This window comes from Plecotus auritus (assembly GCF_963455305.1).
Source record: "Plecotus auritus genome assembly, chromosome: 2".
NCBI classification, from domain to species: domain Eukaryota; kingdom Metazoa; phylum Chordata; class Mammalia; order Chiroptera; family Vespertilionidae; genus Plecotus; species Plecotus auritus.
The window spans coordinates 116,444,049-116,732,406 of record NC_137771.1 but is presented as its reverse complement, the minus strand read 5'-3'; positions in this window follow the sequence as shown (position 1 = coordinate 116,732,406).

The window sequence follows — 288,358 nt, the reverse complement described above, 5'->3', positions numbered from 1 at the left end:
AATGATATAATTTAAATCAGCAATAATCATGCTTGGTTGTGTTATGCAACATAAAAATTAGAATTTTTAATTTAGTTGAGCTGAAAATTTTAATTATAAGCTATTAACTCTGAGAAAAATATTTCTAATATTACACAGATTAAAGAGAATAATAATTAGTTAATTGTCTTGTTAACAATTGAAACAATTAGCCTCTTACACTACTCATGTCTTAAATTTTGACAAACATATACATAGATGTTATAATGTGTATCTGATTTATATTTGAAAGTGAAATTGGATCTAAGATTTTCTCTCCAAATTCAGAAAATAAAATTAAAATATCTGTATAAATGGCAAAAATAATACCAGTGGTTTAAGAAGCCAATTCAATAAGAAAATAATATATTAGGTAAAAATTCAGGTTATTTTTTCAGGTCATTATCACATACAATAAAAATTTGAGTTCCTCTGACTGACATACAGTAATGCTTAACCAAGAATGTCAATTATTGTAATCTTCCATGAATATTTTCAAAATTTTAAGTGTAAAATGGAAATTGCAATTGTCTTATATTTTTACTTTTATAAAATAATCTTTGGAAATGCTTTTGACAACCAAGTACTGTGTTTGTACTTTTAGTATTATATCAACATTGCTTCATGGAGCAGGTCCTGTATTTGTAGGTTTTATTATGATAGAACAGAGTAGCTTACAGAGAGGGAATGGGTAAATAAATCACTGCTTCCTAATAAATGCAAACACCTTCAGAAAATTTACACTGGCAATGAAACTTGTTTTGAACTACATTTTTATTTCAAAATAAAAATTGCTCAGTGAATAGTGCGTCAGCCTACAGACTGAAGGGTTCTGGGTTCGATTCAGGTCAAGGCACATGCCCAGTTGCAGTCTAGATCCTGAGTAGGGGGCATGCAGGAGGCATCCAATCAATGATTCTCTCTCTCTCTTCCCTCCTCTCTGAAAAAAAAAATATATATATATATGTGTGTGTGTATATATATATATATATATATATATATATATACACACACACATACATACTAGAGGCCCGATGCATGAAAATTCATGCAAGAGTAGGCCTTCCTTCCCCCAGCTGCTGGCACTGGCTTCCCTCTGGCACCTGGGACCCAGGCTGCTTCCCTCCTCCGGCTGCCCGCAGGCACCTGGGTAGAACCTGGGCTGGCTTCCCTCCAGCCCCAGTTTCATCAGGAAAAACATCCAGAATGACGTCCAGAAGACATCCAGTCTAATTAGCATATTACCCTTTTATTATTATAGATATGTGTGTGTGTGTATATATATATATATATATATATATATATATATATATATATATATATATGTAACTTACTGAGATTCACATTTTTTAAAGTAACTGGGGAATATAAAAGCAAAAACAAAAAAAAAAGGGGAAGTGTGAAGTCATAAATTGTAATAGACCCTAAATGTAAAATCATTCTTAACCTAGAATACTTAGTTTTACTTTACAATGGTAACATAAAATGTATATTTTAAACACATTTGTAATAATTTACAAAACATTTTAAACACATAATTATTGTTTGTCACTAAAGAAACAGTATGCACACACAATGTTAGGTGACTACTTATGTGTCTAAGCAAGAAATGGTGACTTTTCCAAAATTTCAAAGACAGAAACAATTAATGACCTATTGATGTTATAAAAGACATTTGTTTCAGGAATGTAATACAAATTTCATTAATGAAGCATTGTTGATTAATTTATTATTTAGTCCATTACTCTAAATTTTAAAATAAATAAACTATTTTAAATTCAGCATTTGGTAAGTTTTAGAAAACACTTATTTTCTTTTTTAAATATATTTTTATTGATTTTAGAGAGGAAAGGAGAGGAAGAGAGAGATAGAAGCATCAATGATGCTAGAGAATCATTGATTGACTGCCTCCTGCACGCCCCCTACTGGGGATTGAGCCGGCAACCCCGGGCATGTGCCCTTGACTGGAATCGAACCCGGGACCCTTTGGTTCACAGGCTGACGCTCCATCCACTGAGCCAAACTAGATAGGGCAAAAACACTTATTTTCTATTAAATATGGGGAAAATGTAAAATAATACATATTACTGAAAAAAAATCACCATAGCAATACTCAGAAAAATTAAATTTTTAATCAGAAAAATTTAAAAAGTTCTAATTTTAATCTACTATCTTTTCTAAAGAAATGCCATTGTATCTATCTCTTTTGATTTAATTTTAATGGAAAAGTAACATTTATAATCGTAACTTTAAATCTTATGGTAAATGTTCAAAGAATATCTACTGATAATTATTATCTAAGTGAACTCAAAAATAATCATATCTGTTTAAGATATGTTTTGTCCTCCCCACACCCCTTACTTATGTAATAAACTGAATTTGTCATATTACTTATAATGCCTGATTTTCAGGAATAGTGATTCACACAATAATAATTTCTCTTTGTATGTAATCTTAATGTAACAAAGCATCCTTAAATATGGAAAGTTAACATCACAACTCTTTCTCTCATGTGCTATATATTAAAATGCCATATTATTGGTTAGTCACTATAAATGCACAAGCTACTATAATGATACAACTGGAAGCTTGGTCTTTGAAGAGTCTATCATTAATGACATTAAAAAGTTAAAAACTAATGTTTAGAATTGAATGGCTTCAGAATATTATTCATGGGTTAATTTTCATTGTGATTTCAGAGCTAAAGTTTAATGCACAACTCCATTGTTTTTGAAATTCAGTGAACCCTGTAGTTACTATTTCTGTCCTCAAAAAGAAACCATGCATTTCATTTTAAAGTATACACAGATATAAGGTTACCAAATATAACAAAATTACATTATTTAAAATTATGATTCATGAAAATTCTATTATAATAATTTTTTAAAATAAAGTATTAGGATCTGAAAGTGATAATCTATACTTTCTTCTCTTTGGGGATATTGTGTAACTTTAAAAAACACTACTGGGTGTAATTGTGAGAAAAAGCATGTAATTAGAAGTTTTGATGAACTAAATCTGAATTCAATTTTTTTCATTCTATATCCTGAGTAAAAGTGATTAACTAGTCTCAATTTCCTGAACTAAAACAAAATAAGGATTGTATTAATTACTTAAAAGAAGTGTGTGAAGATTAAATGAGGAAACATTAAAGAGCTAGCACAATTGTGTCTGCCATAGATTTGGAGCTCAACATCACATTTTCTGTTCACATTCCTTATAAATACAAAATTACATCTATTTTTAAACTTTGCTCTCATCACATAATTACAAATTTGAAGGAAATTTTTACTTAAGTCAGTGGTTCTAAACTTGGTTGGTTAGAATGCTCTGGGCCTCTCAAAGTTGGACACTTGCGTAATCAAGATTTTTATCAGAACAATTTCCATTATTCAGTTTTATTCACAAATTATTAACTAATGAAAAATACATTTGGAATTCATTTAGTTATAGTTAATCAATTAACTATAGACATGAATACATTTGCATCAATAGATTGAAAGTGACATGAGAATAGGGCTTAAGAAATACATAAAAATGTATTTCTATGGTAAATTAAAAACTTATAGAATATGATCAGTGTCAGATTGGTTGTCCCATCACTTGTATGTGTTCCACCTGCAATGCTGGTATTACTCTAACCAATTACAATGATCTTCAAGGTATCTTTGTAAATACAAGGCAGAATTGAAAAAGAGACTTGTGGAAGAGAGAAGTAAATAGAGAAGAAAACACTAGGTATGAGCCAGAAAAGAAATCAAGGAATGAAGAGTAGGCAATGAACTATGGCATTAAAGAGATATAAACCAAGGGATAAGGGATAATCAACATCATCGATAGAGTCTAAAGAGAAATGAGACTGAAGATAGAAAATTGATTTTGACTAGTATATCATTGGTAACCAACATGAATAAAATTTTTGTACTGTTTTTTTTTATAAGAGATTCCACCAAAATTGCTCTGTCTGAGATCCACATGGATGTCCAATGTTCCAAAATAAAATGGACACATTTTTTTTTATAAAAACTCTCAGTAAAGTAGGAATAGAGGGATCATACCTCAACATAATGAAGGCCATATGTGACAAACCTACAACCAACATAATACTCAATGGGCAAAAACTAAAAGTGTTTCCCTTAAGAACAGGAACCAGACAAAGATGTCTGCTTTCACCACTCTTATTCAATATAATACTGGAAGTCTTAGCCACAGCAATCAGACAAGAAGAAGAGATCAAAGGCATCCAAATTGGAATGGAGGAAGTAAAATTGTCATTATTCACAGATCACATAATATTGTACATAGAAAACCCTAACGACTCCACCAGGAAACTATTAGACTTAATAAATTAATTCAACAAGGTAGCAGGATACAAAATCAACATCCACAAATCAATGACATTTTTATACACCAACAATGAACTCTTAGAAAGAGAAACTAAAAAAAAAACAATGCTATTTACCATTGCAATAAAAAAAAATAAGATACCTAGGAATAAACTTAACCAAGGAGATACTAGTAAAAGACCATACTTGGAAAACTATAGGACATTGGAAAAAGTAATAGAGAAAGAAATAAAGAAATGAAAGTGTATAGATACCATGTTCATGGATTGAAAAAATTAACATCATTAAAATGTCTATATTACCCAAGGCAATCTACAGATTCAGCATAAACCCTATTAAAATACCAATGGCATACTTCAGAGAGTTAGAATAAATACTTCAAAAATTTATATGGAACCATAAAAGACCCTGAATAGCTGCAGCAATTTTGAGAAAGAAGAATGAATTGGGAGGGATAACAATACAGGGTATCAAACTATACTACAAAGCCATTAATAACCAAAATAGCCTGGTACTGGCACAAAAACAGGCATATAGACCAATGGATCAGAACAGAGGCCCAGGAAATTGACCCACACCATTGCAGTCAATTAATAGTTGACAAAGGAGGCAAGAACATACAATGGAGTAATGACAGTCTCTTCAACAAATGGTGCTGGGAAAACTGGACAGACACTTGCAAAAAGATGAAATTAGACCACCAAATTATACCGTACACAAGAATAAACTCAAGGAGAATTAAAAACTTAAATATAGGACATAAAAACATAAAAATCTTACAAGAAAACATAGGCAGTAAAATCTCAGACATCTTATGCAGCAATAGCTTACAGATACATGTCCTAGATGAAAGGAAACTAAGAAGAAAATAAACAAATGGGACTACATCAAAATAAAAAGCTCATGCATAGCAAAAGAAACTACCATCAAATTGAAAAAGAAACCCACTGAATGGGAGAACATATTTGCCAATAATACATCTTATAAGGGTTAATATCCAAAATATATAAAGTACTCATACAACTCAACAAAAAGAAGGCAAACAATCCAATTTTTAAAAAATGGGCAGAAGACCTGAATAGACATTTCTCCAAAGAAGACATAAAAATGTCCAAGAGATATATGAAAAATGCTCAACCTCACTAATCATCAGAGAAATGCAAATTAAAAGCACTATGAGATGTCACCTCACACCTGTTAGAATGGCTACCATTAACAAATCAGCAAATGACAAGTGCTGGTGAGGATGTGGAGAAAAGGGAACACTAGTCCACTGTTGGTCAGAATACAGATTGGTGCAGCCATTATGGAAAACAGTATGGCGTTTCCTCAAAAAAATTAAAATTGGAACTTTTGTTTGACCCAGCAATCCCACTCCTGGGAATATATCCTAAAGCCCCCCAAACACCAATCCAAAATAATATATGCACCCCTATGTTCATAGCAATGTTGTTTATAACTAGAGGCCTGATGTATGAAGATTCATGCAAGAAAGGGCCTTTCTTCCCCTGGCTGCTGGCACCGCCTTCACTCTGGCCGGAGCTACTTTTCTGCTCCAGCCCGAAGCCGCCTTCCCACATTGCCCAGAGGCCCAGAGCAGCTGGGGTGGTGCGGAACGCCCCCGGCCACTCAGCGCCTGTGTATGCAAATTAACCCGCCATCTTTGTTTGGTTAATTTGCATACTCACTCCTGATTGGCTGGTGGGCATCGCGGAGGTATGGTCAATTGGAATGTTACTCTTTTATTAGGTAGATAGCTAAGATTTAGAAACAGCTCAAGTGCCCATCAGTAGATGAATGGATAAAAAAGCTGTGGGATATTTACGCTATAGAATACTATGCAGCTATGAGAAAGAGGGATCTCTCACCCTTTGGGAGAACATGGATTGACCTGGAAAATATACTAAGTGAAATAAGCCAAACTGAGAAAGTCAAATATCACATGACCTCACTTATTTGTAGGATCCAATGAACAGAATGAATTGACCAACAAAATAAGACCCAAAGTGGGAAGATATGGAACAGAATGACATACCTAGATATGGGGTTGGAGGATGAAAAGAGATAAACCAAAGAATTTATATACTTACATACATAACCCATGGACACGGCAAGGGTAGTGAAGACCTGGGGGGAGGGGAGGGAGGAAGAAAGGGGGGGGAGGAAGAAAGAGGGAGGAATGGGAGTTATCTGGTTATCTGTAATACTAACAACAATAAAAATATATTGAAAAATGAAATAGAAATTTTTAAATTTTGTTTTGACTATAAGCCAGATTGGCACTGTTGTTAATATTTTCTATAGAAAAATATCTTCCCTTGGCTTAATTTGCAATAACATTTTCATTTTCTAATCTCTGGCTATACATAAGTCTGTTGCAGACAGCTTCCTGAATTGACCATACACTGTGTGATTATTCTATGCTTGGTCTTAAGCCCTATTTTCATGTCACTTTCAATCTATTGATGCAAATGTATTCATGTCTATAGTTAATTGATTAACTATAACTAAATGAATTCCAAATGTTTATTTCTATCCCAGAATTTACTTTTGGCTTCAAGCCTATAAATCCAGCTACTTACTCGACAGCTCCACCACCTTCATGTATCCACACTACTTTTAATTCATGGTGTCTTCTAGAATCTTTCCTCAAAAAAAAAACAAAAACAAAAACAAACAAACAAACAAACAAACATAAATTTCCAATTTCAGGGACAGATACAAAGTATTGGAATTGAGTTTTATATGCATATCTATACTAACAATAGGATAATATGCAAATTGGTCAGATACACCATCTGTCCAGTTCCTTAAGCCAGAAACTGAAGAATCATACCATACCCAATCCATCACTAAATCCTGGCAATTTTAGTTTCCAAATGTGTCTCCAACCATCCACTCTCCCTACCTCTAAATTTATTCTGTGTACTATGGGAAATTTGTTGGAGATCCAAAACTTGTCACATAATATCTTCTACTTTCAGCACCTAGTCATCCCTATCTTAAAGGTTTTAATTATTCTTAATATAATAACTGAAATATTTAATACAGTATACAAACTCAGAATAATCATTTTCTCCTCTACCTGTCTATAACCCCTACAGAGATTAGGGCAATAGCTATTCAGGGTCATGAGTCAACTGAAAGTTACTTCAAGATAGAGAATGAGTCTTAAATATAGGGAGACAAGGCCTAGTAGAGAGAAACAGATTAAAGTTATCTTTAAAAAACAGTTAATATTGGAAGAAATAAGATCTCAGAAGTAGGAGTGAATAGGTACAGCTTACCTGTCGAAAAAAGACACAACTTCCTAATACAATAAAGGTAAAAGAGTTAAATTTAAACATGAATACAGCCTTCATAATATTCAATTAACATATATCAGTTGTGACTGATTATAGTTTATGTGGCCATAAGACATTAAAATTCATTATTAGACAAGAGGAAAGTAAGTCTTTGTTTTATTTTTTAAAATATTGGGCTTCAATTTAAAATATTGTATCATGTTTTGAAAATATATTTAAATACAATGAATTATTTTGTATTTTCTATATTGTAAAATATCTGTTTTCTTAATTTGCATTTTCAATGTCATAAAATTAACATGTGTGATTTGGTATAAAACATATTTATTTTTAGTTTCCCAGAAAATTTTCTGTAAGTTTTGAAAATAATACAGTGCTACTGGACAATTTTTAGTTGACTATACCAAAAAGCAAGTCTACCCTAAAATGATGAAAATTTCACTGTTGAAGATTCAGAAGAAGTTGCTGAGGCTCGAAGGCAATTGCCAGTCTTTTAGCAAATGTACATGCCTGTGAGAATATAAGTATATCTCCATATCACTTTATCACCCTAAAGTGTCACTGTGTAAACTATTTCCTGGGAGGAAGCCAAGCACTTTTAGAAGTTGAATAAGTCCTTTAAGCAACTAAAATCTATTCATTTTACTGAAAGACTGAATAGTGTATTATCAGGAAGAATCTTATTCAGTAAGTATGAAATAATTTGTTCTCTGTATAATTTTACCTAATATATGACAGTAACGTATTGGAATTGAGTTTTATATGCATATCTATACTAACAATAGAATAATATGCAAATTGGTCAGGACCCCGTCACAGTAAGGATCGATCAGCAGGCTGTGTGTGCAGCAGGCATGGGTGGGAGTGGACTTGCATTGTAGGGGATGGGGGTGGGGCTGCGGCAGAGAGGCCTCTCCACCATGGCCCTGGCCCGGGGTCCGCAGGCATGCAGAGAGGCCCCTCCGCCACAGACCTGGCCCAGTGGGCAGGGACTTGCAGTGTTGGGGATGAGGGCAGGGGAGGCAGGACCCGGCAGAGGGCGGACTGTATTCCCCACATGGTGGCGGTGGCTGTAAGTGGCGCCAAGCGGACCCTGTGGGCCAAGCTGAAGCAAGACCTGTGGGCCATCAGAACCAAGGAGTGGCTGCGCCAGTCCTGCCTTCTGGCCCAGAAGGTGCGCGATCACAGGGACAGCCACAGTGGGGGCCAGATTGACGTCCTCCTGGCTGCACTGCATGGGTTTGTGGATCTGTGCAGGCGCAGGCCTCCAGTGCACGCATCCTCCCCCACCCCTTGCGTGCAAACGTCCCCCACTGCGCTGTCACCCTCATGCGCACGCAACAGTCCCAGACCACGGTGTGTGCACATTCCCCCTGCCCCTCCGTCACACTTCTGTCCTTTGGAGCATGTCTGAGTGCTCGGGATGGGTGGCTGTGAGATGACAGTGAGGGCAGAGTGGTGACGCCCTGTTCCTGTGGAGGCCAGTGTGGTGACAAGATTGCCTCCTTGGGGCTAATGCAGGTGCTGAGGCAGGAGCAGGTGCGGACAAACAAACCTGGTGGGTGTGGAGCGGCCCTTGCTTAGGTGCCTTTGGTCAGTGTTCAAGATTGGGAACCCAGAGGAGGCAAATGAAATGGCAGGAGAGTCGGGGTGACTGAAGAGGAGGATTTTGCACTCGGGGTGCTGACACCCTGACTGAGCCTTGGTCCCTTGGGGCCTAGCCACTCCTGCTGGGCAGCGGGCGACAGGATGTGCTTTTCCGAATTAATGAGAGAAAACATTGATTCTCCCGCTGCCAATGAAGGTGGAAAACGGAGCAGGGACACATGTGGGGAGTGAGCAAGGTTTCCTGTCTGGGGGTTCCACACCTCCCATTGGTTCCTTTCATCACTGACTAGAGACATACAGGGTTTTCCCCCAAAATGTATACACATTTTGAATACTTACTAATTCCAATGGGTTTAAGTATGAAAATAAAGAAACAACAATGGAGCTGTCATCTATTAAAAGTGTGGACACAAACTGGTAGTCAGACATCCCCCGAGGGGTCCCGGATTGGAGAGAGTGCAGGCCGCCTGAGGGACCACCCCCCCACACCCCATGCATGAATTTCATGCACTGGGCCTCTAATTTGAACATAAAACCCCCCATAAAACTATTTGTAAGGAGAATAATTTTGAGAAGGTGTATGTTTATTTTAATAATAATTCCAGCCATTAGAAAAAGTTAAGAATAATCTTTTGAAATAAACTTCAAAGTAAGACCACTGGTTACATATGAAATCCTCTGGACATTATCATCATAAATTCATTTGTGCAGATAAAATGTGATTTTTCTAGATTCTTTATGAACCTTTTTGTTTTCCTATTGAAAATGGAAAACTTACAGTGGTTTGGGAAAAATAAATCATTTACAGGTGTCCACTATCCTATCTAATAAAAGAGTACTATGCAAATTAACCATCACTCTGCTACACCCAAAAGCCACGGCAGCCACGCCCACCAGCCAATAAGGAGCGAATATGTAAATAAACCCAACCAAGATGGCTACAGCCACAGAGAGCAGGAGGGAGGCTTGGGTTTCCCCAGCGATGGAGGAAGCCAAGCTTTCCGCCTGCCCTTGCAGGCCTAGGCCTCCACTCAAGGCTACAAAGTTTCAATGATAGAAGATACATAAACCCAAACAGAAATGGTGGCAGCCACGGAGCTGGAAAGAGCAGGAGGCTAGGGTTGCCCCCGGCGATGGAGGAAGCCAAGCTTTCTGTACACCCTGGCCGGCCCAGGCCTCGCTTAAGGCTACAAAGTTTCAATTATAGAAGATACATAAATCCAAAAAAAATGGCTGCTGCCATGGAGCAAGCAGAAGGCTTGGCTCTGCTCCAGGCTACGAAGTTTCAATTGTAGAAGATAAATAAACGCCAGATACCAGGGCCTGCGCTTGGGTCACCAGGGGGTGTGGCCGGCCTGCAAACCACCACAGGCCCCTCGCCCAGGCCGCCCCATGCCCCAAGGGAACCCCCACCCTGATCCGGGACACCCTTCAGGGCAAACCAGCTGGCCCCCACCCGTGCACCAGACCTCTATCCTATCTAATGAAAGAGTAATATGCAGATTGACCATCACTCCAACACACAAGATGGCTGCCCCCATGTGGTCAAAGATCCTGCCCCCATGTGGACACAAGATGGCCACCACAAGATGGCCAGCAGGGGAGGGCAGTTGGGAAGGACCAGGCCTGCAAGGGAGGGCAGTTGGGAGAGACCAGGCCTGCAGGGGAGGGCAGTTAGGGGCAACCATGCTTGCAGGGGAGGGCAGTTAGGGGTGACCCAGGCCTGCAGGGGAGGGAAGTTAGGGTCAAACAGGCTGGCAGGGGAACAGTTAGGCGTCGATCAGGCTGGCAGGAGAGTGGTTAGGGGGTGATCAGGCTGGCAGACTGAAGCGGTTAGGGGCAATCAGGCAGGCAGGCAGGTGAGCAGTTGGGAGCCAGCAGTCCTGGATTGTGAGAGGGATGTCCGACTGCCAGTTTTGGTGGGGTTGGGCCTAAATGGGTAGTTGTACATCTCTCGAGGGGTCCCAGCTTGGAGAGGGCGCAGGCTGGGCTGAGGGACACCCCCCCATGCATGAATTTTGTGCACGGGCTTCTAGTTTACCATAAGAGAAGGTTACTTTAAATAGAAGTTACATAAATGTTTTTAGGTTTAGCAGCCTTATTTGAATAAAGTTATAAATGTTAAGCAGGATAGCATTATGAGCACAGGCATTTATCAAATGTATACTTTGAGAAGACAAGGGGCATGACCAAAGTTTAAATATGTATATCATTTTTTTGAATAGCAGAAACAAAACAGAAGTGAACTGCTGGCAGCAAAAGTCCTCGAATGGATTTGGTTTATAGAAACAAGAAAAGTGGGCTTCCAGAGACGTAATTGAAGAAGTTAGACTTGTATTATGAAAACCAACCACCTGGGATACTCTCTGTTCAAGGGAACCTCTTATAAATATGTGGTCCAGGAAAACCCAGCTATTTTAACAATGGACTTTTAAAACAGCACCAGCAAATCTTGGATACAAAATTACCATAATTATAAAAGAAAAGAAAATGAGTTGCATAACTTTCTAACAGATGACAGTACTCATCAGCAAAATATTGCAACTATGCTTATAAAAATACGAGCAATAAATTAACCAATTTTGAAAAATAAGCAGTTACATTTTCTAAGGAAGAATGCAAAATAGAAATACATAAATTCAGGGAGGAAATAGAAACACAAAATAAAATAAAATAAAATAAAATAAAATAAAATAAAATAAAATAAAATAAAATAATAAAATAAAATAATAAAATAAAATAAAATAAAATAAAATAAAATAAAATAAAATAAAATAAAATAAAATAAATAAAATAAAATAAATAAAATAAAATAATAAAATAAGGTCTTCCAGAATTCCCAAAAGAAGATAAAAATACTAAAGAAAAAATTAAAAATAGGTAAAAACAAGCCCAGCTAGTGAGGTTCAGTGGTTGAGTGACGATCCATGAACCAAGAAGTCCCCAGTTCGATTCCTGGTCAGGGCACATGCCCAGATTGTGGGCTCAATCCAAAGTAGGAGACGTGCAGGAGGCAGCCATTCAATGTGTCCTATCAATGTTTCTATCTCTCTATCTTTCACTCTTCCTCTCTCTCTCTCAAATCAATAGGAACATATTTTAAAAATAGGAAAAAAACAAAACAGTATTATGTATAATATAGTAAGATAATGGAGAAATATTTAAGGTAACAATAATTAAATAGGAATTCAATAAGAGCTAAGAAGTCTTAGAAAAAAATTATGTTTATAGAGGAGAGGCAAAATAAATTAATATATACATAAATGAAGGTTGAAAATAATCCAGAAAATTGGAACAGAAGAAACATTTAAATACATAATTTAAGAAAACTTTCCTGAAATAAAAGATTTGAGTTAGTATACTGAAATGCCATAACCAATCATGTAAGCATCTGTCAATAGCTTCTCTACAAATAAATGTTTATTTGAGTATAAAAATAAAGAAACCTAGAATATAAATTAAAGCCCACAAAAAATAATTCACCATAAATCCACCAGATATGTTAATAATTATCTATATTTGTTCAATCTCTTTTAATTTTTTGGTACTTAACAAAGAATACAATGTGTAACATAATTTAATATTATATATGATTAAATAAAATTTACAATAAAAATATATTTTAAGAAAAAGGATTATATGTTAATAATTATACTTTAGAAGTTTAAGCTGGAAAACACTTTCATGACCATGATAGAAAAAATTAAACAAAATTCTTGTTTAATGAAGAATTGAGTAAAATGAAGAATTCATTATTTTCCCATCGTAAGTTTTTTTTATGTATCTTTTCAGGTCTTTACACAAATGAAAATGTATCACAGACAAAGTTTGGGCACTTTTTTTCATTATAATTTATTTATTTAAAGACCCACAAAGGGTCAAATATCAGCAATACAGATCTTCTCTATTCTTTCAGATGGCCACATTGTATCACATTGAAAGGTGGTACTACAATTTATTTGTGTATACTGTTAGCTTACTTTTGACCTATAAGCTTTTCTGACAATATTGTGGCAGATATTCTTTCATATAAATTTTAACATATGTGCTGGTATTTTTGCAAGATAAATACCTACAAATAAAATTGTAGGGTAAAATTATAGATATATTTTATTTTTTACAGCTTTTACCATATAGATCTCCAAATATGTTACTGTTTTCTGTATCCTGGAAAATTAAATGAAGCCATTTTTGCATTTCATTTTTTCACCCTAACCAGATTTGTACGCTACCGTTTTTTGTTGTTGTTTTTTAAATTTCCTACCAATATGATAGATGAAAGAGTGGCACTTGATTGTTATTTTTACTAGAGTTTTAGAATCATAAGGTTGGGAATCCTTACTGACAACTTTCATGTCTTTATCGGAATTTGACTGAACAGTTCTCATTTTACTGTTAGGTGTTGATTGTTTTTGTATGTTGATGTTGCACATTTCCACTTCTGCAGGCAATATTTTTTTAAATTTTAATGTAGTGAAAATGACTGTGACTTAATTAGAAAGACTTTCTTCCTCTATAATTTTATTTTTGCATAATTTCCCTTGAATGTAAACTCTTTACTAAAAATAGTGTATAATATGCCACTGTATCAATGCATCATAACTTTTTTAGGTTGTCCCTTAAATCACTAGTTATTTCATTTGGTTCTTTATTTTAAAAAAATTCTAGGAAGTGTTAGTGAGAATATCCATATATTTTACATACACTATTTTAGCCATATCGGTTTTTTTATGGTAGATAATTGTGTGCTATAATAACAGAGTCAAACACAATTTTATGTTTAATGCTTTATATCTGTAATCTATCAGATGGCCCTACATGAACATTTTAATAATGTACATACCCACGAGAATGTATGAGAGGTGTCATTTCTTAGCACCATTACCAATACTGAGTATTGTTAGTTTTAAATATATTTTCAAAATGTAATGTTTTATGTGCAAACTTATCTCAGAACACACATTAATTATATTATTTATTCCCAGTTTTTTGTATCTTTTATTCTAGACTTCTTTCCAGTACTTTTTACTGAAAACTCAGGTGTTTTCTGTTCCACTCAGACAAAAGATTAACCCCAATAAAGAGATACCATGAGGGCAAAAAGTAGAAAAAATTCACAAAAGGAAATTCATGTTGCTACTTTTTCATGTAAAGGGATCATTCTTTTCTTGCCACATATTTATATACTTCTTTTCTCACACCAAGTAGATTTTTGTATTGAGATAAAAATATCATCTCAATTACATTATATCTGCTCCCACAGACCATTTAAACTTCTATTGTATTCTGTTCTCACTTGTCTGGGGAAAAGATGGACTATGTCTGTGAGGCTGAATGAGACTCAGACTTCTTATCATTTCCTTGTGGGGTGGTGGAGGAGGGCAATTCGTTTTTTCTTCACTGAACCCCTTCCTTCCATGTACTGTGGAGTTTCAGGCAGACAGACTGGAGATTTGTGAGTCCTCCAAAGACTGCAGTTGTAAAACCACTTTTGCAAGATCAGACCTTTGCTAATTACACTACTAACATCTATTAACTTTTTCATTCATCGCCAATTTTCATTCATTTCTTAAGGCTAATACGAATTGCAACTTTAAAAAAATAATAATGCTAAATAGGCCAAAGACAAGCAATCCGGGAACCCAAATGGTCTATTCCCCTCCTGATACACATCTCACATTAGACATATTCACAGAGGAGGGGAAAAATTCCCCCCAAAGAGCTGGCTCTGCAAATTATTATTTTTATAAATTATATTTGTTCTAGGGATATTGAATATACTGTGTATGTGTGTTTTTAACTTAAAATGAGAGTTTGGGGATAATTGACTTGGTAAGCAGTCTCAATGGAGAATTTAAAGTGAGGGAAAACATGGTGAAGAGGAAATAATAAGGGGAGTAAAGTACTAGATCTTGAAAAGTAACCTGGGACAAACCAAAGTGATTTTTATTAAACATGGTCTTTGTTAAATTTGCTCTGGGTACAGCCGGCAGAGATTCCAAAAATATTTGGCTATTTAAGAAAATAATTGCTTCCCTTAAATAATTCCCCTGCCTGATGTGTTATTTATTTTCTAGTTACAATTATCATATCAAAATGCTAGCTAAAATAAAATAAATGTATCCTAATTTGATACAAAGAAGAATGAACTTTTATTTCCTTATTTATTAGTTTGGTAAGAATTTATTGACATGTCTATTTCCTGGTTAGGAAAATCAGAACCCTAGCCTAACTGACTACACTAATTTCTGGGATTTCTGGCCCCAAGTGTTTCCATTATTCAAAATTGCACTTGTGCTTCTACTTTGTAGAATTTGTTTGTAATCATTGTCAGAGCCTTATTAGCAGGATTCTATTTAATTACAGAACTAGAGGCCCAGTGCACAAAATTTGTGCATGGGTGCAGTCCCTACGCCTGGCTGGTGATCAAAGCATGAGTGTTAGCATGGAAGGGCAGGTCCCAACTGACCTCTGGGCCCTTGGCAGTACCTGGGCTCCAAGGCCCCTGTGTGGCCCCCTCCACCTGAGTCTCGGGGCCCAAGTCCCCACATGGAGGTGCGGTGAGTGCAGCCAGACGCCATGGGCCGAAGCGCAGTGTGGGCCTCTGGGCCATGCAGCAGTGCCACACAGAAACTGGGCAGGCAGCATGCTCTCTCCTGGCTGGCCTCACAGACCAGCTCCTGCGCAAACCCATAGGGAGCCCGACCAGCCCCTGCAGTCCCAGAGGCTGCAGCCTGACTCACCCAGAAGAGGCCACATCGGTTCTGGGTGGGATCCTCATTGGTACCCAGCACCTAATCTTGGGGGTTTCCCTGGCACATGAGCCCTGGTGTCCTGGGGGAGGATAGCAGGGGGAGTGATAGTGAGCTCGGTGGACACCTCACATTCTCACCGCACCTCTATCCCCATTGCACCTGCCCCCAGGTAGCCAAAGAGAGGTCGCAGCCCCCAACCCAGGCACTGCGGGAGGTTGGTCGCCATCCCTGGTGGTCAGCGCACATCATAGCAAGTGGTCGAACTCCCGGTCTCCCAGTAGAACACATAATCAAATGACTGCCTGAGGGGACAATTTGCGTATTAGGCTTTTATTACATAGGACTAGAGGCCTGGTGCACAAAATTCGTGCACGGGGGGGTGTCCCTCAGCCCAGCCTGCACCTCTCCAATCTGGGACCCCTTGAGGGATGTCCAACTGCCTGTTTAGGCTTGATCCCTGGTGGGATAGGGCCTAAACGGGCAGTCGGACATCCCTCTCACAATCCAGGACTGCTGGCTCCCAACTGCTTGCCTGCCTGCCTTCCTGATTGCCCCTAACCGCTTCTGCCTTCCAGCCTGATCACCCCCTAACCACTCCCCTGCCAGCCTGATGAACGCCTAACTGCTCCCCTGCCGGCATGATTGCCCCCAACTGCCCTCTCCTACCAGCCTGATTACCCCTAACTGCCCTCCTCTGCTGGTCTGGTCACCTCTAACTTCTGTCTCCTGCTGGCCTGGTTGCCCCTAACTGTCATCCCTTGAAGGCCTGGTCACCCCCAACTGCTCTCTCTTGCCAGCCTCGTCACTCCTAACTGCCCTCCCCTGCCGACATAGTAGCCCCCAACTGCCCTCCCCTGCTGGCCTGGTCACCCTCAACTGCCCTCCCCTCCTGGCCTGGTCACCCCCAACTGCCCTCCCCTGCAGGCCTGGTCCCCCCCAACTGCCCTCCCCTGCAGGCCTGGTCCCCCCCAACTGCCCTCCCCTGCAAGCCTGGTCCTCTCCAACTGCCCTCACCTGCAGGCCCAGTCCCCCCCAACTGCCCTCCTCTGCCAGCCCGGTCACCCCTAATTGCCCTCCCCTGCTGGCCTGATCACCCACATCTGCCCCCTCCTGCTGGCCATCTCGTGGCGGCCATCTTGTGTCCACATGGGGGCAGCCATCTTGTGAGTTGAAGTGATGGTCAATTTGCATATTACTCTTTTATTAGATAGGATGGGCTAAGGCTGAAGGGAGTAAATAGAATGGTCTAGGAGTTAATAAACTCTCCTTCATATGCAGGTAAATATCAATTTGGTTGAGATGATAAACATGCTTACTGTCCTTAAAGCAATATGAAGTACATAGGCAATGTTATATGTGTGCCAGCTATACAGGTGTGGCATCCATTTATGGGACATTGTCACTTCTGATTCACCAACTGCATTCAGATGTTGACCTTAAGATTTGGGAGCTGAGATAATGTACATAAACAGAAGTGATTTATCCTCTCCTACAATGACCTTAACACTCAGGACTTGTCTCACAGAGTTTTTTCTCATTCAACAATCACTTTCAGATTTTACAGAGCTGGGGAAGAGCCTGCTATGGGATCACTCTAATGACCACTCAAAAGCTCAGTACCTCCATGTGGCAGTTTTTGAAGAGTCTTCTGCCCCATATTTTTACTTTCCTCTTATTAGAAAAAAAAAAAAAAAAAGTGCTTTAACAAAGAGGAGAGAAAAATAGAAATAAAATGTACTTTTATTGTAAATACAAGCCTTACAAGAATTGCAAACACAATTAAGTCACTGCTTTTATTACACAACTAGAGATTGTTCCCAAACTCCTGGTTGAGGGAACAATTTGAATACTAGGCTTTTATTATGGATAAAATAGAGTTCATGAGCAGTGACCAAGAGGATTCCTCGTGGGACATGGGAATGAATTTGTGGGATGGGAGTTGACTCCTCTGTCTCAAAAGGAATCCTTATACCTGCTGCTCAGGGTGCAAGTTGGTATCTCATTTTGGAGAACAGTTAGGTCATATCTGATATTGCAAAGATGCACATATCTTCATCCCCAACATGCCAGACAGGGCTGTGTGGGGAAGTGCCAGTGATGGTCAGTAGGCAGAAGAGAGAAGAAAAAGAAGAGTATGGCCCAGAGCCTTTATTGGGGGAGAGATAGTAGAGAAGAGGGTAGGAACCTTGAGTAAGTTTAGGATTGATAATTGGCGGGGGGGGGGCCATCTGGGCTATAATGGTGGGCCCTAGTTGTCCAGCACCCAACCCTGGGGTGATTTAGAGTAGGGGCAATATTGACTTGGTGTGTGTGAGTTTGATAAAGGAGATGGTTGAGGATGTGGCCTCTGGATTGCTGGTTTGAATATCAAACATGCACTCACAGGGGAGTCATTTGCTATATCTGGGAATTAGCTCATCCTGGAAGAGGCTGACTTTCTAGAATCAAAGCCCCAAATGCCAGAGTATTAAGAATACAAAAAATAAAGTAAATACAGTGGTATATACAAATGATTAATTATTACTCAGCCTTAAAAAGTAAGGAAATTCTGGCATAGACTACAAAATGGATAAACCTTGGAGACATTATGCTAGGTAAAATAAAAGACACAAAAGAACAAATACTGCATGATTCCATTTATATGAAGTCTTAGAGCAGTCAAATCCAAGATACAGGAATTAGGATGGTGGGTGCCAGGGGCTGGGGAAGGGAATACTGGGTAGCTATTGTTTAATGGGGATAGAGTTTCTGTTAAGAATAATGAGAATGTTCTGGCGATGGATGGTGGTGATGATTACACAATAATGTGAATGTATCTAATTCCATTAAATGGTTAAAATGGTAAATGTAATGTTATGCATATTATACCAAAATTAAAAAAAAAAACATTAAACGTTAAAAGTAAAATGAAAATAAAATAGAGGTCATGATTAAGCTTACTCAAATATACTGCTCATCAAAATATAGCATTTGAAATAAGACTATATGCAGCAAAGCCAGTAAAGGCAAACACTTTTTCAGTGCCCCAACACTAGGATTATGGAGTGTGAGAGTAAAGTAAGGGAAAACAGAGCTTCGAATAACAAATATGTCAGTTACAACATAAGTGTTCTTTAGCAACCAATCAATTTCTAGTCAAGCCTGTCCTTGCTACCTTTTACCACTATTCCTCATTATGGTTGTAGTAACTTCAGGTTGCTATCCTACCTGACTTTTGTATTTTCTTAAGTGTTACTGCCTTTATTTTTTAATGTCTGTATCTTGAGAAAAAACATGTAGTGCTTCCAGAGTAGTGAGCCCTCCCTAGGAAGAGGACAGAAAATTGAACTTCTTCTCTGAGATTCAAGGAAGAGGCTCTTACTCATCCCAGCTGAGTCAGCATCCCTCAGGTGACATACCATGTACACACTAAGTAGATGTGAGGATTGTGGTAAAGGGAACTATATTTGTAGCAAAATATATATAACCTTAATCTTCAATTAGAGATTAAAAAAAATTACAAGTTGGAACTGACCAAACAAACAAACGTCCATAAGGTGCTGGACACAGTTTCACTACTGAACTCATTCCAACATTCAAGAATCAGAAGGTTTTATTTTTTTAAATAAACATAAAAAATTAAGTGAAATAATAACAAGTGTGAAGGCATTACCATTAAAGGGCAAAATGCCCCACTATTACAGCTGTTATTATGTAACTAGAGGCCCAATGCACAAAATTCATGCAAGGACCTTGGCCCCAGCTACCATGGCCAGGACCCTCTGCCTCGATCCCCACCCACTGCGGCTTTGTCCAGAAGGAAGGACGTCCAGTCTAATTAGCCTACTATGCTTTTATTATTATAGGTGTTTTCTAAAAGTTCTATTTAATAAAATTATTTATTAAAAACAAAGAACATATACAAATCTTAAGAATGAAGAGTAAGACTTTTTATTGACAACAATTTAATTCTTGCCCAGAAAAACAAAGTTGACCTCCTGAAAAATTATTGTTCAGTAAAATGGTCAGGAACTAAAGAAATAATCTGAATTCACCAATGTATTAACATTGTTTCAACATCTAGTTGAGCTTTGTAAAAAAAAAAAAAAAATACAAGGGTGATTCAATTATGGGAAATTTATATTATTCAAAATTTTAATGTATTTACCATCTTGAATAGACAGAAAAACATTTCATATAAACATTTGAATTAGATTATTTTTATAGACTTTGTTTTTAGAGAAGTTTTACATTCACAGAATGAACTTAAAATGAAAGTACGGAATTTTCATATACCCCTGCCCACACAAATTGATAGCCTCCCCTGCTATCATCATCCCCATCAGAGTAGTACATTTATTACAATTGATGAATCTACATTATCATCCAGAGTTCATGTTAGGTTCAGTCCTTGTGCTGTAAATTCCATAGGTTTGGGCAAATATATAATGGCATGTGTCCACCACTCTGGCATCAAACAGGATAGTTTCAACTGCCCTAAAAATTATATGTGCTATCCATCCCTCTCGGTCTCCTAACCCATGGAAATATTTAACACCTGATATTTGTACTTTCTTCATAGTTTTACCACTTCCAGAATGTTATACAGTTGGAACCAACAGTACACAGTTTTTCAGATTGTCTTCTTTCATTTATTAATCTGCAGTTAAGTTTCCTCCAGAGAGAGAAATGTCAGCAAGATGGTAGAATAGATGGTCTCTCACTCATATGCCCCTTCAACAAGAATAATTTGTCAGCCATTTACAGAAAAAAAGTGCCTTTGTGGGAGCTTTGGGATCCAGGTAGAAAACTGACACTCAGTATAGTCCAAGTCCAAGGCGGGCCTTTTTGAGAAGGCAGGCCTGTGCCCAAGTGGCTGAGTTGGTGACTATGGTCACAGTTACAAACCAGGAAATAGCTCTATCCCCTGCTGGACTCAGTTGCAACCCCATTTGGTCTTGGTCCTGCAACTACCACCAGAGGCCCCTAGCCCCAGGAAGAGTCATGCCTAATCATGCCTTGGGCAATAGACACACAGTTTTTGGCCCAGGTTATGGACCATGAAGTTATTTTGTGACACATCACCAGCCCCACTCAGTTGTGATCTGAAAGCACGTGAAGGCAACCCCGCCAAACTCAGTCTAACTTTAGGTTCTGAGATGGTCCTGAAATTGGACTCCAATACCTCCAGCCACAGATCATGAACAGTTCTGCCTGCCAACGTTGGCTTTCTCAATCGGGAGGGAGACAAAAGCTCCTGACTGCTCTGAACTCCAGTTCCAGGAGAGACTCTGGGGACCCACTCATTCGGGGAGAAACTGGACTGTCTGGCAGCAGGCAAAACTCGAGGGCGGCTTTCTCTCAGAGGTGCTTGCAGTGATTACCATGGAACACTGAGACCCAGGGGCCTCATAGGGCAGGGCTGACAGAAAGCCATTGCCATTTGCTCCACCCTGAGACTCCGCCCCATCCAAGCTGAGCGCAGAGGCTTTTGCATATGAATGACCTGGTCCTTTGAATTCTAAACTTACCTAACAAACTGCAGCTGAGTCAGTGAGACGCAGAACATCCAAAAGAAGGCCCAAGGCCCCACAGCAGCTTGCATTGCTTCACAGCTGGGCCTCATCTGGGCACCTCCAAAACCCAAAAAAAAGAGGAATCTGCAGATCTCTCCGTAGCTTCTGCTGGGTGGCCTCAGGCAGAGGCTAAATTAGCACCTCCTTGGAGATCCAAGAGCCAGTGTACCCAGGGGTCAGAGTGGGACCAACCAGATTACAATTCCTCAGATCCATAAGGGACACACTCAGGGGGCAGACTCAGTGAGCACCAAAGCCCCACTGAAGCAAGTCTTGTCTCATAAGGGTGTCTCCAGCACAGAAATTCTCCCAGCATAGACACAGCTGATCCTCACAGCCAATTGGCCTGGAGGTCAATTCCTCCCAGTGATACCAACAACAATCAAGGCGTAACTACAACAAGACTGTGCACACAGCCCACAAAAGGGTGCACCAAGAGTGTCCACCTCAGGTAACTGGGGAGGCTGAGCCACTGGGCCCTATAGGACACCTAGCACACAAAGACACTCTAGCAACTCAGGGAAGCAGCCAAAATGCGGAAACAAAGAAACAGGTCACAAATGAAAGAAATGGAGGAAAGCAAATGACTAGATATAGAGTTCAAAACAATGGTTATAAGGTTTTTCAAGAATTTTCTAGAAAAGGCCGATAAATTTAGGGAAACCCTTGAGGATATGAAAAAAGACCAACTAGAAATAAAGCATACACTGAGTGAGATAAAAAATAATATACAGAGATCCAACAGCAGACAATAGGATTGCAAGAATCAAGTCAAAGATACGAAATACAAAGAAGCAAAAAACACCCAACCGGAAAAACAAAAAGAAAATAAAATCCAAAAATATGAAGATAGTGTAAGGAGCCTCTGGGACAACTTCAAGCGTACCAACATCATTATTATGGGGGTGTCAGAAGAAGAGAGAGAGCAAGATACTGAAAACCTATTTGAAGAAATAATGACAGAAAACTTCCCCCACCTGGTAAAAGAAATAGACTTACAAGTCCAGGAAGTGCACAAAACCCCAAACAAAAGGAATCCAAAGAGGACCACACCAAGAAACATCATAATTAAAATGACAAGAGCAAAAGACAAAGAGAGAATCTTAAAAGCAGCAAGAGAAAAACAGTTAGTTACCTACAAGGGAGCACCCATACGATTGTCAGCTGATTTCTCAACAGAAACTATGCAGGCCAGAAGGGAGTGGCAAGAAATATTCAAAGTGATGAATAGCAAGAACCTACAACCAAGATTACTCTACCCAGCAAAGCTATCATTCAGAATTGAAGGTCAGATAAAGAGCTTCACAGATAAGAAAAAGCTAAAGGAGTTCATCACTGCCAAACCAGTATTATATGAAATGCTGAAGGGTATTTTTTAAGAAGAGGAAGAAGAAGAAAAAGGTAAAGATAACAATTATGAACAACAAATACACATCTAACAACAAATATCTATCAACAAGTGAATCTAAAAATTAAGTGAATGAAAAATCTGATGAACAGAATAAACTGGTGAATATAATAGAATCAGGGGCATAGAAAGGGAGTGGACTGACAATTCTTGGGGGGAAAGAGGTTTGAGGCATGTGGGAAGAAACTGGACAAAAATCATACACCTATGGATGAGGACAGTGGGGGCAGGGGTAAGGGCAGAGGATGGGGTGGGAACTGGGTGGAGGGGAGCTAGGGGGCGAAAAAGAGGAACAATTGTAATAATCTGAACAATAAAGATTTATTTTAAAAAAGGACTAGAAAAAAGAAACAGAACACTCATACTCTCAGATTAAATAATTTTTTACATAAAAAAATCCAAAATAATCCTATATAAAAAGAGGTAATATGCAAATTGACCATTACTCCAACACACAAGATGGCCACTCGCATGTGGTCAAAGATGTCTGCCCCCATGTGTACACAAGATGGCCACCATAAGATGGCCAGTAGGGGAAGGCAGGTGTGGGCAATCAGGCCAGCAGGGGAGGGCAGTTGGGGGTGACCAGGCCTGCAGGGAAGGGCAGATAGGGGTGACCAGACCAGCAAGAGAGGGCAGTTCGGGGTGACCGGGCCGGCACAGGAGGACAGTTGGGGGTGACCAGGCCTGCAAGGGAGGCCAGTTAGGGGCAATTGGGCTGGCAGGGGAGCAGTTAGTTGTTGATCAGGCTGGCAGGGGAGTGGTTAGTGAGTGATCAGGCTGGCAGGCAGAAGCGGTTAGGGGCAATCAGGCAGGCAGGCAGGCGAGTGGTTGGGAGCCAGCAGAACTGGATTGTAAGAGGGATGTTCCAGATTGGAGAGGGTTCAGGCTGGGCTGAGGGACAACCCCCCAATGTATGAGTTTTGTGCACCGGGCCTCTAGTATACATATAATGATTTAAATTAATAAGACAACTTAGCAATATTAAGGGAAAAAAGAACAGTGCAAAAAATAAATTTCTTTTTAAAAGCAATAAAAATACAATAGTTTTAAAAAATAGCATTTGTTTAAATATATCAAATAGTTAACACATTTAATAAATATGTAAAAAAATGCAGAGCATTGTGAAACATTAAATGAAATTAAAGACAGCCAAAACAAATGAAGAGATATACCCCATTCATGAATCAAAAGACTCAATATTGCACAGATATCAATTTTTCCTAAATCTATATATAAAACCTAAGTGACCTGAACCTTGGAATGACCAAAATTACCAGAACAACCAGTGGCTATGATGTGCACTGCTGCCCTGATCTCGCCGCCCGCCCCCCCGCCCCCTGATTGGACGCAGGGCTGGCCGACCCGGCCCCCAATCGGCCCCCTCACCCCAATTGGGGATGGGGCTAGCCGGCCAACCTCCCACATCTCCTCCCGCCCCCGGCTGGTCTGATCAGCCCCCATTGAGGCAGGCTGTCTGGACCCCACCTGTGCATGAATTCATGCACTGGGCCTCTAGACTATATAATAAAAGCTTAAGCGACCATTACAGTGGAACAACCAGAATGGCCAGTTGCTATGATGCACACTGACCCCCAGGGGGCAGACGCTCAATGCAGGAGTGACACCCTGGTGGTCAGTGCGATCCCACAGGAGAAGCACTGCCCAGCCAGAAGCTGGGCTCATGGCTGGCAAGCATAGCTGCCACAGCAGGAGCCTCTCTCAAGTCCACGGCAGCACTACTGACCATTGGCAGCAGGCACAGAGGGCCGGGATGAGCGCAAGTGGCCTGGTGCCCGGCCCTGATTGGGGCTCCTACCTGGCTGCCTGCCACTTGGTGCACTGCTACATCCTTTGGGTGATGTCTGACTGCCAGTTTAGGCAGTCGGACATCCCCGGAGGAATGACCGATTGCCAGCCTAGGCTTGATCCTGCGGGGATCAGGACTAAGCCAGCAGGCGGACATCCCCCAAAGGGTCCCAGACTGTGAGAGGGATGTCCAATGGCTAGCTTAGTCCTGGTCCCAGTGCCATTCTCTGTAAAAGGCAGTTAGTCTGAACTACTCAATGACTTAGGGAAGTGCAGGGAAATCAGGGTGAGCCTGCCTCTGTGCTTGACTCACCCACTCGATGGTGTTCACAGGACAGACCATGGTGGCGCACCCTGTGCATGTGCAGCAGCTGCTGAAGCTCAAGCAACAGGCTATGAAACAGCAGAAGGCCATCCAGCCACAAGCCAGCAGTCAGACATTTCCCAAGGGGTCCTAGACTACGAGAGGGCACAGGCCAGGCTCAGGGACCCACGCCCCAGTGCACTAATTTCATGCAACAGGCCTCTAGTCCTTGCTAATAAAGAGGGAATATGCCACTTCACCGTCACACCGTCACAAAGATGGCAACACCCACAGCAGAGGTGGGGATTCTGTAACACAAGATGGCTGCACCCACGGTGGAATCCGAGTTCCTGTAACGAGCCTTAAGGAGAAATCAGCAGGGACCTGAGGCTGCATGGTGCTGGGCCAGGGCAGGGAACCTGAGCCTGTGCCCCACACCTGGTGGGGCTTGGCAGGGGATCTCAGGCTGCTCCCCACACCCCAGGCCGGGGGACCTTAGGCCATGCCCTCCACCCATGCCGGGGGACCTGAGGCTGCTCCCCCCACCCAGCGGGGCTTGATGAGGGTGGGGCCGGCCAGGTCTGGATCTTGCCCAATGGGGGTGGGGCTGGCTGGTTCTGGGTCTCACGTGATTTTGAGGTGCCATGGGTGGGTGGGGACTTGACTCTGGGTCCTGCAGTGTGCCCCAGACTCTGACAGGAGGAATATTTTCATATACATTTTACTAATTTTCTTTCATCTCTGACACTTCTATTATAGAGAAAGGGCAAATAGCAATCTTAAAATATTTTCTCTAATTAATCCCCTTTTAATGTGCACGAATTTCATGCACTGGGTCACTAGTATATATATAAAATCACTGTATCTCACAAAGTTCCAAAAGGACTTTTTTTTCATGCAAGTTAACAAACTAATTATAAATTTGTATACATGGAGACAAGAACAGCCAAGATACACTTGAAGAAGATTGAATATCTTGTTCTACAATATATCAAGTCTTATTATAAAAGCATGTTATATTATTAGTACAATAATGGCACAAGAATGGACAAAATCAATATATGAACACTTAATTTATGACTAATGTAGTGTTGTTAAGCAATGGAAAAGGTGAGCCTTTTTAATATATTATGTGGGGATGATTTTGGCCCAATGTAGTTAGTTAGTTAGTGCATACTTTTTCACTGTTAGTTAGTTATTGCATACTTTCTCATTTTGGAAAACAAATTATAGGAAGTTTTTATCTATATAAAAATAATGTAAAATTTGACCACTATCTCACACCATACACAGACTATTCTGGGAAGATAGTAGAGCTAACTGCAAAATGGGGGAAAAACAAAAGAATTTTTAAAAAAATAGTAGTAACCCATCATGAGCCCAGAGCAAGCCTATTTAAATAGGATACAATAAGAGCAAACTATAAAGGTAAACACTAAGTGAACTACATTAAAATAAAAAACTTCTGCTGATCACATAACTCAGAATGAAAAAAACTAGCCACAAAGTATGATTGTCATTTGAAAGATGTTTAGAAACATGTGTTGGGGAAACAGAAAAACATGAGAGAGCAAAATGAGGATGCCAAAATAATTTTGTCTGTCACACCCATGGCTATAGTAAACAGATAAACATAGAACTTCATATTAAAGACTTTTTTATCACAGTTCCTTTTAACCAGTACATTATGTCCAGCTTTCAACAAAAAAATGAAAATGCATGCTAAGAACAAAGATAGTTTGAAGAAACAGACAAGCATCAGAACTAGACTCCAAGATGACTGAGATGTTGGAATTATCAGATTGAAAATATAAAATAACTATGATTAAAATGCTAAGGGCTATTATGGGAAAAGTGTGCATCATTTATTCCATATAATAGCCTATTATAGGCTACAATCCATTATATAGAAGACCATATAGAAAATGTAAACAGAGAGATGAAAACTTTTAGAAAAAATAACAAGGAAATGCCCCAAATCAGAAACACTGTAACAGAAATGCAGAATGCTTTTGATGAGTCCATCAATAGACTAGACACAGGCAAGGTAAGAATCAGTGAGCTTGAAGAAATGTCAATAGAAATTTCTAAGATCAAACTATTAAGAGAAAAAAGAAGGAAAGACAAAACAGACTATCCAAACACTGTAGGACAATTACAGAAGATGTAACATATACCCAATATAAATACCAAAAGGAGAAGAAAAAAAAAATGAGAGAAAGAGAGAGAGAGAGAGAGAGAGAGAGAGAGAGAGAGAGAGAGAGAGAAAGAGAGGAAAAGGAAGGAAGGAAGGAAGGAAGGAAGGAAGGAAGGAAGGAAGGAAGGAAGGAAGGAAATAATATGTTTGAAATAATAATGGCTGAGAATTTTTTAAAATTAATGATGGACATCAAGCTACTTATCAAAAAACTGATAGAACACCAAGCAGAATAAATGCTAAAAGCAAACAACTATACCAGGCATATTTTATTCAAACTGAACAAAAAGACAAAGAAAATTTGGAAAGAATCAGATGAAAACATCATCTTACTTGTAGAGAAGCAATTTTAAGATTTACATCAGATTATCCTTCAGAAACAATGCAAAGAAAAGAATGAAAGCAAAACTTAGTGTTCAAAACAAACAAACAAACAAAAAAAACACAAAACACTAACGTAGAATTTTGTATCCAGTAAAATTATCTTTCAAAATTAATGAAGAAATACACTTTCTTAGGCAAACAGAAATTGAGAAAATTTGCTGCCAGTAAAAGTAACTTGACAGAATGTTAAAGTTCTTCAGAGGAAAAAATAATAATAAAGGTTAAAAAATTGGATTTCCATAGAGAAAAAAGAGCATCAGTGAAAGAATAAATGAAGATAAATAAAATCTTGTTATTATTACTCTTAATTGGTCAATAGATAATAATTTTTCCAAAGTAAAAATACCAATAAAGTATTCAGCTTATGAATAAGTGAAATAATGGCAGCAATAAGGAATGAGACTGAATACTGTGCTATTGGGTCATTTTAGTACCCATGAAGCAGTATCCTGTTATTGGAAGAGGAACTTGGATTAATTGTAAATGTAATGTGAACTCTAGGGCAATCACTAAAAAAGTTTTTTAAGTATATTTTATATACTGTAGTATCAAGAGACATAATTGATACAATAGGAGAGGAGAGAAATAAAACAAACTTCAGTGTTTAAAAATTTGAAATCATACATTCTCTAACCACAATGGGATTAAACTAAAAATCATTAACAGAAAGATAACAGTGGGAAAAAATCACTAAGCACTTGGGAACTAAACAAAACAATTCTAAATAATTCATGGATTGAAGTAAAGCTTTCAAGGCAAATATAAAAAATACATTAAAGTGAATGAAAATAAAAATTTGTGGGATACAGCTAAAGCAGTCCTGAGAAGAAAATTAAAGCATTCGATGCATACATTGATAAAAGAGGAAAGAACTCATATCAATAAGCTAAACTTCCATCACAATAACCTAGAAAAAAATCAAAAGAGAAAAAAAATAATAAAGATAAAATAAAAACAATTAAAACAGGAAAAGAGATAATATCAATAAAACAAAAAGCTGTTTTTTTGTTGTTGTTTTTTTAATCAATAAGATGACAAACTTCTGGCAAGACTGACAGAAAAAAAAGGAAGATACAGATTACTAACATTAGGAATGAAACAAGGGCTAACTGTTCAGATTCTGCAGATTACAACAAGATAATGAAGGAATACAACAAATAAATTTGATACTCCAGACTAAATGAAACACTTTCTCACAAAAATATAGGCTTTCACAGTTGACCCAATATGGAATAATATGACTAGCCCTATGATTTCTCAGAAAATTGAACTCATAATTTTAAATTCCCCCAAAAATAAATTTCCTGGCCCAGATTCTATCAAATGTTGAAGAAGAACTATTGTACACAATCTCTTCCAGAAAATACAAGAGAAGGAAATTACTCTCAATTAATTTTTTTAATCCTTCCCCAAGGAGTGAGGATATTTTTTCCCATTAATTTTAAGAGAGAGTGGAAGGGAGGGGAGAGGGGAAGAGAAAGAGGAGAGGGAGTGACAGAGAGAAAAATATCTACCCTGTTTCCCCGAAAATAAGACAGTGTCTTATATTAATTTTTGCTCCCAAAGACGCGCTAGGTCTTATTTTCAGGGGATGTCTTATTTTTCCATGAAGAAGAATACGGTACACATTTATTGTTAAATGAAAATAAAGGAAATTTATTACCTGTATACGGTACGGTAGTACAGTAGTTGTCAACACAAACCAGACAAACTGTGAATCCTACAGTATCAAGAATTTACTCATTTATTCAATGACAATCATGTCATCATCTTCTGGAACATCATCATAACAATCCAATTCCTGAATTTCCTGGTGAATTTCTTGTGACTCCATTTCTTTCAAAATCAGTGGACCAAATCTCTCATGTTTAGCAATAGCACTGTCTTTAAATGAGTACTTCTTGTCAAGGTAGCCTGCTTGCAGTGCATTTGCAATGCAACTGTCAGTGACTTTCTCCCATGAATTCTTCACCCAAGTCAAAACTTCTTGCAGTTTAGGTTTCACAAAGTTTCCACGCTGATTTATCTCTATTCTGTTTTCAATGTAGTCATTAATTTCCATGCGCAAATTGTCTTTGAATGGCTTGTTTATTGCAATATCAAGAGTCTGGAGATAGGCCGTCATTCCTGCCGGAATCATTATCTGATCTATTTTTCTTTCGTGAAGAAATGTCTTCATGTCTTTAGTGCGGTGAGTGCTGGCTGCATCCCAGACTAGCAGACCTCTTTGGCTCCCTCGCATAACAAGCGGCAGCATTAAATCGACCCACTTCCTTATAACTGCTTGTGTGGCCCAGGCTTTTTCAGTTTCAAGAATAAAAACACCCAAAACACGTTCAATCTTTTCCTTCTTGCCCTTAGAAATGATTAAAGGTGGGATTTTAGTGCCATCCAGACGAATTGCCAAAATACAGGAAACACGTGCACTTTCGTAAGCAGTGGAGGGAATGTACACTAAGGAGGCACCCCGCTGTTCAATTGTTGTTTGAGATGATTGGCCCATAAACACTGCAGTTTCATCCATAGCAATCATGTTGGAAAGATTGTATTTAGAGAAGTCAGCATCATCAATAAAGGACTTGAATGCAAGTGCTCACTTAATAACTTGAGAATCTTCCAACCTAAACAATGTTGGTAGATCTTCTTAAAGACAGTTCACTTCGCTGAAGGAAATTATCCAGCCAGTGTTGTGATGCTTTGAAGTCTTCGGGGCCTATGTCAAACTGTGGTGCCATTGCAAGGGCAAATTCTTGATCTGAGCCCTATTCACAACCAAAGCCTTTGCTCTCCTGTCAACAACCCATTCACAGATCAGGTCTTCCAGCTCGGAAAATAATGGTTGCTGACCTGATCCACACTTGCGCTTTTTAGCATTTCCCTTGTCCACTTGTTCAATGAGGTTACCATACTCTGCTCGTCATTTTCAGACCAATCGGATACTCAACATCTTCTCTTTGCAGAAAGCAGTAAGATTTTGACCTCAAGAGTCTTCCACGATTCCTTTCTTTTACTCCACGGAGTAGCTTTTTCTTTTTGCGCTCATTTCTAGGGGTAAAAAAAAGAAATTGGGGTATCAAGGTGGGGGGAGGGGGATCACTCAAAATGACACAGGGGGGATCAGAGGTGGGAATCAAAATGGCACAGGAGAATCATAGGGGGGATTACCATTTTAGTAACCCCTTTTGATCCTCCTATGTCATTTTGATTGTCCCCTCTGATCCTCCTGTGTCATTTTGATTGTCCCCTCTGATCCTCCTGTGTCATTTTGATTGCCCCCTCTGATCCTCCTGTGTCATTTTAAGTGATCCCCTCCCCCACCCCTGTGCCACTGAACACCTTCACCAGACATCCCCCCTACCCTTTTATCAAACATTTACCCCCTGGGGCCTGCCTGGGGACTGTCACTGGGCTTGCTGGGGCCTGGATCTGGGTTGGAGCAGGGTCTGCCACTGACTGAGAACCTTCAGTCATCATGAAGGCGGCCGCGAGCATTAGGTAGTGTCACCAGAGACAGACCAGCACTCACCACCTTCGCCGCGTCCCGTCCGCTCTAATCCTCCTGTTCTTCTACACGCATCTGCGAAAGTCTCCTCCTCTCTCCCACCCCGCACTCACCACTCACTCCGATCTCCGCTCCACCTCCACACAGCAGTGACGTCAGGACTCCACGTAACATCACTGGTTGCTAGACGCCAGTTGGGGCGACCCTAGCAACCAGTTTACGGTAAATTAATTTTCATTCTGAGACAGAGCCTGGGGGCCTTATTTTCAGGGGATGCCTTATATTTCACTCAGAAGGAAACCTGTAGGTAGGTCTTATTTTCGGAGGATGTTTTATTTTCTGGGAAACACGGTATGTGAGAGACATAGATTAGTTTCCTCTCACACATGCCCCAACCAGTGCCAGGGATTGAACCTACAACCCAGGTATCTGCCATTGACCAGATACTCATAACCCTCCTGTGTGGAGGCTGACTCTCTACCCATTGTGCCATGCCTGGCCAGGGCTTCCCAATTAATTTTATGAAACTAATGCTGCTCTGATACCAAACCAGTATCAAAAAAACAAAAATTAAAAATCCTAAGGTGTAGTATTCTTGATTAATATAGGCATAATAGTCTTATAAAATAGAATTTAGCAATATTTATAAAGAATTATGCACCATTACCAAGTGGGATTTATTATAGGTATGCAATGCTGGTTCAACATTAAAACAAACAAACAATCACCGAAATTCACCATATTAAAATGCTGAAAATATTCACATGATAATATCAACTGATACATTAAAAAGTACTTGATAAAATTCAAAACCCAATCATGATAAAAACTCTAAGAAAAATAAGAATAAAGAAAACTTCTTTAATATGATAAAGAACATCTCCCACACACACACACACACAAACATAAGAGAACACCAAAACCAAACAAAATAAACCTCTACAGCTAACATTTTATCTAAAGGTGAAAGCCTAAATTTTTCTCCATTATGATTGGGAATTAGGCAAAAATCTACACTTTCACCACTCTTACTCAACACTAGAGGCCCAGCACATGAAATCATGTGCAATTAGGGTCCCTAGGCCTAGCCTGCGATCAGGGCCATGTCCAACGCCCCGTGACACCCCGCCTCACCCCGCAATGCTCACTGCCACCACCCTGTGATTCTTGCCACCCCATGAAGCTCTGTGATGCTCATCTCCGCTGCCCCACAATGTTCTGCGAAGCTCCCCACCCCACGACACTCTGTGAAATTCTCTGCAGCTGCTCCACAACGCTCCACAACACTCCCTGCTGCTGCCCTGCAACACTCCTCAATGCTCCCCACCCCGCAACTGCTCTGTGACGCTCACTGCCGCTGCCCCGTGATGCTCCTGGACACTCCCCAAAGCATGATGCTCTGCAATGCTTGCTGCCCGGCAATGCTCGCCACCACTCGCTGCTGGACGCTCACTGCTGCTCACCACTTGCCGCCAGCTGCCAATCAACATTTCCCAGTCCAGCTCCACCATAATCCCCCCACCCTCCCATTCACCATGCTATGATCGGAGCCTGCGGGGGGGGGGGGGGGGCTGGGAGGGAGGGACCGAGAGGTGGTCAATCCACCTCATGGCGACTGGTCGAGCAGTTGTTCTGGTCGTTATGCTTATGGTCCTGGCATTTTGTTATATAGAACTAGTGGCCTGGTGCACAAAATTCGTGCATGGGGTGGGGGGTGTCTCTCAGCCCTGCCTGCATCCTCTCCAATCTGAGACCCCTGTGGGATCGGGCCTAAACTGGCAGTCGGACAACCCCTCACAATCCGGGACTGCTGGCTCATAACCGCTCACCTGCCTGCCTGCTTGATCACCCCTAACCACTCTGCCTGCTGGCCTAATCACCCCCAACTGCCTTCCCCTCCTGGCCTGATCACCCCTAACTGCCTCTGTCTTGGCTCTGCCACCATGGCTTTGTCCATCTGGAAGGTCTCATGGTCTAATTAGCATATTACCCTTTTATTAATATAGATAGGAAATGACATACTGCCTATTACTCTATGAGAATACATACTTCATGTGATAGGAAGCCATCTAATACATTACATTGTATATGTTGTAAGTAGTAGGAAATACTGTATTCATAGCAATAATATACATCCTGTGACTTCCCTTCCTGATTTGGGAATGGTTCCCCAGTTCTTTGAACGTTTCCTGGCCCCTAATGTATTTTTTTTTTGTCATTCAGTGTAACTTTATTTACTGTTTATTGCACATGAATTGAGGTCTTTAATTTCTAACCACCAAAGATTCAAAAGACTATTTTTTCCATGAAGTTTAACATTAACATCAGTGAATTCATGTGTTTTTATTGTAAACATCTGAATTATTCACATTGTCATAGATCCAGAACTCATAAGCATGGACCATGCACAGGCTGGCAGCAAGCCAGGAAGCCACTCTGCAAGCAAACAGATACTCTGCATAAGGAGAAAAGTCATAGCACAACATTTATTTTTTTTTATTTTTTTTCTTTTGATTTTCTTTTATTTTATTTTATTTTATTTTTTTACATTATTTTAATGGTTTGAAGTATTAAAAATAGTAGTACATATGTCTCTTTTTTTCCCCCATTGACCTCCCCCTACCCTCCCCTTCCCCACAGTACATGCCTTTACCTGCCCCCCCCCCCCAGTGTCTTTTATCCATTGGTTATGCTTATATGCATGCGTACAAGTCCTTCGGTTGATCTCTTACAGCCCCCCTCCCCCCCAAAACCTCCTCTGCCTTCCCACTGTAGTTTGACAGTCTGTTCAATGCTTCTTTGCTTCTGTATCTATTTTTCCCCCTTTTCTTTCCTTTAAAAAATCTTGCCTCTGCAGACTAGAAATAGACATATAATAACAAAAAATGTTTGAGTCCCAATTTCAATGTCCAACAGTTCTGATTCCCCGTTTCAATGTCAAACAGTTCCTTATGTGTACATGTCAGCAATGATATCTGGATGGTGGGCACATGGTGGCAATGCAGGTCCAACCCTCTCTGGTTTGGTCCTAGGCAAGTGCTGCGTCGCACAGCTTCTGACTGCTAGCGTGGCAAGGCGTCGTCAGCGTCTCCCATCTCTGGACTGTTTCTCCTCTTGTCTTCATGGTTGGAGCAGACCTGTCAATTCCTCTCTGTTGCAGGAATCCACCTGGTCTTGGAGTTGTTTTCTGAAAATATACAAACATATTCTCGACCAAAAGTTAATAAAGGAATCTTTTCTATATAATTGATTTGGGATCCTTTTTATTTTTGCCCAAACGATTTTCCTTTGCCTTATTTAGACATCATGTGCGTTTTGCTGTTAGCATTACAAATAGAAATTCATTTTGTAAAGTAAAAATTTTCTGGATGTAATTTACTTATAGGATATTTTTCCTTACATGATATTACCCTACTATCCCCCCTTTTTTGATTAATGGAGGCTTTTGTAAATTTTTATAATGCAGTCTTGATAACTTTAAATTTTAACTTTTTGCACAAAAATATGGCTGCTTTAGTTTCATTGCATGTTCAGGAATTTTACCATGAGATGAACTACCAATAGAAATTTTAGTTAACACTTTAGGAACAGCTTTTTGTCCAGTACAATTAAATTTTCTTGAATATTCACTTATTTGAATTAGCCTATTTAAATTAATCTGAAAACTTGATTATTATTTTACTGTCAAATTTAATACTCTACCAACAATCTTAGTTTACCCTGTAAATATTAGTGGAAAGGATTATTTGCATTCTTGAGTAGGCCCTGAGCATTCCCCATAGCACAACATTTAATGTCTAACGTGAGTCACCTCAGAATGTTACATATATTGACTTCTTAATTCATATAGTATTGGGAACTCCACTGCTTGGTTGGTGACAGGGTTGACCTGGTTTCAGGAGGATTATTCCTAAAATAATTAAGGAAAGAGGAGGGGGCTCAATCTTTTCTTGGTTGCTTGATCCTCCCCAGCACCTTCATCTTTCTTCTCATCCTCAGCTTCTTGGGCATCTTCTCCTTCACCTTCACCTCCTTCTTCTTCCTCCTTTGCATCCTCAAATTCTTCCTTGGCTCCTTCTTCCTCTTCCTCTCCTTCCTCTTCCTCAGCTACTTCCTTCTCCTCCTCTTCAGCTTCTCCTTCAGAGGGGGGGTTCATCCTTAGCTTCCTCGGCTTTTGCAGCCTCAATGGTCTCCTCCACCTCAATCTGCTCCTCCTGGATGTGGCTGGTGTATTAAGAAGGGAAGGAGTGAGCGGACATCAAGTAGGAGCTGGTCTGTAAAGCACTGTAGGCAGATCGACCAAAGACCTGGGAACTCTGGGAGTAGCCACTGGCTATGCTTACAACACTGGTGAAACTGAGCCGGGTCTCCTCACCTTCAAAGAGTTTCCTGTAAGCTGCAATGTCAATGTCCAAAGCCACATTGAGGAGGTCCTGGTATTCTTTTAAATATCATGCCATTTCACTCTTTGTAGTTCTCAACTCTTTTTCTAATTTGTTGATTGTGTCCTGAATAGCACTAACATCGGAGTTCTGCTTATCCTCCAGCTCTTGCAGCTGCTTTCCCAGAGCTTAGTTCATGCCCCCGCATGCTTTTATCTCCAGGGTCTTGGCCTTGAGCAGGCGGCGGCTTTCAGACACCTCCTCCTTGACAGCGCGCACCCTGTAGGTGTTCTTGGCATTGCTCTCGGTCAGCATGGTGAAGCAGCTCTTGTACCATTCTTCTGCATTCTGCATGTTCTTGGCAACCAGCTTCTCATACTGGGCGCGGATGTCCTTGAGCATGGCAGAGAGGTCGGACTTGGAGAACATGTCCATCTCCACGGAGATCTGAGTGTACTGGATCTGCGCCTGCAGCTCGGCGATCTCCTTTTCATGCACCTTCTTCAGAAAGGCGATTTAGTCCATCAGGCTGTCGATGCGCTTTTCAAGCTCAGCGCCAGTGAGAGCCGACTCATCTGCACCTTTGTGCGCCTCCATCACCCAGCCCTCTGCATCATCATGGTTCAGCACCTCTTCCTGGTAGCATGCCTGCAAGTTGCTCCCAGTCCCTTCCAAGCCCTGGTGCCTGCTAACTGCCCACTGCCCTCTCCTCGCCAGGGACAGGGCGCGGTGGGCTGGGGCACAGGCATCCCATTTTCATTAAAATGTCCAACCCCAGCCTGCTCCACCGGTGTCCACAGGTGGCCCGGGGGCAGACAGTGATCCTAGAGACCCTGGCCACCCCTGCCTACCCAGGTCCCCGATGGTGATCTGGACCCGGCGGGCGGTGTCAGGTGCTGCCCACCAGGCCTGCCCATTTACCAATGGTGACCTGGACCCCGCAGCGGCATCAAGCACTGCCCGCCAGGCCTGTCAGACCCCGATGGCTGCCTGGACCCCGAGGGCGGCGTCAGGCGCTGCTAGCCTGGCCTGCCTGGTCCCCAATGGTGGCCTGGACCCAGCAGCTCAGGCACAGCCTGCCAGGCCTGCCCGACCCCGATGGTGGCCTGGACCCCACAGGTGGCATCAGGTGCAGCCCGCCCCTCCTAAATATGCAAATTTACCCTCCATCTTTGTTGGCTTAATTTGCATATCACTCCTGATTGGCTGTGGGCATAGCAGAGGTATGGTCAATTAGCATTTTTCTCTTTTATTAGTGTAGATAGTACTAGAAGTTCCAGCCAGCATAATAGTTCAAGGGAAGGAAATAACAAATATATAGATTAAAAAGTAAGAAATAAAATTATCCCAATTTGTAGAGGACATGATTATCTCTGTAGAAATTTCCAAAGAGTCTACAAAATCTCTTAAACCTATTGAGTTCAGAAAGTTCCCAGGACAAAAGTTATACATGGAAAAATCACATGCATTTCTATACATTATCAATGAACACATGGAGGTTAAAATTAGAAATGCAAAACAATATACAACTCAAAAATAAACACTTAGGTATTAATCTATCAAAGCATGTACTGAATTTTTATGCTAAAAATGACACAGTGCTAATGAATATTTTTTAATCTAAATGTATCTAAATAAATGGAGAGCTATTATGTTTTTATACATATATAGTCACATTGGAAAACTCAAAATAGAAAACATGTAATTCTCACAAAACAGTTAAAAGATTTAACACAATTCCTGGAATAGAGAATCATGCAAGATGGAACTTCTGAGTAGATATGGGGCCCAAATCTCCTTTTCCAAAAGCAAAAATAGATATTATTTTCATTATTACTAACTTCTTTTCTTTGCCTTTTTTACTATTGTGTCCTCAGTGCCTTGAACATTGTCTGAGCTATAACAGGTTCCTGTTATGGATTCAGTTGTATCCCAGAAAAGATACATTAAAATTCTAATAACATGTGCTTGTGAACCTGATTTATTTGGAAATAATATATTGCCAAATGTAATTAAATTAAGATGAGGTTTTTCTTTTTGGGTGAGTCCTGATCCACTATAATGGTGGCCTTGGAAGAAAAGAAGCAGTCATGTGAGGAGAATTCCATGTTAAACAGAGGAAGAAACTAGAGTGCTGTCATCCATGCCAAGGAATGACAAGGACTGATGATTACTACCAGAAGCTGGGGTGAGGCAAGAAAGGATTCTACCCAGTCTCAGCAGGAACATGGCCCTGTTGACATCTTAGTTTCAGGCTTCTAGCCACCAGAACTCTGAGAGAGTAAATTTCTGTTTTGGTAAGCCTCCCAGTTTGTAGCCCCAGGAAACTAATACATACCCATCAAATAGTCCTTTAATAAAATATAGGATAAATTATGTGTTCATGTTAAGGCCCTTATTTTAAAACTAGAGGCCCAGTGCACAAAATTCATGTGGGGAGGGGTCACCTCAGCCCAGCCTGCCCCCTCTCACAGACTGGGAGCTCTCAGGGGATGTCCTACTGACGGCTTAGGCCCCCTCCTGGTGGAGAGTAGGCCTAAGTCTCAGTCTGGCCTCCCTCTGTGGGAGGTGACTGAGCTGATCAGGGGAAGGCGCCAACCCCATCACCCCGCTGCTGCTGCCACTGTTGCAGCCACCAAGGTGTTTTCATTAACACATACTCCAGTACCTTCACCACGAAAAAATGACAACTTTCTTTAGGCATTTTCAAGATGTGTCTTTCATAGGATATGAGATTTCTTTCTTTCTCTCTTTTTTTTTTTAATCCTCATCTGAGGATATGTTTCCATTGATTTTTAGAGAGCTTGGAAGAGAGAGGGAAAGACAGAGAGAAACATCAATGTGAGAGGGATTCTTAGATTGGTTGCCTCCTGCATGAGCCCTGACCTGGGCCCTGGCCGGGGAGGAACCTGCAACCTAGGTACATTCCTTTGATCAGAATCAAACCCGGACCGTGCGGTTGGCAGGCCGAGGCATTATCCACTGAGCCAAACTGGCTAGGGCAGGATATGACATTTCTTAGCCCCTCCAGCAGTGGACCTTAGTTTTTTCCTTCAGGAGCATGGTGGAAAAACCCTAAATCACCTTCTTGGATTCTTATTACCCAAGTTATCAAGAACACTGTGAGTGGCAGCTTACAGGGAGCTTAGCCAGTGAGCGGTCAGAAAAGGTGTTTCCTCTGCAGCTCATGCACAGAGAACTGCCTGCATTATGTCCGCTGGGATGGGGGCATGCCCCGAGCCCTGCAGAGCCCAGTGGCTCACAGGTACTGTCTGCTGGGCTTCTGTTCGCTGGTCCGGGGGCATGCCCCAGAAGGAGGGGCTTGGAGCTTGTGTCAACAGGGGGCATGGCCCTCAGCCCCCTGAAGATGGCCCTCAGCCCCTTACCCAGGCTGGCCTTGCCCCCATGGAGTAAGAGTCCCCATTGTGGGGCTTGGCCAGCCTGAAAATGGCCCTCAGCCCCTCACCCAGGCTGGCCAGGCACCCCAGTGGGACCCCCCACCCTAAAGGGGGTGTGGCCAGCCTGAAAACAGCCCTCAGCCCCTTACCCAGGCTGGCCATGCACCCATGGAGTAAGAGTTCCTGCTGGGGGGTGTGGCCAGCTTGAAAATAGCCCTCAGCCCCTCACCTAGGCTGGCCATGCCCCCTACTGGGAACCCTCACCCCATGGGGGCGTGGCCAGACTGCAAACCACCACAGGCCCCTAGCCCAGGCTACCCCATGCCCCAAGGGAACCCCCACCCTGATCCGGGACACCCTTCAGGGCAAACCAGCCAGCCCCCACCCGTACACCAGGCCTCTATCTATACTAATAAAAGGGTAATATGCTAATTAGACTGGGAGACCTTCCAGGAGACCTTCCGAATGTTCTTCTGGACAAAGCCATGGTTGTGGGGACAAGGAAGAGGCAGTTAGAGGCCAAGAGGGGAGGGCAGTTGTGGGTGATCAGGCCAGGATGGGATAGCAGTTGTGGGTGATCAGGCTGTTGGGGGGCCATTAGGGGTGATCACGCTGGTAAGGGGGGGGGGCAGTTAGGGGTGAGCAGACCAGCAGGAGGACCAGTTGGGGGCCAGCAGGCCATCAGTGGGGGGCAATGGGGGGTGATAAGGCTGGCAAGGGGGCATTTGGGGGCAAGCAGGCCAGCGGTGGGGGGCAGTTGTGGGGAAGCAAGCTGGCAGGCAGAGTGGTTAGGGGCAATCAGGCAGAAAGGCAGGTGAGTGGTTAGGATCCAGTAGTCCCAGATTGCAAGAGGGATGTCCGACTGCCAGTTTAGGCCCGATCCCTGTAAACCGTCAGTAGGACATCCTTCGAGGGGTCCCGGATTGGAGAGGGTGCAGGCCGGGCTGAGGGACCCCGCCCCTCGTGCAGGAATTTTGTGCCTCTAGTAAATAATAATCATAGTTCTATTATTAACTTACTGAGGAATCTCCATACTGTTTTCCAGAGTGGTTGCACCAATTTACACTCCACCAAGAGTGCACAGGGTTCCCATTTCTTCACATCCTCACCAACACTTTTTATCTCTTTCGTATTTTATAATTGCCATTCTAACAGGTATGAAGTGACATCTCATTATGATTTTTATTTACATTTCCCTGATGATTAGTGAAGTTGAACACCTTATTATGTACCTGTTGGTCATTTGTATGTCTCTGGTGATATGTCTATTCTATTTCTCTGCCCACTTTTTAATCAGATTCTTGGGGGATATTGTTGTTTTATTGGAATTTCTTTCTTACTATTGATTTGTGTGACTTCATCATATATGTTGGATATTAACCACATATGATTTGCAAATATTTTCTCTCATTCTGTAGGTTGCTTTTTCATTTGATGATTGTTTCTGTTGCTGAACAGAAACTGTTTTTATATATTTTATTGATTTTTTACAGGGAGGAAGGGAGAGGGATAGAGAGTTAGAAACATCAATGATAGAGAACCATCAATCAGCTGCCTCCTGCACACTCCCTACTGGGTATGTGCCTGCAACCAAGGTACATGCCCTTGACCAGAATCAAACCTGCGACTCTTGAGTCCGCAGGCCGACACTCTATCCCAGGGGTGGGCAAACTTTTTGACTCGAGGGCCACAATGGGTTCTTAAACTGGACCAGAGGGCCGGAACAAAAGCATGGATGGAGTGTTTGTGTGAACTAATATAAATTCAAAGTAAACATCATTACATAAAAGGGTACGGTCTTTTTTTTTTTTATTTCAATAGTTTTATTCATTTCAAACATTTTAACAAGAAGAATGTAAACACTAATTACTATAATTTGAAACTTCAAAAAATGGAGGAATCATAGCACAATAACATACCTTATATTGAAGATGGCAAAGGCAAAATAAAATTGCCTAACAAAGGAAAGGTACAAAAGCCTTTCAAATTAAACTTAAATATAATAAAATAATTTAAAACTAAAACAAATAGAAAAGAACAAAATGTGTAAACAGTAAATTAAACATTTTCTTTAGTGCAACTTCCAAATTATGCCCGGGACGTAGATGTAGATGGCAATGTAGACTGGGTTAAAAGGTTTTTGGTCTTTAAAACATCAACTTCAGTGGGAACAGTGTTGTTGGTCTCCTTTTTAGCTAATGCTCTGATACTGTGCTCTCCAGGGGCATGTCTCCCAACATCAACACAATAACGTGTCTCCGCATTCCCAGGGTGATGTCGGGGGACGCATCCGCTGGCATTACAAGGAGCCTCTGGAAGATTGAGAGGTTGTTCCTTCTACTGAATGGGCGGATATAAATCCGCCCACTCAGAAGAAGGAGCTGCGGCTGTGTTTCCCGACGTTGCCATGTTAACACTGCTGCTGGTGAAGGAGCGGAGGGGAGAGCAAGAGAACCCTCAGCTCTTTCGGCTCCACGGGCAGGATAGAACAGCCGAACGGACCGGATCGGGCCCACGGGCCGTAGTTTGCCCACGGCTGCTCTATCCACTGAGCCAAACCGGTTAGGGCTGTACAAAAACTTTTTAGTCTGATGCAGACACATTAATTTTTGCTTTTGTTTTTTGTGTTTTCGGTGCCAGATTTAAACAAACAAACAAACAAACAAACAAAAACAACTGTGGTCATGATCAATGTAAAGAAGCTTTTTCTCTATATTTCAATTGCAGGTCTTATGTTTTGATTTGCATCTCTCAGATGATTAGTGACTTTGAGCATGTTTTCCTATGTCTCTTGGCATTCTTTATGTCCTCTTTCAAAAAGTGTCTATTTAGGTTCATTGCCCATTTTTTGATTGGGTTGTTTATCTTCCTTTTATTAAGTTGTATGAGTTCCCTGTAAATTTTGGAGATTAAACCCTTATCAGAAATAACATTGGCAAATATGCTCTCCCATGAAGTGGGCTTTCTTTTTGTTTTGTTGATGGTTTATTTCACTGTGCAAAAGCTTTTTATTTTTATGTAGTCCCATTTGTTTATTTTTTCCTTACTTTCCATTGCCCTAAAACAGTGGTCGGCAAATGGTGGCTCGCGAGCCACATGCAGCTCCGCGGTTTGCCGCTCTATTGACTAATGAGTTTGCCGACCACTGTCCTAGGAGATGTTTGGGTAAAGATACTGCTACGAAAAATGTCTGCTATTTTGCTGCCTATGGCTTCTTCTAGGATTTTTATGGTTTCCCATAATACATTTAAGTCCTTTATCCATTTTGAGTTTATTTTTGTGTATGATGTAAAAAAAGTTTCATTTTTTTGTATGTATCTATCCAATTTTCCCAACACCATGTATTGAACAGACTATCTTGACTCCATTGTATGCTCTTGCCTCCTTTGTCAAAAATTAATTGACCATAATAGCTTGGGTTGAACTCTGAGTGCTCTGTTCTGTTCCATTGCTCTATATGTCTGTTCTTATGCCAGTACCAAGCAGTTCTGAGAACAGTGGCTTTGTAGTACAGCTTTATATCTGGTATTGTGATCCTTCCAAATTTCTTCTTCTTTCTCAAGATTGCTGCAGCTATTCAGGGTCTTTTTTTATTCCAAATGAATTTTTAGAGAGCTTGCTCTATGTCTTTGAAGTATTCCATTGTAATTTTAATGGGGAATAAATTGAATCTATAGATTGCTTTGGGGAGTATGGACATTTTAATACTGTTGAGTCTACCAATCCATGAACACAGCATATTCTGCCATTTGTTTATGTCTTCCTCTGTCTCTGTTTCAGTAATTTTCTGAGTACAGATCCTTTACCTCCTTGGTAAAATGTATTCCTAGGTATCTTAATTTTTTTGTTGCATTGTAAATGGGATTGTTGTTATGGTTTCCCTTTCCATGAGTTCATTATTGGTGTATAAAAAAGCCACGATTTCTGGGTGTTAATTTTATATCCTGCTACATGGTCAAATTAATTTATTAGTTCTAGTGGTTTTTTCTTATGGCAACTTTAGGATTTTCGACGTACAATATAATGTCATCTGTGAATAATGACAGTTTCACTTCTTATTTTCCAATGTGGATGCCTTTTATTTCTTCTTCTTGTCTGATTGCTATGGTTAGCACTTCCAGTATTATGTCAAACAGGAGTGGTGAAAGTGGGCATCCCTGTATTGTGTTCTTAGGAGAAATAGATTTAGTTTTTGCCCATTGACTATGATGATGGCTGTAGGTTTGTAATACAAGGCTTTCATTATATTGAAGTATGATCCCTCTATTCCCACTTTGCTGAGAGTTTTTTATCAGTAAAGGGTGTTGGATTTTGTCAAATGCCTTTTCTGAATCAATTGATATGATTATGTGATTTTTGCCTCACAATTTATTTATGTGATGTATCACGTTTATTGATTTACAGATTTTGTACCAGCCGTGAATCCCTGGAATAAATGCCACTTTGTCATGGTGTATGATCTTTCTAATGTAATGCTGGATCTGATTAGCTAGAATTTTATTGAGGCCTACAGGCCCGGGGCACAAAATTCGTGCATGTGGGTGTGTGTCCCTCAGCCCAGCCTTCACTCTCTCCAATCTGGGACCCCTCAAGGGATGTCCGACTGCCCATTTAGGTCTGATCCCAGTAGGATCGGGCCTAAACGGGCAGTCAGACATCCATCTCACAAACCAGTACTGCGGGCACCCAACTCCTCGCCTGCCTGCCTTCCTGATTGCCCTTAACTGCTTCTGCCTGCCAGCCTGATCACCCCCTAACCACTCCCCTGCCAGCCTGATTGATGCCTAACTGCTCCCCTGCCAGCCTGTTTGCCCCTAACTGCCCTCCCCTGCAGGCCTGGTCCCCCCCAAGGACTCTCCCTTGCAGGCCTGGGTCCCCCCCCAACTGCCCTTCCCTGCAGGCCCGGTCGCCCTCAACTTCCCTCCTCTGCCGGCCTGGTCACCCCTAACGGCCTTCCCCTGCAGGCTCAATCACCCCCAACTGCCCTCCCTTGCAGGCCTGGTCCCTCCCAACTGCCTTCCCCTGCTGGCCATCTTGTGGTGGCCATCTTGTGTCCACATGGAGGTAGCCATCTTGTGTGTTGGAGTGATGGTCAATTTGCATATTACTCTTTTATTAGATAGGATAGAGGCCTGGTGCACAGGTGGGGGCCAGCTGGTTTGCCCTGAAGGGTGACCCTGATCAGGGTGGGGGTTCCCTTGGGGTGTGGGGCGGCCTGGGTGAGGGGCCTGTGGTGGTGGTTTGCAGGCCGACCACACACCCCAGCTACCCAAGTGGAGGCCCTGGTATCTGGGATTTATTTATCTTCTATAATTGAAACTTTGTAGCCTTCAGCAGAGCCAAGACTCCTGCTTGCTCTATGGCAGCATCCATTTTTGTTGGGATTTATTTATCTTCTATAATTGAGGCTTTGAGCCTTGAGTGGAGGCCTAGGCTGGCCAGGGTGTGCAGAAAGCTTGGCTTCCTCCATTGCCGGGGGCAACTCAAGTCTCCTGCTCTCTCCAGCTCCATGGCTGCCGTCATTTTTGGCGGGATTTATTTATCTTCTGTAATTGAAACTTTGTAGCCTTGAGTGGAGGCCTAGGCTGGCCAGGGTGTGCGGGAATCTTGGCTTCCTCCATTACCAGGGAAACCCAAGCCTCCTGCTTGCTCCATGGCCGCAGCCATCTTTGTTGGGTTAATTTGCATACTCGCTCCTGATTGGCTGGTGGGTGTGGCTTAGGGTGTAGCGGAGGTACGGTCAATTTGTATATTACTCTTTTATTAGATAAGATTTTAGCATAAATGTTCATCAGGAATATTGGCCTGTAATTCCCTTTCTTTTTAGTGTCTTTATTTGGTTGTGGAATTAGGGTAATGCTGGCTTCATAGAAAGAGCTTGGAAGTGTGCCTTCCTCTTGAATTTTTTGTAATAGTCTGAGAAGGATAGGTTTTAGTTTATATTTGAATGTTTGGTAAAACTCTCCTATGAAGCCTTCTGGTCACGGGCTTATGTTTGCTGGAAGCTTTTTGATGATTGTTTCAATTTCTTCCTTAGTTATCATCCTGTTGAGACTTTTTTATTCTTCTTGGTTAAGTTTTGTAAGGTTATATTTTTCTAGTATTATGTCCCTTTCCTCTAGTTTGTTTAGTTTGTTGGAGTAGAGTTGTCATAGAATTTTTTAATAACCTTTTATATTTCTATGGGGTCTGTTGTTATTTCACCTCATTCATTTCTGATTTTGTTTATTTTGGTCCTCTCTTTGCTTCTTGGTGAGCCTGGCTAGAGGTTCGTCTATCTTGTTTAGCCATTCAAAGAAACAGCTCTTGGTTTCATTGATCTTTCATATTGTATTTTTTGGTCTCTATTTCATTTATTTCTGTTTTGATCTTCATTATCTCCTTTCTTCTACTCACTCTGGGCTTTTCTTGTTGCTCTCTTCTAATCCTTCAAGTTGTAGAGTTAGATAATTTATTTACAGGTTTTCTTGTTTTTTTTTGTTTTTGATTTTTTTTTTTTTTTTTTTTAGGTAGGCCTGCAATGCTATGAATTTCCATCTCAGAACTGCTTTCACTGTGTTCCATAGGTTTTGTATTGTTGTGTTTTCATTGTAAGTTGTTTCCAAGATTTTTTTTAATCCTCACCGGAGGATATATATATATTTTTCACATTGATTTTTAGAGAGAGGGAAAGACAGAGAGAAACAACGATGTGAAAGAAAAACATCAATTGGTTGCCTCCTGCAAGAGCCCTGACCAAGGCCTGGGCCAGGGAGGAACCTGGAACCTAGGTATGTGCCCTTAGCCAAAATCGAGCCAAGGATCCTACAGTCTGCAGACCGATACTCTATCCACATAGCCAAATCAGCTAGGGCTCCAGGATGTTTTTAATTTCTTCTTTGATCTCTTGGGTAACATGATCATTGTTTAATAGCATGCTATTCATCATCCAAGTGTTTGAATTTTTTTATTGTTTTTTTGTATTTGAGTTCAAATATTATGCCATTGTGGTCTGAGATGATGCTTGATATTATTTCAATCTTCTTGAATTTGGAGAGACAATATGTGATCTATCTTTGAAAATTTCCCATGTGCACCAGAGAAGAATGTACGTATATTCTATAGCTTTGGGGTGAAATGTTCTGAAGATGTCAAGTCCATCCGATCTAGTAAGTCATTTAGGATTGCTGTTTCTTTGCTGATTTTTTGTCTAGAGGATTTATCCAGTGATGTAGAGGGGTATTAAAGTCCCATACTATGATTGTATTGCTGTTGATCTCTCTCTTGATATCTTCCAGCAGTTTTTTTTAATGTATTTGGGTGCTCCTTCATTGGGTGCATATATGTTTACCAGAGTTATATCCTCTTGTTTTATCAATCACTTTACTATTATGAAGTGGCCTTCCATATTTCTTGTTATGGCCTTCATATTGAGGTCTGTTTTCTGAGATATAAGTATTGCTACCCCAGCTTTTTTTTTTTTTCCTTTCTATTTGCCTGAAAGATATTTTCCATCCTTTCAATTTCACTATCTGTGAGTCTCTAGTTCTGAGGTGGGTCTCTTGTAGACAGAATATATATGGGTCATGTTTCCTTATCCATTCAGCCACTCTATGTCTTTTGATCAAAGCATTTATGCCATTTGCGTTTAATGTTATTATTGATAGGTATTTTTTGTAGCTATTTTTATTGTTTGTGTCTGTGTTCCTTCTTCCCTTTCTACTTCTTCTTTTTATAACAGTCCCTTTAGCATTTCTTGCATTGATAGCTTGGTAGTGATAAACTCCCTTAGCCTTTTTTTTTTTTTTTTGTCTGTGAAACTCCTTATTTCCCCATCAATTTTGAATGATAGCCTTGCTGAAGAGAGTATTCTTAGATTCAGTCCCTTGCTTTGCATAACTTTATATACTTCCTTCCATTCCTTTCTGTTCTGATGTGTTTCTGTTGAGAAATCATTTGATAACCTAATGGGAGATCCCTTGTAGGTAATGTTTTGTCTCTTTCTTGCAGCCTTTAACATTCTCTCTTTGTTGTTAACGTTTGCCACTGTAATTATGATGTGAATTGGTCTGAGTCTTTTGGGTTCATTTTGATTGGGGTTCTCTATGGTTGTGTGATTTTTTTCTTCCCCAAATCAGGGAAGTTTTCTGACATTATTTTTTCAAATAGGTTTTCTAACTGTTGCTCCTCTTCATGTCATTCTGGCCCCCCTATTATACATATGTTGTTTCATTTCACATTGTCCCAAAGCTCCTTCAGGCTCTCCTCCTGTCTTTTGAATTTTTTCTCCAATTTCAGTTCAGATTGGGTGTGTTTTGCTTCCCTGTCTTCTAATTCACGAATTCAGTTCTCTGCTTCTCCTCATCTACTGTTGAAAGCTTCCATATTTTTTGTATTATAGCTATACTAGAGTCCAGGTGCATGAAATTCGTGCACTCGGGGGGGTGGTTCCTCAGCCTGGCCTGTGCCCTCTCACAGTCCAGGATCCCTCGGGGGATGTTCAACTGATGGCTGAGACCTGCAGGGAGTGGACCTACGCTGTCAGTCGGACATCCTTAGCACTGCAGCAGAGGCAGGAGAGCCTTCCACCATGGCTGCTGTGCTCACCAGCCATGAGCCTGGTTTGGGGCTTCTGGCTGTGCAGCACTCCCCCGTGGGAGCACACTGACTACCAGGAGGCAGCTCCTATGTTGAGTCTCTGCCCACTGGTTGTCAGTACACATCATATGACTGGTCATTCCACCATTTGGTTGATTTGCATATTAACCTTTTATTATATTGGATTATTCTTTATTTCCTCCTGATTCTGACATAGGTTTTTGATTTTCTTATCCATCCAATTTATGAATGTTTGACATTTAGTCTGAATTCTTTTTCTTACCTATTGCATGCCTCTATTTCATTTAGTTCCTTTTCTGGCAATTTCTCCTTTTCTTTCCTTTGGGGGTTGTTCTTCTGTCTCCCCATTTTTGCTCTCACCTAAGGATCTAGGTGTCGAGTCACACAGGTGCTGTGGCTGCAGCAGTGGGCTTGATGGAGTGTTGCATGGTTATGTTTGGTGGCTGCTCCTTAGATGGTCCTGGGCAGCATCTGCTCCTCAGGCTGTCACGGGTAGTGGCTGCTCCTCAGGTGGTTGTGATATAGCCACTCCTCACTTGGTCACAGGGTGGCGGCTTCTCATGGGGAGGCTGGTCCTCATGTGGTTATGTGGAGGCTGCTCCTTGGGGGGGTCACATGGCTACTGCTCATCTCAGTCACAGTAAATGGCTGCTTCTAGGTAATCACAGGCGGCAGCTGCTTTTTGGGCAGTCACAGGCAGCGGCTGCACCTCAGGTGGTCATGGGTGGCAGCTGCTCATGTGGTTGCTGGAGCGATCACAGAGTCCAGGGCTGCTAGGTAAGGCTCAACTGTTCATACATGTGGTCATAGAGCCCTGGGCTGCTCTGGAGTCATTTTCTATCAATATCACTCCTCAGGTCACAAAATTTGCAACTCTTCTAGCATTTCTTTGTGAGATCTGATTTATGTTTCATGCTCAACAAATGCCTTTGAGGCAACCTCATATTTGCAGAGTTTTTCAAATGTTAGCATAAATATAATTGATAGCATAAAAACAAGCAATTGTAAATAGCTCAAAATTTTAAAGAAGAAACAAATAAATCTATTAAAAGTGGGTATAACTGGAAGACTTTCAGGTTTAAACCAACCTTTTATGTATCTAAAGATTAGAAGCTGTCAGATGTGTTATTATGCAAAACTAATACATCCTATATGAGTAAAACTTAAAACATATGTGGAAAGTATTGTGATTATAGTACCAAAGGTAATGAATGAAAACAAATGAGCATAAATAAAGGATTAATTTTAAGTGGAATGCTCTAAAACTTAGTGAATTTCTCCAAAACACATGAGTAAATTTTAACTACATTATCTTCTAACTAGAATTAATTTACTTTTGAATTAGTGAAACTTTGCTTGTCTACCATGTTATTAATTTGTCATTCATTTTGAGAAGGAGTAACTGGTTAAATAAGTATGGTGATATTTCACAGTATGTAATAATGTTCTTGAAATATCTAACAATGGCCTAAAATGTAAAACACACATTATAAAAGGAGTTATTTGTTTAAAGGACTTTGAGTGGTTACTTTTAAAGCCATCTAATGCTTAAAGACTGATGTGGAATTTATAAACACTGCATTTTAAATCCCCTATTTCTCCACTTCCAAAAGTTTATTTTTGTTTGTTTGTGTGTGTGTGTGTGTGTGTGTGTGTGTGTTTTAAATTAGTGAGAGATCATTAAACTTTTCTAGAAAATTAACATTACATTTTGGATGGTATTCCACGTGTACTCAAAATATACTTTCGGAATGTATACTATTTTCCAATTTCTAGTATAACTAAGACCAAAAATAATTTTCTTACCCACACAATAATTTTGACTTAATCTTATTCAGGGGAAATAGATTTTAAATGTAAGCCTATGAGAGACTTATACTTACCTTTTTAAACTCCTGGAGTCTTTTGTTGGCTAAAATATTTCTAAGTAAGGCAAATTATTACAACTTTTTCAAAAATTTTACCACTAATATGTAAGGAAAGAGAAGAATGCCCAAAGATTTTTACTAAACATGACCTTTGAAAGATAAATCATGGGTTGGGCTGTAGATGGAGCCACCTGGTCAACACATGGATGATGAGAAGACAGAGATACTGGGAGCAAAGAGATACTGGGTACTTTACAGTGAGAGCTAATGGGAAAAAAAACGTAAGTCTATATGGATAGAGAGAACATAATGGGGAGAGGGACCTTAGATACCTGAGTACTGCAAATAGATACTCTCTCTGCTTGTGTAATCACCCTCAGAGATCTCATCTAACACTGATAGTCAGCAAAGAGACACTATCACCTGTGGTTGTTGCAAATTTCCTTTATACCACCTGTAGGAAAAATGTACTAACCAATAAGCTTCATTTTATTTTTTTAATGTTTTTCTGGTCTCCGTGACTTTTTAAAATATATTTTTATTGATTTCAGAGAGGAAGGGAGAGGGAGAGAGAAACATCAATGATGAGAGAGAATCATTGATTGGCTGCCTCCTGCACCGCCCCCACTGGGGATTGAGCCCACAACCCGGGTATGTGCTCTTGACTGGAATCGAACCCTGGACCCTTCAGCCCACAGGTCGATACTCTTGTTTTATTTTTAAAAAGGATTTCCTGCCCTAGCCAGTTTGGCTCAGTGGATAGAGTATTTGCCTGTGGACCTAAGGGTCCTGGGTTTGATTCCAGTCGAGGGCATATGCCCAGGTTGCAGGCTAAATCCCCAGTAGGGGGCATGCAGAAGACAACTGATCAATGATTCTCTCTCATCATTGATGTTTCTATCTCTTCCTCCCCCTTTCTCTTTGAAATCAATAAAAAAATATATTTAAAAAAAATAAATAATAGAAAATATTCCTCTTTTTAATTTTTATTTACTGATGTGTGAGAAAGAGAAAGAAAAAGAAATATCTATTTCTTTTTCCACCACTTATTTATGGATTAATTGGTTGATTCTTATATGTACCCTGACTGGGAATTGAACCAGCAACCTTGGGGTAGAGGGATGATGCTCTAACTAACTGTGGGCCAAGGCCAACAATAAGCTTTCTTTAGTAATTTTTAGCATTTTAAAATATCTTATTTTATTTGAAGAAATCTGAGATTCCACATTAAGAATTAAATAGTAAAAAGTTTGAGATCTGAACTTTCTTATTCAGTCTTATTAAGTAGCCCACCACCATAAACACAGTCTCAGGTGTATACAATATCTTCCTCTTTAGTAAAATCTCTAACCCAATCTCTGGCTTAAATATGTAACCAGGGAGATTTTGCCTACAGACTATGGGAACTCCCTCATATCAAAGACGAATGTCATGCTAAGTTGTTTTTTTTTTTTTTTTTTTTTTTTCCTCAAATGGGATGGAGAGCAAACAACGATAGATCAAGCTGTTCTTTGTGAATCTAATTCAATGCCCCCTTGTGTGGTGAGAAAATAGGGGTGTTTGTGTCTAATGGAGGTTATAATAGTAACTGTGTCAAATATAGAACTAGCATAAACTGTTGGATGGATTTTTATATGGGGAACAAAATGGTGCTAAATATTGCTTTTAAAATTTGCAAAATAACAAACTACTACAAAACAAAACCAACAAACAAAATCTCCTGCAAACATAATTAAATTACTATAATAATATTAAATATGCTTATTTTTCATGTAATTGAATTTCTTCATAAGAACTATTGAGATAAATATATCTATCCTATGCCTACACAGAAATACAAAAAAGTCAGCATGATTTGGAGGCTCCTTAAGGCAGAAAATGCAAAATAATTATTTTGTCTCCCTCCTTATAAGTTGTGGTTCTTACCACACTTACAGAGTGTTGAACTTGAGTAATAGGGCCATTAGCGCTCTTTTCCAGGAGCCAGTTCCTGTGGTCTCACTGGGTCCAGCTGGGGATGACTCACAGAGGAAGTGGTAGAGATTAGGGTATATGGGGGGAAATCAGAACAGCACAGAAATAAAGCAAATCAACCAACCATTACCTTTTGTGCCTAACAGAACAATGGCTTAACAACTGTGGTTCAGAATGATCCTTCTTATTCCACTCATTTGTGCTATTCCTGTTAGAAGGACCACCAGGAAACCTGTGAATCACTATGGAACACACACCGGAATCCATGGCACATCTCAATTAATATTCCCTCCTGACTCAACTGGAACAATGAGGAACATCAAGCAGTTTAATCTCCGGTAATAATTCCTTTTGTCAGGTTGAGAGGTTTTCCCCTTGAATTGGGTTTTTTTAAGATCGGATTTTCAAAATTAGTTATTCTATGTATTGCAAAGCAGAGAGCCCACGTTTTATGAACACATGCATATATCTAGGTAGTACATAATAAAGTCTGTGTGTTGGAACATTGCTGCTATCTGTAATTTTTACTTGCTCTGAAATAAAATCAGTCTTTTATTAGCAAACAGTTGTAACTAAACCACACAGTTGTTAAAACTTTTCTTTCAATTTTCCCTATAGGGTTGGAAATGTAAATGGGTCCTTTATATCACCCAGTAGAATTAAATTTATCAAAATTTTTAGAAATTATTAAAAAGAATCATTGCAGATCCTTAGCTTAGTTACTGATAATTGAAATGTTTGATGGGTTAAAAAACTGCATGTTCTCAAGTGTTTATGAATATATACAGTATAATACATATGAATAAATTTATTTGGTAAAGAGAAATATTATTTTTTCATAATTTTATTTAACTACAATGAGCTACAAACTTTGACTGGTATACAGAGCGACTTAATTTGTTATTGACTGGTTATAAACAAATAAACATAATATTAAAATCAGTATATCCTGAATAGCAGTAGATTATTTATAATTTTGATAATATTCATAATATTATTTAAGAGATGAGTGTTCTTTCTTTGACCCATATTCTCTGAAAAATTATCTTAAAATTGTACAAATATTAGAAGCTATAGTTTTAGTGTCTGATGAAAGTAATGGCTATTTCCTGATAACATTATATGCTTAGATTGCTTTAAATAAACTTTTAAAATTAAATACCAAGACTTTTAATGCCTATTCTCTGTCTCTGGACTTCTGTTAGCTCAGTGCAAAGCATAGCCCTAATGTCTACATGAATTGGTTTATCCAGGATGCTATTCACCAAAATTCTTAAAGCAGTATTTATAAAAGCTTGTTCAGCCATTCTAATACTCTAAATTTACCAAGTGCTCACAACCTCAGTCTGATCTGGATCCCCAGGGAACTCACCAAGCTTAATTAGTTGCTTCCTCATGCCTCCTCTGAACTGCCAGTATCTCATTTGGGGGAGAGATAAAATTAAACTGGGTAGCATGTCAGTTGTCCATCAATTATAGCCGTCAAGTAATAGGTTCTCTAAGAAAGAAGTTGAGAGTGGGGAGAAGGTGATTGGCCTGACTGGGTAATATGGAGAAAATGCTGTGCTAATAATAGTGTTTATTCAACAAATATTTATTGGGCATCTACCATGGGCAAGGCATTGTTCCAGCCACTTAGAGTTTTATAAAGAAAATAGAGGCCCGTTGCACGAAGAGATTCGTGCAATAGGCCTTCCTTCCCTTGGCTTCCAGCACCGGTTTTCCTCCCAGGCCTTCGCTCCAGCCAGAGTCTCCCATCTTTGTCTTTGCTGCAGACTCCAGCCAGTTCATCTTCGCTGCTTTGTTGCAGACTCCAGCTGGAGTCTGCCATCTTTGTCTTCGCTGCAGTCTCCGGCCAGAGTCTGCTGTCTTCACTGCAGACTCCAGAGTCTGCAGTCTTGTCTTCACTGTGGCACTCCGCTCCTGTAGATCCCTTTGCCCCCCACCCTCCCTCTCATAGCAGGCGTCCTGGCCCACCTAGCCACTCCGCGCCTGGAGCAGCTGGGCGGCCGCCATCTTTGGCCTTCTAATTTGCATACTCACTCTGATTGGCTGTGGGCGTAGCGGAGGTATGGTCAATTTACATGTTTGTCTATTATTAGGTAAGACTAGAGGCCCAGTGCATGAAATTTGTGCATGGAGGGAGGGAGGGTCCCTCAGCCCGGCCTGCACCCTCTCCAATCTGGGACCCCTCCAGGAATGTCTGACTGCTGGTTTAGGCCCAATCCAGAGGTCTCTGGATTGGGCCTAAACCAGCTGTCAGTCATCCCTCTCACAATCCGGGACTGCTGGCTCCTAACTTCTCACTTGCCTGCCTGCCTGACCGCCTCTAACCCCTCTGCCTGCCTGCCTGACCACCCCTAACTGCCTCTGCCTGCCTACCTGATCACCTCTAACCCCTCTACCTGCCTGATCACCCCTAACCCTTCTGCCTACCTGCCTAATGCTCCTAACTGCTCTCTCCTGCCAGTCTCGCTCTCCCCTGCTGGCCTGATCAGCCCAACCACTCTGCCTCAGCCCCCACCAGCATGATTTTGTCCAGAAGGATGTCCGGAAGGACATCCGGAAGACATCCAGTCTATCCAGTCTAATTAGCATATTATCCTTTTATTAGTATAGATGAGGGCTGTATAAAATAAAAAGAAATTTTGTTTTCTAACATCTAATGGACATTAATCAACAATATGACACTTTTTAACCTGCAAAGATGCCAGTTGCATAGTTTAAGTATATTCTTGTTCATGCATATATTTTATAGTGATAAAGGCATTTTATAGCTATAAATAATTTTATTATAATTTGTACAGAAAAAATAAGTGTTTACTTCCTACAACAGGATAAATATCAAATATTTTTCTAACACATAATTTTCTTTATTATATTGACCTCTACATCATGTTTTTTTATTCCTTTTTATTGGATTTATTGGGTGACACTGGTTAGTAAAATTATATAGGTTTCAGATGCACAATTCCACAACACATCATCTGTACATTGTATTGTGTGTTCACCACCCCAAGTCAAGTTTCCTTCCATTACCATTTATCCTCCACCTCCTCTCAATCTCCTCTCCTCTCCCCCTGGCAATCACCACAGTGTTGTTTACCAGTATGTCCCTGAGTTTTTTTCTATATTTTTCCCTTTTTGCTCAATCACTCCACTCCCTGCCCCCACCCAGTACCCCAACCCTACCCAAGAGCCACTCAACCTGCTTTCTATCTATGAGTCTCTCTATTTTGCTTGTCAGTTCATTTTGTTCATTAGATTCCACATATGAGTGAAATCATATGGTATTTATCTTCCTCTGACTGGTGTTTTAGGTTAACATAATGCTTTCCAGGTCCATCCCTGCTGTTGCTGTGGCCAGCATATCATATGTTTATTTTAAATAATTTTGTAGCAATTTTACTGCATATTTTCTATTTTGAATCTACTACAATGACTGAATCCTGTATAATAAAGAGGCACTATGCAAATTGACCATCACTCCAACACACAAGATGGCTGCTCCCATGTGGTCAAAGATGGCCACACCCATGTGAACACAAGATGGCCTGCAGGGGAGGGCAGTTGGGAGGAACCCAGGCCTGCAGGGGAGGGCAGTTGGGGGTGACCAGGCCTGTAGGGTAGGGCAGTTGGGGGGAACCAGGCCTGCAGGGGAGCTGTTAGGCATTGATCAGGCTGGCAGGGGAGTGGTTAGGGGGTGATTAGGCTGGCAGGCAGAAGTAGTTAGGGGCAATCAGGCAGGCAGGCAGGCTAGTGGTTGGGAGCCAGCAGTCCTTGATTGTTGGAGGGATGTCCGACTGCCCGTTTGCTGGGATTGGGCCTAAACGGGCAGTCAGACATCCCTTGATCCCTCTAGGGGTCCCATATTGGAGAGGGTGCAGGCTGGGCTGAGGGACACACACTGCCCCTCCCCCCAGCACAAATTTCTTGCACTGGGCCTCTAGTATTTAATAAAGGTATATTGAATGAAAGTACATTTCTATGCAAGTTTATATGTGATTTCAGGAGTTTATCATTACTCACATATACACTTAAACACACTTTACAAGTCTCAGTATATTGCATGAGCAAAAGAACCACTGTTTATAACAGTGAACTCTAAACCTTTTTGATCAAGAATTTCTTGGCTTGATTTAGCCAAATACTTGCTAAAATGATTATTTAGCTTTAATATTGATACTTATCTAATTAAGCTAATGTATTTTATTGTTGTATATGTATATTCACTATGGGAATGAATACTATACTCAAGGTTAGAATAACATTTGTCTAGAATAAAGAAATTTCAAAATATCTACTGTATTTTGTTTGTTAATGTCTTACATATGTCATCCAAACAATACTTGATAGAAGCAATGCATTGTCATTATTCACCACTTGAATTGTTTGAATTTAAAATTATTTAAAATTCAGCTATGTAGGTCTAGTAGGGTGTTTTTTAGTGATTTGAGTAAGAGAGGAAGGGATATGGAGAGGGAGAGGAAGAGGGGGGGGGAGAGAGAGAGAGAGAAAGAGAGAGAGAGAGAGAAACATTGATAGGCTGCCTCCTGCATGCACCTGATCAGGAATCAAGTCCACAATCTGGGCATGTGCCCTGACCAAGAATCAAACCCACAATCTTTCAATGCACAAGATAATGCTCAACCAACTGAGCCAAACCAGTCAGGGCAAAACTCTAGTTTTAGGTTCAGTTTATTTTGATATCTGCTTAATGATTGTCAATAAGTGTCTGGAATAAAAGTGCATTATTGGCCCCCTTTATTAAATGAGGATGCTAATTTTTCAATTCCATCTTCAATTATGGAAATATTTTAATTGAACTTTACTTGCATTTGCATGATGAATATGTTCAGCTGAATTTTCTTTGCAGGAATATTATAAAATCTCCTGTCAATTTTGAAGACGAGTTTAATTAAAACTAAAAACATAATCCACAAATCTACTTAAACATGCACTGAACAGAGATATAACAAAAGCAAACAGATGCCTTGATGATTTCTTCATTGGTACTTCCATGCTGTGAACTCCTCTTTTGTGTGAGGACACAGGTATAACACATGGCCTACAAATGAGCTCTTGACACAGGACAGCATGAGGACAAGGATGACAATTACATATTAAATATTAGCAAAGTTTAATGTATTTCTTATTTGTAGATGAAATGTAAATATAATTTAAAGTTTTTCTATTTTGTTTATATTCCTAAAGGGATTATCTAGCTTTCCTAGGTGTATGTACCCCCCTCCAAAGGCCATGGTGAAACTGGCAAAATTTACCAAGTAAATAAATGTTAAATTATCTCTCTATATACACTGAGTGGCCAGATTATTATGATCTCTGAATGCATAATAATCTGGCCACTCAGTGTATATCCTATATAATAAAAGGCTAATATGCAAATTCTCCCCTTGACCAGTAGTTCGACCAGCAGGCAGGCCAGCCAACCCCCCATGTCCCCTCTCTCTGGCCAGGCTGGCTGGATCCCACTCATGCATGAAGTCATGCACAGGGCCTCTAATATATATATATATATATATATATATATATATATATATATATATATATAGTGGCCAGATTATTATGCTTTCAAAGATCATAATAATCTGGTCACTCAGTGTATATATGTAATAATTTTTGTCAAAACACTAATTTTCTTCATTTTAGTGAAGTTGGAAAAATCAGTTAAATCTAAAATGTGTCCATTTACTAAGTAAATCCATCTATCATGGCATAAGGCATATTTATAAACTGTTACCTCTTAAATTGTACTTTTCATAATTTGTGAAAATACAGTTTTAATTGCTCAAACTAGGGTAAATTGAAGTGCTCCTTAATAAAATGATAATTCTTAAATCTGAGGCATTTCAGTACATTTTGTTTAGAAAGAAATATTACATTTGTTTCTAATTGTATCACATTACCTGGCATATATATTACTACTATAATCATTAATATTATTCTTAATTTAAAAATAGTGAAGTTCATATAATATAATAGCTTTCCAAATCTTTTAGCTAAAAGTTAAATATTTTACTCCCAACCTATTTATCTGCACATTCTTTACAAAAAAAACAAACACAAAAAACCAAAAACTTCTATACATTAAATATTTAATTCCTTTAAGTTATCTTCAATAGTTACTGTGCTCACTGATGGCAATTTCTAATTAATTTTAAATGACATTTAATAGCCATTGTCCCAACAAGTACAAAAGAGTGGCCTCTGTAAACTCTTAAATTAAATTCACACTGTAGTCAAAACTCATGTGATGTTTGCATTTCCTACTTTGCAGACGAGATGGTATCAAAAGGAAGAATAGGCTAAAGATGTGTTGGACAACTCTATAAGTACAGTCTCAAGACTCTTGTCATCTTAGCTGTATAAATTACTTCAACAGGACTCAAGGGAATTTAAGGAGGCAAAATGACATGACAAACAATTATATTCTAACACTCTGTTTATAAGAATGCCCTTTCAGTTTATTGTTCCTCCAGACTGACACATAACTGTAATCCCACTGATTAATCAAGGGACTTATGGTTAGATCACACACAGCTTGTAGGCAAAGAGAAAGTATAAATAAAGAGCTGACATTCAGGAAATGTAGAGAGATTCAAGGATAAATTCAGCTGGGATGAGCTTAATTTATCAATGTCAATAACAATGGTTAACACATCACAAGAATACATGCATATTAATTGAAAATAATTCAGATTAAATCACTGCTGTTTGACATTTTGAGATGGGCACTTTATCTTTTCAAGAAAAAGAACACTATAAAATCTTTAATCTGAAAACATCTTAATTGCATGTTATCACCTCCTAATTGCTTCTATATTATATTAAACATTTTACTAATTACTAGCCTGATCACGGTGTGAATGGCTTGAGGCAAGAGTATACATCCAGCTGAAGACTACAGGGCACAGGAGGGCCAGGAGAAAGTTCAGCACTTGGTGGATTCCTGGACTTGTACCTTCTTCAGGGGTATCCACCTTTAACTCAGACCTCTGTTGAGATAAAGAAGCAATTGTGAAGATCAAAGATGTTTATTCATCCTTCAAATTCTAATGTTATTCTGGGGAAAAGGTTTGTCCTTTCTTATATTCTAGCTATGATTTTAGATGGTGGTATGTGAGTTTATGATTTTATGATAAATATAGGCTTAGAAATGGACAATATTACATCTACTTTTTAACCTTGATCTTTGGGACTTGGTCAGGATACGATGCTGCTAAATATCAATTCATTATATGGAATCTTTGGCCAATATGTGAGATAACATATATATATATGTTAGAATTTAGAATTCTTCCTTAAAGTAATGAATAATTTAGAATGGGTAAAATGTGTATAAATGGATAGCTAATGCTTTGCTGAGGAAAAAAAAAAAAAAAAAACACCCCAAAAAAACTAACCAAAAGAGTGACTACATTTTTTGTATCAGTGAAAATATATATAAGCAAAAAGATGATAAGCCTTGTTTAAAAAAGAAAGGAAATACGTTAAAGGAACTAAACAGTGTTTTTTGACAATATGCTTCTAAAAAGTTTTCTCCTTCGACTTTTTTCTTCTATGCTTTCCTTCTATTCTTAAATAATAGTATCTAATATTTCTAAAGATTTAAGGAATTGATATGATATTATAATATTTTCAGGAGGAGAATTTGTCAGGAACATAAAATGCTCAAAATGTTCCAAACTCTTTAATACATCCATTCCACTTCTAAGCGTTTTTCCTGTGAAATGCATAGTGGAGGAATATGTTTTGGAAAGTTTTATGTAATTATTTTTATCACAGCATTATTAATTAGATGAGTTTTGGAAAATGATGCAGTGAAAAATTATAAATATTGTGATAGTCCTTTGGAGTATTGTTTTGTTTTTTTTTAATTCTTTATTGTTGAAAGTATTACATATGTCTCATTTTCCCCCATTGACCTCTCTCAGCCCTCTACCATCCCACAGCACAGGCCCTCACCTCCCTACTGTCTGTCCATTGGTTATGATTATATGCATGCATACAAGTCCTTTGGTTGATCTCTTACCCCACCACCTCCCACCAGCCTCTGCTGTCCCTCTGAAGTTTGACAGTCTGTTCAATGTTTCCATGTCTCTGGATCTACTTTTGTTCATCAGTTTATGTTGTTCATTATATTCTACAAATGAGTAAGAACATGTGCTACTTATCTTTCTCCAACTGGCTTATTTTGCTTAGCATAATGCTCTCCAGGTTCATCCATGCTATTGGAAATGGTAAAAATTCTGAAAGTATTCCATTGTATAGATGTACCAGAGTTTTTTAATTCACTCATCTGCCGATGTGCACTTAGGCTGTTTCCAAATCTTAGCTATTATAAACTGTGCTGCTGTGAACATAGGGATGCATATGTCCTTTCTGATTGGTGTTTGTGGTTCCTTGGGATATATTCCTAGAAGTGGGATTACTGGGTGAAATGGGAGTTCCATTTTTAAATTTTTGAGGAATCTTCATACTGTTTTCCACAGTGGCTGCACCAGTCTGCATTCCCACCAGCAGTGCAAAAGGGTTCCTTTTTCTCCACATCCTCTCCAGCACTTTTCGATAGTTGATTTGTTGATGATAGCCATTCTGACAGGTATGAGATGGTACCTCATTGTCATTTTGATTTGCATCTTTCCAAAGATTAGTGACTTTGAGTATGTTTTTATATGACTCTTAGCCTTCTGTATGTCCTCTTTTGAAAAGTGTCTATTTCAGTCCTTTGTCCATTTTTTTGATTAGATTGTTCATCTTTCTTTTCTTGTAGACAGCAGATATATGGGTCTTGTTTTTTTATCCAATCCATTACCCTATGTCTTTTGATTGGGGCATTTAATCCATTTACATTTAAAGTTATTGATAGGTACTTATTTGTTGCCATTTTTATTCTTTACCCCTGTATTCCTTCTTCGCTTCCTATTTCTTTCTTTTTTTTTTTTTTTTTTTTTTTTTTTTTTTTTTTTTTTTTTTACAGCAGACCCTTTAGCATTTCTTGCATTGCTGGTTTGGTGGTAATAAATTCCCTTGGTCCTTTTTTGTCTGTGAAGCTCCTGATTTCACCTTCAATTTTGATTGATAGCCTTGCTGGGTACAGTATTCTTAGATTCAGACCCTTCCTTTGCATGACTTTGTATATTTCATTCCATTCCCTTCTGGCCTGATGAGTTTCTGTTGAGAAATCAGTTGCTAGTCTGATGGGGTTCCTTTGTATGTAACTTTCTCTCTCTCTCTTGCTGCTTTTAAGATACTTACTTTGTCGTTGGTATTTGCCAATTTAATTATGATGTGCCTTGGCGTCGGTCTTTTGGGGTTCATTTTGCTTGGGACTCTGTGAGCTTCTTGGATTTGTGTGGGTTTTTTCTTCCATATATCAGGGAAATTTTCTGTCATTATTTCTTCAAAGAGGTTTTCTATTCCTTGCTCAGCTTCCTTTCCTTCTGGAACCCCTATTATGCAGATGTTGTTTGGTTTTGTGTTGTTCCAAAGTTCCCTTATGCTCTCCTCCTGCCTTTTAATTTTTTTTTCTAGAAGTTGCTCTACTTGGGTATTTTTTCCCATCTTGTCTTCTAGCTCACTGATGCGGTCCTCTGCTTCTTCTAGTCTACTCTTGATGCTTTCTATTGAGTTCTTTACAGCAGCGATGTCATTTTTCATTTCTTCTTGGTTCTTCTTCATTTCCTCTTGGTTCTTGCTCATATTGTCGAATTTGTCTTCCATTCTTTTCAGCCACCTTATGACCATTTCTCTGAATTCTTTCTCTGGAAGGTTGCTTGCCTCCATTTCGTTTACTTCCTTTTCTGGTGATGTCTGCTTTTCTTTCATATGCGGGCTTTGTCTTTGTCTCCCCATGGTCTCTCTTCTCTGGATGTCTGGTTATGTAGTTCTCTCTCTCCTGCGTTGATTTAAAGGCACAAAATACAGCACTACCAGGTACAACACACAAGGCACTGAACAGAAGTGTATTCACAATATTAATAACCTCCAATACAGGTGACCACCAGAGAAAGGCAAATTAGGGGATAGGAGAGAAAGAAGAAGAGGAAAAGAAAGAAAGGGAAAATAAAAAGGAGTGTCAAAATGAAATTGGAAAAAGGAAAAAAAAAGTAAGAGAGACAAGAAAGAGACTAAGAGAGAAAGGGGAACAAACTATATATATGGGGATAAAACTCCAATAGAACAACCACTAATCCCAGCAAATGCCAGCAACAAATACCTGGGGATTAATACAAACTACAACACCAACTAATATTGAGTGAGGCAAGGGAAAACAGAAGCACAAAACAAACAAAAAAATAAACAAACAAAAGAAGAATAAGCAAAACAATCTCACAAAAAAGCATAAAAATTCGATATAATCAACATTCAAGCAAACAACAACAAAAGGACAGAGAGAAAAACAATTTTTTGGATAGTTAAGACAGCAAAGAGAGAGGTGTGTAAGGACTTGGAGCAGGGAATTGGAGATTAGATATGTAAGTAGGGTGAAATTTTAACAGGGGGTAAACAGAAAGAATAGGGGAAATCTAAAGCAGGAAAGGGGTAAGATAAACAGGACACAGAAAAGGGGAAGGTTAAGAAGAGTGTGATGGCGTAAAGGTAGAGTTGAGATAAAGTAAAACGATGCTAAAGGAAAGATGAAAATAGAATGTAAAACACTAATCCCAAAGTAAAATGAAGAGAAAATAAAATGACACTTAAAAAAAAAGATAAAGTAGCAGTAGTAATAATACGGATTGAAAATAAAAATGTAATAATTAAAAAAGTAAAATCAAGTGAGGGAAAAAGAAAAAAAATAGTTTCTTGAGTAAAAGATGCAAAAAATGAAAATAAAAAAATAAAAAATAAAAATAAAATGTGGAGTAGTGAAGGTCATTCACTTTCTCTGTTGTTCTGTTTGGCACGCCTATTTCTCAGTCCGGACAGTATTGCAGTTCCCTGTGTTCCACTGCTCTTCAGTATTGTAAGCCAGTCCTGATTTTAAGCAGGCATTGTGTCTTAAATTCTCGTATTCCTTTATTTTTGATTACACAAGAGTCAATCTGTGATTCAGCCCCTGGGTGGCAGTGTTTCTGGAATGACTTCTGGGTCTATATATGGCCTCTCTAGGCAGTGTTAGAGCCTTCTTTCCCTGTGGCACTCACTACCGGTTTGTGGGAGTGGGCTGCCTCAGAGCTGGCTCTCCAATGGTCACTCACCGCTCCGATCCCCAGGTTCCAGAAAAACAACTTTCCCCTGTAGTCTCCCAGGGTGTCCCCAACTGGGTGATCCTATGTATTGGGCTTAGTAATCAGACGCAAGAATTTCAAGAGGAAAAAGCCCAAGTGTGCAAACTCGGGGGCTGCGCGTAAGTCTAACCAGCCAGCACACCTTGAAATTCTTAGGCTGTCCCTGCACGTCAGATCAAAATGGATTGCTTTTTAGAGATCCCTTCTGTTAGCAGCTCTGAGGACCCCCTTCCACATTCACGGATCAAGCCAGCCCCAACAGCCACCGATTTTTCTAGGCTCAGACTTCCCTGGTCCTCCAGCTCCCACAAAATGAGAGTTCCTCTCTCCCGCCAGGACCAGAGACCTCACCTTATCCCAGGCGAAATCTGACCTTTCCGTGGTGGAGTGTAGAGCTCCTCTGAACCCGTGTGTTTGCGCCAATTGGGGAGCGTTGTTCTGGGGCTCGCAGCTGTTCCGTGGGTGCCGCAGTTGTGGACTCTCAGGCTTCCGATAAGCTCCACTTTCCGGTTCCAGATGGCGCAGACTCCGTGTCCAAGCCCGCAGCTCCGGGAAGGGACCCAGCCGCAGTGGGAGCTGCCAGGTCAGGGGAACCCCGTCTAGCAGTCTCCCACCTTCTTCTGGAGTTCAGCTGTCCCCCAACTTGCCAACAAACACTCCTAGTGTGACCCTCAGCTGTTCTTTCTTTCTACTCCAGGACAAGGCTCGGAACACGTCTGTCTATTCCGCCGCCATTTTTCCTCGCTTGTTCATCTTTATTTTGTTAAGTTGTATGAGTTCCCTTATTGGCTGTCACATTGGCAAATATGTTCTCCCATGCAGTGGGCTCTCTTATTATATTGTTAATGGTTTCTTTTGCTGTGCAGAAGGTTTTTATTTTGATGTAATCCCATTTGTTTATTTTCTCCCTAGTTCCCATTGTCCTAGGAGATATATCAGTAACTGCCTATGGATTCTTCTAAGATTTTTATGGTTTTCCCTCTTATGTTTAAGTCTTATTCATTTTGAGTTTATTTTTTGTGTATTGGAATATTTTTCAATATTCCAGTTTTCCTCTCTTCAGAAACATGATAGGACTCCATCTCTCACTCCCGCTTCATATGTGGTATGGTCATATGACTTTAAGGACAACTGTATGGATTGAATTGTATCTCCTCAAAATTCCTATGTTTCAGCTCTAACTCCTGATGTGACTTTATTTGGTACTAGTGGCCCAGTGCATGAATTCATGCACATTTAAAGGAAATTAATTAGAAGAAATATTTTAATATCACTATTTGCCCTTTCTCTATAATAGAAGTGTCAACCAAATTCACAATAAACAATGACAGATCTAAACGCACGTGTGATTGGCACCAGTGAGAGGTTTATATGTATTGTGCATGCATGATTCAACTTAGCCTTTTATAGATATAGAATAAACTTGCTTAATTACACCTTATTTCTGATTAGGTAAACATTTTATAGCCCAGTGAAGCAGCCCAATTTCTCTTTCAGGTAATTGTCAGCAACACAGAGTAAATATCAACACGAAGCATGTTATTATTGTAGATCATGCAGGCAGAACAAAGGGTAAAATATTTAACAGCAGCAGTGTTTGACTATATTCTGTGGTGAGAAAACCTGAAGTCATTTTCAAGATCCACCATTTCTTACTTCTATTCAGTTGGGTCAAGTTTCTAAGCTTTCTAAATCTCCATTTTCTGGCTAATGAAAAGAAAATAGGATTCCACTGAGTTTCCTATCTACCTACTCCAGGACTTCTGTGAGGATCAAATGAGATGAGGCATGGGAAAACATTTGACACATTTGGTTAAAGTGCAAAATGTTTCCACCTGGCTATAAAGCAAGTCATGTTCCTGGGCTGAAGATACTCCAAGGAGGCTAGTTGCTAGGGAGAGGAAGCCGGGTATTGCTATGTGAAATCATTAACAGGTGAGCACAGCTGCCGTTTCCAGGCTGGGCTGGGCTGGGCTGGGCTGTGGGCCGCATTTTGCACCATGGGGTCTCGGCAGCGTCAGCTGCTATTTGGTGGGCTGTTGCTCTGGAGTGGTGGTGGGGCCTGTGTCCCACTTTGGGGAAGCCAAATTTTGCTTTGTGGGTGCCAGGTGTGCAGTGCTATTTCTCTGTAAATGACCAGTGCACATCAAGGCAGCTCTTGCATTGAGCATCTGCCCCCTGGTGGTCAGTGCACGTCATAGCGACCCATTGGACAGTCGGACACTTAGCATATTAGTCTTTTATATATATAGAATAGGGCATCTAGCAGGGTAATTTAAGGTGAAGTAAGTCATTAGGGTGCAACTCTGATAGGATGGGTGTCCATATAAGAAGACAAGGGAACCAGATTCCCCCTACCCTCTGTGCTCCAGGATAGAAAAGACCATGCCTCTGAGGACAAGGTGAGAAGGTGACCCTCTACAAGCCAGAAGGAGAGGCCTCAGAAGAAATAAACTCTGCCAAATCTTTGATATCAAAATTTTAACCTTAATTTATGAAGAAATAAATTTCTGTTACTTAAACCACCCAACTGTGGCATTTTTTTTATGGCAGCCCAAGAAGCCTAATACAGCAACTCACAATAGGCAATATTGCAAGAAAGAGGAAAATAAACATCTTGTTTGTTTGTTTGTTTTATGCCCCTGAGATTGGGAGATTATTTTGGTACCTTGACAAAACCTAGGCTAACCTGATTAATGTATAGCTGTTTTTCACATATCTGTATTTGATTATATGCTTTACAGAATACTTGCTGTGTAATAAGAAAAAAAAATCTATATATATAAAAGCCAAGCAACCAGAACAACAGAAAAACCAGAACCACTGGAATGACCACTTGCTATCATGTGCACTGTGGCCCCAATCGGCCCCCCAACCTCCAGCGGCCCCTCCCTTGGCTTGCCCTGCCCCTGCTCGCCACCCCCCACATCAATTGGAGGCGGGGCCAGCTGGCCAATGTCCCATGGTCCCCCCTTGCTCTTCCATTGATTGGCCCCCCATCATGGGTGGGGCCAGTAGCCAACCTCCCTCATCTCTTTCCCTCCACTAGCCTGGACCCAATTGGCCCCAATCAAGGTGGGCCGGCCGGACCCCAATGGTGCATGAATTTGTGCATTGGGCCTCTGGTATTTCATAATATAGAAAAGAAAAAATTGTATTATCATTAAAAAGTTATTAAGAATAACCTAAATTGTTACTCTAATGTGGTATCCTATATAACAAAAGCATAATATGCAAATTGACAGAAAGCAGAATGACCAGTTGGGGGGGTGGGGCCAGTGAGCAGGTGGCACCAGGCCAGCCGAGGCATGAGCCAGCGGGCAGAGGAAGGGGACGGCAATGGTGGGGAGGTGGCAGTGACCAGTGGTGGAGCAGTGGCAATGGGTGGAAGGGCCCATCCCATTGCCTCCCGCAGTGGGGTGATGGGGGTGGCGCTGCTCCCTGATTACTTGCCTGATCACCTCCTGCAGAGGGAGGCCAGACTGTGGCTTAGGCCCACTCTTCACGGAGAGCAGGCATAAGCCATCAGTAGTACATCACCTGAGGGCTCCTGGACTGTGAGAGGGCACAGGCCGGGCTATGGGGATGCCCCTGAGTGCACGAATTTTCATGCACTGGGCCTCTAGTAATAGAATAAATGGCCTAATGATCAGCAAATTCTTTAGTTAAATTAAACAATCCTTATTTTCTCCTCTACAGTGCTTTGCTTCTCCTCTTGTGCATGTGTATGTGTGTGTGTGTGCATCATAAGTTCTACTTTTCATGTAAACTTTTTCTGTGACTTCATGTTTTTGCTTCTATTACTAAAATAATTGACACTAAAATTCCCTTCATTAATACTTTGTAAAGCAATTTTTCTGATTTCTGTTTTATTTTTAAAATTTGGTTACACTCTCTGCATCTAGCCTATTCCTATTCACTTTCACATTGCCAATGATCGTGGGGTATTTTGTCTTTGTTTTTTAACTTTCCAGAGAACAAAAGATTACTTTCAACAAAGAAAGAGAAAATAATACAGGGAGGAAATTAATCTCCCCTCTTTGCACTGAATGATATTTGCCTGACAGTTTCCAGGTACTTTATTATTTTTTCTCTTTAGTAGCAACTTAATGTTGTTTCAAAAGTTAAGCATTAGACACTTCTGCTTGCTTTTAATTGTCTAAAATATTTCTTCATTTTAAGTGGAAGAATAGCTAACCTAAGGTTTTGATGATCTTTTCTCCATTTGAAAGCAATTTTTATCTTTATCTGTGTCTGTATGTGTTCATGTTACCCTCTGGCCAAAGGTAAATTTTCCTGTAATTTTTATCACATGTGATTTTTCCTATGTTTTATTTAAAAAAAGCTATATTAATGACATGATTGGGTGGTTATGAGCATTAAGTAAACAGAGCCTAGTCCATAAGGACTTTAATATATACTAGCTGTCTTTTGTTTCCATTTCTCCTATAAAATTATAGGAAATTACTTAAAAAATGACTTCCTTCATAAAATAAATTTTATCATTTATTTAAGTCATGACTATATTATTTCTTTTATATCACCATTCTAATGTTTCTTTATAGTCATTCATGATTGCTGCCTTTTTTACTTTCTTTTCTTTTATCTTTCTCATTTTTTACAGCATATTCTCTGAGAGTCTGTGAAATACTGTGCTGCTTAAAATTTGATTTTGGATATTTGACAAGCCAAATAATTATTCATAAATATTTTGAATTCTTATTTCCTATAGTGTATTTTTTTCAGATACATATAAACTTAGATAGATCAAGGTCTTTAATATATTTAATGCAAAGAAATTATTGGATGAGACTTGGACTGAACTTTTAAGCCTGCTGACTGTCTCACTTCAGAATGTGGAACTTTGCAGAAGGTTCTTTTTAACAAGTTTATTTCCTACTAGAAGCCTGGTGCATGAAATTCATGCATGGGGGGTGTGTCCCTTAGCTCAGCCTGCACCCTCTCCAATATGGGACCCCTTGAGGGATGTACCACAGGGATTGGGCCTAAATGGGTAGTCGGACAACCCTCTCACAATCCAGGACTGCTGACTCCCAACCGCTCACCTGCCTGCCTGCCTGATTGCCACTAACCACTTCTGCCTGCCAGCCTGATCACCCCCTAACCAATCACCTGCCAGCCTGATCAATGCCTAACTGCTCCCCTGCTGGTCCGATTTCACTTAACTGCCTTTCACTGCCGGCCTGGTCACCCCTACCTGCCCTCCCCTGCAGGCCTGGTTGCCCCCAACTGTCCTCCTCTACTGGCCCAGTCACCCCTAACTGCCCTACCCTGCAGGCCTGGTCTCCTGCAGGCCTGGTCCCCTCTCCTGCAGGCCTGGTCCCCCCCAACTGCCCTCTCCTGCAGGCCTGATCACCCCCAACTGCCCTCCCTTGCAGGCCTGGTACCTCCCAACTGCCCTCTCCTGCTGGCCTGATCACCCACAACTGCCCTCCCCTGCTGGCCATCTTGTGGTGGCCATCTTTGACCACATGGGGGTGGTCATCTTGTGTGTTGGAATGATGGTCAATTTGCATATTGCCTCTTTATTATATAGGACTAGAGGACCAGTGCACAAAATTCGTGCACTGATCCTCAACACAGCCTGCACCCTCTCCAATCTGGGACCCCTCGAGGGATGTCCGACTGCCTGTTTAGGCCCGATCCTAAATGGGCAGTCGGACATCCCTCTCACAATCCAGGACTGCTGGCTCCCAACTGCTTGCATGCCTGCCTTCCTGATTGCCCCTAACCGCTTCTGCCTGCCAGCCTGATCACCCCCTAACCACTTCCCTGCCAGCCTGATTGATGCCTAACTGCTCCTCTGCCAGCCTGTTTTCTCCTAACTGCTCTCCCCTGCAGGCCTGGTCCCCCCCAACTGCTCTCCCCTGCAGGCCTGGTCGCCCCCAACTTCCCTCCTCTGCCGGCTTGGTCACCCCTAACTGCCCTCCCCAGCAGGCCCAGTCCCTTCCAACTGCTCTCCCTTGCTGGCCATCTTGTGGTGGCCATCTTGTGTCCACATGGGGCAGCCATCTTGTGTGTTGGAGTGATGGTCAATCTGCATATTACTCTTTAATTAGATAGGATAGAGGCCTGGTGCATGGGTGGGGGCCAGCTGGTTTGCCCTGAAGGGTGTCCCGGATCAGGGTGGGGGTTCCCTTGGGGTCGGGGGTGGCCTGGGCGAGGGGCCTGTGGTGGTTTGCAGGCCGGCCACACCCCCTGGCAACCCAAGTGGAGGCCCTGGTATCTGGGGTTTATTTATCTTCTACAAATGAAACTTTGTAGCCTGGAGTGGAGCCAAGCCTTCTGCTTGCTCCATGGTGGCAGCCGTTTTTTTGGGGGATTTATGTATCTTCTGTCATTGAAACTTTGTAGCCTTGAGTGGAGGCCTAGGCCAGCAAGGGCAGGCGGAAAGCTTGGATTCCTCCATTGCCGGGGAAACCCAAGCCTCCCTCCTTCTCTCTGTGGCCATAGCCATCTTGGTTGGGTTTATTTGCATATTCGCTCCTGATTGGCTTGTGGGCGTGGCTTGTGGGCGTAGCGGAGTGGTGGTTAATTTGCATATTACTCTTTTATTAGATAGGATTATTAAACAGTATTCATTAATCTATTCATTTAAAGTAATCAACTTCCAGATTAACATAACATAATTATTTTAATGATAAAACCTTTGCTTCCTAGGCAAATACAGGAAAAAAACTTTTTTTTTACTTACTTTCAGCAATAGGCTTATTTTTCTAATGGAAAATATACTCGCATTCTTAAGTAGCATAACAGACATAGTGAATTCCTTGCTGAGAAACAATTCCCTTGAACTTGTAAATCCAAAGTGGGCTCCAATGACTTACTAAGCAGTTACTTTCATTTTCTTCCTCTTAGTTTTGGAGTGTTCCATCGCGTTTCATTGCATTCCTGGTTTCTCCTCACATGGGGCATTACTTTGCCAGGGACTCAGTGGCAGACCCTGAACGATGGATGAATGATTACACTGATACACATTTCTGTGAAAGAGAAGGCTAAGGGGCTGTTTTACTTTAGGAGCAAAAAGCCCTGTTCGCCTCCCTCCTTAGGCTTGTATTGTCACAATAGCTTGAACTAAAAGTAACTACCGTATTTCCCCGAAAATAAGACAGTGTCTTATATTAATTTTTGCCCCCAAAGACACGCTAGGTCTTATTTTCAGGGGATGTCTTATTTTTCCATAAAGAAGAATACAGTACACATTTATTGTTAAATGAAAATAAAGGAAATTTATTACCTGTATACGGTACGGTAGTACAGTAGTTGTCAACACAAACCAGACAAACTGTGAATCCTACAGTATCAAGAATTTACTCATTTATTCAATGACAATCATGTCATCATCTTCTGGAACATCATCATAACAATCCAATTCCTGAATTTCCTGGTGAATTTCTTGTGACTCCATTTCTTTCAGAATCAGTGGACCAAATCTCTCATGTTTAGCAATAGCACTGTCTTTAAATGAGTACTTCTTGTCAAGGTAGCCTGCTTGCAGTGCATTTGCAATGCAACTGTCAGTGACTTTCTCCCATGAATTCTTCACCCAAGTCACAACTTCTTGCAGTTTAGGTTTCACAAAGTTTCCACACTGATTTCTCTCCATTCTATTTTCAATGTAGTCATTAATTTTCATGTGCAAATTGTCTTTGAATGGCTTGTTTATTGCAATATCAAGAGTCTGGAGATAGGCTGTAATTCCTGTGGGAATCATTATCTGATCTATTTTTCTTTCGTGAAGTAATGTCTTCATGTCTTTAGCGCGGTGAGTGCTGGCTGCATCCCAGACTAGCAGACCTCTTTGGCTCCCTCGCATAACAAGCGGCAGCATTAAATCGACCCACTTCCTTATAACTGCTTGTATGGCCCAGGCTTTTTCAGTTTCAAGAATAAAAACACCCAAAACACGTTCAATCTTTTCCTTCTTGCCCTTAGAAATGATTGAAGGTGGGATTTTAGTGCCATCCAGACGAATTGCCAAAATACAGGAAACACGTGCACTTTCGTAAGCAGTGGAGGGAATGTACGCTAAGGAGGCACCCCGCTGTTCAATTGTTGTTTGAGATGATTGGCCCATAAACACTGCAGTTTCATCCATAGCAATCATGTTGGAAAGATTGTATTTAGAGAAGTCAGCATCATCAATAAAGGACTTGAATGCAAGTGCTCACTTAATAACTTGAGTATCTTCCAACCTAAACAATGTTGTAGATCTTCTTAAAGACAGTTCACTTCGCTGAAGGAAATTATCCAGCCAGTGTTGTGATGCTTTGAAGTCTTCGGGGCCTATGTCAAACTGTGGTGCCATTGCAAGGGCAAATTCTTGAATCTGAGCCCTATTCACAACCAAAGCCTTTGCTCTCCTGTCAACAACCCATTCACAGATCAGGTCTTCCAGCTCGGAAAATAATGGTTGCCGACCTGATCCACACTTACGCTTTTTAGCATTTCCCTTGTCCACTTGTTCAATGAGGTTACCATACTCTGCTCACCATTTTTGGACCAATCGGATACTCAACATCTTCTCTTTGCAGAAAGCAGTAAGATTTTGGCCCCAAGAGTCTTCCACGATTCCTTTCTTGTACTCCATGGAGTAGCTTTTTCTTTTTGCGCTCATTTCTAGGGGTAAAAAAAAAAAAGGAATTGGGGTATCAAGGTGGGAGGAGGGGGATCACTCAACATGACACAGGGGGGGATTACCATTTTAGTAACCCCTTTTGATCCTCCTGTGTCATTTTGATTGCCCCCTCTGATCCTCCTGTGTCATTTTAAGCGATCCCCCTCCCCCCACCCCTGTGCCACTGAACACCTTCACCAGACATCCCCCCTACCCCTTTATCAGACATTTACCCCCTGGGGCCTGCCTGGGGACTGTCACTGGGCTTGCTGGGGCCTGGATCTGGGCTGGAGCAGGGTCTGCCACTGACTGAGAACCTTCAGTCATCATGAAGGCGGCCGCGAGCATCAGGTAGTGTCACCAGAGACAGACCAGTACTCACCACCTTCGCCGCATCCCGTCAGCTCTAATCCTCCTGTTCTTCTACACGCATCTGCGAAAGTCTCCTCCTCTCTCCCACCCCGCGCTCACCACTCACTCCGATCTCCGCTCCACCTCCACACAGCAGTGACGTCAGGACTCTGCGTAACATCACTGGTTGCTAGATGCCAGTCGGGGCGGCCCTTGCGAGCAGTTTATGGTAAATTAATTTGCATTCTGAGACAGAGCCTGGGGGCCTTATTTTCAGGGGATGCCTTATATTTCACTCAGAAGAAAACCTGTAAGTAGGTCTTATTTTCAGAGGATGTCTTATTTTCAGGGAAACACGGTATTAGATACTATCAGCAGCATAAGCATCCTTGAGAAAGCTCAATGTATATCTCTTGACAATGTAGTTATCACTATCCTTTAGGAAAAATGATATAAGATACTAGTACTGTTTTCTGCTATCTTTCTCCAAGTGCATCCCCATATTTTAAAAACATGAATAAAAATTAAACATTAATTATTACAATACTAGGTATAAATAATAAGTGAAATAAGATAAAATATTCTAAATCTTCTATGAAACTTAGAGAATCATTAAACCAAGTATACAATAATAGCAGACACAGTGGAACATTCTACAATCAATAGGAGATGAAGAGACAAGTCAAGAAAGAAGTAAAGGGGGAAGAAAACAATAGGAAGCATGTGCTAGAAAGAATAAAGGCATCTCTTGATAAGCTGCTGCAATTCTTGAAAGCCTTAAAATACTCCAATAGTTCACAAGTGCATGCACATAGTCAACATCTGAGGATAATTCTTAACAGATTTTTATAGATTTCATAAAATCACATTCAACATATAATTAGGGAGATAATAAAAATTGCATTGTGTTGAGTATCTGTCAAAGAAAATGTCCTAAAATGGTTCATAATAGAACAATCAATTCTAAATAAAGTTAATGTTTTGTATTTGTACACCTATTATTCAGATTTGGATAGTTTGCACTTCAGATATTGTTCCATTTGGATGAAGTCTACTAAGGTACATTGTTGGTTTTCATTCCCTAGAGTAAAAGATCTTGAACAAAATAACTCCACATATGCAAATAATCTAATTGCTGTTATAGAGGAGAGAAGCACTGCCACTGTTGACAGTCTAGCTTTATTTCTTTTCAGTTGTCTGGATGTGTCATCAATTTGGACACAATCTGAGAGAAAAATGAATTCAACATTACATGCAAGGTAGAATTAATGGTTGAAATAATCAGGTAATATTCCCTGAGTGTTATGATGGAAATATAACAGGCATCAGACTTTTTATAAGTGCTTTCACAAAATTATAAGTTTATAATATAGGTTGTCTACTTTTATAGTGGAAAAACATGAATACTTAAGGAGGGTATGTAAATTAGCCATGGTAACACAGAAAAAGTTAGTATTTGGGAAACTGGTAGTATTCCAAAGTTCTAAACTTGCCAACCATATCATCCCTGACATGCATTTTATAGCCACTGCTGGATTATTTCCAGTGATAGGAAATTACTATGGCAAGCATGTCAAACTCGTGGCCCGCAAGCCACATGAGGCCCATGACAAATATTTTTGCAGGCCAGCCAATATAACAGTGTGTAAGAAATGTTTTAATAAAAATTTCATAACTTAATTTTTACAATATCCTGTTATACATAATTATTAATAATTAACTATAATGTTCGCTAATGACTGATTATTATAATTGTGTTGCATTCATTGCCCTTAAGCGCCTTATGTTCAGGCGCACCATTTCTCTCCACTAATACTAGCAGTGAATATTTTAGCAGCTGATTGCCATGTCATTAGTCTTAGACTGACTTGTTTGGTATGTGCAACAGGAAATATTTCTCTTTCAGAGAACAAGAAAAATAGGGTTTTTTTTTGCGTTACACTTATTAATTTGTGCAGTTATTCAGTGTCTCGTAAGTTAATGTTCAAGAGAAAATATTAATTTTTATTAAAATGTTCTATTATTTTATGTTAATACTTATTCATTTATTTCAGCCCTTTGTATTCAGCATATCTCTATCGAAATAAACCTACGTTTCTATTAAAATTGAAACTTTTGTTTTTTTGCGGACCGCATAAACTTAAACCTTGCTTATTTGGCCAGCGTTAGCCTTTGAGTTGGACATGCTTGTACTATGGCAGTGGTCAGCAAACTGTGGCTCGCGAACTACATGCAGCTCTTTGGCCCCTTGAGTGTGGCTCTTCCACAAAATACCACGGCCTGGGCGAGTCTATTTTGAAGAAGTGGCGTTAGAAGAAGTTTAAGTTTAAAAAATTTGTCTCTCAAAAAAAATTTCAATCATTGTACTGTTGATATTTGGCTCTGTTGACTAATGAGTTTGCCGACCACTGTATGGCATAAGACACCAGGTATGAGGTCAATAATGAGTTTTAGTTTTGTTTGTTTATTTTCATATTAATTGTATATTTTTTCTGTTATTTTCACCCAGGTCTTTTACCAGACCTGTGGAGTCACTAATCTTTCACAAAATGAGCTTTACATACGTAAAAGGATGATACCAACTTCACAAAACATGTTTTGTTTTATTTTCCAGGATAATCATCTTTAAGTTTTTTTCAATGATTCTCCTGTTGAAAAATTCCAAGCCTACTAAAATTATATTTAATCCTACTTTTAATATGTTCCAGTCTATAAAAATCTGCCATAAGTGTGCTGTCCAAACATGAGCACATGAGTACAACCTTCAGACAGTCTGATCTACTGCAGAACTAGGAGAAGCTCTTGCTTCCCTCAATATGGATTTCCCATATTAATTAATGAAGCCAAAGACTACTACAGCCTTGTTGATAGACATATGACAATGATGATTCTTTTGAATATATTTGTCATCAAAAGTTTATGTATTTATACTTAATAGATTTACTCCAATGGCAATATTTTGAATCTCAAGATAAATTCTTACATTTAGCTTCAAACTTAACATGATTTTTGAGTCTGTTGAGAGTTCTTACACTTTGATTCTGCCACCCAACATATTAGTGATTGTGTCTGACATTGTGCCATCAATAAATATCTTCTAAATTCAGACAGATTTTTGATAAAAATATTGATATGAGTTTAACAGTAATAAAAGGAGCTAAAGTGGTAATTATTCTTATTGGTAACACTTATTAAGTGACTTTTATGTTACAAGCACTATGCTTAAGTAGTGTATATTTTATTATTTCATTTGCTCCTCAAAACATACCTACTATTTTTTCCTTTTTAAAAATATTGAGGTGAAATTCACATAACATAAAGGTAACTATTTTCAAGTGAACAATTCAGTGGCAATTTAATGCACTCACAATGTTGTGCAACCACCACTTCTCTCAAGTTTAAAAACATCTTCATTGCCTCAGGAGAACACCTGTACTCTGAAATTATTTCCCCAGTTCTCTCCCTCTATCCCCTTGCCATTATTATTTTTTTTAATATATTTTATTGATTTTTTTACAGAGAGGAAGGGAGAGGGATAGAGAGCTAGAAACATCGATGAGAGAGAAACATCGATCAGCTGCCTCCTGCACACCCCCCACTGGGGATGTGCCTGCAACCAATGTACATGCCCTTGACCGGAATCGAACCCGGGACCTTTCAGTCCGCAGGCCGACGCTCTATCCACTGAGCCAAACCGGTTTTGGCCCCTTGCCATTATTAACATACTTTCTGTCTCTCTAAATTTTCCTATTCTGGATATTTTATATATTTTACTTACCCTAATGTTTTTGAATTCATCTAAGTTGTAGCATGTAACAATACATCATTTCTTTTTATGGCTAGATAGTATTCCATCACAGGTGTTTTTTTTTGTTTGTTTGTTTGTTTTTTAATATATTCATCCATTGATGAACATTTGGGTTGATGGACATTTTTCTCTATTCTAAATAATGCTGTTATAAACATTGCTATACACGTCTCTTTGTGGCATATGTTTTCAATTCTCTGGAATATATTCATAGGCATAGACTTGCTGGATCATATGGTAACTTTATGTTTAATTCTTTGAGGAAGTGGTAAACTATTGTCTCAGGAATGTATGAGGGTTCCCACCAACACTTATTTTCTGGTGTTTTTTTTTTTTTTTTCTTTGTTGTTGTTTTTTATGTGTGTGTGTGTTTGTTTTCCTTTTATGGTTACAGCCATCCTAGTGAGTGTGAAGTGGTTTCTTAGTGTGGTTTTGGTTTGCTGTTTATTAATGACCAATGAAGTTGAACATCTTTTCATGTGCTTTTTGGAGACATCTTTGAAGAACTGTTAGTCTAGTCTATTGCCCATTTTTTGTTGAGTTGCTTTTTGTTGTTGTGTTGTAAGTGTTCCTTATCAAATGTAGGGTTTGCAAATATTTTCTACCATTACATATGTTGTCTTTTATCTTCTTGATAATGTCCTCTGATGTGCAAAAGTTTTTAATTTTTATGGAGTTTAATTTGCCTAATTTTTTTTAGTAACTTGTACTTTTGGTTTCAAATCTAAAAATCTATATCTATTGTCAAATCTGAGGTCATAAAGATTTACTCCAATGTTTTATTCTAATTTATAGTTGTAGGTCGTATCAGGAAAGAAGTGAATTTCTAGTCTTCCAGATCAAAGACATTTCTATTACCTTTAATTGGTATTACTAATTTTTATTTCTGGCCTTATGCAATCTAAAACATTTCTAATTAATAATTTATTCTGCTGTCCTCTTTTTGTCCATAGATTATTTTAATGGTAATCCATAAATTCCATTAACAAAGCTGATTTAATGGTATTTAAATCTGCAATTTAATTTAGGACTAGTGTTTTTTTTAATTTATCTTTTTATTTAAAAACACATACATTTATTTATTAACATTTAATGTGATTTAACAATAATATATAGTAATCTCCCTTTATCTGCAGTTTCACTTTCTGCCATTTTAGTTATTCAAGGTTAACCATGGTCAGAAAATATTAAATTCCAGAAACAATACATAAATTTTAAACTGCATGCCATTTTGAGTCATATGGTGAAAACTCTCACCATCCCGCTACATTCTGCCTACGAAGTGAATCAGTCCTTGGTCCAGCACATGGATCCTGCATACGCCAACGGCCTGTTGGTCACTTTGTAGCCAACTTGGTTATCAAACTGACTGTGGAGTCTTCATCTCTCTCCATCTCCTCATGAAGGCATTGTATCAGCTCACATCATGATGAGAAGAAGGGTGAATACAGTACAAAAAGATATTTTGAGAGAGAGACCACACTCACATCACTTTTATTGCAGTATAGTGTTATAATTTTTCTATCTTATTATTAGTTACTAGTATCCCGGTGTATGGATTCATGCACATTGAAAGGAAACTAATTAGAAGAAATATTTTAATATTGCTATCCATCCTTTCTCTATAATAGAAGTGCCAACCAAATTCTTGATCGACAATGACAGATGGAAACACGCGCGTGCGATTGGTGCCAGTGAGAGCTTTATATATATAGATAAACTTGCTTAATTAGACCTGCTTTCTGAGTTAGCTAAACTTTTTCTAGCCCAATGAAGCACCCCAACTTCTCTTTCAAATAATTGTCAGCAATATAGCACTAAATATCAACACATAGCAGATTATTAGTATAGATTACGCAGGGAGAACACAGGGTGAAATATTTAACTGCAGCAGTGTTTGACTATATTCTGTGCAGTGAGAAAACCTGAAGTCATTTCCAATGTCCACCATTTCTTATTTCTTTTCAGTCGGGTCAAGTTTCTAAACTTTCTAAATCTCCATTTTCCGACTAATGAAAAAAAAAATAAGATTTTACCGAGTCTCCTATCTACCTACTCCAGGAATTCTGTGAGGATCAAATGAGATGAGACATGTGAAAATGCTTTAGAGACATTTGGTTAAAGTGTAAAATGTTTCCACCTGGCTATAAAGCAAGTTGTGTTCCTGGGCTGAAGATACTCCAAGGAGGCTAGTTGCTAGAGAGAGGAAGCTGGGAGTTGCTATATAATGTCATTACTCGGTGCCTACAGCCACCATTTCCAGGCTGGGCTGGGCTGGGCTGTGGGCCGCATTTTGTGCCATGGAGTCTCAGCAGCGTCAGATGCGATTTGGTGTGCTGTTACTCCAAGGTGGTGGCGGGGCCTGTGTCCCACTTTGGGGAAGCCGAATGTTGCTTTGTGGGTACCAGGTCCCTGGTGCTGTTTCTCTGTAAATGGCCAGTGTATGTCATGGCAGCTCCCACATTGAAAGGCTGCCTCCTGGTGGATAGTGCACATCATAGCAACTGGTCGGACGGTCAGACACTTAGCATATTAGCCTTTTATATATATACTAGAGGCCTGGTGCATGAAATTTATGCACTGGGGGGTGGGTCCCTCAGCCTGGCCTCTGCCTTCTCACAGTCTGGGAGCCCTGCGATCGATCACCCCAAAAAGGTAGGCCCCACCCAACCAAGGGTCTATGATAAATCGCCCTCACAGAGGGAGGCCCTGCCCACTCACTGTAGCCTGCCAGTGGGTGGCCTAGGCCTCCCTCTTTGCGGTGATCGTGGATCCCCTGTATTGACTGTTCGCCCCGCTGGCCAGTGGCCTGCACTTCCCTCTGCAGGGTAATCATGGGGCCATGACCAGGCCCCCAACCAATCGCATTGCACCTGCCTTGGGTGGCCTGGCACCAGTGGGTGTCATATCATGGTCTTCTGGAAGGTTGTCCAGAAGGATGTCCAGAAGGTTGTTCGGCTGTCTGGTCTAATTAGCATATTATGTTTTTATTATTATAGATAGATTGTTAATCTCTTACTGTGCCAAATTTATCAGTTAAACTTTATCATGGGTATGTATTTAAAGGTTAGACAAATTTTCAACATTATAATATGCTTCTGAGTTATTGATTATTTTAAGATGGTTATTTTTAAGGCCCAAAAGGCTCAGGAAAAAACTGATCTTCCCTCTAACTTCCTAAAAAATTTAATATAAAAGGCCTGTTCAGGAAAAGAGTTATTATCATAGTTCATAGTTGAATCTAAATTCTGTGTGATGGACAGAGAGGAACCCAGAAAGGCCTCTTCAATCAATGTCCTCTTTGTGTACCATCCTTCCTAGATGGCCCAGCAAACATTTCTCTAATAATATTAACTATTTTCATATCCCTGTGAATTGTCTTCCTTCCCTTTGAAGAACCAGATCCTGACCTCCTTCTCCTTAGTTCAGAATAACATATATACCTCATTTTGCCTTAGCATTTTTGTCATGCTGTGTAAATTTCCCATTTGTACATATTAATTTGATTTTCTTCTGTTAATCTACCTTGTGTCATTTTAACTATTTGACCAACTATAGAAGCCACATATGTGCAGAAAAAAAAACACAAAACACACACACACACACACACAAAAAAAAACATAGAGTTCATTACTATCTGTGGTTCCAGGCATCCACTGGAGATCTTGGAACATATCTGCACTTATAAAGGGAGACTAATGTAATTCATTATATGTCATTTATGCTTTGCCTGCTTCCAAACGGATATAAAAAATCATGACATTAAAGAAGTTATCATAGAATGGTAAACTGATAAAGTGTGAGAGGGAATAGAAAAGCCAAGTAGTAAAGACAGAATCTATACTAATAAAAGCCTAGGTGGCCCTTGTGCCCTCAAGTCATCACAAGATGGCTGCCCCTATGTTGTCACAAGATGGCCACCCCCACGTTGTCACAAGATGGCTGGCAGGGGAGGGCAGTTGTGGGCAATCAGGCCGGCAGGGGACGGCAGTTGGGGAGACTAGGCCTGCAGGGGAGGGCAGTTGGGGGGTACCAGGACATCAGAGGAGGACAGCTGTGGGTTATCGGGCCAGCAGGGGAGGGCAGTTGGGGGCAATCAAGCCAGCAGGGTAGCAGTTAGGCTTCAATCACGCTGGCAGGGGAGCGGTTAGGGGCCGATCATGCTGGCAGGCAGAAGCGGTTAGGGGCAATCAGGCAGGCGAATGGTTAGCAGCCAGCAGTCCTGGATTGTGAAAGGGATGTCTGACTGCCAGTAAATTGGCAGTCGGACATCTCCCAAGGGGTCCCAGATTGGAGAGGGTGCAGGCTGGGCTGAGGGACAAACCCCCTCCCCGCCCCAGTGCACAAATTTTGTGCACTGGACCTCTAGTAGATAAATAATTATGCCAGAAAAAACTAATCTCTTGGAGACTTCAAAAAGTTTCAATTTGTGCTTCCTGATAACCAAGGGGAAATAAGAAACATAAAGAGCTCTCATTTGACAAACTCAGATCTAAAATATACATTTTGCTTTTTAAATGATTTTACTTTTATCTTTTATCTGTTTTCTTGGAATGAACCTCCAAAGAATAATTGATTATATGAACCTTAAGTATAAGCTAATAGTCATTTTATTGTTTATGTTAATACTAGAGGCCCAATGCATGAAATTTTTGCAAGAGTAGGCCTTCCTTCCCCCAGCTGCTGGCACTGGCTTCCCTCTGACACCCAGGACCCAGGCTTCCCTAGCAGCCCCAGTTTCGTCTGGAAGGATGTCCGGTCTAATTAGCATATTATGCTTTTATTATTATAGATTTAATGTAGATATTTTGTTCATGACTATTTCCTACATAGATCCTAGATGGAAGTAGTGGCATTATTTTAAAATCAAATTTTGTATATAACCCTGGAATGACAATTCTGTGTGGAGCCATGTTAATGAGATGTGGTTTGGCAGCTTTCTGATGCCACACAGTAGTAATTAGCAAGTAGACTCAAAGAATAATATTTCATAAAATTTTATACAAAAGGATAAGTGTATAAATACATTAAAGTTTTTCTATGAACAAAAGACATTTTTCTGTCTAAACATATTGTAAAAAACTTTTGTTTGATTTTTAAAACTGGGCAACACTGGAATGTTAAGACATGGAAAGTTACAAGTAATTAATACTTTAGTTATAAAAGTGCAAACTTTTATGCCCCAAGTGAGTGCATTTTTAGTGCTTTTTTAATGTATAATATTGTATACATTCTATATCTGTTAAGAATGCTTGTGGTAATAGGTGACAGATGACCCAACTTGGGAGCCTTAAAAAAATATGGGTATGTTTTATTATTCACGTCAGTTTATTCAGTCCAGTGAAAGTAAATTTGCTCTGCTAATAACCAGTTTTTCCATTAGTTCTCTCAATCTTGCCTAATAACCAAGTGTAATAGGGTCAGTCATAGTTTAAAGAAATTTACAGCCATTGTTTAAACATCTTAATTTTCTTGATTCAAGAGTAGACTATTGTCATGGAAGGATATTCGGATGGTAAATATCTGGCAATGAGGAGTCATTTTTGCAGAAACAGAATGGATATCATCCCCACGTACCTCAGTCTGATAATACTCAGGTTCAGTCATTTTTAGTGTTTCCCTCAATTTGATGACAGACATCTTATGTCAGGACATCTTAGATTTCCAGGAATTTCACATAATGTCTGGAACACTTATAACACATGCAGGTACAACATAAAGAAGGCTATGCATATGCTGTGGTTTTTTGTTTTTTATTAATATTAGAGAGGAAGAGAGAGACAGAAATATCCTATGTAATAGAGAGATAATATGCAAATTGACCATCACTCCAATACACAAGATGGCCATCCCCATGTGGTAAAAGATGGCCACCCCCATGTGGACACAAGATGGCCATCACAAGATAGCCAGCAGGGGAGGGCAATTGTGGGTGATCAGGCCAGCAAGGGAGGGCAGTTGGGAGGGACCAGGCCTGAAAGGGAGGGTAGTTGGGGGCAACCAGGCTTGCAGGGGAGGGCAGTTGGGGGCGACCAGGCTGGCAGGAGAGGGCAGTTAGGGGCGACCAGGCTGGCAAGGGAGGGCAGTTGGGGACGACCTTTTAAGAGTGACCGGGCCGGCAGGGGAGGGCAGTTAAGGGCAATTGGGCTGGCAGGGGAGCAGTTAGGCATCGATCAGGCTGGCAGGGGAGTGGTTAGGGGGTGATCAGGCTGGCAGGCAGGCCAGCGGTTGGGAGCCTGCAGTCCTGGATTGTGAGAAGGATGTCCAACTGCCCGTTTAGGCCCGATCCGGGTGGGTCCCAGATTGGAGAGGGTGCAGGCTGGGCTGAGGGACACACTCCCCCCCCCCACCCCAGCATGAATTTTGTGCACCAGGCCTCTAGTCAATGATAACAGAGAATCATCAATTGGCTGCCTCCTTGACACCCCCTACTGGGGACTGAGACACTAACCTGGGCATGTGCCCTGACTGGGAATTAAACGATGACCTCCTGGTTCATATCGACACTTAACCACAGAGCTACACTGGCTGGATATGGGTATGTTTTTGCTACAAAACAAGAAGCCACAGTTGAGTAGTTGCTGGTGCTAGTTTAGCAGTTTAAGGAAGTGATGTTTACATCATTGATGCTCTCTTGGAGGCTCTAGTTATCACATCAGCATTCCAACAAGAAGCGCAAAAGAAAAGGAATATGAGGAGGATGACAGACTTCCTAGGAATTGCACAGCTTATTTTCTCTTCAGTGTCATCTTTCAAAACTCTTACATGAAGTTTCTCCAACTGAAAGGTGGGTGGAAATGGGGATTAAGTTAACCAATCATATCTACATGCTTCCTTCTGTCTACCTTTTTAAGTTTACCTAAAATCTCACCTCCTCCATGAAAATTTCTTCAACTACATATATCCCTAATTCTTGGAGAGTCCCATGAAGTACACCACTAATATTCCCATGCCCTATTATGTTCCCTTTAATGTTTTGTTATCTCAAAATGTAAATGTGCACTGAGGGCAAAGGCTAATATGTCATCCTTCTTTCTGTCCACACAGAGCAGAGCACCATGCTAGGTACAAGCACAATGCTACTCCATATCATCTGAGAAATTCCATTCAGGCAAGCTTAAATCTAAAATTGGGAACCATTAATTTTAATTGTGTAATCCTAGCCAGAGAATTTACATCTCAACATTTGTTTTTTTTCTCTAAGGTTGTTAAAAGAAAAACAACAACCTCACAGGGAACATGAGAAATCAATATAATAAAATCTATCAAACATGATATGTTTCTAATATGCATATTTTCCTTTATGAATATATAATTACAGTTGATAATAAAAAGCACATATGCTTTCTACTTTAGATTTGCAGAACTTGCATTTGTAAAAGTAAAGGACTTAAACTTTGGAAATTAATCTTTTTAGAATTCACTCTATGAAAAAAAAATTCCTTAAGTTCAAATGAATTTCAATTTCATTTAGCATTTATTTCAAAGCTATTAAATACATATTCATTGATTATATTCATTTTAGGTAGAGATTTCAGAATCATATCACAGCAATCTTTAAAGATAATATATTTTCATATTTATAGCCTTATTTGCTAGAGTCAGAGCCCAAAGGGTCTTATCTGGAAACTGTGTTTGCCAAGAAAACATATTGTTTTACTCACAGAGTGTGCTTATTTGTGGAAAAATGATAAAGATTATGATGGGAAGAGATGCCTAAATGGCTTTTCCAAGTTTCTTCTTAATGTTTTCACTATTTTATAGCCCTACATGTTTTTGTTAGTTCGTGTTTTCCCATTAAAATGAATCTTTTGGGAAGTTGCTAGAAAATGATGAGGTTTATCCAAATATGTCTAAATATTATTGTAGGAAAGAAAACAAAGGGGTTTAAAGGGCTCTTTTTAAAGAAAACTGTGATTAGACAAGAAGAAGAAATAAAAGGCATCCAAATTGGAAAAGAAGAAGTAAAACTGTCCTTATTTTCAGATGACATGATACTGTACATAAAAAACCCTAAAGACTCCATCAAAAAACTATTAGACTTAATAAATAAATTCGGCAATGTAGTAGGATACAAAATTAACACCAAGAAGTCTATGACATTTCTATACACCAATAGTGAACTTACAGAAAGACAGATTTAAAAAGCAATCCCATTTACCATTGCTCCAAAAAAATTAAGATACCTAGGAATAAAATTAACTAAGGAGGTAGAAGACGTATATGCGGAAAACTACAGGACACTGAAAAAAGAGATAGAGGGAGACATAAACAGATGGAAGAACATACCATGTTCATGGATTGGTAGAATCAACATCATTAAAATGTACATACTACTCAAAGCAATCTATAGATTCAGTGCACTCCCCATTAAAATACCAATGGCATATTTCACAGACCTAGAAAGAACTCTCCAAAAATTAATCTGGAATAAAAAAAGACGCTGAATAACCACAGAAATCCTGAGATAAAAGAACAAAGTAGGTGGGATCTCAATACCAGATTTCAAGTTGTATTACAAAGCCACTGTTTTCAAAACAGCCTGGTACTGGCACAAGAACAGACATATAGACCAATGGAATAGAATAGAGAACCCAGATATCGACCCAAACCACTATGCTCAATTAATATTTGACAAAGGAGGTGTGAACATACAATGGAGTCAAGACAGTCTCTTCAATAAATGGTGTTGGGAAAATTGTACAGATACATGCAAAAAAATGAAACTAGACCACCAACTTACACCATACACAAAAATAAACTCAAAATTGATAAAGGACTTAAACATAAGATGGGAAACCATAAAAATCTTAGAGGAATCCACAGGCAGCAAAATCTCAGATATATGTCGAAGCCATTTCTTCAGATACCTCTCCTAGGGCAATTGAAAATATAAAAATGGGACTACATCAAAATAAAAAGTTTTTGCACAGCAAAAGAAACCATCAACAAAACAACAAGAAAGCCCACTGTATGGGAGAACATATTTGCAAATGTTATCACTGATAAAGGTTTAATCTCCAACATTTACAGGGAACTCATACAACTTAATAAAAGGAAGATAAATGATCCAATAAAATAATGGGCAATGGACCTAAATAGAAACTTTTCAAAAGAAGACAGAAGGAAGGCCAAGGGACATATGAAAACATGCTCAAAGTCACTAATCATCCGAGAGATGCAAATCAAAACGACAATGCGGTACCATCTCACACCTGTCAGAATGGCTATCATCAACAAATCAACAAATGACAAGTGCTGGTGAGGATGCCGAGAAAAAGGAACCCTCGTTTACTGCTGGTGGGAATGCAGACTGGTGCAGCCACTGTGGAGAACAGCATGGGGTTTCCTCAAAAAACTAAAAATGGAACTCCCATTTGACTCAGTAATCCCACTTCTAGGAATATATTCCAAGAAACTAGAAATACCAATCAGAAAGGATCTATGCACCCCTATGTTCATAGCAGCACAATTCACCATAGCTAAGATTTGGAAACAGCCTAAATGCCCATCATCAGATGAGTGGATTAGAAAACTGGTACATCTACACAATGGAATACTACGCTATTATAAAAAAGAAGGAATTCTTACCATTTGTAGCAGCATGGATGGATCTGGAGAGCATTATGCTAAGTAAAATAAACCAGGCAATGAAAGAAAAATACTACATAATCTCACTCATTTATGGACAATAAAGAACATTATAACCTGATGAACAAAAAGATAAATACAGAGGCAGTAAAGCATCAAACAGACTGTCAAATTACAGCGAGAAGGCTGGGGAGTGTTGGGGAGTGGGGGAAAGAGATCAACCAATGGACTTGTATGCATGCATGTAAGCACAACCAATGGACAAAAGACACTGGGGGGGGCGGAGGTGGGATGAGGGCATGTGCCAGGGGGTAGGGGAGGCTGGGAGAAGGTCAATGGGAAAAAAAAGGTGATATATGTACTACTATATGTAATATTTTAAACAATAAAAATAAATAAATAAAATGATAAAAAATAAAGAAAACTGAAAGTTCCTACATTTTAACTAAAATGTCAATAGTTTCTATTTAAACTAAATCATTAAAAATAAAATAAAATCAGTTTTAAAATGTTATATTATAGTTATTAAAATATACATGAAGGTAGATATGATTTATAATAATTGCTCATGTTTTTATTTTTCAGCCTCAAAAACTCAACAGCTAGAGAATATGGTTTTACAAATAGCGTTAGTTATCTATTGCTACAAAATAATGAAACAACAAAACAAAATTAAAATAAATAAACCAAAATACCTTAGTAGCTTATAACAATACACATTTATTTATTTTTATTATATTAGTATAGTTTTATTCATTTCAGAGAGAGGAAGGGAGAGAGGTAGAAAGAGAGAAAGAAACATCAATGAGAGAGAAACATCAATTGGCTGCTTCCTGCACACCCCTATGGGGGATTTAGCCCAAAACCCAGGCATGTGCATTGACTAGGAATCAAACCATGACCTCCCGGTTGATGGGCTGAAGCTCAACCACTGAGCCACACCAGCTGGACAGTAAATATTTATTATCTTTGTCTCTGTAGGTTAGAAATTTAGGAGCAGCTTAGTTTGGTGGTTCTAAGAGTCACTCATGAAGTTGCAGTTAGCTTGTTGCTGGACTGTAGTCATGTGAAATGTGACCAGGGCCAGAGGATCCACTTCCAAGGTGGTTCTCTCATATGCTATTAGCAGCAGTCCTCAATTACTCAGAAAGACTCCTATTCTCACCACATAGGGCTGCCGGAATGTCCTTCTCACATGGCCACTGTTTCTCCACAGAGCAAGAAATGTATGAGAAAGGATCAAAAGAGCCACAATGACTCTTTGACTTAACTAGAGGTCCAGTGCTCGATTAGTGCATTGGTGGCATCTCTCTGCCTGGCCTGCGGGGATTGGGGCAAAACTGGCTCTCTGACATCCCCCAATGGGTCCTGGATTGTGAGAGGGTGCAGGCCAGGCCAAGGGATCCCCCAGTGCATGATCAGGCTCCAGGGCGGGTCCAGCCCGTCTGTCTCGCCCAGTCCCGATCCGCTGGACCCCAGCAACAAACTAACCTACCTGTTACAGCGTCTGCCCCCTGTGGTCAATGCACATCATAGCAACTAGTTGAACAGTGGAACGGTCAGACACTTAACATATTAGGCTTTTATTATATAGGATGTTGGGAATCACTCTGTCACTTCTGCCATACTGTATGTTAGAAGTGAGGCATTACATATAACCCACACCCAAGCTCCACTTCTTAAAAAGAGGAGTATCAAAGAATTCTTGAACATATTTTAAAATCACCACAATACTTTCATCCATTTTCTACTTACTATTCCAATAATTTTGAAGGAATTCCAGACAGCACATAATTTCATCTGCAAATACTTATAAAAACTGAAATCACAATGTCATTCTCACAATTGAAAAAATATATTTTTAGTATTATTAAATATCTAATGTGTTCAAGTTTCTTTGATATCCTCATTATTTATTTATTTATTTATTTATTTATTTATTTATTTATTTATTTTTACAGTTGGTTTAGTTTGTTTGCAACAGAAGCCAAACAAGGATCAGAATCCTATTGCACTTAACAGCTTCTGTAGTGTTGTGATCCTCCTTTGATCATCCCATTTGAAATATACTTACAGCTGGACAAAACTACAAGATGGGGCTTTTCACAAGAGGTCTCTTAAATGATATACATCCGCTGCTTTGTTTCTACTTTGCTTATTGTTCTTTTCATCAGGAACACTCAAGAAGTAAGGAAGCAGAGTTTCCTAGGTTACCTTTGAACCTGGAATTTGTGTTAGTGTTTTGGTTATATTACTTATAAGCCACAGGTGTACACTACAGAATTGAGTGGAAATGGAGACAGGGATATGATGACAGTTTATTGTCCATAATCTATTTACTCCAAGGAGCACTTGTATATCTGTTACATACTAGTATTTAGGATTTGCTACTTGTAGTTTTTCATGATTTTTGAACAGAGAAGCATATATACCCAAAACATCATAAAGAGGAAAAATTCTACCAAGGGGCCTTAAAGTAGCGAAACACAGAAAATATAGCATTTTGTGTCTCAGAAATGAATGGGCCCATTTATTTCAATAGGGATTTTTATCTATGTATACTGTATTATCTTTGGGCACTGAACACTGGACTCCCATTTTAGAATGAATTACTTGTTAAAAGTAGTTATTTAAATAGCATAGGTACTTTAACCACTAAATTTTTAAATAAAATATTCAGTAAGACAAGAAGAAAAAACTCACTCTTTGTTATTCTCTGCTCTTCCTTTAATATGTGTATGTATATATATTTGTGTTCAATGTGTATGTTATTTATATATAAATATGCATGCTATGTATGTTTATATATATACATACTCAGAGAGAGAAAGAATATAGAAGTAGCTCACAAAATTTGGCCTATGCCCTATTCTTTATTACATTTCTAAATTAATTATGGTTTTAGATACCTATTTGCAACAGTATTTTTAAAAGTACCATTATAGTTAACTTTACATAAATAATATACTAAATGTAAAATGTTCAAAATTAAAAATTTATCACTTATAATATTATAGCCATGTTTGAGAAATTTAGATTTAATTATATACTGAAAATTAATATTTAAACTAATAAGTTATATAGAAAATATTTTGAAATATCTTTCAAGCATTTTTTGTAGGTGGTTGTTTGTTCAATAAATGACATAACCCCTTTTTTCTAAAATACTGAGTGATTTTTTTTCTAATATTGTATTTTTACTATATGCATTTTACATTAAACAAATACCAAATTTATAAATTGCTACATTACTCATTACTATTTGAATTTAAGAAACTTTCTGTAGCTAGTATTTGCCTGTTATCTGAGAACATAGCAAGAATATAATTACTAATAAACACAAAATATTGTTTAACTTTATTTCATAAGGCACAACCATTTATACCTAGAAATTTACACAAACAAGACTCCTACTTGCAGCAGGCATTAAACTTTGAGAGCAGTTGACTTTATCTATATCCAATTTTTAATGCTTACTGTTAAGTTTTCTTTCTTTCTTTTTTAAATTTCCAAATAACCAGAGGATGATTTCCTTAAGAATGTTCTCCCAGGTGTGCTCAGAATATTAATGAGGTTCATCTATTTCTGTCGGATAATAACAATGTTCTCAGGCTGAATGGACGCTGTGACCTGTGAAAGAACTATTCATATGCTTTAGTCTGCCCTAGCGCATTATTTAACAAGTGAACATAGAACTTTTTCACAGTTATCTTAAATGCTTCAGCTGTGTGTTTCATGTTTGCTTCTTGCATCTCCAACCACATAGCTTTTCTGCCTCGTTTGGGAAGACTTTCCTTGTTCTACTCATTTAAACGCTCCTGCCTTTATGACTATTTTACTGCCATACCTATGGGGCTTACTATATTTGCCTGTAACTGAAGAAGATTTCACAGAATTTAAATTTATTCAGACTGAATCTTCTGAGGAATGTGAAGGCATCTTAAACAATTAGCAATAATTAAAAAGCACCTATTCAGACTGGATAAAAGGTAAATAGATTTCATTTAAATATAGTAGCTAGTTGGTACAGTTTTCCCATTTGCATGGTGTTTTTTTTTTTTTTAAAAAAAAACAAAAACCAAAACCAAAAACAAACAAAAAAAAACTAACGTCTGTTAGTAACTTGGAATAACAAAAGAAAGCATTGACTTTTGTTAGTTTGTATAAGTCTTTACTCATAAATGCTATTAACAAATTGCTCTACTAAAAAATTTAAATTATCTTTAATTTATATGTTGCAACAAATAATGGATCTAATAGCATGAAAATGATGCCTCACAAACCTAGGTTTGCTTTTTAATTTTTAATCATAAATTAATGTGAAACTGAATGAAAATGTAGGGTTATTCAACTTCTGGTATTTTTGATAAATTTTATTCTGATAGTTATCTGCTTCAGTGAACTATTTGCTTTGTGTATTGTAAGGATAATACACTTACCTGTATTCTCAACATCCTCCTTAAGTTGTTTCAAGTTAGAGCTTGCCTTATGGATAGTCAGACAAGATAGATTATATTTTTATTCAAAAATATTTGCAAGCACCTGCTAGTATAAGTGAAAATGTAGTGATGCATAAATTTATTCTTCTGTCTGTACATGTATATATGAGTATACACATACACACATCAGTTTATAAAAAATACACTTAAAATTATTTTATTCAAGAAATGTATAGCTTAGTAATTTAAGCAGACACTTATATTATGTGTTTGATGGGGCACCTAATATCCAACTTTTCCACTTAATTATTTAGTAGTATAGTTTAATTCTTTAAAATTTTAAGCAAGATCATATTTCAAAAAATAAGATCAGCTAACATATTTACAAATAATAATTAAACTGAAAAAATAGGGCATTGGAATGAAACAGAGTGGAAGAAAAAGAGAAAGAGACATAAAGGGCCATTAAAAAAAAATGTGGAAGACTAAAGATACATTTTTTTAAAGGCAGTCCAAACAGCCATTCTATGGTAATCAAAAATATGTGTAATGATTTTTGGTGCCAAATAGTACCACTAAGATCAGAGCAGGGTGCTCTTTAGGTTAAGTTTACAGATTTGATCTCTTATAAGGCATACAACTTCACTAATGTGCAGCTGCCTACTCAGCCATTTTACAAATGTATCATAAATAAGAAATTAAAAATTAAGTAAAAGAAACAAATAACCCCTTCAGGTTTTGGAAAACAGTATTTTTTGCATCATGATGAATTATAAAAGAATAAACTTTAGTTTTAAAAAAATCTGGTTTAGAATTGTCTCTGCTAATTTTTTTGTCTAAAGGAACTTTACCTAAAAATATGAAACATTTTAAAGAAAATAATAATACATTCCTTGAGTAGTTGTGAGAATTAAAAAACAACCTAAGTGTAATAATATAACTAGCTCATGAAAAAAAAAAAGAAGCTAAAATTTCCATGCAATTAGTCTCATGTAGTATTGCTAGACAACAAAATCACTGTCTCTAAATAAAGAAAAATAGCACTTCAATGAACATAAAATATTTTATAACACTAAAGTCAAATATATGTTTAGACAATATTTAGAAACAGAATTCTAGGGTTCCCTCCAAATGTAAAGTCCCTATCCCTAGCCCTCATCTATGTAGGTAATATTTACTTTGTTGGCTGGGATGGAAGATGATGGTGTGCTCTTCCTTTCATCCTTCTCTGTGATCCATTGCTTTTGCTGACTCTGTCCCTTACCTGATTCACCAACGCTGCCAAGAGAATTTCTGGTCAAGTACCACTTCATCTTTTCAAAATATTTGCACCCTATACTCAGTAGTTATTTTATGTCACAGAAACCTTATTAAAATTATAAAATTAATATATTATCAACTAGCTTTTTATTTAATAGTTTAGTTTACATTTTTAACAGTTTATAAATTTTCAAAATTTGCATTAGTAGAGAAAGCACTTCCATTGAATTGTACACTGACATTCTATCATTTGTAGTTGCAAATTTTGAAAATAAATTTTGTATGTATTCCTATCCAAAAAAATCTCACTATAATATAATTTAAAAAGAATAATTTAAATATATTATTATGCCCTATTGAGACTGAAAACTTTAAAACAACTGCTAAAATTAAAATACCATTCAATAATATGACAAGATAAAGCGTCTGCCTTTGGAACTTTTTATAAACTTACTTGTGCTTAATTTTCATGGAAGTTTCCATGCTCATGATTTTTGATTAGGTAGAGATTTTCAAGCATTAGTTTACAAATAAAATACCAAATAAATAAGGTGACAAATTATTGAAATTATTAGTTAAATCATTGATTAACAAATTTACCTCATCATAGATGGGGAAAATCATGTGAAATAAAAAGGATACTTAGCTACTAGATGAGGAGAACTTGGAAGTATTTTGGCATCTAAGCACAGAGAAAGTAACTATTCAAGTATATACCATATTCTTATAAACTTGGTTAGATAATATTAGTTTGGCTTTGGGGATTTCTAGCAATAGTCATAACTAGCACTATTAATTGCCTATATAATTCCTGTGATGTTAGAGAGGCTTGCTTTCAGCTAAAATAATAGAATTTATTTTTAATCTTTAAATTTTCCTAAAGAGAACTGTCAAAGTATTAAAAAAAAAAGTATGGCTTTATTAATGAGCTTAAAATGATTTCCTTTAATCAATAGTTAACATTATTCTACATCATTAAATCTCATTCTCTTGATGTCAAGCAATGATTTAATATCTGTACTCCAAAATATACATATTTTATACTATTTTTCACATCAATTTTTTAAAAACCATTAACATCCTTATAAGATAGATATAACCTAATACAGATCACAATCCTGAAGATGAGATGACAAAAACAATAGAGCAGCTAGTTTGCTTTTGAGTTTATATCATTCTTTTAAGGTCAACAGAGAAAGCCTATTTTTTAATCATAACTTTTCCTTCTGAATTTCACAAAGACAAGCTATCCCCAAATGTAAAGAAATAATGTGGCATACAAAAAAGATGTAAGTCAAAGTGAAAATCCTGGTTTGCCATTTATTGATACAATGATCTTATAAATATTATTTAAAGTCTTTAAATCTATTTTTCATCTAAAGAGGTACCAATATTATGCATATTTCTCTGACACCAGGGAAATAAATAGACAAGTTATTTAAATTCTGTGTAGTATGAAAAGTATATTATGACTATGCAATATTAATGCAACTATAATAGTACTTGAAAAAAAAAGTTACTACATAAATGGTTGTTTAAAATGTTGTGATATTTAGCCTTGTTGATAGAGCTCCAAGGTAAAACAACTGTTGAGCAGAGACATCCAATATGTAAAAAAATGTTTGGAATTTTTTCAACCCAAAGTATTCCTCTGAGAGTACATCCATTAGGTACCATTTTTGAGATCCTCAGAACTGCTCAAGGTTCTTGCCAACCATAATTGCTTCCTCTTGCATATGACTAAAGAACCCTAAAATTTAATTTTAAAATACAATTTACTAAGGAAAAAATTTTCAAATGATCTTACTCTGTACTTAACTAAAGTGCAGACTATTGAACAGTGAAGTTTTGCCAATCTGAATGTATTCTGTGTCCCAAAGATCTGGAAACAAGGTCTGTGGACAATCAAGTAAAAACAATTAACCATTTCCACGTGAAAAGAAAAATCTTCTCATTGTTGTGGGGGAAAAATATAATAGAGAAAATTTTAAATAGTGATCATATTTTGCTTTTCTTTTACATTTTTATAAGAATGCAAAAAATATGAATGCAGAATATCTGCTTCTAAATAACATTGGAATAAGCAACTTGAGCCAATCCTCCCACTGAGAAAAACTAGAAAGGCTACATCAAACACTTTCAAACCAACTTCAATAATCATAACTAAAAAGGCAGTGAGGACTCACAAGGCCACAACATAGAGAAGATGAATCCCCTGATTGATGGCACTGTTTTGGAAGAATTGTCACTTTTGGCACTAGAGGCATCTGCTGAAAGTCTGAGAAGTGAATAATCTGAGCAAATCTTCTAACAGCCTCCAAACTAGGAGGATCAACACTAGGTTCCAGTGTTTGCCTAAAGAGAATTATTTGGTAAGCATACTCATAAGCATTCTCTAAAACAGTGCCATGAAAGGCTATTTTCTAGGAATGAAGACTCCCCCTGGCAAGGGCTAAACAAGCCTAGCTTAAAAATATAAAAACTCTGAGTACAATTATTTGGATTTCAAAAACCCTATCCACCCATCATGAACAAGAATAAATCCTATCTGAAGGCCTTAATTATTAGTATATTGTTTCATGTAAATGATTGACCATCAATCTAAATGAACTCTAAACATATTCAAAGAAAACAAATGGATGAAAATCAAGAGAAGCAAAAGTCAGTAGAACTACATTCATAGTGTGTCAAGATAATGGAGTAGAGGGATACATAACTATAATATATTGAGAGTTATATTTTTAAGAAGATAAATAAGAAAATTGAAAATGTCATTGGAAAACTGAAAGTTACAAAAAAAGGACAAAGTAGAAATTCCAGAACTAAAAATTATGGTAAATTATATTAGGAACCTGAAGGAGGGTTTATTAGTAATTTAAACATAACTAAAGAGTTTATAAACCAGAAGATAAATGTTCATTGCAGAGTTATTTAAAATAGCCAAGATTTGGAAGCAGCCTAAGTGCTCATCAGATAAAAACTGTGGTACATTTATATAGTGGAATACTTTACTCAGCTGTAAAAAAGAAGGGAACCTTACCCTTTGTGACAACATGGATGGACCTAGCCTAGACAATATTATGCTAAATTAAATAAGCCAGTCAGAGAGAGACAAGAACCATATGATTTTACTTATATGTAGAATCTAATGTGTATGGTTTAATTCATTATTTTAAACAAAAGATTATTTTACAAACTTCTGTAATCCTCGTTAATAAATTAGAGTCCTTGAATACAGTTGAACTCTATTTTACGCTAATGACCTAAACAAGCACTCTGATTTCTATTGCTATATAACAACCCACTCAAAGACCTAGTACTGTGAGTTGGCTGAACTCATTTGTGTGGTTCTTGCTTGGGGTGTAACTGTGTATACAGTCAGATATCACCTGGGAATGGAGTCATCTGAAGGCTCATTGGAGCTACATGTCTGGTCCCTCAGCTGAGAAGCCCAGAATGTTGTGAACCAAGCTTCCATCTCTAGATCATCAAGGGGCTTTTTCATGTAGCTACCATGGACTTACAGCATAGCAGGCTCAGGATAATCAATCTTCCTGCATGGTGGCTGGCTTCCCCAAGAGTGCCTCTTCTAAGACAGCAAGAAGCAAGCCACTAATTACTACAAGTCTTATGATTTGGCCTTAAAAGTAACACAAAGTTATTTCCATTGTATTCTATTGATCATACAGTGTATTCCTGAATAAAATACATCAGGTGACTACATAAAGGTATTAACACCAGGAGATATGGATCACTGAGGCTGTCTTTGAAGAGGCCCTGCCATCTTTCACAACCTCTTAAGCCAAGAAAAACAAGCAGAGACCATTTATAAGAAGTACATTGTTGCCTTTGCATCAATAGTTTCTTATCATTTTTAAGTTTTAAACCATGGATTCAACAACATCCTCTATCACATAATAAAAAGAGTACTTTCACAATAGATACTAAGTGTAGTATACAATAAAGACACTCTCTGTGGTCATCTTTACTTTATACTTGTTGTTTTTCTGGTTTAGCAAACTCAATTCTGGAAGGATTTATGGTATCTTAATTGAAAAGTCATATAAAACAAAGCATTTAAGATATATTTACTGTATATCTACTAAATGCTAAGTCTTATAAATAAAGGCTATCTTATCTTAAGAGAGCTTAGAATAACAACAGGCAGAGAATATAGTTTCAACATTTCAATTTCCCCTTGACAAATTATCATATAGTTTATCGTTTTTTTTTCAGACCTCACATTGTATCTGAAATCTTGTTTATGCTGAAAAGAAAGTGTCTTTTGGGTTCAAAAAAGAATTTAGCAAATGAAACAGAACAAGAGATAAATGTTCACTGACTCCTTCTTTCCTTCCCCTCTATGATTTCAGGTGGGATTTATTAAGAGAAGATGTATTTCTTCCTCTGGGTCATGATGAACAGTTTTTTATCTGTATCCTCCAAGGAAGCTCGTGGTGAAATAGATAAAATGTCAGAAATAATTAAGAAAAATGCAACAACCTAAAATTACACCTTTTGGTGATGCCTAGTTTTCATCTCCTTGGTCCCTTGACAGATATAAACACCAACTTTATCACATCCTTTAGATGATGATGTATTAAATCAATGTGAGTGAACTCATGGAACAGCAGATGGGGAGGAGGAAAAGGAAATGTTATTAGAAAGCAGAGGTCATGATCTAAGTGATCAATAGACACTATGCAATAGATACAGGGTCTAGAATCCTTCAGAATTGTTCTATCCAAGGCCACTTTCATCATTTTCACTAGTTTTAATTATACTTACATTTTATCAAATTTTTACCATAAAATTGCCTTTTTAGACATTTGTTTCAGTTTCTATCCTTACCTTTCAGCATTAAGTGATTAGATCACTATTGTAGTAAAATCAACACACACAATGTAAACTGGCTTTATCACAAATAAGATACCTCACAATCATGAGACCCTCCTTTGTAAAGATTCAGCATATATTTTCCTACCTCAGTTGAAATACCCTTACACTAGATATACAAATTGATTTTCATGAACTGCATCTAAGAATTATTTTTTACTGATTGGCCATCCTATCTAATAAAAGAGTAATATGCAAATTGACTGTCACTCCAACACACAAGATGGCTGCCCCCATGTGGTCAAAGATGGCTGCCCCCATGTGGACACAAGATGGCTGCCACAAGATGGCCTGCAGGGGAGGGCAGTTGGGGGGGGGGGGACCCAGGCCTGCAGGGAAGGGCAGTTGGCAGGGACCAGGCCTACAGGGGAGGGCAATTAGGGGTGACCAGGCCTACAGGGGAGGGCAGTTAGGGGCAAACAGGCTAGCAGGGGAGCAGCTAGGCATCAATCAGGCTGGCAGGGGAGTGGTTAGGGGTGATCAGGCTGACAGGCAGAAGCGGTTAGGGGCAATCAGGAAGACAGGCAGGCGAGCAGTTGGGAGCCAGCAGTCCTGGATTGTGAGAGGGATCCCAGATTGGAGAGGGTGCAGGCTGGGCTGAGGGACACCGTCCCCCCATGCACAAATTTCATGCACCAGGCCTCTAGTAATAAATAAATATGAATCATCAATTAATATTTTATTAATTATTTGAAGCACATATTTCTAAACTCTTTGAACAGGTAGATGAAATATCTCTAACTGCAATAGTTTGCATATGTAAAACTTTTAATTACTCAGTGGTGGCAGTTATATTAAAATAGATAAAAACTTTTAAATAAACCGGAGTCAAGCAAGCTGAGGAAGTTGTCCATGGTAAGCATAAATTTAACTCTTCTTTCCTAAGCCATACACTTTAGAAAGGGCAAGATTATCCTTAGACTAACTCTGTCCTTCAATGGATAACTATATTTAATTCTAAGGAATGGTATGTCATTTGTCTTCAGATATAAACTGCATTCTCCAGTTTTACTTATCTATACTAAACTAATAAAAGAGTAATATGCTAATTAGAGCAGACGTCTTCCAGACAACTTTTCAGACGTCCTTCAGGACAAAGCCTCAGTGGCTGCAAAGGGCCCAGGCTCAGGCAGCTGCAGGGGGCTGCAAAGGGCCCAGGCTCAGGCAGCTGCAGGGGGCTGCAAAGGGCCCAGGCTCAGGCCTGCAGTGGCAGCAGCAGTGGGGTAATGGGGGTGGCACCTTCCCCTGATCTACCAGGTCGCCTCCCTCAGAGGGAGGCCAGACTGTGGCTTAGGCCAGGGACCAAGGCCGAGGCAGTTAGGGGCAATCAAGCCAGCAGGGGGGCAAGTTAGAGGGGATTAGGCCAGCAGGGGAGCAAGTTAGGGGTGATCAGGCCATCAGGCAGAGGGGATAGGGGTGATCAGGCAGGCAGGCAGGTGAGCAGTTAGGAGCCAGCAGGCCCAGATTGCAAGAGGGTGCAGGCCGGGCTGAGGGAGCAAGAATTTCGTGCACCAGCCCTCTAGTATAAATAATCAAGGTCTCTATCAAATTGGCCATAGATCTCCCTTCCTGATAAAGTTGGATAAGGGAACAGTTACTGGCTTTTAGGCTTCTAAGAATGCCCACAGTGTGAAGGCCTTATCTCAGTAACTAAAAATTCCAATTAATGGAGTCTAAAATAACTATATTTTAGACATTTAAAGATGTCTTAAATATGTATTTAGTTTAAAATATTAAAAATATTTTATATCTCTTGCTTGCCAAATAAAAACTTGAATTAAAAATTTGGAAGTGAAGATATTAAACCCATAATGCAGTTTTAATTACCTCAGAGTGCATTTTCTAATTACAATTATATTTTTAGTCATGTAGCCTAGATATATATCTTTGGACACAATGATACCATTTTTAGTTTCTTATGAGAATTTTTGTGACTTATTCAGGATATTATAGAATACTAGAGGCCCGGTGCACGAAATTTGGGGGAGGGGGTGTCCCTCAGCCCAGCCTGCACCCTCTCCAATCTGGGACCCCTCGAGGGATGTCCGACTGCCCGTTTAAGCCCGATCCAGTCGGACATCCCTCTCACAATCCAGGACTGCTGGCTCCAAACTGCTCACCTGCCTGCCTTCCTGGTTGCCCCTAACCCAGCCGTGGGCAAACTACTGCCCGCGGGCCGGATATGGCCCGTTCGTCTGTTCTATCCGGCCTGCGGAGCCGAAAGAGCAGAGGGTTCTCTTGCTCTCCCCTCCACTCCTTTACTTTGAATTTATATTAGTTCACACAAACACTCCATTCATGCTTTTGTTCTGGCCCTCCGGTCCAGTTTAAGAACCCATTGTGGCCCTCGAGTCAAAAAGTTTGCCCACCCCTGACCTAACCCCTTCTGCCTGCCAGCCTGATCACCCCCTAACCACTCCCCTGACAGCCTGATTGATGCCTAACTGCTCCTCTGCCAGCCTGTTTGCCCCTAACTGCCCTCCCCTGCAGGCCTGGGTCCCCCCAACTGCCTATCCCTGCAGGCCTGGTCACCCCCAACTTCTCTCTGCTGGCTTGGTCACCCCTAACTGCCCTCCCCTACAGGCTTGATCCCCCCAACTGCCCTCCCTTGCTGACCATCTTGTGGTGGCCATCTTGTGACCACATGGGGGCAGGATCTTTGACCACATGGGGGCAGCCATCTTGTGTGTTGGAGTGATGGTTAATCTGCATATTACTCTTTTATTAGATAGCATAGAGGCCTGGTGCACGGGTGGGGGCCAGCTGGTTTGCCCTGAAGGGTGTCCCCGATCAGGGTGGGGGTTCCCTTGGGGTGTGGGGCGGCCTGGGTAAGGGGCCTGTGGTGGTTTGCAGGCTGGCCAGCCCCCTGGCGACCCAAGCGGAGGCCCTGGTATCTGGGGTTTATTTATCTTCTACAATTGAAACTTTGTAGCCTGGAGTGGAGCCAAGCCTTCTGCTTGCTCCGTGGTGACAGCTGTTTTTTTTTGGGATTTATGTATCTTCTATAATTGAAACTTTGTACCCTTAAGCGGAGACCTGGGCTGGCCAGGGTGTGCGGAAAGCTTGGCTTCCTCCATCGCCGGGGGCAACCCTAGCCTCCTGCTCTTTCCAGCTCCGTGGCTGCCACCATTTCTGTTTGGGTTTATGTATCTTCTATCATTGAAACTTTGTAGCCTTGAGTGGAGGCCTAGGCCGGCAAGGGCAGGTGGAAAGCTTGGCTTCCTCCATTGCTGGGGAAACCCAAGCCTCCCTCCTGCTCTCTTTGGCCGTAGCCATCTTGGTTGGGTTTATTTGCATATTCGCTCCTGATTAGCTTGTTGGCGTGGCTTGTGGGTGTAGTGGAGTGATGGTTAATTTGCATATTACTCTTTTATTATATAGGATATACAAAAATATATTTCTAAATTAATAATGCAAGTTTAACAGTTTACATAAAATAAAACATAGTTATTTTAGATCTTAGGAATTAGAATTTTTAGTTATTGATATAAGACCTTCATATTGTTTACACTACTTATTAACCTTTTAGAAAAGAGCATGCCAAATTTTGTCATAAAGTTTTGGCTACAAAGCAACTAACACATTTCACAAATTAAAAAATAATTGGGCTCTAAAGTAAACAAAAATAACACGTGTACTTTAAAGAATAATTTTATAATTAAATTTTTAGAGAGAGGAAGGGTGAGAGACAGAGAGAGAGAAAGAGACATCAATGTGCGAGAAGAACATCAGTTGGTTGCCTTCCTTACTGGGGTTAGAACTCTAAGAAACCTAGGTATGTGTCCTGACTAGGAATCAAACCCACCACCTTTCAGTGTAGGGATGACACTCCAACCAACTGAGCCACATTGACCAGGGATTAAATAATAATTTATTTTTTAAAAATTTATTTTTCATATACATGAGTATGTACCAAAAATGTTGATCTTTCTGTTTTATATACATAAAATTTAATAGACTGCTATTTAATTTTTTGCTTTTCTTGACACCTTACAATTGCATATATTTAAGGTATATAATGTAATAATTTAATATACATATGCATGTAAAATAATCTCCTAATTTAAGCTAATAGTATATTCATCCCTTCAAATATTTACCAGTTTTGGTGTTTTGTTTTGTTTTGTTTTGTTTTTAGTGCTGAGAACACTGAAGTCTACTTTCTTAGCAAATTTCAAGTATAAAATAAAGTATTGCTACCTATAGTAACATTGCTGTGCTTTAGATGTCCAGACCTTATTCATCTTGTGTAATTGAAACTGGATCCCTTAACCAACATCTCACAATTTACCCCTCCCAAATCCCTTGGTAACCACCATTTTTCTCTCTTCTTATGAATTTGACTATTTTAGATTCTATACATGAGTAAGATCATGCAGTATTTGCCTTTCTATAACTGGCTTATTTCACTTAGCCAAACATCCTCCACATTCATCCATATTGTCACTAATAGCTATATTTCCTTCTTTTTTAAGGCTGAATGATATTCTATTTTATATATGTATATATGCACTACATTTTCTTTTTAAGGTGAATATTATTCATATTTCCTTTATCTTCATTTGTTATTAGACATTTAGGTTATTTCCAAACCTTGGCTATTGTGAATAATGCTGCAATTAATATGGGAGTACAGATATCATTTGATATACTGATTTCATTTCCTTTGGATCTTTGCCCAGAAGTGGAATTGCTGAATCATATTTTTTAATTTTTTTGAGGAAATTCCACACTGTTTCAAATAACGTCAGTACCAATTTACATTCCCAACAAAAGAGCACAAGGATTCTCTTTTCTCCATATCCTGCCAACACTTGTTATCTCGTCTCATGATAACAGCTATTTTGACAAGTGTGAGGTAATATCTTATTGTGCTTTTAATTTGCATTTCCCTGATGGTTAGTGATGTTGAGTATCTTTTCATGTACCTGTTAGCCATTTGAATGTCTTCTTCAGAAAAATAACTATTTGATTTCTCTGCCTATTTTTAATCAGACTTTTTGCTGTTATTTTGTTATCTGACTTTCTTATGTGATTTGGACATTAACCTCTATAGGATATATGATTTGCAAAAATTATCTCCCATTCTGTAGGTTGCCTTTCATTTTTTAAAATCGCTTCTTCTTCCGTGTAGAAGATTTTAAGTTTGGTGTAGTCCTATTTGTGGATTTTTGCTTTTATTGTTATATCTAATGAGTCTTTACCAAGGCCAATGTAAAAGAAATTTTTACCTAAGTTTTAAGGTTTTAGGATTTATATTTAATTATTTAATCCACTTTGAGTTAATTTTTGTACATGATGTGAGATACGGGTCCGATTTCATTCTTCTGCATGTAGACATCCAGTTTTCCCAGCACCTTTACCCCTTTATATACTCTGGCACCCTTGTCAGAGATCAGGTGACCATAAGTGTGGGATTTATTTCTGGCTCTCTATTCTGTTTCATTGGTTTGTATGTTTTTATTCCAGTACCATACTGTTTTGATTCCTGTAGCTCTGTAACATATTTTAAAATCAGGAAATGTGATACTTTCAGTTTTATTGTTCTTGTAAAGATTGCTTTAGCTCTTTGGGGGTCTTTTGTGGTTTCATAGGAATTTTAGGATTGCTTTTGCTATTTCAGTAAATAATGATATTGGGATTTTGATAGATTGTTTTGAATCTGTAGATCATTTGGGGTAGTTTGGACATTTTAATAATATTAATTATTCTAATTCATGAACACAATGTGTCATTTTGTTCATTGCTTTTGTACCTTGTGGTTGATTTTCCCCCTCTCTTCCTCTTTTGCCATCTTCCTTTGTTATCTGTTGAATTTTTTTCTGTAGTGATTTGTTTTAGTTTTTTTTTTTTTTTTCTTTTGTGCCTCTGTTATAGTTTTTGTGTTTAGGTTATCTCAGGGCTTGTATAACATATCTCTAAGTTAATAAAAACTTAATTCCAATTGCCTACAAAGCACTACCCTTATACTTCACCCCATATATACTGCATTCTTGTAGTCATAGTTTACTTATTTTTGTATTGTGCATCCATGAAGTAATTTTTGTTTATTTTTCTTTTGGGTCAAAAGTAATTTACCCACTACCTTTCCAGTGTTCCATTAGTCTGTATATGTCTTCATATTAATCCTTCCTTATGAGATTTACATTTTCATATTCTTTTGTGTTGTTGTTTAGTACATTTTCATTTCCATTTAAAGCATTCCCCTAGCATTTCCCATAGGGCACTTCTAGTGGTGATCAGCTGCCTAAATTTCTATTTATCTAATAATATATTTATTTCTTTTTCATTTTTGAAAGATAGTTTTGGAATAACTTATTTGTCAGTGTTGTGTGTTTTTCTTCTTTTGGTATTATAAATATATCATTGCACTTTCTCTGGTCTGCAAATTTTCTACTGCTAGTAGCCTAATTTTATTATGAGTTGCTTTCCTCTTGATGCTTTCAAAGTTCTCTCTTTGTCTTTTAACAATTTAATTATAATGTGTCTTAGTGTAGATCACTTTAGTTTCAACCTATTTGGAAATTTTTACACTTCATAACTGGTAATCTAGATGCTTATTTTACTCCCCAGATTTTGAAAGTTTTTAGCATCATTTCTTCAAATAAGTTTCTTATCCCTTCTCTTTTCCTGCTCCTGGGAATCTCATAATGTATATACTGGTTCTATAAATAGTTCTCTCTTTTCCACATCCAGCGCAGCTAGAGGGCAGTTTGGTTCCTGAGTAGGGGCATCTGGGGATTGAGAAAATGTAAGAAAGAGACAGACACAAAGATAGAAGGAAAAGCTGGGGCTGGGTGGGACAGCAGTCCTCTGATGGAGAGACAGTGACCCAGATTTATTTTATAAAGCAAAATACCAGGAAGTTTTACTAAAGCCCAAGACAAAGGAGATTATGTGCATTCTTGTGGCTTCTTTGTAATCATCACTTCTGGGTGGGCCCGGATAATCGTGTTTGTTCCTGATGCTTGGCTGGATTTAGATAATGAAACCCACCCCCTGGCGCCTGAGCTGAAGGTCAGGCTGACAACACACCTGCCTCCTGCAAGGTATGTTTCCAGGGCATGGGTCTGCGAGGCACTACTGGATTCAGATGATAATCAGTTCAGGGGCCTTTCCCAGGCGCTCACTACAGGTTCACTTGTTAGTGTCCCATAAAACCTATAGGCTTTCTTCACTCTTCTATTCTTTTTCTTTTCTGGATAACTTTAAATTTTTTAATTGATTTCAAAGAGAAGAAGGGAAAGGGATAGAAACATCAATGATGAGAATCATTGGTCCACTGCACCCTGCATACCCCCTAGTGGGGACCAAGCCCAAGACCCAGACATGTGCCCTAACTGGGAATCCAACAGTGACTTCTTAGTTCCTGGATCGATGCTCAACCACTTAGCCACACTGGCTGGGCTCCTCTAGATAACTTTAAATAACTTATCTTTGAAGTCACAAATTCTTTTTTCTGCTTCCTTAAGTCTATTATCGAAGCTCCCCATTATATTTTTTATTTTATTTATTGTATTCTTTAGGTCCAGATTTTCTATCTGACCCTTTTTTATGATCAGTCTCTTTATTGAACTCCTTTTTCATTTATGCATTGCTTTCCTGTATTTTGTTGAGTTGTCTATCTGTGTTCTCTCGTACATTGCAAGCTTCCTTAAAACAATATTTTGAATTCTTTGTCAGGCAATGTTATAAATCTTAAGTTCTTTAGTTTGTTATTAGAAAGTTATTGTGTTCCTTGTGTGATGCCATGTTTTCTTTGTTGTGTGTGTGTGTGTGTGTGTGTGTGTATGTTTGTGTGTGGAGTTTTTTTGTGTTTTTTTTCAGAGCCTTCCATTGGTGTCTGTACATTTGCGGGAGAAGTCAACTCTTCCAAACTACATGGACTGACCTTGGTGGGGAAAGACTTTATTTATGGGTGGATGTGAGGGCACTGATGGATTGTTTATGGTGGTTCCAGCTCTGTGGGGGCTCAGCCGTGGTTCTGGACTTGGGGAGGCCACAGTGGCATAGTTTTTGTGGAGCTCCATCAAGCGAGGACAACATCAGCATCAGGATCAGGGGTTCTCAGTGGCCAAGAATGTGGGTCTTTGTGACAAAGGCTGCTGGGTCCTCCTGTTCTTCTTTTTCCCTGTGGAAGAAGTCACAACTGAAGAAAACTGTCTTGGCATTGGGACAGACTTATAGATTACATTTTTTAAGGTTCTAGCTAAATATACACACACACACACACACACACACACACACACACACACACACACACACACTAGAGGCCCAGTGCACAAAATTCATGCATGGGGGTGGTGTCCCTCAGCCCAGCCTGCACCCTCTCCAATCTGGGACCCCTTGAAGGATGTCCTACTGCCGGTTTACAGGGATCAGACCTAAACTGGCAGTCGGACATCCCTCTCACAATCCAGGACTGCTGGCTCCTAAACACTCACCTGCCTACCTGCCTGACTGATTGCCCCTAACCACTCTGCCTGCCCACCTGCTCGCCTCCAACTGCCCCCTGCCGCCAGCCTGCTCTCCCCCAATTGCCTCCCCTGCCGGCCTGCTCACCCCCACCTTTCCTCCCCACTGCCCTGCTTGCCCCCAACTGCCCCCCTGCTGGCCTGCTCACTCCAAACTGCCCCGCCCCCCGCTGTCCTGATCACCTCCAACTGATCCCCACTGACAGAGTGAGGATCTGATGGCTGTTTGTAGGCTGGCCAAGCCCCGCAGCAGGGACCCTCACCCCATGGAAATGTGGCCAGCCTGGGTGAGGAGCTGAGGGCTGTTTTCAGGCTGGCCATGCCCTCCAGCAATACAGGCTTCTAGCCCCTCCTTTTTTTCTTTTCTTTTTTTTTCAGCGCCTCCTTGAGTGGAGGCCAGGATGGGCTGGAAGCAGGTATCTGGGATTTGTTTATCTTCTATAATTAAAACTTTTTAGCCTTGAGTGGAGGCCAGGGCCAGCTGGAAGCAGGTATCTGGGATTTATTTATCTTCTATAATTGAAACTTTGTAGCCTTGAGCGGAGGCCAGGGCCGGCCAGGGTGGGCGGGAAGCTTGGCTTCCTCCATCTCTGGGAGCAACCCAAGCCTCCTGCTCACTCCAACTCCATGGCCGCCGCCATCTTAGTTGGGCTAATTTGCATACTTGCTCCTGATTGGCTGTGGGTGTAGCAGAGTGATGGTCAATTTGCATGTTTCTCTTTTATTAGTGTAGATTAACTTTTTTTTTTCACTTTTCCTGTTTCCACTCCTCTGATATGGGAAGTGGGGTAGGTTGGGAAGTCCAGATATCCTAAAATGCAGGTTCCAAATGAGCCATCATCTGAACATATCCTATATAATAAAAGGCTAATATGCAAATTGACCGAACGGTGGAACGACCAGTCACTATGTCGCTCACTGACCACCAAGGGGCAGATGTTCAATGCAGGAGCTGCCCCCTGGTGGTCAGTGGGATCTCACAAGGGGAGTGCCACTCAGCCAGAACCCAGGCTTATAGCTGGCGAGAGCAGCGGTGGTGGTGGGATCCTCTCCCGCCTCCACAATAGCACTAAGGATGTCTGACTGCCAAGGGGAGCGGGCCTAAGCTGTCAGTCGGACATCTTCCAAGGGCTTCCAGACTGTGAGAGGGCACTGGCCAGGCAGAGGGACACCCTTCTCCAGAGTGCATGAATTTCATGCACCAGGCCTCTAGGACTAAAAGAAAATTATTGTCTTAGAAATTAAAATAAGATTGATGCTCTCCAACCCCAACTCTTTTACTCAAATAACCTTTTAGTTTAGTAGTTTTCAAATATACTTTGATACTAAAAGTCAGATATCTTATTACCAGGGGAAATTTGTCAGCTGAATGTTTTTTTTTTTCTTATTTATGAATTATAATTTTACATGGGGTACTTGAACCATACCATAAGACCTTCATTGATCGCAACTGAAAAAGTTTAAATACACTTAAATAAAAATTTAATCTGTAAATCAAAGTATTTTCAAGAGGAAGTTTTAAATTTTCATTTTTTATAATATTCTAACATGCTTAGTAATTCTAATATTTAAATTTTTTGCAAACTTGAAGAAATGATATAAATTCTTTGTAAAAATTTCTAAAATGTTAAAAAAGTAAAAAAAGAAAACAAAAATTACCTCAAATATTAATCATTTTTATTCTGTTACACATTATTTTACTCTTTTTCTCATGCATATTTTGGAATGTTGCCATATTTTTCTTCTTTTGCCACTTATTTCTTCTCTCAGAAATCTTTTGCTTAAATCATTTATATTATCATTATAATAGTTTATAATACACATAACATATTTGAACTATTGTACTGTGTTTAATTTGTAGTATTGTACTATTTTTACTTAAACTATAGTAAAAATAATTGTGTATAATCCTTTTTTGTGTGTGCTTCTGATTTTTTCTTTAGAATACATTCATATAAGTGGAATGTTGCATTAACCAGCAAGCCATTTTCCAGTTTTCCTTACATATTTCCAAGTTATTATCTAGATTCCAGATTAATTCTAGAGTCTAGAAAGTTTTTACCAATTTATGATTCCTCCATCAAAGTAAGAAAGCTCCAATATCATCATAATCTATCCAACCCTGGATTTGCCAGTACATTAGTCTCTCAATGGAAGCACATTGAAATTCATCTCTTTTTCAGTGAGGTTGAACATATTTTTGTATGTTATTAGTTATGTTGATTTTAAGTGGATTATATTCAGCTCTTATCTACTTTTTTGTTGATGTGCTTTATTTTTATTTTATTTTTTTTCTTTTTAACACTAAAAAGTTTATTTTTTTTTTTTAATTTGGTGGAAGTCAAATTAATTTTTCCTCTTGCTAGTGTCTTTCTTCATTTTATGTTTAGGCAATCCTTCCCAAACCCAAGGAGAGGAAAACAATACTCTCAATATTTTATTCTGAGTGCTTCATAATTTTGCTACATTGAATTCATTTATGAGATTTGTTTTAATGCATGTTTAGAGGAGAAGGCCTCAATTAGGCCAATCCATTTACAGTCTTTCATTTAACTACGTACCAATTCGATGAGATTGATACCACCATTCTTAACAGAAAACTGAGAGACAGAGAGATGTTATTTTAGATGATCAAATGTCTGGTAAGTGGTGTGCTTAACTATTATAATCTACATTAGCATGGAAAATCTCAGACACTTTCCATAAGAATTTCCTAGAGTGCTGCCTAATCAGACTTAATTTCAGGATTTCTCCATCATTTAGTTCCAGTCTTTAAATCATGCTACCAAATACTTCCTTTGTCTTTGATAAATGTCATAAATTGGCCGCTCTAGTATGTACCACTTTTCACTAGACACAAGTATTACTATTTCTCCTCTGGTATAGTCTCATCTATTTTGTACTAGCATAGAAAAAAATACTTTTTTCTGGATTTCATTATAGGCTCGGTGAGCAAAAATCAGAAGATAACTTTTCATGAAACTTGACTGAAGTTTTAAAAGCAATAAAAGGGAAATTCAAAATAGTGAATGATAGTGCAAAAGTCCAGTGCTCTCACTAGAATGGCTCCTGATTCACTGGAATGGCTCCAGAGGCATCTCAGCCCTACTAATAGAATAGGAGGCACGACTTTAGCACATGAAGTGCCTTCTCACCCCCAAGACTACCCCCTCCAGTAGGGTTCCAGGCACCTTTGGGTTTCAGTCTGGTCAAAGTAACTCCTGACCCTAAAGAGAGGAAAACATTTTCTTTTTTATTCATTTAGTCACTGGTCATTGACACATTAACATCTCTTTCTTTTCATTGATGTTAGAGAAAAACATCCAAGGGTTGCCTCCGGTATGCGCCAGACCAGGAATCAAACCTGAGACCCTTTGATGCATGATACAACACTCTAACCACTGAGAAACACTCATTAACATCTTGCATCTTGATTTTCTCCCTCAGCATTGATCTTTTCATAGTATAATTTCTTTCTGGAGAAACTTCGTTCTTAAACACACCCACCAATGCTTTCTCTCTCTCTCTCTCTCTCTCTCTCTCTCTCTCTCTCTCTCTCTCACACACACACACACACACACACACACACACACACACACACACTTCCAGGCTACTCTGGTTCCGTGGCAGCAATAAAATGACCAAATACAGTAGATCAATATCCCCAAACCTAGGTTATTAAAACTTAAGTAACACATAACAATATCAACCATCTGAAACCATACGAAGTTTGATCAGATTTCTTTTCATCCTTCTCTAAGCAGCTATTTATTTAAAAGAGCTTGTGATCTATTCTTGTTATTGTAATTTGGGTAGAAAAAATATTCCAAAACTCAATGACTTAAAAAAACACACATTTATTTGGTCACAAGTTTGTCTATAGTTTATGCAAGCCTTGGTGGATCCAGCATATCTTTCCTCTGTTTGGCATCAGCAAAGATGGCTTAATTATCAGGAACTAGAATCATCTGAAGATGTTCATTCACATGTCTGGCAGCAGTTGTTGCCTGCCAGTTGGGATCTAGCTGAGGCTATCAGGCAGCACACCTACACATGATGTTTTGATGTGGCCTAATATTCCTTAAATATTTTGTTTGTATTCAAAGTGTAAGTGTCCAAAGATGCAGAATGAAGCCATATTACTTTATAACTTATCATTGAAAGTCATGTTGCATTATTTTCACCAATTTTATTAAATCAAAACCATCACCACATTCCATCTAGGTTCAAAGAGATGGGGGAAAAAAGACTATACTTCTCAAGAAGGGATGTCAAGTCTCTGGAAAATTTTGTGGGATAAGAAATATTACTGTGGCTGATTTTATAAAATGCCACCAACCACAATCATCTTTTTTGGTTATAAAAATCCACATTCACCTACATGCAAAAAAATTCTACCTCCTCTCTAAGGCCCCCAAATTCTCATCCCATTATGGGTATGGGTTCAGGTTCAGACCCTAAATTATGTTCAGTTGTATATGCGGCTTCAGAGTAGTTCTTATCAATTAAAAATCCTGTGAACTACATAGAAAACTTATCAACTCCCAACACACCCACCAAACAATGGCAGGATAAACACTCTCATTCAAAAGAGTGAAAAGAGAGGCCCAGAGTGATCAGTGGTCCACAGAACTCTGTCATCCTGGAAGGCACATGTTGGCAGTGTCTGATTTGTGACACCTTAATAAGAGTGAAGAGGATTCAAAGGGATTTTTTTTTATTATCTTATTAAATTCTTAACATATAAAATGTGTACAGTGAGTATACATTTATGAATTATTTTTGAATTATGATAGTATAAATATGTGTTTTAATTTGGAGAAGGATTAAATAGGCATTCAAAAAATAGAATTGATAATCCAAACACTAAGATTTGAGATCAAAGTGATGAATGCAACATAAGTTATGACTACAACATATTTAAAGCCTGCTAAGTCTGTAGTTTGAAAATCAATACATAAATATATGAGGAAAGCAAAAAATTATTGTGGCCATGTCTTTTTGTTATGTCTTGTTTTACTATATGCTCTCCTAACATGAATAAGAAATAAATAATATCAAAATATTTTGTGGAGTATAATGTAAGCTATTTATAACCTTTGCGGTTGTGAAGTTCTAGATAAGCTCATTCTTAGAACAATGAAAAATTCACACTAAAGTTACCAGCATTAAAAATTTACTTTAATTATTTTAAACAATTCTAAAATATAAAGTCTTCTGCATTTTTAAGTAGTCTTGCTCAGTGCTATCGTTTGTTCTATGTGACTTAATGTAAGTAGAATATTGTTATATAAAAGCAATAAGCTCAGAATCTGTTGAAACATGAAGTTCAACTTTTCCATTTATATCTATGAAATAATTTTTCTTATCCTTATTGAATTGCTAAATAAACTCAAAAAGACTAACAATCCAAATGCAGATTTCAAAAGAAAACTTACGTGTACAGCATATGTTATACTGTACGACAATTTCAACTCTGTATTTTGAAAATTAATACATGCAGATAATAAAAAAGCAAATATAATGACCAAGATTATTTTACTCTATTCCCTCCTGGAATATAGTCTAGGCAAAATAAATAATAAAAAATGAAGGGCTACTATAGTTTTTGAAATTTGCTATCACATTTCACTAATATTCATAGACTGGGTGCTGTCAGTCCGTATTGTAATATGCCGTTTCTAATATTGATTTAGAAGCTGGATAGCTAATTTCAGGGCATCATGAATTAAGCAAAAATACATCAGTTCAATAAAATTAATGAAATAAACCATCTCTGATCAGTGGCTCTAGGGGCTTTTTGATAAGTAAAAGTCCATTTGAACTTTGCCTAATTCAGGGGTCCTCAAACTACGGCCCGCGGGCCACATGCGGGCCGCCGAGGACATTTATCCGGCCCGCTGGGTGTTTTTGCCGTCGCTGCCTGTCCTGCTTAGCAGCTGACTCGTCCCGGGCCCACAGTGCGCATGTGTGGAATGTGCGCCGCACTCTCCGACTCCCCTCCTTCTCTCTGTCTCCACTCCTCCTTTCAGTCTCGGGTGTGATTAGACAAGTCACGAGCTTGCCTGTGTAGAGCCTGCTGCTGCCTGAGGACCGAGGTAAGAACAAGTTAGGATTTATTTATTTTTTTTTTTTTAAGTTAGGAGGTCTATTTTTATTTTTTTTTATTTTGCAGTTAGTAGGGCCTTTTTTTGCAGTTATGGGGGGCCTTTTTTTTTCTGAAGTTAGGAGAACTTTTTTTGCAGATAGGGGGCGCCTTTTTTTAAGTTAGAAGAGCCTTTTTTAAGTTAGGAGAGCCTTTTTTTTTAAAGTTGGTTAGTTGGTTGGGGGTGGTTTCTAGGGGGGTTGCATCACAGTGATAACGCAAATAGCGCTCAGTGCTAATGCAAATTGTCATTGCTCAGAGGTAATGCAAATGGTCAGCGCTCAGAGGTAATGCAAATAGTCAGTGCTCAGCGGTAATGATAATTGTAAGTGCTCAGTGTTAATGCAAATTGTCAGCACTCAGTATTAATGCTAATTATCAGTGGCCAGTGTTATCACAAATGGTCAGCGGTCAGTGTTAATGCAAATGGTCAGTGCTCAGTGTTATCCCATGGGGGCCCAAAACTGGTAATCTGCGTAGGGCCCCATGGGAACTTAATCCAGCTCTGCAGACAGCCGAGGAGTAGGAGACCCAATTTAATTGACAGTAAGTGCATTTATATTTTGATTGCTATTCAGTTGTGTATGATGTTGTATGTTGTGTGCTGTGTAAACCCCGGTTCACATTGTTGTGATCTCTGAGCAGTGCGAGTTCAGCCATATGCTGGCTGAACTTGCATTAGATTCGGAAGAAAAAAGGCATACGTGCCTTCTTTTTTCCTGCAGTGGAATCTGATTGCATGGGTCTTCTCACCCATGCAATCAGATTCCTGTGTGAGTTCACAGATCGCAGTGCGGTTCACACAGGGTAGTGTGAACTGGAAAGGTGGTGGAGGAACCGGCTCTGTAATCGTGCCGGTTCCCGCACTGCACCAGTGTGACCCTGAGGTAAAAGTGGAGTTCCACCAACATGGGCACTGGTGAGGCTGAAATGATGTGGACTGGCAAGGCTGCATTGATGGACACTGATCAGACTGCATTGATGGGCAGTGCAGTCTATATGTCTCTGTGTGGGCAAAGTTATTGCTGGTATATTGTTTTTGTAGCTCTGTATATATATATATTGGTATTTTACTAATAGCAATTTGGAATCCCTAGGAAACAATGATATCAAGAAAGAGAAAAATTGACTCGGAGTGTAGGATATTCAAAGAACAGTGGACTTATGATTACTTTTTCATGCAGTACAAGGAAAGAGCTGTGTGTTTGATATGCCAGAATATAGTGTCTGTGTTCAAAGAATACAATTTGCGTTGACACTATCAAACTCAACATAAAGATAAATATTATTGTTTGGTCGGAGAAGTGAGAAAAGATAAAATATTAAAACTGAAAAATACATTGACAACTCAGCAAAATACTTTTGTGAAGCAGAAGCAGCTAAATATTTCATCACTGCTAGCAAGTTTTCAAGTTGCCAAGCTAATAGCGTGCACTGGCAGACCATTCGTGGAGGGAGAATTTGTTAAAGAATGCCTTCTTTCTGTTGCCAAAGAGATGTGTCCAGAGAAGGCCGATTTATTTACTACAGTGAGTCTTTCAGGACCTACAATTACACGAAGGATTGAAGAAATGGAAGACAATTTGTATCAGCATTTGCAAAACTCCGCAAAAAAAAATTTCCTATTTTTCCTTGGCACGCGACGAAAGTAATGATGTTCGTGATTCTGCACAACTTCTAATTTTTATTCGTGGGACGAATGACTATTTTGAAGTCACAGAAGAGCTTGCTGCACTGCAAAGCATCAAAGGAACAACTACAGGAGAGGATATCTATGAAAAGTTTTGCCAAACTGTGAATGGTTTGGTGCTGGACTGGGCTAAACTAGCCAGTGTGACAACTGATGGTGCTCCTAGCATGGTGGGGTCTACGAAAGGAGTAATTGCTCGCATTAACCAAGAGATGGACAAACATAACCATTCTCATCCAATAGCCATACACTGCCTCATCCACCAACAAGCGCTGTGTAGTAAATCACTGAAGTGGGACTCTGTTATGAAAATTGTGGTATCTTGTGTTAACTTCATTAGAGCTAATGCACTAAACCACAGACAATTTCAGGAATTCCTGTCTGAGCTAAATGTTGCCTATGAAGATGTTCTGTACCACACAGAAGTCCGTTGGCTGAGTCGAGGGAGAGTTTTGAAACATTTCTATGACTTACTTCCACAGATTACAGCTTTACGGCTTTCAAAAAACAAAGAAGTACCAGAGCTCAATGATGCAGAATGGAAATGGCACCTTGCCTTTCTGACAGATGTTAACAGAGCTACTCAACAGTTTCAGTATGCAACTTCAAGGAAAGGGGAAGCTCATCTGTGATATGCAATCACATATGAAAGCATTTGAAGTAAAATTAGGCCTCCTCATCAAACAAGTGAAGAAGGAAAATTTCTGTCATCTCCCCAAAACTCAAAATCTGTTAGCGGAAAAACCATTGGTTGCATTCCCAAACAAAACATGTGTGGATTCACTGGAAAAGTTGCAAAAGGAGTTCCAATTTAGATTTAAAGAGCTTCACCTCCATGAACAGGACATAAAGCTTTTCTGTAACCCATTTTCTATTGATATTGAAAATGTGGATACAATTTACCAAATGGAATTGGCTGAACTGCAGAATTGTGACTCTCTGAAAGACGCAGTCAAGTCAAAAAGCCTTCCTAATTTCTATGCATCTCTCCCCTCTGAGACATATCCTAATCTCAGGAACTATGCACTCAAAATGGCAACCATCTTTGGCAGCACTTATGTCTGTGAACAGACTTTTTCCAGAATTAAACATCTGAAATCTCCAACCAGACCTAGACTAACTGATGTGCACTTGCATCACTTGTTACGACTAGCTGTGACAAATATGGAACTGGACATTGACCATCTCATTAGCCAAAAGCAGGTCCATAGTTCCCATTGAAATACTGGTAACTTTGTTGATTTAACTTTACTTGTTCTTCATTTTAAATATTGTATTTGTTCCCATTTTGTTTTTTTACTTCAAAATAAGATATGTGCAGTGTGCATAGGAATTTGTTCATAGTTTTTTTTTAAACTATAGTCCGGCCCTCCAACGGTCTGAGGGACAGTGAACTGGCCCCTGTTTAAAAAGTTTGAGGACCCCTGGCCTAATTGGTGTTTTGTTTTGTTTTTTTTACAAGGTCTTGCTGGATTTGCATTTTTTTTTTTACCATGTTCCAAACTGGTGTCATCACAAAGTTGCTAGGGCTAGAATTCATGGTGTATGGTTATGTGATTACATATTTTTGTAAAATATTGCTGTAGAGTTTTTAAAGCACAATTTTGTAGTGAGAGTAGTGACAGTATGAAATAAATTCACATGTATTTTCTGACACTCTGTTCCCCAATAGTAGATTTCTGGAAGGAAACTGAAGCCTGCATTTGCCGCTAAGGTATCCAAGTTCTCTTCTGAAACTGACCATTCCAATTGCACACTAGAGAGTAATGGCCAGGACCTCTCATTGCAAAGCATATTACTTAACCCTTTAGTTCCCACTGAATATCTTCTAGACTGGCTTTGTAGGAGAGCAAAGCAGCAAAACAGCCAACCTGCATGATCCTGGGAAACATTAAAAACAACAATGGATAAGAAGTAATTTATATACTGAATGTCCCTCTGTCCTATTCAGCACATTTTGTAGAGTATCTCATTTTCTAAAGCATTTTGACAGGTCACCTTTAATGAAATCAAAGCTTTTAAGGGGAAAGACTGATGATATTGCAGCCCTGATATTTTCTCTCTACCAAATGGTCATAGTGTTCAGTGCTTAACTTAGCACAGTGTTAGCTGCAAGATGCAGGAGTTCCAAAATGATTCTAAGTGTTCATTTAACATGAGGCTTCCTTTGAGAAAAGGCTACCAGTGGTGCATAATAGTGCCAAATGTGCAGTAGTTTTATAATGTGGGTTGATATCCACCAGGAACTAAATCCTGCTATTACCCTCTTTAGGGAGATTTCTAAAATTCTGCTCTTCATATTGTGAATAATAACCTGGAGTAATTAGAGGTTACTGGAAATCTCTCCACATGTGTCAAAGCTTTCTTCATGTAAGTTACAATAAAGTGTTTATTAATTGGGCTATCCCTAGAGATATAAATGGGGCACCTACTGTACCATTTCTTCTTCTCAAATAAGTTATTCTTTCATTTTATGTATTGTGGCTTTAGTTATAATATAAATGAATCTTTAAAATTATATAATCACTAGAGGCCCGGTAACAAAATTCGTGCATGGGGGTGTGTGTCCCTCAGCCCAGCCTGCACCCTCTCTAAACTGGGACCCCTCAAGGGATGTCCAACTGCCAGTTTAGGCCCGATCCTACCAGACATTCCTCTCACAATCCAGGACTGCTGGCTCCCAACTGCTCGCCTCCTGCCTTCCTGGTTGCCCCTAACCCCTTTTGCCTGCCAGACTGATCACCCCCTAACCACTCCCCTGACAGCCTGATTGATGCCTAACTGCTCCCCTGCCAGCCTGGTCACCCCTAACTGCCCTCCCCTGCAGGCCTGGTCACCCCTAACTGCCCTCCCCTGCAGGCCTGGTCCCCCCCAACTGCCCTCCGCTGCAGGCTTGATCACCCCCCAACTGCCCTCTCCTGCTGGCCATCTTTTCGTGGCCATCTTGTGTCCACATGGGGGCAGCCATCTTTGACCACATGGGGGCAGCCATCTTGTGTGTTGGAGTGATGGTCAATTTGCATATTACTCTTTTATTAGATAGGATAGAGGCTTGGTGCATGGGTGGGGGCCAGCTGGTTTGCCCTGAAGGGTGTCCCCGATTAGGGTGGGGGTTCCCTTGGGGCATGGGGCAGCCTGGGCGAGGGGCCTGTGGTGGTTTGCAGGCCGGCCACACCCCCTGGTGACCCAAGCGGAGGCCCTGGTATCTGGTATTTATTTATCTTCTATAATTGAAACTTTGTAGCCTTGAGTGGAGCCAAGACTCCTGCTTGCTCCGTGGCCACAGCCATTTTTGTTGGGATTTATGTATCTTCTATAATTGAAACTTTGTAGCCTTGAGTGGAGGCCTTGGCCAGCCAGGCTGTGCGGAAAGCTTGGCTCCCTCCATCACCAGCGGCAACTCAAGCCTCCTGCTCTCTCCAGCTCCGCAACTGCCGCCATTTTTGTTGGGATTTATTTATCTTCTATAATTGAAACTTTGTAGCCTTGAGTGGAGGCCTGGGTTGGCCAGGGTGTGCGGAAAGCTTGACTTCCTCCATCACCAGGGGAAACCCAAGCTTCCTGTTCGCTCCGTGGCCACAGCCATCTTGGTTGGGTTAATTTGCATACTCACTCCTGATTGGCTGGTGGGTGTGGCTTGTGAGTGTAGCAGAATGATGGTTAATTTGCATATTACTCTTTTATTGGATAGGATTGCCTTCTTCAATGACTAGAATGATTTTTGGGTACTGACAGAGGTCCTATTTCTATGGTGCTACAAGTAGGACCTGACTTCATGAAAATGTAGATATACAAAAGAAAACCTTTCACATGGAGATTTCAATTTATCACTGACATATTTGTGGTTGTGAGTTTGTGTGTGTGTGTGTGTGTGTGTGTGTGAGAGAGAGAGAGAGAGAGAGAGAGAGAGAGAGCTGAAGTGTTGGCATTCACCCATCTGAGGAGTGAACCCAGCAACCATTTCCAAGAGAAGCACTACATTCTGTTCAGGAAGGAAGTGAAGAGTTCCTTGTCAAACTGAGCCAACCAGGGGCCTTTAAAGGAAACAACCTAATCATCAAAATTGAAATTTGGCCAGGACACTGAAGCTGGTGCCTCCACTCTTTCAGAAAGTACAAGGACCCTGGTTTAATGTATTATCTGAAAGTTGATGTTTATGGTTAAAAGTGCCTTGCTTTCTATACACTGTTAGGCAATCCAGAGCTGAGGCTTTCATTAAAAAAAAAAAAAAAGTAATTGAATAAATAGTGGATTGGTAAAACTAGTCCTCACTGTGGTAGGTATTGTGTTATTTTTAAAAAGAGAAAAGCAAGAATTATGTCTTTTTTCTATTAGTTCACTATGACCTTTCTTACTTCAATGTCCAACAAACATTTGCATTTAAATGTTTATGATTTATCAGAAAAATTAATCCTAACTCTTATCAAAGTAAAAAATAATCATTTTATTCTATATATTTTCAGATAAATTTATCAAGGCATTAGTACATTTTAATTTCTAATATTAGCAGAGTTCCATACACCAACAGATAATTAAAATATTAATGAATGTATATGCATGTATTATGGTAAAACATTTTCAAGATGATAATTCAGAATGATCAGTATTTATAAAAATAAGCTTTATGGTTGGTGTCTAATTACAGATTGAAAAGGGTCTTCAGAATATCTAGTGGAAAAGAATTATTTGACAATATTCAGTTATAATCTAAATAAATCTCAATATTCAACATATTTTAATTGAAATTTCTGAACATAGTACAATTTCAGTATATGTTTTAAATAGACCCTAATAAGATAGATAATAAATGAATCTTTTAAAAAGGAAAAGCCTTAGGCATTTTAGTAGCCTTAATTATAACAATAAGATTTGATTTTTATTAAGTAAGGAAATATTAAAGGAAAGGTAATTTTGATGTTAGTTAGGAATGATAATGTTATTCAATTTATGAGTATAAGTTTTCAGTTTAACTTATATGTATCAACTATCCACAGTTATCCAAGTCTCTCTACTTGTGAGTAGAATTTACTTTCTCATTTATCTTTATACTAATAGAACTAATCCCAAAGTTACTCATAAATGTACGGCTCAAATGTATTTCTCTTCAGGTCAGGGTGTCAGAACACTGTTCTCAGGAGGTCAGGGTCATCCTCATTAGCATTGCTCTGTTCTAAGGCTGCAATGACACCTTTCGTCCTAAGAAGCCTGGGGTGCCTGGATGGAAAGGCAGATGGATTCAGCAAAACTTACTCCACCCATAAGTGTCCTTACTAATGGTAGGTCACCATTATATATTCTATCCATATATGAAGAACAGCATATTAATACTCTTCAGCCTCTATATTCTTTTAAGATTTACTCATGAGAAAAAAATGTCTGTGTTAAGGATAAGCCAAAAATAAGTTAGCATACTTTAGTTTAAAAAGTAATGTTCCTTTAATAACAAAAAGTATATTTAAAGCATTACAATTATAAGATAATTTCTAAAATGGGTCTAATTAAAAATTTTAACAATTTAGTGGCAGAAATTAATGTAATATAATTAATTTTTGCTCAGAATACAATTTTAAATTGAGTAGAAATTTTTACATAAGATATGTATATTATTAACCTAATAATGGACAAACATGTAAATTGACCATACCTCCGCTACACCACCAGCCAATCAGGAGTGACATGCAAATTAACCCAACAAATATGGTGGTTAATTTGCATACACAGGCACCGATTGACAGGGGTGGGACACTTGTGTCATTGCCATGGCGATAACGCAGGCATTCTGCCCCACCCCCAGTCTCTCAGGGCCTCTGGGCAGAGTGGGAAGGTGGGGCCGGAGCAGAAAAAGGTGGATCCTGGAGCAGAAAGAGGCAGCTCCCAGGCCTGAGTGGAAAGGGGCTGGGCCAGAGTGGAAAGGCAGTGCTGGCAGCAGGGAAAGGAAAGCCCATTCTAGCACAAATCTTTGTGCATCGGGCTTCTAGTCAATAATAATAAAAGAGTAATATGCTAATTAGACCAGACATCATTCTGGACGTCCTTCCTGATGAAGCCGAGGCCAAAGGGAAGCCAGCCTGGGTTCCAGGTGCCTGCTGGCAGCTGGAGGAGGGAAGCTTGGGTTGCAGGTGCCAAAGGGAAGCTGGTGCCGGCAGCCAGGGAAAGGAAAGCCTACTCTTGGACAAATTTTTGTGCATTGGGCCTCTAGTAACATATAATTATATTGCTATTTTAATTATATAATACTAGAGGCCCGGTGCACAAAATCGTGCACTGGGGGGGTGTCCCTCAACCTGGCCTGTACTCTCTCCAATATGGGACCCCTTAGGGGGATGTCTGACTGCTGGTTTAGGCAGTCGGATATCCCTCTCAGAATAAACCAGCAGTTGGATATCCCTCTCACAATCCTGGACTGCTGGCTCCTAATTGCTTGCCTGCCTGCCAACCTGATTGCCCCTAACCACTTCTCCCTGCCAGCCTGATTGCCCCCTAACTGCTCCTCTGCTGGCCTGATTGATGCCTAACTGCTCCCCTGCTGGCCTGATCAAACACAACTGCCCTTCCCTGCCAGATTGATCACCCACAACTGCACTCCCTGCCAGCCTGATGGCCCCCAGTTGTCCTCCCCTGCTGGGGTCTGGTCACACCCAACTGCCCTCCCCTTCTGGTCTGATCATCTACAGCACCCCTCCCCTGCTGTGACCCACCTCCTCCTCTGAGACTCACCTCTTCCACGCGAGGTGGTGGAGATGCCAGGTCTGGCCTCCTCCACACTGTGCAGAGCCACAGGACCCTCAGGCCTCACTGCACAGAGCGGCCACCAGGCTCCACCTCTGCTGTGCATGTGGCCATCTTGTGGCAGCCATCTTGTGACAACATCGCAACACCTAGGCTTTTATTATATAGGATCATATATTATGTCATAGCATAAAATTAATTAATTAATCATAGTATATATTATTATGTTGCATTTTAATCATAATTATATTAAATATATTATAATATTTCATTCCAAAGTAATACTACATACTAGTATTATAGCCCTGAAAGAAACAGTCTTTATGAAGAGCAAATCCAACATACAAAAGGAAACAGAACCAAAGAATAGAGTGAGAGGAGAAAAAGGGAAAAAGAAAAAGGCAGGAAGATTAGGACTGACTGCAAATGACAAAATATGATAACATGGACCCAAGTATGTCTGAAGTATGTCTGATTTACTCCTAGAATTTTAATTACATGAAATTATAAACCCCCCTCTTTTTAGTTGATTTGAGTTAAAGACTCCAAAGATTCCTTACTAATACATCTGCCATTGCTTCAATTAATAGGTAGTTAACTAGACTACAACAATAAATTATACAATACTTCAAAATTGAAAGCATATGTGTTTATATTTGCACAATGTTCTGAGATTTTAGTGTGTATGTACATCTGATAGGGGAAAAAGAAGCTCGTGTCATTTAACAAAGAGAAAATATATAGTCAATATATTTAGGGTTATAATAATGATAATTAAAACCATTTTAATGATTAATAAAACTATCTATATATATAAAAGCCTAAGTGATCATCCAACTGTTCAACTGTCCAACTGGTAGCTATGATGCACAATGACCACCAGAAGGCAGAGGGCAGATGCTCTGACCAATAGCTATGATGCGCACTGACCACCAGGGGTCAGACACTCAATGCAGGAGCTGACAAGCTGCGGTGACTTGGTAGCTGCAGTTCTCAGGTGATGCACCCGGAGGCAGAGAGGAGGGAGCCCGATTCTGGAGTGTTACTCAAGAGCCACCATCTCAGGGGATGTCGGAGAGACGGTTTCGGCCAGATACCCGCAGGCCAGGCTGAGGGACCCCACTGGTGCACAAATTTGTGCACCAGGATTCTAGCCCTATCTAATAAAGAGGGAATATGCTAATGGACCCTCACGTTATCGCAAAGATGGCTGCGCCCACAGCCAATAAGGAGGGAATATGATATTGACTGCCATGCCCTCAAAGATGGTGGCACCCACAGCCAATAAAGAGGGAATATGCTAATTGACTGCCACGCCCTCAAAGATGGTGACACCTATAGCCACAAGATGGCGGCACCCAGTCCCCTCAGTCCCCCAGCCGCCCAGGACCAGCCTGAGGCGCAGGCAAGCCTCAGATGGTGGCTGCCCAGCTGATGCCTGAGGCGCAGGCAAGCCTCAGATGGTGGCTGCCCAGCTGATGCCTGAGGCACAGGCAAGCCTCAGATGTCGGCTGCCCAGCTGCCCAAGGCCGCCCAAGTCTCAGGTAACAAGGGCTGGGGGAGGTTTTTGCTGCCAGAAGTGGCAACAGCACAGGTGTGATGGGGCTTTGCATCCCCTGATTGCCTGGTCGCTTCCCACCCCTGAGGGCTCCCAGACTGTAAGAGGGGGCAGGGCAGGCTGAGGCACCCACCCTCCAGTGCATGAATTTTCATGCACTGGGCCTCTAGCCCTATCTAATAAAAGAGTAATATGCAAATTAACCATCATTCCACTACACCCACAAGCCACGCCCACCAGCCAATCAGGAGCGAATATGCAAATAAACCCAACCAAGATGGCTACGGCCACAGAGAGCAGGAGGGAGGCTTGGGTTTCCCGGGCAATAGAGGAAGCCAAGCTTTCCACCTGCCCTTGCCGGCCTAGGTCTCCACTCAAGACTACAAAGTTTCAGTGATAGAAGATACATAAATCCAAACAGAAATGGCAGCAGCCACGGAGCTGGAAAGAGCAGGAGGCTAGGGTTGCCCCTGGTGATGGAGGAAGCCAAGCTTTCTATACACCCTGGCCGGCCCAGACCTCCGCTTAAGGGTACAAAGTTTCAATTATAGAAGATACATAAATCCAAAAAAAATGGCTGCCGCCATGGAGCAAGCAGAAGGCTTGGCTCCACTCCAGGCTACAAAGTTTCAATTGTAGAAGATAAATAAACCCCAAATACAAGGGCCTCTGCTTGGGTCGCCAGGGGGCGTGGCTGGCCTGCAAACCACCACAGGCCCCTTACCCAGGCCGCCCCATGCCCCAAGGGAACCCCCACCCTGATCCGGGACACCCTTCAGGGCAAACCAGCCGGCCCCCACCCGTGCACCCGGCCTCTATCCTATCTAATAAAAGAGTAATATGCAGATTGACCATCACTCCAACACACAAGATGGATGCCCCCATGTGGTCAAAGATCCTGCCCCCATGTGGACACAAGATGGCCACCACAAGGTGGCCAGCAAGGGAGAGCAGTTTGGAGGAACTAGGCCTGCAAGGGAGGGCAGCTGTGGGCAATCAGGCCAGCAGGGGAGGGCAGTTGGGAGGGACCAGGCCTGCAAGGGAGGGCAGTTAGGGGTGACCAGGCCTGAAGGGGAGGGCAGTTAGGGGCAAACAGGCTGGCAGGGGAGCAGTTAGGCATCAATCACGCTGGCAGGGGAGTGGTTAGGGGGTGATCAGGCTGGCAGGCAGAAGCGGTTAGGGGCAATCAGGAAGGTAGGCAGGCGAGCAGTTGGGAGCCAGCAGTCCTGGATTGTGAGAGGGATGTCCGACTGCCCGTTTAGGCCCGATCCCAGTGGGAAGTCGGACATCCCTCGAGGGGTCCCAGATTGGAGAGGGTGCAGGCTGGGTTGAGGGACACCCCCCTCCCCCATGCACAAATTTTTTGCACCGGGCCTCTAGTATAATATAAAAGACAACCTATGGAATAGGAGAAAATGATTTGTAAACTGTATACCTGATAATGGGTAGATATCTAAAATATGATATATAAATAAATCATATTACTCAATAGTAAATAATAATCATCTAATTAAACTATGGCCAAAGGACTTGACTAGACATTTTCCCCAAGAATATATACAACTGACCAACAAGTACATGAACAGATTCTCAACATCACTAATCATCAGGCAAATGCAAATCAAAATCACAATGAGATATCATCTAACACCTGTTAGAATGGCTTTTATCAGACACACAAGAGCTAACAAGTGTGGGTGAGGATGTAGAAAAAAGAAAACCCTGTACACTATTGGTAAAACTGTAAATTGGTACAGCCACTGTGGAAAACACTATAAAAGTCATTCAAACAATTATAACTAGAACAATCATGTGATCCAGAAATTGCATTTCTGAGTGTATATCCAGAGGAAATGAAATCACTATCTCAAAGGGATAATGTGAGATAATGGATGTGTTAATTAACCTGCGTGCAGTAATTATTACACTATGTATACATATATCTAATCATCATGTTGTATTGTACACTTTAAAGATATATAGTTTTCTTTCTCAATTGTACCTCAATAAAACTGGGGGAGAACTATAAGAGAGCCAGTTGATATAGTATTGTTGTTTATTAGATACAAAGAGTTTAAAAAGCATCCATTTATTTAGTAAATGTACTAAACACTTACTGTGTGACAGACAGTGTATGCAGGAAGCTGCCCATTGTCTTCACTAGCAGAGAGGTGTGGACAAGGAACCCGGAAGGCTGGTGACCCTTGAGCTCTGGCAAAGTTCAGGGTTGTACACCCACTGTTTAGTCCAGACAATGGTAGCTGAAACAACTTCCCTACCAGACGACATGTACATCCTTACTGATAAGATAGTCTGCCTGTTACTCGAAATTGCCTGCCTAAGGGCTATAAATGTATCCCAAATTGAATAAAAAGATTGCAAGGCCAGTGCCCAAGAAGAGTCCTTCCTCCTGAGCTGGGCTCCTGCCTCTTCCCCCAATATTTCCAAATTATTTCTTGTCTTGTCGCTTTCATTTGCATGCAGCCCTTCTTCCAGAGCCCGAACCCTGAACCACGCGGGACATGGGGGTCATTCACAAGTGTAGAGATTGAAGGTACAAATGTAAGTTAGAGTCCTTTGACAGCACAAGAACAGAGTGGTGGAGAATGAAAAGAGAGGGTCAAGGAACAAATAAGACGCATCTAAGAGCTGGCACTGACAGGCACCTTGGTTATGAGAGAGAGAGAGAGAGAGAGAAAGCGGGGGGGGAAGGGGTATAACTATAGTCTGTCCATTTGATACATATATTTTGAAATACATTGGTTTCCTTTCTATATAAATATCCCAGTAATGTTTTTTTCCTCCCACTTAAAAGGTAATTTAGAATCCAAATATACTTTACTTGGAGCCCTAAATAGTTTTCAAATACTGTAACATTCCAAAGTGAAGTTCTCATGAAAGCACTCTTTTTATTTCCTCCTTCTCCATGGCCGGATATGGTAAAGATCAGGAAAACCCTTGATAGATAAAGCATAGAGAAAGAGTTTTAGAGAGGTTGGCAGATGTGAAAGGTTTCTGGGGCCATTCCTGGCTGCTCCCTTGCTTGGGAGAACTGTCCCAATTCTGAAAGCCCCTGATAATTGAAGCAGAATTCCTCTACTGTTTCAGACATGGCTGGAAAAAACTCTCCAGACCATAGGTTCATTCTTCATTCCTCAGTATCAGACTATCTGAATTACAGATCTGATAGAGGATCTCTCTGCTGACATTTGTCCTATGAAAAACACTAGCCACCATTTTGGAACAGGCTCCCAGGCTCCTCCTCCCTGCTTGATGAGCCCATCCCGTCGTCTTTCTCTTTGCATTCCTCCTGCTGCTTAGGTACTAGCAAATCCTGGCAGTATATGAATGCCTTGCCTTCTGAAACTACTGAACTAGGGCCCCAGCACTCTAACTTTCAAAGCCATGGCTGAGTTTACAGAATTGTCTTTGTATGCTAAAGACACTTTCAGGAAGACTCAGTAGGATTCCTGTGAAATTCTGTACTTAGTTCTACTTAAAGGGAAGGTAACTCAAGCAAAAAACAACAGACCTTTAGAATGAGGAAAATAAATTCTAGAAATCACAGCAGAAGAAACCCTTTCCATCTGTAAACTATGCTATCTTAATACTTTTTATAAAAAAAACATAATTGAGTTGATAAAAAATTGAATTGCAAAAAAGCTATATGTGAGCTGATCCTATCTAATAAGAGTAATATGCAAATTGACCATCACTCCAACACACAAGATAGCTGCCCCCATGTGGACACAAGATTGCTGCCACAAGATGGCCAGCAGGGGAGGGCAGTTGGGAGGGACCAGGCCTGAAAGGGAGGGGAGTTGGGGGCAATCAAGCCTGCAGAGGAGGGCAGTTAGGGGTGACCAGGCCTACAGGGGAGGGAAGTTAAGGGCAAACAGGCTGGCAGGGGAGCAGTTAGGCATCAATCAGGATGGCAGGGGAGTGGTTGGGGGTGATCAGGCTGGCAGGCAGAAGTGGTTAGGGGCAATCAGGAAGGCAGGCAGGTGAGCAGTTGGGAGCCAGCAGTCCTGGATTGTGAGAGGGATGTCCGACTGCCCGTTTAGTCCCAATCCAGGTAGCGGGGGAGCAAGGCCTACAGGGGAGAGCAGTTGGGGTGGACCAGGCTTGCAGGGGGAGCAGTTAGGGGTGACCAGGTAGGATCAGGCCTAAACAGGCAGTCGGACATCCCTTGAGGGGTCCCAGATTGGAGAAGGTGCAGGCTGGGCTGAGGGACACACCCCCCATGCACGAATTTCATGCACCAGGCCTCTAGTTCTAACATAATTAGGGGAGGTTATCTTTAAGAAAAGTTATACAAAATTATAAAGATAAAACTAGAAATTAATGTATATTTATTTATGAGAAAAAATCATAACCAGTGAAAATTTTTAAAAAGCTAACCAAGCCCTAACCAGTTTGGCTCAGTGGATAGAGCATAGGCCTGTGGACTGAAAGGTCCCAGGTTTGATTCCAGTCAAGGGCATGTACCTTGGTTGTGGGCACATCCCCAGTAGGAGATGTGCAGGAGGCAGCTGATCAATGTTTCTAACTCTCTATACCTCTCCCTTCCTCTCTGTAAAAAATCAATAAAATATATTTTTTTAAAAAGCTAACCAAGAAGAAAATATATACCACAAATCGACCTATGCAAGCTTCAGTAGTGTCAAAGTAAGCCATTTCTGATTCCAGATGATTTTGCAAGATTGTTCCAAGTAACCCTCCATCCTGTTACATTCTCCTTTTATTCTAGCACTTCCGCTCAAGCACATTTTCTCTATGTTTAAATGTTCTCAGCTTAATTTTTAATAATTTACATATGACACCTATGACCCATATCCACATTGTAGTGTCACACTAATATTCTCAATCAAACACCTGCCTAACACTGTTTTTGACCTCTTTGATTCTATACCACTCAGAAACCTGGCCTTTACCATCACCAAAACATCTCTTGCTAAGAACTGCCTAAGGTCAATCATGGACTTAATATCCAAACCAATCCCTGTCTTCAACTAACTTTTTACCATTCTTCCAATATGTCAAGGTTCTCTCGTTATCTGAAGCATCTTTCTCTTGTATTTGTGGTGCCACACTTTGCTTATCTTTTTCTCTTCTCTCTGGATATTTGTTTTCATTCTCCTTTTCCATCTTATCTTCCTCTATTTGGTTATTATATGTGGGAATTCTTCAAAACTCAGTCTTTTTTAAAAGTTATCTTTATTGTTGAAAGTATTACATATGTCTCTTTTTCTATCACACACCCACCCTCTGCCCCAAGCTTTTACCACACTAATGTCTGTGTTCATAGTTTATGCATATATGCATATAAATTCTTTGGTTAATCTCTTCCCACCCACCCTCTGAGATTCGACAGTCTGTTCCATGCTTCTGTCTCCAGGTCTATTTTGTTCATCAGTTTATTTTGTCCATTAGATTCCACATATGAGTGAGATCATGTGACACTTGTCTTTCTCTGACTGACTGATTTATTTCACTTAGCAAATACTCTTCAGGTCTTAAAATCTCATTTTGTTCTAAATCTATTGTCTAAGAAATCTCTTGAAGCCCATGGTTTCAATTTACATCTGAAGAGAGAAGACACAGATTTATATAGTCAGGCCAGGCATGCCTTTTGGACACCTCCACTTGGTATTTCAAAAACCTCGAACTGCACTGTGGTCTTCCTCATCAGACCTAATTAGTGGCACCATCATCCATTCAGTTTCCTACATGAGAATTCCTAGTCAAGCATAACACCTTCCTCTCTCTCACACTCAAATCTAATCCATCAGCAAATCCTCCAATTTACCTCTTAAAACCTCTCTGGTTCATCCATGGTTCTTCATATGAACTCTATCATTCTAAACCAAGTCACCATCATCTTATACCTAAGCACTATAATAGCCTGCTAAGGATATTCCTATATCTACTCTTTCCAGCATTATAATCCAATCACCACAGAATTGTCAAAAGGATGTTTTTAAGTTACAAACCAGATCTTTCACCCTCTCCTTAAATATTTTCAGTGATTATCTGTTAAGTTTAGCATACAGACCCAGATCCTTCTGATGGCTTATAATATCCTGCACAATGTGGCTTCCTCTTGCTCTGCCATGTCTCAAATTTGTTCCCCTCAGTCTCCAGGTTCCAGCCTTACTGGACACCTTTCACTTACTGAAGCTTGCTATATTACCCATCCACACACAGACCCCACTGAGTCTCCAGTCTTTATGCTCTTGAATTCCCTTTGTTTGGAATGCTGCTTATTTCCCATATATAGTGGAATTTCAGCAAAAACAAAACAAAATAAAACACTTATTTTGGGAAGCCTCCCCTGATTTCTGCTCTCACACCCCTATCATTACCACAATGTAGAAAATTTTTTTGTTTTTTGTTTTTTGCACTGTAAAAGAATAATTTTATTTGCATAATTAGTAGTTATCATAGTACATATCTACATATTAATATGGTAATTAATATATTTAACTCATTTGAGAACAAGCACCAGGAATCAGATCTGAATGTACCTGCCATTGCACCTCTACCACCCAACAAATTCCCTAGCAAAATATTAACCTATTCAATAAATACTAGGAATCCAGCGCACGACTCGAAATCGTGCGGCACCGCCCACCCTCGAGTTGCCGGTCCAGCCCTGCCTTACTCCACGGGCCCTGCAGCATCCACAGCCACTGCTGGTCCGGCCCTGCCTTGCTCTCCAGGCCCTGCAGTGGCCACAGCCACTGCCAGTTCGGTCCTACCTCCCTCTCCCACTCCTGAAGCAGCTGCGGCTGCTGCTGATCAGCATAAGCGTGCGGAGGCCCCTGCTGCCCTGCCCTCTACGCTGCACGCGCAACCTCCTCCTGTCCAGTCGCCCGTTATGGCGTCCTGGTTAATTAGCATATTTCTCAATTTTATATATATAGATTTGTTAAATGTTGATTGAAATAGGCTCTCAACCTTTATTTTCAAAAGTAATTAGGGCTCTGAATTCTAAAAAACTAGGCAAATACCCCAATTGCTAAGAGAATTGCTCTTGGTCATAGCTTTGGTTCTCCTCCATACCAGCTTCGATTCTAAAGCTCTAGGTAATTCCACTTGGCTGATCCTAGTTTTCTTTGACTTGGAAATCTCTCTTAATACCATTTATCTTTCTATTAACCCAAAATCCTCCCAAGATACCACTTCTGTAATTATCTCCCCTTCCTCTAGCATCTGCCTTCAATATGAGGTTCCAGAAGTCTGCCCATTGACCAGCCTGGGAACTAATATCCCAGGGATTGGGATATCTCCAGGCTTCCCACCAGGCCCAAGTGACATATCAGACAGATCAAACTGGAAATGAGTATCTATTTGGTCCCTACTGGCTTGAATTATTAAAACCAGCCCTTTTTTAGACTCTATATCATGCTCTAAATGCATTTATTTAGCCTCTGTGTCCCATTATCACCAACCTGCCCTAATCCTAATGTCCTAATCCTATACTACCCACTAAGCTAGTATATTAATATACATTTATGTAAAATATATTTTAATTGAAAAAGACCCTCTGAAATAAGTATATTTTTAGAGTGAGATCTTCCAAAATCCTCCATTTCATATTTTTCATTGTTGTCTTTGTTTTTACCTGCATTGAGATTTATTGATTTTCTTGGGCTACCTAAGGTGGCTCAAATAATAAACTAATGTGCTCCAAGAGTTAATGTCAGTTCTAAAAGATTCTCCCAGAAAAAAAAAAAAAAAAAAAAAAAAAGGTATTCTCCCCAAATCAAGTTCATTGGAATTCATAATGGTCTCTGTATGGTATAGAAAATAAATCGAACACAGCATCTGCCCTAGAGTTCTTTCTTCTGCTAGTAGGGAATACTCTTTAACTATGGGAAAATAGGCAGTGAATCCTTATGCATCCAGAACTTCATGAGACCATTTTAATGACAAATATACACATACATTTAAACATCCTAGATATTCTACTTCAGGCCTCAAAAAATCTTGGAAACATTTTTTATAACTTCATAGACTTCAATGCTACTAAATCAACAAAATAACTGAAACAGGCTCTCTAAGAAAACAATCACTTTTATTTAAATAGTCATTGTAAATAGCTATCCATAGAATACATTTGTTTTAGGGTAGCTTACAAATATTTGCTTTGATTATTAATGAGTCTCTTAACTATTATAATCAGTAATAAAATAATAAGAGCATTAATTTATTTGAGTGCCTATCATGTGCAAGATATACACTCAGAGTTTGAAATGTATTCACTCATTTATCTCTTTAATAATTATTTGCATTAGGAGCAATAGTGGGCCTGCTTTACAGTTCAGAATACTGATGTGCAGTGTCCTCCTATATATTATCTTCCTAGTAAGTGGAGATTTGAAATAAAGTATTTTACCAGTAGTTCTTGACTTAGAACACATTTAGCAATGTCTGGAACCATTTTTTGTTGTTACTACTCAGGGGGTACTAAGTGTAGAGGCCAGGGCTACTACCAAACACCCTACAATGCACAGGACACCTCAACAAAAATAAATTTTTGACCCAAAATGTTATTATTGCTGAGATTGAGAACATCTGTATTAGACTACCAAGATGGCTCAGGGACATTTGCCAAAAAATTAAAACTTCAAACAATTAAGGGAACATATATGGTGGGGCAAAGATAGGTTTACAGTTGTGAGTACATGAAACAGAGTTTATTATTATGTTATTATTTATTAGTTATATTATTTTCCATATGAACAATTATAAACCTACCTTTGCCCTACTCGGTGTCATCCACTAAAGAAAAATGGAATTATTTAAACAATTATTACAGACAAACCAAATAGCTAGTACATGTGGCCTGTCACAAACAAGCTGAAGTTGATAGGGTCACCACACCTAGACCAACTCTATGATGTGGCCCATGTTGCTGAGTAGAGATAAAATCAGGGCCAAATTGGTCTTAATGTGTGTTTGATCATATCTGTCATAATTCCAGGAGACCTGATACAGAGAATTAAGGGGTTGAGTAGAAGGAGGTTTCTGGTGTTTTAGTGACAGGGATTTAAGATGAAGCGCTAAAAGCTATTTCTGGATGAAATCAGAGACCTAAACTTTAGAGATTAAGGTTTCTCCTAAACTAAAGAAGAAGACATATTTTAGAATAAGAGGATGATCTAAAGTAACTTCCACAAGTGAACCACTTTCTGTTTACTCAAAGAAGCCATAAAGTGCAAGCAGATGAATTCACAAATCCAAAATCCATGAATAATTAGAATAGACTGTAATAAGGATCTAATGGAGAGATTTTTAAGATTATGAAAATATTCTGAACCTCATATAACCTTCCCCATCCCTGATTTACTATCCAGTTACTCTTTTCTTTATCAGTTTTAACAGTGATGATTGCAAAATGATGATTACAAATTTCATTATTCCTCCTATATTTATCAATCATCATTACTATAAGAAACACATTTTTCCTCTTCCTATTGACTTAGTGATCTATTATTACCTGAGACTCACAAAATATAATTTGACATAATTACCATTATTGCCCCATTTTGGGCCTATGAGGGTAATTTAAGACTGTGAAATCACAAACAAAAAGGAGACAAATATGAAAACCATAGCATTTAGTTATCCTTGAAAGAAACACCTATTGTCAGTACAGCCTGGTTGGTGTGGCTCAGTGTTTGAGTGTTGACCTATGAACCAGGAGGTCATGGTTCAATTCCAGGTTGGGTTGCAGGCTCAATCCCCAGTATAGGGCGTGCAGGAGGCAGCTGATCAATGATTCTCTCTCATCATAGATGTTTCTATTTCTCTCCCCTTCTCCCTTTCTCTTTGAAATCAATAAAAATACATATATATTTTTTAAAAAGGTAGAGCATCTCCTTATTTGACCTCACGTGGAATTCATGCATCCACAAGAATTGTTTTTGGGATTACAAATACATTTCAGCAAGTAGGCAAGTTCAGAAATACAGAATTTGACAGCAATGAGAATCAATTGTACCAAAATCTTCACTGTCTTTGAGACAGTTTTATGCTCAGGGAAGTACTAATCAAAGGTCTTATCAAATCAGTTGATTTTTCCTATATTTGCCATAATTCTGATAATTTGCTTGAAGATATTAGACTATAGCATAGTGTTACTGCTCATAATTTTTTATTTATTTAAGCTATTTACTTGGCTGTAATTTTAATTTGAATCTAGTATCTTTTTTTTTTTGAAGAAGAAGAAGTTGAATGTTTTATTATTAAACTTTCTTATTTTCCTGCAAGGCTGCTACTTAAGTGTATAAAAATAGCACCAGCAAACTCAGTATATTGCTAAATTAAGACAGTATTGTTCATCATCTGACGTCGTAACAACAAAAACTTTTCTCTACTTCCTGTTATTTCCAATGGAAAGATCATTAAGTATTTTGACCCAAATCCAGAGGCCGATGTAAGCAAGTTACAGTATTATATAAGGCTTAAGATAACAATGTTATCCTTAAAATATATAATTTTTATAACTAGATTTTACCACAGATAATTTCAGGAATTTTGAATGTTATAACTGTAGCCTAGCCTAAAAACCATACAGTGTTATGGAAAAGATTCACATTGTGTTTTTCTGTCATCATTAGATGGTTAAAGGGTATCCAGTAGCATTGTTGTAGTTCCTTTTTTCATTGGTATTATTAAATCTTTTATCCACCACTAATTTAAGACAACTATGCTAGATAAGTTGTTTCAGACTACTTTATTTAGGTGGGTTCCATTTTCACTCCTCAATAGATTTTATGTATTTCTCAAATGCTTCTTCACTCATTAGTTCATCTAGTTCTGAACGGTTACTCAGGGTCATCTTGATCAGCCAACTGTCTTCATAACAAGATTTGTTGACAAATCCTGGATTTTCTACAAGAGCTGTATTAATTTCAGTTACTTCTGACAGAGGAGAATAGAGTTCACTAGAAGCTTTCACACTTTCCAAAGCACCAAACTCATCTTGCTTGTTCAATTTTGTCCCAATTTCAGGCAGACTACAGTAAACAACATCTCCCAATGCTTCCTGTGCAAAATTGCTGATTCTCACTATTCCAATACCATTTTCTATTGATATCCATTCATGTTTCTCTGAATTTACGCACCAACAGCAGATCGGGACTGGTGCGCAGCGTCCTGATGTCGCCTGCGCTCAGGCCCCATGGCCACAGAGGGCAGGGTGCAGGGGGCGCTCACTCGCGGTGCGCAGGCTGCAGGCCGAGGCCAGCAAAGTCCATGCGGCTCAGAGCTCCATGTTCGCTGGAGGAGTTGCAGCACAGCTCCAAGGCCACCCTGGCAGATCGAGATTGAATCTAGTATCTTAAGGCCAATGGTTCTCAAATGAAGATATATATCAGACTAACTCATAGAGTTGCATAGACATACAGATGTCTAGGCCTTTGTCCTTACTTACTGAATCTCTTTACTTCATGTTTTAGGAATATTCTTTGTATATCATGTATATAATGTCTCAGAATCATAAATATAAAAATTATAATCATCTTTTAAATAAATCAGGTATAACATTCACTGGTTTAAAATAGGCTTAATCAGTTATCCCTAGATATAGTTTGTCTAAAATCATATTTGGAATAGCTGTATTATGATATTGTGTATGTCACAAAACAACCAACATTTTGGTGATATAGATTCATATTATAAACTATCATTAATCCTTTTGTTTTCAACAACAACAAAAAAGAGTGTCACAACACCATGGAAAAGAACTATACCAGGTATTTCACACTATTGACAATTCAAAGAAAAGACTCTTGGGTAAAGTCTGGTGATGACATCACTTCAACAACTTTCAGACTGGGCCGAGTCAAGAATAAAACAGATTCTAAACAAAAAACCTATTGAAACATGACAATTTGATATACTCCACTTTTATAAACCAAAATGAAACATCCTATATAATAAAGAGGTAATATGCAAATTCACCATCAAGCCCTCACACAAGATGGCTGCTCCCATGTGATCATAAGATGGCCAACACAAGATGGCCAGCAGGGGAGGGCAGTTGTGAGTGATCAGACCAGCAGGGGAGGACAGTTAGGGGTGACTGGGCTGGTGGGGGAGAGCAGTTGAGGGTGACCAGATCTGCAGGGGAGGGCAGTTAGGGGTGTCCAGGCTGTCAGGGGAGGGCAGTTGGGCGTGACCTGGCCAACAGGGGAGGGCAGTTGGGGCAATCGGGCTGGCAGGAGAGCAGTTAGGTGTTGATCATACTGGCAGGGGAGTGGTTCGGTGGTGATCAGGCTGGCAGGCAGAAGCAATTAGGGGTTATCAGGCAGGCAGGCAGGCGAGCAGTTGGGAGCCAGCAGTCCAGGATTGTGAGAGAGATGTCCGACTACCAGTTTATGACCAATCCCTGATTGGGCCTAAACCAGCAGTCAGACATCCCCCAAGGGGTCCCAGATTGGAGAGGGTGCAGGCTGGGCTGAGGGACACACCCCCCATGCATGAATTTCATGCACTGGGCCTCTAGCTTAAAAATATTATCTGATTTCCATTGGCCACTCAGAAATTCTTAAGTCTTCTGAATTTTTATGTTAATTTGGTTATTGAGTTATTTAGTCATTTCTAACAAGATATGATTGGAAATATTGATTATGCAACCATGTCCTCACAGAGTGTTTATAGTTGGGAATAATGTTTATTTAATCAGGTAGATGACAAGACACTTTTAAGGACATTTAAAAAAAATAATATCTACAAAGTCCTCACAGAGAAACTGCCCTGGCACCTGGCTATAGAACTCCATCCTTATAAGTGGTAAGAAAGTTCACTTATTGACATGCCAAAGAACCTGAAGATATATGGGTGACTTGGAGAGGAGAACATTTCATCTAAATGTTCAGACACCTCAGGTGAAATTTGTTGTAAAGATGTTTTAGGTCTTGGTTTCCTACTTTCAAGATAGTAAATAATAGAAGCCTTTAAAATTAAAATGCATTCTGAGATTGCTCATGACAACTTCCAGAAAGAAGTAAATTTTTTGATTGTTTAATACTGTATGACTCTGGATTTTGCAAAATGATTTCAGAAAGAATACATAGTAAATTAAGATGTCTAATGCATAAATGCAAATAATCAGGCCAAATCTAATGAACCACCCTTATTTTATGATCAAGAATAATCTTTCTATGAGTTTATTAAGATGACAAAGAAAGAAGAAATAATTGAAAAAAGAGACCACTGGATATCTTTTCAATGGAACACCATAGCTTCTGGAGATTAACTGATCCCATGGGAGTGTGCAATTTATTTTGTCTTTGACTAGGGTTCTTATAGCACTACATAGATATATGTTAACTTCTAAAAAATAAATTTACAAATGGATGCAAAACACATTCAGAATGTGTTATCTCACTATAACCCTATGGCACTTTGAGTTTTCTTTGCATCAGTTTTGTTCCCTCATTAATTAAAATCTTTGACACATGTTCATTTTTTTAAGATATTTTATTGATTTTTTACAGAGAGGAAGGGAGAGGGATAGAGAGTTAGAAACATTGATGAGAGAGAAACATCAATCAGCTGCCTCCTTCACACTCCCTATTGGGTATGTGCCCGCAACCAAGGTACATGCCCTTGACTGGAATCAAACCTGGGACCCTTGAGTCCGCAAGCCGATGCTTTATCCACTGAGCCAAACTGGTTAGGGTGACACATGTTCATTTTATGTGCTATGACAATCATGATTTTATCTATCATGAAAATACCATAATTTCTGTGACATAAACTCTGGCATTCTTCAAAAGACATTAATAAGACTTCAGAAGTTAAAGATAGAAAATATTTATCAAGAGGCTCAATGGTCAATGGTCAGTGAGTATATAGTAGACAAAATGAAGGTATATTTCAAAATAAAAATGTTTATGATAGCATAGACATTTTTACTTGGTGATAAGTCTGAACTACATAGTTCTGATTTAGGAGAACAAAAAGGAAAATATAACAGTGTCTCAGAGATTATCAATGATTTTAGGGACAACATGTGCAATGGTATGGGAGCAATAAAGAGCCTGATACAGAGCTTGAGTCCATATAGTAGGAGGTTCTTTGAGACATAAGAAAATTTGAACCCAATGTCTCAACTCTCAAGGTTGCTTACTCTGTTTTATGGACACAGAGCTACCATATTTTTACATGGTACTCTTTTTGTCATTAATTATCAAAGGCCAACTATACTATGAACAGAAATTGCATATATGCATTTTTATTTAATTGTAAGTGACAAAAAATATATTTGTACCTCCAACATTTTATTCACCAGTATCAATGTATTCTAAATAATAGAGGCCCAGTGCACAAAATTTGTGCACTGGGGGGGTGTCCCTCAGCCCAGCCTGCACCCTTTCCAATATAGGACCCCATGCTGGATGTCCAAAACCAGCAGTCAGACATCCCTCTTACGATCCAGGACTGCTGGCGCCCAACTGCTCACCTGCCTGCCAGCCTGATCACCACCTAACCACTCCCTGCCAGCCTGATCAATGCCTAACTGCTCCCCTGCCAGCCAGATTGTCTCCAACTGCCCTTCCCTGCAGGCCCGGTTGTCCCCAACTGCCCTTCCCTGCTGACCCAGTCACCCCCAAAATGCCCTCCCCTGCTGGCCCAGTTGCTCCTAACTTCCCTCCATGGCCAGCCTGGTCACCCCCAACTGTCCTTCCCTGCCAGCCCAGTCACCCCCAAACTGCTCTCCCCTGCTGGCCCAGTCACCCCTAACTTCCCTCCCCAGCCGGCCTGATTGCCCCCAACTGCCCTCCCCTGACGGCCATCTTGTGGCAGCCATCTTTGACCACATGGGGGCACCAACTTTGACCACATGGGGGTGGCCATCTTGTGCAATGGCATGAGGGTCAATTTGCATATCACCTCTTTATTATATAGGATATTTGCTATTCATGAATGCATTGGTATAAATAGACAAGGTATATGTTCCATTATTTTAAAATCACATTTTTCTGACCACTTTCTTTAAAATGAAAGTCTATATTAAACATAATCACAATCTTGTACTTCCATGGGGCAGAGGATGGGAGCTAGGAGGAAGGAAGTCTTGTTTCCACAAACTATTGCAGAGAATGAAAGAGAAGGAATAAAGTTAAGAGGATCCATCAGTGAGAAGTTTTTTTTTTTTTTTTCATTGCTATAGGAGAAAACTAGCTGAAATGGAGAAAAAAGATACTTAAATATGTCAGAAAGGGAAAATGTGTATCTATGGAAATAAAATTCTAACTGAAGGAATAAATTTTCTTTTAGAGGGGATGGCCAAGAAATCTCAATTAGCAAATGTTAAATTATATGGATTTAATTATTAAGTTTGAGAAACTGCAAAAGTCATAAAATACAGAGTAAGATATACAAGTAGAGGCAAAAGTAGGTTTATGAATGCTCATGTGGAAAATAATACAATAATTAATAAATAATAATACAAGAATAAATTCTGTGTTTCATGTACTCACAACTAAAAACCTACTTTTGTCCCTCCCTGTATATTACTTATATTTCTTCAGGTCATTTGCTAAGTTTCTCAGGAGTAAAAGAATCATTGCTATCAAGACGTGCATTTTTTTCACCTTTTCCAGGACTGAAAAAAAATGCCTAAAAGTACTTCCCACACTGTTACATGTGACAAATGAGTCATAGGAATTTTAAATTAGAACCCGTTGTCTTAAATTTAGCACAATTTACATATAAGTATAAATAAGAAACTAGTCAGCTAGAATAAGAGGACACACAATTTTGATGGCTGAGATCCCATTGTAGAAAGATAGCAGAAAGTTTTCAAAATGCTGTAAGGAATTGTTTTCCAGAAATAAAGAAAGGGAGAAGTGTGGAGGCAGAAAACGTAGACCATCTTGTTTATTCAGTAATACCAAGAAAATAACTCCCTATATAATTCCAACTGGAAAAAAAATAGAGAGTAATGATAGATCTGCAGTAAAGATATTTATATGTAGTAGTATTTATCACATATAATTTTAGTAAGATTTCTGCTAATACTAATCAGCCACATCATAAACTATAAGATTAACATTTAAAAGCTTGACATAGTCCATGACCATACAAGGAGCAGCCACCCTGTGACCATGCAAGGAGTGAATGCCTTGCAAGCAGCCATCACCCCTGACTGCTCAAGGAGCAGATGCCACTCATTACTACCTAAGGAGCAACCTTTGCCCGTGACTGTGCAACATGCCACCAAGACCACTGCTGAAGCCACAGACCCCATGTGACTCAACACCTACATACTTCGGTGACAGCAAGAATAGTGAGACAGATGATCCCCCAAAGAAAAGGAAAGGAGGAATCACCGGAAAAGGAGCTAAATGAAATGGAGGCATGCAATATGTCAGAAAAAGAACTCAGAGTAAGGGTCATACAGTTCATAAACTGGATGATTGAGAAAATCAACAACCTATGTAAGAATCAGGAGGAAATAAAGAGTAATATAGATACAATAAAAATAATATGGAAGATTTTTAACAGTAGACTAGGAGAAACAAAGGACATAATTAGCGAATTAGAAGGCAGGGAAGCAGAACAAACCCAATCTGAAATGCTATTGGAAAAAAAAAATCAAAAGAAAGGAGAAGAGCCTGAGAGAGCTTTGGGACAACATGAAACAAAGCAACATACGTATAATAGGGGCACCAGAATGACAATAAGAGGAGAAAGGGTTAGAAAAACTATTTGAAGAAATAATGTCAGAAAACTTCCCTGACTTAGGGAAGAAAAAAGTCACACAAGCACAAAGAGTCCCAAACAAGATGACCCTAAGAAGAGCCAGACCAAGACACGTCATAATTACCATGGCAAATGTTAACGACAAATAGAGAAAATTAAAGGCTGCAAGAGAGAGATAGAAAGTTACCTACAAAGGATCTCCCATTGGATTATCAAATGATTTCTCAACAGAAACTCATCAGGCTAGAAAGGAATGGAAGAAAGTATACAAAGTTATGCAAAGCAAGGGACTGAATCCAAGAATACTATATCCAATGAGGCTATCATTCAAAATTGAAGGGGAAATCAGAAGCTTCACAGACAAAAAAACAAAAACAAAACAAAACAAAACAAAAAACAAACCTAAGGGAGTTTATCAGAACCAAGCCAGCAATGCAAGAAATGCTCAAAAGACTGTTATAAAAAGAATGAAAAAAAAAAAAAGGGAAGGAACACAGGCACAAAAAATAAAAATGGCTACAAACAAGTACCCATCAATAATAATGTTAAACATAAATGGTCTAAATGCTCCAATCAAAAGACATAGAGTGGCTAAATGGATAAGAAAACAACATGACCCATTTACATGCTGTCTACAAGAAACCCACCTCAGAACCAGAATCATACAGACTGAAAGTAAAGGGATGGAAAAATATCTTTCAGGCAAATGGAAATGAAAAGAAAAAAAAAAAGCTGGGGTTCCTGCTCCCATGGCTGCTTTGCTTCCCATGCCCAGCTCAGATCGGGACACAGGTGACAGACAGTGTGACATGACCCAGCTCAGATTGGGACCCAGGTAACACACAGAGAATTGGCTGACAGCAGCTGCCCTATATCTAAATCCAGCCTAGCACCAGGAATGCTCAGGGCCTACTCAAGAATGCAAATAATCCTTTCCACTAATATTTACAGGGTAAACTAAGATTGTTGGTAGAGTATTAAATTTGACAGTAAAATAATAATCAAGTTTTCAGATTATATTAAATAGGCTAATTCAAATAAGTGAATATTCAAGAAAATTTAATTGTACTGGACAAAAAGCTGTTCCTAAAGTGTTAACTAAAATTTCTATTGGTAGTTCATCTCATGGTAAAATTCCTGAACATGCAATGAAACTAAAGCAGTCATATTTTTGTGCAAAAATTAAAATTTAAAGTTATCAAGACTGCATTATAAAATTTACAAAAGCCTCCATTAATCAAAAAAAGGGGGGATAGTAGGGTAATATCATGTAAGGAAAAATATCCTATAAGTAAATTACATCTAGAAAATGTTTACTTTACAAAATTAATTTTTATTTGTAATGCTAACAGCAAGACACCCATGAAAAACACACACGGTGTCTAAATAAGACAAAGGAAAATCGTTTGGGCAAAAATAAAAAGGATCCCAAATCAATTATATAGAAAAGATTCCTTTATTAACTTTTGGTCGAGAATATGTTTGTATATTTTCAGAAAACAACTCCAAGACCATGTGGATTCCTGCAACAGAGAGGAATTGACAGGTCTGCTCCAACCACGAAGACAAGAGGAGAAACAGTCCATAGATGGGAGACACTGATGATGCCTTGCCACGCTAGCAGTCAGAGGTTGTGCATCGCAGCAGCTTGCCTAGGACCAAACCAGAGAGGGTTGGACCTGCATTGCCACCATGTGCCCACCATCCAGATATCATTGCTGACATGTACACATAAGGAACTGTTTGACATTGAAATGGGGACTCAGAACTGTTGGACATTGAAATTGGGACTCAAACATTTTTTTGTTATTATATGTTTATTTCTAGTCTGCAGAGGCAAGATTTTTTTAAGGAAAGAAAAGGGGAAAAAATAGATACAGAAGCAAAGAAGCATTGAACAGACTGTCAAACTACAGCGGGAAGGCAGAGGAGGTTTTGTGGGGCGGGCCGTAAGAGATCAACTGAAGGACTTGTACGCATGCATATAAGCATAACCAATGGATAAAAGACACTGGGGTGGGGGGCAGGTAAAGGCATGTACTGGGGGGAAGAGGAGGCTGGGGGGAGGTCAATTGGGGGAAAAAAAGAGACATATGTACTACTATTTGTAATACCTAACAATTAAGAAAATAATAAAAGAAAAAAAAGCTGGGGTAACAATACATATATCTGACAAAATATACCTCAGAGTAAAGATCATAACAAGAGATAAGGCAAGCCACTTCATAAAACTAAGGGGATCAATAAAACAAAAGGATATAACTCTGGTAAACATATATGCACCCAATGCAGGAGCACCCAAACACATAACAAACTTCTGGAAGAAATCAAGGGAGAGGTTGACAGCATACAATTATAATAGGGGACTTTAACACCCCACTGACATCACTGGATAAATCCTCTAGACAAAAAAAATCAGCAAAGAAACAGCAATCCTAAATAACTCACGAGATCAGATGGACTTAATTGAAATTTAGAAAATTTCACCCCAAAGTTACAGAATATACATGCTTCTCAAATGCACATGGGATATATTCAAAGACAGACCACATATTGGGTCACAGGCAGACTCTACAAATTCAAGAAAATTGAAATATCAAGTATCTTCGCAGACCACAAAGCATAATATTAGAACTCAACTACAATAAAAACAATCAAAAAAATTGAAACACTTGGATGATGAATAGCATGCTATTAAACAATGATTTGGTTACTAAGGAGATCAAAATCCAACACCCTTTTGTGCTAAAAACTCCCAAAAAGGTGGGAATAGAAGCATCATACCTCAACATAATAAAAGCTATATATGATAAACTCACAGCTAACATCATACTCAATGGGCAAAAACTAAAACCATTTCTCCTAGAACAGGAACTAGACAGGGATGCACACTCTCATCACTCCTTTTCGACATAGTACTGGAACTATTAGACATTGTAATTAGACAAGAAGAAGAAATAAAAGGCATCCAGATTGGAAAAGAAGAAGTAAAGCTGTCCTTATTTGCAGATGACATGATAGTGTACATAAAAAACCCAAAAGACTCCATCAAAAAACTAATAGATTTAATAAATGAATTGGGCAATGTAGCAGGATACAAAATTAACACCAAGAAATCTATGGCATTTCTATACACCAATAGTGAACTTACAGAAAGAGAGACTAAAAAAGCAATCCCATTTACCATCGCCAAAAAAATTAAGATACCTAGGAATAAAGTTAACTAAGGAGCTTAAAGTCCTGTACTCGAAAAACTGCAGGACACTGAAAAAAGAGATAGAGAAAGATGTAAACAGATGGAAGAACATACCATGTTCATGGATTGGGAGAATCAACATCTTTAAAATGTCCATACTACCCAAATCAATCTATAGATTCAATGCACTCCCCGTTAAAATACTAACGGCATATTTCACAGATCTAGAAAGAACTCTCCAAAAATTCATCTGGAATAAAAAAAAGACCACCAATAGCCACAGCAATCCTGAGAAAGAAGAACAAAGTAGGTGGGATCTCAATACCAGATTTCAAGCTGTATTACAAAGCCACTTTTCTCAAAACAGCCTGGTACTGGCATAAGAACAGACATATAGACCAATGGAATAGAATAGAGAATCCAGATATCGACCCAAAACACTATGTTAATTAATATTTGACAAGGGAGGCATGAACATACAATGGAGTTAAGACAGTCTCTTCAATAAATGGTGTTGGGAATATTGGACATATACATGCAAAAAAATGAAACGAGATCATCAACTTACACCATACACAAAAATAAACTCAAAATTGATAAAGGACTTAAACATAAGACGGGAAACCATAAAAATACTAGAGGAATCCACAGGCAGAAAAATCTCTGACATATGCCAAAGCAATTTCTTCACTGATATTGCTCCTAGGGCAATGGAAACTAAAGAGAAAATAAACAAATGGGACAACATCAAAATAAAAAGCTTTTGCACAGCAAAATAGACCATCTATAAAAGAACAAGAAACCAACTCCATGGGAGAACACATTTGTCAATGATATCAACGATAAAGTTTTAATATCCAACATTTACTGGGAATTCATGGAGCTTAACAAAAAGCTGATAAACAACCCAATCAAAAAATGGGCAACTGATCTAAACAGATACTTTTCGAAAGAAGACAGAAGGAAGGCCAAGAGTCATATGAAAACCTGATCAAAGTCACTAATCATCAGAGAGATGCAAATCAAAACAACAATGCGGTACCATCTCACACCTGTCAGAATGGCTATTATCAACAAGTCAACAAATGGCAAGTGCTGGCAAGGATGCGGAGAAAAAGGAACCCTCGGGCACTGTTGGTGGGATTGCAGACTGGTGCAGCTACTGTGGAGAACAGCATGGAGTTTCCTGAAAAAACTAAAAATGGAACTCCCATTTGACCCAGTGATCCCACTTCTAGGAATATATCCCAAGAAACTAGAAACATGAATCAGAAAGGATCTATGCACCCCTATGTTCATAGCAGCACAATTCACCATAGCTAAGATTTGGAAACAGCCTAAGTGCCCATCAGCAGATGAGTGGATTAAAAAACTGTGGTACAGCTACACAATGGAGTACTACGCTGTGGTAAAAAAGAAGGAGTTCTTATCATTTTAAACAACATGGATGGAGATGGAGAGCATTATGCTAAGTGAAATAAGCCAGGCAGAGAAAGATAAATATCACATGATCTCACTCATTTGTGGAATATAATGAAAACATAAACTGATGAACAAAAATAGATCCAGAGACAGAGAAACATCAATCAGAATGTCAAACCTCAGGGAAGGTAGGGGAGGGTGGGGGTGAGGGGGAGAGATCAACCAAAGGACTTATATGCATGAATGTAAGCCTAATCAATGGACAATAGGGGGGTGGGGCATGAATGGCAGGCGGGGGGTAATGGGGGAATAAGGACACATCTGTAATACCTTAAACAATAAAGAAATTTAAAAAACACACAACAAATAAAAGAAATCCTAGAAGAATCCATAGGCAGCAAAATATCAGACATTTGTCATAGCAATATCTTTACTGATAAGTTCCTAGGGCAATGGAAACTAAGGAGAAAATAAACAAATGGGACTACATCAAAATAAAAAGCTTCTGCACAGCAAAAGAAACCATCAACAAAACAACAAGGAATCCCACTTCATAGGAGAACATATTTGCCAATGCTATCTCCGATAAGGGTTTAATCTCCAAAATTTACAGGGAACTCATACAACTTAACAAAAGGAAGATAAACAATCCAATAAAAAAAGTGGGCAAAGGACATAAATAAATACATTTAGGAAGAGGACATACTGAATGCAAAGAGACACATGAAAACATGCTCAAAGTCACTGATCACCTGAAAGATGCTAATCCAAACAACAATTAGGTACCACCTCACACCTTTCAGAATGGCTATCATCAAGAAATCAACAAATGACAAATGCTGGTGAGAATTCAGAGAAAAAGAAACCCTCTTGTACTGTTGTTGGGAATGCAGACTGGTGTAACCACTGAAATTAAAAAATCGAACTTCCAATTGACCTAGTAATCCCACTTCCAGGAATATATCCCAAGAAAACATACACACCAATCAGAAAGGATATGTGCACCTCTATGTTCATAGCAGCCCAATTTACAATAGCTAAGATTTGGAAATAGCCTGAGTGCCCATCATCAGATGAGTGGATTAGAAAACTGTGGTACATCTACACAATGGAATACTATGCTGTTGTAAAACAGAAGGAATTCTTACCATTTGCAATATCATGGATGGAACTGGAGAGCATTATGCTAAGTGAAATAAGCCAAGTCAGTGAAAGGTAAATATCACATTATTTCCCTCATATGTGGAATATAATGGACAACATAAACTGATGAACAAAAATAGAACCAGTCATAGAGCATCAAACAGACTGTCCATCCTGTGAGTGAAGGTGAGGTGTGAGGGGGTAAGAGATCAACCAAAGGACTTGTATGCATGCATATGAGCATAACCAATGGACACAGATGTGGGGGGTAGCATGTGCTGGGGGGTGAGGGCAGCCAGGAAGAGGTCAATAGGGGAAAAAGGAGACATGTTATACTTTAACTATAAAGAACTAAAAAAAAAGGCAAAAGAACTAAAAAAATAAAATGAAAAAGCTGGACTTACTCTATATACCTCATAATTTAAATCTTCAAGTCATGGGCATCGTAGTAGTATAGGCACTTTGCTATTCAGTAGTGATAAAGTACAGAATACAACAAAGTCCTTTCCCCCAAAGATTTCAGAATTTATTGAGCTGCAAGGCTTTGGAATTTTATGGCTTTATTTTTTAACTAGCATCCCGGTGCCCTGATTTATGCACATTTAAAAGAAATAAATTAGAAGAAATATTTTAATATCGCTATTCGCCCTTTCTGTATAATAGAAGTGTTAACCAAATTCAAGATAGACAATGACAGATGGAGAAACACTCTTTCGATTGGTGCCAGGGAGAGCTTTATATGTATCATGCATGCATGATTCAACTTAGCCTTTTATAGATATAGAATAAACTTGCTTAATTAGACCTGCTTTCTGATTTAGCTAAACTTTTTGCAGCCCAGTGAAACACCTCAACTTCTTTTTCAGGTAATTGTCAGCACATAGCAGTAAATATCAACACGAAACACATTATTACTGTAGGTCACGCAGGGAGAACAAAGGGTAAAATATTTAACTGCAGCAGTGTTTGACTATATTCTGTGCAGTGAGAAAACCTGAAGTCATTTTCAAGGCCCAACATTTCTTACTTCTTTTTAGTTGGGTCAAGTTTCTAAGGTTTCTAAATCTCCATTTTCTGGCTAATGAAAATAAAATAGGATTCCACCAAGTCTCCTATCTACCTACTCCAGGACTTCTGTGAGGATCAAGTGAGATGAGGCATGGGAAAACACTTCATAGACATTTGGTTAAAGTGTGAAATGTTTCCACCTAGCCATAAAGCAAGTTGTGTTCCTGGGCTGAATAAACTGCAAGGAGGCTAGGCATCTCTAGGGAGAGGAAGCTGGGCATTGCTATGTGACGTCATTACCCAGTGCCCACAGCCACCATTTCTGTCTGGGCTGGGCTGTGGGCCGCATTTTGCACCATGGGGTCACGGCAGTGTTGACTGCGATTTGATGGAGTGTTGCTCTGGGGTGGTGTCAGGGCCTGTGTCCCACTTGGGAAAAGCTGAGTGTTATTTTGTGGGTGCCAGATCCGTGGTGCCGTTTCTCTGTGCACATCACAGCAGCTCCTGCCTTGAGCATCTGCCCCCCTGGTGGTCAGTGTGTGTCATAGCAACCAGTTGGACAAAGCATATTGGCCTTTTATATATAGAGATAGATTGAGAGATTTACAACCAGAAGTCTTGTTTTGCCAAGATCAGAACATTTGAAATAAGACTACTTTTTACTCCAATTACTATTTCATTAAAACAAGGCAAAATTCAAAGAATAAATTATAGATATTCAAACTGAATCAATATAACTTTATGAAAATGCACTACAGTTGTTTTATTTTTTTTTATTTTGCCACAGACAAGTGGAAAATTCATCAAGAACTTTATCTACTTGAGAGTCACTAAGTTTGCATATAGGAACAGTGTGCAGTATCCTGTATTCTACTCTTTCAATAGGAAGAATATGTCACATCACTGAGCAGACCAGGGAAGGGAAAGATACAGATCACACAGACACATATAAGCCTGCATATCTTCAACAGCAAGAGATAAGTTTGGATAATATCCAATTTAAAAAATTATTGATTTTAGAGAGAGAGGAAGGTAGAGGCACAGAGAGAGAGAAACATTGATGAGAGAGAAACATCTATTGGCTGCCTAATGCATGGCCCCCACTGAAGATCCACCCTTCTACCTGGACAAGTGATCTGTTTGGGAATCGATCAAGTGACCTTTTTGTTCATAGGTCCACCCTCAACCACTGAGCCACACCACCTGGGCAGGATAATATCTAATTTTAAAAGGCAACATGCTTGGAGGGGGAAAATGGCAGCTGAATAGGGCCAAACTGGTAATACAACTAAATTGGAGAATATCCACTCAGAATTAATGGATTAGATACAGCTGAGAAGACTGTTAACAATAAGGAAGGGCAGAGTACATGTGGAGACTGGAAGGAATAGGGACATGGGCTTGATAGGGGCAGCCGCCAACAGGCCAAGAAGGAAGCTGCATTGCAGCAAAGCTGTGTCCCTTGACAACAGGTGTAACATCCAACTACAAAAAGAAAAAGCCATAGGGCTGCTGGCTACCAGGGAATCTGGACCCAAGACCACAGCCACTAAAGGCTGCACTGAGAAAGGCTGCCTGAGCAGCATGGTGCTGGGTGAGAGAAACCCACAGTTTCATTGTTGTTTTGGTTTTGTTTTGTCCTTGCTTCATTCTCTAAACCCAGAACACAGGACTTTTCCATTGCAAACACTCACCCAAGGCTTTGGTGCAGGGAGAGAGGCACAGACTTGAGGTGAATGAGGAGAAGCAGGGCAGGGAGATGTGGCCAGGAGTCCTGCATTGGGGCATTCTTAAGTTTCCAAACCTACGAGGCCATTTGTTCCTGGAAGAGCTAGACACTCCCAGTGGCCTCAAGACAGATAATACAGACTGCTACATGCTGCATTTTGAGATTTACAGAGGAAAGAAAGGCAGAGGCCAAGCTTATGAGTCTGAATAGTCCCAAGAAGCCCTCAGTAAGTGGATTGGAACAGGGGCCAGTCCACCTTGCTACTCTGGGAACTAGTCTGATAAAAACTCCAAGTTGACAGTCAACCCCATACAAGGACCTCTGACCAACCAAGGCCAGAGTAATATTTTGGGCAACTAGTGGAGGAGTAGTGCTGGGTCAGGAAAAAACACCCATCTGATTCTCTGAAAGTGAAACAGCACCAACCGTACCTAAAGCCCTGTCAGAAACAGAAACTTGAGTGATTAAAACCGACAGCTGGCAGACAGGCAAAGAGGGAAGACTGGCCCTGCCTGCTTTCAGCCAAGACCTGTGGAGACAGACACAAGAAGAAACATGTGGAAAGCTTGGAGCTTCAAACAGGGTGCTAAAAAACAAAAGACAGTGCCTGACAGTAGCCAGAACCTAAGTACCTAACAAGAAGCCTGGAATTAGTAGACAGAATAGAAGAGTGGGGTCTTAAACAGGCTCTCATGGGGCATCAAAATTCGGCTGAAATGAAGAATATTCACATTTTAATTTTTTTATTTTTATTATTTTAAAATTTTTATTATGTTTTATTTTCTTATTTTTTATTGTTTACCTTTTTGCACCCTTTTCTTCCCCACTTCTTTTTTTCTCCATTTTTCTTCTTCTTTCCACTCTTTAGTTTTTCTCTTTTCTTTATTTTTTTACCCTTTTAAAAATGCATTTTCTTTATCTGCTTTATTGATGTGTTATTATTCTAGTCTCTGTTGTTCATTCATATATCTAATTTCCTCTTATATGTTCCTATTCCATTTCCCCTTCTCTTTTCTTTTTCTTCACTACTCAATTTTTTTCTCTCTTCTCTTACTCTTTTCTTTGCCTAATTTTTTAACATGTTTCACTTCCTAAATTTAGGCCTATCTGCTCTCCCCTCTATTCTCCTTTAAAAAAATATTTCTTCTCTTTTTTTCTTGTCTTCTCATTTCTTTTATTCTACCTCTATTCTAAACTGTGGTTCTTCCCTTATCCATCCAAATTCTTAACCTTATTTTCTCTATTTAAGCTCTGCATTTCCAGATTCTGCCCTCCCCTTTTTTCTGGGTGTTTTCTGTTTGTGCTTTTTGGTTTATTTGTTTGTTTTGTTGTGTTTTTGCCCTAATGTCTTTCCTTTTTCTTCCCTCTATTATTCTTGCTCTCTTTTCTTTTTCCTAACTCTCTTTTCTCTGGTGATCACTTTTATTGAGGTTATAAGTGTCTTGTGTACATTTGTGTTCTGTTCCTTCTGTGTTGTGTCTTACTGTGTTGTATTTTGTGCTGTTAAGTCAGCGCCTCCACAACAGTTGGCATGACATGGGAGGGAGCAAACCACATAATCTGACACCCTGAGATGAGACTCCAACCATGAACTCAACGGACATTTAAGACCCAAATACATCAAGTAGAAGGCCTCCTAGAATGCCAAAATGGGGAGACCTGAGAGACTGCACCATTCGGTCCCACAAAACATTTACTACATAAGACCAATTTAAAAAATCTGGTTGGCAGAGCAGTATGATCTTATACATAGAAACAATTATAAAGAAACTGGAAATGGGAAGACAAAAAAACTTCCCCTGAATGAAAAAAAGGAAGAATCACCAGAAAAGGAACTAAATGAAATGGAGGCAAGAAATTTGTTAGAGAAATAATTGAGAGTAATGGTTATAATAAGCATGATCAAATGTCTGTATCAGAAATTCACCAACATGTATAAGAATCAAGAGGAAATGAAGAATTACATAGCTGCAGTAAAGAATACAATGGAAGCTTTCAACAGTAGACTAGGCAAAGCTGAGGACTGAATCTGTGAGTTAGAAAACATGTTAGAAAAAAAACACCCAAGCAGAGCAGCAACTGGAAAAAAAATTAAAAGCTAAAGGAGAGTCTAAGGGAGCTCTGCGACTAAATGAATTGAAACAACATCTGCATAATAGATGTGCCAGAAGGAGAGGAAGCTGAGCAAGGAATAGAAAAAAAATTTGAAGAAATAATGACAAAAAATTACCTGACTTGGAGATGAAAAATGTCACAAAAGTCCAAGAATCACACAAAGTCCAAAACAAGATGAAACCAAAAAGACTGACACCAAGACACATTGTAATCTAATAGGCAAACATCAATGACAAACTAAGAATATTAAAGGCTACCAGAGAGAGATAGAAAGTTATCTATAAGGGATCTCCCATTAGACTATCAACTGACTTCTGAACAGAAACATGTCAGGGCAGAAGGGAATGGGATTAAGTATACAAGGTAATTCAAAGCATGGGACTGAATCCAAGAATACCATACACAGCAAGGCTATCATTCAAAATTGAAGTTGAAATCAGGAGCTTCACAGACACAAAAAGCTAAGGGACTTTATTACCATCAAGCCAGCAATGAAAGAAATGTTAAAGGACTGTTGTGAAAAAAAAAAAAAAAAAAAGAAATATAAAGAGAAAAAGGAATACAGTCATAAAGAATGAAAATGGCAAGAAACAAGTACCTATCAATAATAACATTAAACATAAATGGATTAAATGTTCCAATCAAAAGACATAGGATACCTGAATGGATAAGGAAACATGACCCATATAAATGCTGTGGACAAGAGATCCTTCCTAGAACAAATGACTCACACAGACTGAAAGTGTAGGGTCGGAAAAAAATGTTTCAAGCAAATGGAAATAAAAAAAATAGCTTAGGTAGCAATACTTATATCTGATAAAATAGACCTCAATGTGAAGGCCACAGCAAGAGATAAAGAAATCAACTTCATAATACTACAGGGATTGGTAAAACAAGAAGCTAAAACTTGGTAAACATATATGCACCCAATACAGGAGCATCTAAATATATAGGAAAAAAAAAACTGGAAGATATCAAGGGAGAGATTGACAGCAATACAATCATAGTAGGGGACTTCAGTACCTCACTGACATCACTCAATAAATCTAGACAAAAAATCAACAAGGAAACAACAATCTTAAATGATACCCTAGAACAGATGTAACTAACTGACATCTTCAGAACATTCCACCCCAAAGCTACAGAATACACATTCTTCTCAAGTGCACACAGCACCTTTTCAAAGATAGACCACATGTAAGGACACAAGGAATGTATCTACAAATTCAGGAAGACTGAAATCAGATCAAACCTCTGCTCAGACCACAATGGCATGAAATTAGGAATCAGCTAAAATAAAAATGCTCAAAAACAATCAAATACATGTAAGTTAAATAGCATGCTATTAAACAATGAATGGGTTACCAAAGAAGAAAAAATATCCTGGAAACAATTTAAAATGAACACATAACAATCCAAAACCCATGGGACACAGTAAAAGCAGTCCTGAGAAGGAAGTTCAGATTACTAGAGTCCTACCTAAAAAAAACAATAATAAATAAATAAATAAATAAATAAATAAATAAATAAATAAATAACTAGAAAAACTGGTATTATGTTATCTAACACAACTTACAGAACTAGAAAGAAAACAACAAGAAAAATCCAGAACAAGTAGAATGAAGGAAATAATAAATGACAGAGCAGAAATAAATTACATAGAGTTAAAAAATTATAAAAGATCAATAAGAATAAGTGCTGGTTCTTTGAAAATATAAAAATATTGATGGCCCTCTAGCCAGGCTCATCAGGAAACAAACAAACAAAAATAAGACCCAAATAAACAAAATCTGAAATGAGAGCATTTAAGTACCAACTGACCAGAGAGAACTACAAGAGATTGTAATATAATACTATGAACAACTTTATTCCAACAAATTGGAAACCTAGACAAAATGGACATATTCCTCGAAAAATACAAGCTTCCCAAACTCAATTAGGAAGAATCAAAAAACCTAAATAGGCATATAACTAATAATGAAATTGAAGCAGTAATAAAAATAAATAAATAAAAACTCCCAGGAAACAAAGCATTGGTCCAGATGGATTCACAGGGGAGTTTTATGAAATATTCAAAGAAGAATTAATACCTATACTTCTCAAACATTTCCAAAAATTTCAAGAGCAAGGAACACTTCTGAACTCTTTCTAGGAGGCCAGCATCACCCTAATTGCAAAACCAGATAAAGACACAATAAAGAAAGAGAACTAAAGGCCAATATCCCTGATGAACATAGATGCTAAAAGTCCTCAAAAAAATTTTAGCAAACCGGATCCAGCAATACATTAAAAAGATCATACATCATGACCAAATGGGATTTATTCTGTGGATGCAAGGCTGGTAAAATATTCGCAAATTAATAAATGTCATAGACCACATCAACAGATTGCAAGACAAAAATCATATGATCATGTCAATTCATGAAGTAAAAGTATTTGACAAAAATCCAACAACCTTTCCTGATAAAAATTCTCAGCAAAGTGGGGATAGTGGGAACATACCTCAACATAACAAAAGCCACATATGTCAAACCTACAGCCAACATCATACTCAATGGGCAAAACTAAAACCATTTTCCCTAAGAACAGGAACAAGACAGAGATGCCCACTTTCACCACTCCTGTTCAACATAGTACTGGAAGTGCTAGTCATAGCAATCAGACAAGAATAAATAAAAGGCATCTGAATTGGAAAAGAAGAAGTAAAGATCTCATTATTTGCAGATGACATAATACTGTGCATAAAACTCTAAAGACTCCATCAAAAAACTACTAGACTTAATAAATTAATTTGGAAACGTAGCAGGAAACAAAATTAACACCCAAAAATCAATAGAATTTTTTAACTCAGAGAAACTAAAAAGACAATCCTATTTACCATTGCAACAAAAAAATTAAGATACTCAGGAATAAACGTAACCAAGGAGATAAAAGACCTGTACTCAGAAAACTACAGGATGTTGAAAAAAGAGATAGAGGAAAACATTAACAAGTGGAAGAATATACCATGTTTATGGATTGGTAGAATCAACATCATTAAAATGTCCATACTACCCAAAGCAATCTATGGATTCAATGCAATCCCTATTAAAATACCAACGATATATTCCACAGACCTAGAACAAACACTCCAAAAATTTATAAACCAAAAATGACTCTGAATAACTGCAGCAATCATGAGAAAGAAGAAAAAAGTTGGAGGAATCACAATACTAGATATCAAGTTACACTACAAAGCCACTGTACTCAAAACAACCTGGTACTGGCACAAGAGCAGGCACATAAATCAATGGAACAGAACACAGAACACAGAAATCAACCCAAGCCATTACACTCAATGAATATTTGACAAAGGAGGCAAGAGTATACATTGGAGCAGAGACACTCTCTCCAATAAATGGTGTTGGAAAAATTGTACAGATAGAGGCAAAAAAATGAAACTAGACCACCACCTTACACCATACACAAGAATAAACTCAAAATGGGTAAAACACTTAAATGTAAGATGGGAAACCATAAAAGTCCTAGAAGAAACCAAAATCTCAGACATCTCTTGTAGCAATACGTTCACCAATACATTTCCTAGGACAATGGAAATTAAGGAGAAAATAAACAAATGGGACTACATGAAAATCAAAAGATTCTTCCTGGCAAAATAAATCATTATAAAAATAACAAGAGACCCCACTACATGGGAGAACATATTTGCCAACGATACATCTGTTAAAAAGTTAATCTCCAAAATATATAGTGAACTCATACAACTAACAAAAAGAAGATAAATCCGATTTAAACATGGGCAAAGGACCTAAATAGATACTTCTCCAAAGCAGACATACAGAAAGATAAGAGACTTGTGAAAAAATGCTGTTACTAATCATCTGAAATTTGCAAATCAAAATGACAATGAGATATCACCTCACACCTGTCAGAATGGCTATCATCAACAAATCAACCAAGGACAAGTGTTGGTGAGGTTGTGGAGAAAAGGGAACTCTAATATACTGCTGTTGGGAATGCAGACTTGTGCAACCACTGGGAAAACAGTGTGGAGTTTTCTCAAGAAATTAAAAATGGAACTCTAATTTAAACCAATCATCCCACTTCTAGGAATATATCCTAAGAAACCTGAAACACTCATCTGAAAGAATATATGCACCCCTGTGCTCATAGGAGCACAATTTGCAATACCTAAGACTTGGAAACAGCCTAAGTGTCCATCAGCAGATGAGTAGATTAAAAAACTGTGGTACATTTACACAACGGTATACTACACAGCAATAAAAAAGAAAGAACTCTTACCATTTGCAATAGCATGGATGGACCTGGAGAGTATTATGCAGAGCAAAATAAGCCAATCAGAGAAAGATAAGTATCACATGATCTCACTCATATGTGGAATCTTATAAACCAAATAAACTGATGATTCAAAATAGACCCAGAGTCATAGAAGCATGAACAGACTGTTGAAACTCAGAGGAAAGGCAGAGGAGGGTGGGTGGGAAGATATCAACCAATGAACTTCTATGAATATATGCATAACTAGTTGATGCAGAAAATGGATGGTGAGGGTCTGGGGGAGCGGAGGACGGGAGTGGGCTAGAAGACATACTTTCAACAATAAAGATTTTAAAAAAAAAACAAAAAACTTGTTTAACACCCTGCAAACAAACAAAAGAAATAAATGATGGGAAACCAACCACAAAGTCAACTCAGTATAATTAACCTGTCAACCTTCCAAATGATCACATAAAATTAATTTTAACAGATTATCAGAATACCTATTTTAAAAAGTTAATAAATTTTAAAGTTTCAATACAAAATTGTCCAAAATTTTAAAATAATAAATGACTAATGAGGGAGGACCCACCCAACAAAATTTAAAATATACTTCGAAGCTTCAGTATATTCAAATTTGTATATTTAGGATGCCTATTGGTACAAGATGAACAAATTTATTTATGTGATTGAATAAAATACCAAAATATATAAATGGAAAAAATATATTAAAAAGATGGCATTTCACATTCAGTCCTCTCCTGTTCTTTCCACCACCTTAGAATTTACAACCTTGCAGGAAATTTTTGACTAAATATAAGTATTTGCAAAACTATATGTTTTTTAGAACACAACTCATTACATTCCATAAATTCAGAATACTCTATATAACCATTCTCTGAGTTTCAGCCTATTTTATTCTTTATTTTCCTCTCAGAACCATTGCTTTTGAATATTGGCAACCAAAGTTGCTGAGGGGACACATCTATAGCTAGTGTTGGTTCCTTAATTCTCACTTCAACTAGAACCACTTAATTATTATCCATTTTATATTGAAATCTGTTTATGTGGTTTATGACATTTGCTGATTTGCAAATATTATACCAGCCTTGCATCTCCAGAATAAGTCCCACTTGGTCATGATGTATGATCTTTTTAATATATTGCTGAATCCAGTTTGCTAAAATTTTGTTGAGGATTTTAGCATCTATGTTCATCAGGAATATTGTCCTGCGTAGTTCTCTTTCTTTGTCGTGTATACAACTTAAAGCATTAGAAAGAGAACAAGAAGAAAAACCCAGAACAAGTTGAAGGAAGGAAATAATAAAGATCAGAGTGGGAATAAATGGCATAAAGACAAAAAAATAAACAAAACAAAACGAAACAATAAAACAGTATGTACCATCAATAAAACCAAGAGCTGGTTCTTCAAGAGGATAAACAAGAATGATGGACCTCTAGCCAGGCTCAACAGGAAACAAAAGAACCCAAATAAACAAAATCAGAAATAAAAGAGGTGAAGTAAAAACTGACCCTACAGAACTACAGAGGATTATAATAAAATACTATGAACTATTTTATTCCAGCAAATGGGACAACCTGGACAAAATGGACATATTCCTAGAAAAATACTACCTTCCAAAACTCAATCAGGAAGAATCAGAAAACCTGAATAGGCATATAACTACTAATGAAATTAAAGCAGTAAAACAAACAAACAAACAAAAATTCCCAGCAAACAAAAGACCTGGTCCAGATGGATTCACAGGGGAGTTTTATGAAATATTCAAAGTAGAACTAATACCTCCACTCCTCAAAGTATTCCAAAATATTCAAGAAGAAGGAACACTTTCAAACTCTTTCAATGAGTCCACCATCACCCTAATTCTATCTGATCATTTCTTTTACTCATGGTTTGAACTCTAACTTGAGTTCGAGCATTCATACATCCTCATGCATCCCATCCACTTGGAAAGATGCTGACTCCCTTTTTGTCTCTAGGGCAGGGGCATGTGGCACACAGTAATCAGCACTATTCCATCTCATGGTCCATGTTCATTACCCAATTTGAGTTGCAGATGGCTCTGCAACTCAAATTGGGTAATGAGGCTTAAGGAGAAAAAACTTCTGGACTTCTGAGAAATAAATTTTCTACTTCTATAGAGTAGTTCTCATATGCCACCTACTCTTTCTTTCTTCCTCAAATAAGGGAGAAAGTCTATAGCCCCAACATTCTTGGCAGGGCGTAGAAATCTCCAAAGGAAGCAGAATGAGAAGGAAACTGCCAAATTGAAGGCAGACAGAAAAGCAAAAGAATACATTGTGCTAAATACTTCAAGTTCATAAGCCAATTAATCTTCTTTACTTATACTTCTTAAATTTCATCCTGAGTAAGAGTAACCTGAAAGGCTTTTTAAAACACAGATTACTGGGCCCAACCTCCCAAGATTCTGATTCAGTTGTTCTCAGTTGAATCCCAAGGACTTGCATTTCTAAAATGATCTCAGGTGACGTTAATGCTGCATGCTCACTGACCAAAATTTGAGAAGCAGTTCCCAGCACTGCTGCAGCTAGAGTTCTATTTTCTCTTATTGCAATAAAAGGCATTCTAATTGATACACCATAAAAGAGTGGTTATATTATTGGTGAAAACTGCACCAGGAGTTAGGCCAGTGGAGTCAGACCAAACTTTGGTTCAACCACCTTGGGACTTGAGTTCTGACTAAGAAAGAATTCAGAACTAAGGCTCAAACTATAAGAGAGAGTTTATTTAGAAGGTCACAAAAATAGAAGAAATGGATTCAAGAAATAAGTTACAGAGGCAAAAGAAGGTCCCTTGGAACTTAGGATAAAGAGAGAATCAAGGAAAACACATAGGGAAAGGGGGGTGGGGAAAGGCATGGGCATGCTTCATAGAGGGAGCCGCACTAGGTCTTCCATCTTGAGGGTTTTTATCTGCAGGTCTCAAAGGAGAATCCCAATATAATATTCATCAGCTTTACAGGTGTATCCTTTCAGGGTCCTGATCTTTACTGATTGGTCAGTGCCAGGGCAGGTGGTCATTAATCAGTGCAGCTGATCCTGATGTCAGCCATGGAGTACCTTGCCTGGTTTTGCTGATTTTCTGGGCCTGGAGCTGAAACACAACTGAGGCCTAGATGTTATCCCTAGAGATTGTTGCTAAAAAAGTTCATTGGGAGTTTCTTGAAGCTATTATTTGTCTAAGAGGGTCTACTGCCCAACCAGGAACATGCCAGTTGAAGAAATATCACCAGAGGGTCCTAGTCACATGACCAGCGATATGAAAGGTTTTGCCCATTGCTAGGCAGAGGGGTGTTCTACCTTGGTGAACTTCTGTACCTGGCACATATTCCTTGTTCTGCTCATGTCTTTCTAACTGCCATACACAGTTTTGTTTGTTTCTTTGTTTATTTTCAGGTCATGTTTCTTGTTCATCTTTAAAATGTATTTGTTTTCTTATTTATTTATAAAATTTTATACTTTTAATCACCTAGGTCCCTTTCCTTTCATGGTTGACTCATTCTTTAAGTTAATTACAAGTTTTGTTAACCAACATAAGTTCTACAAGTATTTTGTTTTTGCCTGTGTGTAAAACATATTCATTCATGCATGCATTTTACTTTTTGGACATTTATTAGTGTTCAAATTGTTAAAATGATAATGAAGATGGCTTATATTATAATTTCTTTGGTTTTCAAAATATAAATTCTGTCACATTCAGGATTCTTATAGAAAACAACACATTCTCAATTTTTCACTGGTGAAAGTTTAAAGGGGTATATATAGAAGAGTTAACTGGCTTAAAGACATGGTTGAGATGGTGTGGGAACGATGTCAGGGTCCCCGGATAGTCAAGGCCAATGGGAACACAGAGACCTTGTTGTCAATACACCAGAATATCCAATGCGGCTCTGAGCATGAGCCTAATCGGGGTGCCCAATGCCAAGATACCATGAGCAGGTGCAAGGACACAAGGTACACTGAATCCTTCTGTAGCCAAAATGATTGATGTAACTATTGGCACGAAGACTTCTTTGTCTCTGGAGTAATATACAGGCTACTGAGAAGTCTGAGAGAGAGAGAGAGAGAAGCTGGGCAGAGGAGTGTGAGAAAGAGAGGCAGTAGACCTAGAGAAGGTAGCTCCTATGTGTGCAGGAGAGGCTAGAGAGCTCAGATGGAGCTGAGAGCTCATACTGCTATGATGTAAGGCTAATAGCTCATGGAGAGCTCAGATATAGCTACCGTGTTAACCAGCCAGTGTGCTGGGCAGTAGAGACAGGAGAAGCTGCTGAGGCAGAGAGCTTAGGTACCGTTATGATGTGAGGTGGTGAGTTTAGGGGGCAGCATGTGACTGCTCAGATAATAACTGTGGGTAGAGAGACTGATGCGGCTTTATCCAGCCAGTGTCCAGCTGCCTGGCTGTATGGACTTTGCTGTGAAAAATTGTCTTGTCTGATGGCTATGTGACCACTGGCTTCAGCAATAAAGACTCATTCTTAGATACCCACAATCTCTCACGGCTTTCCTATCTAAGATCCGGGGTCTTAGGGAGGTCCAGCCCCAAGCAGGGGGGCTTGGACCTAACACCTGTAACTAGTGAGCAGAGGATAAAGGAGGAACTTGGACTAAGTGCCCAACAGTTAGTACAAAGGGCAGGGTTCGAGGAGGAACCAGCCCTGGTGTAGTCAAGAAGAATTGAGAAGAATACATAGACTAAGAGCAATTCAGAGTAGCAGTGCTGAGCAGTACTCTGCTTTCTCTGACAGATGGGGAAGCATTAAAGAGATCAAAATAAACATTTTTCATTCACGCAGAGACTCATAAAGTTTATCACCATGAACAATGAAAAAAATCAAGAATGTACATTAGCAAATCAAGTAATGACCTCCAAAAAGAAAATGTTGGAAAAAGATAGAATAGAGAAAAATAATTTCATAAAATGCATATTTGAATCTAAACAATTGGTAATATCATCCTAATAATAACAGCCCAGGGTTGTAACTTGTAATGACCGAACACAACCAAAGGCTGACCAACCGGAAGTCAGTGCTGGGTTGCCATGGCAACCTTCACAGCCACTGCACATGTGGTGGGCTTGGCTGGTCAGCTCCCCCCAGCCCATAGGAGACTGGTGAGCTCCAGCTGGTGGAAAGCAGTGAGCCCAGGCCAAGCCACCCTATGATCACGGGGCAAAGAGCCCAGGCCGATCCGCCCCTCGATCATGGGGCGAACAGGCCAGGCCAAACCTGGCCAAGCTGCCCTGCAATCCCAGGCGAAGAAGCCGCTCCGCTGACCAACCTGCGCTAGGGACTTGTTCAGGCATGGTGCGGAGTCTGGGGCCTCTAGCCTGCAGCTACGGGAAGTCTCCCTCTCCCCAGAGTTAGGAGCACCAGCCCAGGTCTACCCAGCAGCCTGGTCCTGACTGCTGGGGTGAGTTCCTGCAGGCTGGGGTTTGATCCCCACGCATTAGTAGTAGGAGACCAGTGCCTTTGTTATTGTTGTGTGTCCCTGTTTTGATTGGACAAATGTCCAGCGGTCCTGGGCGCCAGCTTAGCAAAACCTTTTAGGAGGAGAATTCTGTCTGGGTTTCCTCAAATTCCCTCAGCCCCTACTCACCCCTCTGTAAAGGCACAGAACAAGTGAGCCCCTTAAGTAAAGATCAGAGGTCTCCAGCAACAGTGGGCCTCTCTCATCACAGTCATTTGGACTGGATGGCATTTGAGTATTTATCTAGGCACCGTGACAGAGAAACACAAGCTCAAGTCATGATCTCTGTCCTTAAAAAATTCACAATCTTATTAGAGCGAGTGGATGATAAAAGCGCAGTAATAACATCAGAATGTAAGGCAACAATACAGAGAGAAACAGAGGCAATTGCTAGGATGATTTTCCAATAATTAGTACAAAGAGTATGTGCTGTAAATTAAATTTAAAAAAATATGTGTGGAAGTAGCTGCTTCATGAGTATGGCATCGCTTCCTATTTTAAAGGAAGCTGAGTTCCATATGAACTGTTTACTATGCTATGATATCTGAGGCACAGGACAAGGGAGGCCCTAAGTGTACTATGACTTGATATTTGAGTTATTCTTTATTGTTCAACGTGATTTATTTCTGTACACCTCAGTTTTGTAATAGTTAAATTACTAGAATAATACATCATGCTATAAAATATTACTAGAAGATCAAATGATCAGGTGACATTTATTGTTATTTTCTATAAATGAACACAATCTCTGGTATGCTAAAGTGATAGGTATTATAGAAATATTCAGATAGGGAGACCTACAGGCTTGATTACAAGTGAGGCTTACTATCACAACCCAAATTTATTGCTTAAAAAAGAAGGAGGGAGCCAACTAGAAACTGAACCAAATATAAGCCCTTGAAGGGCAAATGTAAATTGGATAAGCTTTGCTACTACAAGAGCAAGAAAAAAAAATTCAGATGCAAAAATGAAAACCACATTGCATCCACTCTAAGTAGCTGTTAAAGAAAAAAAATGATATACTATGAAAATACTTAATACAGATTTTAAAGAAATTTGTTCAAAGAGGGTTTCCTAGAGTAGGTGATATTTCAGTTAATTTTTTTAAATGTGTAGAGGTTAGCTAGATAAGAAAAAGGTGTAGGGGTCCCGAATTGCAGAGGGTGCAGGCAGGGCTGAGGGACCCCCCCCCTCCATGCATGAATTTCGTGCACTGGGCCTCTAGTTTAAAAATAAATCTCATTCCACAAATGAGTGAGATCTTGTGGTATTTGTCTTTCACTGACTGGCTTATTTCACTTAACATAATGCTCTCCAGATCCATCCATGCTATTGCAAATGCTAACAATTCCTTCTTTTTTACAGCAGTGTAGTATTCCATTGTGTAGATGTACCACCGTTTTCTAATCCATTCATCTGCTGAAGGGCATTTAGGCTGTTTCCAAATCTTAGCTATGGTAAATTGTGCTGCTATGAACATAGGGGTGCATATATCTTTTCTGATTGGTGTTTCTGTTTTCTTGGGATATAGTCCTAGAAGTGGTAGTACTGGGACAAATGGCAGTTCAATTTTTAATTTTTTGAGGAAACACCATGCTGTTCTCCACAGTGGCTGCACCAGTCTGCATTCCCACCAGCAGTGCAGGAGGGTTCCTTTTTCTCCGCATCCTCTCCAGCACTTGTCCTTTATTGATTTGTTGATGATAGCCATTCTGACAGGTGTGAGATGGTACTGCATTGTCATTTTGATTTGCATCTCTCAGTTGATTAGTGACTTTGAGCATGTTTTCATGTGTCTCTTGGCCTTCCTTATGTCCTCTTTCAAAAAGTGTCTATTTAGGTCCCTTGCCCATTTTTTGATTGGGTTGTTTAACTTCTTTTTGTTAAGTTGTATGAGTTCCCGGTAAATGTTGGAGATTAAGCCCTTATGGGAGATAACATTGGCAAATATGTTCTCCCATGCAGTGGGATTTCTTCTTGTTTTGCTAATGGTTTCTTTTGCTGCACAAAAGCTTTTTATTTTGATGTAGTCCCATTTGTTTATTTTCTCTTTAGTTTCCATTGCCCTAGGAGCTGTATCTGTGAAGATATTTCTTTGGTATATGTCTGAGATTTTGCTGCCTGTGATTCCTCTAATTCTTGTTTTTTGTTTTCCCATCTTATTTTAAGTCCTTTATCCACTTTGATTTTATTTTTGTTTATGGTGTAATTTGGTAGTTAGTCATTTTTTGCATGTATATGTTTAATTTTCCCAACACCATTTATTGAAGAGACTGTCTTGACTCCATTGTATGTTCTTGCTTCCTTTGTCAAATATTTATAGAGCATAGTGGTTAGGGTCGATTTCTGCATTCTCTGTTCTATTCCATTGACCTATATGTCTGTTCTTGTGCCAGTATCAGGCAGTTTTGAGAACAGTGGCTTTGTAATACAGCTTGATATATGGTATTGAGATCCCTCCTACTTTGTTCTTTTTTCTCAGGATTGCTGCAGCTATTTGGGGACTTTTTTTTATTCCAGATGAATTCTTGGAGAGTTTGTTCTAGGTCTGTGAAATATGCCGTTGGTATTTTAATGGGGAGGGCATTGAATCTATAGATTGCTTTGGGTAGTATGGACATTTTAATGATGATGATTCTACCAATCCATGAACACGGTATGTTCTTCAACTTGTTTATGTCTTTCTCTATCACTTTTTTCAGTGTCCTGTAGTTTTCCATGTACAGGTCTTTTACTTTCTTAGTTAAGTTTATTTCTAGGTATCTTTAATATTTTTGGTGTGATGATAAATGGGATTGTTTTTTTTAAATCTCTTTTTCTGTAAGTTCACTATTGGTGTATAAAAATGCCATAGATTTCTTGACATTAATTTTGTATCCTGCTACATTGCCGAATTCTTTTATTAAGTCTAATATTTTTATGGAATCTTTAGTGTTTTCTATGTACAGTATCATGTCATCTATGAATAATGACAGTTTTATGTCTTCTTTTCCAATTTGGATGCCTTTTATTTCTTTTTCTTGTCTAATTGCGATGGCTAGCACTTCCAGAACTATGTTGAACAGGAGTGGTGAAAATGGGCATCCCTGTCTCGTTCCTGTTCTTAGGTGTAATGGTTTTAGTTTTTGCCCATTGAGTATGATGTTGGTTGTAGGTTTGTCATATATGGCTTTTATTGTGTTGATTCTTCTATTCCCATTTTGCTGAGGGTTTTTATCAAGAAAGTGTGTTGGATTTTGTCAAATGCTTTTTCTACATCAATTGATATGACTATGTGATTTTTATCTCTCAACTTGCTTATGTGACTTACCATGTTTATTGATTTGTGGATATTGTACCTTCCTTGCATCCCCAAAATAAATACTACTTGGTCATGGTGTATGATCTTTCTGATGTAATGCTGGCTCTGATTTGCTAGAATTTTGTTGAGGATTTTGGCATCTATATTCATGAGGGATATTGGGCTGTAATTCTGTTTCATTGTGTTGTCTTTATCTGGTTTTGGTGTAAGTTGGTGGTCTAGTTATTCAGAGAATGAGCTTGGAAGTGTTTCTTCCTCCTGAATTTTTTAGAATAGTTTGAGGAGGAAAGGTTGTAGTTCTTTGAATGTTTGGTAAAAGTCCCCTGTGAAGCTGTCTGGCCCTGGGCTTTTGTTTGCTGGAAGCTTTTTGATGACTGCTTTAATTTCCTCCATAGTTATCAACCTATTGAGATTTTTAGATTCTTCCTGATTGAGTTTTGGAAGGTTGTATTTTTCTAGGAATATGTCCATTTCATCTACATTGTCTAGTTTGTTGGAATAGAGTTGTTTACAGTATTTTGTAACAATCCTTTGTATTTCTGTGGGGCCTGTTGTTATTTTGACTCTTTCATTTCCGATTTTATTTTGGTCCTCTCTTTTTGCTTCTTGGTGAGTCTGGCTAGAAGTTCATTCATCTTACTTATCCTTTCAAAGAACCAGCTCTTGGTTTTATTGGTCTTTTGTATCTGTTTGTTTGTTTGTTTGTCTCTATTTCATTTGTTTCTGCTCTGATGTTTATTAACTTCTTCCTTTTTCTTACTCTGGGCTTTGCTTGTTGTTCTTTTTCTCTTTCTTTAAGTTGTAGAGTTAGATGATTTATTACCTTTTTTTCTTGTTTTTTGATGTAGGCTTGTAGAGCTCTAAACTTCCCTCGCAGGACTGCTTTCACTGTTTCCCATATATTTTGTATTGTTTTGTTTTCATTGTCATTCATTTCCAAGATGTTTGTAATTTGTCCTTTGATCTCCTTGGTAAACCAAACATTGTTTAATAGCATGCTATTCAGCTTCCAAGTGTTTGAATTTTTTGATTGTTTTATTGTATTTTATTTCTAATATTATGTCATTGTGGTCTGAGAAGATGCTTGATATGATTTCAATCTTCTTAAATTTGGAGAGACTTTGCCTGTGAGCCATTATGTGGTCTATCTTTGAAAATGTCCCATGCGCACTTGAAAAGAACTTATTTTCCCTGTCTTTCGGGTGAAATGTTCTGAAGATGTCAATTTTAAGTCCATTAGATCTAGTGAGTCACTTACAATTGCTGTTTCTGTGCTGATTTTTTGTCTAGAGAATTTATCCATTGATGTCAGTGGGGTATTAAAGTCCCCTACTATGATTGTATTGTTGTCGATCTCTGCCTTGATATCTTCCAGGAGTTTCTTTAATGTATTTGGGTGCTCCTACATTGGGTGCATATATATTTACCAGAGTTATTTCCTCTTTTATCAATCCCTTTAGTTTTATGAAGTGGCCTTCCTTATCTCTTGTTATAGCCTTCACTTTGAGGGCTATTTTGTCAGGTATATGTATTGCTACCCCAGCTTTTTTTTCATTTTCATTTGCCTGAAAGATATTTTTTTCCATCCCTTCACATTCAGTATGTGTGAGTCCCTTGTTCTTAGACGGGTCTCTTGTAGACAGTTTATATATGGGTCATGTTTTTTTATCCATTCAGCCACTCGATGTCTTTTGATTGGAGCATTTAGTCCATTTACGTTTAAAGTGACGATTCACAGGTACTTGTCTGTAGTCATTTCTATTTTTGTGCCTGTGTTCCTTCTTCTCTTTTTAGTTCTTCTTTTTACAACAGTCCCTTTAGCATTTCTTGCATTGCTGGCTTGGTAGTGATAAACTCTGTTAGCCTTATTTTTTTTATTTTTATTTTTTTGTCTATGAAGCTCCTTATTTCCCCTTCAATTATGAATGATAGCTTTGCTGGATATAGTATTCTTGGATTCAGTCCCTTGTTTTGCATCACTTTGTAAATTTCATTCCATTCCTTTCTGGCCTTATGTGTTTCTGTAGAGAAATCATTTGATAATCTATTGGAAGATTCCTTGTACATAACTTTTGTCTCTCTCTTGCAGCCTTTAAGATTCTCTCTTTGTCCTGAACTTTTGAAATCATAATTACAACGTGTCATGGTGTGGGGCTTTGTGTTCATCTTGTTTGAGAGTCTCTGTGCTTGTCTGACTTTTTTCTTCCCCACATCAGGGAAATTTTCTGACATTATTTCTTCAAATAGGTTTTCTAACCTTTGTTCTTCTTCTTGTCATTCTGGCACTCCTGTTATTCATATGTTTTGGGTTGTTTTTTTTTCATGTCCCAAAGCACCCTTAGGTCTCCTCCTGTCTTTTTTTTTTAATATATTTTTATTGATTTCAAAGAGGAAGGGAGAGGGAGAGAGACATAGAAACATCAATGATGAGAGAGGATCATTGATTGGCTGCCTCCTGCAAGCCCACAGTGGGGATCAAGCCCGCAACCGAGGCATGTGCCCTTGACCGGGAATCAAACCTGGGACCTTTCAGTCCACAGGCTGATGCTCTATCCACTGAGCCAAGCCAGCTAGGGCCTCCTCCTGTCTTTTAATTTTTTTCTCCAATTGCAGTTCAGTTTGTTTGTGTTTTGCTTCCCTGTCTTTTAATTCTCTAATTTGGTCCTCCACTTCTCCTAGTCTACTGTTGAAACTTTCCATGTTGTTTTTTAATGCAGCTATATCACTCTTTATTAATTCTTGATTCTTACATAAGTTGTTGATTTTTTTCATCCATTTGGTTTATGATGTATGACCCTTATTCTGAATTCTTTTTCTGAAATATGGCATGCCTCCATTTCACTTAGTGGCTTTTCTGGTGAGTCCTCCTTTTCTTTCCTTTGGGGGTGTTTTTGGCTCCCCTTTGTTGTTCTCACTGAAGGATCTAAGTGTTGAGTCATGCAGGGATTGCTCCTCAGGCAGCAGTGGCTCCGCATGTGGCAAATGCTCCTTGGGCAGTCGCAGCAGCAGCTGCTCCTCTGGTGGGTGGTGCTCATAGCAGTGGTGGCTCCTCTGGCTGGTGGGGGAAGGCTGCTCGTGCAGCTTCTGCTCCTTGGACAAGGGTGGGCTGCTCACAAGGATTCTGCTCCTTAGACCCAGGCGGGCTGTGCACGGCTGCTTTTCCTCTGATGTGGGCAGGTTGCTCACAGGGCTACTACTCCTCGTACAAGGGTGGGCTGCTTGTGTGGATGCTGCTCCTTGGATAGGGGCAGTTTGCTCATGGGGCTGCTGCTCCTTGGATGGTGACGGGCTGCTCACAAGGCTGCTGCTACTTGGACAGGGGCAGGTTGCTTGCAGGGCTTCTGCTCCTTCTACCCCAAGTGGGTTTTATTCTGGGGATGCAAGACTGGTACAATATCCACAAATCAATAAATATGATATATCACATAAACAAATTGAAAGACAAAAATCACATAATTACATCAATTGTTGCAGAAAAAGCATTTGACAAAATCCTACAGCCTTTCTTGATAAAAACTCTCAGCAAAGTGGGACTAAAGGAATCATGCCTCAACATACTAAAAGCCTTATATGACAATCCTACAGTCAACATCATACTCAATGAGCAAAAACTTAAACCATTTCAACTAAGAACAGGAACAAGACAGGGATGCCCACTTTCACCTCTCCTGTACCACAGTGTACTAGAAGTGCTAGCCATAGTGATCAGGCAAGGAGAAGAAATAGAAGGTATCCAAATTGGAAAAGAAGAAGTAAAACTCTCATTATTCATAGATGACATGATATTGTCCATAGAAAATCCTAAAGACTCTTTTATAAATTACAAGATTTAATAAATGAATTTGGCATGTAGAAGGATAAAAAATTAACTCCCAGAAATCTATGGCATTTTAATACACCAATAAGGAACTCACAGAAAGAAAAAACTAAAAAAAAAAAAATCCCATTTACCATTGCAACAAAAAAAATGAAGGTACATAGGAGTAAATTTAACCAAGGAGGTAAAGGACCTGTACTCAGAAAATTACAGGATGCTGAAAAAAGACATAGAGGAAGACATAAACAAATGGAAGAATATAATATTTTCATGGATTGTTAGAATCAACATCATTAAAATGTCCATACTACCCAAAGCAATCTATAGATTCAATGCAATCCCCATTAAAATACCAATGGCATATTTCAAAAACCTAGAACAAATGCTCCAAAAATTCATCTGGAATAAAAAACAAACAAACAAACAAACAAAACAAAACAACAACAAAAAACACAACAACAACAACAACAATGAATAACCACAGCAATCCTGAGAAAGAAGAAGAAAGTTGGAGGGATCACAATAACAGATATAAAGCTATATTACAAAGCCACTGTTCTCAAAACTACTTGTACTGGCACAAGAACAGACATATAGACCAATAGAACAGAACAGAGAACCCAGAAATTGACCCAAGCCGTTATGCTCAATTAATATTTGACAAAGAAGGTAAGAGCAAACAATGGAGACAAGACAATCTCTTCAATAAATGGTATTGGGGAAATTGGACAGAAACATGCAAAAAAAAATAAAACTAGACCACCAACTTACACCATACACAAAAATAAACTCAAAATGGATAAAGGGCTTAAATGTAAGATGGGAAAACATAAAAATCTTAGCAGAAGCCATAGGCAGCAAAATAGACATATGTTGTAGCATTATCTTTACTGATACAGCTCCTGGGGCAATGGAAACTAAGGAGAAAATAAACAAATGGGACTACATCAAATAAAAAGCTTCTGCACAGCAAAAGAATCCATGGCCAAAACAACAAGAAAGCCCACTGCATGGGAGAACATATTTGCCAATGCTTTCTTTGATAAGGGTTTAATCTCCAAAATTTACAACTCATACAATGTAACAAAAGATAAACAATCTAATAAAAAAATAGGCAAAGGACCTAAATAGATACTTTTTGAAAGAAGTCAAACTGATGGCAAAGAGGCACATGAAAACAGGCTCAAAGTCACTAATCGTCCGAGAGATGCAAATCAAAACAACCAGGAGGTACCATATCACACCTGTCAGAATGGCTATCATCAACAAATCAACAAATGACAAGTGCTGGCTAGGATGTGGAGAAAAAGGAATACTCATGCACTGCTGGTGGGAATGCAGACTAGTGCAGCCAGTGTGGAGAACAGTATGGAGTTTCCTCAAAAATAAACACGCAACTCCCATTCGACCCAGTGATCCCACTTCTAGAAATATTTCCCAAGAAATCAGAAAAACCAATCAGAAAGAACATATGTACCCTTATGTTCATAGCAGCATAATTTACAATAGCTAAGATTTGGAAACAGCCTAAGTGCCCATCAGCAGATGAGTGAATTAGAAAACTGTGGTACGGAATACTACGCTGCTATAAAAAAGAAGGAACTTTTACCATTTGCAACAGCATGCATGGACCTGTAGAGCATTATACTAAGGGAAATAAGCCAGTTGGAGAAATATAAATATCACATGACCTCACTCATTTGTGGAATATAATTAACAACATAAACTGATGCACAAATATAGATCCAGAGACAAAAAGACTGAATGAACTGTCAAACCTCAGAGGGAAGGCAGAGGAAGGGTGTGTGTCTGTGTCAGAGATCAACCAATGGACTTGTATGCATGCACATTAGTATAACCAATGGATATGGAGACTTGGGCAATAGGGCCTTGTTCTGAAGGGTGGGAGTGACCATGGAGGGGTCGATGGGGAAAAGGAGGCATATGTAATAGTTTAAACAATAAAAAACATAGATCAATAGTAGAAAAATGTACAGAAGTTTATTAACATGTATACTTCATGGGTACATGGGAAATACACAGAAAAAGTGAGTAATTCTTATAGGTGATTTACTTTTCAGATTAAATACCATTTTAATAAGAAAAAGAGAGATGTAAGCAATTTAGGGGAGAGTAAATGTTTTTTTAGAAAAGATGAATGGTCCTTTTGACAAACAAATGAGAGGTATGGTAGTTTGTGATAAATTTGTCTGGGTATGATATCAAGGTCTAGTGTCCTCTCTTAGGATAAAAGCAATCTTCCCTGGGTGATGAAACTCCTGGGGGTGGGGGTAGGGGATCTATGACAACAGAATTTCTTTTGGAGGATTTATCCTTAGGTAAATAAGGGGAGTTCAGAGAAAGTTTCTCCCTGCATTTACTATTTTTAAATACCTATAGTTCAAAATAATAATTACATCAAAGTGCATATTTTTGAGGGACATGTCTTGAACATTCACATTTTTGGGTAGCATGTTCTCCTACTCTTCACAACCACAAGTGACAGACAAGATCTTGCCTGTGACTGCAGTTTGCCAACCTCTGGTAAGGGATAATGTGAATCACACAGCAAGGAAATTAATCTGTAAATATGTAAGGCAATCATTGAACAAATGAGATGCATAGGATATAATTAGAAAGCAACTACTTTCACCCCAAGTTACTACTCTGTGGGCCTTATCTTTCCCGTTGCTGGGGTGAAATCTTATCTGTCCTAGCTTGAGATTTTATTCCTTCTCTCATACTCACTGGGCTCCTCCAATGTTGAAGCAGAGACCTGAGGGAAATTAAGGGACAAGAAAAGGTTTTCTTGACTGGTATCGATATAACTCTGGCCATAGAAGATGTTAAATCTTTTTCTTTCTTTTACAGATATTGTAAGGGTTCCTTTGGAGACACCCCATTGCTGCTTCCCTTGACTCAATTAAAAGCACATTCTCTTGGTAACTTCTGATTCAACCATAGAGTAGGCCTCTGGAATTTTACCACAGAGATCACCTCACCCAAACCCCATATTTTTCCTGTGATCCAGACCTGTTAATTGTATTTAAAGAGTGTGAGTTTATAAATTGTGGCGCTAAATTTTAATCATAGCCACAGTATCTTGTCTGCACCAATAAATGAAGGTTGCATAACTTACCTATAAACCTTTGGTAATATGACTGTGAGTAGCAGATGAACATATGTGCACTAATAATATCTATCATTAACACATTAGAATTAGTTAGTTTATGTATAGTAAATTATAGCAAGGGTCTGAACAGAAACCACACTCCTAAAGGAACCAATTATAGAAAATGAGTTCCTTGCAACAGATGAGAAAACTCATTTCATAGTTCACAGGTACTTTCTCTACTCCAGGGCTCAGTGGCTTCTCTGCTCTTCCAACACTTGAATAATCTGCCCAAACAAACACGAATCTCATTCTGACTGACAAGAGTCATTTTACTGGATATCATTTTACAGTGATGGCCTAGATTACTAAAGAGAAATCACCCCCGTAGACATTAAAGGGACTTTTACTACTACCCCAAAGTAGCATGCTTGTACTATGTGCATTAGTAGAAATATTTAATCTGAATTAATTGAATGACATTGCATTGCATATTTTTAAGTTTATAATCCCATAGGAAATATATGTAGTTTGTATGTGTAACATTCATTCCACTGGCTGTAATACAAGTAATAAATTTTCACATATATGACAGTCTGTGGAACGAATGTCATGGCTCAATGTCAGTCGTAAGACCACTCCCCATCAATCAAGCTTTGACATTGAGACATGCACATCATTGACTTTCTATGCTTTTATCATCCACTATATCTCTTTAATAAGAAAAGGAATTTCACACAATTTGCATCCTTTAAATTTCTCAAGAGTGTGTCTGATATTTTAGGGGACACATATCAAGTTGTCTGGGTGATTTCAATAAAGTTTCTTCTACATTAGACTTCAGGTAAATTTGAAGCATTCCTTATCCTTCCACAGAGGTGTGGGTTGTACCCAACATCCATCAACAAGTCTCTCCAGCAAAAGCCCCCACTCTATTTGTGCACCATTGGGGTCCCTCAGCCTAGCCTGTGGGATCAGGACAAAACCAGCTCTCCAACATCCCCTTAGGGGTCCCATATTGTGAGAGGGTACAGGCCAGGCCAATAGACCCCACCGGTGAAGGATCGGGCTGAGGAGGGATGCGGGAGGTTGGCCATCTGGGGATGGACTGTGGGAGGGCTCCAGGGCATGTTGGTCCCATCTCGCTCAGTCCCAATTGGCCAGCCCTCTGCAGAAAGCTAACCTACCAGAGCATCTGCCCCCTGGTGGTCAGTGCACATCATAGTGACTGGTTGACCAGTTGACTGTCTGCCCCCTTGTGGTCAGTGCATGTCATAGCAAGTGGTTGAGCAGCCTTAGCATATCATTAGCATATTACGTGCTGATTGGTTAAAAGGACCCTTAGCATATTAGGCTTTTACTAAATAGGATGTCTGGTTAAGTCTGACTCTGCAGTTTACTGGAGATGGTTGATAGGCAAGGATTTCAAAGCTCATTTCAACCTTTCCTTGACAAAACTTAATGTAACTTCATAAGCCTTGTGCAACAGAGTGCGAGAGTACATGCTACTGAGTTTTTGTGGCCACACCTGAGGTAGAAATAATTCCAATATAACATCCTATTACATAGAAATTTTTCAGTATTCATGACAATTTTATTTGAAAAGGCCATGTAATCTTTTACATGAGGAATATCTCAAGAAGGAGCCCAAATCAGAAATCACTTGAGCTATATTTCAGGCAATAAACTATGAAAATAAAGGCAAATATTTACTTAGATATTAAGAAGTCCTATCTTTGACCCTCAGGTTATTTTGAGATATCAAAGCTAAAATTAAATTATAATTAGAAATTAGCAATGAGAACACCACCTAGCTCATTATGTGAATGTGATTGAAATACCACACAGAGGATAGTACAAAGCTCTTAAATCATTTCTTAGAAAACAAATAGAACTTAAAATAAATGTAAAGATGCTCTGGGGAAGAAAGTAAAAGGCAGTTATAGTTACACCTGCACAGAGTTAGTTGTCATAGTAACAGCAGAGAAAAAAAACAGGATGTGAGATTGTATACAAAAGGAACTGAGACAGTGTATCTCAGTGATGAAGATTACAAAGAAACACTGATCTTCTTAAACATCTGATAAAATAAAATGCCAAGAGACTTATTAAATTTGCTCAATATCTTCTCATATTTTCTACTTAAAGCCAGTCACTGTTAAAAATAAAACAAAATGGCTAGAACATACAAAGGTGAACTTGCACTTATATAAAATGGAATTAAACTGGTTTTGAGGAAAGGGCAAAACAGATTGCAGTTAAATGAAATGTTGGTATCTAAAGTTAAATAATTCCATCCTAATTTACTCTGTTGTAATAAAACATTTAAGCATACACATTATGGATATAAGGTCACCCACTGTTCTGAGTCTCCCAAAAAGAAGCTCATAGCTAAGTTATAAATTAATTTAAAAGGTTTTATAAAATTGTAAATGTTTTGCTGAGCCTTTAGAAATGCTTCCATGGGAAATTACTAATAATGCAATAAAAATATTTTAACAGGCTTAAACTGGCAATTTAAACTTTTCTAACATGAAAGATGATTGTTTTTCAAAATCAGCTCAGTGTCACCTTTTTTTTTTCAGGTTGAATCCATTTAAAGAAATAAAATAATTTCTCAAAATAATAGTGTTATTTTTTTCTATTTTACTCTTAGTAGAAAATTTCAAATGAATTCAGAAAAAGTAAAGCTGATTTTTGAGTTTTTAAAAGACATTTAGGTCTATTTTAATTGTATCTTATTCACAAGTTTGAAATATCTAGTCAGACTATTCAGTTTTTGATTACTGCTTTTATGAATTTCTTCCAAATATAACATTGATTACTACAACAATGCAATGCAGAGAAGTGAGTCTTATTCTGCCAAAGAATCAAAATATAAATATATTTTAGAGAGGCAAAACCAAGATGGCGGTATAGGTGAACACCTAAACTGCTGCCTCGCACAACATTTTCAAAACTACAGGTAAAAGACAGAACGGACATCATCCAGAACTGCAGGAAAGCTGGCTGAGTGGAAATTCTACAACTAGAAGGAAAGAGAGGGGCACACGGAGACTCAGAGGAGCTGCAAAAGGCTGAGGTACAGAGATACGCGTGCAGAGAGGACGGGCTACTGAGTGCCTGGCTAGCTTTCTCTAGTGGGAGAGAGACGGAAGCTCCCAACTGCACTGAACCCCAGCTCCGACTGTACTGAACCCCAGTTCCAGGCGAGACCCTGGGGTCCCAGACTCGTACAGGAGGAGTCTGGACTGTAGGGAAAAGAGAGGAGTGCACAGAAACTCAGGGGAGAAACAAAAGGCAGAGGTCTGGAGGAGCACATGCAAGTATGCGCAGAGAGAACTGACTGCTGAGTGTGCTGCCAGCTTTCTCTAGTGGGAGGAAGGCAGAAGCTCCTGACTGTGCTGAACTCCAGTTCCGGGCAATTTGGGAATCCAGATTCATTGGGGGAGAAACTGGACTGTCTGGCAGCGGGCGAAACTCGAGGGCGGCTTTCTCTCAGAGGTGCTTGCAGCGATTACCAAGGGACACTGAGACCCAGGGGCCTCATAGGGCAGGGCTGACCAGAAGCCAAGGCTGTCTGCTCAGCCCTGAGACTCCATCCCATCTAGGCTGAGCACAGAGGCTTTTGCAATTTTGCAAGTCTTGTCTCATAAGGCTGTCTCCAGCACAGAAGTTCTCCCAGTGTAGACACAGCTGATCCTCACAGCCAATTGGCCTGGAGGTCAATTCCTCCCAGTGTTACCAACAATAATCAAGACTTAACTACAACAAGGCTGTACAGTCCACAAAGGAGTGCACCAAGAGAGTCCACCTCAGGTAACTGGGGAGGCTGAGCCACTGGGCCATAGCACACATAGGACACCTAGCACACAAAGCTACTCTACCAACACAGGGAAGCAGCGAAAATGTGGAGACAAAGAAACAGATCACAAATGAAAGAAATGGAGGAAAGCAAACAACTGAATATAAAGTTCAAAACCACGGTTATAAGGTTTTTCAAGAATTTCCTAGAAAACGCTGATAAATTTAGCGAGACTGTTGAGGATGTGAAAAAGGACCAACTAGAAATTAAACATACACTGACTGAAATAAAAAATATTATACAGAGACCTAACAGCAGACTAGAGGAACACAAGAATCAAGTCAAAGATTTGAAATACAAAGAAGCAAAAAGCAGTCAACTGGAAAAGCAAAAAGAAAAAAGAATCCAAAAATATGAAGATAGTGTAAGGAGCCTCTGGGACAACTTCAAGCGTACCAACATCAGAATTAGGGGGGTGCCAGAAGAAGAGACAGAGCAAGATACTGAAAACCTATTTGAAGAAATAATGACAGAAAACTTCCCCCACCTATTGAAAGAAATAGACTTACAAGTCCAGGAAGCGCACAGAACCCCAAACAAAAGGAATCCAAAGAGGACCACACCAAGACACATCATAATTAAAATGCCAAGAGCAAAAGACAAAGAGAGAATATTAAAAGCAGCAAGAGAAAAACAGTTAGTTACCTACAAGGGAGCACCCATACGATTGTCAGCTGATTTCTCAACAGAAACTATGCAGGCCAGATGGGAGTGGCAAGAAATATTCAAAGTGATGAATAGCAAGAACCTACAACCAAGATTACTCTACCCAGCAAAGCTATCATTCAGAATTGAAGGTCAGATAAAGAGCTTCACAGATAAGAAAAAGCTAAAGGAGTTCATCACCGCCAAACCAGTATTATATGAAATGCTGAAAGGTATTCTTTAAAAAGAGGAAGAAGAAGAAAAAGGTAACGATAAAAATTATGAGCAACAAATACATATCTATCAACAAGTGAATCTAAAAGTCAAGTGAATAAAAAATATGATGAACAGAATAAACTGGTGAATATAATAGAATCAGGGGCATAGAAAGGGAGTGGACTGACAATTCTCAGGGAGAAAGGGGTGTGGGGGGTGCGGGAAGAGACTAGACAAAGGTTGTACACCTATGAATAAGGACAGTGGGGGGGGAGGTTAGGGCAGAGGGTGGGGTGGGAACTGGGTGGAGGGTAGCTATGGGGGGAAAAAAGAGGAACAATTGTAACAATCTGAACAATAAAGATTTATAAAATATATATATATATATATTAGAAGTATACATAAATGTATAAATAATTTAACTAATTAATAATAAATGGAGTAGTTTGGATTTATTCTCTTTTTCCTGGCCCAAGTGGAAGTGTAAGGGAGGGACAAATAACTGCTACTAGGGAAAAAGAGATTGAGAAAGAGTCCCATGCAATGCATAAAGCTTGAAGTGAATTTTAATGATGTGGTGGTGTTTACCAGGTGGGCACGAAGAGTACATGCACATCTGCTCCTTCTCACTAATTCCATCCCCTCAAGTCCTTTCACTTTCTTTTTAGGGAAGATTAGGGTTATGGAAACCGAACAATTATGTATTACATGGAGTCAATTACTTTGGGCATGTCTTTTGACCTCCTAAATATAACCTTTACGTTGAGTGTAGCATCACATGAAGGAATCGTTTTCAGTAGAGTGTGTTAAATGTTGGCTCATGTAAATAGGTTCTGCTGGCATTGTATTTGTAGTAGGACAGTTGTTTACTCATTACTGTAATTGTTACTATACCACATCCATTGAAACCAGTGTTCAATTAACAATGCTTTTAACCTTGTCAACAAAGGGTAAATAACATCACACTAATAACAGTTTTAAAAGCAATTACAGAATGGGAGGGGGGTTAGAAACTAGAAAAGCCATAATAATATACTAAGAAGTTTCACAAAGCAAAAGGGGAATATTTATTTGAAAACTTAATGAAATACAGACTATTCACCCCAAAGTAGGCTCTAATAAGTTATTATGTTAAAGGTTATTCCTCTAAATTTACCTCATATTCTTTTTTATAAAGGATACTTAATTAAAAGTTTCATATAGTTAAAAGAATTTATTTAATGATTACCATAAATTCTAACAATCGATGTAGGAATACTTTTATGCTCTGTGTCTTTACTCACAATTACTCTTGCAGCTTTCCTTCTTGGACATAACTTTGTTTAATCAAGCTGGGTTTTATTTTTATATTTTTTTGCTTAAATCTGTATATTTCTGTCTCTTTTTAAAAATCATCTGACATCAAAGCATTTTACTCATATAGAACACTCTCATCAACAGCTGCTTGTTTCTCTTCAGCAACATCACCAATCCCCTGCTCCCTAGACAACCTTAGCAGGATATATTCCTTTCCCATGTTCTCCTATTCTGTTTCCTGCAGCGCCTAATGTAAAACAGATTTTTAAAGTTCATCATAGCACAGAGGTCAACATGAAAGACTCTAGGATCCTGGCATTTGGTTTTACTTCTGGTCTTTATTATTACAACAAATAGTTGAACTATTATTTTCCACATCATCTAAAGACATTGGAATGACAGCTCTTTCTTTTAAATCACAGATCAAGATTTTCAAATATTTAAGAACAGGTACCATGGGGGAAATATCACAGTAACAATAATACAAAATAATCAAAATGAACTGTAACATTCTTAATGTTTCTAAAAGCAGGGAAACCACAACTATACCATCTAGGTCGATGCTCTTCTTCTTCTTTCCTGTTTTGATCCAGAATGTGTCTTCAAACTATCTAAGGTCAATCCCTTCACCCATGTTGTGGATTCTATTCCCTGCTGCTTTATTTGGGAACTTACACTGAGTATTTTCTGCCTTTCTCTCCTATATAGTTAAGTTAGATCTTTTCCAGTTTTTGAACGCACACCACCCTCATCCATTTCAAAACATCACCAGCCTTGTCCCATATCCACAGCACCTGCAGCTTCTACTTAACTCTCCTTTCTCCTACACAGCCTAACTTCTCCAGTGGGTGACCTATTCTACTCATTCCATTGCCTCCCCTTCCTCTCCCTCCTTAATCCACTCCAGTCTGCTGATATTGGTATCATTAAAATAGCATTACTAAAGACACCACATGTAAAGGCCATTTTTAACTCTCCTCTTAGCAGGAAACTGCCTTCTTAAAATACTCCCATGCTAGGCATGAAAATCCTACATGAGGGGACAAAAATATTAATTTCATATCCTTCCTAAAGATCCTTCCTACAGATCGCTCCCTCTTACCCTCTCCCAAGTTCTTTTTCTCCTCTCCCAGTTTCTCCTCACCAATCTGAGAAATCCTAGGCTTTTCTACCATATGGTTCATTGGAATTTTAAGATGCAAAATTGGTAAAAAGAGAAGAAAAACAATAGAAAAACTGGAAAAAATAGAGAAAATATTACAGAGGAGAGGAGAGGTGTTTATATAATAAAGTATTGGGTGGGCAGATAGGAATGAGAAGAAAAAGTCACATATATTCTTTGTGAACAAAATTGTTTTATTTTTTATTTCAAGCTTTTTTGGGGGTTAGATGAAGATGCTTTTAAGAAAGATACATTGGAACAGGTGGAATCAAAATGGAAATGAAACAAAATTAGAAAAAAAATTTAATTTAATTTAATGTTTAATAATTAATTGACTATTTGGATATCTTCAATGCTACAAGCAAGGAATACCGATATTTTGAAAATATTTTTGAAACATCTCTTTTTCAACTCTCCTATTCACTGAGTGTTGCTTTATTTTGTTTTTCCATGTAGAACTTTTCTCTATATTTGGAAGTAATAGTAAAAACAGGTTTGCAGTTGTCACCTTTCCAAATAATTTTTTTTTCCATTTTGATAGAACTGTCTTGCCATCATTCAAAGAAATTTATATCTAACTATTGGACTTGGGGCCCTACCAAAAGGAAACTCAGGTTAGTTGAGGAATATTTGGAGAATTTAACTTTTTCTATACAATTGTAATCAAACCTGAAATTTTTGTCAATGATAAATCATTATGAAACTTAACATCTTGATTAAACATTTCATTAATATCTCCATCCTATTAACTTTTCCATCAATTTGTCATTTTATAAGCTTGGATTTGGACTTGTTTTGGACTTGTACCCCCCTTTCTTGGTGAGAGAAAGGAGTGTCTAAGTGAGTGGAGGAAAAGTTATGGTTTCAGCAGGCATAACTGGATTTCAGAATTGTTCCTGTAACTGGAGAGAAAATATGCTTGCAGGTATTCCAGGCCATAGCTCTCTGAAAGATTCTCCCATATGGCTTGCTTAGTTCTTATTTTCATTTTGTATTAAACAAAAGTCATTTGAGGGCTAGTTAATGCTCTGGTTTGTGTTTTCCAATACCAGATAAAAGTTAAATAGATGAACCATTTGGGGGGTAAGGATTGAGAAATCCACGGCTGCTAAAATGCTTTAAAGTTTCAAAATAGTTTTGTTTTTTTAAACCCATTTTCCATGTTCTAGCAGCTGTGGGTTTTCCCAGGGCTCCCCCTGTGGCTCAAAAGGGAGCTGCTTAATGCTTAACAGATGAGCCAATTGAGTTTTTAAATGCAAAATTAAACTTAAAGTGCACAAAGAGCACAGGGGAATCCACAGCCAAGAATAGATTGAAGTAGGAGAGTGAGCAGGAGCACTGGGCTGTGGGGAGACACTGCCTCTTCTACTGCAATCAGAAGCAACTGGGGAGAGGATACAGGCACATTCTTCTTTTAATCAACCATCAAATAGGCTATAATCAAAATCCATATTGCCAAAAGTTTTTCATAACTATTTTCTTTAGATTTATTTATATATGTCTATTTTTCTTTAAGAACATAAAACAGAGAAGAAATAGGTGGCTAGGCTCTATGGAATGCAAGGACAACTATATTTTACTAGAGGCCTGGTGCACTAAATTTGTGCATGGGAGCAGGTCCCTCAGCCCAGCCTGCACCTCTCCAATCTGGAACCCCTCAGGGGATGTCTGGCTGCCGGTTTAGGTCCGATCCCACCTAAACTGGCAGTAAGATATCCCTCTCGCAATCCAGGACTGCTGGCTCCTAACTGCTCATCTGCCTGCCTGCCTGATCACCCCTAACCACTTTGCCTGTCTGCCTGATCACCCCTAACAACCTCTGCCTGCCTGCCTGATCGTCCCTAACTGCTCTCCCCTGCCTGCCTGATTGCCCCTAACCACTCTCCCCTGCCAGACTGATCACCCCTAACCACTCTGCCTGCCTGCCTAATCACCCCTAACCACCTCTGCCTCAGCCCCCACCACCGTGGTTTTGTCTGGAAGGATGTCTGGAAGACATCTGGTCTATCTGGTCTAATTAGCATATTATCCTTTTATTAGTATAGATTCCCTCAGTGATGGTAAGAGAATCTGGTCTCTCAGCATTGCTTTATCCTCAGATCCCTGGGCACTTTACTTCCTGTGCCCTAGATATAGCAGATCACCCAGATTATCAGAACACTCTGCTTTGAATGTGAGGAGCTAGGACCAATGTTAACTTTGGTTGGGACACAATTTGCCAAGTCACCAGGTAAACTGTTCTATCATTCATCAAAGTATTTGAGCATAAGAAAACACTGGATTTTGGTGCTTAAAAGTAAAATTCAGAAATAAGTTTGTACCAACTTTGATAGTCTTCTCTGGTTCAAGAAAAATCATTCTAATGCCTTTTTAAAAGATCTCCATTTAAATTGTCTAAGAGCTTTTACTTAAGAGATTCCCACCATGATCAAGACTAAAAGTCCATCAGTGTAATTTCTGTAAGTGAAGGTGATAAAATTAACTATTGGTTCCAAATTATAGAAATATTTTAATGAGTCACCCTCATAATTTTAACAAGTTTTTCATTACAATAATTGCATCAGCCTTCCAGAATGAGCTACAGCTCCAGTGAGGCTTACCAGACAACAGAACCTTCTTGATTTCTAGCCAATGAATACTGGAAGCATGAATTCTTTAGTATTTGGGGAAGCTTTGTCCTCTGTTGTCCAGAGCGTTTCAATTGCATCCAGGAATAATTAGGTTAATCTACAAAAGTGCTTCTGAGAAATGACACACCCATTGGGAAACTTCTGTTGTTCTGATCTTGCATTTATACTCAACTTTTAAGCTAGGAAAACATTAAAAACTCTTTAATATGTCACTTTTGGAGAAATAATTTTAATAGATAGTAACCCAAATCCTATTATCATACCAGCAGAAACCTCCCATTAGGTTACAAAGAAGAGGATGCTAGAAAGCTTCACATTTATATTTAATATATCACCAAGTCCAGCAATGACTAGTGAAGTTGCAAAGTCAAATAAGCCTTAAAAGTGCACATACATGTATCTGTATGTATAGACACACACACACACACACACACACACACACACACACACACACACACACACCAACTCCTACCTTTCTAACCTTAAATTTGCCTATTGAACTACAAATTACATTCCTCAGGCATTTTTATCTCTTTCAAACTTTAAAGTAAAGTAGGTAAGCTCACTCCCTACCCCCTGCCAAAAAGAACAAAACAAACACACCAACCCTAACCCCCCGCTAAAAAAATCCCAACAAACTATAAAACATATCTTTATCATTTGGTCTCTTTCTGATGATACTTGTCAACCCTTAACAGTTTAATGAAATAACTATTTTACCTTAATCATTTAAATTTGAAGTGTTGCTTGTGATGTGGCAACTTCTAAAAAGCAGATTTAGGATGAATGTTCTTACTCTGCATTGGGAGTTGTGCCTCTTAGGCAATCAAATCCACTTAAATCTTTGACTCTATCCAGCCTTGTCAGTTGGCCTGAAGGAAAAATACTGATGAGGTTGGGCTCCTATGAAAGCAATCATATGATTAATTGCCTTAGTGTGAACCTAGCTATTGTGATTAAAACCTAGGACTTGTGTTTAGGTAGAGCAGAGTTTCCATGCTTCAAGGCACTCCTTGGCAGATCTAGTACTCCCAAGGCCTTAAGAAAATGTGCTGAGGAATCAGCATATTTCCCTGAGGAGTTGGAGTGTTTGGGGGATCATTCAATCATTAGACCATATTCAAAGAAATGGGGTTAATCTGAATAGGTAATCATTGGATCACATATTTATACATTGGCAACCTCTTTGAAAGTGTGATCATCAGAATGCAGATTTAAATAAACAAGAACATATTAAAAACTTGTTGTATTCTGTGCTTTAATTTAATGGGGATCCATACTCATGCCCAAAGCATCTTATACTTCTCATCTAATGATTATACATGCCTGCGTACCACTACTACTGGTGCACTTTGCATGGATGTAAATTAAAAAGACAATCTTCTCTACCCTAATAAAATGCTATGGCTTTATCTTTTCAGAATTCCAAGTTTAGTTATTTCTCATAGAAATTGATTAGCAACAGTTAGCCACATTACATACATATACACACATTCACACATACACATATGAATATGTGAATTTATACATAAATGTTAATGCACATAACATTTCAAAACTTTTGTTTAATATTTTTTCTCTTTTGTAAAATTACATAGAATCAAAATCATTCCTTTTTCCTTGTCCAATGAAATGTTGGCTTCAGAATTCCCTTTTTATAAAAAAAAAAATCTATATCATCAAGCAAGTAGAATACTATCCTTTTTTTTTTTAATTACCCAACATTTTAGGGGCTTTCACAAGTAGAGGCTAGCATGCATGGATGAATTAAAAAGTAGTTACCCATGTTCCAGAAATTCAAACCCAACACCATTTTGAATAGATTTTTAAAATATTCATGAGAGTCACACAAAGGTAAGTGATGATAACTACAAATTACTTGTATCTTATTTATCTTAGAATATATCCCATAATCTGTTACTACATTATGGGAAATAAAATCATTCTTTCAATGGTAAAATCAATGGAATTTTGTTAATTTATTCCTCATAAAAACTGACCCCTGTGTATATAAGGCATTTTAGAAACCCTACTTGCTTAGAAATAGAGGCAGTTATTAAGATTTACCTTTTAAAAATATTAACAAAAACGGGGTATGTTATGGTATAGTCCTCATTATTTTTCATTGTTCTCCGAACAGTTGCCTTCATTTTCAGGGTGGATCTGTGAATGCTCATAGCAGATGCATCACATGCAGAAGCTGGGAGCAAGCAAGCCATGGTTACTATATAGAGTGTGTGCAGGAAAAAAAAAATGTTTCACAAAGCATGTTGCATTGAGTGCTTGCTTTATATCCAAAATGGAATCGTTCTCTTAGACCAGTTTGACTGAATATTTCCTACCACTGTAAAAATGTGCTCATAAAATTGAATGAGAAGTAATAGAAAAACAACCTCTATTCCCCAATGCAAAAATCAAATATGCAAATATGAAAATGAGGAGACTGTTTCTTCCCCTTTTACAACTGATTAAATTGTCACTGCTGGAGATTACATGGGGTTTTTATTCCCTTTACAGCCAGAAAAATATATTGTCACAGACGAGACCCACCACCTGGGTACACTATGCTTCCAGTTGCCTGTAGAGGTCTTGTCCAAAACTTTGCAGCTACCCCTTTAAAAAAAAGAAAAGTTTTATATGTGATCATTCATGACAGACTATGTGATCTCTAAAGTCCTTTCTAACTTGGACATTCCAGTAAGACAAAAACTCTTTCTCTCATTACCAGATATCAGCCTGCAGTTTACTTTCTCCATAACAAAACCTTCACTAGCACACATCCCCTTGTGATATTGATCCCAAAACATTATTCATTTTGCATGAGAATTTCGTTTTTAAAAAGTATCAGAGACTCTTCTCTTTCTGTGTTTGGGTTTTATTTCCTTACAGATTGATGAATTTATTTACTGGTTTATCAGTTTATCATTGAATCTAACCCTCCCCCACTTTTGCCCAAATGTCCCTCCCAGATGGAAATATTTGATTCTTGCAAAAACTGGATATAGAAACAGAAGGATTACCTTTGCTTCTCTCATGTCTTGCCCCGATTCTGAAATGGGTATCACAGTCTGCCTGGATGTGATAGAAGTAACTGCTCAGTGATGATGTCGTCTGCCTGTGTCATTCTCCACGGTGGCCTGAGCAGAAAGCTGCCTCCAGCTGCAAGCCAGGAGCCTCAGTGTTAAGGACACACACATCTACTTTGTTAAAGAGATCTTTTCTCTTCTCTGGTGCACAGAGATGTAGCCACAAGGACAGGAAAATTTAACAGCTAAAAAGGTGGCAGGATGATGTTTCTTAATTGAAGCATTCAGAAAAGAAATAACAGCAGCAAGAAATAGTGAGCAGATGCTTCATTGCAAGGACAAGTGAACAGGAACAACTCTATTTGCCTTTAGATTTGTAGTAGATATACACATTACTTTTCTTTAGGAGGGGAGGGATTGATTCACAAAGAATTTCTGGTAGCTTGAAGTATGACTTAAAATATTTCCGTTGTTATTGTTTTATCCACTCAAAAAAATGAAACTTTATGGATATTTTTAACTAGATAAGATCTCTACTCTTATCTATGTCATAACTGTAATTTGAAAAATATCTTCTCAGATTACATGAATGAGTAAATAATCAAGTTTTTCATTTCTAGCATGTAGGTGGGTAATCTTACAATGAAATAAAGTGATTTCCCCATGTCAAAACCCCCAAAGTCCCTATGGATTTTAAAACACAGACACATATATCATGCTTACATATAATATTCTATTTTAAGTTGAGAATTTTAAAAATCATTGATTTTTAACATCATGCATGCCCTTTTCCTATAGTAAATCTGCTCAATTCAGATGTCTTTTTACTGTCAAAATTAAAAGCAGTGTTGTGCCTGTTCTGTGTATTAAACCTGTGTATGCTTGAACCCTTTATTTTCTGTTTATCTTTTTTTCTGTCCTTCCCATGTATCTTTGTTTTTCTTTTGTTTTCTTTTCAAGACTTTCCAGGGCTTTTGTTTTATCATATTGTCTTCTTTCTATTGTTAAACTGCTTTTAACAAAAATGTCATATTTAATCTAATTTTCATGTTTTTGTTTAATTTTCCTATAGTTTAATATTGGTTCCCTCCCCTCTTTTCTCTCTCTCTCTCTCTCTCTCTCTCTCTCTCTCTCTCTCTCTCTCTCTCTCTCTCTCTCTCTCAGAATGGGGCACTGTGTTATTTTGTGAAACACAATTCCAAAAGACAGAATAGTACTATATGGACAAACTTTTCTACTGAGTGTCCTTATCTTTTAATGTTTTGGCTTCTGACATGTTTATTCCTCTCCTACTACTCACCATTTAAAATTATCTTTTCATCAATTGCATTGTCTTTTCTATTACTAATATTTCTTTTTCATTCTTCTTTCGATATCTTGGTTTTCCAGGCATCCATTTATTCAACACTTAGTATAAACATGGTGTTTACTGCTTCATACATATTCCCTGGACTTTTACTACAACCCTGAAAAGTTGACATTCTCATCTAGGATGCAAGGGAAGACAGGACCAATGATTAAGGTACTGCCTTCAAGTCACACAATTACTGTGATAACAGATACTTGTTACCAGAAATATCATGCACCAAATCACCTTCTCTCTCTACTAAATCACATTGAGACAAAAATCCAAAGCATATTTTAAAATTGTTATGTATATGGGAAGATGTGCTCACTTGTTCAGCTTCACTGATATATGCTCACCTTATTCATTATTTATGCTCTTGTAACTGAAACAATGAATAGAAATTACTCCCATGTATTCCTTTTGATAACATTTACCAACTTTAGTTTTATTTGTGATTCAAAGAAAAGAAGCTCTGAACTCAAATTACGATCTGCAACAAAATTTTTAACTAAAACTATGTCCATGTTTTCTTTGTATATACACCAATTTTCTAATATATGGTTGTAAATGTAAATAAACTGTAGCAGCAAGTTTGTGTTAAAAAATTAGAAATGGCAATTCTAGAAGCATGGAGAGATTGTGTTATCTGCAAACCCAGAGCACTGTATCAACCTTTCCAGTAATGACATCAGTGATCAAATATGTTTTTACAGTTGTCAAAGCTGAGGATCAGACATTCTATCCTAGCCTCCTTGCAGCTGCTTTTCTCCACCCTTCCCTTCCTGTATTATCTTTGCCTTTGGGAGAATGAAAAAATTATGGGTTTCTTTATGTTCCTCATTCAGATTTAGAAACTTTTATACTTCTTGCTATAAAGATAGCATGCAGGTGTTATTCTCTAAACATGTCAATTTGCAAGTTCCATAAAACCACCAATTAATCTTTGCCACTTCCTTCATGTTATTCTTGCAATGATATTGTATATATATATTATAAAGAATAAGTATGCATATGTACATATACACTTTACAAAATAGACACATATTTGATATTCCATTAGAAGTCTCTAAAATTGCTGTCATTATTGCCATGAAAAAGTTATATTTCTGAATTTTGGAAAGAGGTTAACAAAATTTTATTTTATGGCTTGCAGTCTTGAAAGCTGTTCTTATATTAAGCTATAATTAGTGTTTGTACCAAGCAGTTTCCTAAGAAGTTGCAGAAAGAACAAAGTTAGCAACTAGCAGACCAAAATAGCTAGAGAGCTTTGACCACAAGGCTTAGGCAGTTTATCTTATTCTCTAAAACTCAGTTTCTTTATCTGCAAAATGGGGATAGTAATGTTCACCTCCAAGGACTATGGGAAAATTTAATCAGGTGATGTATAGGGGGCACTCAGGACAACATTTGGTATTTAGTAAGTTCAGTATGAAACACAGCTGTTATAGTTATCATCATTATTACTTTTATTACTACTATGCAATAACTAAATATTGATATTCTTTCCTCATTTTGGCACTATGTACCAGAATCCAGCTTTATCTAGCTTCTGAATAGCTTTGAAATCCTGGTATTTTCTTTTTGTTGTCCCTGTACTGCAATAACTTTATATATAACTCCTATAACAGTTTTAGGATCAAGATTACATTTGTGCTAAAAAGGAGACATATGTAAAACTTTAGACAATAAAAAAAACTGTGCTAAATAAAGCACACTGAGCCAGCTCTTCAGCACACATTATAGCACTTGGGATTTATGTCTCTTGGCAAGTACTTAAGAGTATAATCCATATAGCAGTTCTTGCCTTGCTATATCAACTTTCATTGCTGTTTTATTTCCCTAATAAAAATTTCCAAAGCTAGGCCCAATGTCTGGCACATAGAAAATGTTCAATAAATTATTATGAAAAAGAGCTAAACTGAACCTATGTATCTTATCTGCCTAACATAAATCGTAAGGGCATTAAGGGTATGTTTCATTCATTCATTCATTCATTCACTCATTCATATGTATATTCATTTATTCAGTTAGCACTGGTTATGTGTTTCCCAAATAATCTACTCAAGGCCAGGGACCCTTGTATATAATTGCATCCTCAACATTTAGCACAATGACTGGCATATAATAGGTGCTCAAAAATATTTGCTAAATCAAACAATTAAGTTCTATTTTTGGACTGATTGCTTTTCAGAATACATAGGAACAGCCTGGAGAACTGAGTGGTAAAAACAAAAACAACAAACAATCTGATGGTAATAAGATCCATCTCTTATGATTACTTGCCAACCTAAGTGTAATCAGATCTCAGAAGCTTACTTCAAGATTTCACAACTATGAGCCAGTATATTTTTAAACTGAGTCTGTCAGAGTTTTCCTGAGAACAGCTTTCCCTTGAAATTAAAAGAAAGGAGGAATAGCAGGTAAATTAGTGATAGTTATAAACAACAGTAATAAATATACAACCCTGGGAATTATATGAAGACCTAGAAATGTAATTATTGAGAGCTGGGGAGGTTCACACGCATCAGTTCATTGACAGTTGCTTCTATAAGAAAGAAGTAGTATATTTTGGTAAGGATCATAGAATATTTTTTTGTTTAGATACCTTAGAAATCAGACGATCACTCTAATATTTATGGATTAAAAAAAGACCAAAAAGAGTTTCAGAGACCAACACAAGGTCAGTTGGAGCCAGAACTAAGACTCTGGTCTCTGATGTTTAAGAAAATAAATAATCTCACCACTGTATCACAAGACCTGTTAAATATAAACACTAACATATAATTATAATTCCATGAACAGTGACAATTAAATGATCTGTAAAATATCAAATATACTAAGTAAAAGCAAAAAAAATGTACAAGAAAATATTTAGCATACATTGGTGTTTTCTATTTAAAAGGTTTTAAAGTAATAGAAACTTCAGTTGTTCAAGCATAATGCAGTTCTATTCAATTGAGCCCCTAAATCCAGATTAAGACCAGATAAATTCCAATGGGCATGCTTCCCCCCACATCCCAGACATTCATGTTGAATTTTAAATTCATATTAGCAACTGTCTACACAATTGAGAAAGGGAGAAAAAAAAGGAGTAGGTTTAGGGCTGAGCACATTTCTGAGTGTAAATTTGCAATTTAATCTTGGAAGATGAAACTTTTGGAGGTTTCCTATATCTAAAACCAACACACAGAATTGTTTGAAAATAGCAAATCTCAAATATTTCTTAAAAATTCAAAATTACAATATTACAACCAACCATAGAATAACAGAAAAAAATGATGATCAATTCTATAGTAGATTTTTTCATCTGAAAGTAAAAGGCACAGATTGGTGGAAACATGTATTTATAATGTTGCTACATGAAAGAAACAAGGGACAATTGTGTTAATTTCACAGAAAGTTACCACTTTGGAGCAGGCTATAACTAAGCATTCATTCTAAACTATATTGTCTTCTCACTGCTATTTAACTGGGTGGCATAAATGTTCTTGATAAATGAATTTATGCATATAATCTTCTATAGATATAACAATGAAGGATCAAAGCTTTAAAATGAATGAATGTAATTATTTTTCTTCAGATTTATAACAACATTCTTGTTGTTAACAAATATAAATGTAACATTTATCAGGAAATAAGAGACTGCAGACGGAAATAAACAAACCTAGGCTGTAGCTCATCTAAGTAAACACCGAGGTTATAAACCTTCAAACTCAAATATCAAGAGCCCTGAAAATTAATACTACACACAATAGACTCTTTGGAAGGAACTTAATCCCCCGCCCCGCCCCGAATCTACATGAGGGCCATGCATAACAATGAAGGAGCTGGGTTTTCATTAAGAGTTTCCTCTGCAGGCTGTCAGCTGTTTGAAGAAATAACAATTTCCTAGGCATGAAAGCTTTTTCAGAAGGTTCCCACTGATGTGTAATAAAAGTGACTTTCCTTTTTTTCTTCTACTTAGTCCTTTCTCCCCACCCCACACGGTGTAGCTTTGTAGGAGAAAAGGGTGGACTAAGGCCATAGGCCCCCTACTAGTTTACCTTACATGGATTACCAGTGCAGGTGTTAATATAATTGAAGGTGTGGTAGCAGATATAACCCCTAACAGCTTTTCCTATATGGAGATTACCTAGGTAGAGAATGCCAGAGTACCTGAAGAATAGGCAAGCAAATACCTTATTAACATATCACCATTCAGCAGCAGCTGCATATCTGGAAGAAGAAGAGGGAGGAAAAAAAAACCTTTAAAGAGCCTATTCATCTATGTTAATGGGCCCATTGCACAGCACATTGTGTGAGAAATTAAGTCTCTAGCTGTGAACTTCCTGTGCTGTGCAAGCTGCCTTGATTCTTTTTTATTGCTTCAGTGTTATTATCTCCTCCTGGAAATAAAAACAATCATGTCCTCACTTTTGAGAAGCTAAAACAGTCTGAGATAACAAACTGGAGATGCTGGTTGAAAGTTTCTTTTGTCTCCCCTATTAAGTGAAAAAATATGTTTTGACATTAAAGCAACCCCCAAATTTACATCAAAGCACATCAAATCAACTGAGATGCCCTGTGAATGACAAAGATTTCTCTCTCTTCTTATAAAATACTCAATTAAATTACTTTCCTAGTTATCATTCCTTTTTTAGAATTAATTTTTGACAACAAATATGTTAATTTATTCAAATTAGACAAGATTTTTTAAAATGTGCAACTGGCTAAAGAACTGTTTTCCTCCTAGAACACTAGTATAATAGACATTAAAAATTGTATTTATTCTCAGCCAGCAATTTCAATTCTGGATAGGCTTGGCTAGCATTTCAAATATGAAAATAGAACAGGTAATTTAAGATTAAGGAATTCCTCCTTTTAGATTAGTTAAAAGCCCAGAATGTTTGAAAGTCCTTCATTTTTCTTGGTTGTTACAAGGTCATCATGTAAACCTATATACATTTGGCTTAAAAAGAGTCCTCTTCAGATTAAAAGAACACATTTCCTTCAATTTGTATGCACCTTACATCATCTTTATCACCACCATTATCACTAACATCCTCATCATAAAAGAAAGGGCTAGCCTAATTGGAGTGGCTCAGTTGGTTGAGCAGCATCCTGTGCACCAAAAGATTGGCAGTTCAATTTGCTATCAGGACACATACCTGGATTGTGGGTTTGGTCCCATGTCTGGGCACATAGCAAAGGCAACTGATCAATGTTTCTCTCTCACATCTGTGTTTCTCTATCCCTCCCTCTCTCTTCCTCTCTCTCTGTAATCAATAAAAATATATTTAAGAAAGCAAAATGAAAGGGCTAATTATTACAGGACAGGGAATTTGGCCCTGAATGGGTCTGTGGAGAGCCAGCCAGTAGTGTATGGGCTCTTGACTTGGTGCAAGAAAGACTTTACAGCATGAGTCCAAGTGACTGCAAGGGTACATTTATTAAAGCTGGCGACAGTGGAATAGCAAGGGCTTAGCATAGAAGAAACAACAGGAGCCCTTAGGTTTGACTGCTTTGGTTCTTTAAAAATGTTATAGGAAGTTAATGAGTCAAAGCAGAAAAAGGGGGCCTTGGAGACAGGTTCAGAGGTTTAACTAAGGACATGCTGCTGCTGCCTATTGCTCCTCTGGTTGCAAATCTTGTGGGATTCCTTAGCATTTAGGAGACATACACCTGTGGGGGAAAAACAGTGGGAAGGGAAAGGCACAGACATGCTCCCAGAGGGAGAGCAAGTGCTGGGTCCATTGCCTTGAGTATTTTTATCTCTCTCTTGCTGGACACTTAAGGGAGGTCTCAGGGGAGGGTTTCAGGAGAATATTCATCAGTTTTCAAGGTGTGCGCTTTCAGGGTCATGGTCTTCCCTGATTGGCTGGTACCTGGGCAAGGGATCATTAGTCATTGCAGCTGGTCCTGATGTGAGCCATGACCTCACTTGTCTGGTTTTGCTGCTTTTCTGGGCCTGGAACTAAAACACAACTGAGGCCTAGATGTTATTCTTAGGGTTTAATGCTTAAGGCACTGGTCATGCATGGGAGCCTCATGAGGCCACTCTTCCAAGGGGATCTACCACATGACTGGAAAGAAATATCAGGGCAGGGTCTGATCCCCATGACCAGTAATATGAAAGATCAGGAGCAGGTCTGAACAGCATCACTAGCAATATGTTAGGGGAGGAAAGGTTACCTTGCGGGGAGAGGTCCTTGTTTTCCCATTTTTGGCTATTGATAGTCACCCCAGACTTTTCACCCTGGTGACCTACCTGGCACATAGTCCTTGCTCTGGTCATATTTGTCTGTCTACCACATAATGATCAATACTAACTGATTACACCTTAACAGAAAATCTTCCAGTCCAATTTTTAAAACCTAGTTTCCCTCAGACTTGAAATATTTTCAAGTTAACCTAAAGTGTTGAACAGGTTTAAAGAGTATATATGGAATACAATACAAAGAATACTGTAATTCAATCTTCTGCTTTACTTTGTTAATGTACATTCTGTCTTCACTGGCAAAATTTGAGAAGTATAATAATTATTATTTGATGTTCCAGGTTTAGCAATTATAAATCTTTATTTTAAGCATATTACAAATCAGCCAATGATGAAACATAAGCTTGGATACATCCAGGATAGAGATATGAACACCATAGAATTTGTTAAGGCAATTCTTGGAATATCAGAGACTTTAGATTGTTCATTGGGTTTAGTTTGTTTTCTGTAAAATAAATAAATAAATAAATAAATAAATAAAAGTTTGTAAAAACAGAAAATAATCAAACAGATGATTCTCTGAATGCTTCAGTGGTAATGATGATTCCTTAATTTTGTTAGCCATAAAATGGTACCAGAATGTTACCAGTGGTTGGACCTTGGTTCAGCAACCTCAATGCTTGACTGGCTAAGAAAGAATTCAGAGGCAAGACTCAAATACAAGCAAAAGTTTATTTAGAAAGTCACAGAGGTAAAAAGGTGAGCCATCTGAGCATCGTGGGCTCAGGAAACAAGTTCCAGAGGCAAAAGAAGGGTCCTTGGAGATTAGGAAAAATAAAGTCAAAGAGAATATGCCTGGGGGAAGGAGAGGGGAGAAGGAACAGGAGTGCTTCAGAGAAAGAGAGGGGCATTAGGTCCTCCATCCTAAGAATTTTTATCTGGAGGTCTCAAGGGAGGATCCCAATAGAATATTCATCAGTTTTTCAGGTGTGTCCTTTCAGGGTTATGGTCTCTACTGATTGGTTGATGCCAGGGCAGGGGGTCATTAGTCATTGCATCTGGTCCTGATGTTAGCCATAGTGTTGTTCTATCTGATTTTGCTATGTTTTTTTTTGGCCTAGAACTGAAACACAACTGAGGTCTAAATGTCATCTCTAGTTTGACCAAAACTCTGACTTTGTGATCAGGAGATCCGAGGCATTGTTTTTAGGATTGCTTGATGCAGGCCAGAATCTCATTGTCCTGATGGCTTAATGCTTAAGAAAATGATCATGTATGGGAGTCTTATAAGGCTATTCTCCAGCCCCTTTGTTCCTCCTCTAAGGTGGTCTACCACATGACTAGGAAATGTCAAGGGAGGAAAGGTTACCCTGGGTGTAAGATCCCACCCTATAATTATGTTTTAAAACAACCAGGACTTTCCACTATGGGTGACCTTCCATACATAGCCTATCATCCTTGCTCTGCTCATGCCTATATAACTGCCTACTATAATTTGTACAGAAAAAAATCAGCACCAATTATTTAAAATAATGTATTCAACATAAGACATATTTTGGGGGGCTAGCAATCTGAATCTGTGCCAGTAGCCTGCCTTCTAACGCACACTCTTGCTAGCCGATAATGAACTCCATTTGTAAAAGAATGTAGGAGGCTAGCAGCTGGACTTCTGTACCTAGTTAATGAGTATTCCTTTTTTTTTTTTAAATATATTTTATTGATATTTTACAAAGAGGAAGGGAGAGGGATAGAGAGTTAGAAACATTGATGAGAAACATCGATCAGCTGCCTCCTGCACACCTCCTACTGGGGATGTGCCCGCAACCAAGGTACATGCCCTTGACCAGAATCGAACCTGGGACCCTTCAGTCCGCAGGCCGACGCTCTATCCACTGAACCAAACTGGTTTAGGCAAATGAGTATTCCTAATGCACATTCCTGATAGCCTATAATGAAGCCCCTTCCTTAATTATCTGGTCTTGCAAGACCTATTTACCTAAATATTCCCAATTTACAAGGGCCATAAGCCAAGGATGTAACAGCTTACCTAGAGTGAGGTTAGTGGAGCCATCCAGGATAGATGTTAGATACAATCTAAATTAACCATTCTAACTGACTCGAGGTGGGCTGTGAGAGTCCACTACAGAAGCTGGTAGTTAGGAAACAAAGTAACTCAGAAATATGTAAGGAGAAAACCTCATTGTCTAAATTGTTCAGGATCTGGATTTTTGAGTCCCCTGAACCAGCAGCGCTGCTTGTAATAAAGGCTTTCCTGAACCTCCGCGTGTTCAGCTGTCTCTTCTTCTATGCCAATTCCATCACATTAAGCTTTTTCCTCAAGGAGAGATGGACAAATATTCTAAATTCTACTTAGTGATACTTCCATGTTGCATTTATTCATTTATTAACATATTTATGCGAAGATTTGGATGAGATGAATCTATTTCCTTTATAGTCAGCTGTTTTAGTCTCTGTGGGATGCCCATAAATGGTACATTTTGATAGGCTTTGGGAGGGATTGATGACTTTCTACTGGTTTCTTAAAGAGAAGACATTAAGTACAGTAGGAACAAAATTTGACTATCCATTCTGAAAGGAATTTAAAGACAGGACAGGCAGTTAGGGAAAAGGGGGGGGGGGGGGCGGCCCATGGGAGAGGAATGCATATGTGATGGGCAGAGAGTCACCAGAATGCTTATTTCACAGAGGATAGAGGAATGTTACAAGATAAGGGGAAGGTTAAAAGGGGGGCACCAGGTGGGCTTTGAACTTTGAAACTGATATCTTGCAGCTGAGTGACCAATTAGGAAAGCATGGGGGAAATAAATTAAGAAAGGGTCCAATTAGAAAGTATCATGAAGAGACAAAGAGCTGCCAGCCTATATAATAAAAAGCAAACAAAACAAAACAAAAACAAAAACAAAAACAAAAACAAAAAACCACAAAAAAAAACAACAACTTGATTTTTTCCCATTAGAGAGAGCAGTTTTATTTCCCATTTGGGGACCCTTTTTCAGGGGGTCCCCTTTAAGAACACCTCACCAGGGAGAGTCTGTATAGCTTGCTGTAAACTTCTACACAGCTGTTAAAATATTTTAGCCAGTGAATTTTATTCTTCAAATTTGGTGGGACAAGATCCCACAGGGAGAGTCTGCTCATCCTGAACTCCATGTTACAATTCTTTGCTTAACTAGTTTAGATTTCATGTTGCTTTATGTAGCCTACTAGATAAGCATAAGTTTTCTAGATTAAATTGTTCTCTTGATTTTGTTATTTCAACAACCTCTCTTTTGAAAAGGATCCTTTCATTAAAGAAACATATTTTTTTTATCAAATGCTCTTTAATTTTGGGGGTTAACATTTTATGAAGTTCTAACCTGTTATAACTGGGGGTACTAAAACATGAAAGATTAAACTGTTTTCAGCATCAAAGGAGAAGTTGATATTTCAGAAATTAGGGAGACAAGTAATTTAAAGAAGAGTAAAAAAATAAAAAAAATAAAAAGAAGAAGAAGAAGAAATAAATTTGAACTAGTTCCCTAAAGATAATTCATATTAATGGGCCATTGACAAACCTATTAACACGTAACAACTTTATATGTGCCAGGTAATCAGGGTGACATTGTTTTCAGCACAAAATTGACATCAAACTTGTCTTCATTGGCATCAGACATCAGAAATGACAGCCATATCACCCCTGCCTGCAAGGCCCCACATCTATTAACCTATTGATTTGGAGTCTTGCTGTCGCTCCCAGGAAAACTGCTCCTTGCTGGAAAGCTGAAGTGGATCAATCCTAAACCATGAATAAGAATTCAATAAGACAACACAGTTAGCATCTTTAACCATTAAGTGAATCCTTAAGATAAAATCAAATTAAGGACCCTGCCGTATGAAGCTCTTTTAATATTTTGAGATACCAATGGATTCTAGGTTTCCCAAAGTAAACTATTGTCTAGAAGAAGTATCAGGCTGTTATAAGACACACATTTTATCTGTTGTGTTAACAATATAATAAGGAGGCTTGGGTTTGTGTAATCGAGATGGCTGTCATGAGTAAAGGATTGGTTTTAAAGTCAAACCTTAAAATGTTATTATTTTCATTAAAAAATTAAACTTTATTCATATATACATTTATATATCCTAATAGAAACAAAAATGGTTTTCTCAATGGCTATTAAAACAAATTTATCTTACTTCTTTGTTATAATGCTGAATTTTCTAGTTTTAAGTAAATCTACAACCCTTCTCTAATTCATAGTTAACAGAGAAGACAATAGGAGGAATTTAGAGCTTCATATCTCTCAACAAAGGCAGAAATAATCTACATATATAACAAAACTGCTACAAACCCAATCATATTTAAATGTTACTGAATTCCTTAGTAACTCAATTACTACCTTTCCAGACAGCATGTTCTTTGGGTGTTTTTCTGCTCAAGGCTGTGATCTAAACTTCAAAAAAAATCTCATCCCCTGAGAACCAAATGACGATTTTTCATTTGAAAAATATAAGGATCTTAACAATACTTATTCTGAAGTCCTATATTCACAATAAAGGATATAGATATATTAGACAGAATATTTTAACTTATATATTATATAAATATATATTCATATTATGTATTAATATACATATATGTTCATGTGTTATGTATTATATATGTAACGTTCTGAATGTTTCTTCTTTCTCCTAATTATAAATGGGGGTCCAAAAAATGTATATGTGTATATATTTTTAAATGGCTAGCTTTTACAAATGATCCATGTAATATTAGTGAATGACTATACCTAGACATTTTAAGTAAAACAGTTTGCAATTAAAAATGTAGAGACACAGTCCATGCTTTCAAAACTGATATAGCTTGACACTTTGTTTTTCAAAACACTTTCCATACGTCTTAGAAAATTTAGTGTTAAAATTTCTTTTTTACTGGAAAATAAATAGTATATTGCCTTGTTCATTGAAGAAAAACTCAGTCAATTAGTTAATATGGTGACATTAATGCCATGTTACTAGAATTATGGACATTCATGCTTACTTGCTATAATTGGTGCTTATCGTTGATTAGTAATGTATAACAGCCTATGTGAAACATCTAAAATAGATTATGTCACATGTTATCTCTATTAGCACCTCTAGGCAAAAATATTATAGGGGGGACGCAAAATTACTGTATTTATTTGTTGTCATCTCTCTAAGGAATACACTGGAATGAGTTCTGTCTGCCAACTAACTGATAATTATTTAATTAGCAATGTATAATGACAATGGGATATTACCCCCACCAGTCCATCTCTTCTTTAAGCCCAAAGTAGACAACCTTATGCGTTTTTGCACTATCTTCTGGGAGCTAACACCCAGCAAAGTGTGCCCTCGCTGAGATTTCCCAAATTAAACTCCAAAAGCAGCGTGGGCCCCACCTCCTTTAAACCACTGCTTTTCCTTCTCCCATTATGGGGAATGACTGGCACTTTAACAATGTGTGTGGTGTATACCCTTGTTGTGTCACTGTGGACAATTCTAACAGCAGCTTCATTAGTTCTTTTTATAAGGAAAGATAGGGTTTTTCTCTTTGCCTTTTTCTTTCTTTCTTTCCCTTAGTTGGCATGTGGATTAGATTTTCCTTGGACACCCTGCTTGACTTTTTTTATTCCAGAACTTCTTTAAAACGGTGTAGCTATTGGAACACTAGGAATTGTAACTGATAGACTGTTTGCAGGGGAACTCATGAAAGTTCTCTTTGTTCTCCCTTCTTTAACCCCCACCCTCCCACCAACCAAAAAGAAAAAGAAAATATACTTTTAATTATACATTGATGAAACCACTGTGCCAGAAGGGAACATTCACTGTAGAATGCCTATTTTATACTTTACTACAAGCAAAGGGAGGTGCTTGCATCAGAACAGCAATTCTCTGTCGTGAGCAAAAGCTCCAATTAAAATACATCTTCCTCCATAACACTAGTGTTCAGTTTAAATTTCTCTGCTAATAAAAAAGTTCCTATTAAAAATAAAAAAGGGCAGTGGCTTTTATACATGTGTATTAAAATATATATGGCATAAAATATATTGTATTTTTATTATATGTTTAAAATATATATGTAGTACATTTCATTTTATAATTTATATATAAAATATGTTTATTATATATATATATCAGTATAGTAGCTTTAAATAAATAAATATATAGTGTATATATACCTACATGATGTGTTATCTTCAATTAACTATATAGAGTGACTTTGTATAGATAAAAAGAACAAGATTAACTCTATGCATACATCTCTAAAAATAATTAAAGTTTATCCAATTGAAGTTTTTGAAGATTTATTCTTTTGGTATCTTCCATGCAAAAAATTGGCATAAATTGAGAAAGTAAATGGAAAGAGGTGGAGTTCAGGGATCTAGTTGGGAATAATAGGAAAAAGGTATGTTTTAATATTAATCAGTGATTAATAAAAAATTTTTAATATATTTGTTTTAGAAATCAAAATCAATGATACACCTGATAAGGGGTTGATTTTTCAATTATATAAAAAGCTCATATAACTCAACAAAAGAAAAATAAACAATCCAAGTTTAAAATGGCAAATGACCTGATTATATACTTCTCCAAAGAGGACATACAGATGGCCAAGAGACATATGAAAGAATTCTCAATTTCACTAGTCATCAGAGAGATGCAAATTAAAATGACAATGAGGTAACTCCGCACACCTGCCAGATGGCTACCATCAATAAATCAACAAACAACAAGTGCTAGTGATGATGTAGAGAAAAAGGAATCCTAGTACACTGCTGGTGGGAATGTAGACTGCAGCAGCCACTGTGAAAAACAGTGTGGAGTTTTCTCAGAAAATTAAAAATGGAACTGCCATTTGACCCAGTGATCCCACTTTAAGAATCCCGAAACACCAATCAGAAAGAATATATGCACCTCTTTGTTCATAGCAGCACAATTTACAATAGCTAAGACCTGGAAATACCCTAAGTGCCCATCTGTGAATGCCTGGATAAAATAGCTGTGGTACATTTACAGGACGGCATACTATGCAGCTCTAAAAAAGAATGATCTCCTACCCTTAGAGACAACATGGAGGGACCTGGAGATTATTATGCTAAGCAAAATAAGCCAGTGAGAGAAAGACAAGTATCATATGATCTCTCTTATATGTGGAATCTAACGAACAAGATAAATTGACAAACTAAATAGATCCAGAGCCATGGAAGCATGGAACAGACTGACAAATCTCAGAGGGAAGGGGCATGGGGGAGGAGATTAACCAAAAAACTGATATGAATATATGCATAACCCATGGACACAAACAATAGTACGGTGAAGGCCTGAGTAGAGGGGGGCAATGCAAGAGGAAAGAAGGAGGGCATCTATAATAATCTCAAGAATAAGGATAACAACATAAATAAAGTTAAAATAAAGAAAAATAATTAAAGAATCGAGAAATAGTCACACTGTTGAGAAACAATTTCAACTATAAATGCTTATTTATTTTTTTACTTTTAAGTCTTGCACTTGACTTGAGATTAGAAATTGCTTTAAAAAAAAAAAACAACCTTTAAGGGTTTGTTTATATAAGAAAGAAAGGTGGTAAGTAAAGTCCTGTATGCTGGAACCAAGGCACTTGCTTCCCAGGACCAATAAGCAGGTGGCAAAAATGCCATACATTTAGAGTTTCCACATCTGGCCCATTATCACTTGATTCTCACCATTATGTGAGTCGGGCAGGATACCCATTTCTTACAAGCAAAGCATCTAGGTTTAAGAGAATAAGTAACTGGATTTATTTAACAGGCTTCATAAAGAAAACAGAACCAGTACAAGTATTTTGAGAATAAGGAATTTACTATAGAAATTAGATCTTTTACGGAGTTGGGGGGAGCTGTTTAAGTGCAGGTCTGGAAGCAGGGAGTAGAGATCAGGGATACAATGAATAACCAAGTCCAAATGAAGTATGACCTAGTCAAGAATGTAATGGTGGGCTTTGAGCCATGGTGAGCTACCAGGGCCAGCAGTGAGAAAGAATAGCTGAACTTGGAGCTGGAGAAGAGCAATAACAAGCTGGGGCCCACTGGGGACCTTTGTACCTGTCCCTTAAGTATCTGACTGCCATGGTCTTCCAATAGCAATGGCTTCTTTTCACTTTTACCTTCAAATCTCACGCATTTTTTTTTTTTTTTTTTTTTTTTTTTGTCAACTCTAACTCAGAACTATGCAGGGAAAGGACCTCTGGGAAATGTAATTCTCATCCTTAAATGAGTGGTAATGATAAGTTGACAACACACAATCCAACACGTTGGTCTAAGTCCACATAGCTAGAAAGTGTCAAAGACGAAACTAAAGTAAGTTTTTGACCCTGAGAGCAATGGGGCTTCCATCCTGTCAGTTGATGCTAAGGTGTCAGTACCAATGAGATACTTTGTAATGAAGGAAGGAAGGCATCATTCTAAATATCATGGTCAATTGCAAGTTATAGAAATCCAATTTTAAGAAGCTTAAGCCTCATCTTGTAAAATAGAAACCCACACATGAAACCTATATGTACATGTTGACCAATCAATTTAATAAAAAATAAATAAAAATAAGAAGCTTAAGCCAAAAGAAGTACTTAATGTAAAATGGGAATTAGTTGTCAAAAGAAAACTTACTGCTTATTTTAAATATTTAGACTTCAGGGATTATGAGACCATGGAATTCAAATAATATTGTCAGGAGTCATTTTTTTTTTCTTTTCTTAACTGGGCTCTATTCTCCTCTGCATTGGATTTATTCTTGTCTGCTAATGGTAATGCAGAAATATTTAAAACATAAAATAAAAAACCCTTATATCTTGAAGGAATGAATTCTTTTGTGGGAGAAACAGTTTTAGGCCTATATCTCACCAGCTTCAACTCCAAAGTAAGAGAATATCTATCTATCCTAATATTTTATTTATTTATTTTTTAAAATATATTTTATTGATTTTTTACAGAGAGGAAGGGAGAGGGATAGAGAGTTTGAAACATCAATGAGAGAGAAACATCGATCAGCTGCCTCCTGCAACTCCCTACTGGGGATGTGCCCACAACCAAGGTACATGCCCTTGACTGGACTCAAACCTGGGACCCTTCAGTCCGCAGGCCGATGCTCTATCCACTGAGCCAAACCAGTTAGGGCTGTCCTAATATTTTAACCATAATATCCATTTGAACCTTGCTGGACTGGATCAGGCAAAATGCCCATTTCTGTATCAATAATTGAGGTCAAGAGATGATTGTGAATGCCTTGAATCTGAGTTCTTTTAGGAATCAGGTAGGGGGAGAGTGTATCATCCAAACCAGAGTCAGAGAAAGGTGGCTGTCCTGTGCTTAATAATATGAAATACACAATAAATATCCACAAGCTGAATAAAGCTCCTTTTTTTAAATGAACTGTGTTATTGCATAAAGGAAGTGTAGGAATGATAGTTAATCAACATGAGGAATCTAAACCTTCATGAAGCTAAACTGTAAGGGAATAACAGTAATCAATTTTTGTGGGGGGGGGTCAGGGTTTTTATTTTTATTATTTTTTTCTTTTTTTAAATTTTATTTTATTGCTTAAAGTATTACAAAGATTAGTACATATGTCTGCTTTTTTTCCCCATTGACCTTCCCCTGGTATCCCCTATCCCCCAATATCTTGCGTCCATTGGTTATGCTTATATGCATGCATACAAGTCCTTCAGTTGATCTCTTACCTCTCCCCCACAACCCTTCCCAGACTTTGCGCTGTAGTTTGACGGTCTGTTCAATGCTTTACTGCCTCTGTATCTATTTTTGTTCATCAGTTTATAATGTTATTTATTATCCATAAATGAGTGAGATCATGTGGTATTTTTCTTTCATTGACTGGCTTATTTCACTTAGCATAATGCTCTCCAGTTCCATCCATGCTGCTGCAAATGGTAAGAATTCCTTCTTTTTATAGCAGCGTAGTATTCCATTGTGTAGATGTACCGCGGTTTTCCAATCCATTCATCTGCTGATGGGCATTTAGGCTGCTTCCAAATGTTAGCTATGATAAATTGTGCTACCATGAACATAGGGGTGCACATATCCTTTCTAATTGGTGTTTCTGGTTTCTTGGGATATAGTCCTAGAAGTGGGATTACTGGGTCAAATGGGAGTTCCATTTTTGAGGAAACTCCATACTGTCTTTAACAGTGGTTGCACCAGTCTGCATTCCCACCAGCAGTGCAGGAGGGTTCCTTTTTCTCCGCATCCTCGCCAGCACTTGTCATTTGTTGATTTGTTGATGATAGCCATTCTGACAGGTGTGAGATGGTACCGCACTGTCGTTTTGATTTGCATCTCATGGATGATTAGTGACTTTGAGCATGTTTTCATATGTCTCTTGGCTTTCTGAATGTCCTCTTTCGAAAAGTGCCTATTTAGGTCCTTTGCCCATTTTTTTATTGGATTGTTTATCTTCCTTTTTAGTTGTATGAGTTTCCTGTAAATGTTGGAGATTAAACCCTTATCATCAGAGATAACATTGGCAAATATGTTCTCCCATGCAGTGAGCTTTCTTGTTGTCTTGTTGATGGTTTCTTTTGCTGTGCAGAAGCTTTTTATTTTGTTGTAGTCCCATTTGTTTTTGTTTTTTTTCTCTCTTTAGTTTCCATTGCCCTAGGAGCTGTGTCGGTAAAGATATTGCTATGAAAAATGTCTGCTATTTTGCTGCCTATGGCTTCTGCTAAGATTTTTATGTTTTCCCATCTTACATTTAAGTCCTTTATCCATTTTTAGTTTATTTTTGTGTATGGTGTAAGTTTTTTGGTCTAGTTTCATTTCTTTGCAAGTATCTGTTCAGTTTTCCCAACACCATTTATTGAAGAGACTGTCTTTTCTCCATTGTATGCTCTTGCCTACTTTGTACAATATTAATTGAGCATACTGGCTTGTGTCAATTTCTGGGTTCTCTGTTCTGTTCCACTGGTCTATATGTCTGTTCTGATGCCAGTACCAGGCAGTTTTGAGAACAGTGGCTTTGTAATATAGCTTGATATCTGGTATTGTGATCCTTCCTACAATATTCTTCTTTCTCAAGATTGCTGTAGCTATTCAGGTTTTGTTTTATTTTGTTTTGTTTTATTCCTGATGAATTTTTGGAGAGTTTGTTCTAGGTCTTTGAAGTATGCCGTTGGTATTTTAATGGGGATTGCATTGAATTTATAGATTGCTTAGGGTAGTATAGACATTTAATGATGTTGATTCTACCAATCCATGAACATGGTATATTATTCCATTTGTTCATGTCTTCCTCTATCTCTTTTTTCCAATGTCCTGTAGTTTTCTTAGTACAAGTCTTTTATGTCCTTAGTTAAGTTTATTCCTAGATATCTTAATTTTTTTGGTGCAATGGTAAATGGGATTGTTTTTTTCACTTCTCTTTCTGTGAGTTCATTATTAGTGTAAAAAAGGCCATAGATTTCTGGGTGTTAATTTTGTATCCTGCTACTTTGCCAAATTCACTCATTAGGTCTAGTATTTTTTTGGTGGAGTCTTTGGGGTTTCTTATGTATAGTATCATGTCATCTGCGAATAAGGAAGTTTTACTTCTTCTTTTCCAATTTGAATGCATTTTATTTCTTCTTCTTCTTCTTCTTCTTCTCCTTCTCCTTCTCCTTCTCCTTCTCCTTCTCCTTCTCCTTCTCCTTCTCCTTCTCCTTCTCCTTCTCCTTCTCCTTCTCCTTCTCCTTCTCCTTCTCCTTCTCCTTCTCCTTCTTCTATTTCTTGTCTGATCACTATGGCTAGCACTTCCAGGAACAGGAGTGGTGAAAGTGGGCATCCCTGTCTTGTTCCCATTCTTAGGGGAAATGAGTTTAGTTTTTGCCCATTGAGTATGATGTTGGCTGTAGGTTTGTTGTATAAGGCTTTTATTATATTGAGGAATGATCCCTTTAGTCCCACTTTGCTGAGAGTTTTTATCAAGAAAGGGTGCTAGATTTTGTCAAATGCTTTTTCTGTATCGATTGATATGATTATGTGATTTTTGTCTCTCAGTTTGTTTATGTGATGTATCACATTTATTGATTTGCAGATATTGTACCATCCTTACATGCCTGGAATAAATCCCACTTGGTCATGATGTATGATCTTTCTAATTTACTGCTGAATCCAATTTGCTAGAATTTTGTTGAGGATTTTAGCATCTATGTTCATCAAGGATATTGGCCTGTAGTTCTCTTTTTTTGTGGTGTCTTTATCTGGTTTTGGAATGAGGGTAATCCTGGCTTCATAGGAAGAGCTTGGAAGTGTGCATTCCTCTTGAATTTTTTGGAATGGTCTGAGGAGGATAGGTTTTAGTTCTTCTTTGAATGCTTGGTAGAACTCCCCTGTAAAGCTGTCTGGACCAGGATTTTTGTTTGCTGCACGATTTTTGATCACTGCTTCAATTTCTTTGGTAGTTATCAGCCTATTCAGGTTTTTTGATTCTTCTTTATTGAGCTTTGGGAGCTTGTATTTTTCTAAGAATATATTGGAATATAGTTGTTCATACTATTTTTTCATAATCGTTTTAATTTCTGTTGGATTGGTTGTTACTTTGCCTCTTTCATTTCTGATTTTGTTTATTTGGGTCCTCTCTCTTTGCTTCTTGGTGAGCCTGGCTAAAGGTTCATCAGTCTTGTTTATCCTTTCAAAGAACCAGCTCTTGGTTTTGTTGATCTTTTTTTTTTTTTTTTTTTTTGTCTCTATGTCTTTTATCTCCACACTGATGTTTATTATTTCCTTCCTTCTGCTTATTCTGGGCATTTCTTGTTGTTCTCTTTCTCACTCTTTGAGTTATAGGGTTAGATAATTTATTACCATCATTTCTTGTTTTTTGAGATAGGCCTGCAGAGCTATGAACTTCCCTCTCAAGAATGCTTTCGCTGTATCCCATAGATTTTGGATTGTTGTGTTTTCATTGTTGTTTGTTGCCATGATGTTTTTTATTTCTTCTTTGATCTCTCTGGTAATCCAATCATTGTTTAAAAGCATGCTATTTAGCCTCCAGGTGTTTGATTTTTTTTTTATTATAGTTGATTTCTAGTTTTATGCCATTGTGATCTGAGAAGATGCTTGATATGATTTCTATCTTCTTGAATTTGAAGAGACTTTGCCTGTGCCCCAAAATGTGGTCTATCTTTGAAAATAACCCATGTGCACTAGAGAAGAATGTATATTCTGTGGCTTTGGGGTGGAATGTTCTGAAGATGTCAATTACTTCCATCTGATCTAGTGAGTCATTTAGGATTGCTATTTCTTTGCTGATTTTTTTTTAGAGTATATGTCCAGTGGTGTTAGTGGGGTATTAAAGTCCCCTACTATGACTGTATTGTTGTCAATCTCTCCCTCGATATCCTCCAGAAGTTTTTTTTTTTTTTTTTATGTATTTGGGTGCTCCTGTATTGGGTGCATATATGTTTTCCAAGGTTATATCTTCTTGTTGAATTGATCCCTTTAGTATTATGAAGTGGCCTTCCTTACCTCTTGTTATGGCCTTCACTTTGAGGTCTAATTTGTCACATATAAGTATGCTACCCCAGCATTTTTTTTTTTTCATTTCCATTCGCCTATAACCTTTTTTTGATCCCTTCACCATCAGTCTGTGAGAGTTCTTTGTTCTAAGGTGGATTTCCTGTAAACAGCAGAAATATAGGTCATGTTTTCTTATCCACTCAGCTACCCTATTTCTTTTGATCGGGGCATTTAATCCATTTATATTTAAAGTTATTATTGATAGGTACTTGTTTGTTGCCATGTTTATTCTTTACGGGAGGCCCGATGCACAAAGATTCGAGCAAGAATGGGCCTTCTTTACCCTGGCTGCCAGCACTGCCTTCACTCTGGCCAGAGCTGCCTTTCTGCCATCCCACACTGCCCAGAGTCCCCAAGCAGCTGGGATGGGGTGGGACACCTGCGTCATCGCCATGGTGACGATGCAATCATTCTGTCCCCGGCAGCTCGGCACCTGCATATGCTAATTAATCCACCATCTTTGGTGGTTATTTTGCATACACACTCCTGATTGGCTATTGGGCATCGCAAATGTACAGTCAATTTGCATCTTACTCTTTTTTAGTGTAGTTGCCTGTGTTCCTTCTTCCCTTCCTATTTCTTCTTTTTATAGCAGGCCCTTTAGCACTTCTTGCTTTGCTGGTTTGGTGGTAATAAACTCCCTTAGTCCTTTTTTGTCTGTGAAGCTCCTGATTTCACCCTCAATTTTGATTGATAGCCTTGCTGGGTACAGTATTCTTGGATTCAGACCCTTCCTTTGCATGATTTTGTATATTTCATTCCATTCCCTCATGGTCTAATGTGTTTCTGTTGAGAAATCGGTCAATAGTCTGATAGGAGATATTTTGTAGGCAACTTTCTGTCTCTCTCTGGCAGCCTTTAAGATTCTTACTTTGTTGTTGGTGTTTGCCAATTTAATTATAATGTGTCTTAGTGTCAGTCTTTCTGGGTTCATCTTGTTTGGGATTCTGTGAGCTTTTTGGACTTGTGTGAGTTTTTTCTTCCCTATATCAGGGAAGTTTTCTGTCATTATTTCTTCAAACAGGTTTTCTATTCCTTGCTCAGTTTCCTCTCCTTCTGACACCCCTATTATGAGGATGTTGTTTCATTTCATGTTGTCCCAAAGTTCCATTAGGCTCTCCTCCTGTTTTTGAATTTTTTTTTCCCAGTTGCTGCTTTGCTTAGATATTTTTTCCTACCTGGTCTTTCAGATCACTGATGCAGTCCTCAGCTTCTTCTAGTCTACTGTTGATGTGTTCTACTACATTCTTTATTGCAGCTATGTCATTCTTCATTCTTCTTGGTCTTACAAATGTTATTGAGTTTGTCTTCCATCCTTTTCAGCATCCTTATGACTATTGCTCTGAATTCTTTCTCTGACAAATTGCTTGCTTCCATTTTGTTTACTTTCTTTTCTGGTGATTCCTCCTTTTCTTTTGTATGGTGGCTGTTTCTTTGTCTCCCCATGATCTCTCTTCTCAGGGTGTCTGGTTATGTGGCTCACTCTCTACCATGTTGACTTAAAGGCACAAAGTGCTACTCAACAAGATACAACACAGAAGGCACCAAAACAGGAATGTATTCATGATACCAATAATCCCCAATAAAGGTGACCACCAGAGAAAAGAGAATTAGGGGAGAGAAAAGAGTGCAAAAATGATATTGACAAAAGGAAAAAAGATAAGAGAGAAAAGAAAAAAAAAGTGGGAAAATATACGTGTATGGGAGAATACTCCAAAAAACCAACAACTGATGCAAAAACTGATGCAAACAACAAACACCCAGAAAATAAGGAATAAAGCTGAATCCAAAGAGGCAGAACTTATTTCCAGAAGGTAAGGTAAAGGAATTGAATGAATGGGGAAATGGCCACAATTTAGTATAGAGGAGTTAGAAAGAGAATGAGTGCATAAGAAAAGTAAAATACTAAAAAAAGTAGAAAATAATAATTGAAAAAAATAATTTATATATATATATATATATATATGTGTGTGTGTGTGTATAAATTTCCCTTTCATTAATCTATCTATCTATCTATCTATCTATCTATGTATTTATCTATTTGTGGAAAAGAAGAACACAGAGCAGATAGGCCTGAGTTAGTGATTGAAACTAATTAAGCTATTAGTAGAAGAGAACAAGCGAGTAGAGGAAAAACAGAAGCATAAAAAAAAAAACGGAAAAAAAACAAACTAACAAATAACAACAACAAGTAAGAAAGGAAGAAATTGGCTAGTGAATAAAGAGAAAAGAGAAGTTTGCATGAACTTGGAGCAGGGGAGAGGAAATTAGATATATGAGTAAGATCAATTTTTAAAAGGGAGTAAAAAGAAAGGATAGAGAAAAACTAAAGCAGGAACAGGGGAAGGGAAACAGGATGAAAAATGGGGAAAAGTGAGAAAGTGTTGGCATAAAGAAAAAAATTGAGATAGAGTAAAATAATGATAAAAAATAAAAATAGAATGTATAACACTAATACAAAAAATAAAATAAAATGAAACTTTAAAAATGATAAAATAATAGTAATAATAATTATTATCAATAAAAATATAACAGAAAATAAAATAAAGTGAGAAAAAGTTTTTAGTTTCTTAAGTAAAAGATAAAAAATAAAAAAGTGAAATAGTAAAGGTCCTTTGCTTCAGCGGAGCTTCAATGACCCATGGGGGCTGGTTTAAGACCCCTCTCTACTGTTCTGCCTGGCACATTTCAGTTTCCTTCCAGGTAGTCAGCACAGTGTTGAAGTTCCCAGCAATCCACCGCTCCTCTGTGTCAGATGCCACAACCTTGGTTTCAAGCAGGCAGGATCCTTCTGCCCTCTTTGTTTTTCTGCCTCCTTTCAGTTGTATTTAAACAAGTGTATATTTCTGATACGGCCCCTGGATGGCAGTGTTTCTGTATTACTTTCCAGGACCAAGTGGCCCCTCAACCCAGTCCCTAAAGGCTCCCTGGGGTATTTATAATCTTCTTCTCTCTGCTGCACTCAAGACTGGGTGAAGCTGCACTGCTAGGAGGAGACTGGTCTTCAGCAGGAAAAAGTATGTTCAGGGTTGGAGGGACGGACTGTCCCAGAGCTGCTTTCCTGATTGTCTCTCCCTATTCTGCTACCCAGTTTCCACAAATACCACCTTCCCGTGCAGTTTCAGTGAGTGTTTTTAATTGAAAGATCCTGTGCACTGGGTTTAGCAAGTAAAAACAAGGAAGTTATAAAAACAAAGCAACCGTGCCGCCTCTCCTCTTTTTCCCCCTGCTACTCCGCAGCTGGTATAGAACTTCAGGCTGCCTTTCTGGGCACAGTCTCCTATTGCTGTGGGCTTAGATCTAGAGTCCCCCACTGCCAGTAGCCCTGTGGACCCTCTTCCACATTCAAGGACTACACTGACCCCAAATGCCACAGTTTTGGTGCAGCACAGTCTCCCTCTGAGACTCTCGTCCCCACTGTGTGTGTTTCTCCCTCTAGCCCAGATTTCCGATTCCACCTCTCCCCAGGCAATCTCTGATCTTTCAGTCCATGGATTGCCTCACCAGCAGAGCTTGTTTAATTCGCCAATTCCAGGTGGATGTTATTCGATTCAGCTTTTTTTTTTCTATGTGCTCTGGGAGAAAGCACAGGACCCATCTGCGTCTTTGGCCACCACCTTGTCTCCCCCTGGACAAACTTTTTAGGCACCCACAGCTCAGAAGGCTAGAGTCTTGGTGTTTGTGGGTTCTCAGCCAAGGCAGCTGGTCCCTGGGCAATGTGGCTACAGGGTCCTGGGAGGTATCCGAGGTCTCCCAGGGTGAAGATATGGGTAGTCTTCTCATCACAGCCACTCTCCCCTTCAAGATGGTGTGGTCTCTGCAGCAGAGCCAGCTGCCCCAGGAGAGATTTCAGTGGTAATAGAGGCTGCCTGGTCAGGGGAGCCTGGTCAGCCTGTGCATGACAGTCCTGTGGAATATGATTGTCCCTCACTCACAAATACACACACTCCCCACACATCCACACAATCTCCTTTCACTTTCTCACTCACACTATCTTGCTGACTGCCATCCTGTCAGCCACCATCTTGGATCGTCAATATATTTTTTTCATTAATTGACATACTGTATATTGGATGGGCCTAGTACTATTCTGGGCATTAAAGGAAATATAAAAATGTAATTTTCAGTTTCAATCTTTCTTAACAATCTATACATTTTCACTGAGGAGAGAAATTTTATACACACAATTAGCAAGCAATTGAAGAATGTAATTTATGGCAACTTTATGTGATGTGAATCTAAAAGAGCATAGCAGTCCTTTTCTCATGGGAAAAAATACATAAGAAGGAGTTGGTACTTCTGCTTATTTATGAAGCAATGAAGCTAAGGAAAGGTATTCCATTTTAGAGAAATAATACAGGTATAGTCATATAGAGGGATGAATATATTATAGGATAATAAGACAGATACTTTCCTTTTTCTTCCCTACCAGAATTGTTTTTGTTGTTGTGGAGGATCAAACAAAAACATTTATATTTCAAGCCAAATATACAAATTTTGTTCTTAAATATTCTAGCTTTCAATGTGAGGATGAAATCCACTGGACCCAGCACTAACCAATGAGATCAGTAAAATCTACTGGGGAAGTTTAGGGAAAGCTATTGCTTTCTCAATATAAAGGTACAGATTAGGCTGGTGTTGAAATTCAGGACACACTACCCCAAAATGTGGCACCTTGGCACATTTATTAAACCAATCTGAAGGAGTTTGAGAAAATAGCAGAAGAAAGATCCCTCTGACCTTCCCACTACTTTTCTCCCTTGAAACAGGTCATAAAACCTTCATGAGGGAGGTACATGCCATCTACTGAAGAAAAGGAACATCCTTATCTCTGAAGACCCAGGGTTGCTGAGAAGAATCTGAACAAACAAGCCTTGCTAAATTTCCCCCAGTTTATTACACTTACTTCATACTCTGACCTATCATATTTCTACACAACTGTGCCCTCTTCATCAAAGCTAACATGAAAACACTCAGATTTAACTGCTTCTTCATGTCTTCATTTTTTTATGAAGGCTCCTGTGTCACATAAAACTCATATTAAGTAAATTTGTTTGTTTTTCTCCAGTTAATCTGTCTTTGTCAGTTTAATTTTCAGATCCAGCCAGGAATACATTCCCAGCCCCCCACCCCCTATACTGGCAAAGCTTTATCTATCTCCTTCCTGACTTGAACATAGACAGTGTCTAGAGGTATAGCAGTCACCTTCAACCATGAGACAACAAACTTGGAAATATGCCAAAGAATGGTAAAGCAGGACAGGAAAATATCTAAAAACAACTTATCTCCAGATTTGGGGGTAAAAGTAGTCTTTATTTATTTAAGCCACTATAAGGGTTCTCTTATTTATAACCAAATCCATTTTTAACTGATACAGATAGAAATGAAATTTACCTGGTGAAGGGTTGGTTGAAAAGTACGGGAACTATAATTTTACTAATCACCACATACACATTCACATCACTATGTGGTTTTATGGCCTAAATACTCTCAGTCTAAAATGTATTTTCTTTATCTCTTTACCTAAAATGTCATCTATTTAGGTCTAACACGTTTGTTATTTCATCCATGAAAATTTTTCTATTACCATAGTCAGACTAAATAAGACTTTGGGTTCCTTCAAAACATAGCTAGTGCTCATATATAGCACTATTATTTTTTCGGGTGGTGTCACTGCAGTATGATTAGGTGTCTAGAGTCGCATCTTTTTGCATGGTCTGTAGACTTCCAGAGGATAAAGTTGTATTATTCAATTTTTGTTTTATACAGAAGTATGTTACATGTATCAGACTTTTATCCAGTTTTGTTTAAATCAAACTTTGTGTTATATACTTTAAAAAACAAACTGTGGCACTATTTTCTAGCTCCTTCCATTAGTAGGTGAGATCAATTTCTCCATTTTTGAATCTGCATTTGGCCCTATGATTTGGTTTGTTAATAGGATGTAACAAATGAAACACAGTAGAGACTTGAAACATTATGGTGCACTAGGGCTTGCTCTCTCTTACTGCTTTTCAGAACCCTGAAATTCCATGTGGAAAAGCCCAGGTTTGTCTATTGGATAATCAGAGACCACAAAAAGCAGGTGTCCTTCCCAGATGAGTGACCCCCAGACCACCAGCCAGATCTAGCTGCCAGATGACCTACCACTGACTTTAGATGCTTGAGAGCTGCCAGGAACAACCAAATAAATGCCCAACTGAGTAGCCTAAACCAATGACAAACAGAATTATGAAGCAAAATAAATAATTATTTTAAGCTACCAAATTTGGGGGTAGGTTATTTATATTGAAAAAGTAAATGATACACCATCAATTTTTCAAGGTTGCTTTTTAGAATTTTTCTCTTCAGAAAGTCAGTTGAAAACATACAGGTGAATGGAAAAACTATCTTTCAGTTTAGAAGGAATTTATTTTCATAATTTTTGGCTGACATAAAAATTACTCAATATACTTATTTGTAATATAGGCCTACCCTCACTCATAATATAAATTGGTGATTGTTTGGTATCAAAACCCTGTCATGAGACCTAAAAAAGTAAAATATAATTTCTCTGTTTTTTTAAGATTTGTGTCAACTGACAAAATGTTTCAAGCTATTAGAAGAAATTGAATATCCTTTATAAAGCCCATGAAGATATGTGTTCTAGTACAGATGTCCTTGTGAATGTTTACATGATGAGCATTTTAACATTTTAATGGAGAGTATTAGTAAAATATTTCATTTAGTCTTGGTTTGATTCACTTTGACTTGGTTTTCATTGAGCAGTAATCAAATCCTGATATCATACCTCACTAAAAGTATGCCCATGTTATACATATATTTGGTGTGAGTTTCAAAGCCTTGATCAAGTTTCCTTAGTTTTAATTCTCAGTGAAATGCTTTAACCCAAGGGCTCTTAGAAATATCCAGAGATCTCTAAGCCAGATTTTCTGTTTTTTCTTATTCTATTCCTCTTTGAGAACAAATGGAAGACAGCAGTAAAAATGGGAGTATGGTTGGATGGCTCATTCTGCCTCCCTAAATTATATATAGTTTTGGGGGTAGGAAGGTATATTTAGGATGGAGGGGCAAGTTCAGGATGCTCTGAAATGGTGGGCATGCCATCTAGGAATAAAATTGTCACTTATCAGACAACTATAAGAAAAACTATCAGTCTTGGGATGACTTGGGATGACATGACAAGTCACAGCTTTCAGACATATCAGAGAGGCATCTACTCTAAGTAAGACTCATCCCATCCCTTGACTTGAATGACCTTAGTATCCTATATGATAAAGAGGTAATATGCAAATTGACTGTCATGCCCTCACACAAGATGGCCACCCCCATATGGTCACAAGATGGCCGCCCCCATGTGGTCACAAGATGGCTGCCCCCATGTGGTCACAAGATGGCTGTGCCCATGTCATCATAAGATGGCCACCACAAGATGGCTGGCCAGGGAGGGCAATTGAGAGCGAACAAGCCAACAGGGAAGGACAGTTGGGGGTGACCAGGACTGTAGGGGAGGGCAGTTAGGGATGACCACGCTGGCAAGGGAGTGGTTAGGGGGCGATTAGGCAAGCGAGTGCTTGGAGCCAGCAGTCCTGGATTGTGAGAGGGATGTCTGACTGCTGGTTTAGGCCCACAGGGATCGGGCCTAAACCGGCAGTCAGACATCCCCTGAGGGGTCCCAGATTGGAGAGGGTGCAGGCTGGGCTGAGAGACATCCCCCCAGTGCACGAATTTCATGCACCGGGCCTCTAGTGGAAGAGAAAATGGGAATAATTGCTTTCAGTCTCACAAATTAATCTATAACCTATTTTCTAATACACTACAGAAAAGAGATGATATACAGAAAAGAAGAAAGAAAAACACATAACTGTATTTTAATATAATAAACTTCAAATTTTGTACTCTGAACAGTCCATATTTATAAATAATACTTCCGTATCATTCTTGAAAAAAGTTGAAGTTCATTTTAATCTACCGCAAGTATAAAGAATCAAGTTTTGGGATAAATTAGGGTTTCTTCCAAACCCCTACAACACTAATAATATAGAAAACAAAAATTAGCATATCAAAAGTCATAATTCCAATTTTATTTTCTAAATTAAAAAATGTTGTCTAGAGGCCTGGAAGATGGCTGCCAACAGAAAGGCAGACTGCAAGATCATGTGTGAGTGAGAGAACGAAAGGAGACTGTGTGGTCACACAGGAAGTGTTTATTTGTGAGTTGAGGGACAGCTATATTCCAAGGGACTATTGGGGATCGCCAGACAGGGTTCCCCTGACTGGGAAGCCTCCACTGTTGCTGAAATCCCTCCCAGAGCAACCGGCTCTGATGCGGAGACCGCACCATCTTGAAGGGGAGAGTAGCTGTTATTGAAAGTCTAAAAATCCCGGGGAATCTACAACAACAACACCTAGGAAACAGCTGCAAACCCAGGAACACTGGACCCCAAGCAGCGTGAATACGCAGACTCAGAGGAGCTCTGCACCTTCTCACAGAAAGGTCAGATTTCGCCTAAGATAAGGAGAGAGAGAACTACATACCCAGACACCGGAGAAGAGAGATCATGGGGAGACAAAGAAACAGCCCACATATGAAAGAAAAGGAGCCATCACCAGAAAAGGAAGTAAACGAAATGGAGGCAAGAAACCTGTCAGAGAAAGAATTCAGAGAAGCGGTCATAAGGTGGCTGAAAAGAATGGAAGAAAAATTTAACAATATGTGTAAGAACCAAGAGGAAATGCAGAAGAATCAATAAGAAATGAAAAATGACAGCCCTAGCCGGTTTGGCTCAGTGGATGGAGCGTCGGCCTGCGGACTTGAGGTCCCAGGTTCGATACCGGTCAAGGGCATGTACCCTGGTTGCGGGCACATCCCCAGTAGGGGGTGTGTGCAAGAGGCAGCTGATCGATGTTTCTCTCTCATCAATGTTTCTAGCTCTCTGTCCCTCTCCCTTGCTCTCTGTAAAAAAATCAATAAAATATATTTAAAAAAAAAGAAATGAAAAATGACATTGCTGCTATAAAGAACTCAATAGAAAGCATCAAGAGTAGACTAGAATCAGAGGACCGCATCAGTGAGCTAGAAGACAAGGTAGGAAAAAATACCCAAGCAGAACAGCATCTAGAAAAAAAAAAACTTAAAAAACAGGAGGAGAGCCTAAGGCAGCCGTGGGCAAACTACGGCCCGCGGGCCGGATCCGGCCCGTTCGGCTGTTCTATCCAGCCCGCGGAGCCGAAAGAGTGGAGGGTTCTCTTGCTCTCCCCTCCGCTCCTTTACTTTGAATTTATATTAGTTCACACAAACACTCCATCCATGCTTTTATTCCGGCCCTCTGGTCCAGTTTAAGAACCCATTGTGGCCCTCGAGTCAAAAAGTTTGCCCACCCCTGGCCTAAGGGAACTTTGGGACAACACAAAATGAAACAACATCTGCAGAATTTAGATGTCAGAAGGAGAGGAAACTGAGCAAGGAATAGAAAACTTGTTGGAAGAAATAATGACAGAAAACTTCCCTGATATAGGGAAGAAAAAATTCACACAAATTCAAGAAGCTCACAGAGTCCCAAACAAAATGAACCACAAAACACTGATGCCAAAGCACGTTATAATTAAATTGGCAAACACCAACGACAAAGTAAAAATCTTAAAAGCGGCCAGAGAGAGACACAAAGTTACCTACAAAGGATCCCCCATCAGACTAGTGACTGATTTCTCAACAGAAACACATCAGGTTCAGAAGTGAATGGAATGAAATATACAAAGTCATGCCAAGGAAGGGTCTGAATCCAAGAATACTGTACCCAGCAAGGCTATCAAAATTGAGGGTGAAATCAGATGCTTCACAGACAAAAAAGGACTAAGGGAGTTTATTACCACCAAACCAGCAAGGCAAGAACTGCTAAAGGGTCTGCTGTAAAAAAAAGAAATAGGAAGCAAAGAAGGAACACAGGCATAAAGAATAAAAATGGAAACAAACATGTACCTATCAATAATAACTTTAAATGTAAATGGATTAAATGTTCCTATCAAAAGACAGGGTAGCTGAGTGGATAAGAAAACATGACCCATATGTCTGCTGTCTACAGGAAACCCACCTCAGAAAAAAAGAAGCACACAGACTGAGGGTGAAGGGATGGAAAAAGGTTTTCAGGCAAATGGAAATGAAAAAAAACTGGGGTAGCAATACTTATATCTGACAAATTAGATCTAAAAGTGAAGGACATAAAAAGTGATAAGGTAGGCCACTTCATAATACTAAAGGGAGCAATCCAACAAGAAGAAATAACTCTGGTAAACATATACGCACCCATAACGGGAGCACCCAAATACATAAAAAATCTTCTGGAGGATATCAAGGGAGAGACTGACAGCAATACCGGCATAGGAGAAGACTTTAATACCCCACTATCACCATTGGACAAATCCTCTAAACAAAAAATCAGCAAAGAAACATCAATCCTAAGTGACTCACTAGACCAGATGGAATTAATTGACATCTTCAGAACATTTCACCCCAAAGCCACAGAATATACATTCTTCTCAAGTGAACATGGGTCATTTTTAAAGATAGACCACATATTGGGTCACAGGCAATTCTTCAAATTCAAGAAGATAGAAATCATATCAAGCATCTTCTCAGATCACAGTGGCATAAAACTGGAAATCAACTACAATAAAAAAACAAACAAACAAACACCTGGAGACTAAATAGCTTGCTATTAAACAATGACTGGGTTACCAGAGAGATCAAAGAAGAAATAAAAAACATCATGGCAACAAACAACAATGAAAACACAACAATTCAAAATCTATGGGACACAGCGAAAGAAGTCGTGAGAGGGAAGTCCATAGCTCTACAAGCCTACTGCAAAAAAACAAGAAACAATGGTAATAAATTATCTACCCCTACAACTCAAAGATTTAGAAAGAGAGAAACAAGAAAAGCCCAGTGTAAGCAGAAGGAAGGATATAATAAAGATCAGAGTGAAGATAAACAGCATAGAGACAAAAAACAAAAAAACAAACAAACAAAAAAAAACAATACAAAAGATCAACAAAACCAAGAGCTGTTTTTTTAAAAGGATAAACAAGATTGATGAACCTCTAGCCAGGCTCACCAAGAAGCAAAGAGAGAGGACCCAAATAAACAAAACCAGTAATGAAAGAGGCGAAGTAACAACAGACCCCACCGAAATATAAATGATTGTTAAAAAATATTATGAACAACTCTATTCCAACAAACTGGACAACCTGGAGGAAATGGACATATTCCTAGAATAATACAACCTTCCAAAACTCAATCAGGAAGAATCTAAAAATCTCAATAGGCAAATAACTATAGAAGAAATTGAAGCAGTCATCAAAAAACTTCCATTAAAAAAAAATCCCGGGGCCAAATGGCTTCACAGGAGAGTTTTACCAAACCTTCAAGGAAGAACTAAAACCTATTCTCCTCAGACTATTCCAAAAAATTCAAGAGGAAGGAACACTTCCAAGCTCATTCTATGAAGCCAGCATCACCCTAATATCAAAACCAGATAAAGACAACACAATGAAAGAGAATTACAGGCCAATATCCTTGATGAACACAGATGCTAAAATCCTCAACAAAATTCTAGCAAATTGGATCCAGCAGTACATCAGAAAGATCACACACCATCAGTAAGTAGGATTTATCCCAGGGATGCAAGAATGGTCCGATATCTGCAAATCAATAAACGTGATACATCACATAAATAAATTGCAAGAAAAATCATATAGTCATATCAATTGATGCAGAAAAAGCATTTGACAAAATCAAACAGGAACAAGACAGGGATGCCCACTCTCACCACCCCTGTTTGGCATAGTACTGGAAGTAATTAGCCATTGTGATTAGACAAGAAGAAGAAACAAAAGGCATCCAAATTGGAAAAGAAAAAGTAAAAATGTCCTTATTCGCAGATGACATGATATTGTACATAAAAAACCCTAAAGACTCAATCAAAAAACTATTAGACTTAATAAATGAATTCGGCAATGTAGCAGGATACAAAATTAACGCCAAGAAATCTATGCCATTTCTATACCCCAATAGTGAACTTACAGAAAGACAGATTAAAAAATCAATCACATTTACCATCACTCCAAAAAAAAATAAGATACCTAGGAATAAACTTAACTAATTAAGTAAAAGATCTATACGTAGAAAACTACAGGACACTGAAAAAAGAGATAGACGAAGACAGAAACAGATGGAAGAACATACCATGTTCATGGATTGGTAGAATCAACATCATTAAAATGTCCATACTACCCAAAGCAATCTATAGATTCAGTGCACTCCCCATTAAAATACCAATGGCATATTTCACAGACCTAGAAAGAACTCTCCAAAAATTCATCTGGAATAAAAAAAGACCCCGAATAGCTGCAGCAATCCTGAGAAAGAAGAACAAGTAGGTTTGAACTCAATACCAGATATCAAGCTGTATTACAAAGCCACTGTTCTCCAAACAGCCTGTTACTGGCACAAGAACAGACATATAGACCAATGGAATAGAATAGAGAACTCAGAAATCGACCCAAACCACTATGCTCAATTAATATTTGACAAAGGATGCCTGAACATACAATGGAGTCAAGACAGTCTCTTCAATAAATGGTGTTGGGAAAATTTTACAGATACATGCAGAAAAATGAAACTAGACCACCAACTTACACCATACACAATAAACTCAAAATGGATAAAAGACTTAAACATGAGACAGGAAACCATAAAAATTCTAGAGGAATCCACAGGCAGCAAATCTCAGACATATGCAGAAACAATTTCTTCACCAATACCACTCCTAGTGCAATGCAAACTAAAGAGAAAATAAACAAATGGGACTACATCAAAATTAAAAGCTTTTGCACAGCAAAAGAATCCATCAACAAAACAACAAGAAAGCCCACTGTATGGGAGAACATATTTGCCAATGTTATCACCGATAAAGGTTCAATCTTGAACATTTACAGGGAACTCATACAACATAACAAAAGGAAGATAAATGATCCAATAAAAAAATGGGTAACTGACCTAAATAGATTCTTTTCAAAAGAAAACAGAAGGAAAGCCAAGAGTCATATGAAAACATACTCAAAGTCACTAATTATCCAAGAGATGCAAATCAAAATGACAGTGCAGTACCATCTCACACCTGTCAGAATGGCAACCATCAACAAATCAACAAATGACAAGTGCTGCCGAGGATGCGGAGAAAAAGGAACCCTCGTGCACGGCTGATGGGAATGCAGACTGGTGCAGCTACTGTGAAGAACAGTATGGAGTTTCCTCAAAAAACGAAAAATGGAACTCCCCTTTGACTCAGTGATCCCACTTCTAGGAATATACCCCAAGAAACTAGGAACACCAATTAGAAAGGATATATGCATCCTATGTTCATAGCCGCACAATTCACCATAGCTAAGATTTGGAAACAGCCTAAGTGCCCATCAGCAGATGAGTGGATTAGAAAACTATGGTAATTCTACACAATGGAATACTATGCTGCTATAAAACAGAAGGAATTCTTTCCATTTGCAGCACCATTGATGGAACTGGAGAGCATTATGCTAAGTGAAATAAGCCAGGCAATGAAAGAAAAATATCACATGATCTAACTCATTTATGGAAAATAAAGAACATTATAACCTGATAAATAAAAAGGTAGATACAGAGGCAGTGAAGCATTGAACAGACTGTCAAATTACAGCAGGAAGGCTGGGAAGGGTTGGGGAGGGGGGGAAAGAGATCAACCGAAGGATTTGTATGCATGCATATAAGCATAACCAATGGACACAAGACACTGGGGGGGGTGGGGTTGGGATGAGGGCACGTGCCAGGGGTTAAGGGAGGCTGGGGGAAGGTCAATGGGGAAAAAAAAGAGATATATGTATTACTATTTGTAATACTTTAAAGAATAAAATAAAATTTTAAAAAATGTTGTCTAAGTTCTTTTTTTTAAATTATATTTTACAGAGAGGAATGGAAAGGGATAGAGAGCTAGAAACATTGATGAGAGAGAAACATCGATCAGCTGCCTCCTGCACATCTCCTACTGGGGTTGTGCCCGCAACCAAGGTACATGCCTTTGACTGGAATTGAACCTGGGACCCTTCAGTCTGCAGGCCAACACTCTATCCACTGAGTCAAACCGGTTAGGGCTAAGTTCTTATTGTATTATGCATTGCCATCTATAGTAATAAAAGTGTAATATGCTAATTAGATCGGATGTCATTCCAGACGTCCTTCCAGACCTTCCAGACGAAGCCAGGGCTACAGCTGTGGGATCAAAGCAGCCACTGCAGCTCTGAGGGCCAATTCTTGCACAGATTTTGTTCATCAGGCCTCTAGTTTCTATATAATCATTTTAGAGAGAAGCTCCGCTGAAGGAATTAACCTTAGAATCATTTAGGCTCATTGTAAATACTTTGAAATGCACTGTGGTTGTTTGATTTTTGACTGCTTTAAAATGGTCCAGTTCCAAATGACTTTGTGAGCAAACAAGCAAGGAAATATAATATGACACATGTTAAAGAGTGTGGATTTCATTTGACTGGAAAAGGGGAAACTCAAAGTGCTTATCATTAAAGTAAAATGATGAAACTAGTGATTTAGAAAATAACTGCTCTGAGTTCCACATAGAAACAGATTAAATGGATCAAGAATGAGAACTTTGATGTCAATGTAGAGACCAGGGTGCAATTTGGGAAGAGAAGGAGAAAGATGTTAAGAATAAATACTTGGTGTCTGGCATGATCGTCAGGATAGATGGTGGTTGAAGTTACTGAGATGGTAACATAAGTAGAAGAGCAGTTTTATATAAAGTAAAGATATATTTGTTTTGGGTCTTCTAGAGAGGGAGACATCTATGGGCTGTAAAGTGGAGATGACCAGTTGAATCTCAGAAGATACAACAGCTATGAGGGTGACCAATCTTATTGTTTACCTAAACTATGGGTTTTCTTGCTGATTTTCAATGCTGAAATCAGAGAAGTCCTGGTAAACTGCGATAAATTGGTTATCTTCAGGCTACAGATATGAATTTGAGTATTGTAAGCATACAGATGTTGAATATGTACAGAATTGTCCTTATGCCACTCTTATTACCCCATGGGTATATTTTGTTTTGGTACACAATATAATAATTTGCAACTTGCATTGCCACTAATATTTTGTATGTCCAATTTTATATGTAAGACTTGATGTCCCCCCAATAAAATTTTAAGCTTCATAACAATAAGGATTAGATCAGTGTTTTTCTTTCCAAGGACTCCAAATCAGTATATTGGAACTAAACTTTAGTAAATGGAACTGTTTAACTGATATAGAAAATTAAAACCTAGGAGGCACCTATTTGAGAAAGAAATAAGTAAATGAGAGAGCAGAACCACAAAGATATACATCAAGATCTTCAGAATTTTACCAATTTTTAAGCAAAGGTTTCTGTAAGGATTGCAGGTGTAAGAGTACATAGAATGATATATTTCAAATTATAAACATTAAAGCACTTTCCATATTTTTTAAATTAGCTATTGAAAGTTTATTGTTACTTTTGTCTTTGAAGTATGTTTAGAACATACTTTCTCTGAAGATACAAATAAGAACAAAACTGTTTAAATAGTGAGGATTAAGTAATTGCCTAATTATTAAGAGTTAAAAGATGCACCTTAATAAAATAATGTTAGGGAAACACTGAAATGTTAGCTCTGATGACCTTAATGAAACTCTACTTTCAAATATTTCAGTCCCTATAATTAAACTCTGCATTTTGTAGGTGTTTTTCATAGTTGCACGGGGGAGGGAGGGTGGTGCTCAGGCCTACCTGCACCCTCTCCAATCTGGGACCCCTCGGGACATGTCTGACTACCAGTTTAGGCCTGGTCCCAGGATTGGGCCTAAACTGGCGGTCGGACACCCCTCTCACAATCCGGGACCACTGGCTCCTAACTGCTCGCCTGCCTGCCAGCCTGATCGTCCACTAACAGCTCCCCTGTCTAACTGCTTCCCTGCTGGCCCAATCGCCCCCAACTCCCTTCCCCTGCTGGCTCGATCACCCACAACTGTCCTCCCCTGCTGGCATGATTGCCCATAATTGCCCTCCCTTTCCGTGACCCGCCTCCTCCTCCTCCCCATGAGGCAGTGGAGACACCGGGACTGGCCTCCTCCATGCTACTTGGAGCCACGGGACCCCCACCTCACTGCACAGTGTGGCCGCCGGACCCTGCCTCTGCTGTGCATCTGGCCATCTTGTGGTGGCCATCTTGTGGCTACCATCTTGTGGAAGCCTCTTGTGGTGGCCATCTTGTGATGACATTGTGTGCAAGGGCCACCTAAGCTTTTATTAGTATAGATAACTTTTGAACCTTCTAATATGGGTTGAAACCATTTTTTCTCTGAGACTAGGAGAGTGAGACTCAAAGTAGTTCCTTGCAGGTGACACAGTTTTTATTGTTGTTTTTGTTTTAATAAAATAAATCTACCTGGGATTTGGTGTTGATATTTTTACTTTTGTATTTACACCACCATTTATAAAGCAATGATTTAATACTCACTTAAAAACTCATAAAATATATATTATCTCCATTTTTTAGAAGAGTAAATTTAGCCCTGACTGGTTTGGCTCAGTGGATAGAGCATCGGCCTGAGGACTGAGAGGTCCCAGGTTCGATTCCAGTCAAGGGCATGTACCTTGGTTGCGGGCATATCCCCAATAGGAGGTGTGCAGGAGGCAGCTGGTTGATGTTTCTCTCTCATCGATGTTTCTAACTCTCTATCCCTCTTCCTTCCTCTCTGTAAAAAAATCAATAAAATATATTAAAAAAAAAGAAGAAGAAGAGTAAATTTAGGGAACATTAAAAATAATAAAATATATAACAATAATTACAACTACCATTTATTGAGAATCTTATATACAGAGAGTACTGCTATAAATTTGATACACGTATCCATTTCACTATAATTCCATGAGGTAAATACTATCATCTCCATGCTACAATGAGAAAACTAAGGCTTAGAGAAGTTAATTAACCTGTCAGGTAATATACCTAGAATGAATGATATTGACAAAAGTTGAAATGTCTGACCCCAAAATTTATCTACATTAAGTTACTATAAATAATCGCTGCCCTTCAAAGAGATTTGGTAAGATGAATGACCAAAAATGCACATTACACACACACACACAATTATAGTAACTTTCACATGGAAAGGCTTAACTATAACTGAATAGATGCTCTCTCTCCAGTTATCAAAGATTGTCCTTGGGATCCCATCTGCATTTGCCTAATTAAGGATTTTGCTTCTGCCATTATGTTCTTTTGCATAATTGCTCTCTTCTCCTGGATCTTCCTCAAAGAAAGCATACAAATTGTCTGATACCTCTACAGCTACCACTTCATTCTCTGTTGTCTTTTAAAACTATACGAAGTGTTGGGCAAATTCAGATTATTCCTTTCTTTACTCTGTTTTCTCATCAATGGGTTCCATTTGGGATTCCATCTCTACCACTCCATAAAATGGCTCAGTGAAGGTCATCAATGAACCCTTTCTTGCCAGATAAGATAACAGCATCTTAAAGAATCTCTTGGCAGTATTTATCAGGGTTAAATCCTTACTTTTTTGTAATACTTTCAAATCCTGGTTCTATTTAACTAATCTTTATTAAGTGCCTATGTGCCAAAAATTATTCCAGGTTAAAAAACAACAATAAAAGTTCTTCCTTCATGGGGAATACAGACAACAATATTGTAAGTAAATGAACACAATTTATAGTGCATCAGATACTGCTACATGCTATGGAAAAAATGAAGCAGGGAAGAAAATTAAAGAGAGCTGGGAGGTGTGGTTGCCATTTTAAACAGGATGTTAAGGAAAGATCTGACTATAAGGGTGATATTTTAACAAAGAACCTAAAGGAGGTGAGAAAATAGGATAGATTATGGGGGAAGAGCATTCCAGGCAGAGGGCGGAGCCAGTACAAAATACTAAACTGGGAGAGGGCTAGCTGTGCTTGAGAGATGGTGATAGGCCAGTGTGGAACAGGCAGAGTGGGTAAGAGAAAGAGATGGGATCAAAAAGACTAAATTCATTTTCTCAGAAAATAGGAACAAGACAGGGATATCAACTTTCATCATTCTTATTTAACATTAGGGGCCCGGTGCCTGAATTCATGCACCAGAGGGGTCCTTTGGCCTGGACTATGGGATCAGGCCAAAACCGACTCTCCAACATCGGTCCAGGGGTCCTGGATTGCAAGAGGGTTCAGGCCAGGCTGAGGGACCCCACAGGTGCACAGTCGGGGCTGGGGAGGGACATGAGAGGTTGGCCAGCCAGAGAAGGACCATGGGAGGGCTCCAGGGCATGTCTGGCCTGTCTCATTCAGTCCCGATTGGCTGGACCCCAACAGCAAGCTATCCTATTGGTCAGAACATCTGCCCACTGGTGGTCAATGCATGTCATAGTGAGCAGGTGAGTGGCCTAATCATATCATTAGCATATTATGCTTTGATTGGTTGAATGGATGACTGGACACTTAGCATATTATATTATATAGGCTTTTATTATATAGGATAGTATCGGAAGTCTAGCCACAGCAATCAGACATGAAGAAAAACATAACAGGCATCCAAAATAGAAAAGAGGAAGTAAAACTGTCATTATTCACAAATGATGTGAATTGTACATGATATTGTACACAGAAAACCCTAAAGACTCCACCAGAAAACTTAGACTTAATAAATTAATTTGCCAAGTGAGCAAGATACAAAATTAACCCCCAGAAACCAATAATGATCTCTCAGAAAGAGAAACAACAACAAAACCAATCCCATTTATCATTGCAACAAAAATATTAAGATACTTAGGAATAAACTTAACCAAGGAGGTAAAAACTTGTACGCAGAAAACTACAGAATGTTGAAGAAAGAGAGAGAGGAAGATATAAACAAGTGGAAGAATATATCATGTTCATGGATTGGTAGAATTAACATCAATAAAATGTCCATACTACCCAAAGCAGTCTATAGATTCAATGCAATTTCTATTAAAATACCAATGGCATATTTCATAGATCTAGAACAAATACTCCAAAAATTTATATGGAACAAAAAAAGAACTGGAATAGTTGCAGCAATCTTAAGAAGAACAAAGTTGAAGGTATCACAATACCAGATAGCAAGTAATACTACAAAGCCACTATAATCAAAATAGCTTGATATTAGCACAAGAAAAGGCCTATAGATCAATGGAACAGAAGAGAGACCCCAGAAATTGACCCAAGCCATTACACTCAATTAATATTTGACAAAGGAGGCAAGAGCATACAATGGAATCAAAATAGTCTCTTCAATAAATGGTACTGAAGCCCTATCAGGTTTGGCTCAGTGGATAGAGTGTTGGCCTGTGGACTGAAGGATCCTGGGTTCGATTCCAGTCAAGGGTACATGCCCAAGTTGCAGGCTGAATCCCCAATAGGGGGCATGCAGAAGGTAGCCAATCAATGATTCTCTTTCATCATTGATGTTGCTACCTCTCTCTCCCTCTCCCTTCCTCTCTGAAATAAATAAAAATGTATTAAAAAATATAAATAAATAAGATAAATGGTACTGGAGAAATTGGACAGATACATGCAAAAAATGAAACTAGACCTCCAAATTATACCATACACAAGAATAAACTCAAAATGAACAAAAGACTTAAATGTAATTTTGGAAAACATGAAAATCCTATAAGAAATCATAAGCAGCCAAATCTCAGACATCTCTTGTAGCAATATGTTTGCAGTTACATCTCCCAGGGAAAGAGAAACTAAGGAGAAAATAAACTGGACTTAGTTTATTTGAGTCCAGTTTATTTTGAGAAGTAGGAGGTATTGTTTATGTTGGAGGATGGGCCTGATCATTTGGGGAAGTCCTTGTTCTTTACCTCTGTTGAATGGTACAAATGCCCTTTCCTGCTGGCCTGATTGCCCCCAACTGCCCTCCCCTGCCGGCCTGATCACCCACAACTGCCCAAACAACTGAACAAGCAGGCTGTGTGGGGCGACCAGGCTGGCAGGGGGGTTAGTGAGGGATGACCAAATGACTGAACAGCAGGCTGCATGGGGCAACCAGACCAGTGGGGGGGCCATGAGGGGCAACCAGGCCGGGAGGGGAGGCAGTTGGGGGAGACCAGGCCAGCAGGGGGTGCAGTTGGGGGTGACCAGGCTGGTGTGGGGGCAGTTAGTGGTGACCAGGCCAGCAGGGGGAGCAGTTAGGGGCAATCAGGCTGGCAGGGCAGGGCAGGTAGGGGCTACCATGCAGGCAGACAGGTGAGCAATTAGGAGCCAGCGATCCAGGATTGTGAGAGGGATGTCCGACTGCCTGTCTAGACCGGCAGTCGAACATCCCCTGAGGGGTCCCAGATTGGAAAGGGTGCAGGCTGGGCTGAGAGGACCCCTCCCACCCCGTGCATGAATTTCATGCACCAGGCCTCTAGTTATTAATAATGAACTACAACATTCACTAATGACTGATTACTATAATTGTGTTGCATTCATTTTCCTTATGCGCCTTATGTATAGGCACACCATTTCTCTCCACTAATTTTAGTGGTGAATATTTTAACAGCTAATTGCCACATCATTAGTCTTGAACTGACTTTTTTGGTGTGCGCAACAGGAAATATTTCACTTTCAGAGGACAAGAAAAATAGGTTTATTTGTGTTATGCTTATTAATTTGTGCAGTTATTCAGTGCAGACTGGGCTGAGGGGACCCCCCTCTACACAAATTTTGTGCACCAGGCATCTAGTAAATAAATAAGCCAGAAAGCAAACAAGGATATATTCATGATCTGAAAAGACTAACTGAAAACATAGCTTATTTTTTAAAAGAGGACAAATATATGTACACAAGAAAAAATAAGAGAGGAAAGTAAACTGTTAGATTCAACCTAAATGATTAAAATATAGTAAAAATTAAAATAGACACTGCTGGGGGAGAAACCAAGATGGCGGCATAGGTAAGCACCTAAAGTGCTGCCTCGCACAACAATTTCAAAACTACAACTAAAAGACAGAACGGACACCATCCAGAACCACAGGAAAGCTGGCTGAGTGAAAATTCTACAACTAGAAGGAAAGAGAAAAGCTCACAGAGAATTGGAGGTACGGCAAAGGGTCTTTGTGCGCGCAGAGAGGAAGGGTGGCTGAGAGCCTGGCTGACTTTCTCTGGCGGAAGGGGGAAGGAAGCCCCCGACCGCACTGAACCCCAGTTCTGACTGCACTGGACCCCAGTTCCAGGCGAGCCCCTGGGGACCCACGCTCTTGTGGGGGGAGTCTGGACTCTCGGGCAGAGACTCGGGAGCTGGGGAAGGCAGAAGTCTGAAGGCGCGCGCGTGCCAGTGCGCACAAAGGCTGCGGAGGTTGCCACAGGCTTTCCCTAGTGGAAGGGAGTCAGAGGCTCCTCACTGCACTGAGCCCCAGTTCTGACTGAACTGGACCCCAGTTCCAGGCGAGCCCCTGGGGACCCACGCTCTTGTGGGGGGAGTCTGGACTCTCGGGCAGAGACTCGGGAACCGGGGAAGGAAGAGGTCTGAAGCCGCGCACGTGCACGCAAGGGCAAGGCTGACGGGAAGCCAAGACTGAGACTCCACCCCATCCAAGCTGAGCACAGAGGCTATTGCAATTTGGCAAGTCTAATCCTATAAGGCTGTCTCCAGCACCGAACTTCTCCCAGCATAGACACAGCTGATCCTTACAGCCAACTGGCCTGGAGGTCAATTCTTCCCAGTGATACCAACAACAATCAAGACTTAATTACAACAAGGCTGTACACACAGTCCACAAAGGGGTGCACCAAGGGTGTCCACGTCAGGTTAACTGGGGAGGCAGACCCACTGGGCCATATTGGAAACCTAGCACACAAATCTACCTTACCAACTCAGGGAAGCAGTGAAAATGCGGCGTCAAAGAATCAGATCACAAACGAAAGAAATGGAGGAAAACAAACGACTGGCTATAGAATTCAAAACCACGGTTATAAGGCTTTCCAAGAATATCCTAGAAAAGGCCGATAAATATAACGAGACCCTTGAAGATATGAAAAAGGACCAACTAGAAATTAAACATACACTGACTGAAATAAAAAATATTATACAGAGACCCAAAAACAGACTAGAGGAACACAAAAATGAAGTAAAAAAATTGAAATACAAAGAAGCAAAAAACACCCAACAGGAAAAGCAAAAAGCAAAAAAAAAAAAAATCAAAAAGTTGAAGATAGTGTAAGAAGACTCTGGGACAACTTCAAGCGTACCAACATCAGAATTATGGGGGTGCCAGAAGAAGAGAGAGAGCAAGATACTGAAAACCTATTGGAAGAAATAATGACAGAAAACTTCCCCCACCTGGTGAAAGAAATAGACTTACAAGTCCAGGAAGCCCACAGAACCCCAAACAAAAGGAATCCAAAGAGGACCACACCAAGACACATCATAATTAAAATGCCAAGAGCAAAAGACAAAGAGAGAATATTAAAAGCAGCAAGAGAAAACCAGTTAGTTACCTACAAGGGAGCACCCATACAACTGTCAGCTGATTTCTCAACAGGAACTATGCAGGCCAGACGGGAGTGGCAAGAAATTTTCAATGTGATGAATAGCAAGAACCTACAACCAAGATTACTCTACCCAGCAAAGCTATCATTCAGAATTGAAGGGCAGATAAAGAGCTTCACAGATAAGAAAAAGCTGGAGGAGTTCATCACCACCAAACCAGTATTATATGAAATGCTGAAAAGTATTCTTAAAGAAGAGGAAGAAGAAAAAAGTAAAGAGAAAAATTATGAACAACAAATACATATCTATCAACAAGTGAACCTAAAAATCAAGTGAATTAAAAACCTGAGGAACAGAATAATCTGGTGAATATAATAGAATCAGGGGCATAGAAAGGGAGTGGACTGATAATTCTCAGGGGGAAATGGGTATGGGGGGTTCATGAAGAGACTGAACAAAAATCATACACCTATGGATGAGGACAGTGGCGGGGAGGTAAGGGCAGAAGGTGGGGTGGGAACTGGGTGGAGGGGAGCTATGGGGGGAAAAAGGAGAAACAATTGTAATAATCTGAATAAAGATTTATTAAATTAAAAAAATAAAATAAAATAAAATAGACACTGCTGAAAACACAACTGGGGACATGGAAGACAGATAAGTTAATTGAACAAAATGACCAAGTGCATACAAGTTTAAAGGATTAGAAAAAAAGAATAAATATGGAGTACAAAAACCAAGGATGGGACATGCACATACATCTTATAAATGAAGAAGAATACACAGTAATTCGAACCTGACAATATTTGATACAAAATAATCTGAATTTCAAAGACTGCATTATATTTAAGAACTAATTGATACAGAATAATTAACATTAAATTGTATATTTGTAAAATTACTGGGCTTCAGTGATGAAAAATATCCTAATAAAAAACAAAAGCTACCTACTATGGGTGAAAATTAAGCTGCTCTTGGATCCCTGAACAGTAACACCCAATATCAGAATATGGTACAGCAGTGTTAAACATATATCCAGAAACAGAAATATGATTCAAGAATTTTATATTTAGTCAAGTTGTTGCTCAAGAATAAAGGCAAAAGCATACATTTTCAAATACGCAAGAACTCATGGCATCAGGATGATCAAATTTAGCCAATTGACAGATGGCTTGAGAAAACAAGAAAAAATATTTGGAAATTCGTATTTCATCTACCAAGGCTAAGTAATTGAGAAAATTTTGGTTATAGGATAAAATAAAAATTACTGTTAACAAAGAAAACATGGCCAAAGAAGATGAGAAAATCAGAGAGTTAGATAGACCTTAGATCTCATAGGGCATTTTAATTCAGTGTGAGCATTGTTTTTCAGTAAGAGCTAAATGGATTTTTATATTCAGAGGTGTGGAAGAAAATGAGGTATCAAAAATGACTATAAATCCAAATGTTTAGCTTGGACAATTTTTAATTGCCCCTTTACTGAAATGAGGAAGCCCAGGAGAGAAGCCAGTTTAGGTTGGTGTGTATATAAAAAGTTTGACATATGTTACATACTAAACGTTTGTGTCCCCTCAAATTCATATTTGAAGCCCTAGCCCCTCCCAAAGCAATGGTATTTGGAGACACGGGTTATTGGGAGGTAAATAGGATAGATAAGGTCATGGTGGAGTTAGTGCCCATATAAGAAGACACCAGAGCTCCTTCCCTCCGGCTCATATATTTCCTTTCTCTCTCTCTCTCTCTCTCTCTCTCTCTCTCTCTCTCTCTCTCTCTCTCATGCAGGGATGCAACAAGAAATTGGCAAGCCAGGAAAAGAGCTCTCACAAGGAATCTAATCAGCCAGCACTTTGATCCTGGACTTCCCAATCTCTAGAACTATGAGAAAAATTTTTTGTTTGTTTTTTTCAACCACTGTCTATGGTATTTTGATCTGGAAGCCTTAGTAGACCAAGACAGTATGTGTTAATTTTGAGATGTCGTCTATAAAACAAGTAGGGAGTTGTAAAGTATTACAGATTGCCAAGTAGAAATTTGTGGAATCTCAGGAATCTATAAATTTCTATTTATAAAATGTTGCTGAAGGATTTAAATCTGAGAATTTACACAATAAGTACAGATGACCAATAGACATAAATATTATTTGCTACTAATAACAAAAATAAAAATCAGAGAGCTTTTTTAAGTATTATGGGGAGTTCATGGAAAATGGCTCTTACCTTAATATACTACTTTTGTGATTTTAAATGGGTACAATATTTCTTGAAACCAAATTGACAATGCATACTAAAAACATAAAAATGTGTATAGCCTTTGAATAAAATGCTTTCACTTCAAGAAATGTATTTTAAGAATATAAGAAAACTCATATGGATACATCAATTAGCATAGTACTTGTCACATAATATGTATTTGATAAAATACTTTATACACACATGTGCTTGCAATACACACCACATGAATATTTGTGCCAGTCAATGTGCTAGGTTATGAGTGCTCAATGATGACAAGTCCCTGCCCTCAAGAAATTTAAGTTTAGTGCTGGAGAGATATTAGAAATCATACAAACCTGGAAACTGGGGCAAGTGGTATGTAAGGAAGATATGAGCACCTTTAACAGAGGAATTGAACACAAAGAGATTAAAGATGACTTCTTGCCCCCGGTTTGGCTCAGTGGATAGAGCATTAGCCTGTGGACTGAAGGGTCCCAGGTTCAATTCCAGTCAAGGGCATGTACCTTGCTTGCGGGCACATCCCCAGTAGGGAGTGTGCAGGAGGCAGCTGATCAATGTTTCTCTTTCATTGATGTTTCTAATTCTCTACTCCTCTCCCTTCCTCTCTGTAAAAAATCAATAAAATATATATTTTTTAAAAAGATAACTCCTCAGAAAACTAAACTTACCTAACAAACTGCAGCTGAGTCAGTGAGACCCAGAACATCCAAAAGAAGGCTCAATGCCCCACAGCAGTTTGCATTGCTTCACAGCTGGGCCTCATCTGGGCACCTCCAAAACCCAAACAAAGAAGAGGAATCTGCAGATTTCTCCGTAGCTCCTGCTGGGTGGCCTCAGGCAGAGGCTAAATTAGCACCTCTTTGGAGATCCAAAAGCAAACGTACCCAGGGGTTAGAGTGGGACCATTCAGATTACAACTCCTCAGCCATAAGGGACACACTCAGGGGGCAGACTCAGTGAGCACCAAAGCCCCACTGAAGCAAGTCTTGCCCCATAAGGGTGTCTCCAGCACAGAACTTCTCCCAGCGTAGACACAGCTGATCCTCACAGCCAATTGGCCTGGAGGTCAATTCCTCCCATTGATACCAACAACAATCAAGGCTTAACTACAACAAGACTGTGCACACAGCCCACAAAGGGGTGCACAAAGAGTGTCTACCTCAGGTAACTGGGAGGCTGAGCCACTGGGCCCTATAGGACACCTAGCACACAAACCACTCTATCAACTCAGGGAAGCAGCCAAAATGCAGAGACAAAGAAACAGGTCACAAATGAAAGAAATGGAGAAAAGCAAACGACTGGATATAGAGTTCAAAACCACGGTTATAAGGTTTTTCAAGAAATTTCTAGAAAAGGCCGATAAATTTAGCAAGACCCTCGAGGATATGAAAAAGGACCAACTAGAAATTAAGCATACACTGAGTGAAATAAAAAATAATATACAGAGATCCAACAGCAGACTAGAGGATCGCAAAAATCAAGTCAAAGATTTGAAATAAGCAAAAAGCACTCAACTGGAAAAGCAAAAAGAAAAAAGAATCCAAAAATATGAAGATAGTGTAAGGAGCCTCTGGGACAACTTCAAGCATACCAACATCTGAATTAGGGGGGTGCCAGAAGAAGAGAGAGAGCAAGATACTGAAAACCTATTTGAAGAAATAATGACCGAAAACTTCCCCCACCTGGTGAAAGAAATAGACTTACAAGTCCAGGAAGCGCACAGAACCCAAACAAAAGGAATCCAAAGAGGACCACACCAAGACACATAATTAAAATGTCAAGAGCAAAAGACAAAAATAGAATATTAAAAGCAGCAAGAGAAAAACAGTTAGTTACCTAAAAGGGAGCACCCATACGACTGTCAGCTGATTTATCAACAGAAACTATGCAGGCCAGATGGGAGTGGCAAGAAATATTCAAAGTGATTAATAGCAAGAACCTACAACCAAGATTACTCTACCCAGCAAAGCTATCATTCAAAATTGAAGGTCAGATAAAGAGCTTCACAGATAAGAAAAAGCTAAAGGAGTTCATCACCACCAAACCAGTATTATATGAAATGCTGAAAGGTATTCTTTAAGAAGAGGAAGAAAAAGAAAAAGGTAAAGATAAAAATTATGAACAACAAATACATATCTATCAACAAGTGAATCTAAAAATCAAGTAAATAAAAAATCTGATGAACAGAATAAACTGGTGAATATAATAGAATCAGGGGCATAGAAAGGAAGTGGACTGAGAATTCTTGGGGGGAAAGGGGTATAGGGGGTGTGGGAAGAGACTGGACTAAAATCATACACCTATGGATGAGGACAGTGGGGGGGGGGGGGCGGGGGCGTGAAGGGCAGAGGGTGGCATGGGAACCGGGTTGAGGGGAGCTATGGAGGGAAAAAAGAGGAACAATTGTAATAATCTGAACAATAAAGATTTATTTAAAAAAAAGAAGATAAAAGAAAAAAAAGGTAACTTCTCACAGGAAGGTCCTTTTAAGGTGAAAGCTGAATGATGTACATATGCTAATCATCAGAAGGGAGAAAGCATGTTTTGAGCATGCACAAATGTCCTAAGGTAGGAAGAGGGAATTGACAGGAAGCCATTGTTGTAGAAATGGCAAGAGAGGGAAGAATGTGGTGTGCAGTGAGGCAGAAGAGAGTAAGAAAGCATAAAAGTTCTCTCAATTATTTTCCCCCTAGAGTTTTGTTCTTTTGAAAAGTTCCCTTTCACACTTTAAAGAGTTTTAAATATAGGAAGAATTGGAAATTGCCTTTGAAAATGATTACTTGAAATGTAGGGGAGAGGGGGAATAGGTTGTTTGATATTTGTGAAATAAGTGAAATTAGATATTGTGCACTTTACACAATCATATGATTGTGTTTTAATCAAAATGAAAAATGAAGAAGAGCTCAAATATACAACAATAGGGTTTTTTAAGTGGACATTATTGCATTTATACAATGACATATTTTAAAGTTATTCAAAACGATAATACTGTAGAAGTATATTTATTGGCATGAAGAATTATTTTTAAAATACTTAGTTAAGTAATCTTGACAATAAAATATATTTTTCTTACCTTAGATTGATATGGTTCTCATAATAAAATACAACAAATTACATAAAGTATTGACCAAATGCAGGTTTAGATAGGAGGAAAGAATATTAGCAGTTATCAAGTAAACTTGTGGCTTTTTAAAGGGAACATAAAACAAATTAATCATCTTTACATCTGCTCCACTTCAAAAGTTTTATTTTCTTTGCCTCATAGAAAAATAAAGAAGCAAAGAAAAATAGAGATCATTAATATAAGTAATACAAGTAATCATTTGACTGAATAAATAAATGTCCAGTTTTATTCTGAGATAGCTATTTTTATCCATTAAAGTGTCTTGGCTTCCTCAGAAGAGAAAAAGGATAATACAATAAAATTATGTATGTATAAATAAAAATTAATTTCAAAACAGAATGAGGTTTTGTTTAGGAACTATTCATTCTTCTTGAGACTTGCAAACTATACAGGAGCAGAGAATAGTTTCTTTCAGGAGTTTTCTTCCCTCGAGGAAGAAAGTACAACATGAGCCTTTTTCATGGTTTCAACATATCTAACCATATACATGGTAGTGAACTAGAAGAGAAGATACATAAAATATTCATAAAGAATTTATGTACATAGATTGGCTCAAATTTCTTATATACAAAAATTTTGAAAGAAAAAAATATGAACTGTCATGATAACTTAAATTGCAATTTATAGTATATAAATGTAATTAACAAATCAATATGTGAATTATTCTGGGATGTCATTTTGCTTAAATGTTTTCAATGTAGTAAAGTTTTTTCAATTCATTTTTTCCAAAAGAAAGTCATTTTATATCTTTTTTCTGGCTTTTCATGTTTCATTATATATTTTAGAGAGTCAAACTATGTTATTACTGATATAATAAACTCTCTTTAAACAAAGGTAAACTTTGATCCAAACCCAAGCTTTGGATTTAAAATTTGATTTGTAGGGGAGAGAAAAATGGCGGCGGAATAGACAGACATGTTCCGAGCCTTGTCCCGGAGCAGAAAGAAAGAACAGCTGAGGGTCGCACTAGGAGTGTTTGTTGGCAAGTTGGGGGACAGCTGAACTCCAGAAGAAGGTGGGAGACTGCTAGACGGGGTTCCCCTGACCTGGCAGCTCCCACTGCGGCTGGGTCCCTTCCCGGAGCTGCGGGCTTGGACACGGAGTCTGCGCCATCTGGAACCGGAAAGTGGAGCTTATCGGAAGCCTGAGAATCCACAACTGCGGCACCCACGGAACAGCTGCGAGCCCCAGAACAACACTCCCCAATTGGCGCAAACACACGGGTTCAGAGGAGCTCTACACTCCACCACAGAAAGGTCAGATTTCGCCTGGGATAAGGTGAGGTCTCTGGTCCCGGCGGGAGAGAGGAATGCGCGTTTTGTGGGAGCTGGAGGACCAGGGAAGTCTGTGCCTAGAAAAATCCTTGGCTGTTGGGGCTGGCGTGATCTGTGAATGTGGAAGGGGGTCCTCAGAACTGCTAACAGAAGGGCTCTCTAAAAAGCAACCCATTTTGATCTGATGTGCAGGGACACCCTAAGAATTTCAGGGGTGTGCTAGACTTACGCGCAGCCACGGAGTGCGCACACTTGGGCTTTTTCCTCTTGAAATTCTTGCAGTTGGGGACACCCTGGGAGACTGCAGGGGAAAGTTGTTTTTCTGGAACCTGGGGATTGGAGTGGGGAGTGACCATCGGAGAGCCAGCTCTGAGGCAGCCCACTCCCACAAACCGGTAGTGAGTGCCACAGGGAAAGAAGGCTCTAACACTCCCTAGAGAGGCCATAGATAAACCCGGAAGTCAATCCAGAAACACTGCCTCCCAGGGGCTGAATCATAAATTGACTCTTGTGTAATAAAAAATAAAGGAATATGAATTAAGACACACCGCCTGCTTAAAATCAGGACTGGCTTACATCACTGAAGAGCAGTGGAACGCAGGGAACTGCAATACTGTCTGGACTGAGAAACAGGCGTGCCAAACAGAACAACAGAGGAAGTGAATGGCCTTCACTACTCCACATTTTATTTTTATTTTTTATTTTTTTATTTTCATTTTTTGCATCTTTTACTCAAGAAACTAATTTTTTTCTTTTTTCCTCACTTGATTTTACCTTTTTAATTATTACATTTTTATTTTCAATCCGTACTATTACTACTGCTATTTTATCTGTTTTTTTTTTTTTAAGTGTCATTTTATTTTCTCTTCATTTTGTTTTGGGATTAATGTTCTACATTCTATTTTTATCTTTCCTTTAGCATCATTTTACTCTATCTCAACTCTACCTTTATGCCATCACTCTCTTCCTCACTTTTCCCTTTTCGGTGTCCTGTTTATCTTACCCCTTTCCTGCTTTAGATTTTCCCTGTTCTTTCTGTTTACCCCTGTTAAAATTTCACCCTACTTATATATCTAATCTCCAATCCCCTGCTCCAAGTCCATACACACCTCTCTCTTCGCTGTCTTAACTATCCAAAAAATTGTTTTTCTCTCTGTCCTTTTGTTGTTGTTCACTTGAATGTAGATTGTATCAAATTTTTATGCTTTTTTGTGAGATTGTTTTGCTTATTCTTCTTTTGTTTATTTTTTTGTTTGTTTAGTGCTTCTGTTTTCCCTTGCCTCACTCAATATTAGTTGGTGTTGTAGTTTGTATTAATCCCCAGGAACTTGTTGCTGGCATTTGCTGGGATAAGTGGTTGTTCTATTGGAGTTTTATTCCCAATATATATAGTCTGCTCCCCTTTCTCTCTTAGTCTCTTTCTTGTCTCTCTTACTTTTTTTTTTCTTCTTTTTTCCCTTTTCCCAATTTCATTTTGACACTCCTTTTTATTTTCCCTTTCTTTCTTTTCCTCTTCTTCTTTCTCTCCTATCCCCTAATTTGCCTTTCTCTGGTGGTCACCTTTATTGGAGGTTATTAATATCGTGAATACATTTCTGTTCAGTGCCTTGTGTGTTGTACCTGGTAGTGCTGTATTTGTGCCTTTAAATCAACGCAAGAGAGAGAGAACTACATAACCAGACATCCAGAGAAGAGAGACCATGGGGAGACAAAGACAAAGCCCGCATATGAAAGAAAAGCAGACATCACCAGAAAAGGAAGTAAACGAAATGGAGGCAAGCAACCTTCCAGAGAAAGAATTCAGAGAAATGGTCATAAGGTGGCTGAAAAGAATGGAAGACAAATTCGACAATATGAGCAAGAACCAAGAGGAAATGAAAAATGACATCGCTGCTGTAAAGAACTCAATAGAAAGCATCAAGAGTAGACTAGAAGAAGCAGAGGACCGCATCAGTGAGCTAGAAGACAAGATGGGAAAAAATACCCAAGTAGAGCAACTTCTAGAAAAAAAAATTAAAAGGCAGGAGGAGAGCCTAAGGGAACTTTGGGACAACACGAAACAAAACAACATCCGCATAATAGGGGTTCCAGAAGGAAAGGAAGCTGAGCAAGGAATAGAAAACCTCTTTGAAGAAATAATGACAGAAAATTTCCCTGATATAGAGAAGAAAAAACCCACACAAATCCAAGAAGCTCACAGAGTCCCAAGCAAAATGAACCCCAAAAGACCGATGCCAAGGCACATTATAAATAAATTGGCAAACACCAACGACAAAGTAAGAATCTTAAAAGCGGCAAGAGAGAGACAGAAAGTTACATACAAAGGAACCCCCATCAGACTAACAACTGATTTTTCAACAGAAACTCATCAGGACAAAAGGGAATGGAATGAAATATACAAAGTCATGCAAAGGAAGGGTCTGAATCCAAGAATACTGTACCCAGCAAGGCTATCAATCAAAATTGAAGGTGAAATCAGGAGCTTCACAGACAAAAAAGGACTAAGGGAATTTTTTACCACCAAACCAGCAATGCAAGAAATGCTAAAGGGTCTGCTGTAAAAAAAAAAAAAAAAAAAAAAAAGAGAAATAGGAAGCGAAGAAGGAACACAGGTGTAAAGAATAGGAATGGCGACAAATAAGTACCTATCAATAATAATTTTAAATGTAAACAGATTAAATGCCCCAATCAAAAGACATCGGGTAATGGATTGGATAAGAAAACATGACCCATATATCTGCTGTCTACAAGCAACCCACCTCAGAAAAAAAGATGCACACAGACTGAGGGTGAAGGGATGGAAAAAGGTTTTCCAGGCAAATGGAACTGAAAAAAAAGCTGGGGTAGCAATAATTATATCTGACAAATTAGATCTCAAACTGAAGGACATAACAAGAGATAAGGAAAGCCACTTCATAAAACTAAAGGGAGCAATCCAACAAGAAGAAATAACTCTGGTAAACATATATGCACCCAATACAGGAGCACCCAAATACATAAAAAAAAACTCCTGGAGGCTATCAAGGGAGAGATTGACAGCAATACAATCATAGTAGGAGACTTTAATACCCCACTATCACCATTGGACAAATCCTCTAAACAAAAAATCAGCAAAGAAACATCAATCCTAAATGACTCACTAGATCAGATGGAAGTAATTGACATCTTCAGAACATTTCACCCCAAAGCCACAGAATATACATTCTTCTCAAGTGCACATAGGTCATTTTCAAAGATAGACCATATGTTGGGACATAGGCAAAGTCTCTTCAAATTCAAGAAGATAGAAATCATATCAAGCATCTTCTCAGACCACAGTGGCATAAAACTGGAAATCAAAGTAAAAACAACCCAAAGAAATCAAACACATGGAAGCTAAACAGCATGCTATTAAACCATGACTGGATTACCAGAGAGATCAAAGAAGAAATAAAAAACATCATGGCAACAAATGACAATGAAAACACTACAGTCCAAAATCTATGGGACACAGCAAAATCAGTCTTGAGAGGGAAGTTCATAGCTCTACAAGCCTACTACAAAAAACAAGAAACAATGGTAATAAATTACCTAACCCAACAACTCAAAGAGTTAGAAAAAGAGCAACAAGAAAAGCCCAGTGTAAGCAGAAGGAAGGAAATAATGAAGATCAGGGCAGAGATAAACGACATAGAGACCAAAGAAACAATACAAAAGACCAACAATACCAAGAGCTGATTGTTTGAAAGGATAAACAAGACTGATGAACCTTTAGCCAGGCTCACCAAGAAGCAAAGAGAGAGGACCCAAATAAACAAAATCAGAAATGAAAGAGGTGAAATAACAACAGATCCCGCCGAAATACAAAGGATTGTTAAAAAATACTACGATCAACTCTATTCCAACAAACTGGACAACCTGGGTGAAATGGACATATTCCTAGAAAAATATAACCTTCCAAAACTCAATTAAGAAGAATCTAAACAGCTCAATATGCTAGTAACTATGGAAGAAATTGAAGCAGTCATCAAAGAGCTTCCGGCAAACAAAAGCCCGGGGCCAGACGGCTTCACAGGAGAGTTTTACCAAACATTCAAGGAAGAACTAAAACCTATCCTCCTCAGACTATTCCAAAAAATTCAAGAGGAAGGAACACTTTCAAGCTCCTTCTATGAAGCCAGCATCACCCTAATACCAAAACCAGATAAAGACAACACAATGAAGGAGAATTACAGGCCAATATCCCTCATGAATGTAGATGCCAAAATCCTCAACAAAATTCTAGCAAATCGGATCCAGCAGTACATCAGAAAAATCATACATCATGACCAAGTAGGGTTTATCTCAGGAATGCAAGGATGGTACAATATTCGAAAATCAGTAAATGTGATACATCACATAAACAAATTGAGAGATAAAAATCACATAGTAATATCAATTGATGCAGAAAAAGCATTTGACAAAATCCAACACCCTTTCTTGATAAAAACTCTCAACAAGGTGGGAATAGAAGGATCATACCTCAACATAATAAAAGCTATATGTAATAAACCCACAGCTAACATCATACTCAATGGGCAAAAACTAAAACCATTTCCCCTAAGAACAGGAACAAGACAGGGATGCCCACTCTCACCACTCCTCTTCGACACAGTACTGGAAGTATTAGCCATTGCAATTAGACAAGAAGAAGAAATAAAAGGCATCCAAATTGGAAAAGAAGAAGTAAAGCTGTCCTTATTTGTAGATGACATGATATTGTACATAAAAAACCCGAAAGACTCCATCAAAAAACTAACAGACTTAATAAATGAATTCAGCAATGTAGCAGGATACAAAATTAATGCCAAGAAATCTATGGCATTTCTATACACCAACAGTGAACTTACAGAAAGAGAGACTAAAAAATCAATCCCATTTTCCATCGCACCAAAAAAATTAAGATACTTAGGAATAAACCTAACCAAGGAGGTAAAAGACCTATATGCGGAAAACTACAGGACACTGAAAAAAGAGATAGAGGAAGATGTAAACAGATGGAAGAACATACCATGTTCATGGATTGGTAGAATCAACATCATCAAAATGTCCATACTACCCAAAGCAATCTATAGATTCAATGCACTCTCCATTAAAATACCAACAGCATATTTCACAGACCTAGAAAGAACTCTCCAAAAATTCATCTGGAATAAAAAAAGACCCCGAATAGCCACAGCAATCCTGAGAAAGGAGAATAAAGTAGGAGGGATATCAATACCAGATTTCAAGCTGTATTACAAAGCCACTGTCCTCAAAACAGCCTGGTACTGGCACAAGAACAGACATATAGATCAATGGAATAGAATAGAGAATCCAGATATCGACCCAAACCAATATGCGCAATTAATATTTGACAAAGGAGGCATGAGCATACAATGGAGTCAAGACAGTCTCTTCAATAAATGGTGTTGGGAAAATTTGACAGATACATGCAAAAAAATGAAACTAGATCACCAACTTACACCATACACAAAAATAAACTCAAAATGGATACAGGACTTAAATCTAAGACGGGAAACCATAAAAATACTAGAGGAATCCACAGGCAGCAAAATGTCAGACATATGCCAAAAGAACTTTTTCAGTGATACTGCCCCTAGGGCAATGGAAGCCAAAGAGAAAATAAACAAATGGGACTACATCAAAATAAAAAGCTTTTGCACAGCAAAAGAAACCATCAACAAAACAACAAGAAACCCCACTGTATGGGAGAATATATTTGCAAATGGTATCACTGATAAAGGTTTAATTTCCAACATCTACAGGCAGCTTATACAACTTAATAAAAGGAAGATAAATGATCCAATAAAAAAAATGGGCAACGGACCTAAATAGAATATTTTCGAAAGAAGACAGAAGGAAGGCCAACAGACACATGAAAACATGCTGAAAGTCATTAATCATCAGAGAGATGCAAATCAAAACGACAATGAGATACCATCTCACACCTATCAGAATGGCTATCATCAACAAATCAACAAACGACAAGTGTTGGCGAGGATGAGGAGAAAAAGGAACCCTCGTGCACTGCTGGTGGGAATGCAGACTGGTGCAGCCACTGTGGAGAACAGTATGGGTTTCCTCAAAAAACTGAAAATGGAACTCCCATTTGACCCAGTAATCCCACTCCTAGGAATATATCCTAAGAAACCAGAAACACCAATCAGAAAGGATATATGCACCCCTATGTTCATAGCAGCACAATTTACAATAGCTAAGATTTGGAAACAGCCTAGGTGCCCGTCAGCAGATGACTGGATCAGAAAACTATGGTACATCTACACAATGGAATACTATGCTGCCATAAAAAAGAAGGAATTACTACCATTTGTAGGCACCTGGATGGAATTAGAGAACATTATGCTAAGTGAAATAAGCCAGCCAATGAAAGAAAAATACCACATGATCTCACTCATTTGGGGATAATGAAAAACATTATAAACTGATGAACCAAAAGATAGTTACAGAGGCAGTAAAGCATCAAACAGACTGTCTAATTACAGCAGTAAGGTTAGGGAGAGGTGGGGGAAATAAGGGATCAACTGAAGGACTTGTATGCATGCATATAAGAGTAACCAACGGATGCAAAACATTAGGGGGTGAGGGCATGTATGGGAGTGGGGTGGGGGGGCAATGGTAAGATATGTACACATATAATACCTTAATAAAAATTTCAGAAAAAAAATAAAATAAAATTTGATGTGTATAATAATATAAAAAGTGAAAAAAAATAATCTGTAGTACATATTGTTAAAAGCTCAATCTTTGGAATAGAACTAATTTGAGTTTGAATCACAACATCACCAATTTTGCAGCACTGTGACCTTGGAGAATATAGTTAACTTATCCAAAGATATTTCATATCATGTCAATGCTCTTTTTAAAACCTTCAAAGGTTTATTACACTGAGAATAAAATGAGGAGTCTCCTAAATTATTCATGGGTTTCACACAACTTGGTCCCTGATCATCTTTGTGACCATCCCCCTTTCATTTCTTAGATAGATAATGCTCACGGTACCTGCACATGTTTTTTCACGTACCCTCCTTTGCAATAGCCATCTAACCCTTCTCTATACAATCATGCACTGGGTTCTAAGTATTTATTTGATTTTGTAGTAACATATCTATATACACCTGAATAAAGCATCAGTTGTATATAGACCTTGAAATACACTTTAAAATAATGAATTCTAGACTGAAATATTTCCAACAGCATACTGTGAACAAGGAGGGATGTGTATTTAATGCTCCTTGTAACTTACTCTCAGGCTGCTCAGTTTTAAATTAATGATAAATTTAGTAATCAATTTGAAATAATGAAAATGTCAGTGGGGCCTGTTTGGTAGGCATCAGCTTAAATCAATTATTTAGCAGAAAAAGTACTCGTTAATACACAGAAAATAACTTTTTGTTAAAACATTTAAAAAACTTTTGTTTTGTATGTAGTTATGCACTATTATATTGAGAAGCACATTATTCCACCAATATTTTAAATATATTATTAAAAATAAAAGTGACACAGTAGTTATCTTACAGCCATGAAGGAAAAACCAACAAGATTTCTAGATTCAGCATCCTTGACATTGTTGAACCCTAAACCAATGCCAGTAATTGCCTATCTATAAACTTTCTATTATGTGAAAAAATAAATAAATGTCTATTTCATTTCTCTAAACCTTTGTAAATCTTGTTTGCTATTATATGCATGTAATTCCTAGTTCATATAATTGGTAACTCAGCTTCATCAAAGCAACAAAATCCATCACAAACAATTCATGCTTACAACTTCATGTTTATTGATTTTGTAGTTTGGATCATATTTGGTTTGTACAAGAGTATTGTACAGGAACTAAAAGGGTAAGAAATTTGTATCTTTTTGTTCAAAAACACAGAATGAGAAACTCTGAACTGAACTGAACATTTGTAGAGTAAGTAAATAGAACAATGGATACAGTAATCAAAAAACTCCAGGATCAGATACTTCACTGGAAAATTCTATCAAACATTTAAAGAAGAATTAACACCCATCCTCCTCAAACTCTTCCATAATATTGAACTTCCAAACTCATTCTATGAAGTCTGCACTATTTTGATACTAAAACTAGGTAAGGATATCACAGAGAACTATAGAACAATACCCCTGAAGAAAATAGATGAAAAAATTATCAACAAAATATTAGCAAATTGAAATCATGAGCACATTAGAAGGATTATACACTGTGAGCAAGTGCAATTTATCTCATTTAAAAAATAAAATTGGCCCTAGCTGGTTTGGCTCAGGGGATAGAGCATCAGCCTGTGGACTGAAGAGTCCCAGGTTCTATTCCAGTCAAGGGCACATGCTGGGTTGTGGGCTCGATCCCCAGTAGGGGTTGTGCAGGAGGCAGCCAATCAATGATTCTCTGTCATCATTGATGTTTCTCTCTCTCTCTCTCTCTCTCTCTCTCTCTCTCTCTCTCTCTCTCTCCCTTCCTCTCTGTAATAAATAAAAATATATTAAAATATAAAAAATAAAACTGTTCTATTAAATAGATTATCAATGTGTAAAGAAAAAAGGAAAGTAAAACCTATATGTTGTGCTCATGAAAAACACTCCTAAAGCAAAACTATACAGGAAGACTGAGTATAAAGTGATAGAAAAAAGATACATCTTATAAATTATTAACCACAAAGTAATATAGCAATATTCATATCAATTAAGTTTAATTTAAATAAAAGAACAGTAATAGAAATAAAAATTATATATTGATAAAAGGAAAAACATAATCAGAAACTTATATGCATTTATTTAACATTAGCTTCAAAATATATAAAGCAATACTTAATAGAAGTACAATGAAGGATGGAATAATGTACACTCCTAGTGCAAATTAGTCAGGCTTGGGACTTTCAGAGAGGGGTTGCCAACATGGGCAACTATAATAATCCCCTAACTGGTCTTCTAGATTCTACTCTTATCTCCTTTGTGGCAATGTTATATTACTTAACTTACTGGTTCTACATGATATGTTATGCCATGCAAGAAGTAAAGTATTCATTATTGCTCTTTTTTTTCTTTCAAAATGTTCTTAGCAATTATTTTTCCATTTCACCTCTAAATTTGCCTTTCACATTCTAAAATTAAAACATCTTGTTATAAACTTTTTGAAATGCATTAATTTGTGGAGAATTGCTATTTTTCACAACATTGAATCTCTCAGTCCAAGAAGAGTATAAACTCTGCATTTATGTGGGTCCTCAGCAAAGTTGTATCATTGATTGCCTTCATATCATTATTGTCTTGTCCAGAAAAACAACATTATATGTAAAAACTTACCAGTTAAAAGTACAATATAGAAATCTACTTTACTGTGTCATTTTAACTAATCTCTCTATATAAAAGGCTAATATGCAAAGTGTCCAACCGGGAGTATGACTGGGAGACCGAGAGTTTGATTGCTCACTATGACATGCGCTGACTACCAGGGAGCAGCGTGGAATGGAGGAAGGCCCTGAGAGGCAACTGGCAGCTGGGGAGGGGAGGCCCTCATGGGCCCTGATCTCTGTCCAGGCCTAGGGACCCTACCCATACCTGAATCTTGTGCACCGGGCCTCTAGTAATGCTATAAACAGGATTCATCCAGTTTTTTCAGTTAGTTTCACTATGAAGTTATCATTGAGATTGTCATTCTTTCACTGTCATTCAAGAAATATTTATGACTGATCCCTGGGATATAAAGAAAAATAAAATTGGTCTCTTCTTTCAAAAGGCTTACAAATCTTAGAGGTAAGAAAAAGGAGAAATTAATAGATTAAAAAAAAAGTAAGTAAGAAATTTTAAGAGAAATAAACTCAAAGAAGAAAAGAGGAAAAGAGAAAAGGAAACCAAGGACTGTATAATATAGTTAAAAGTAACTTCTAGATTCCCTTCTCAATCATCAATGCAATATAATATACAATTCATTAAGTGCTACACAATAAATTTAAATATGTAGACAAAACAATTCTATTATCAAGTGCATGCTTAAAAACACTGATAAACTGTGGAAGAACAAAGTCTGAACCTTATCTGATATAATAAAAGGCTAATATGCAAATCAACCAAATGGCAGAACAACTGGTTGCTATGATGCACACTGACCACCAGGGGGCAGATGCTCAATGCAGGATCTGCCCCCTGGTGGTCATTGTGTCTCACAGCCAGAAGCCAGGCTCACAGCTGGCGAGTGCAGTGGCGGTGGCAGGAGCCTCTCCCGCCTCTGTGACAGTGCTAAGGATGTCATCTACAGCAGCCATAAGGATGACATCCCCTGAGGGCTCCTGGCTGCAAGAGGGGGCAGGCCTGGCTGAGGGACCCTCCCACTCCGGAGTGCATCAATCTCGTGCACCCAGCCTCTAGTTTTTAAACTAAGACACAACTCTAACACGTTTTTAAGTAAATTGTTTATTTTTAGTTTAATATAGTTGATTATGGATTGCTTACTAGTTAATTCACTGGCTTAGCCTTTAAAAATTAAATATCTAGTAATCATTTGATTTGCTGGAATGATTAGAATCCACCCACAAATGAAACTGTTTGCTGACATTTTAAAAAGCTTATTGCTAAAATGCTGCCAAAGACTTTTAAAAATCAAACTATGCAAAGATCAGCTTGATGTAGGTGAACAAAAATAATTTACATAACTCAAAAATAATTTTTATTTGATACTGAGGGTAAATCAATTGCAAATCTAAATTTATACTGTTTTTCTGTTGAGTATGAAAACTGAATATAACATGAAAAATATCTTAAATATGAATACTTCATACCTTTCCTATACTGCCATTGTCATCTCTTCCTATCAAGTGATATTTAGGTCTTTGTTCATGGATTAAGTCCCATTGATCTCAGTTGGAAAATCTGAGTCACTCTTGCTGATCTTTTGCCAAAGATCATCTTTGCTAGCAAAGTATGAGTCTATTGAAGTCCTTCCCAAATAATCATCTGTATAAACAATGATATGTGATTTTAAACTTGAAGCACATTTTCTAGCCAGCTGAACTATTTAACTTTTATTTAAGAGCAATGCTACATGCTGCGATCTTTTTTAATGAAAAAAGTTGTTTTTAAATGGAATATAATGATGGTTTATTTGTTCAGATGTTGGCTGTTCATCACAGGGACAGAAATTTTGCCCAAGTTTCACCATCACATTAAAAAATTTATCTTAATGGGATCCTTTTGATATGTTTCAGATGAAGCTTAATCAGAATAATAATTCACTCATTTATTTAATAAAACTTTATTGAACATGCATCATAAACCAACCAGGCACCTTCAAGGGTTCTTGAAACTAAAAACAAAACAAAATTGTGTTTTGTGACTTACATAGAATATCTCAGAGGCAATCTATGCAAAAATAATTAAACCATAGTGAGCTATAGGAAGCTGTTGATGAAATATTGTTTAAGCTGTTGTCCAAAGGATTGGGTCAGGCACTGAGTTTATGAAATGGAGGTGTTAAGATTCAAGATGAGCTGAGTTTACCTCCTGGCTTCTCTACATTCTAGATGTGTGACTTTAGCTATGTTGTTAAATTCAACAGTAAAACCAAATTAATAATGTCTACCTTATCTAATTCTGTGAGTAATAAATTCAATAATGAAGGGAAAGTGATTGATATAGTACATGACAGAGTAAATGTTCACAAATAATAAGCTAAAATCATTATTGTTCCCAAAGAGGGGACAGAATGTATAAAGGTATAAAATATGTTTGCAGCAGTTTAGGCTATAAATGAATGAGTGGCAGGAAGTAAGAACGGGCAAGGGTGTAAAAAGTCATGTGCCATGATATGAGGCTGTTCAGTTCATCAACCTTGGAACTGCCTTACTGCTTGATATCATTGATATGAGATAAAGTCCATGTTGGTTAATATACTTTTAGAATGTTTTATTATGTATAGTTGAAATATTCCACCACTTGGACCACGTGACACTTCGTTACATCAAGAGCAAGGGGGAATTAAATTCATAAAAACAAACAAATGGTGAGTCCTAAATGACTCTACATGGCCAGAGCAGTAGAGAGAATAGAATCCCTTCAGCAGGGAGAGACAAGGGTCAGATCATCAACTGTTTGCAACTTATTTTCTGCTTTTTACAAATAGTTTATGATTTAAAATGATACCTATTACATTCAGAGCGCGCGCGTGCACACACACACACACACACACACACACACACACACACACACACTAACTCTTTAAAGCCTCTCTCTTATTTTCTATGTGTTTTATAAAAATAATCAGGACAGACTTCCAAAAATTCAAGCCAACTAACTTTCCCTCTTGGTCTAATTTTCTTTTAATTCCCAAACTTTCATTAATACTTTTCTTTATTCAGCTTGTCTACATGAGCCTAAAAAAATCTCTTAAATGGGCAATAAACTGCTATGCCAAGTTTTTTTTTTTTTTTTTTTTTTTTTTTTTTGGTATACTATTGTAATCTGAAAAACTGATAAAAAATGTAAACTCAGAGAAAATTGTGATACGTCTCTATTCGGGGATTTGGGGACTGGGTACTTGACTACTCTCTCATTTGCATGTAGTTTGTTTATTGAGGTTTCATGTCTTAAGGCTTACATTTTAACTAAATGTGACTGATGGTGTCAAACATAATACTTTTACTTTAAAAAACTGACATTGGGTTTCATTTAAAGAGTAGGCACATTTCCTCTCAGAGAAAAAAAATGTGGTAATTCAAAATTCTTTAAGACTGTTCTTTTAGAAACTTTAATACTGTTCCTATTTTTGAGAAATAAGATATTGAAAATCCTTTATAATTTTTCCAGTGTATTAATTGTATTTGGGTTAGTAAATAATAAAAATACAAAACTTTACAAATAAAAAGTTGCTATAGTGTAATAATGTTTTTTGAATGCTACATGTAGTAGAATTCAATAGAATGATAAATGTAATTGTCTCCTTTCTAAAGATAAGGGAACAGTTTTGGAAAAGTAGTTTGTACAAGTTGCATGGTTATTCAGTGAAGTTTAAGGGGGTTATCTTTTTCTCATACCAGCCCCTTGACACTTCTCCTCGACCTCTATGAACTTCCTCCAACTAAAACTTTTTACCTCTAATGCTATTATTCAGGCCTCATTTTGGATATTGCATTTCTTATTTAGAAAAACAACAGTCCAGCTGGTGTGGCTCCGTGGTTGAGCATGTACCAAGAGGTCACCAGTTTGATTCCTGGGTCTGGGCACATGCTTGTGTTTCGGCTCGATCCCCAGTATGGGGTGGGCAGGAGGCAACCCATCGATATTTTCTCTTATTTGATGTTTCTATGTCTTTCTCCCTGTCTCTTCCTTTCTCTCTAAAAAATAAAAATATGTTTTAAAAAACTTGTATCTGTGGGTTTCCTCAAAAGCATAAAAATTATAAGCAAAGGTCATATCTAAATGTTAATATATAAGTATCTGGCCAGTATATCATATAATTGCACAGTCACACACACTAAAGGAGTGTATCTTTGGCAAGTTGTAAAACAAAATGAGTTGACTTACTTTATGGTCTTCACTTTAGCTTAGAAAAGAGCCTAATAAAATAAATATAAATCACATACTAAAACATATTTTAGCATATATTTGAAGGAATTATTAAAGCATGTATATATTTTAAAGGCCATAGGCAAATATTTATCATTAACTTAAAAATATACCAAACCCTGTTTAATTGAAAACATGCTATACAATTGCACAAGATTGAGGAGGATTTTTCTGGGGAACAGGGATATAGTTCCTAGCACTCATTGTAATTTAAAGATTGTTCATACATCCAAAGATCTGATAGCTAAATATCATTAATTGCTTCAATGATCAACTACATTTAGGCTGACCTTGTTCTAGGCAAGTGGATAGGAAGAAATGAACAAATGCAAACATTGTTGCTAGTTGTATTAATGAGAGGTTAGGGCAGAAAATAGAAACCTCTGCTACTATGAGCAGAAAAGGATTTAACAACTGTCTTAGATACTTACAAAATCACGGGGGAAGCTGTAGGAGTGAATTCTAAACTAGGTCTTACAAAACACTATGGAAGGAACAGTCTCACTGGGTTGACTACAGTCAGAAAGAGGTGTGAGGAATGAGTGTTATCTAATTCCTCACGTAGCTGCAAATTGGAGGCGATTCTGCCACTACTCCTTCTTGACCTCTATGAAATGATGACTGGCATCTGGGTCCCAATTCTGCTGCACCTGCAGCTGTACACCAACAAAGCTGGGATGGGGCACTTGGACATTGCTGCAGAAAATCCTATGTTTTCACTACCTTGCCTATAGCAGAAAGCTGCTGAAAGCACCAGAAAGTTGGATTCCATCTCATGTCTAAATCTCACATGAATGTATTTCCTAGGCAGAATGCAATTGACATGCAAAAGGCCTGTTAACTTTCAACTTCTACAATGAAGGTGGTAACTAGTGCGTAGAGGTATAGATTTTCTGATTTCCAATTGCCCACTGCCAAGTAACTCCCTCTATGGAAGGTTACATTTTAGCAGAAACCCAATGCATATATAAGTATATAATTACAAATAACAGTAAGTGCTTTAAAGGTAAAAAAGAGAGTGAATTGAGAGAGATCTAATTTAGATCAGAAGAAGGAATGATAATTCATACTGAGCTCTGAAGGATGCCTAGGGATTTGTGATGTGGGGTGGGCAGAGGGAACAGTAAATCCAAAGGCTCTGAAGCATATGAACAGACCAATTTTTCAATAAATGACCTGAAGGCCAGTGGGTTGGAGGAGATCAAGCAGAGCCAAAGGCTGGAGAGAATGTGAAGACCAGGACCTTCAGGCCCCACAGTTCATGTTAGGGATTTCACCATTGTATTCCAAGATCATAGGAGTTCTTATGCAGGAGTTTAAGCAGGGGAAGTGACATGATCCCATTCCCATTTCTGAAAGACCTTTTGGATACTGTGTGAAGAATATATTGGAAAGGATAAAGAATAAAAGTAGAAAGACCAGTTAGGAGTTATTGATAAGGACCACACAAGAGGCAATGATTTAAGATACTTGTGAATTATCTTATTGGAGAAATAACACCAGCAGTAGAAGTAGAGGTCTGCATTGAAGATTAAATTTAACAGGAATATACAAATAGTATAGAAAAAACATGAAGATGAATGAGATCAAATAGAGGAAAGGAAAAATATAAGAAGAGAATCTGGGACTAAGCACTGAGGAATGTCTAGCTAGAAGTTGTCAAGATCATGGTTCTTGATAGCCAAGCTCTTTCAAAACTTTGTAGCCTTTTACCTATTGATTTCAGAAGGTTCTATGTGCCAAGAACACATGCAAGTCTTTTAGAAGTAATTTTCAGTTCCATGTGTCTTTGATTACCTCACTGACATAAATTTTTCTTTTTCTTTATTCTAAGGGTGTTTCCTTGAGACTATCTGGGCTTCTGTGAAGACCTCACTAAGATTGGATATTTTCTAGTAATTTCAACCAAACAGTTTCTTCAGTCTTAAGGTTTACCAGTTAAGGTCAAGAAGCAGTTTTTATTTTTCTAAATCTGCAAGCCATTGGATTCCAGACTTTCTCTGAAGCGTTACATCTCTATTTGAAATTCAACCAATTCTTTCTTAAATGCAGCTCTCTTTTATAACACTTGAAAAACACAGCCAAAAACCAACAACAGTCACTGCTAAAGTCTTCTACTCATATCTTTCCCTCAAACTATAAGGTTATTAGGTATATGATTCCTCTCAAGTAGTCAATGTGACAGTCGTTCTGATATTCTGTCCATGGTGGAAGAGAGATATCATTTCTACAATAATTTTCATTGGCCTGCCTAACTGTGAGGAGGTTAAGAAATGTTGGGGAGCAGATAGAATGTGTAGTCATCCACACCTGTTACGCCTTCCATTTATTCTAACACAAAATAAAATGCCATGGTATAATTATCTCCCTTAATATTAATTCTCAGATTCATATATATGTTCTAATTATTGTAAGTTTTTGATTAGGCTTACATGCATGCATATAAGTCCTTTGGTTGATCTCTCCCCCTTACCCCCACCCTCCCCTACTTTCCCTGAGGTTTGACGTTCTGATTGATGTTTCTCTGTCTCTGGATCTATTTTTGTTCATCAGTTTATGTTGTTCATTATATTCCACAAATGAGTGAGATCATGTGATATTTATCTTTCTCTGCCTGGCTTATTTCTCTTAGCATAATGCTCTCCATCTCCATCCATGTTGTTTAAAATGATAAGAACTCCTTCTTTTTTACCACAGCGTAGTACTCCATTGTGTAGCTGTACCACAGTTTTTTAATCCACTCATCTGCTGATGGGCACTTAGGCTGTTTCCAAATCTTAGCTATGGTGAATTGTGCTGCTATGAACATAGGGGTGCATAGATCCTTTCTGATTCATGTTTCTAGTTTCTTGGGATATATTCCTAAGAGTGGGATCATTGGGTCAAATGGGAGTTCCATTTTTAGTTTTTTGAGGAAACTCCATACTGTTCTCCACAGTGGCTTCACCAGTCTGCATTCCCACCAGCAGTGCACAGGGGTTCCTTTTTCTCTGCATCCTCCCAGCACTTGTCATTTGTTGCTTTGTTGATAATAGCCATTCTGGCAGGTGTGAGATGGTACCGCATTGTTGTTTTGATTTGCATCTCTCTGATGATTAGTGACTCTGAGCAGGTTTTCATATGTCTCTTGGCCTTCCTTCTGTCTTCTTTCGAAAAGTGTCTTTTTAGATCAGTTGCCCATTTTTTGATTGGGTTGTTTATCTTCTTTTTGTTAAGCTCCATGAGTTCCCTGTAAATGTTGGAGATTAAACCCTTATCGTTGATATCATTAGCAAATATGTTCTCCCATGCAGTGGGCTTTCTTGTTGTTTTATTGATGGTTTCTTTTGCTGTGCAAAAGCTTTTTATTTTGATGTAGTCCCATTTGTTCATTTTCTCTTTAGTTTCCATTGCCCTAGGAGCCGTATCAGTGAAGAAATTGCTTTGGCATATGTCAGAGATTTTTCTGCCTATGGATTCCTCTAGTATTTTATGGTTTCCCATCGTATGATTAAGTCCTTGATGCATTTTGAGTTTATTTTTGTGTATGGTGTAAGTTAGTGTTCTAGTTTCATTTTTTTGCATATATCTGTCCAATTTTCCCAACACCATTTATTGAAGAGACTGTCTTGACTCCATTGTATGTTCATGCCTCCTCTGTCAAATATTAATTGAGCATAGTGGTTTGGGTCAACTTCTGGGTTCTCTATTCTATTCCATTGATCTATATGTCTGTTCTTGTGCCAATACCAGGCAGTTTTGAGAACAGTGGCTTTGGAATACAGCTTGATATCTGGTATTGAGATCCCACCTACTTTGTTCTTCTTTCTCAGGATTGCTGTAGCTATTCAGGGTCTTTTTTTATTCCAGATGAATTTTTGGAAAGTTCATTCTACGTCTGTGAAATATGCCGTTGGTATTTTAATGGGAAGTGCATTGAATTTATAGATAGCTTTAGGTTGTATGGACATTTTAATGATGATGATTCTACCAATCCATGAACATGGTATGTTCTTCCATCTGTTTATGTCTTCCTCTATCTCTTTTTTCAGTGTCATGTAGTTTTTCATGTATAGGTCTTTTACCTCCTTAGTTAAGTTTATTCCTAGGTATCTTAATTTTTTTGGTGCGATGGTAAATGGGATTGCTTTTTTAGTCTCTCTTTCGGTATGTTCATTATTGGTGTATAGAAATGCCATAGATTTCTTGGCATTAATTTTGTATCCTGATACATTGCTAAATTCATTTATTAAGTCTAATAATTTTTTGTTGGAGTCTTTAGGGTTTTCTATGTACAGTATCATGTCATCTGCAAATAAGGACAGTTTTACTTCTTCTTTTCCAATTTGGATGCCTTTTATTTCTTCTTTTTTTCTGATTGCAATGGCTAGTACTTCCAGCATTATGTTGAACAGGAGTGGTGAGAGTGGGCATCCTGTCATGTTCCAGTTCTTAGGGGAAATGGTTTTAGTTTTTGCCCATTGAGTATGATGTTGGCTGTGGGTTTTTCATATATGGCTTTTATTATGTTGAGGTATGATCCTTCTATTCACACCTTGATGAGAGTTCTTATTGTAAGTTTTTTTAAAGTATGTTTTTATTGATTTCAGGGAGGAAGGGAGATATAGAAGCATCGATGATGAGAGAAAAGCATTGATCAGCTGCCTCCTGCATGCCTCCTACTAGGATTAAGTACACAACCTAGGCATGTGCCCTTGACTGGAATCGAACACGGAACCCTTTAGTCTGCAGACTGACGCTCTATCCACTGAGCCAAAGCAGCTTGGGCTAATTATTGTAAGTTTTAATTTTATTATACCACCCCTTTAACATCTTAGAGAACAAGAATAAAAAAATTACATGTCAACGGCAATCACAGCTCCACTCCCTGAACTTTTTTTCTTTTTTGAAATGTTTTTAACTTTTTAATTACAGTTGAACTACAATATTATATTAGTGCCATGTGTACAACATAGTGATTAGACATTTAAACAACTTACAAAATGATTACCCTGATAAGTCTAGTTACCATCTGAAACAAATATAGTTATTACAATATTATTGACTACATTTCCTATGCAGTACTATACATTCCTATGACTGTTTTTATAAGGTAATTTGCATATTTTAATTTCTTCTCATTTTTTACCCATCCTCTGAAGCCCCCTCCCATATGGCAACCATCAAAGTGTTCTCTGTATCTATGAGCTTGTTTCTGTTTTGTTTGTTCATTTATTTTGTTTTTTAGATTCCACATATAAGTAAAATTGTATGGCATTTGTCTTTTTACTGCAGCATAGTATCCCATTGTGTAGATGTACCACAGTTTTCTAATCCACTCATCTACTGATGGGCACTTAGGCTGTTTCCAAATCTTAGCTATTGTAAATTCTTTGCTCTCTCTCTTCTCCCTCTGGTACCTCTACGATGCAGATGTTGGTATACTTGATGTAGTCCCAAAGGCCCTGTAAATTACCCTCATTTTTCTTTTTTTTTTTCTTTTTGCTCTTATGACTTGGTGTTTTCTGCTACCTTTTCTTCCAAATCAATGATGCAATCCTCTGCTCCCTCTAATTATTCTTGATTCTCTCTGATATACTCTCTCTTTTTTTTTAAAGATCACTCTGGGAGCAAGGTCCGACCCTACATTTTGTCCTTTGCTAGTCACCCAGGCTTTCCACCCTGATAACCTTCTGTACATAGCCCATTGTCATTGCTTTGCTCAAATCTGTCTAACTGCCTACCACATACCTGCTCAAAGATCTTTGCTCTGAATTCTTTCATAAGAAAAAAGACACAGGGTCTCTTCTGTTGCTGCTTCATGCTGAAGAGGGATGAAGTTTTCCTTTAAAGCTAAAAGATCTTTGCTCTCTGTCAGTGAAATGATGAGGCCTGGGCATGGAAGGAGGTGGTGATGGTGTCTAGAGGTGGTATTCCCTGAGTAGGAGTAGGGCTTATAACATTGATCAGCTGCCTCCTGTGTGTGCCACACTGGGGATGGAGCCTGCAACCGGGGTATGTGTCCTAATCTGGAATTGAACCATAACCTCCTGATTCATATATCCACGCTTATAATTCCATGCTCAACAACTGAGCCACACCCGCTGGACTAACGTGTGATTTATTTCAGATATTGTATTCTTTATCTTACTAATTCTTTATTGTTGAAAATTTTACATATGTCTCCTTTGTCCTCCATTGAACTCTTCCCGACTGCCCCCGCCCCCCAGCACATGCCCCCACTATCCTATTGTCTGTGTTAATTGGTCATGCTCTAAGCATGGATGCAAGAGCTCTGGTTGATCTATTAACCCCCCTCACACCCTCCCCTTCCTTCCCTCTGAGGTTTGACAGTCTGTTTGATGCTTCTGTGTCTCTTGATCTATTTTTGTTCATCAGTTTATGTTCATTATATTCCACAAATGAGTGACATCATGTGTTATTTACCTTTCTTCTACTAGCTTATTTTGCTTAGCATAATGCTCTCCAAGAATATCCATGCTGTTGCAAATGGCAAAAGTTCATTAATTTTTACAATAGCTTAGTATTCCATTGTGTAGACATACCACCAGTTTTTAATACACTCATCTGCTAATGAGCATTTAGGCTGTTTCCAAATCTTAGCTATTGTAAATTGTGCTGCTATGAACATAGGGGTGCATATATTCTTTTGATTTATTGGGGTATATTCCTAGAAGTGTAATTACTGGGCCAAATGGGAGTTTTATTTTTAATTTTTGAGGAAACTCCCTACTGTTTTCCACAGGGGCTGCACCAGTCTGCATTCTAAACAGCACTGCATGAGGGTTCCTTTTTCTTGACATCCTCGCCAGCATTTGTTGATGATAGCCATTCTGACAGGTGTTAGAAGGTACCTCATTGTTATTTGGATTTATATCTCTGAGATGATTAGTGAATTTCAGCATTTTTTTCATATATCTCTTGGCCTTCTGTATCTCCACTTTGTAAAAGTGTCTGTTTAGGTCCTTTGCCCATTTTTTTTTTCTCCATATGTATTTTTTTTTTACATGCAATAAACATTAGTATTTCAAAAATGATTTTAAATATAATAATGTAACATGCAATAAAAATTAACATTTTAAGAAAAAATATTTAAAATATAATAATGTTACCAAAACAGTACTAACATAGTATAAATTCACAAATGTTGTAGGAAATATTAAAAATCTGCAAATAACAGAATTATTTCTATTATATTCTAATTTTTCTCCCTCTGGCTCTATTTGTTTCATCAGTTTATGTTATTCATTATATTCCACAAATGAGTGAGATCATGGGATATTTATCTTTCTCCAACTGGCTTATATTTCGTTTAGCATAATACTCTCCAGGTCCATCCATGCTGTTGCAAATGGTAAGAGTTCCTTCTTTTTTTATAGCAGTGAAGTATTCCGTTGTATAGATGTACCACAATTTTTCAATCCACTCATTTGCTCATGGGCACTTAGGTTGTTTCCAAATCTTAGCTGTTGTAAATTGTGCTATGAACATAGGGGTGCATATATCCTTTCTGATTGGTGTTTCTGATTTCTTGGAATATATTCCTAGAAGTGGGATTATTGGGTCAATTGGGAGCTCCATTTTTAATTTTTTGAGGAAATCCATACTGTTTTCCACAGTGGCTGCACCAGTCTGTATAATCACCAGCAGTGTACAGGGTTCCTTTTTCACTGCATCATCACCAGCACTTGTCCTTTGTTGATTAGTTGAATTCAACTATTCTGACAGGTGTGAGATGGTACCTCATTGTGGTTTTCATTTGTATCTCTCAGATGATTAGTGACTTTGAGCATGTTTTCATCTGTCTCTTGGCCTTCTGTATGTCTTCTTTTGAAAAGTGTCTATTGAGGTTCTTTGCCCATTTTTTGATTGATTGTTTATCTTCCTTTTATTAAGTTGTATGAGGTCCCTGTACATTTTGGAGATTAAACCTTTATTGGAGATAACATTGGCAAATATGTTCTCCCATGCAGTGGGCTTTCTTGTTGTTTTGTTGATGGTTTCTTTTGCTGTGCAGAAGGTTTTTATTTTGACGTAGTCCCATTTGTTTATTTTCTCCTTAGTTTCCATTGTCTTAGGAGCTGTATCAGTAAAAATATTGCTACTAACATATGTCTAATATTTGCTGCTTATGAATTCTGCTAAGATTTTTATGGTTTTCCATCTTACGTTTAAGTACTTTATTTTGAATTTATTTTTGTGTATGGTGTAAGTTGGTGGTCTAGTTTCATTTTTTTGCATGTATCTGTCCAATTTTCACAATACTATTTACTGAAGAAAATATCTTGACTTCATTGTATGCTCTTGCCTCCTTTGTCAAATATTAATTGAGCATAATGGCTTGGGTCAATTTCTGGGTTCTCTGTTTGATTCCATTGATCTATATGTATGTTCTTGGGCCAGTACCAGGCAGTTTTGAGACCAGTGGCTTTGTAATATAGCTTGATATCTGGTATTGTGACCCCTCTAACTTGTTCTTCTTTCTCAGGATTGCTGCAGCTATTCACGGTCTTTTTTTATTCCATATGAATTTTTGGAGAGTTTATTCTAGGTCTGTGAAATATTCCTTTGGTATCTTAATGGGGATTGCATTGAATCTATAGATTGCTTTGGGTAGTATTGACATTTTAATGATGTTGATTCTACCAATCCATGAACACATTATATTTTTCCATTTGTTTATGTCTTCCTCTATCTCTTTTTTTCAATGTCCTTTAGTTTTCTGAGTACATGTTTTTCACTTCCTTAGTAAAGTTTACTCCCAGGTATCTTAATTTTCTTTTTGGTATAATGGTAAATGAGATTATTTTTTTAGTTTCTCTTTCTGTGAGTTCATTATTGGTATATAAAAAAGCCATAGATTTCTGGGTGTTAATTTTGAATCCTGCTACATTGCTGAATTCATTTATTAAGTCTAGTAGTTTTTTGATGGATATTTTGGGGTTTTCTATGTACAATATCATGTCATCTGTGAATAATGACAGTTTTACTTCTTTTCCAATTTGGATGTCTTTTATTTCTTCTTGTTTTCTGATCGCTATGGCTAGCACTTCCAGTAGTATGTCAAATAGGAGTGGTGAAAGTGGGCATACCTGACTTGTTCCTGTTCTTAGGGGAAGTGCTTTTAATTTTTGCCCATTGAGTATGATGTTGGCTATAGGTTTGTCATATATGGCCTTCATCATGTTGAGATCTGCTCCCTCTATCCCCACTTTGCTGAGAGTTTTTATTAAAAATGGATGTTGGATTTTGTTGAATGCTTTTTCTGCATCTATTGATATGATGATGTGATTTTTGTCTTTCAATCTGTTTATGTGATATATCACATTTATTAATTTGTGGATATTTTACCAGCCTTGAAAACCTGTAACAAATTCCACTTGATTATGGCAAATGATCTTTTAATATATTGCTGAATGCTATTTGCTAATATTTTGTTGAGGATTTTAGCATCTATGTTCATCACGGATATTGGCCTGATTTCTCTTTCTTTGTAGTGTCTTTATCTGGTTTTGTAATTAGGATAATGCTGGCCTCATAAGAAGAGTTTGAAAGTGTTCCTTCCTCTTGGGTTTCTGAAATAGTTTGAGGTGCATAGGTATTAGTTCTTCTTGGAATGTTTGGTAAAACTCCCCTGTGAAGCTGACCAGACCTGGGCTTTTGTTTGGTGGGAGTGTTTTGATTACTGCTTCTATTTCATCAGTTGTCATTGGCCTATTCAGGTTTTTTTAATTTTTCCTGATTCAGTTTTTGAAAATTGTATTTTTCTAGGAATTTGTCTATTTCATCCACATTGTCCAGCTTGTTGGTATATAGTTTTCATAGTATTTTCTTACAATCCTTTGTTTTTCTGTGCTGTCAGTGGTTACTCCTCCACTTTTGTTTCTTATTTTATTTATTTGGGTCCTCTCTTTCTGTTTCTTGATGATTCTGGCTAATGGCTTATCAATTTTGTTTATTCTTTTAAAGAATCAGCTCTAGGTTTCATTGATTTTTTTGTATTGTTTTTTAGTCTCTATGTTATTTATTTCTGCTTTAATCTTTATTATTTTCTTTCTTCTACTTACTCTGGACTTTACTTGTTGTTCTCTTTCTAGTTCTTTACGTTGTAGGGTTAAATAGTTTGTTGCTGATTTTTCTTGTGGTTTTTTTGTTTTTGTTTTTTTGTTTTTGTTTTGTTTTTGAGGTATCCCTCTCAGGACTGCTTCTGCTGTGTCCCAGAGATTTTGATTTGTTGTGTGTTCATTTTCATTTTTTTCCAGGAAGTTTTTGATTTATTTCTTTATCTCCTTGATAACCCATTCATTGTTTAATAACATGCTATTTAGCCTCCATGCGTTTTAATGTTTTTGGGTATTTTTACTGGAGTTGATTTCTAATTTCATGCCACTGTGATCTGAGAAGATGTTTGATATGACTTTAATCTTCTTGAACTTGTAGAGACCTGTTTTGTGTCCTAACATGTGGTCTATCTTTGTGAATGATCCATGTGCACTGGAAAAGAATGTATAGTCTTCTGCTTTGGGGTGAAATGTTCTACAAATGTCAATTAAATCCATGTGATCCAGTGTGTCCTTTGAAATTTCTGTTTTCTTGTTAAATTTTTTCCTGGAAGATCTATCCAGTGAAGTCAGAGAGGTGTTAAGTTCCCCTACTATGACTGTATTGTCAATCTCTCTGTTAAACCCTCTAGAAGTTTTTTTACATATTTAGGTGCTCCTGTTGTTGGATTGATCCCTTGAGTATTATGTAGTGACCTTTGTTGTCTCTCATGATGGCCTTCATTTTAAAGTCTACTTTGTCAGATATGAGTATTGCTACTCCAGCTTTTTTTTTTTTCTTTTCCATTTGCATGGAAAATTGTTTCCATCCCTTCATTCTCATCCTGTGTAGGTCTTTTGAGGTGGGTCTCTTGTAGACAGCATAGAGCTGGGTCATGTTTTTGTATCCATTCAGCTACCCTATTCATTTTGATTGGAGCATTTAGTCCATTTACATTTAGGGTTATTATTGATAGGTACTTATTTATTATCATTATATTTCTGTATGGCTTGGTTTATTTCTCTGTTTCTTCTTCTCATTACAGCAACCCCTTTAACATTTCTTATAATTCTGGCTTGGTGGTGATGTATTTCTTTAGCCATTTTTTTTTTTTTTTTTTTTTTGGTCTGGGAAGCTCTTTATTTGACTATCTAAAACTTCTTTGTAGGTAACAGTTTTCTTTTCTCTTGCTGCCTTTAAGATTCTCTCTTTGTCTTTAACTTTTAGCATTTTAATTATGATGTGTCTGGGCATGGGCCTGTTTGGGTTCTTCTTGTTTGTGGTTCTATGTGCCTCCTCAACTTTTGTGATTTATTCCTTTACCAGGTTAGGGAATTTTTCTGCGATTATTTCTTTAAATACCTTTTCTATGCCTTTCTCCCTCTTCTGGCACACCTGCTATTCTAATATTATTAAGTTTCATGTCCCACAGATCCCTTAAGCTGTCCTCCTGTTTTTTAATTTTTTTTTCATTTTTTGATTGAGTGATATTTTCAACTCTGTCTTCTAATTCATTGATTGGATCCTCAGCTTCCCCTAATTTTCTGTGTATGCCTTCCAATGTGTTCTTTATTTGTGTTATGTCATTCTTTATCTCACACTGTTCTTTTTTCATAGTTACTATATATTTTTTCATGCTTTGAGCATCTTTACCATCATTACTTGGAACTCTGTTTTAGATAAATTTCTTATCTCTGCTTCATTTATCTCTTCTTCTGGAAAATTCTCTAGTTCTTTCATTTTGGGGTTGTTCTTTTGTCTCCTCATTTTGGCTTTCTGTTTGGTTTTGTGACTATGTATTAGATAGATCCTCATATCTCAATCACTAGTGCAGGATGGTGTTAAAGGCTGTTTCTGACTAATTAGATCAGGCAAAGGCTCAAAGCCTCCAGAGACCTCCTCAGCCTACAGACTGATAGGATTCCGATTTGAATTGTCCCCCAGGCAATCGTCCTCAGGTGTGGTGAGAGTTTTTTTCCCACAGGGTGGAGTAATTGCTTCTGCCTGGAGGCTAATTTTAATCTCTTAAGTAGCCTCAGGGTAAGGTATTTTCCAATAGGGTGTGTCAACTGTCTTCCCCTCAGGGAATGGAAATGTCTATGTGGGAAAGATGTCCTGCCCTGCAAGAAGGAATGATTCAGCCCAGGAAACTTGAAGTGTCTGCCTTCTGGGCTCTATCCCCCCCAGTCTTGGCTTCTGCCTTCACAGCTCCAGTTTACTTCACCCTCCCTCTGCTGGAGCACAAGGTGGGTGGTTCCACAGGGAATTTTGTGTGTTGGCCCTTTAAGGGGGTGCCTGAATTTTCAGCTGTTACACTCTGGTGGATAGCATCTTGCTGCTTTTCACAGCCAGATGTTATTTGGGTTTCCTCCTCAGTTTTTGTGGTCTCTTCTGGGGAGGGGGAGAGGCCCAGCTTGGGGATTAGATCCTAGAATTCTCAGTGGCAATCCTTGACAGCTGAGATATCTTTCCAGGAGTTCAGTTGCTCTCTGTAGGCACCTGGCCGGCCAGCCCTTTCATGCCTTCACCCCTCCTATCAGTCTCTATGAGGTCTCCACTTTCAGTCCTTGGGTGTCAGGGTTCTGTCCTGGGAGTTTTAGGTTGATTATTCAGGAAGTTTTTCTGTATTTTAGTTGTAATAGCAGTTTGTTACTGGGAGCATGTCGGTGCAGCATCCACTTACTCTGCTGTCATTTTTAATCTCATCCACTTTTTTTATTGGACTTTTTATCTTCCTTTTGTTAAGCTGTATGAGTTTCCTATAAATTTTGGAGATTGAATCCTTATAGGATGTAACTTTGGCAAATATGTTCTCTCACAGAGTGGGCTCTCTTGTTGTTTGTTGATGGTTTCTTTTGCTGTACAGAAGTTTTTATTTTGACGTAGTCCCATTTGTTTATTTTCTCCTTAGTTTCTATTGTCTTAGGACAGTGGTTGGCAAACTGTGGCTCGCGAGCCACATGCAGCTCACGAGCCACTGTTTGCTGATCTGTTGACTAATGAGTTTGCTGACCACTGGGATAGGGGCTTAATCACAAGGAACAACAACAGCCTGTAATTATTGGAATCGAGAGTCTAGGTCAGTGGTCAGCAAATTCATTAGTCAACAGAGTGGCAAATTGCAGCTCGTGAGCCGCATGTGGCTCATGAGCCGCAGTTTGCCGACCACTGTCTTAGGAGATGTATCAGTAAAGATATTGCTAGGATGAAGGGGAAACTGGTCTTGCAGAACTTGTTATCTAAATGCAGAGGCCATGGAACTGTGAACAATGCACTGCCCGGGGTGGGGGTTGGGGAGGGTTGTTATGCTCATGCCAGGATGGACCATTGGATGTGGCCTGACACTGGGGGCCTTCCTGCAGGGCCACAAGGGGGCAGGGGGCATATCTGCAAGACAAAGACCCCAGCGGCTCTCTGCATGTTTCTTCACTCTGACTTGGAAATTATTCCCGGAGTCCACTGGTGTTTCTCTAGGAAGTGTGCTTGGTATTTCTTTGGTCTTCTATAATATATGGTTCCCTCTGACTGGGAAGCTAACAGCGTTTTGGCTTTGTTTAGCCTCAGGTGAGTGGACAGGGTGTGGGGCTCAGGGGTGCAGGATAGGCCTCCGGAGGCACGCACTGATGATTTTAGCAGAATTGAACTGCGGGGGGTGGGGGAGGCGGGGAACTCCAGGCGCTCCCGGACCTCAACCCAGGACCTGGCCGGCATCTGGAGAAAGTGGATGGACACCTCTGGACCTGTCAACAGAATCTGTAAGGTAGGGGCCCCAATCAGTCAGGCCCACTCCAAATGAGTGAAAGGGGGAGGTTGATCACCTCCCCAGAGTCATAGGACTTTGTCAGGTAAATCAGGAATTAGGACTCCGGAGGTGAGTGAATTCAGATTCGATTAAGGAATTATGGGTTCACTCTTCTGTTTGTTTGTGTGTGGGACTAGCCAATTTGCTACTGAGAAGGGGGGCTAGATGCAGCCTTAACTCCTCTGGTAGGTTCTCACCGAGACATCGGTTGAGAATTCTGGTCTGGGGCATGGGTGCTGGGAGTGCCCCCATGCCCATCTGGGGAGTTGGGCATTATCTGCTCAGCTCCAGACTGGGCTAGTCTGAGAGAGTGTGAGTATGGATGTTTGTCTGTCTTGGCATAATTATCTGCTTATTAACTGGTCTGTGTGAAAGCAAAAGCTACTTTGATTTTCTGTTCGCTTATCTGGTTAAAATGTTTGACTTGCTGAAGGCTGAACCTGTGATGGTCTGCAAAAGTCTCAAGCAGCGCTGTTGAGTTAGTTTTCTCAGAGATGTTTGCTCTCTATCACGGGAGGAATCAGCCCACTTAGTAAAAATTTCTGTCTATGTTTGTGTACTAGGGACTTGGGTTTGCTCTGTGATTTCGCTGTGTTAGGTTGAAATTTTGGAATTCTGGGGTAGATTTAAAGGTATTTGTGGCTTTTCTTGTCTGACTGGGACTTTCAGGGGCTGGACTCACAGCTCTGCAGGGCAGAGAGATTTTTATGGGCCCCACCCCCTGCCTGTGCTGAATTAAGGATCTTTTCTTTCAGGAGACTCTCCAGGATTTTAGTAAAATTTCCCTGCATCCTTGTCATCCTCTGCCTTCTTTTCCAGGCTAAGAGTCATTTTCCTCCACAGGTCGGACCCCAGCCTCCAGGAGGGAGGGCTACTACAGTGATGGCCTGTAGTTTTCTCTGAAACTCCAGCTGTTTCTATTTCTTCCTCTAACTCACAATAGGAAATAATACAGGCCAGTGTCATTTGGCTTGCTGGTTAAAAGAAGACAAGGGGTCCTGGAATCTATAAAAGTGGCCGGGAATGAAGCTGGTCAAATATACTGAAAGCATTCAGTACCTGTTGCTGATAGCAGGGGAGGGACTAATATCCCCTTCCAGTGCACTCCCTTGGGAGAGGCCTAATTGCTGCTCTGCCACAGGGGACGGGTACGAAGGCAGGGGCTGGTACCCAACCCACTGCCACAGGAGCACTTTGTAATATGCAGGGCTGTTTCTAACTGCAACTCTGGCTGTTTTGGACTCGCAGCTTATGGCAGGACTCTAACTAGTAAACAGGGTTAACAAAAAGGCAAAGGAAAGGCACTCTCCCTGGACCCAGGAGGGAGCCTTCAGGACTTTGAGATTCTCCAAGAAAGGAAAGCCTGCTTGAGGGACTGGCCAAGACCCCATTGGGTTGGGAGGACCGGAGGCTGCATATTGAACTTGTAGACTGCAGTTTGCTAGGCAGAGGTCCAAGCCCAGTTGTACAGGGCTTAAGCTACCTGTGTACAGTGAAGCAACTTTCTCCCATGCCAGAATACATTTTGGGGAATTGAAAAGACTGTGTTTGTGGCTGGAAAGAGGAACCAGCCACCACGCACAGCCCTGACAGTGGCCTGCAGAAAACTGTATAATAGACTTAGAAAATGCCTGCGTCTTCATGGACATGGCTCCAGACAGAAAAGGATGTTGTGACTCTTAGTATTCTAATTGCTACTGTTTGTCTCTGCCAGGTCACAAGCCCACCTCCTTTTGTGCCCAGGCCTCATCGTCCCTCTGACAGACAGCAAGGATCTCTTGGCTCTGAGAGAAACTTCTGACCCATTTCAGCATGGAATTAATTACAGAAGATAATTTCAATGCCCATTTTCCCTGAAAGAATTCAGAGCCAGGATCCTTGAGGTAATATATTAGGCAGTAAGACAGACATGAGCAGAGCAAGGATGATGGGCCAACTGGTTCTACCAGATGTGTATGTGAAACAAGGGGCATAGCCAAAGAGGTCCTCGCCCAAAGTCTTGGGCCTTGGAAAAGACCAGTAGCCTACTTGTCCAAGAGACTTGAGCCTGTTGAATCCAGTTAGCCTGCTTGCCTCCGGGTGGTAGCAGCCATAGTTATGCAGTTGAGGCTTTGCTCGGGAGCACACCAGAGTGCTGGATGTCAAATGCTCAAGTCATCCAGTTTCAGGCTCTTCTGCTATCAGCCTCCTTCCTGATGATGACCCTGAGGAACCTCTACATAACTGTTTAGAGGTAGACGACTTTGTAAAGACAGCCCACCTGGGCCTCACTGACACCTCACTGGCATTGCCAGATGAGTTCTTACAGGCTTTACAGTCTATCCAGAAAGCAATCCAGAAGCACGTCCGAGATCTTCTGCCTGTACCAAATTCTGATCCGGTCCATCCCTTCCAACCTGGTGACTCTGTTTGGGTAAAGACCACCCAAGGACTGACTCCTACCTAGAGGGGACCACATATCTTCATCCTGACCATCCCCACCACTCTCAAGGTTTCAGGACTGAACACCTGGATACCAGAAACACCCCCTGCGGATTTGTTGCTCCACAAGGCTAAAGAAGCTTGTGGGACAAGGGGAGTGAGAGGGGGGATGAGGAGGAAACTGGTCTTGCAGAACTTGTTATCTAAATGCAGAGGCCATGGAACTGTGAACAATGCAATGCCCGGGGGAGGGGGGGGTTGTTATGCTGGTCCCAGGATGGACCATTGGATGTGGCCTGACACCTGGGGGCCTTCCTGCAGGGCCACGAAGGGGGCAGGGGTATATCTGCAAGACAAAGACCCCAACAGATTATATATAGACAGGCTTTCTGCATGTTTCTTCACTCTGATTCGGAAATTATTCCCGGAGTCCACTAGTGTTAATAATCGGGGTCCCTCCCTTTCTCTAGGAAGAGTGCTTGGTATTTCTTTGGTCTTCTGTAACAAGGATAGATGTCTGAAATTTTGCTCCCTATGCATTCTTCTAAGATATTTCTAGTTTCTCATCTTACCTTTAAGTATTTTTTTTTCCATTTTGAGTTTATTTTTGTGTATGGTGTAAGTTGGTGGTCTAGTTTCATTTTTTTGCATGTATCTGTCCAATTTTTCCAACACCATTTATTGAAGAGAATATCTTGACTCCATTGTGTGCTCTTGACTCCTTTGTCAAATATTAATTGAGCATAAAGGCTTGGGTTGCCTGTGTTACTCCATTAGTCTATATGTCTATTCTTGTGAGAGTAACAGGCAGTTTTGAGAACTGTAGCTTTGTAATATAGCTTGAAATCTGGTATTGTGATCCCTCCAAATTTGTTCTTCTTTCTCAGGATTGCTGTGGCTATTCAGAGTCTTTTTTTTTTTTATTCCATATAAATTTTTGGCGAGTTTGTTTTAGGTCTGTGAAATATGCCGTTGGTATATTAATGGGGATTGCATTAAATCTGTAGATTGCTTTGGGTAGTATGGACATTCTAATGATGTTGATTCTACCAATTCATGAACACGGTATATTCTTCCACTTGTTTATATCTTCCTCTATCTCTTTTTCAACAACCTGTAGTTTGCTGAGACTACAGGTCTTTCACTTCCTTAGTTTAGCTTATTACTAGGTATCTTAAGTTTTTTTGTTGCAATGGTAAATGGGATTTTTTTTTTTTTTTTTTAGCTTCTTTTTCTGGGAGCTCATTATTGTTGTATAAAAAAAGTGACAGATTTCTCGGTGTATCCTGCTTTGTTGCTGAATTCATTTATTAATTCTAGTAGTTTTTTTATGGAGTGTTTAGGGTGTTCTATGTACAATATCATGTCATCTGCGAATAATGACAATTTTACTTCTTTTCCAATTTGGATGCCTTTTCTTTCTTTCTTTCTTTTTTCTTTCCTTCCTTCCTTCCTTCCTTCCTTCCTTCCTTCCTTCCTTCCTTCCTTTCTTTTTTCTTTCCTTCCTTCCTTCCTTCCTTCCTTCCTTCCTTCCTTCCTTCCTTCCTTCCTTCCTTCCTTCCTTTCTTTCTTTCTTTCTTTCTTTCTTTCTTTCTTTCTTTCTTTCTTTCATTCTTTTTTCCTTCCTTCCTTCCTTCCTTCCTTCCTTTCTCTCTCTCTCTCTCTCTCTCTCTCTCTCTCTCTCTCTCTTTCTTTCTTTCTTTCTTTCTTTCTTTTTTGTCTGATCGCTATGGCTAGCACTTCCAATACTATGTTGAACAGGAGTGATGGAAGTGGGCATCCCTGTCTTGTTCCTGTTCTTAGGGGAAATGGTTTTAGTATTTGCCTATTGAGTATGATGTTGGCACTTGGTTTGTCAGCTAAGGTTTTTATTATGTTGAGGTATGATGCATTTATTCCCACTTTGCTGAGAGTTTTTATCAAAAAAGGGTGTTGGATTTTGTCAAATGTTTTTTCTGCATCAATTGATATGATCATGTGGTTTTTGTCTTTCAATTTAATTATGTGATTTATCACATTTATTGATTAGTGGATATTGTACCAGCCTTGCATCCCTGAAATAAATCCCACTTGGTCATGTTGTATGATCTTTTTAATGTATTGCTGGATGTGATTTGCTAATATTTTGTTGAGGATTTTAGCAACTATGTTCATCAGGGATATTGGTCTGTAATTCTCTTTCTTTGTAGTGTCTTTATCTGGTTTTGGGATTAAGGTAATGCTGGCTTTATAGAAAAAGATTAGAAGTATTCTTTCCTCTTGAATTTTTTGTTATAGTCTGAGTTAGGTTTTAGTTCTTCTTTGAATGTTTGGTAAACTGCCCTGTAAAGCTGTCTTGACCAGGGCTTTTGTATTCTGGAGGTTTTTTGATTACTCCTTCAATTTCATATGTAGTTATCAGCCTATTCAGGTTTTCTGATTCTTCCTGATTGAGTTTTGGAAGATTGCATTTTTCTAGGAATATTTCTATTTCATCTAGGTTTTCTAGTTTTTTGGACTAGAGATGTTCATGTTATTTATTTATTTTTTTTACAATCTTTTGTATTTCTGTGGGGTCGGTTGTTACTTCACCTCTTTTATCTATTTTGTTTATTTGGGTCCTCTCTATTTGTTTCTTGGTGAGCCTGGCTAGAGGTTCATAAATCTTTTTTATCCTTTCAAATAACCAGCTCTTGGTTCTATTGATCTTTTGTATTGTTTTTGTTTTTGTTGTTTTTGGTTTTTTTGCGGGGGGGGGGGCAGGATCTCTATTTCATTTATTTCCACTCTGGTCTTTATTATTTCTTTCCTTCTACTTACTCATGGTTTTTCTTATTTATCTCTTTCTAGTTCTTTCAGTTGTTGGTTAGATAAATTATCACAAGTATTTCTAGTTTAATGTGGTAGGCCTGCAGTGCTATGAACTTAACTCTCAGGACTGCTTTCATTATGCCTAGTAGATTTTGTATAGTTGTGTTTTCACTTTGATTTATTCCCAGATGTTTGTTTTTTTAATTTCTTCATTGATTTCTTTGATAACCCATTCAGTGTTAAATAGCATGCTATTTTGCCTCCATGTGTTTGATTGTTTTTATTATAGTTGATATACAATTTTATACCATTATGATCTGAGAAGATGCTTGATATGAATTCAATAATCTTGAATTACTAGAGACTTAGCCTGTGTCCAAATATGTGATGTATATTTGAAAATGTCCCTTGTGTACTTGAGAAGAATGTATATTCCTTAGCTTTGGGGTGGAATTGACTGAAAATGTCAATTAATTCTCTCTGATCTAGTGAGTCATTTAGGATTGCTGTTTCTGGACTGTTTTGTTGTTGTTGTTGTTGTTGTTTGCTTGTTTGTTTGTTTTTATCTAGAGGATTTTATCCAGTGATGTCAATGGGGTATTAGAGTCCCCTATTATGATTGTATTGTTGTCGATCTCTCCCTTGATATCTTCCAGAAGTTTTTTTATGTATTTGGGTGCTCCTGTATTGGTTGAATATATATTTGCCAGACTTATATACTCTTGTTGAATTGATCCCTTTAGTATTATAAAGTGGCCTTCCTTATCTCTTGTTATGGCCTTCACTTGAAGTCAATTTTGTCAGATATAAGTATAGCTACCCCAACTTCTTTTTCATTTCCATTTGCCTGAAAATATTTTTTCCATCCCTCCACTTTCAGTCTGTGTGAGTACTTTGTCCTGAGGTGGGTCTATTGAGACAGCATATATATGGGTCATGTTTTCTTATCCATTCATCTATCCTATGTGTGTTGACTGGAGTATTTAATCCATTCACATAAGGTTATTATTGATAGGTACTTGTTTGTTGTCATTGTATTCTTTATGCTTGTGTTCCTTCTTCCCTTTCTATTTCTTCTTTTTATAGCAGTCCCTTTAGAATTCCTTGCATTTCTGTCTTGGTGGTAATAAACTCCCTTAGCTTTTTGTTTGTTTGTTTTTTTTGTTTGTGATGCTCTTTCAATTTTGTATGATAGCTTTTCTGGGTATAGTATTCTTGAATTCAGTCCCTTGCTTTGCACCACATTGTATACTTCATTCCCTTGCCTTATGGCCTGATGTGTTTCTATTGAGAAATCAGTTGATAGTCTAATGGGAGATCCCTTGCAAGTAACTTTCTGTCTCTCTCTGACAGCCTTTAATATTCTTACTTTATCATTTATATTTGCCAGTTTGATTATGATGTGTCTTGGTTTGGTTCTTTTTTGGTTCATCTTCCTTGGGATTCTGTGTACTTCTTGGTCTTGTGTGACTTTTTTCTTCCCCAAATCAGGGAACTTTTCTGTCATTATTTCTTCAAACAGATTTTCTATTCCTTGCTCAGCTTCCCCTTCTGGCAGCCCTATTATGTGGATCTTGGTTCTTTTCATATTATCCCAAAGCTCCCTTAGACTCTCCTCTTGCTTTTAAATATATTTTTTTTTTCCATTGCTGCTCTGCTTGTGTGTTTTTTCTACCTTGTCTTCTAACTTGCTGATTTGGTCCTCAGCTTTGAAACCTTCCATTGTGTTCTTTATTGCATCTATGTCAGTCTTCCTTTCCTGTTGATGCTTACACATATTGGTGTATTTCTTATCCAGCCTTTTCAGCATCCTTTTAACCATTACTCTGAATTGTTTCTCTGACATATTGCTTGCCTCCATTAAATTTATTTCCTTTTCTGGTGATTCCTCCTTTTCTTTCATATTGGGATTGTTTCTTTGTCACCCAATTGTTGCTATTCCTTTGTGATTGTTTTTATGTATTAAATCAAACTGCTATGACACTCAGATTTTTTTTAATTTGTCTTTTATGTAGTAGATGTATGGTGGGACCCAGTGGTCTTCTGGGCTGGGTATCTAGGGATTCCTCCTACTTAATATGTTTGGGTTCTCTTGATGTAGTTGCATCTTGAATGTTTTTGTCCCATTTGTGGATGGAGTTTCCTCTCAGGATATCTGGTTATGTGGATGACTCTCTACCCCATTGTGCCAACCCTTGTGGAGGTGCTGACCGAATAGCACAAAATACAACACAAGACATGACACAAAAGGAACAGAACACAAATGTACTCAATATACCTATAGCCCTAATATAAGTGACCACTGGAGTAAAGATAATTAGAAGAGAGAAAGGAGAGCGAAAATAATAGCAGAAAAAAAATAGAAAGGAAAAAGTAAAGAAAGAATATAGGGAGACAACACAACAAAAGAAAGAAATAAATCAAAAAGTGCAATAAAAACACACCCAGAAGAAGGGGAGGGGGCAGAATCTGTAGACACAGAGCTTAAATACAGAAAATAAAGTTTAAGAATTTGATGAATAGGGGAATGACCACTGTTTAGTATAGAGGAGGGAGAAAGAGATTGAGTGAATAAGAGGAAAAATAAAACTATTTGTTTATTGAAAGGAGAATAAAGGACAGAGCAGAGAGGCCTAAATATAGGAAGTGAAACTAATTTAAAAATTAGGAGCAGAAAAGAGCAAGAGGGAGAGGAAAAAAAGTAAAAATAAATAAATAAATAAATAAATAAATAAATAAATAAAAAATAAATAAATTGAGTAGTGAAGAAAGTGAAAAGAGAAGATGAAATACAGTAGGAGCAGGGAAGAGGAAATTAGATATATGAATAAGCTAAGAGAGACTACAATAATAATAACACATAATAAAGCAAATAAAGAAGATCACTTTTTAACAAGGGGTAAAAAGAAAGAAAAGGGAAAAGCTAAAGGGGGAAAGAGAATAAAAACAGGATGAAAAAGGGAGAAGCAAGGAAGAAAATGGTGAAAAAATAAAAGAAAATAGAATAACACCAATTAAAATTAAATTATATAATACTAAAAATAAAATTAAAAAATAAATAAAAAATTAAAAAGCTAAGTGTTGACTGCCTCCGCCACATTTTAATGCCCCATGTGGGCTGGTGTAGGAACCCATTCTTCTGTTCTGTCTGCCAATTCTGAGATCCCTGTTAGGTATTTAGGTGCTGACCACTGTCAGGCACTGTTCTTGGCAATACATCGCTCCTCTGTTTTTGTCTGTTTCCACAGGCGTGGCTGTAAGCAGGCAGGACTAATCTGCTTGCTTTGCCTATCCTCCAGCTGTCAATCTTAATCACTCAAACATCTGTTTCTCTCAGGGCTTTAGGTGGGGTTGGTGCTGTTTCACTATCCAGGGATCAGATGGATGTATTTTTCCCTACCCAGGGCCACTCTTCCGTTAATGTTCCAAAATATAACTCTGGCCTTGGTTGGTCAGAGGTCCTTGTATGGAGACCAGTGGGGTGGCTGGCAACCTGGAGCTTTTATCAGTCTGATTCCCAGAATAGTGGAGTGGACTGGCCCCTCTTCCAACCCAGCCCCTGAGGGCTTTTTGGGGGCTCTTCAGAGCCTTTGTTTCCTTTGTATAGCTCAAAAATGTAGGCAGGGTGTGGCAGGCCACTGGGAGGGGCTAGCTCTTCTGGGGAGAAATGGCCACTTGGGTTTGGAGGGTTAGAAAGCATCTTGACCACATCTGGCTACCCTGCCTCCCTCCCCAGCCTCTTCTCAGGCTCCACAAATCTGTGCCTCTCCCTCCACCAGAGCCTTGGGTGAGTTTTTGCAGCTGAAAAGTCTTATATTCTGGGTTTAGTGAACAAAAGCAAAGACAAAAACAAAAGCAAAACAACCACAAAACTGTTAGTTTCTCTCCCTCCAGGAACAGCGCTTTTCAGGCTGTCTTTTGGGGTGTAGCCCCCCACTGCTGTGGTCCCAGGTTTAGATTCACTGGGTGCCAGCAGTCTTGCACATTTTCTTTTTCAGTTGGGTATTACACCTGTCACCAAGGGATGTGGCTTTGGTGTAATGCAGCCTCTACCTCACCCTCTCAGTCTGGGGGCTGGAAGTCCCTCTCCAGTCCAGATGCCTGCTCCTGCTGTTCTCTAGGCGTCCCCTGACCTTCCTTATTGAAAATTGTCTCCTCAGGTGTGTCTTATTTGTTAATTCTGGATGGATATTCTCCAATTTAGTTGCTTTACCAGTCTGGTCCCAGGAGGAGTTGCATGACATGTTTGCCTATTTGGCCACCATCTAGTATATTTTTTCCAGTTATTGTATTCTTTATGTCCCACTATTTTCATTATGTTTTCTATTTCCATTTTAATGTTTCTTATCTCTTTATTACAGTTCTCATTGTGTTAATCCTTTCTTCAAGTTCCTTGTAACCAGTGTTTTGAACTCTGCTTCTAATAAATTGCTTGTTTCCACTTTGTTTAGTTTTTTTCTGGAGTTTTTTCTCTTATTTCACTTGGGACATGGTTCTTTGTCTCCTCATTTTGGCTGCCTCCCTGTGTTTGTTATATGTATTAGGTAGATCTACTGTGTCTCCTAACCTTGGTATAGTGGCCTTATGTAGCTGGTGTCCCTTGGTACCCTGTGGCATAATATCTCTCATAACGTGGGCCAAGTGCTCCAGATGTGTCCCTTGTGTGGGTTGTGTGTGTCCTCCTGTTGTAGGTGAGTCTTGATTGCTGTTGGCACAGCACTGGGAAGAATTGAAATTCGGGCTGATTGGTTGTGAGAAATGACTGTGACTACAATAAGGATCTGTGTGCAGGAGTTGACCAAAAGGAATAGGATTTGCTTTGGAGGGGATCTCATGCCTGCTCAGTTCACCTTTTAGTTGTGCCACTTGTGGAGGTGATGTAGTGATGATCTGGTGTGGTTTAAAGCTGGTCAGTGGTGTGTTGGTCCTTGAGCTTCTTAGGACAAGCTTCAGTACAGAGCAAGATCAACCACTGCCTATGCCTGGCTGGGAGGGGAGGCAGGGTCATCTGGTATGAGCTACAAAGTGATCTGCAGATGGTTGCTGCTTGTGCTGGGCTTGGAGGCAGATGGGAGAGGATAAGTTGTAAAGTGAGGCTGGCTACCACTAATTATGGATTCAGGGCTGCTTAGCAAGAAGTATGGCACACCAAAGCCAGAGGCTGCTTGTTTGGGTTTGTGAACCATTGAGAGATTTTAGGAAATTTCATAGCTTGAACCTAGAAAGGCTGTTTATGTGGAAAAGCTGCTGGAAGATGCTTGGGTGGATTCACAAGTTGGGCTGGATGGGGTCTCAAGGAATCACTAGGGCAAGGTGTTAGCCAGATTTACTCAGACTTGGAGCCTATCTGCACCTCCAGGTTATGTTGGGAAATGTAGGGAGCAGTTATAGGGTTAAGCCTCGGACCGACCTGCTGGCAAAGCCACAAACAAGTCCCAGCTCAGAGGGCACAGCTCTCTTAGCATAATTAAGCTTGATCTTGTGACTGCTCCCTAGATCTTTCCTGGGTAGCTAATGGGCTGTGGGAGGTGCAGCAAGTGCTGCCAAAACAAGTGAAACTTACAAGAACATTGTAAATTACCTTGTTTACCTCTGACTATAAAATAAAGCATCAGCTTGCAGTCTGGATCTGTTCTGTGGTCTTAGTCAAACACAGAAGATCCACCTAGACCCAGCTTATTCTCTTTGTCTTTTCTTCATCCTTTGCCGGCCCTCCTTCAGGCTCGCTGAACCCTTGGCTGTGCTGGTGCGGCACAGGAAAAGTTTTAGCAAGGGAACAATAGTATCTTACAACACTGCTGTCTAGGAGAAAGCTGCCCTTCAAGCACTCACCCTGAAGCCAGACAAGTCAATTCATCCCTGATTGTCCCTGGCTTTTCAGACTCTGCTGCTATGCTAGATCTCAGAATGAGTGAGCCCATCAGGGAGTAAATTCATGTGTGGGCCCTTTAAGAGGACCACTTGGTACTCCAATAGCCCTCCATCTCACTCAGTCACAAACCCTGCTGGTTTTCACAGCCAGAAGTTATGGTAAATTCTTGTCAGCACTGGAACCCTGGTCTGGGGAGCCTGGTGTGGTGATGACCTCTGCAGTCAATATATTCTCCTGTTTCATAATTGCTACATGGTGGATGTGGGGAAGGCTCATTCTCTATATCCATCTCTCCTACCAGTCTTGATGTGGCTTCTTTATATCCTTAGTTCAGCTCATTTTCAGGTGGTTCTCAATGATGATTTTTCAGTAATTTGGTTATAATTTTGATGTGGTTGTAAAAGGAGTCTAGCTAGTGTTTACCTACTTCACCATCTTGACTGGAATTCTTTTTTTATAGTACAATCTAAAGTGGAAAATGATAAGAATTATTGAAGTATAACTTAATTTTAAGAAAATAAAGCACAGAAAGTTGTATATACTTGCTTATTAGACAAAATTTATTTCCTTATGAGGAAAGAGAAAACAAATTACATAATTCTCCTTTTCCCTGTGTAACTCATTATTATTCAAAACCTTTGCTCTCTTTCCCACAGTTTCATAGCACAGTGTTTACCTGTCCTTTAATTCTGGGTTTTCTTATCTTTCTTTCTTGGGCCAATGGAAATATCTGTAGACATAACTCAAACTGAAGTTTAAAAACTGCCTGTAAGATTCAATTGATCTGTATTATTACTTTGAGACAGTAATATTATTAATTATGCATTGCTTTTTTTTCTGTTTTAAACTTTATTATTGAAAATATTACAAATGTCCACCTTCCCCCCACATTGGTCAACTGTACCCCACTTCCACAAATTCACTAGGCATTCCCTGCACTATGCATATAAGTTCAATTTCTTCCCATCCCCCCTCGAGTCTATTGCATGTGTCAATGTCTCTGGATATGTTTTGTTCATCAGGTTATTTTCTTCATTAGATTCCACATATAACTGAAATCATGATACTTTTCTCTGACTGGCTTATTTCACTTAGTGTAATACTCTCCCATTTTCTCCATGCTAACTCAAAGGGTAAGAGATCCTTCTTTTTTACTGCTACATAGTATTCTATGGTGTAAATGAACCACAGCTTTTTTTTTATTCACTCATCTACTGATGAGCACTTGGACTCTTTTTCAGATCTTAGCTATTATAAATTGCACTTCTATGAACAAAGGGGTGCATATATATATTTTTTTCTGATTGGTGTTTTGGGTTTCTTAGGATATATTCCTAGCAGTGGGATCACTGGGTCAAATGGCAGTTTCATTATTAATTTTTTGAGGAAACTCCACACTGTTTTCCATAGTGGCTGCACCAATCTTCATTCCCACCAGCAGTGTACTAGGGTTCTTTTTTCCACATTCTTGGCAGCATTTGTTGTTTGTTGATTTACTGATGGTACCCATTCTGACAGGTGGGAGGTGATACCTCATTGTTGCTTTAATTTGCATCTATCTGATGATTAGTGACTTTGAGCAGTTTTTCATATGTCTCTTGGTCTTTTGTATGTCCATTTTGGAGAAGTGTCTCTTTAGGTCCTCTGCCCATTTTTTAATTGGGTTGTTTGTCTTACTTTTGTTGAGTTGTATGCGTATTTTATATATTTTGGAGATTCACCCCTTATCAGATATATCATTGGCAAAATCTTCTCCCATGCAATGGGCTCTCTTCATTTTGTTGATGGTTTCTTTTTCTGTGTAGAAGATTTTTAGTTTGATGTGGTCCAATTTTCTCCTTTGTTTCTCTTGCTCTAGGAGATGTATCTGTGAAAATTCTGCAATGTCTGATATCTCATATTTTGCTGCCTACATTTTCTTCTAGGATTTTTATTTTACTACTTACATTTAAGTCTTTTATCCATTTTGAGTTTATTCATGTGTATGGTGTAAGTTGGTGGTCTAGTTTCATTCTTTTCGTGTACCTTTCCAATTATCCCAACACCACTTACTGAAGAGACTGTTTTTACTCCATTGTATGTTCTTGCTTCCATTGTCAAATATTAATTGAGCATAACAGCTTGAGTCCATTTCTGGGTTCTCTGTTGTGATCCATTTATTTTTATGCCTGTTCTTGTGCCAGCACCAGGCTATTTTCGTTACAGTGGCTTTATAGTATAACTTGATATATGGTATTGTCATCCCTCTAACTTTGTTTTTTTTTTCTCAAGATTGCTGCAGCTATTCCAGGTCTTTTTTTTTTTTTCCATATTAATTTTTGAAGTATTTGTTCTAGGTCTGTGAAATATACAATTGGTATTTTACTAAGGATTGCATTGAATCTATAGATTGCTTTGGGTAGTATGGACATTTTAATGATGTAGATTCTTCCAATCCATGAACACAGTATATTCTTCCACTTGTTTATATCTTCCTATATCTCATTTTCCAACATCCTGTAGTCTTTTGAGTACAAGTCTTTTAACTCCTTGCTTAAGTTTATTCCCAAGTATCTTATTTTGTTGTTGCTGTTGAAATGGTACATGTGATTGGTTTTATTGTTTCTCTTTCTGAGAGATCATTATTGGTATATAAAAATGCCATCCATTTATGGGGTTAATTTTATACCTGGCTATATTGCCAAATTAATTTATTAAATCTAATTGTTTTTTAGTGGAGTCCTTAGGATTTTCTGCATCTATGACTCTGTCATCTGCAAATAATGACAGTTTTACTTTCTCCTTTCCAATTTGGATGCCTTTTATTCTTTCTTGTTTTCTGATTGTTGTGGCTAAGTCTCCCAGTACTATGTTGAATAAGAGTGGTGAAGGTGGTCATCCCTATTTTGTTTCTCTTCTTAGGGTGAATGTTTTTAGTTTTTGCCCATTGAGTATGATGTTGGTGTAGGTTTGTCATATATGGCTTTATTAGGTTGAGGTATAATCTCTCTATTTCCACTTTGCTGAGTGTTTTTTATCAAATCAGTGAATCTATAGATAGCTTTGGGTAGTATGGATTATGTCAAATGTTTTATTTGCTTCTCTTGATATGAACATTTGGTGTTTGTCTTTCAATTTTTTATGTGATGTATCACGTTTATTTGTTTACAAATATTGTACCAGCTTGAAGCCCTGGAATAAATACCACTTGGTCATAGAGTATGATCTTTTAATATATTTCTGGATCTGATTTACTAATATTTTACTGATGGTTTTAATAACTGTTCATCAGGGATATTGGCTTGTAATTCTCACTCTTTGTCTTTATCCAGTTTGGGAATTAGAATAATGCTGGCCTCATACAAAGAACTTGGAAGTATTTCTTCCTCTTAGAATTTTTAGAATAGTTTGAGGAGTATGTGTGTTAGTTCATCTTTGAATGTTGCTAAAACTCCCCTGTGAATCCATCTAGACAATGCTGGGAGGTTTTTGTTTGTTTGTTTGTTTTATTTTTTTTATTATTACTGTTTTGATTTCATCAGTTGTTATTGGCCTATTCAGGTTTTCTGATTTTTCCTAATTCAGTTTTTGAAAATTGTATATTTCTAAGAATTTGTTCATTTTGTCCAGACTGTCCAACTTATTCACATATACTAGTAGTGTTTTATAGTATTTTCTTATAATGCTTTGTGTTTCTGTGGTGTCAATTGTTACCCCACCTCCTTTTATTTCTGATTTTATTTATTTGGGTCCTCTTTCTTTGTTTCTTGATGAGTCTGGATAACAGTTATTCTATCTTGTTTATCTTGTCAAAGTGCCAATTCTTCAATTTATTGATCTTTGTATTTTTATTTTATTTTTATTTTTGGTGTGTGTGTGTCTCTGTATCATTTCTTTCTGCCCTCATATTTATATTTATTTCCTTCTACTTACTCTGGGCTTTTCTTGTTTTTCTCTTTCTAATTCTTTTAGTTTCAGTATTAGGTAGTTTATTAGAGCTTTTTCTTCTTCTTCTTCTTTTTTTTTTTTTTTTTTTTTTTTGAGGTAGGCTTGTAGTGCTATGAACTTCCCTCTTAGAATTTCTTTTGCTATGTCCCAGAGATTTTAGGTTGTTGTGTGTTTATTCTCATTTGTTTGCAGGAAGATTTTTATTTCTTTTTTTATTGAATGGTTAACAAATGATTCATTGTTTAATAATATACTATTTAGCCTCCACGTGTTTGAATGCTTTTGAGTGTTTTTATTGTAGTTGATTTCTAGTTTCTTGCCATTATGATCTGAAAAGACGCTTGATATGATTTCAATCCTCTTGAATTTGTGGAGACTTATTTTGTGTCCTAACTTGTGGTCTATCTTTGACACTGTCCCATGTGCACTTGAGAAAATGCATATTATGCAACATTGGGGTGGAATTTTCTGTAAATGTCAGTTAAATCTACCTGATCTAGAGTGCCATTTAAAGTCTCTGTTTCCTTATAGATTTTTTTGTCTGAAAAATCTATCCAGTGATGTCAGTAGGGTGTTGAAGTCCCCTACTATGATTGTATTGCTGTCTATCTCTCCCTTAAAGTACCCCAATAGTTATATATATATATATATATATATATATATATATATATATATATATATATATATATATTTAGGTGCTTCTATATTGGGAGCATAAATGTTTACAAGGATTATATCCTTTTGTTGGATCAAGGCCTTTAGTATCATGTAATGGCCTTTTTGTGTCTCTTTATGACCTTTGCTTTGAAGTCTATTTTATCAGATATAAGCATTGCTACCCCTGCTTTTCTTTTTTCATTTCCATTTGCATTGAAACTTTTTCCATCCATTTACTTTCATCCTGTGTGAATATTTTGTTTTTAGGTAGGTCTCTTGTAGACATCAATCATGTCAGGTCATGTATTCTTATCCATTCAGCTACCCTATGTCTTTTGATTGGAGCACTTAATCATTTATTTTTAAGGTCATTATTGACAGGTACTTATATATTGCTATTATAATCCTTTATTGCCTATGTTTCTCTCTATATACATTTCTTCCTATTTTTACAGCAGTTCCTTTATCATCTCTTGCAATGCTAGTTTGGTGGTAATAAACTCCTTTAACTTTTTTTTTTTTTTTTTTTTTTTTTTTTTTTTTGGCTGAGGAGCTTTTTATTTCATTATCTATTTTGACTTAAAGTCATCCAGGATAGAACAGTCTTGGTTTTAGATCCTTGCTTTTCATTACTTTGAATACGTCATGCCATTCCCTTCTGGCCTATGGTGTTTCTGTTGAGAAGTCAGCTGATAGCCTTATGGAAGCTCCCTTGTAGGTCACTGACTGTCTCTCTCTTGCGGCCCTTAAAATTCTCTCTTTGTTTTTAGTGTTTGCCATTTTGATGATGAATTGTCTTGGAGTGGGTCTCCTTAGGTTCCTCTTGATTAGTGCCCTCTGTGCTTCTTGAACTTGTGTAGCTTTTTCCTTCACCAGCTTATGGAAGTTTTTTGCATTATTTCTTCAAACAGGTTTTCTATCACTTTTCTTCTCCATCTGGTACTCTTATGATGTGAATGTTGTTTCATTTTGTGTTGTCCCACAGTTCCCTTAAAATGTCCTCATACTTTTTAATATATATACCAGAGGCCTAGTGCAGGGAATTTGTGCACAGAGGAGGGGGTTGTCCCCTCAGCCCAGCCTGCACCCTCTTCAATCTGGGACCCCTTGGGGGATGTTCGACTGCTAGTTTAGGCCTGATCCTAGGGCCAATCCGGGACTGCTGACTCCTAACCTCTCACTTGACTGCCTGTCTAATCACCCCTTATGGCCTCTGCCTGCCTGTTTGATTACCCCTAACTTTCCTCCCCCTGCCAGCCTGATCACTCCTAACCACCTCTGCCTGCTGGCCTTACCACCCATAACTGCCCCCCCTGCCAGCCTGGTCACCCCCAACTGCCCCCCCTGCCAGCCTGCTGTTGGGTTGTTGCATGAGGGTGTCCTGACCAATTTGCATATTACCCTTTTATTAGCATACTAGAGGCCCAGTGCATGAAATTCATGCATGGGGGGTGACCCTCAGCCTGGCCTGCACCCTCTCCAATCTGGGACCTCTCAGGGAATGTCATCCTAAACCAGAGGGTGGCCATCCCTCTCAAAATCCAGGACCACTGTCTCCTAACTGCTTGCCTCCTGCTGGCCTGATCCCCCTAACTGCTCTCCCCTGCTGGCCTGATCACCCCTAACTGCTCTCCCCTGCCGGCCTGATCACCCCTAACTGCCTCTGCCTTGGCCCCGCCACCATGGCTTTGTCCGGAAGGACGTCCAGTCTAATTAGCATATTACCATTTTATTAGTATAGATAGAGGTCTGGTACATGGGTGGAGGCCAGCTGGTCTGCCCTGAAGGGGGTCCCGTATCAGGGTGGGGGTCCCCTGGGGGGCAGGGCCTGTCTGGGCAAGGGACCTGGGACAGTTTGCAGGCCGGCCACACCTTGATTGGGGTGGGGGGGTCCCCACTGGGGGATGGGGCCAGCCTGGGCGAGGGGCCACCAGGGGTTTGGAGGCCAACCATGCCCCCATCAGGGTGGCGGTCCCCACTGGAGTTGGTGCTGGCCTGGGCTAGGAGCTGGAGTGGTTTGCAAGCCGGCCATGCCCCCATCAGGGTGGAGGTCCCTGCTGGGGGATGTGGCCAGCAGGGTGAGAGGCTGAGGGCCACTTGCAGGCCCTCAATGCACCCATCAGGGTGGGGGTCCCAGCTTGGGGTAGGGCGGCCTGGGCCTGGGGGTTGGGTGGACTGGGCAAGGGCCTGGGGGTGGTTTTCAGGCCAGCCAAGGCCCTGGCTTTGTCTGGAAGGACATCCAGAAGATCTTAGGAAGGTCTCCCAGTCTAATTAGCATATTACACTTTTATTTGTATATCCTATATAATAAAGAGGTAATATACAAATTGACCATCACTCCAACATGCAAGATGTCCGCCCCCATGTGGTCAAAGATGGCCACCCCCATGTGGACACAACATGGCTGCCACAAGATGGCCAGCAGGGGCAGACAGTTGGGAGGGGCCAGGCCTTCAAAGGAGGTCAGTTGTGAGGGACCAGCCTGCAGGGGAGGGCAGTTAGGTGTGGCTGGGCTGGCAGAGGAGGGAAGTTGGGGGGACCAGCCCAGCAGGGGAGGACCATTAGGGGGGACCAGCCCTGCAAAGGGGGAAGTAGGGGGGAACAGGCTAGCAGGGGAGGGCAGTTGGGGGCAAACAGGCCTGCAGGGAAGGACAGTTAGGGGTGACACGGCTGGCAGGGTAGGGCAGTTAGGGGCAATCGGGCAGGCAGGGGAGCAGTTAGACATAGACCAGGCTGGCAGGGGAGTGTTTAGAGGTTGATCAGGCTGGCAGGCAGAAGTGGTTAGGGTCAATCAGGCAGGCAGGCAGGTGAGCGGTTGGGAGCCAAAAGTCCTGGATTGTGAGAGGGATCCCAGATTGGAGAGGGTGCAGGCTGGGCTGAGGGACACCCCCCATGCACAAATTTCATGCACCGGGCCTCTAGTATCCTATCTAATAAAAGGGTAATATGCAAATTAACCATCACTCAGCAACAAAGATGGCCATGCCCATAGCCACAAATATGGAAGCGCCCATAGCCACAAAGATGGCAGCATAGGCCGGAGCCACGGAGCTGGCAGAGTGGGCGGGAGGCTTGGCTTCCTTTGTCTCCAGGCGATGAAGGAAGCCAAGCCTCCTGCACACCCAGGCTGGTCGTTGAGGGAGACATGCAGGGAGTACAGTAGGGAAACATGCAGAGAGTGAGCAAGTTTCCCTGTCTGGGGGTTCCAAATCCACCATTGGTTCCTTTCACCGCTGATTCCCCTCCTCATAGGGATCCTCCACGCAAAAGCCATTCCATGCAAATATGTCATGTCCTAATGGGTGAATCCTAAACCAAATGAGTGTCACATCTGGGCAACCTAACTCCCGTTAGAAAAAGAACCTGAGAGGAGGGATTTAGGAATCATGAAGCCATCGTGACCTGCTCAGTCTCTGGAACTGCTGTCAAACACAGGCAGTCTGAGACCCTCCCAAACACTAACTGAGCTAAACCTGAGAACCAAGTTATTTTCAAGGCCTAAAGTTGACGGGGGTAAAGGGGCAGGGGAGCAAAGCAAGCAGAACAGCCAACTCAACCAAAGACACAGGAGCATAAGATAAGGCAGAGAAATATCCTGGCCACTGATGCTCACCAGCAGAAATGGTGCCCACACCCAGCTGGGAGGAGGGGGTGTGTAGGTGCAGAATTTAAGGCCACTGGCAGGAGGGAAGGTAGAAGCATGCCTAAAGATTTTTTGTACATGTTCCACAGTCAAGAAGCAGAGGAGAAACCAAGATGGTGACAGAGGTAAGCACCTAAACTGCTGCCTCGTACAACAATTTCAAAACTACAACTAAAAGACAGAACGGACACCATCCAGAACCACAGGAAAGCTGGCTGAGTGGGAATTCTACAACTAGAAGGAAAGAGAAAAGCTCACAGAGAATTGGAGGTACGGCAAAGGGGCTTTGTGCGTGCAGAGAGGAAGGGCGGCTGAGAGCCTGGCTGACTTTCTCTAGCGGAAGGGGGAAGGAAGCCCCCGACCGCACTGAACCCCAGTTCTGACTGCACTGAGCCCCAGTTCCGGGCGAGCCCCTGGGGACCCATGCTCTTACGGGGGGAGTCTGGACTCTCGGGCGGAGACTCGGGAGCCGGGGAAGGCGGAGGATTGAAAGCACGCGCGCGCCAGTGCGCACAAAGGCTGCGGAGGTTGTCACAGGCTTTTCCTAGTGGAAGGGAGTCGGAGGCTCCTGACTGCACTGGGCCCCAGTTCTGACTGCACTGAACCCCGGTTCCAGGCGAGCCCCTGGGGACCCACACTCTTGTGGGGGGAGTCTGGACTCTCGGGCGGAGACTCAGGAGCCAGGGAAGGCAGAGGTCTGAAGGCGCGCACGTGCGTGCAAGGGCAAGGCTGACGGGAAGCCAAGACTGAGACTCCACCCCATCCAAGCTGAGCACAGAGGCTATTGCAATTTGGCAAGTCTAATCCTATAAGGCCGTCTTCAGCACCGAACTTCTCCCAGCATAGACACAGCTGATCCTTACAGCCAACTGGCCTGGAGGTCAATTCTTACTAGTGATACCAACAACAATCAAGACTTAATTACAACAAGGCTGTACACACAGTCCACAAAGGGGTGCACCAAGAGTGTCCACCTCAGGTTAACTGGGGAGGCAGATCCACTGGGCCATATTGGAAACCTAGCACACAAATCTACCTTACCAACTCAGAGAAGCAGTGAAAATGCGGCGTCAAAGAATCAGATCACAAACGAAAGAAATGGAGGAAAACAAACGACTGGCTATAGAATTCAAAACCACGGTTATAAGGCTTTTTAAGAATATCCTAGAAAAGGCCGATAAATATAACGAGACCCTCGAAGATATGAAAAAGGACCAACTAGAAATTAAACATACACTGACTGAAATAAAAAATATTATACAGAGACCCAAAAACAGACAAGAGGAACACAAGAATCAAGTCAAAGAATTGAAATACAAAGAAGCAAAAAACACTCAACCGAAAAAGCAAAAAGCAAAAAAAAAAATCCAAAAAGTTGAAGATAGTGTAAGAAGACTCTGGGACAACTTCAAGCATACCAACATCAGAATTATGGGGGTGCCAGAAGAAAAGAGAAAGCAAGATACTGAAAACCTATTTGAAGAAATAATGACCGAAAACTTTCCCCACCTGGTGAAAGAAATAGACTTACAAGTCCAGGAAGCCCACAGAACCCCAAACAAAAGGAATCCAAAGAGGACCACACCAAGACATATCATAATTAAAATGCCAAGAGCAAAATACAAAGAGAGAATATTAAAAGCAGCAAGAGAAAAACAGTTAGTTACCTACAAGGGAGCACCCATACGAATGTCAGCTTATTTCTCAACAGAAACTATGCAGGCCAGACGGGAGTGGCAAGAAATTTTCAATGTGATGAATAGCAAGAACCTACAACCAAGATTACTCTACCCAGCAAAGCTATCATTCAGAATTGAAGGGCAGATAAAGAGCTTCACAGATAAGAAAAAGCTGAAGGAGTTCATCATCACCAAACCAGTATTATATGAAATGCTGAAAGGTATTCTTAAAGAAGAGGAAGAAGAAAAAAGTAAAGAGAAAAATTATGAACAACAAATACATATCTATCAACAAGTGAACCTAAAAATCAAGTGAATTAAAAACCTGAGGAACAGAATAATCTGGTGAATATAATAGAATCAGGGGCATAGAAAGGGAGTGGACTGATAATTCTCAGGGGGAAAGGGGTATGGGGGGGTTCATGAAGAGACTGGACAAAAATCATACACCTATGGATGAGGACAGTGCGGGGGAGGTAAGGGCAGAAGGTGGGGTGGGAACTGGGTGGAGGGGAGCTATGGGGTGAAAAAGGAGAAACAATTATAATAATCTGAATAAAGATTTATTAAAATTAAAAAAAAGAAAAAAAAAAGAAGAAGAAGCAGAGTCAGAATCAAGAAGTAAAGTCTTACCTCAGTTCTGGGGTGTTTAAAATATCTAAAAATAGTTGTTCCATCTCCAAGTCCACTGCTATGTTTGCCACAGACGGGAGGTGCACAGAGTACTTTCAGGGCAGCCCTATAACCTTGGGGGCGACAGTAGCTCATGAGAGGGAGAGACTGAAGCACTTACTGTGTTCAAAGAGCTAGCCCTGTAAACCTTGGCCTACTGGAAGCTCGAGGTTGCTGGCCCCGCCTTCTCCAGCATGGAGAGGAAAGGTGGATATGGTGGCTCCAGTGGCCCAAATCCTGTCGTTGTGTCTGTTACCTATCCTCTGCGCCCTCCAGGACAGCCTCAGTACCAGTGCAGAGGAGGCTTTGGAGAGGGTAGTGGTGAGGAGAATGCTTCTGACTCTGGATACCCAGTGAAACTGCTGTCAAGAGCCTTTCCAGGGCTGGCAGGAAAATGCAGCAATGAAGGAAGAATAATGTCTCAAAACAAAGAGGTTTATTTTTTTTTCCTCATCAGAAAAATGTGAATACTATCTAAACCACAGACTTTGCAAGAATTAATTGAAATAAAATTCCAGAAATTGAATAACAGCCAGGCTGAAGTGTAAAGGTTGGTTGAGCGTGAACGTGGTTCTGTGCACCGAAAGGTTGCAGGTTCAATTCCAGGTGAGGGAACATACGGGGCACATACCTGGGTTTCAAGTTGGATCCTTGGTCAGTGCTCCTAAGGAAGGCAATTGAAGGGATGTTTCTTACATTGATGTTTCTCTCTCTCTATCCCTCTCCCTTACACTCTCTCTAAAAATCAATGGAAAATGAATTAATGCCATATCTACAAATGTGGATAATCTAAAAGAAAAAAAAAAGGAAGTAGGGGGGCCCTAACCAGTTAAATTGAGTGGTTTTATATATTGTATAATATATATATATATAAATTGTATATGTATAAATTGAGTGATTTTTTTCTCATTCATTTATTTGATCCCCTTCTTCATCAAACCTACTTTGAATTTCCTCCAGTGTATTCTTGATGTCAGGTATAGTATTCTTCATTTCTGCCTGGTTCTTATTCATAAAATGTACTAGTATATCTTTTTTCATGCTGATGTAGCTTTCATTAACTTTGTTGTAATTGCCACTAAGTTCCTGTAGGTTCCATTAAGTTTCTTGTAATTTTCACTAAGTTCCTTGAGTATCTTTATAACCATTACTCTGAAATCTATAACTTCCTTGCCTCTATCTCTTCTAGATCTTTATCTGGAGATTATTTATTGTTAATTAGGCACCTTTTTTTTTGTCTTCTAATTTTAGTTGTTTCTTTGTGTTTGTTTCTAAGTATTACATATATTTACTACTAGAGGCCCGGTGCATGAAATTTGTGCACGGGGGGTGTGTCCCTCAGCTAAGCCTGCACCCTCTCCAATCTGGATCAGGCCTAAACGGGTAGTCAGACATCCCTCTCACAATCAAGGACTGCTGGCTCCCAACTGCTCACCTGCCTGCCTTCCTGATTGCCCCCTAACCACTCTCCTGCCAGCCTGATTGATGCCTAACTGCTCCCCTGCCAGCCTGTTTGCCCCTAACTGCCCTCCCCTGCAAACCTGGTCACCCTTAACTGCCCTCCCCTGCAGGCCTGGTCCTCCCCAACTGCCCTTCCCTGCAGGCCCATTTGCCCCCAATTTCCCTCCTCTGCTGGCCTGGTCCCTCCTAACTGCCCTCCCCTGCTGGCCATCTTATGGTGGTCATCTTGTGTCCACATGGAGGCATCCATCTTTGACCACATTGGGGCAGCAATATTGTGTGTTTGAGTGATGGTCAATTTGTATATTACTCTTTTATTAGATAGGATAGAGGCCTGGTGCATGGGTGGGGGCCAGCTGGTTTGACCTGATGGGTGTCCCAGATTAGGGTGGGGGTTCCCTTGGGGTGTGGGGTGGCCTGGGCAAGGGGCCTGCAGTGGTTTTTAGGCTGGCCACTCCCCCCAGTGACCCAAGCGGAGGCCCTGGTATCTGGGATTTATTTATCTTCTATAATTGAAACTTTGTAGCCTTAAGTGTAGGCCTGGGCCGGCCAGGGCTGTGGAAACTTGGCTTCCTCCATCACCAGGGGCAACTCAAGCCTCCTGCTCGCTCCGTGGCCACAGCCATCTTGGTTGGGTTAATTTGCATACTTGCTCCTGATTGGCTGGTGGGCGTGGCTTGTGGTGGAGCAGAGGTATGGTCAATTTGCTTATTACTCTTTTATTATATAGGATGACTCCCAGAGGTTAGTTTTTGTATTGAATGTCCTGTGGAAGTATATTTTCATTGTACTTTTGAGTTGTATGCTTTAGGTGTGTCCCTTTTGTGGGTTATTTTAACTCTTCTGTTGTGATTGGCTCTTGATTATAGTTGTCCTATTCATGGGAAACAGGCTGGCTAATTGTGAGACTCAGCCACTACCATGTCATGTGAATGGTCATATAGGTGCAATCTCCATGTTGTTTCATTAGTGCTCCTTAGTCAAAATCTGTCCAATTAGCTATTTATTTCTCATTATACCAAGGTGACTGTGCTATATTTTAGCTTTAAATCCAGCTCTTGGCTGGGAGCAAGGACACTCAGCCTGCTGATATAGTGTAGCCATTTTTGCTCTGTTTCTAAGCATTGCTTTTTGAATCAATATTGACCTATTTACTCCAAAACCAAATGCATATAGATCAAGCATGTCAAACTCAAAGGCTAACATGGGCCAAATAAACAAGGTTTAAGTTTCTGTGGGCAGCAAAAAAACAAAAGCTTCAATTTCATAGAAATGTAGGTTTATTTCTATAGAGACATCCTGAATATAAAGGACTGAAATAAATGAATAATTGTTAACATAAAATAATAGAACATTGTAATAAAATTAATATTTTTCTAGGACATTAACTTACCAGACACTGAATAACTGCACAAATTAATAAGCATAACACAAATAAAACTATTTTTCTTATACTCCGAATGTGAAATATTTCTTGTTGCGCACACCAAAAAAGTCAGTACAAGAATATGACATGGCAATTGGCTGCTAAAATATTCGCTGCTACTATTAGTGGAGAGAAATGGTGGGCCTGCACATAAGGCATGTAAGGGAAATGAATGCAACATAATTATAGTAATCAGTCATTAGTGAATGTTGTAGATCATTATTAATAACTAGAGGCTCAATGCATGAAATTTGTGCATGGGGAGGTCCCCTCAGCCCAGACTGCACCCTCTCCAATCCGGGACCCCTCGGGGGATGTCTGACTGCCGGTCTAGACTGCCAGCCAGACATCCCTCTCACAATCCTGGACTGCTGGCTATTAATTGCTCACCAGCCTGCCTGCATGGTTGCCCCTAACTGCCCTGCCCTGCCACCTTGATTGCCCCTAACTGCCCCCACTGCTGGCCTGGTCACCCCTAACTGCCCCCCCTGCCAGCCTTGTCACCCCCATCAGCCCCCACTGCTGGCCTGGTAGCTCCCAACTGCCCACCCTGTCAGCCTGGTCACCCCTCACAGCCTCCCCGCTGGCCTGGTTGCCCCACACAGCATGCTTGTTCAGTCATTTGGTCATCCCTCACTAACTCCCCTGCCAGCCTGGTCACCCCATGCAGCCTGCTTGTTCAGTCATCCCTCAGGCTGGCCCTGGGTGGTTGGGCAGCCGACATCCAAGGCTTGCCTGTGCCTTGGGCCATCTCTGGGCAACTGGGGGGCTAAGGGGACTGGGGGACTCTGGAGGCAGACACGTGGAGCAGCCAGACCTGCCTGGGGGTGGGCCTGGCCATGCTATGTGCCTGCCTGCCGCCCTGGTGAGTCTGAGGGGACTGGGTGCCACCATCTTGTGGCTGTGGGTGCTGCCATCTTTGAGAGTGTGGCAGTCAATTAGCATATTCCCTCCTTATTGGCTGTGGGCACCACCATCTTTGTGAGGGCATGATGGTCAATTAGCATATTCCCTTTGTATTAGGATTTTGTATAACAGGATATTGTAAAAATGAAGTTATAAAATTTTTATTAAAACATTTATTACATAGTGTTATGTTGTCTAGGCCACAAAAATATTCATTGTGTGCCACATGCAGCCCATGGGCCGTGAGTTTGAATGCTTGATATAGATTGACTGACTTTTCCATGATTGTTGAAGACAATAAGTGTGACTTTTGGATGTGAATTAATTTCCTCTAAACATCATGTTCCTAATTAGATGATGTTTGAACAGATGGGAGGATTAGGGTAACATAAACCAAGGATTTGGACTTATTTCAAAGATGAATTCTTCTTATGCAGTATTTTTTTTTACTTATCTCTATATATAAAAGGCTAATATGCAAAGTGTCCCTGCGGGAGTTCGACCCGGAGACCGGGGGTTCAATCACTCACTATGACGTGTGCTGACCACCAGGGGGCAGCAGAGGATGAAAGAAGGCCCTGGCCAACAGCTGGCCGGCAGCCAGAAGGCTCCGATCAGCCATGATTGCCGGCCAGACCTAGGGACCCTACCCATGCACAAATTTCGTGCACCGGGCCTCTAGTCTATAAATAAAATAATTACCTAAAATTTATAAGTTTATGTTTTGCTTTCTGTAAAGCTTAAAACCTTTAGCAGAGCAAGAGCTTAATGCAAAATAAAAATTTAAGTACAAATTGAGTTCTATCCTCACTATTTAACTGTTACAAACTCCAATTAACTAACAATTTGCATCATAACATTATGTTGTTTTTTTCAATTTTGCTAACTCTGGCCTCAGGGGTACTTTGTAAAGGCTCTTTAAAAGAGATGAAAAAATTGCTCCCCTTATCCTAGGTACTCTCAGTACTGGAAGACCTTCCTTCCCAGGGAACAGGTTTCTAAATTTCTCCCAATCTAAACAAGACCATACCCACTATTCACTGGCTTGCCAAGGTGTTTTGTTGTTTTTGTTTTGTTTTGTTTCGTTTTTCATAGTAGTATGTTCTCAGACTGCAATGTGTTTGTTGTTCATTTTTATTGTTAAACTTAATCTGTTAAAACAGCATAAAACAAAAAATATGGAATCTTCTCACCACACAAGGGAATCTAAAACAGTATCACAATCATTGTAGGTTTTCTGCTTACATGCACTCTACACTCCCCTTTCATGCACAGAATGATAATGTCATACTACCCACACCTGCAGCTCTGTCCCTGAGGCTGTCTCCTGTGTGCTGGAGGTTATAGACACTGGGAGCCATGGTCAATGGTGAGGTTCAACTCAGAGACATGTTGTATTATGTTTCTCAGAATTTTCCAGGACTCACAGCATAAACATGTTCATTAATGCACTCTGCATTACCTTTTCCTTCTCTTACCTCTGTTATGCCCCTACCACATCACAGTGGTGAGAGGTCCACATCCCTGCTGGTTGCTGGTGAGAGTGGGCTTCTTGTGATGTCTTGAGAAAAAATTTTCTGAAACTCATGCAGGATGATAAGATATTGTAGAAAGGGTTATTTCTGTGGAATTACACCCTGGAGTTTCCAAGGTCCCATTTCCCTTTGTCCTGTGAAGGAAGAAGTGTAGCTGAAACTTCCAGAGGGCTAAAATCAAAACTATTACAGGGTTTTTACTCTATGTTGGAGCAAAGTCCAGTCCAGCATCAGGCTGGCTTAGTTTGTGTTTTCTGTTGCAGTTCATTAGCCCATTGCATGTGGGGTACTGCATGGCCACATGACTATGGAGGAAATATGCGCCTGAGTAAAGTCAAGAGAGCCAAAAGAGAACCAACATCCAAGAGAACGAACTCCTTTGTTTATGAGATTATGTATGCCAAATTTTTGCAATGGCCCTGCCTACTCTAGCCAATCCAAGGTTCCTTAGGTTTTATTGAGAGGCAAGTACCTTCTTTATGTCATCCTGACTCACTACACATGCATCATCTCCCCTTTGTTGGACTCCTTCTCCCACAGTGATCTGCAGGGAATGGGCCAGTGGTTCCCTGGGGTGTGTGAAATTGCAGCGTCCTGGTAAAGTTTCCCAAATGACATGCCTATAATATCTGGCCTTCCCTTTGCTCCTTTTCTATCCTATATAATAAAGAGGGGATATGCAAATTGATCATCACTACAACACACAAGATGGCCACCCCCATGTGGTCAAAGATGGCTGTCACAAGATGGCCAGCAGGGGAGGGCAGTTGGGAGGGGCCAGGCCTTAAAGTGAGGGCAGTAGGGGGCAATCAGGCCTTCAGGGGAGGGCAGTTAGGGGTGACTGGGCAAGCAGAGGAGGGCAGTTGTGGGTGACTAGGAATGCAGGGGAGGGCAGTTGGTGGGGACCCAGGCCAGCAGTGGAGGGCAGTTAGGGGTGAACAGTTGACAAGGGAGGGAAGTTAGGGGTGAACAGGCCAGCAGGGGAAGGCAGTTGGGGGTGACTAGGCCTACAGGGGAGGACAGTTAGGGGTGACAAGGCTGGAAAGGGAGGGCAGTTAGGGGTGACCAGGCTGGCAGGGGAGGGCAGATAGGGGCAAGCAGACTGGCAGGGGAGAGCAGTTAGGGGCAATTGGGCAGGCAGGGGAGCAGTTAGACATTGATCAGGCTGGCAGGGGAGTGGTTAGGGGGTGATCAGGCTGGCAGGCAGAAGAGGTTATTGGCAATCAGGCAGGCAGGCAGGTGAGCAGTTGGGAGCCAGCAGTCCTGGATAGTGAGAGGGATCCCAGATTGGAAAGGGTGCAGGGTGGGCTGAGGGACACATGCCCCCCGTGCATGAATTTCGTGCACCAGACTTCTAGTTATTAATAAGTAGCTAATTACAACAGTATCAATGGGTGTTTTCTGTAATCACTGTGGATGAAAAGGGGCAACATACTAAACCTGACAAGCTCAGGGAAGGATTGTATGGCTGCCTTACAAACTCAGAGACCTAAAGTAACCACAGAGTATGGTCTGAAATTAAAACATTTTAGCTAAAAGCAGGCAAAGTGGGCAGTCATATCCTAGGCTAGAATCTTCCCTGACAGAAGTCAGTCTTTACCTTAACTGAGCCTGTCTGTTGTCTTTTGCATCCATGATAACATACCTCTGGAATGTCAAGGTAACTTCCCCTTTTCCAGACCCCTCCAGGCACAACAACTATGCCAGAACAGAGACCACAAATCCCCTCATTATTATCGTTATTGTGTTAATTGTTGACTGTTAACTATCTTGTACCCACCTATCTAAAAGATGTATATGTCTATAATTTTCCTTTTTATCCAATCCCAGAGGTTTCCCTGCTTTGCTTTCTCCTGCCTCCCTAATCTATCACTAGTAGATTTCATGTAATCCATTTACATCTTCTCTTTTGATAGTAATATATAAAATAAGATGTAAAATAAGATGTAAAACTACCATTCTCTGGAGCATTACCCCAATTTGTTGTGATTTTGGTTTCCAACAATTATCAGCAGTTTGGCTCAAATAAACTCACAAAAATTCTCTACAGGTTTGAATGCTTCTTCCATTGACATCACCTTCCAAATAAACTACCTGCACTCAAATCTTTGCAATAAGGTCAGCATTACGAAGATTTGTGCAAGAATTGGCCTTCCTTCCCCTGGCTGCTGGCACCGCCTTCACTCTGGCCAGAGCCACCTTTCCGCTCTGGCCTGGAGCCGCCTTTCTGCCTTCCCATGCTGCCCAGAGGCCCAGAGCAGCTGAGGCAGTGCGGAATGCCTCTGTCATCACCATGGCAAGGACGGAAGCGTCCCGCCCCGCCCCCAGTCACTCAGCACCTGCGTATGCAAATTAACCCTCCATCCTTGTTGGGTTAATTTGCATACTCACTTCTCATTGGCTGGTGGGCATCATGAAGGTACGATCAATTTGCATCTTACTCTTTTATTAGTATAGATAGTGCCAAAATTTTTAAAACAAAAAAATAAATAAAAATAAAAGAAAGGAAGGAAAAGCCAGAGACAGTTCAAAAATAAATTAACAAATCAATCAATTGCTTATTTAGGAAGAAGTCAGTTCAATAAAATTAATAATCTAACTCTTAAGCACACATACATATTTACAAAATTATAAAAATAAGTGCTGCTTTCAAAATAACACATAAGAAGAGAAATACTGTAGTCTTTTGGTCTTTCTATCTGTTAGGGATGGAGCATAATGAAGAAAGTACACAGACTTTGAATTAAGTCAACTCTCTGTTCTTCACCAGCTGTGTGACCTGGGGCCTCCTCACCAGTCAAATGGAGATGATATAAAGAAAGATTTGTTGAGAGCAGGGGTAGCTACAGTGATTGGATACAATAATCATTGATTATATAAATTTATCAGAAATTGAAAATAACCTTAGTGGCTGTTCTAATTTTAGTTAATAACTAAAAAGATTTTTTTTTGGAATATCCTCTAAAGAACTGATATCTTCTCTGTATGTGATATTAATTTTTCTCAAAGTTAATAATTTTTAAAATGTAGCCCAAAAACTTAATTTGAAAGAGTAGGTGATAAAACATATTTTTTCCCCAACACTATTTGCTGAGAGGAAAAAGTTTTAGCTACTAGTATTTTATTGTAATATTAACAGAGAAATGCATGGATTGTCTTTCTCTGTTGCTTGTCAGAGTGACATTCTTGGGGTGCTGCTGGAATAAGC